At 31.3% G+C, this 288358-nt stretch overlaps 2 protein-coding genes across 5 annotated transcripts in view; both read right to left on the bottom strand.

Moving 5' to 3' along the window:
• Positions 1–16046: 16046 nt before the first annotated feature.
• On the bottom strand, positions 16047–153887 carry LOC142324060 (sorting nexin-29). Of its 4 annotated transcripts, none has more exons than XM_075364669.1 (14): positions 153754–153887; positions 100683–100929; positions 81766–82061; positions 72322–72462; positions 71657–71820; positions 69950–70068; positions 67329–67440; positions 62835–62928; positions 56965–57106; positions 48602–48716; positions 43117–43341; positions 37017–37157; positions 24122–24261; positions 16047–22355 (listed from the first exon to the last, which is right to left on the bottom strand). In XM_075364669.1, the coding sequence occupies exons 2-14, from the start codon at positions 100913–100915 to the stop codon at positions 22253–22255; spliced, it is 2025 nt and encodes a 674-aa protein (XP_075220784.1). In that variant the 5' UTR covers positions 100916–100929; positions 153754–153887; the 3' UTR covers positions 16047–22252. The 4 variants fall into 4 exon arrangements, with proteins under 4 accessions (XP_075220784.1, XP_075220786.1, XP_075220783.1 ...); XM_075364671.1 differs by having other exon boundaries at positions 100683–100943; positions 153754–153859; XM_075364668.1 differs by lacking the exon at positions 153754–153887 and adding an exon at positions 122270–122467.
• Positions 153888–161660: 7773 nt separating this feature from the next.
• The window catches only part of gudu (Armadillo repeat-containing protein gudu), a 604246-nt gene continuing 477548 nt past the window's right edge, over positions 161661–288358 (bottom strand). Inside the window, exons 5-17 of the mRNA XM_075364673.1 lie at positions 244259–244488; positions 232421–232567; positions 229916–230125; positions 219097–219345; positions 216546–216656; positions 214860–215084; positions 211830–212126; positions 210927–211115; positions 186168–186227; positions 178751–178972; positions 175455–175639; positions 163647–163699; positions 161661–161864 (exon numbers count right to left, since the gene is read on the bottom strand). Of these exons, the coding sequence (XP_075220788.1) occupies positions 175532–175639; positions 178751–178972; positions 186168–186227; positions 210927–211115; positions 211830–212126; positions 214860–215084; positions 216546–216656; positions 219097–219345; positions 229916–230125; positions 232421–232567; positions 244259–244471 (2031 nt within the window). The 5' untranslated portion in view covers positions 244472–244488 and the 3' untranslated portion in view covers positions 161661–161864; positions 163647–163699; positions 175455–175531. The remainder of the gene's footprint in view (positions 161865–163646; positions 163700–175454; positions 175640–178750; positions 178973–186167; positions 186228–210926; positions 211116–211829; positions 212127–214859; positions 215085–216545; positions 216657–219096; positions 219346–229915; positions 230126–232420; positions 232568–244258; positions 244489–288358) is intronic.

A 288358-nucleotide genomic window follows, 5' to 3' on the forward strand; every position in this document is an offset into this window, starting at 1 on the left:
TCTACTGAGAAAATAGTCTTGGATGGGGACTGGCTAAGCTGTTTGGTCAAAATCACAAAACATTAAATAATCAAGCAAAATTTCTAGGTGTTACCAGTAAAAGTTTTGATCATAACTAAATATGTCATTGAGGTCTCAAATATGGTTATCGAGATAAAAAAGCATTTAATGTATAAGCTTTAGGGGAAATGCTGCATTTAATCATCACAAATTAAGTTCAGTATTTTATCATGGTGTCGATTTATCACATAGTAGACATGAAATTGTTTTGTAGGGTGTTTTTTACCATGATTAAATTTTCAAAAAGTTAAAAAATTCAATAAATTTACGTCAAACACAGTACAAATTGTCATGTAAGTTTTTGTAAAAGCATGCTTATTAAAATTCATTGAATAATTATGAAACATTTTTGTTCTTAAAAAAGAATGCATATGTTGATTATCACAACAGTATGAATGATGAATAAAAACAATATTAACAACAAACGATTTTTAGTGTTTTTTTCAAAATAATCTTTTCTTTCTTTCTTTTTCCTGTTTATCCTCCGGTAACTACCGTTTAGATAATACTTCAGAGGATGATATGTATGAGTGTAAATGAAGTGTAGTCTTGTACATTCTCAGTTCGACCATTCCTGAGATGTGTGGTTAATTGAAACCCAACCACCAAAGAACACCGGTATCCACGATCTAGTATTCAAATCCGTGTAAAAATAACTGGCTTTACTAGGACTTGAACGCTGGAACTCTCGACTTCCAAATCAGCTAATTTGGGAAGACGCGTTCACCATTAGACCAACCCGATGGGTTTTTTCAAAATACTCTAGTACAGCGTTTCTCAACCTGGGGGGGGGGGTCGCGGTCCATTCCGCCCACGGTATAAAACGATATTTATATTTTTTCAGAAATCCCTTTCCTGTTTACCGCCTTTGCACAATCAAAGTTATCGCAATACATTTTGTTCAATCTACGCTTTTTTTTTGTGTTGTTTGTTCTGTTGCCCCCCCCCCCCCACCGGCCTGGGCCTGACGGCACAACAATCAAGTATTACTCAGTCCAATACCAATCAATGTTATATTTCTGTGGCTTCATAAAAAACATCAGACATCGTCCTATTGCACAACCAGTTACTGATTTGCAAAACAACATATTTTCTTTGATCTGTCCCTGTCACATTCATAGCTTCCAAATTATAAGAACTGAGAAATGTTTTATATCTGCTGATTCATCAAACTGAATACTAAAAAATCCACTTTAACTAATTTGCTGAATTATCTGGTCATGAACATTGGCAATCACGTCGTCGATTCACCTTGATACTGTGTCATTAGAAAGTGGAATTTTTTTGCTTCTTCTACGCATACTATAGCACTGACCAATTGCAGCAGGCAATATGAGTTTTTCTCTGATTGTCTGATGCTTTGTCATTTTAACTATCCTTAAATGTAAATTTATTTATCCATCTTTATTCAAATCTAATTTGAAAAAAAAAAACAAAACAGTTACACTGTTTGACTGTACACTAAAAAACCAAAACCTCAATTATTATTATTATTTTTATTAACTACATTTTTAAAAACTTAAATAAAGGCACCGGACACATACTTGGCATTTGAAACTAAACTGACATTCTGCAGTCCCTTATGCCTCTTTTATACTGCTGAGAGCAGGACTTGTCATATGCATGTTCGAACATGACGCTCTCACAGCAAATATTATGCGAGCAGACCAAATTACAAAGAGGATGTACACATTCATACATATCATCCTCTGAAGTAATACCTTACAGCGGTTCCAGAGGCTAAAAAAAAAGAGAAAGGTATTGGACGACTCAAAATCCTCACTGGCTGTTTGAGCATCCACTTCATGATGAGAAAATTAATGTCATGTTATTTCTGGTAAATGTTTAAAGAGGCCAATCTCTTTTGATCGGACTAACAGTACAGAAGTCTACCATACAAATTTCAAATAATTCTACACTCAGTTAACAGATGTTTTTGAAAACGAGTATGGCTTCTTGTGACAAGATGGAATAGTGTGTTACACATCAAACAATTCAGTAGCAGACATCAGCTGCTACTATCAGCTGAGTGTAATGTTCACCAGATTTGTTTACTTGTGAATTTTTCTCTATAGCTTGTATAAATAATACGAACTGAATCCCCACACTATTGATAAAATAAAGGTGAATATTCAACAAGAAATCGATGGCATTGACAATATTTTGAATCAGATGACTCTCAATATGATCATTTTACATTTTCATTTCACTCATAAAATTTTACATGTCACAACTGAGTTTAGCCTGTGTTGATTTTAAGTTGCTCACCTTGTATAATAAAGCATAAGAAATGTATACAAATATACATTTATTTTCTAAAGGTCTCTTTGTAAGGTCCCTAAAGTCTGCAAGCTTGTAAATTTAAATGGTTTAAACTAGTTTAAATTTAGATTTTTTTACACATAAAATTACAATAACTTGGTTTTTCTATTTTATAAATGCATAAGCATGTATTTATTTTTGTCTACTGTTACAGAAATAAATTTATGATTATAACATAAATAAAGTTTAAATTTCAGGTGGTATAGAATAGATTTTTTACTGCTTATTATTTAAACAAAGTTTGAATAGTGCTTCTGTTTTAAAAAAACAGTTCATACTATTCTTATCCTTACCAGCAGTTAAATCTTCTATGCCATTACAAACCTCTTGGTTACATAATTCAATAAATATGAATTTAAATAAACTGAAGAAAATAATTTTACAGAGATGTATAGTGCAGTTTGTTGAAGAAAATGCCAACTGTTCAGGTGTAGTGGCATATTGTGTAAGGGATATTTTTGTCAGAAGTAAAACCAAAGGATTCTTTCCTTGGCAACAAGTGTCTTAGATGAACCCAAAAATGGAATAAATTTAAGTTAAAAAATAATTTGTGAAGTATATTAAAAAGTCACAAAAATCAATTATGCTGTAGCTTAAAAGATGCTTATGTGAAAAGTCTTAGAAACTATAAAATCTTTAAATATTACTTTATCAATCATTAAAGAAAGTAGGCGGGGAATACAAGATTTAAAAACCAAATAATTTCCTATGAAGATTACATTTCTTCATAAAAAACTGATGTACATCTGAACTTCATTCAACATTCAAATTCTACATGATAAATGTTATTATTTATAAGACATTGGGCATATGAGACAAATATTTATTTTTGTTTTTTTTTCAAATTGTCAAAAAATATAATGATAGACAGTACATGATTTTAAACTACAATAAATATACCTGGAGATGAAACACAGCAGTTCAGAGTCATACTCACTGTAATGGTTAGTAGTAGAAAGCTTTCACTACATTTAATCTTTACAAGAAAATTCATACTAAGAAGATAAAATTTCCAATAGGTGTATATATCATTAACGTTTCATTATACATTCAAGAAAATGGATAAGTTAACGATTACCTTGTTTAAAATGTAATAGAAGTGATATCCTAGGAGAAGGATTGTCGCATCATTTCTTCTTGCAACATTTTAATTTATTATATTTATATGACAATGTAATAACTGTTCTCAAAAAATATGTTTAATAAAAATAAATAAATAAAATAAAATTTTTCCAGAAAAAATTTCATTCTTATCCAGGGCAAAATGTTAAAGATTCTTTAATGTCAGCAAAGAATGGTATGATCTTAATTGTGAGATAATTAGTTTAATTTAAGTCTTTATTAAATCAGTATACCAATAGAAAACATCAATAAAAAAATATTTATTCTGATTGGATGTGTGAAAGAGGGCATCCTTCCACAAAAAATAATGGCCATAAACTGAATTAATGGGCCAATAAGATAAGCAGAGAGTGAATGCTTTAATAACGCTGCTTTTTGATCAATTTATATTACATTAGTAATAATACCTTTTATACACTAAAAACACATAAGAAAATTATGAAATTAATCTCAAAATTTCCTTTCACTTACAGAATACACTTGCCCTGGTATAGATTGGAATAAAGTTGTAATTAAAAGGAATCATAATTCTTAATATGAAATCAAAATTTTTAATTAAAAATATTTAATTTATTTTGGTTTGCCTCAAAAAGATTGTGCAGTTTTTAATTTTTGTTGAGAATTCATGTATTACTTCACATAACATGCATTTTATTGTTAATTTGGAAAATGTATGTTGAATGAGGAATGAATTTTTTTTTTGTCTTCAGTCATTTGACTGGTTTGATGCAGCTCTCCAAGATTCCCTATCTAGTACTAGTCGTTTCATTTCGGTAAACCCCCTACATCCTACATCCCTAACAATTTGTTTTACATATTCCAAACATTGCCTGCCTACACAATTTTTTCCTTCTGCCTGTCCCTCCAATATTAAAGCGACTAATCCAGGATGCCTTAATATGTGGCCTATAAGTCTGTCTCTTCTTTTAGCTATATTTTTCCAAATGCTTCTTTCTTCATCTATTTGCTGCAACACCTCTTCATTTGTCACTTTATCCACCCATTTGATTTTTAACATTCTCTTATAGCACCACATTTTAAAAACTTCTAATCTTTTCTTCTCAGATACTCTGATTGTCCAAGCTTCACTTCCATATAAAGCGACACTCCAAACATATACTTTCAAAAATCTTTTCCTGATATTTAAATTAATTTTTGATGTAAACAAATTATATTTCTGACTGAAGGCTTGTTTCGCCTGTGCTATTGTACATTTTATGTCGCTCCTGCTTCGTCCATCTTTAGTAATTCTACTTCCCAAATAACAAAATTCTTCTACCTCCATAATCTTTTCTTCTCCTATTTTCACATTCAGTGGTCCATCTTGGTTATTTCTACTACATTTCATTACTTTTGTCTTGTTCTTGTTTATTTTCATTCAGTAGTTCTTGCGTAGGACTTCATCTACGCCCTTCATTGTTTCTTCTAAATCCTTTTTACTCTCAGCTAGAATTACTATATCATCAGCAAATTGTAGCATCTTTATCTTTTCACCTTGTACTGTTACTCTGGATCTGAATTGTTCTTTAACATCATTAACTGCTAGTTCTACGTAAAGATTAAAAAGTAACGGGATAGGGAACATCCTTGTCAGACTCCCTTTCTTATTACGGCTTCTTTCTTATGTTCTTCAATTATTACTGTTGCTGTTTGGTTCCTGTAAATGTTAGCAATTGTTCTTATATCTCTGTATTTGAACCCAAATTTTTTAAAAATGCTCAACATTTTATTCCAGTCTACGTTATCGAATGCCTTTTCTAGGTCTATAAATGCCAAGTATGTTGGTTTGTTTTTCTTTAATCTTCCTTCTACTATTAATCTGAGGCGTAAAATTGCTTCCCTTGTCCCTATACTTTTCCTGAAACCAAACTGATCTTCTCCTAACACTTCTTCCACTCTCCTCTAATTCTTCTGTACAGAATTCTAGTTAAGCTAATTGTTCTGTATTCTTCACATTTATCTGCTCCTGCTTTCTTTTGTATCATGACTATAACACTTTTTTTGAAGTCTGATGGAACTTCCCCTTTTCCATAAATATTACACACCAGTGTGTATAATCTATCAATCACTTCCTCACCTGCACTGCGCAGTATTCCGTCTATTCCAGGAGCCTTTCTGCCATTCAAATCTTTTAATGCTATCTTAAATTCAGATGTCAGTATTGTTTCTCCCATTTCATCCTCTTCAACTTCCTCTTTTTCCTCTGTAACACCATTTTCTAATTCATTTCCTCCATATAACTCTTCTATATATTCCACCCACTTATTGACTTTACCTTTTGTATTATAAATTGGTGTACCATCTTTGTTTAACACATTATTGGATTTTAATTTATGTACCCAATATTTTCCTTAATTTTCCTGTAAGCTCCATCTATTTTACCAATGTTCATTTCTCTTTCCACTTTTGAATACTTTTCTTTAATCCACTATTCTTTTGCTAGTTTGCACTTCCTGTTTATAGTATTTCTTAATTGTCGATAGTTCCTTTTACTTTGTTCATCACTAGCATTCTTATATTTTCTACACTCATCCATCAGCTGCAATATATCATCAGAAACCCAAGGTTCTCTACCAGTTCTCTTTGTTTCGCCTAAGTTCGCTTCTGCTGATTTAAAAATTTCCTTTTTAACATTCTCCCATTCTTCTTCTACACTTTCTACCTTATCTTTTTTACTCAGACCTCATGCGATATCCTTCTCAAAAATCTTCTTTACCTCCTCTTCCTAAAGCTTCTCTAAATTCCGATTCATCTGACAATTTTTCTCCAGGCTTTTAAACCCCATCTACATTTCATTATCACTAAATTATGGTCGCTATCAATGTCTGCTCCAGGGTACGTTTTGCAGTCAACGAGTTGATTTCTAAATCTTTGCTTAACCATGATATAATCTATCAGATACCTTGCAGTATCGCCTGACTTTTTCCATGTATATATTCTATTATTATGATTTTTAAACTGGGTGTTGGCAATTACTAAATTATACTTCGTGCAAAACTCTATAAGTCGGTCCCCTCTTTCATTCCTTTTGCCCAGCCCGTATTCACCCACTATATTGCCATCCTTGCCTTTTCCAATGCTTGCATTCCAATCTCCAACTATTATTAAATTTTCATCTCCTTTTACGTGTTTAATTGCTTCATCAATCTCTTCGTATACACACTCTACCTCATCATCATCATGGGCGCTTGTAGGCATATAGACGTTAACAATCGTTGTCGGTTTAGGTTTTGATTTTATCCTTATTACAATGATTCTATCGCTATGCGTTTTGAAATACTCTACTCTCTTCCCTATCTTCTTGTTCATTATGAAACCTACTCCTGCCTGCCCATTACTTGAAGCTGAGTTAATTATTCTAAAATCACCTGACCAAAAGTCGCCTTCTTCTTCCCACCGAACCTCACTAATTCCTACTACATCCACATTTATCCTATCCATTTCCCTTTTTAAATTTTCTAGCATGCCAACCTTTTTTAAACTTCTAACGTTCCATGCTCCGACTTGTAGAATGTTATTTTTTAATTTTCTGGTGACCCCTTCCTTTGTAGTCCTCACCCGAAGATTTGAACGGTGGACTAGTTTACCATCAAAATATTTTACCAAGGAAGGCGCTTCAATCATTGCTACAAAGCTGAATAAAGCAAAACTGGTTCTACTCATGTGTAAGTTGGTAATGACTTTGTTTTGGGATCAAATGGGAGTCCTATTGGTTGATTTCATGCCAAGAGGACAAAAAAATAGACAATTAAGAGGCATACTGTCAGACAGTCCACCACCTCCAATGCGTCATACAGAAAAAATGGCGCAGTATCTTGTCCAGTGGTGTTGTCTTTGTCCATGATAATGCTTGCCCACACTTAACTGCAATAACTCAGACTTAACTTTAATGTTCCGGTTAGGATGTTTTTCAGCATCCATATAGCCCTGACTTGACCTTTGTTAGTATCATTTATTCCTCAAGTTGAAAGAATTTTTAGGAGGCAGGAACTTTCAAGACAATGATAAGCTGAAATAAGTTGTCAATGTATGGTTGAAGAACTTGACGGCAGAATTATATAAAGAAGGTATAAAAACAAAATGGTTCAATATTGTGGCAGGTGTTTCAATTTGTGTGGTGACTATGCTGAAACATAGTTTAAGGGTTCCTGTAAATATAAAACGGAAATAGTTTAATAATTTCTTATCTTGATTTTTCTGTACCAAAACAATCTTTACTTTATGGACTATCGTAAATAAAGCAGTTTACTTTTTATACTTGTGACTACATATAGCAATCGATAAGAGTAAGAAACAGTACTTACTTTAACTAAGTTAAAAAGAGAAAAACAGCTTGTTAATTAATTAGTTGGGTAATCACTGACAGAAGTTAAAAAGTTAATAAAATTTTACTAATGTTTACCAATTGTTGAGAGCGCAAATTTAAAAATTATTAAATGAAACAGTTATAGTAAAACAATCATTCAAAGAAAATAAATTTTTGGGTTAAAAATATAAACATATACCAAAACACTAAATGGAAAGAAACTCTTTATATCCATTCTTTATTTTTCTTGAAGTTAATGCTGCCTGCAGCTGCTGATTATGGAATATTTATTCTTATAAATAACAAAATTAAATTAAAATAATAATAATATAATGATACAAGTAATACCTATATTTAAAATAATTAAATATACCTTTTTTAAAAGACCAAACTAATCAGGTTATGAAATATATTATATGTTATATAACATATTATATATATAAACATATGTAATATGCACATGGTAGACTTTCTTTCCACCGAGTCATTTTAATGACTGCTTTTATCAACATATTCAAACAATGTACTGAAAAGTAGGCTTTTGATATCACTGAACACAGGTGATGCAATAAAATACTTCCTCTAAATATACTTAAGCTAAAACCTAATAAAAAAGGGTGATTTAATTTCATACTATGTAAGTTTCACCTATTCTATCATATACAGACCGGATAAAAGCTTGAAGGACAAAAACTTTTGGTGGCTATTCATCGTGGCAGCTACTGATGTAAACATTAAAATGGTAACTAACTCAACCGTTTTATTTTATAAATACATTTATACATGCCCAGCTGTTTTCTGAATGGATTTTTTTGAAAACACCAAAAATTTTCCTGGAAAATCCAAGAAATCTTATTTATTAATTTGAAATATTCTCATTATTTATAGAAAATAGTTTTTTTTAAGACTAATAAATTCAGACAAATGGTTGTCTATTAAGGAAAAACCAAATAATTTTTTAACTAACTTAATACAACATGAAGTTAACTTTCTGTACATTAAAACAATCATGCAAGAACGATGAATGAGGTTAAGATAGGTATCATTATTTAAATGTGTTACTTAAGATACTAGAACCACATCATCTCATTTATTATTTTATACATTATAAAATCAACTGGTTTTATCAATATTATTTTCTACGTAACATGATATGGGTATTTTTTTCAGGGGATAATTTTGATTTATTAAAACAGAACTGCTGTTAAAACAGCCTATACTATATAGAGTAAGAGTGACTGAGTACTGTTGGAGCAATTGTCTCCAGTGGCTGTCTACTCCTTTGGATAACAAGTAGAAAAATATATTTACTTTTTTCATTAAATTAACATGTATTATGACTGAATAGTTTATATAAACCAAAATGAGATCCAATTAATTTCATGAAAAGAAAGTCTACAGAGTATAATTTATGTTATAAAATCAATAATTATTACATTATCAATCCAATATTCAGATTAATTATTTTAATAAAAATATTGCAATATAATTCCACTTTACATAATTATATATATATATTTTTTTGTCTCTAAATTATAACTGCATTCAAAAAACAATTATCTTCTATAATAATGTAATTAATCATTCATTTTGTATACAGTTTTATAATTACCATTATTATTATTATTATTATTATCATCATAAATATATAAATAATCATAGTATTATAATAAATAGAAAAATATATACAACAAGCTATAAAATATAATTTTTATGTAATATAAATACAGTTTAATAATAATAACAACTTATATGTGATGTAGCAGTGTATATATTATGCAGAATGCACAAGTATAAAATTAAAAATATGATCTGGTATCAACAACAGGATAAATATATTAGCATTATCAAATTACATAAATTATTACATATTATATATAAGCAACATGATTTAGTAAGAATATTATATTTTATTTAAAATCGACTTATTTAAATAAATAAGTGATGTCAGATTAATGTTTTCTTTTTTTATATTAAGCAAACATATTTACATCTACATACTACAATTGATAACTACATGACAGGTTTTCTACAGGTTGAAATATGTCAATACTTAAATATTAATAAACAAGATAATTTATACACTAATATATAGGATTTTTCCCCCGGTGAAATATAGAATGAATTTATGTTAAAATTTTATAATACAGTACCCTTATAACAAATATATTTAAAAAAAATATATACTTTTAGTAATAAGTGGTTAGGCAGGTAAACTTCTAATAATAGAAATTAAAAAAATCAACCTGTACAAAATGTTCAGAATATTATCTTTTATCAAATAACATATCTCTTTGTATAAATGAATATACATAATAGATTGTTTCTTAACTAATGAAATATTAATTTGTTGTTTGACATTATGTAACAACTTATTTGGCTTATTAAAAGCAATGTGAAATTACTTAAATCCTCACTTTCCACACCAAGCATGATGTGGTTTGCTATTTTAGAAAATGGGGCTTTGTCATTTTTGGGAATGACAGGACTGATAATTTATGACAAGTCACCTACACATGTTAGATTATGGCACTTAATATATATATATAAATACATAAATATATATCTCAATCAAAAAAGCATAAAAAATTGTTAAACAGGTGAGTAATCAGAAAAATTACTAGTTCTGCATTAACAATAGTTTAATATACAATACAAAACTGTTAATCCAGACTGACACTTTGAAGTGATGTAAGATAGTGATATATAATTTTTGTTAATTTTGAGGAAAACAATGTTGACCTAAAAAAAGACTTAATGAGTAATATAAACCCAATTTAATTTTTTAAACCCTGTAACAAATTCATTTTCACATATTATAAAGATTATCAGAGTGAATAATGGAGTAAAATTTCCACAGCTGCACTCACTAATAGATTAATTCTAGAATCTGAATAAACTTTTTATTCAAACTTTTTATTTATAGGTGAGGGATCGTCTATATAACAAAAGTAGGGCTCTCACAAATACTGACGGCATGCTTTACAAGGTGTGTGAGAAAAGTAATGAAATTGGTAACACTGCGAGCGATCTGGTAATGCTGTGTCTACCGGTCTGTGGTAGACCGGTTTGTTCATCCCTTCCACATGCTCAGTACGAGTTTCAACTCCGTTCAGCCAATACATTATTTTTGACAGCGCCATCAGTGAAGTTGTTTTTTTGTTGTGTTACAAAAATGGAACATTGGAATTTAGAGCAACGTTGTGCAATCAAGTTTTATGTTAAACTTGGGGAATCCGTGAGTGTGACTTTTAAAAAGTTGAAACAGACAGATGGGGAACATTGCTTATCAAAAGCACAAGTTTTTCACTGGCACAAATCATTTTCGGAAGGCCGAGAACACATTGAAGATCAACATCGCTCAGGGAGACCTTCAACTTCAAAATCTGATGAAAACGTTGAGGGTGTGAGGGTTCTTGTGAGATCAGACCATCGTTTAACAATAAGGATGATGAGTGAACAGTTAAATTTAAACACTTTCACCGTATATCAAATTTTGACAGTCAATTTGGACATGCGAAAGGTTTGTGCGAAATTGGTGCCAAAAAACCTCACAACGTAACAGAAGGACAATGACCAAGAATTCTTCAACTGTATGATCACAGGTGATGAATCCTGGATATTTGATTCTGAAACAAAGTGAAGAATGGCAAACTCCATCATCTTCTCGACCGAAAAAATGTCGAATGAGCAAATCAAAGATCAAAACCATGCTGATTTGCTTTCTTGACAGTAAGGGTATCGTTCATAAAGAATTTGTTCCTCCAGGACAAACTGTCAACAAAGTGTTTTACAAAGGTGTCCTTGAAAGGCTCAGGAAAAGAGTGATTCACATGAGACCAGACATTGCAGACAAGTGGATGCTTCATCATGACAATGCCCTGTCTCACACGGCCATTTCCATCAGGGAATTTTTGACCTCAAAACGCATTCCTACAGTTCCTCAACCCCCTTATTCACCTGATTTGAGTCCTTGTGACTTTTTCTTTTTCCCCAAAATTGAAACATGTCTTAAAAGGATGTCATTTTGGAACTCTGGAGAGCATTCAAAAGACTGTGACACCGACCAGTTAAAAGCCCTACCAGTTGAAGCCTTCCAGCACTGCTACCAGGAGTGGGAACAACTCCACCGATGTATAGTTGCCCAAGGGAACTACTTTGAAGGGGATAATATTGTTGTTTGAAAAAAATAAAAACTTTGGTAAGTAAAAAGTCAGTCTCATTACTTTTGTCACACACATCATAATTTGGATGGAATGGGGGAAGAAAGAAAAGAACTGAAAATGATGAATTAGGAGATGGATGGGTAGAGACCAAGAGAAAGAAAATAACTTGGCATTTTCTTTGAGAAGACTGCATATTATCAGGGATACTATAAGGAGGGGTATAGAAGTAGAAAGAGTACTACTGCAGGAGAAGTGATACAGAATGAGCTAAAACTCTGTAATCTGATGTATGACTAAGAATATTATAAAACAGTAAACGTAAATTAAAAAAAGAGAAAACATTTTAATCTGAGCACAGTAAGTGGAAATAAAAGCTAAAAAAATTAAAAGTAACTTTCAGTTACTCTAGTAATTCACTGATTAAGACAAAATGTGCTCTTGATAAGTCTGGATCATCAGCTTTCTATTTATACAATTTGTACTTAAGAAAAAAGAGAATAAACTTTTTTTTTTTAAATTGAGACCATTAACAGCCAATATTTCATTTATGTAAAATTTCTGAATTAGATGCATATATATATTCTTATTATATAATAATTATTTTAAATGATACTGGTAGAATATTATATCAATTGAACACAGATTATGTGTAAAAATGAAATGAATGATTATATGATTTTACAAAGGTAAAATCTTCTCATATTAAAAAAAAATAGTCATTCAGCAAATTACGTGAAAATATTCATATAAAAAATACAAAAGGTCACTAAAGAAAAATTCTTAATGTCGCATAATTCCAAAAAAAAATCTGGTATCAAGTTTCTGGTGCTAAGTAATTAAGGAAAAAATATTCAAACATCTTTTTTTTTGAAAATTACTTCAACCCAGACTTCTAAATTAGTAGCTTGTACCAGTTACACCTACAGGCTACCTTGGAACAACTGTACATCTGTTAATTTTATGAATTACATATTAGTATATAAATAAATCTACTAATTTAATACAAATAATGATAATAAGAATAATAGAAACAAACCATAACTGAATATCAGTAACATAAAAAAAAAAAATTATCATTTTGAATGAACATGGACTGCAGCTAACATGAATTAATGATTTTAGAGTAGTTTGAGCAATAAAGAGAGCACTTATACACAAGTTAAAGTTATGGTATACAAAACTGTTAGTATATATAAAAAGAGCATACATTTTTTATACATAAAATTATCATGAGTAGTTAACATATAATCATTAATATGATTTAAGGACGTTAATGTATAATAGAATTAGATTATAATAATGAACATTAAAGCATACAAGCCTAATTATATTACGATTAATCAGCAACTAGTAAATGTGCAATGCACAGGAAATCACAATTATTGTTTCTATTTGGGATATATTTATCAACTCGCAAAACATTTTGGTCAGACTTAAGAGGTTATTTCTAAATACCTTATTCTTTAAAAACTACTGGAGTTTCTAAAAATTGATGAAAAGAATAATAAATTTTAAGCACACACAAGTTACTATTTTAAATATTATAAATTTTAATACCCATAATTTACAATACTAGGAATATGTTAAAATATATGTATATATAACTTCTACAATGAAATGCAAATTACTCATATAAATGAATGTGTTGTACAGTGCTTCTTAATATACTTCATTATTATATAAAAAAAGAATACAATGGTTAAATATTAATAAAACTATTTAAAATAATTACAATGGGAAAAAAAAAAAACATTAAAATAATGAAATTAGGATGGCTTTGGAAAAACGGTTTGATAAAAAACTGTAAAATGAATGATACAAAATATTATTCAATTTTTGATTAGTCCTTGTATTTTACAGTTCATTGTATAAGAATACCAAATCACACAAGTAATGAATAAATGAAAAAAAAAAAAAAAATATATATATATATATATATATATATATATATTATCGAACATTAATCACTGTATCAAATATTTATTATATAATATAATTATACCACCAGCTGCAGTTCTTAAAAAGTAAGAACACTGACCTATTTGTCTGAAGTACTTTCAAAGCATCAGCTCTAACATCAGTAGATTTTATAAAATACATATAATTAAAATATGAAAATTAAAAAAAAATTACTTTTAAAATTATTACAGTGAAAAAATATTAAAAATGTCAGCATGTATATAATGTTGTTATATTTAAAAACATCCTATAGTCACCCTTGTATGAAACAGAATAGTCGTCTTCTCTGTACAAATTATTACATATATAGAGTAGGATTGTAAAATTGAATATACTAAGTACTGTCTTTTACTGATTTGATATTTTCATTCACATGTATGTTTAATGTTTTTAAATATGACAATAGTACATACATGCTGACATTTTTAATATTTTTTGATTAAGTATAATTTTAAAAGTAATATTTTTAATTTTCATATTTTATATGTGTATTTCATAAAATAAGTCTGCTGATGATGGAGTTCATGCTTTGAAAGTACTTCAAATAGGTAAGTGTTCTAACATTTTATGAACTGAATCTGGTGGTATAATCATTAGTATATATATTTAATAAAATTTAAATAAACTTCAATAGTACACATGAACAATATGAATCTTAAAAAGTTTAATTTCAGTAAAATAACATATACCAGGATCAGTCAATATACAAGCAGACTGCATATTACTACTTGGCTTCAAAACATCAACTCCGCATATTAAATCGAAGTATAACTTATTATAATATAGTGTATGCAGTAATAACTATCATACTTACAATTACTAATTATAAACAATATGTAATTAATATTTTATAACCTTTATTTGTACTAAATTATTAATTTTTAATAATAAACAAAAGCTTATTTGAATTTTCTTCATGCATCTTATTCAAACTTCTAGCAACTTCACCATCCTCGCTAATGAATCACTATCAGAGTCTAGACGTATAATAATAGAATGTTCTGTCACTTCATCTATCAGTGGTTCCAGTTTTACATACTCTTTTTCAATAGGGTTTCCAGTCATCTTCATTCATGGAATTAATTTTCTCTGTAGTACATTTTTCAACATTTATGAAAGAAAATGTTATGACTCACCACATGTCTTTTTACTGTTGACCATACCATCTCGATCAGATTCAAATCAGGACGGTACGGTGGGAGTCTAAGAACACGATGCCCATGTTTTTTTCAAAAGTTCAATCAAGTGATTGTTTTTATACTTTAGTTTTATGTAACTTTACTAATTAATATAACTGTGGTTTCAGCAATTTTGAACTATACAGAATATAGGTTTTCTCCAGCCAATTGATCATATTTTTCTTCTGAAGTTAGAATTTGGCGCTTTATCAATACCTGTATTGTGATAAGGGGCATTATCAACAACTACTACTGACATTGGTGCAAGATTTGGAATCAATTTTTCATGCACCCATTTCATGAAATTGTCTGTATTCATGTTGCATGGTAGTCGCAACTTTTTGAACCGACTTTCCAACTTAGTAATGCGTTCAGAATAAAATCGATTTCTCCTCCTCCATTAATTACTATAAAATGGTCATCCTTATTATCGGCACATGAAGTCCCTCAACAATACCATCAGACCACGACTTTGTTGGACAATGCGAACTTAAAACGTACATTTCATCCAAATAAACAATTGTAGCATTGCATTGTCTGTACTTAGCGATTGCCTGCAAATATTCAATTCTCTTCCACCTGATATTGGATCTCTCAATTAAACGTTTTCTGTTATTTTCAGTTTTATGCCATTTTAAACCTAACTCTTTCAAAATAACAGCTAAAGTTGATTCACTGCCTTTAAAATCAATAGATGACTGAAGTTCTTGCCTTATTTTTTTAAAATGGGTAATTCATTCTTCTTTGAAGGAAATTCATTAACTGTTCTTTTAACTACATCTAAATCAAAACTGTCCAGTTATGAACGTCGTTTATACTGCACGCTGAAAGAACACGATTGGGATGTTGATTGAAGAATCATGTTTTTTTTTCTATTCTGACTTTTTGAACCTGTGTTCTTGATATCTCACAAGCAGCAGCAGTTCTTTCTTCACATTTTTGTATGCCAATTATATGTTTGTCGTCAGTTAATTTACCTACTTTTAGAGCTTCTTTTTTTCATAAAATCATAAACATTATTGATAATTTTATGTGCTTGACTCCTAAGTTATTTTCTTAACTACGGGTTTAAATTCTGCCATAACAAACCGCATTAATAACAGACAAACAAAAATAAAACAAAAAATAATATATTACAAAAAATTTGTGAAAAACAATTAATTATAAAATAATATGACTGCACAAAAATGCTATTCGAATACCTTCACTGAACATGATATAAACTGGACTAAAGTTTATTTCTTTATACACACATTGTGTACTATGAATGACAGATCTAAATATAATCTAGACAAAAGACATCATTTCTAACTGCAAATATAAATTTTTATAGGCCTGTAAATAATACCAATCAGAGCATTAGCCATTGGTTAAGGAATTGTTATTGTTTACAAGATTGAGTCATTAAGAATTTTTAAACATGTAATCAACTCAAGTGGAAAGAATTGAACACATAACAACATAAATGTATTGTTTGGGCACCCGTATTGTTAGTAAGTTGAAAAATTAAATAAAAATAATTACGCGCAAAAATAATGTTTTGGAAAACAATAATATAATAAGATGTCAGCACGTGATGCCACAAGCTCGTAGATTCGCTGGGGAACTACATATGCCTGCAACTATGTTTTATTAGCAGTAATGGATTCATTCTTCCTCCAAAAGAAAAAAAAATCTTTTTGTATATCGCATCCTTGTTTTATATGGCACACATATTACTAATTTTTTACAAGAAATCATTACCTTTCCTTCAATACCACACATTCATTTCTAAACACCTAAAAACAATAATTTGTAAGTCAAAGAAGACAAAATCTAAACTACATTTTCCAATTGTTTTATAGCATGTCAACAAGAATATACAGTAACATTTGTTCCAATTGATAGTGACATCATGGATTTTGAAATGAAAGTTAAAAACTGTTTAGATTTGATAGTGTCAACTCATTACTGAAAATAATAATTGTGAAAAAAATTTACTGGTTCATATCACTTGCAACATATGATTTTCTTGTTGAGAATGGTTGTTAATATCCAGCTAAAAAGTAAAATGTTTAACCACGTCAATAAATTATAAAATTCTTGAAAATACAATGCAAAGTTATGAACAAAAGAAAAATTAAGAAAATATATAGAAAACCTAAATATTTTAAGAATAATAAAGATAATACTAAGATTTTAAGAAATATGAAGATAAAAATAAAAGAATCAAGTGAAAAGGAAATATATCATTATACTATAAGAACCTACTTTTTTAAAGTGTAATGCGTCTAAAGTTATGTGGGGTTTTATCTCCTGAAATCCTGATACTGCACTGAAGAATAACAACAGTTTTGAAATATGAAGTAAACTTCTGAAGTGCAGCTAACTAGCAATAGTGTTACAATGTATAATTCTACTATGTGAATTGGTGATTGCTGTTTAATGTGAGTAGTGTTTTATTTTTAAAGAACTGTAGGATGAAAATATTTGCTGGTGGAACTATCAGCTTAATGTAACTGGCAACTTATCGAACAAAAAACTATTGCAGTAGAGTCAGTCGAACAGTGAGTCAGTTTAAGCTATGTAATGAGTACAAATAAGTTAATGTGTACCTGAACTCAAGAACAATTTAAAACCACTACTGTTCCCAAAATTCTAAAAAAGATATCTACTTTATGAGTTAAAAACTTCAATTGTTACACATCTACTCAGGTATAATCTCAAAAAATATGATTTTGGTATGGACATGCTTTAATGAGATAAACAAAGATAATCAACTTTTAAATTAGGCAGTGTTAAGTGATAAGCCTACATTCTCATTTTTGCTCACATGAAATAGACTCTCAGTATTTACTGTACAGTATGATTGATCTGTTTTATTTTACACTTTCTCACTTTGAGTAATCAGTGTCAAACTCCCTTGGTTTCTTTATAAAATTCAGTTAATGTGTAAAAAATAATTGGTCCTTGGTGTTTAGTGTAAAATGTCTGAAACTGTATATTTATCAAATGAATTCTCTGAACTTGGTTTACAATAAAAGAGGAAGAAAAATACATCATGGTTTGTAGGATGTGTGTTGTTGGTGAGCTAGTGTCTAAGGTTGGATTGTAGGATTGACTATACTAAATACTGTCTTTAACAGATTTAATGTTTTTTGCTGATAATGTGAATGGATACAGAATGTAATAGCACTGAATAATACATTCATATGAAATATATAGTTGAAAACTGAGTAAAATATTAAAATATTTTATTTATGGATTGGATGGAGCTTCAATTTAAATTTACCTTAATATAATTTATCTTTTTAAATAGAACATGTTAAATTTTTATTGTATTAATAATAAAATAAAAATCATTTAAAAATAAAGAAATATTAAGATGCAAGTGTTTCTTTTATAAATATATTAACAAAAATTATATAACTTTTATCATACCTGATAAAGGGGAATTAGGGGTCCAACATCTGAAAAAATCCTTTCATTTCATTTCATAGTAAGTAGTTATAAAGAATCAAAATATAATGGAATTCTTTAGCAAAATTAGCCTCATGTAATAGGCAACTGAAAAGTCAGAACTATTTTTTTCTATAGATTATGTTAATCACCATATTCTTGTTTGTACAAAACTATATAAAAATCCAAACTATATATATATATGTAGTCAATTCTTAATATTACCACAAAAAATTATCTGTAATAATCTCACTTGTAAAAAATATATAATTATGGTATTCATGAAAGACCACAACAAAAATCTAAAAGGATAATTTTAGATATATAAAGCAATTTTATACTGGGAAGATAGTACATAGTTATTTATAAAATGAACACTAAACAGTATGTTTATTATCTAAATTGATTTTAATAGAATAAGCAAGAAAATCACCTAAAATACATCATAACATCATAACTTTTTGGATCAGTTAGAGGGAGTCTACCGTGAAAGTTCAGTCTTATACTTTGAAAGTTCAGTCTGAGCATAACTTAAGGGAAATAAACTATGCATACAACAGAATCTGAGGATTAAGATTACTTTTATTACAAAGCTAAATATTTTTTATAATTTTTTTCTTGAAATTTTTAGTTAATTTCATCGAACTTTGTTAAATTCTAATACTTTTTGTTTATTTTCTGGTTTTATGTTTACTTAAATTATCAATTTAGTTAATTCAATATTATTAATATGCTAAAATATTAAAAGTGTTCATATAAATACTTTATTCTACATTTAATACCATTTTCTATTCTTTATTAAATTTCTGGTAATTAAAATACAGGATATATTTTTTTTATAAATAGCTTAAAATAAACATATTTAACTTTATTTTATGCTTTTTCATGTCATACACGGTAGACTCCCTCTAACTGATCCAAAAAGTTATGATGTATTTTAGGTGATTTTCTTGCTTATTCTATTAAAATCAATTTAGATAATAAACATACTGTTTAGTGTTCATTTTATAAATAACTATGTACTATCTTCCCAGTATAAAATTGCTTTATATTGTTATATTTAGGCCTAACAATATAGTTTCCTACAAAATTATATCCATACCATTATAAAATTTTGTGATCAATTTTGGAATCTGTAAAAAATGGTTGAGACTGGAGAAGAAAAGATATAAACCTAATAGTCTACACTACTCAAGTATCCTCTAAGGTTCATTAATTAGCATTAAATTTTTAAAAAATCTGACTGTTATAACAACATTAATATCCAGCAGTATAAATTTAATCGATATTAATGTAATAGGTGATCTACTGTTGTAGTTTCTTAGATGGCACCATTGAAATGCTATATTGAAATAAGAAAATAAATAAATAAAATTTAACCAAACTTAACTTATACTTGCTTTGCTTACTAGTCAAGGTTAGCGAGCAAAGGTTAAGTTTGGTTGATTATGTTTATAACTTTACTTATTTCAATGTAGCATTTCAGTGGTGCCATCTAAGAACTAACTAACTACAGAGATAGATTGCCTACTATATTAATACCATTTAATCATTAAATAAAAAATAAAACAAATTATGCAAATTAATCTACTCTTCACTTAGTTCCAATTAATTCTCCAATTTTTTTTTTTTTAAATAGGAAATATTTAACAAATCCGATGGATTTCAATTTGGATGTATTCTAAAGATTATTATGAATAAATTAATTTCTTTCATTTATTATAATTTTTTTTTTTAGTAACTACAGACTAACATCCAATTACAGCTACTGAATGAATTTTTTTGAAAAATACCTTGACTGACCAGGATTCGAAGCCAGGAAATTTCAAATGAAGGCAGAAATGTTACCACTTCATCACAGATGTTAGCAACTTTTATTTATTTCTATTTTTCCATTTACTTCTAATTTCCATGTAATTATGTGTAATGTTGGTTCTATAAAGAATTTTTAAGTCTATACAACTTAGGGGCTTATAGTCCCTTTATAAACTGATTGACACTTCTTCACTTTCTTATCACTACTCTCTCATCAGATACCATCGTAATTGCCTCTAAGAATGGAAATAATAGCATGCATAAGCCAGCAGCAGTTTACTGCTTAACAGAGTAAAGTGATAAGGTCAAGTCTATTAGAGGCCTTATTCATGGTTTCAATTTTCTATTTAATAATTTTTATTTTATAATTTAAATCATAATTTTAATTAATATGGATATCAAGTAACCAGTTTCTATACAAACAATAAATAATTTATAAAAAAAAAAATAATAATACCGGTATCAATCCTAAAATTATTTTTAGAAATGTTTTATGTATATCTATATCTTTTACAAATATATTAAAAAAGTTAATACAATAAAGTATAGCACAACAGTAAAGTTTGGCCAGAATGATACCAAACAAAAGAGTAATTGTAAAATCAAGTAACAACAAACTGCAAATATAAAATAAAAATACATTAAGAATACATACCACCAGTAAAAAGTGCATTAATGAATATTTAATATTCGTTTTATGTAAAAAAGTTACATGTGATTTAATGTAATAATAATGATAATAACTGATGATGCAAATAATACTAGGGAAAAAACTGTTTTTAGTACAAGTAAGACAGGCTTTTAGATAGCATTTAGTGGTCTGATTTAATTTCTTTAATTTCTATTTAAATAACATGCATCGCTAATTAATAATATCCTAAATAATAGACATTCTATTATTGACAGAACCCAAGAACTATTGAACAGTTGTTACAAAAAACCCCATTTTCAGCTTAATCTAAGCTTTTTAGCTGAAAATGTTAGTATCAAAACATTTACAATGATGTACTTTACAATTGGTATATCAAATCTGTATTTTTTAACAATTATAATAAAGCAGCAGTGACTGGATCATATCAGAAATTTTTGGGTAGAAATAAATAACAATAGATAACACTAGAATGCTACAATAAATTAAAAACATATAGATTTACACAAACACTGTACAGATTTAATAAATAAACATATTAGTTACATTATCTACAAAAATATTTAGGAAAACCTGCTATTTAAAACTTTTTTTTCATAATACACTTTTTGTTTTTACAGTTTTAGATATATCTTTTTAAGCATTTAAAATTTTTACTATAAATTTTTAACTACTTTCACTTTAAAAATTATTACATTACGTGAATTCTAATCATTTTGAAATATTTTAATAAAGAATTTTTTGAAAAGTAAACATAAATGTTTTTTGTAAAGAGATACATTTTATAATAAACATAAGATCCTACAATGTCAGATTAGTTCATCAAAAAATCTCCTTCGTTAAACAAACTGAAAATATTCATGCCTTTCTTTGTTATGTACTAAAATGCTTATGGGGATCTTATGTTGAATTATAACGGCAAATATATCTTCATTTTTCTTTTTTTAAGAAACAATTATATTATTTAACTTATTTTATTTTATTAAATGACAAACACATTAAATAACATCTATGGATAATTATAATACTTAAAACACATTTTAATAATTAATACTAACTGGGATTTTTACAATCGATATATTACAATTTATCATACTGGTAAAATGAAATGTTTACTCTTACGTAATTCTAATACTATTGGACAAAAAGAGTTAAAATGTTCACAAATCATTTTTATTACAAAACAATCATTACATATTATAGTACAGACAAATGTCAGAATAATAATTATAATACATCAGAGGCCAGTGTATTGTGGACTATCAGGTACACTGCGACGTGAAAATAGATTTTTTGAATTGGATCGGTGACGTTCTTCAGGTACTGCTGGTGAATTCTCCCTGTTTTAAAAAAAGTGTAGAATTTTAAAATAATCAACAACGTGTAAGTAATGTAACAGTTTTATAAGGGTTATTCAAAATGATTCATCTAATTTTAAATAAACTTACCTCTTGTATTCGTCAATTAAATGATAGTATACCACAAAAAATAAGCACAAATCTCAATCTTGAGTTCTGAAAAGTCACCTCTAGATGCTTCCACCGACTTTGATTCTCTCTTTTCACTCAGTTTATAAGAAAACAATCAGATAACACACGAATTTATTGCACAGTATAGTTTTCTCAAACTGAGTTTACAGTGACCATACAATTTTTTTGACTATAGTACTGATCCACTGGATGTTTAAATCACCTATTTACTGTATAGGCAGTTGAAACAGTAACATTCATCAGGGAAACAGAATGTTCCCCAGACACATTACTCTCTGGGGTGTTCTACGGTGATGATTGAATATGAAGTCATGCAAGTTGCAAGTTATTAGACCAATGGACAAATGACTGAAATTTTGGTCTTATATGAGGCTATAGAGGATGACAGTTTTGTTCAGCACTTGATATTGAGTGAAAAAACAATGTTCTATCTAATTGTAATCACAATGTTTCACAATGTTTCCATACGGGTTATAGAAAATATGCTACAACTGAATATGAATTTGACTCATCTTAAAATCTTCTACCATTTCTTGGGTTCTTAATAAAATGGTTATAGAAACTATGGTGTGATATTTGAAAGTGTATAGACATAGAACATTCAAAATACCAACAGATAATTACAAGAAAAGAGAATATGGTTGTGGTGCAAGCACTATGAGGACTGGAGTTTCTGGACTAAATGTTTACAAAAGATGAAATGTGAGTTTCATCATAAACATTCATGTGTAAAAACAAAAATTGAAAACACAAAAATCAATTATGAATATCATGGTGACTTCTGAGAAAGAAAGACGCATATGTTTCTACCATAGGAGGCATTAAAATGCTATTGAGTAGTTCAAGTCAGGAAAATTAAGTTACGGAAATAAGTAGCAAGGAGTGTTACCTATTGCATGATAACACTCATCTACAACGGCTTGAATTATAAAGTTGTTGCAGACTTCATATGAGAAATTTTGGTCCATCTTTAGCATAGCCCAGATTTCATAACAGGCTGTTGTTACAAAGCTGAAAGAACATCTGGCTGAAAAATGTTTCATGATGATAATGGGGTTTATGGTGCATTGACAATGAGGTTAAGAGAATAGTTAGAATTTTATGAAAATGGAATCAAAAAACTGTTTCCTGGTTCATCAAATACAGTCAGTTTCATTGTGACTATGTTGAAAAATAAATAAAAGTACATTTTACAGATATCATAATCTACAAAAAAATACAATGTTTTAAAAATATTTTCTGGCCTTTACTTTTTGAAATATTCCTCGAGGTTCCTTACTGCTTCTCACATTTGAAATTTAATTCTATTCCATATTATCAAATATGGAAATATATGATTTGCTGTGTATATAACTTAAGTATTTTTTTCAGCTTCCCTTCTGAAATTAATAACAATTGAGAATTAAGTTTTATTGATCTAGCAACATATCTGATTAATTGCAGCAGAATATAAATCATATCTTTCCTTATAATACAGGAAGTTACATTATTTCATTCAAATCAATTAGTCCATATCTTTGAGCTATCATGAACAGAGAAAATACATGTGTGTGTTTATCACACATACAAAAATTAACAATTTTTGAAATATATAAATAATATCAAAAGTTACTTACCCAAAGAAAGGCAGAAGAGAAATTAAAAGTGGTTTACTGGGTGCTGTTGCTAACTGTGAGTTATTCAATATCATGTAGTTCATCACACGTCTAAGATATTGCTGTAATCTATGCCTTCTTTCTTCTACAAACCTTGCATCCTGCAATTAAATAATTAAAAAATAAGATTGAAGAATATATTAATACACTACGCCTTACAAACATTATTCAATGTGTCTTTGAGATCTTTTTAGAAAATTTTATAAATCAGTCATTAAGTATATCTGTAAAAAAACATCTGATTGATATATGTGAAGGAATATTTGAAAATAATCTAGATTTTTCCTACAGATTAAGCTAATGGCAATAATCTGTTCAAACATCAATGCCAACTATTTCAACAATGTAGAAAATAAAATGAGAGTTGAAAGATGTACAACTGTCTATGCAGAAAGGTACAAACTTTAAGTTAGTAATACTACTTTAACTAAAATGTTTTAATTTTAGAAGATATTCTAAAACTATTTAAAGATTTCATCATCTTATAAAAAATAATATGAATGCCATTATTAAAAAGTTATTTGAAAGTTATTAAATAATGGTTATAAAAACCACAATGTCTTTACCCCTGTGAATGCCTAAAAACTTAAATTTAAAAATGGAAGCGTTAAAAAATAGAAAGAAGAATAATTCGAAAAATTCTAAGCCTAGTTTACGAAAATGACAATTATAAACTGAAACATAATGAAGAAATTTACCAACAAACAAAAAATTTAATAACAACGAAAAAATAAAGATTCTTTTTCTTTGGACACCTTTTTAGAATGGCCAATATTCTTACAAAACAGATATTTAATTATTTTTATAAAAGGAAAACTGAAATTAATTGGATAAAAGAAGTTAAAAATCAATCTAAAAACTAAAACATCTCAGAAATTTAAATTTCAGACAGAAAAGTTTATAAAGAGAAATACAGGGTTTTCAAGAAAAAGAAAGGAAAAAAGATAATGGTTGAAAGAGAGAAGAGAACAGCAAGCTCAAAGAATGAGACAATATTGGGCAAAGAGAAAACTGGTGAAGTTGAACATTGGAATGTCATCTTTCAGAGGCCAAAATAAAAAATAAAAAAAAGAAAGTTATGAACAGTTATGAAGTTATGAAAATTTATGAAAATTCCAATTTTGTAGAAAACGTAAAGATTTTTCATTTTAATTATATATGCTTTGCAATGAACAACTCGTTACAAACAGGTAAAATTCCGATTATATTCCTGATATTGTGTAAAGGATACAAAATTAATAAATGTAGATTTCTGCTTATGCATTTGAAGTAATAGCATTTTTCTTAATATACGGGTTCCACATGAAAAAGTCACATGTTGGGACAGTTTTTGGCAATATGCAAATAATATAAATTTTTCCTATTCATTTTTCATTTCTAATGAAGTAAAAGCACTTACCCACTTAAAACTCAATGAAATTGACACTATTTTTGTTTAATTCATAGTGTGCATAATTTTTAGAATCCTTCTCAATGTGATATCTTACAATCTTTTTTTCATCTTTTATGACTACATAGGATCACTTTAGTCAGTCCGTTATCCAAGTCTCTTTGAACGGACTGTTAAGGCCTTGCGGTCCCCCCAGTACTCAGTAGAACCACAAGGTCTTACTGGGCCTTGCAGCCCGATCATATGTTCATTTGTTCCAATCTCCGTGTCCTTTATGGTGTTGAAAATGTTCATGTTGTGAGTTTCTTTCTTGCGAGTGTTTTTGTTCTTGTCTGCAGGTCTTCTGGTGTAAGGCCAATTTCCTTCAGATCCTCTTTTATTTCTCTGATCCATCTGCATTCTGCCTTGGGGTATTTATCAAGTCAAGATTGTACTGTATAGCTGTTTCAGAAGTCTGAAATCTTGCATCCTCATGATGTATCCAAAGAATCCTAGTCTTCTAATACATGGTATCAGTGATGGGTTCAAAATTTTTGTACACACCTTTGATGGGCACTATCCACTACTGTGCATCTTGGTACTTTTTGTTAACGCAGATTCTTCCAATTCTTCTTTCGATTTTCTGGAGTCTGTCGGTCTTTGATTGTTCGTTCAGGTGGAAGAGTATTTCTGCTGCATTGTCGTATCCAGTTTTATAACTGTATTGTACTGTCTTATTTTTGTGTCTATGGATAGACATTTTTTATTGTAAGTGTACCAGGTTAATCTTTGTGCTTTAGCTAGTTGGTTTGTTCTTATTGGAATTGGGGTTTTTTAGTTTAGGTTATTTGTTATTATTTCTCCAAGGTATTTAAACTGAGTTACTATTTCACTTTATTATTTTACGTTTAGTTCTTTTAACTGTGTTGGTTTTGGTTTTTGGGGCATAATTTCTGTCTTTTTGAATAATATTTTGAGGCCAATTTTATTTACAATAGTTTTAAGTTCTAATATCTGTGTTTTAGCTTTGTTGATGTTGTCACTAGCAGTGCCAAGTTGTTGGCGAAACCAAGGCAATTTGTTTTGATTTTTTAGTTTATTTTTATTTTGGAGACATTTTTTAAGCCATTCCCTCATGACAATTTCCAGAGTGCAGTTGAACAGTAGCAGTGGGAGTCCATCACCTTGGTGCAGTTTTTTTTTTTGTGGGCGAAAAACACCTTGGCTTTATCATCGCCCAGATATAAAATTTTATAGAGAAAAACAAAAAAATAAGTTGCTAAAAAACTACAACTTTGAAACTAAAAAATTAAAACAAAAACATTACAACTAATATCACAGCTAAATTGCATTTTTTTAAAAGACTTAAAACTAGTATCACAGTCTTAAATCTAAAAAGAATTTAACAAAGTCCAAGAGGGGTGTAAAGGGCCCCAACTTGGATAACAGGAAAACTAAAAAACTAAACCTAGGTTAGAAACGTAAAACAAAAAACTTAAAACTAATATCACTACAATAAATATAACTACTATCACAGATAAAAAGGTTAAAAATAAATAATAACTATATTAATTAAAAATCAAACACATAACAATAAAAAAAAGAACACCACTATTAAAACGTATGTAAAATATTAATATATCTAAGATAAAAAAATAACCGGTCCAAAACTTCCTTATTACTTCCCAGGATTTGACGAATGTTCCTCGGCAATTTAAATGACGCAAAGGCTGCATAACATACACAATCCACAAGGATGTGATGCAATTGACAGAGGACCACCTCCTCATGACGAGCTTTTCTGCATGAGGATTCCCATGGCAACACAGAATCCTTAATCTGCCGGAGTTAATATATTATTTGATGCAAATAAGAATACTTACTAATACTTACTAAAAAATTACTAATTAAGAATAACAGGGTATCTAATCCTGGTTTAAACTCAAACTTACATAGAAAAAAAAAAATTTATTATATAAATTTCACCTAAATACAAAATATTAAAACTAAATAAGACTAAATTCTAAAAAAATTAACTTGAACCTGAGGAATAACCTGAGTAACCTGAATAACCTGAGGAATAACAAAATTTTTTTGTTATAATAAGATATTTATATTATATCATTCAATTGATTAATTATTATATTACAAAAAAGAAAAAAGATAGTTATATTATAATATATATATTATATATAGTAATATATTTATTTAAATATATCTATTTCTCCCTTTAATATTTAATCTTATAAAATATAATATTTTAATATATAAGAGTTATATAAATTAAAAAATTTATTATATAATAAATAACCTCTTATATTTAATTAAGAATTTTAATATAATATAGATTTTTATTTGAATGTAAAATAGTTTTTGTAAAGATAATCATCTAAAATAAATTATTTAATTAAATGCATCAAATAACTCCTTCAACATATATATATCAATTTATCATAACGATAACGAGGAAAAGAACCACGAACCCATACAAAAAAATAAATAAGAAACACAACCCTAATAAAAAAAAAAAAAATTATACAATCACCCCCTAAAAAAACTAAACAAGTAAAAAATCTCATAAATATTATATTTCTATATTCAGACAAAAAAAATAAAGAAAATCTAAATGATCTATATTCAACATTAAATCCAGAAACCAATTCTGACTCACCCTCAGAAAAATCAAACGGAGAACGATTAGTTTCAGCTAAAATACAAGAAAGAAAAATTATAAATAAAGGAAAAGAAAAAAAAATAAATCAAACATCAAACTGAAAATAACAAAAATAATTTAAATTAAAAGACTCACAATATAAAATAAAACAAAAAATAACTAAAAAAAAAACAACTTCATAAGAAATTCTTTGAGAAATTCTACGTATACAACCCAATAAAGAATAAACAGAATTAGATGATCAACCGGCAATTATAATAAAATAAACCCCTAAACCAGAACAACAAAAAAAAAAAAAAAAAAGACAATAAGAAAATCCTACAAAATTAAAACTAAAAGGAAATATTAATCAAAAAATTAAAGAAACGGAAAGACCCAAAATAGGTACAAAAAAATAAATTAAATAATTTCCAAAAACAAGAAAATAAAACTCCCTTCTAAATAACCTTAAAGCATCTCTAAAAGGCTGTAATAAACCAAACAAACCAACCCTATTAGGACCCCTACGAAATTGAATATAACCCAAAATCCTACGTTCAAATAAAGTAAAAAAAGCAACACCCAAAAGAATAAAAATAAATAAAAAAAAAGAACTAAGAATAAACATTTACTAACTGTAAAAATACATTATTAAATTCTAAATTTAAAGCACTTAAATCTGCCAAATTAGTAAATAAATTATTATATTACCAAAAATCCTTTCGTACCAATCAGAATAAATTTAAAGAAGATAGAAACCAACCTGGCTCACGCCGGCTTGAACTCAGATCATGTAAAATTTTAAAGGTCGAACAGACCTAAAACTGTAAAACCTACCCCACAGAAACTTTTAATCCAACATCGAGGTCGCAAACAAATCTATCAATAAGAACTCTCCAGATTTATAACACTGTTATCCCTAAGGTATCTTAATCTTTTAATCAAAATAAAGGATCAAATAGACATAAAAAAATGTAAAAAAAAAATAAAGATTAAAATTTTATTTGTCACCCCAACAAAATTTAATTCATAAAAATTTTAAAAATAAACTAAAAAAAAAAAATCAAAAATAAAATAAAGATCTATAGGGTCTTATCGTCCCTCTTTAAAATTCAAGCTTTTTAACTTAAAAATAAAATTCAAATTAAATCACAAAAATAAAGTATAATTTTCGTCAAACCATTCATTCCAGACCTCAATTAAAAGACTAATTATTATGCTACCTTAGCACAGTCAAAATACTGCGGCTATTTAAATCATTGAGCAGGTCAAACCTTAAATAAATTACAAAAGGACATGTTTTTGATAAACAGGCGAAATTATTTCTTGCCTAATTCATAAATGAAATTTTTAAATCTACTAATTTAATCATAATTAAAAATAAAAAAATTAATTTAAATCCAGTAAAAAAATAAATATAAAAAAAAATAATTTAATCTACAACGAACTTTAAATGATGAAAGATTCTAATCCAACAAGAAAAAGAAAAAAAATAAATTATATATATAAAAAAGAGCTTATCCACCTTAATATAAAATTTCAAAATGAAAAAAAAAAAATAAAATTAACAAAAAGAAATTCTCGATTGAATCAATTTACCAGATAACCAGATATAAAAAGAAATGAATTTCATATCAAAACAATCCCAAACTTATAAATAATTATTCCACAATAAAATACAGATTAAGATAGATCTTCACTATTCGGGAAAAAAAAATAAATTTAAAAAATTAATTAACCCTGATACAAAAGGTACTAAAAAAAATTATTATTCTAAAATAAAATTTAATTATCCAACACTGTACAATTAACTAAATTAAAAAAAATCAAATAAAAAAAAAGAAAGACACAAAAAAAATTTTTTAAAAAAAAAAAAAAAAAAAAAAAAAAAAACCTATCAGACTCAACTGAATTGAAACAGTAATAAATCTTATTGTAAATAAGAATAAACCAAAGTCCGATTCTAGATACACTTTCCAGTACATCTACTTTGTTACGACTTATCTCAATTTATGAGAGTGACGGGCGATATGTACATAATTAAGAGCAAAATTCAAAAATTTTATTAAAAAAAATTACTATTAAATCCAAATTCAGATTTAATCAAATTAAAAAATCAAAAAACAAAAATTAATGTAACCCATAATAACCTTCTTATAACTGCATCTTGACCTAACATAAATCTTAAAAAAGAAAAAGAAAATAAACTTTCGTTACACTCAACGACAGAGATATACAAGAAAAAAAAGGTACAAAAAATCGTGGAATATCATTTAAATTACAGGTTCCTCTAAAAAGATTTAAAAACCGCCAGATCTATTAAATTTCAATTATAAAAAATATACTACCTTAGAAAAAAATTACTAATTAAGAATAACAGGGTATCTAATCCTGGTTTAAACTCAAACTTACATAGAAAAAAAAAAATTTATTATATAAATTTCACCTAAATACAAAATATTAAAACTAAATAAGACTAAATTCTAAAAAAATTAACTTGAACCTGAGGAATAACCTGAGTAACCTGAATTACTACTTTAACTAAAATTATTTCTTGTGTAAATTATTTCTTGTGTACTGAGGTCAAAAATAAAATTTATAAGGTTAATTCTCCACGGTGGAAACAAACAGGGATACGTTGGAAAAATAGCAGGTATGTCTACGTTTAAAACCTGTAGTAACCGCCAGATACGTACACCCATAGGTGCAGTGGATTGTGGATAGTCCTCAAATGTTTGTAAATTAGGATTTGCCAGAACTGCGATAAAAGCCGGGTGATTCTGTTGCCCTTTAAGACGGGCAAAGTAAGATGCTGAAAGTTGGTCACGTCTATCCCAAAGTAATAGTTCACTGCACTCAACAAGTATGCTAGTGACAGGGCTTGATCTGAAAGCCCCTGTAGCAAGATGGAGAGAAGCATGATGTACAGCATCTAACATTTAAAGCGCGGTATTACGTGCTGCAGAGTAGGCGATACAACTGTAATCAAAGCGAGTAATAAAATCGCAACATACCTATCGGCTCCCCATTTGGTGTCGCTAAGAACTTGCAGCATATCAAAAATTTTGGAACATTTTATTTTTAGTTCTTTGATGTGATTGATCCACGTAAGATGGTTGTCAAAAATCAAACCTAAAAATTTGATATCAGGAGTGATAGAAATTTACTCTCCGTTGAGAAAAACTTACGGAGAAGATGGGTCCCGCAAGCGAGAAAAGACTACACATTTTGTTTTCTCAGGTGAAAATATGAATCCTTAGACCAAGCTTCAAGGAGAGATATTGTGTTCGTTAGTAGTCTTTCTGCTGTAGCTGTTGAACAGAACGTAATATATACTGCAAAATCATCAGTAAATAACGAATATGAAACAGGAGGGTGCACACAATCAGTAATACTGTTGATGGCCATAGTGAACAAGGTGGTACTAATACACTTCCTTGAGGGACTTCATTCTCCAAAGTGACACTACCCAATGAATCTCCAACACGAACTTGGAAAGTTTGGTCATTTAAGAAACCTCTGATAAAAGCCATCATGTTGCCCTTTACTCCCCATTCTTTACGGGTATTTAGGATACCATGTTGCCAGGCCATGTCGAACGCCCTTGTGATATCAAAGAAGACAGCGATGAGGCGCTGGTGTAGCAGAAAAGTATTCTGAATAGCAGTTTCCAATGACACTAAATGGTCAATGGATGATCGTCCTTGTCGGAAACCATACTGCTCTGGAGATAAAAGGCCATTTCTCTCTAAATACCATGTAAGCTTGTAGTAGACCATTCTCTCCATTATTTTGCATAAGATGCTTGTCAAGGAGATAGGGTGGTAGCTTGAGGGGCTTTCTTTGTCTTTCCCATGCTTAAGCACTAGTATGACTATGGTTTCTGACCTGGCCGAAGGGAAAACTTGTGAAGAGAATATACCATTATAAATAAATAAAAAGTGTTGTAGCACTGAATTTGGAAGGTGTGAGATCATACTGAGACGAATGTTGTCAGGTCCAGGGGAGGTGTCACGTGAGTTTTTAAGTGCGTGTGATAACTCGTTGAATGAAAATGGAGCATTTAATTCACTGATTGAATCACTAATGTTGAACAGTAGTTCTTCCATCTGTATTTTGTACCTCTGAAAATTGATACTGTAAGATGAGGTGAGAGACACCGAACGGAAAGAATCTGTAAGTTACTTACCAATGCAGAAAGTGATGTAAGGGGTACTCCTTTATGAATAAGTCCAAGAATGGATTGTTTTGGTGATCCGCAAATTGTACGGATCTTCTTTCACACAGCAGACGTGGTAGTAGTGCATGAAATGGTGTCCACGTATTTCCTCCATGACTTCCTCCTAGCGTCCAAGAATACTCGACTACATACCGCTACGATATAAATCTAAGTGTTCATTTGTAGGTCTGCGGTTAAATTTGTGCAGTGCCTGTCGTCGATTGCTAATAGCGTTTCGGCAATAATCATTCCACCAAGGAACAGAAAGATGTTTTGGGTTTCCCGATGTTTGTGGGATATATCTATTAGCATTGTCAAGTATCAGAGATGTAAGAGATTAAAAAGTTAGTGAAGGGCGTCGATTTTAATCTGCACCATCGTCATACTGTGATGAGAAGGTTTTATGGTAACCGTTCCAATCTGCCTTTTCAACAATCCATCTCCGTGGCATTTTATTCGTTTTGTAATGGACACCAGTGTTTATAATAATTGGCCTGTGGTCACTGCCGTGAAGGTCATCACAAGCAAATCAATTAAGACGAGGGAGTAAATTCAGTGAACATAAGGAGAGGTTGATGTTTGACCGTGTACCAGATGATGAAAACATAAATGTGTATGACCCATCATTCAGATGGCGAAGGTCTACGTCTTGTCTGACTCTGTTTATATTTCCTTGAGCGGAGCAGAAAGATGAGCCCCAAGAAATATGGTGAAATTGAAGTCTCCTACTATTAACAACGGTAATGGAATTTGCATGAGGAGATCTGATATTTCTATAGCATTGAATTCAGAGTTCAGGGAGAGATACAAATTGCAAATATTTAATTTAAACGGGACTGAGATTTTTACAGCAACAGCAGGAAAGCGGGTAGCTAGAGGTAGTCTTGTAGCCAACATCTTATTCCACATAAAAATAGCAACACCACCACTCTCTCTCTACTATCTACAAGACAATCATATTTCTCACTTGTATAGCCTCTGAGAGTTACAGCATCTTGCTGGAATAGATGTGTTTCATGGAAGCACATTATTAATGGTTCATGTGAACGCATAGATAAAAGAATTCAGGAAAGTATATAAAAATCAGTTGTGAGTGATTCAGTTTTTCTTTTTTGATATAAAAGAACTCCGATGCCCTGGTGTCCGGTGGTTCTTCAACCATATCCTCCAGTATACAGGGTGATGGAGGAGAAGATATAGCAGAATGGGATGCCGCAGATGACATCCCAGAGGGGGTGGTTACGTTCAGGGGGTTCCCTTAACAGGGTGCTTAGTTGATGGCTTACCGACGGCTGTAATTATTCCTGCCCGTACCGGTAAAACTTTGGGAACAGGAACTTTCATAGGGATCCCACTGTTGGATTCACTAACTGCAATGAAAGACTTTTTGTTCATATTTGTCAGTTCTGAAGTAGTTGCTGTTAGTGATGCAACTTGATCAGCTAACATCTGAACAAGTTTTTTTAGCTCATTGCAGGATCCGCACAGCTGATTATTTAAATTTGCAGGAACATGTTTTGATGTAGCAGTAGGAAAAGATAAATCTGGTTTAACCAGGTTCCTGAGTTAATAGTTTTTTTTTATATTCTCTGCGAGCCGCCAGAAAAGATAGTTTCTGCTTGGTACAGATTCTGAGAATTACCTTTTCTTCCTTAAAAGTTGGGTAATCTTGAGAGCGAGCAGTAGGTGAACCACTGCAATTAGCACATTTTTCATTTTTTTGGCAGTTAGCATCATTGTGACCTTCCTTAGCACATCTACCACAGACCTCTGTTTTCGAGCAAGATGTTGTAGTGTGACCATACCCTTGGCATTTAAAACATCGTTGAAGGTTGGGAATGAAAAGTCATAATCGAACTGAAAGATAACCAATTTTTATTTATTCTGGTGGGACTGGAAGGCTGAAAGTCACTATAAGTGAAGTTGCTAGTTTTTCCATTCCGCTCTGCCTTTTCATTATACGCTTCACTTTTACAACATCTTGGGCACAGAGCTCATCAGCTATTTCAGTGACATCTATATCCATAAGATCTTGGCAAAAGATTACCTTGCAACTCATATTTAGGGTTTTGTGGCATTCTGCACTTATATTTATATTGCCCATATTACAGAGACATAAGATAGATTGACTCTGCTCATCATTAAATGTTTCAATCAGAATCGATCCGGCACGTAATTTTCTGATGTTCTTTGGGGAACCACTTGCACCTGTTATAACTTTGTTACCAAGAAAGCCAACACCTTTTGGAGAGAGCCACCTTCTTGACTATTTCGGAGAGCAACGAATTGGATATTTTTATAATTCAAATCTAATTGATTTGCAGTTCTCTTTGGTTTTATCCTCGTCAGACAAAGCTGAACGAGGCCTCTTCACAAGGCTATGTTTGATGGTTCTTTCAGATGGACCACCAACCATCATAGCATTTGAATTTGGAACTGAAATTTTGGTCCCTGGAGTACCAGCAATAAAACGGACCACTCCAGCAGGGCGCACGTGTACTGGAGCTAGAGCTAAATACAACTGGGTTCGCCCTAGTGCCCAGAGGACATCGTTCGAGACTCACTACGTAGAGCCATTCACCCATCGTCACGATAGTTCCCACCTTGGGTTAAGGTTGCGTTTTGTAAAATATCACAACACCACCGAGTGTAAATGTAAGAAAAATCAGTGTAGGATGTTGTGTAGTTGTGTAAGGGTATATGTTGTAATTTGTGTAGTGTTCTTGGTGTAGTATATGCGTATAGTGTAACATGTTCTGCAGCTCAGTGTGTAGTGGGAAGAAAAGCTGCAGAAACTAGGCCCATGGGGATGCCAACCCCCAAAGTCTTAAGGAATAAGACTTCCCATTGGGGGAGAGAGGACAGTCCTGTTTTGATCTAAATTGGTTCCAAGAGTTCATCTCTGAATTTCACATTTGACTTAGTGTTTATATTATCTTTAGTGATATTTTATATTACAAAACAAGAAATAAAAATACATTCAAATAGCAGCTTAATGGAGGTGAGTATGAGTACAGCCTTTACACCAGCAGTTACCAACATTATAATAAAAGGTAATCGTCTTTTGAGATTGACCTGAAGGCATTATGTTATTACATTTTATTAATAAAGAAAATTGAAAATCATTAAAAAAAATAAAGAGAACAGATATGAAAAACAGACTGACTGAATTAACTAAAATACAAACAAACATATAAAAAGATCACTTATTACATGAAGAATAGCTAAAATTGGTCAGAAGAATACTACAGTGTCCCAAATATAACTACGCACCAAACAAAAGCATCTGGATCTCAACAATAAAACACAATTTAATTTTTTTTATTGTCGGCAGTAAAATAAACAGCTGACTTGGTTCACAGTAGATTTTCATGTTTCATTGTTGACATTTTTTATTTCCATAACCATTGAAGCTTTTGCTTCCTGTATGTGACAATGGTTAAAACACTTGAAACTTCATTTTTTTTTTGGTTGAAAATGTCTTTTGTTATGGTGGTGAGTTCAGAGAATATATGAAGGAAATATTTCATCAAAGAATTCCAGACATTGATTTTCTACATAAAATGTTGTGTGAAACTCGATCAATACCTGAGCCAGATCTTCAATGATGTGCCCAAGTCCAAAATACCATCTATCCTGATAGAGAAATCCTTGGGTGTTATTTTAATCACATAGCTCAAAGTACAGAAAATCTATCAGAAAATTGGCACAAGTAGAAATCTCAAGGAATAGTACACATACACAGCACTGAGTAAACATTTAAATCTATACCTGCACAAAATAACTGGAGTGGATCAGACAATACTGATTTTCTTAAACATGTTGAAAATTTCCAATGTTTTTATATTTTATGAACTGGAGAAGATATTCTTGATGTAACATTTCATTTATCAAGACAGAAAGATTTATTCACTTATGTCAACAGCCAGAATAGTAGGGTGTAGTCTGTGAAAAACCCTCATGAGATCTTGGAAAGACCATTACATAAAAAAAAAAAAAAAATTGAGTTTGAGGTGCTCTATCACATAAGTGAATAAAGATTTTCCAAAATATATTAAACTCAGAATGGGCAATGAAGTCATTTATCCTTTCATGAACCTATTAAATGAGAAAAAAATTGTTGAAGCGTAATTCCAAGATGGAGCAACAATGTGTGCCACTAAATTGTTTTGCTAAATTTGCAGTGATGTTTTCAGAGAGGGGATAGGCTTGTTTCAAAGCGCATCTGGTCACTAAGATCCTCAGAGCTTAGAACAAATTTTTATTTATGGGGAACAATCTAAAGATCTATTTATAAGACAATCCTCATACCCTGAATGAACAAAAAAATAATATAACTGAATTTGTAAATGAAATCACTCCTTTCATGTTTCAGTGTGTATTTTCAAGCGTGTTGAAAAGTGTTCAGACATATCTGATGGTTAATGGTGGTCATATTGAGCAATTCCTGCAAATAAAAATTCAATGCAGTAAATACTGTACTAATATTATTCCTGGTTCTATCATTGTTATTTTAATAAATTAAATTTTTGTAAACATTGGTGCACAGTTTCATTTAGAACACCCAATATAAATAATGATTTAAAAAAGACAAAGTAATATTATAAACACATACCTTATTTCCAATGGTCTTCTTTGGTGGAAACTGGAATGTTGTTATCACAGAATATTGCTTTTTTAACTGTTTATGCAAGTTATAAAACTGGGTATAACGCCTGTATATATTCCATTCATCATCACAAATGCGAATATGTACCTATACAATCATAAAGAAAAAACAGAATGTAACTAATGTAGATTTCTACAATTCCTTTCATTCATTGAATAGAGATATACCTGTTTGTTAGGCAGGTATCACTTTTAATTTTTTTTTTTTTTAATTAAAGTAATAATGTAATTTAAACAAACCTTCTTATTTATAAATCCTTGGATTGGTTTATTTTTAATCAGATATTAGATGAAAAATTCTTTTGTTCTAACTGCTGCTGTGATTAAAGTCTTTATAAAACAGCAATCTATCTACCCAAATAAAACTTGTCCTGCTATACACTTTCCCTAATTACAAATATTTTCTATATGAGGGGGTAATTAAGATATTAATTCAGTTTACTTTAATTTTAGAATTGACTTACATGAAAGCTTATCTTTCTTGTCACACTGCATCTAAATTATGTTTCTTTATACGAATATAAACATGTTCATTACTTTTAAGCAGAAAAATTTCAGAGGCTTCTGCTTATCGTATAAATCTGACATTCTATCTGACTGTCCAACCTTTCCCATACACAGTTAATGCTAGGTCGTAATATGAGCATACCACCTTTATCATATCCTTTGATAATTCTTCATTTTATTGACAATCTTGATTTCCTGCTGATAAAATACTTCTTTAAAATTAACTTTAAAACAAAATATTTCACCAAAGAAAACATTTAGTTTTTAGGACTATGACTTACTTTCATTTCATTAATTTCCAACTTGAAGGCAGCTTTTCAACTCTTCCTTCTTTCATTTTAGACACATCCCCAAACCAAAAAAATCAATCTGTTTTGTTTTGTTTTCTACTTTAGTCTCCATTTTCCAAGTCTCTCTCATTTCATTTATTGCTTTATGCCTTCTTTTTCTCAATATTCTTCAGAGGAATTTTATTTCATAATCAGAATTTCCTTTTTTCTTTCCCAATTTTTCTGGTCCACATACTAGGATAGGTTGAAAGTTAAGTCATGAATACAATTTTCTTAGATCTACTTTAAGGTTTATATTTACTTAGCTCATTAAAGTGTAAATCTTAAAATTCAATAAAGAGTAAGCATCAAGATTTAATTAATTTTAACATTTATATATCATTACATTCCAATACATGCTGATGATGATAAAGAAAATAACTTTAGAAAATTTAACCGGAGTTCTGATTTCTTTAACAACAGACTAGAAAAATTAAAATTATTATATTATCAATATTACTTTTTCAAGCAGCTGACACCAAATAGGTTTTAATGAATCAAAATCTTAATTGTTTACTATACACTTAATTTGCAGAAAATGGACTATTAATTTGAACACTTGTGCTTTTTGCTGAGTTCATACAAACAAAACATCTTATTTGAAAAGAAAATATGTTACAAATTTAAAACTAGAAAACTAATCTTTTTCATTCAATTCCCAGGTCTATGATGAGTAAGCCTCCTCTATGAATCATGAGACCTTGCCGTTGGTGAGGGGGCTTGAGTGCTCAGGGAGATACAGAGTAGCTGGACCGAAGATGCAACCATATTGGAGAGGTATCTGTTGAGAGCCAGACTAAGGAATGATTCCTGAAAGAGGGCAGCAGCTCTTTCAGTAGTTGTTAGGGGTGTGAGTCAGAATGACTTAAAAGGCCATATCAACATCACTCAGTCCTCTGAGTACTGCGCAGCTGAAAGCAATGGAAAACTACAGCTGCTTTTTTTCCAAGAAAATGTGGCTCTCTGCATTTTAGCAATGATGATCATTTAGCAATGATAGAGGCGCCTTCCTTGGTAAAATATTCCAAAGGTAAACTAGTCCCCTGTTCGGATCTCCGGGTGGGGACTACTAAGGAAGGGGTCACCAGAAAATTAAAAAATAACATTCTACGAGTCTGAGCGTGGAATGTTAGAAGTTTAAAAAAGGTTGGTATGCTAGAAAATTTAAAAAGGGAAATGGATAGGATAAATGTGGATGTAGTAGGAATTAGTGAGGTTCGGTGGGAAGAAGAAGGCGACTTTTGGTCAGGTGATTTTAGAATAATTAACTCAGCTTCAAATAATGGGCACGCAGGAGTAGGTTTCATAATGAACAAGAAGATAGGGAAGAGAGTAGAGTATTTCAAAACGCATAGCGATAGAATCATTGTAATAAGGATAAAATCAAAACCTAAACCGACAACGATTGTTAACGTCTATATGCCTACAAGCGCCCATGATGATGATGAGGTAGAGTGTGTATACGAAGAGATTGATGAAGCAATTAAACACGTAAAAGGAGATGAAAATTTAATAATAGTTGGAGATTGGAATGCAAGCATTGGAAAAGGCAAGGAAGAAAATATAGTAGGTGAATACGGGCTGGGCAAAAGGAATGAAAGAGGGAACCGACTAATAGAGTTTTGCACGAAGTATAATTTAGTAATTGCCAACACCCAATTTAAAAATCATAATAGAAGAATATACACTTGAAAAAGCCAGGCGATACTGCAAGGTATCAGATAGATTATATCATGGTTAAGCAAAGATTTAGAAATCAACTAGTTGACTGCAAATTTTACCCTGGAGCAGACATTCATAGCGACCATAATTTAATGATAATGAAATGTAGATTGGGGTTTAAAAACCTGAAGAAAAGGTGTCAGATGAATCGGTGGAATTTACAGAAGTATGAGGAAGAGGAGGTAAAGACGATTTTTGAGGAGGACATCGCAAGAGGTCTGAGTAAAAAAGATAAGGTAGAAACTGTAGAAGAAGAATGGGAGAATGTTAAAAAGGAAATTTTTAAATCAGCAGAAGCGAACTTAGGCGAAACAAAGAGAACTGGTAGAAAACCTTGGGTTTCAGACGATATATTGCAGCTGATGGATGAACACAGAAAATATAAGAATGCTAGTGATGAAGAAAGTAAAAGGAACTATCGGCAATTAAGAAATGCTATAAACAGGAAGTGCAAACTGGCGAAAGAATAGTGGATTAAAGAAAAGTGTTCAGAAGTGGAAAGAGAAATGAACATTGGTAAAATAGATTGAGCATACAGGAAAGTTAAGGAAAATTTTGGGGTACATAAATTAAAATCTAATAATGTGTTAAACAAAGATGGTACACCAATATATAATACGAAAGGTAAAGTCGATAGATGGGTGGAATATATTGAAGAATTATATGGAGGAAATGAATTAGATAATGGTGTTATAGAGGAAGAAGAGGAAGTTGAGGAGGATGAATGCTCCTCCTCTGAGGAGCATTCATCCTCAATGAAGAACTAATTGATAGAAGAACAATTGCTAACATGTACAGGAACCAAACAGCAACAGTAATAATTGAAGAACATAAGAAAGGGAGTGCGACAAGGATGTTCCCTATCTCCGTTAGTTTTTAATCTTTACATGGAACTAGTAGTTAATGATGTTAAAGAACAATTTAGATTCGGAGTAACAGTACAAGGTGAAAAGATAAAGATGCTACGATTTGCTGATGATATAGTAATTCTAGCTGAGAGTAAAAAGGATTTAGAAGAAACAATGAACGGCATAGATGAAGTCGTACGCAAGAACTATCGCATGAAAATAAACAAGAACAAAACAAAAGTAATGAAATGTAGTAGAAATAACAAAAGATGGACCACTGAATGTGAAAATAGGAGAAGAAAAGATTATGGAGGTAGAAGAATTTTGTTATTTGGGAAGTAGAATTACTAAAGATGGACGAAACAGGAGCGATATAAAATGCTGAATAGCACAAGCGAAACGAGCCTTCAGTAAGAAATATAATTTGTTTACATCAAAAATTAATTTAAATGTCAGGAAAAGATTTTTGAAAGTATATGTTTGGAGTGTCGCTTTATATGGAAGTGAAACTTGGACAATCGGAGTATCTGAGAAGAAAAGATTAGAAGCTTTTGAAATGTGGTGCTATAGGAGAATGTTAAAAATCAGATGGGTGGATAAAGTGACAAATGAAGAGATGTTGCAGCAAATAGATGAAGAAAGAAGCATTTGGAAAAATATAGTTAAAAGAAGAGACAGACTTATAGGTTACATACTAAGGCATCCTGGAATAGTCGCTTTAATATTGGAAGGACAGGTAGAAGGAAAAAATTGTGTAGGCAGGCCACGTTTGGAATATGTAAAACAAATTGTTAGGGATGTGGGATGTAGAGGGTATACTGAAATGAAACGACTAGCACTAGATAGGGAATCTTGGAGAGCTGCATCAAACCAGTCAAATGACTGAAGACAAAAAAAAAAAATGTTGAGTAAGACAGAAAAGAAAATTTAAGTAAGATACTGACAAGACAAGGTTACCACCAATTTTAAATGTACATAAACTAATTATCATATGTGGCAACATAATAAATGATTTCTCTAACTATAATAAATAAAAGCTTTTTAAACATGGAAAAAAATGAAAAGAAAAATGTAATAAGCTGATTTGTAATGGGTATACAGAATGGTAACGATGAGAAGTACATGGATAAAAATTGTAAATTACAAATTGCAACTTGTACTAATGAAATAATCATACATTTTTTTTTAAAGAATTAGTTAAAATAATTGTATCATATCTTGAATGTTTCTACTAAGATTATCCTACTAGTAGAAATTTATGAATATGTAAAACAAGCTAGTAATAATCCATCTTTCTCTTCCCAATAAATGCAGAATGATCTACAGGAAAATAAAGTTGTCTTGGCTATATATTAACAAGAAATATGAACATAAAGAAATGCCAATAGATCACGCAAGAGTACTTTGCTCAGCTAATAATATTTATTAATGATTATAAAAATCAAGATTAGTTAACATAGTGAAGTTAGCTAGCTGGAAATAGTTAAATCAGCCCCTTAAATTTGTCATCAACAGCTTGTCAAAGCAAGACGTTCCATCATTGGTTGTGCAATATATTATTGTAAATTTTCTCACAAATGAGGATGTTAAACACCCAGAAAGTTTTATTAGACTGGGCGTGAGTTTGAGGATATGATGTTATTACATATCCAAGTCTAAGACTGGGCCAAAAAATTTAATGGAGGATGTGAAGGTGTAGAAAATGAGAGCCACAACATTTAAGGAAAAGTGTGATGATTAATAATATTCCATTGGTCCATGACTTAACTGAAGACACTTGGCACCTTACGATTGATAAAACTGCTTTGGAAGTGAGTATCTGTCATCAAACTGCCCATTCTATAATTTCAAAGTATTTTAGATTCTGCAAGTCTGTGTGAGGTGGGTTTCACAACTTAAATCAGAAACAGGCTCAACCGAAAATTTGGCTCCTGAATTAATTTTGACGAGAAGGAAATAATTCTTTGCATTGAACAATCACATGTGATAAAAGACATGGATCCATTATTACACTCCTGAGTTGATATTAGCGAGTATGGAGTATTTTAGGAATGAAGAGTATGGAGTAGTTTAGGAATGAAAACCACTGCCCTGTAAAGGTGAAGATGGGTCTGTCTGAAAATGAAAGAGTACTTGTAAGACTTTTGAGACTGGAAAGGTATATTGCTCATCAATTTCTCCACAAAGTTGTACTATGAATAATGCATACTACTGCTAGCTCTTGAACAAAGTAAAAGCCATCAACAGAAATAAAAAACACCGTCAGCCAATCAGAGATGCGATTCTCCTTAATACTAGGCCTCATACAGCTGTTAGGATTCAGGATAAACTGAAAAAAATGTTCTGCAAAATCTTAGAATTTATACTTCTTAGATTTATCTTTTTTGGGCCACTGAACGAGACATTGAGAGGACATCGATTCCAGAATGACAATGAATTAGAGGAGTTCATGCACAATTGGCTTTTGACACTCCTTTAAACTTTTTATGAAGGACCCACAAGCTTCCCATATATTGGGAAAAATATACAGAACTTAACAGACACTACATAGAAAAGTAATAAGTATGTTTTGTTTTTATTCTGTCCTCCAGTTTTAAAACTAAAAGTTTAGTTTATACTTGACTGACTCTTGCCAAAATACCTGATAGACATGATGTGTATGAGGTGATTGCCCGCTTAAAAATACTGAAGGTATCCAAAGGCTAACTAATGTTGGACCCAAATCATCATCATCAGAATCAATAGGAAGCGGTCCTCTTAATGCTTCTAATTCTTCACGAAGACGCCGAATCATACCTTCTTTATTAAACAATGATCTTTGTAATCTATCATTTAGTTCCATTAGTTCTCCATGCATTTCTGCCACCTATTTTGAAAAAAAAAAAACAACAAATGTACTTTAAGAAAGCAGTAGTTAAGTCATTAATAAGAATCTATGTGATTATTACTAGATTTTTAAATATATAAATTTAAAAAAAATAAAAAATTATATAAATATAAAATATATAAATAAATGTATGAAAAATGAGATGAAATAAATTGATTGTATTGATTAATTAATAATACAAAAAATAAAATATTACAATAAACCACAAATAAACTGCAATATGTAAATTTTGTGATTAAACAAGTTAAATTATCCCTGAAATATAAAGCATGTAGACAAGCTGATATACAATATGTACAAAATTATGTAACCAAGACTGTAGTAGTATTGGATTCAGGGGATCTCAGTTATATTGGAACTCAATACACAAAATTTCTAAAATATAAAAATATATAATATATAAAATTTCTAATATATAAATTTTGGGAAGTAGAATTACTAAAGATGGACGAAGCAGGAGATAGATAGCACTAGATAGGGAATCTTGGAGAGCTGCATCAAACCAGTCAAATGACTGAAGACAAAAAAAAATATATATATATAAATTAATGTAGTGCAGGCAGTCATAGGGACCTGTTTGATTCATACTGTTTAAGTACTGTAATAAGAGAAATTTCTAGAGGTAGAAAGTGTAAGAATGAGAAAAGAGAGAAAATGATAGAATGTAAACAGACAAATAAATGTAAAATAGAGAGACATTGAGAAACAACGAAGAGAACTGTGGAAAACATTTTTAGAATACAGTAGAAAGTTAAAAAACAAGAAAATTCTAAAAAATAAAATAATAGTTGGGAAAATAGAATTTTGAAATCATTATGATTGAATGATCAAGTGGATGACTGGCTGTTGTTATGTAATTTAGTGGAAGTTACATCAAGCTAAGAAGTATTTAAAAATATTATGAAGTAAATTATGTCCAGAATTAGTATTATTTTCTGAAATGGTGATGACACTATGTTGATAAAAGTAAATAAAGCCAATAAAAAAATACACTTTATATAACTTTTTACAATAAATCCTGGCTTATAATTCAAACTTTGATTTAAAGAGGTATCTTGAATTAAAGAGAAATCTTTCATATAAGTAGTTTTAGATAATTAGATTATACTATTAAATAAAATAGATTTTATGAATTCATTTAATATAATTTTTTTTTTAAATTTTAAATATTTTAAATTTAGTAAATAGTTAAATATTTTTGAAAAGTAGTAAAACATATGAAAAATACCATTCTCCACTTATTAACCAATTTATTTTTTAATTTAAAAATAAATTATAAAATAATTTACAAAATAAGAAAAAAAAACTGCTACATATAAAATACCAGTAGTTTTCTATAATGTTATGTAGAGTATATAAATATTCTCCAGTATAAATATTGGGATTAGAAAAAAGGATTTTCTCTGTATTATACCTGGTATGTGACTAGGATCATAACTCTGGTAATATTAATCAAATTTATTAATATTTGTGTGCTTTTGAAAGATGGTATATTACAGAGTATTTTTAGAAAGATTATTATGATTATATTAGTTTATTTTTAAGTGAAAATGAATGAAACTAAATAAGAAACTTGATACATTTTAAATTTTGATTATAAAAAATAGGAAGAATGCAATTCAGGTTTTTTTTTTTAAAAAAAAGGGGTATGATGCAATACCAGTACTAGTGACACAAAGCTGGTTCAAGCATTTTCAATCTCAAAATTTTGATATCAATGATCTGGTCGGCCAATGGCTGAAAGAGTTGATGAAATCATACAAGAAATTGGACAACAACATTACAATAGCAGCCTTGATATCAGTAATGAAATAAACATTGATTACAAAATGGTTTCAAGCCATCTGAAGAAGGCTGGATACAAAAACAAAAACTCAATGTTTGGGTGGCACATGATTTTATCAATGAAAACTATGATGTCTCAAATTTCCAACTGTGTACTGCTGCTAAAACAGAATGAAATTGAACCATTTCTGAAATGGCTCATTACAGGAGATGAAAAATGGATCACATACAAAAACAATGAAATTGAACCATCTCTGAAATGGCTCATTACAGGAGATGAAAAATGGATCACATACAAAAACAATGAAATTGAACCATCTCTGAAATGGCTCATTACAGGAGATGAAAAATGGATCACATACAAAAACAATGTACAGAAAGGTTAGTGTGTGAAATAAGATGAAGCTCTGTAAATGGTAGCAAAACCAGGACTGATGCCAAGAAATGTTGCTGTGTGTGTGTGTGTGTGTGTGTGTGTAGGAACATCTGAGGAAATGAATAGTTCACTATGGCTATTGCCACTTGGTCAAATGAATGATTCCAATCTTTACTGTCAATAAATGGAAAAAATAGCCAACTGAGATAAAATGACCAGAATAGAAGATGTCTTCTTCCATCACAACACTATACTTTACACATCTTCGGTGACCTATCAAAAATGAAGATAACTTGGCCAGGAAGTTTTGGTATATCCAGTATGTAGTCCTGGACTTTTCATCATAGAATAACATTAGTTTTGGTCTATACAGAACTCTCTTAATGGCATAAAGTTGGCTACAAAAGAGGCTTGTGATAATCACTCATTCCAGTAATCAAAGTGTAACTGGGTAAATTAAAATCTCCAAGAAGAATCAATTTAACTGAACCAGAACTATTTAAATGTTGCAAAACAAATCGAGTAACACAGTCAATAAAACCATTGTAATAATCAGAAGTACCTACTTGTGATAAGCATGTACTTACCCACCAGGTAAGTACATACCTGGTGGGATGTAGACTACATATAGAATTACATTATTTTACTATACAAAATTATACATTTATCCAATACTATATGAATGATATATTGATCCAACACACATTCAAAAAATGATTGACAAGTAGAATAAGCTTGTAACTGAAATGATTTTTAAAGCAACTAAAACACCACCTCCATTTTTCTTTTCACTTGTAAATAATGAGCAATCACATCTAATCACATTAAATTTTGTAAAAGCAAGTTCAGAATCACTAACTGCATCGTTTAGTTATGTCTATAATACAATAATATCAAAGTCACAAAAGATCCCCTACCTTGACCGAAATTCTGAAATGCATCCTCGCACACTGCTGTTTTGATAGAAGACATTTATGGAACCATTTATTTCTGATTGATATTTAGGCTTCTTAGAAACTACATATAAATTATGATTGAAGTAGGCAATAGACAGATAATTTTCACCTTTATGAAGTATATACTTACGTTCAGCCTTTAGTGAACTGTAGTGAAATTGCTGCTTTTTAGTTAAATCACCTTTAACATACAGATTATCATCTCCTGAATTCCTCATGTTTTGAAAAACCCAGTTTGTAGCTTCCAAAGATTTAAATAAAACTTTTAAAGTTCTATCCTTGCCTTTAACAAAATTCTTGCCAAAACGAAAAACTTTGATATTACTGACATCATCAAATGGAATATCTTTCAGGGCATTCAATAAATAGTTTTTGTACATGATACGATTGAAATCAATATAATCTTTGTCTTTTTCTGTCTTGTCATTGCCTGTTTTTTTATTTCTTATTTTCATATTGGAAGAATTAGGATTGTTTTTTTAGTTAAGAATGTTTTTTATTTCACATTTAATATGATCTCTCATTTTACTATAAATATTATCATTATTAATTTGATAACTTTCTTCTAATATCCCAATTCTCTCCTCAACTGTGACCGATCAACTAGTCAAATTTGAAAAATTATTGGTTAGGTTCAACAGAATTGAAATGCTTATTTATTAAAAATCCATTGCTGTTGTAAATTTGAATCAAAATTTTCAACAGTTTCCTTCTCAAATTCTAAAGAATTATCAGTTGAAGTGGATTTCTTTGTTTGATTAGCTTTATTATTCTTTAGCAGTACAACATTTCAGTTCTGCAGCATGGATTAAAATCTTGACTAGTATTTAATGAAACATTATTTGAACATAATTAATGAAAATAAATACCACAATCTCACACTATACACTATATTTCAACATTTATGTCCAATCCTTCGTTTTACATAAAAAAACAATTATGATTAGACATACTGAAATGCAGTAAATTTTTATAACAAGCACATTGTTAACAGAGGTTATAAATAAAAAAATAATGCTCAAATTTGTTACATTAACAATGAAAATTCAATTAATAAATAATAATAAAAAAAGTTGATTTAGTTCTGTATTAATAAGCACTAACTTACTTTATAAGCTACAAACTATTAATTTTCTAAAAACAAATATGTACAACAGTCATAAGTATGGTGTTATGAAACTTGCTTGTGATGAGTGGACGTACAAGGCATTATTAAAAAAACCTTATTCAAAATGTGTTATTCAATCAGGGAGAGCAATTGGTGGCCTGAGTTAGCGAACCTAGGTAAAATGGTCATTAATAATATACCTGCTTAGGGGCAAAAATGATCAGCTGCATTGTTAAAATGCAGCATTTCAGTGCATACATGACTGGACAAGAAACAATCTTATATACTCTAAACATAAAAATGCTATTCAATAACTTCATTTTTTTGAAACAATAATTATTTTATTTATTTATTTACATAATAACAACAGGCTTATGCCCTCTTACAGTTACTAGATGATAAATGAATTTTGTAGAACGTGAAAGATTATGTACATGACTGGGATTCGAATCCGGGACCTCCGGATAAAAGGCCGAGATGCTACCACCACTCTGTCAGAGATATCATTGTTGAATTATTGTTTTCTTTTAATAAACTATTAATTTATGAATGACATCAAAGATTATGAATGACACCAACTAACAAAACATATTTACAACAAAAAGGACATTTCAATAAAGGCCAAAATCCGATATTACAATATAGTAATCAAACCAGAAGGTCTGTATGCATCAGAATGTACCTTTACTTTGCAATCCTGTGAAATAAATGTAATAAAAAAAAAGGAAACTTCAGAAAATTCTTACAAAAACAAAAATAGGTGAAAATTAAAACAAACTCAGAAGTAAAAGATCTTTACAAAAACAATAAACTAAGAAAATGTCAGATTCCATCAGGAAAAGAAGAGCCAAATTCAGCTTCTAGATTCAGCAAATTCTTCCAGTGCTAGATTTCTAATGCAGAAAAAATATAATCATGAATGAGACTGTTAATTATAAATTATGTTACGGCAAAATAGAAACTCTACTTATTTAGAAACTGATAAAGTAATTATAAGGAACATTATTATCTTACTTGAACTAATTTCTGTTCATATAACCTAGCTTCTTCATCACCTTGACTATCCTGTTTCAACATTTGCACAGCCATCACATACTTACGTAACTGATGTTTTAACAGTTCATTTTCCCTGCAAAAATAAAATGAAAAACTTAAATAGATATAAAAAACATAATTCTTCTTCTATTATAAATTTCATAGGTGATTTTTACATGTTTTTACAAAAAAACAAACAGTATTGAAAGAAAGTAAATGACCATTATTCAGCTTTCTTTACTAATCTAACTTCAATAGTACTATAAAAATTTTGTGCAACAGCTGATAGCAGTATAGATAACTGTAATGACCTATTTATAATATTCAAATTCTAACACCACATAAATAAATGCAATTATATTCATAACCTGTTTTTTATCCAGCAATATGCCTCTCATGGCATATGTAACATCTGATCTCAGTTTAATCTTTGACCCTTCAAGTTAAGTGGCAACTTTACCATTTTCCACTATGGAGTGATTTATTTAGAATTTGCATGAACTGATGATGATCATGCATATTTTTACTTACATTTTATCAAAATGCTTACTAGCAGCAGGATTTTAAGCACCATTATTAAACATTCACTGCTGGGATATTATCAATATACGGGGGACTGTATATTGATAATATCCCATATTATACGGGACAATATATAGGACTGACAGTTAATTTCTACATATTTATACCGATCTGATATGTAAATTTCTAGCAATTTCAAGCAATTCCTATGTATGCCTACTCTTATTAGTCAAAATATGAGTATGTCTTTCAATACACACTCAAGCACTGTACTGAGGTCTAAAAACATGCTATTGCTTTTTATTTATTCACAACAGAATCAATTTATCGAGAAATTTTGCCACAGCCAGTCTGAAGATTTTTTTTGTTTAAAACCTAACTGCACTGTCTTGAAGACATTTTCCAAATACAAAATAGGTTGATAATGGACTACTTTTTCAAAAATTGTAGAAAAAACAAGGAAGAAATTGAAATACCTAAATATAGGTATGTAATTATTCTTCATTTTATCATCCCATTCTTAAAATGTAAAATTACGTGGGATAATTTTAGAGGTAATGGTAATAATGAGAAATTTGTAAATATCCTGAAATGGAAAGCAGTCAGGTCAATGTACTCCTTTATTAAAGTAAAGATATCTAGTTATAACCATAAGAATTTTCATTAGTGAAACTGGATTTCTGACAACATCAGAGATTTTCTTACTAAGATGAGTTATTAAAAGTTCTCGTTTTTAACAGACAATATTATTAAAAGAGTTATTAAAATACATTAAAAGAATTACACCTTTTTTGTCCTGTATCATTAATACTAAGTACACTAGATCAAGACTGGACACCAAGGGATCTCTAAGGGTTTGAACTGTAACTTGTTATTCTTTTTTTGAGATGAGGGAGAATTTTTGCTATTAAGATTATCCAGTGATTCAATGGTTCCTTCATGATCAAAGAAAATGTTGAAACATAAACTGGGCAGTTACTAATGTTTGAAATCACATTATAAATACAACTTTTAGTTGTTAAGCTGATCCTAGTAAGCATGTTTATTTTCACTTATAAATTAAAACTGTTACTTACACCCAGAAATTGTGGTGTCTCAGGACTCCCTTTAAGAAGTTAGTCTCCTACCAGTAACATGTCGCTGAACTTACACTTGACCTTAGGTAATAAATTATTAAATACTTTTTAAAACAAAACAATATCAACTTTAGGAGGATGATAAATTTAATGAGAACCGTAACATTGCTTGAGTGTAAAATTACCTAGTCAACTCATACCCACCCAATCAACTACCTGATATCCATCTATATCATCAACACTCAATAGCCAGTCAATTGTCTTCATATTTTGTGTAATAATATCTTTTGAATAAATGGCTACCCAACTGCATTTAAAATTAGCTTTATAAAAGATAAAATTTTAAGTATTAATTTTTCTACTTCATAACTCTTTAAATTACACTCAATTAACACAATTACACAGAGTGAAATTTCTTTGCACACTATTTCAAGATTAGCCTCTTAATTTTAAAGTGAGTATACATTTTGATAAAATAACTTATTGGAATCAATAAAATCATCACTCAGTAAGGATTATAACATTTTCTTCTAGGACAATTAGAATTCTGGAGACTAGGTTTTATAATGCTGCATATAAACTACAACTTTTTTTTGATCTTTAAAAATAATGTTTAGTTATTCATTTTATAATGCTCCTCATTTATTTTTATATACTTTTATAAACCACTAGTCTGAACAGGAACTGAATAATTTAAGGATGACAACTTAGTTAACTTCACGGTTTAAGATATCTTGATTAACATGACTGAAGTAACGATGACAACAGAAAAAAAATAGTGATGGGAGCAATAATGGAATACAGGTCACTGAGAGAAGTTGATTCTCTTTATGTAGCTTGATTTGTACAAACTGTCTCCATTTACTAAGTGCCAGAATTAAAAGAAGTAATTTATTTATTCAATTAATGATCATCTGATGGAGAGTCCTCCTATCCTCATTATTCATAGGTAATCTGTCATTTTTAAAATAATGTCTGGAAGATCGTATCAATTACCCCAACATGATCAATTTTGTATACCAGTTTCTGTATGCAGCCACTAAAATGATATATCATTTTAAATGATCATATTCAGTAGAATTTCTATTTAAGTCATATTTATTGCACAAAGTACATAAACAGCCATTAGTATTCTTTAAACATAACAAAAATGATTCTACATTCTTAAACATTGCAGTTCCTATATCATTTGCTGCATGATTGGTACAAATTATCAAGACTACATTATCTAATTTACTCAACTGTTTCTGAGGTATACAAGCTGGTATCAAAACTTTTTGAGACTAATTCTATAACACACCAACAGATGGCAGCACACGTCTGTAGGCACAGTCACAGGGAGCACTGACCTTCATAAGTCCGGTGCCAAGAGACATTTTAATATATACATTGGCAGCTGTACAGATTTGTTGTTGTGCTCATGTGCATTACCACTTTTGTGATTCTAACACGAACAGCAAGCTTGAACAAAGAGCGAATGTGAAATTTTGTGTAAAACTTGGCATATCTATCACCGAGACGATGCATATGATGCAGCAAGTTTATGGTGATGCTGCTATGAATTGTGCGAGGTGTTTTGAGTGGCATGCCTGCTTCAAGATTGGAAGAACATCACTGGAAGACGACAAAAGATCAGGAAGAGCTTCAATGAGCTCAACAGCATACTTTTTTAATATACTAATAATCTGAAAATGAACTCTGGGGGTTTTAAGAACAAATACAGTTTTTACTTTGGAGTTCTCAATTGTTTCAACAAGTGCCAAAAAAAAAAAAAAAAACAGAAAGATCTTAACTATTTTTCCAATGAAGTCCAAACTATTCAGTTTATAGTGTTAGTTGAGAACTAAACATTCCTAAAAGCACTATCAATGATCACAAGAGACTGAAACTTCTGCTTATAAACTGCAGCTATTCCATGAAATTGAACCTAATGTTATGCCATAAAGAGTTTAATATGTACCAACCACATTAGACTTCATTTCTACTAATGAAAACTGCCTGTAGTGCATTTTATTTTCTGATGAAGCTGTATTTCATGCTCATGGAGTTGTGAATTGCCATAACTGTCAAGTATGGGACTTAGAAAATCCACACGAATTGGTGGAAATCATCCATAATTGTCTGAAAATGAATATCTGGTATGGTGTCTTGCACAATCAAACTTTTAGGCCATTTTTTCCATGAGCAGATTTTTAAGGGCATAGTGTACTTAGAATGTTAGAAAACTGTGTTTCTGCCAGTTGAAAATATAAAGGGCCTAATTTTTCAACAGGATGGAGCCCCTCCACATCATGCAGAAGTTTGTGGACTGTTGTCAACAACATATTCCCAGAAGGCTGGGTACACAGAGAAGCTTCCATCATTTGACCACTGTGAAGTCTGGATTTGATGCAGATGGATTCCTTTTTTGCGATTACGTAAAAGACATCTTACATCAAGAGAAAATCTAGTCACTTGACCACCTGCCCCGAAGAAAAGCAGCAGTCGTGGAAGTTTCTGCATTCTTGCTCACCAGAGGGTGGAATGAGGTGGATTATCGGTTTGATGTCTGCAGTGCTATTAAACAGTGCTCATATGAGTTAAATTGAGAGGTTAAAAAAAACTTTAGACTTTGTACTTTCATGTAATAAAATGTATTTTAATTGTAATGTAATAAAGTAAATTTAATTTAAACTACAGAATTTTTTTTGGGAAATCCATTACTTCATTATCCAACTGCAATAAAAATTCAGCAATATAAGGTACAAGATGCAAAAAAATGATGGTTTAGAATCATCTACAATTTTTAAAATTTTCAGTATACATTTTCATTATAAAATTTACAATAATATTTGATGCAACAATGTATTTTAATTTATTCATTTTCATATTGCTATACCTAAATACTGAAAGTAACTGTGATTATCTATATAGACAAATAAAAACAGAAAAGAATTTACACTATAATCTCAGTCAATGTTTTTATATTTAGATTGTAATATTATCAATGTCAACATATTCAAATACTAAAAGGATGCAATTCAAGGAAAACAGGGAAATGCCAAGAGAGCCCTATCAAAATAAAATTGGAAGCTCTCAAATACACAGGATATGGTAAAAGGAGCCAACAAAGGTTGGACAATTTTAGAATTATTATTTTCTATAAATGATGAAATATATTTAAATATGATTAATTAAATTAACTTATACAATGTTTTCTTTTATTTTCTTTTGTAATAAACATGTATTATTTTATTTTATTCTAACATTATATTTTCTTTTTTATATTTGTATTAATTTTGTTTTTCAACAAAAACTGAGTAATATTAAACAGTTGAATGTATATTTGTCTAATATTAACGATTATTTTTCACTAACAGGGAGTATGAAAAGAAATCTGTCAAATAGTTTGCCAAGATAATTATTAATCTGCAAAACCAAAAAAAGTGACCAACTTGAAATGTTGGAGATGGGCGTTGTGTCTATGATAGAGATCAAAGAGCTGTTTGATAGAAAGTTAGCTGTATTAGCAACCAAAGAAGATATTATTTTAATTACTAAGAAGTTAATATTTTACATAAGGAAAATTGTGCACTAAAAGACAAAGTGAGTGATCTTAAAAAACAGAATTGGGAATATACTATGAACTATATGATTAGGGAAATAGAAGTAGAAGAAATAACATTATCATTAAGGGACTTAAATGTGAAGAAAACTTGAATACCGTAGAATTTGTTTAAAAATAATAAGGCACTGAATACTGTAGTACAAAAAAATTATTCAATTGATTCATTTTTAAAACTAAAATTATGAGTGAAACAAGATTGTTAGATGTAAATATTACTATATTGCTATTTTAATAAATGCTTGATTACTTATAGCAGTAATTACTAGCAGACCCAGCAATGCTTTGCTATTGCTAGATTTGAGTATATAAATAGATTAAATGAACACAATTGAAAGTTTGATAAAACATTAACAAAATGAACTTTATGGAACTTCACAAAATTTAACTTTTCCCCTTTTCTGATTTTCATTTTTACCATATTCTCTTTCCCCCATTTCCCCCTTTTCACTTTCCATTTCCTATTTTCCCATTTTTTTCTTTCTTCCCTTTTACCTTTTTCAATTTTTCCCTATTTTCCTATTCTGATTTTTTCCTTTTTCCCTGCACACAAATCAGTCCAGTTTTTAGTCTATAGTGGACACACATATCGGAAACATTGAAATGGAATTGTAAAATATTTAGTACAGCATGTGTTGCTTTTACATTCAACAGATAGTGCTGTTTTTAAAAAAAAGCATGTTTTTACCTGTCACAGGTATGACATCTTAGATATATAAGTAGTATATATATAAAAACACATGTGTATTTGAATGCAACATTTTGTCAAGATTTCAAAGCAATCGGTGAAGAACTTTCAGATATTTAAGATTTTGAATAAACCACATTTACATTTTTATTTATGTAAATTGAATTATGCAGCTTCTGATATTTTATTTCTAAATAATTTAATTGTTTGTAATTATTTTATTAATGATAAGGTTTGTTTAGGCCAAATTATACTATTGTAATGATAAGGTACTAAGTGTAAAACTGCAATTTATACAGAATGCTTCCTGTACTGATAAAGGACCAGCACTTTTAATATCTGTACATAATGGGAAAATGTTCTTGTTTTTAAAAATTATTACAAAATTTATTTCAGTTTACATTTTTCAATTTATATTTTCTTTTTTTTGGGACTATATATATATTTTTTTCTAAAATCAATCCTTTTAAGACCTATATCACCTCTGTACTAATAAATATAAAATGTAAATCAACTTGATCCACCCAAATACAGAATTAAGAAATATCTTACCTTATTTTGTTGTTTTTCTACAAGAGTACTTTTATGGGATCCTACATCTTCAGTTGTAACTAAAAATTTAATTTTAATCTTTTAATATTTTTTATGTTTAATATGTAATTATACAAAACGTTTTTTACATACAATTGATGATGCGGGATCCTGTGAAAGTACTCTTGTAGATAAATAAGGCAATATATTCCTTAATTCTGTACTTGGGTGGATCAAGTTGATTTACCTATGTATATATGATTATATATGTCATATAATATAGCGTCATATATATATATATGACAAATACTTTTTGAATGTTTGGGATCAGGAAACCAGAAAAAAATTTATTTTTATGAATCTGGCAGATGGCTTTGGTCATGCCACTATGTGATGAGCGTAGCCGATTTATGTATGTATTTCTTGGTCTGATTTTTCATTGTTATTATTGTATTATTTTCTGTTAGCATAGTGTTACCTAAAATTTCGTTTTTTATGTGTGTCTATTTAATTCTGTATATTATTGTCTAATAAAGTGACACTTTATTATTATTATTAAATATCAGATATTACAAAAATTTAAGACATGAACAATTTTGAAATAAGAAATTTAATATTTTAAACTTAGATAAAGTTGATAAACATGCACTCACAATATTGTGAGGCCATATTTTCCAATAGTTGAATGATAGGTGATTTTTGTACAACATAGTTTAGAAGGTTTATATCCTTTATCCATTTCTTCATCTCTACAAGACATAATTATCTGACTACAATACAGTCCATTGATAGTATTACAAATAATAAACCTGAAAATTCTAATTATACTAAACATATTTTGGATAACAATCACAAATACAATCCAAATACATTTATGAACATTTCATTTAGATATTTCTTACAATTATTTTAACCCATGTAATTTAGAAAAATTCTATATTTATAGTAATCATGAAAATCTTAATAATGGACAAAAATTTTTTAAAGAAGATAAATTATTTAAACATGTCTTAAATATAAGCATAAAGAGATAATGGATATAGATAATTAAAATATCATTAATCCTTATAATGTGGTTTCCGTTAACTTCATTTTACTCCACCAGAGTAGATTTTACATTTTATTTTCAGTATGTTGATAATATCCGTACAGTCATGACTGTTACTTTATTTTAATCTTGACTTATTTTGTAACATTTTAATTCTACTGATGATGGTTTAAGAACCAAAAGATCTTGAGATTTTATATTTTATTTTAATTACTGGTAAGGTGGACTTATTAATTTTATTTATTTTATTAGATTATATTAGTGGAAACCATGTTTAAGAAATGTATTATTTCTTATCTTAACTCTGAGACTAATATCTTAATTAATGAAAATAATACCAACAAACACTGTTTCAGGGAATTAGTTTTCCACTTTATTTACAAAATAATAAGTAGCTTCTTCTTCTATCTCACACTCTCTTGAATGCATGTCTGTTTCCTCTGGATTACAAATTTATGAAATGAGAGTACTGTGGATTTACTGTACTTTCTAAACATTTTCTTTTTAGTTGTTCTACGCATGTTAGGGGCAATTTTTTAATACTGGACTGTACATTTTTAAAAGCTTACTTAAATTATAAAACAACTTTGTATGTAGGTTTTAGTATATGATTTACTAATTCAGTTATCATATCTGAAAATTGAATTTTCATGCTAACAAAGAAAAATACAGCTATTTCAAACTTTCTGAAAACCCAATATAGTAGGTAAACTGAGTGACTGTAAAACTCTAATACAAATTTAATATGCATAATAAATCTTCTAGTTCAGTAATCTGAACTTCAATTAAATTTTTGAATAAACAGAGTTCTTTGAAATCTGAAAATACATAATGCAATATACATAAAAAATCAATATTGTTAAAATATAATACCTGTTCAGTGCTTGTATCCTAGTTTCAGTACTGTGTATTTTATCTTCATGTTGTTTACATGATTCTGTTAATTGAGCACGTAATGCCACTGTTGTTTCACGTTCACTAATGAGTGCATGACGTAATTTTATTACCTCTTCTTCTAAAGAAATAACAATGACAAAATAAAATATTAGAAAAATATTAAAATTTATTTAAAAATATTAGTAACCCCAGTAAATGAAAAATAAATTCAATAATTAAAGGGAGATTAAATAAAACTGATATCTGTAATCTGCAGAATTTTGAAGTTGAACAAGTTCTGGTGCAGTTTACATTTATAATTAGGTAATTGTGGCAACCCACTGGGTTGGTCTAGTGGTGAATGCGTCTTCCCAAATCAGCTGATTTGGAAGTTGAGAGTTCCAGCAGTTCCACCAGTTCCAGCTGGTGGTTGGATTTCAATTAATCACACATCTCAGGAATGGTCGATCTGAGACTGTACAAAACTACACTTCATTTACACATACATATCATCTTCATTCATCCTCTGAAGTAATACCGGAACAGTAATTCCCAGAGGCTAAACAGGGGGGAAAAAGGTAATTGTGGCAAGTTGATTGCTATTTATTTGCTAATTTATTGCTTAGTGATTATGTCATAAAAATTCAGAATACAAGGTCTTAACAAAGTGAATAAGCTGCAACCCTATAACCTAAAAGCTATTTGCCTCATTACAGGTGAGATATTACACTGAGTAATATCTTAAATACAAAGGATGTAAAGTAAGGATTAATATTAATGAAAAAGGTAATCTTCATAATCTGATTAATTCTGTTACTTAAATTAAGCAATGCGTACAATTTTATTGGCAATGGTTAGAGCATATGGTAAACATAAAACAGCTAATGACAAAATCAATACTTTCATAAAAAAATATGAATTTACTCAAGTAAAACAAGTCCATATTTATCTTTTATTTTATTATTTGATGTTTTGAGGCAATAATGAAAGAATACAAAAGAGAATATGGATGAAGAATCCTATGACGGAATAGGAAACCGAATTTGATATCCAATTATAAAAGTAAAATTAATTCGTAAAATTAAATAAAAAGAATCATTTATAAAATTGATGATTTTAAAATGTATTTTTTGGATGTAAGGTGTACAGACAAAAAAAAAATTCTTCCTTCCTCCTGGTCAAAATTGTTCAATCAGAACTGAAGAAAATATTCAAACAATTATGGCAGCCACCTTACAGAGCCTATGATGTTCACTGAGAAAATAAGCAGCTTCTCATAGCTCTTAATTGTCTATTCACAGGATTTAACACCAGATCTGAATTTTAATCCACACAAGATGGTAGTTATGCAATAGGAGGGTGCTCCCAATATTGAGAGAATTTTTGTGAACTATTCTTTAAAAGATTAAGCAAGAAAATTCAATGGAAATACAAGATGGATGAAGTACTTTTCTGAATTGTTAGGTACAAACATTTTTACTAGTGAACTGTTATTCAGACCCTAAATTAATTCAAGAAAAATTGCTACATAGCAAGTCACAGTTCAGTATGGTATTAAAGGATTGTAGTTATTCAAAGATTGTGATGGGTTGAAGTTACGGATATAGCAAAGATTATATTGAAATGTGTGTTATTTAAGGATCAGAGCAACATTGTTATAAAATTGATTTCTGTAGGCTATGACTTCAGCAGCATAGAACCAATGCTTATAAAACATAGAAAACAATGGCTGTGTTGAGTAAAATGTTCCTAGGCTCCATTATATCCTAATTTGGAGAAGTTCTGTGGCCTGTTGGTTATATTAATTTATATGATTATCTCTGGGTGTAAATGAAGATTACATATTTTGCCACACAGCCCTGAAACAAACGGCTGTGTAAAACAAAACAGAGGATTAGAAACAAGATAATAGTTCTCTCTCAGAGTGCTGGAGCAAGTTATGAAGAATCTTCAGACTATGACGCAGCACTGATTGCGAACATGACTCAAAAGAATCTTAAAAATCAACTACTAAGTACGTACTTCTCCTGAAAATAAATATTTGTACACAATAAAAGAAATAAAAATTATTTTATTTAAAAATTTGTCACATATCTGTGGGGCATGTAACATAAGATTTACCATTTATAAATATTTTTTTTTTTTTTGTCTTCAGTCATTTGACTGGTTTGATGCAGCTCTCCAGTATTCCCTATCTAGTGCTAGTCGTTTCATTTCAGTATACCCTCTACATCCTACATCCCTAACAATTTGTTTTACATATTCCAAACGTGGCTCGCCTAAACAATTTTTTCCTTCTACCTGTCCTTCCAATATTAAAGCGACTATTCCAGGATGCCTTAGTATGTGGCCTATAAGTCTGTATCTTCTTTTAACTATATATTTCCAAATGCTTCTTTCTTCATCTATTTGCTGCAATACCTCTTCATTTGTCACTTTATCCACCCGTCTGATTTTTAACATTCTCCTATAGCACCACATTTCAAAAGCTTCTAATCTTTTCTTCTCAGATACTCCGATTGTCCAAGTCTCACTTCCATATAAAGCGACACTCCAAACATATACTTTCAAAAATCTTTTCCTGATATTTAAATTAATTTTTGATGTAAACAAATTATATTTCTTACTGAAGGCTCGTTTTGCTTGTGCTATTCGGCATTTTATATCGCTCCTGCTTCGTCCATCTTTAGTAATTCTACTTCCCAAATAACAAAATTCTTCTACCTCCATAATCTTTTCTCCTCCTATTTTCACATTCAGCATCTTTGTTATTTCTACTACATTTCATTACTTTTGTTTTGTTATTGTTTATTTTCATGCAATAGTTCTTGCGTAGGACTTCAACTATGCCGTTCATTGTTTCTTCTAAATCCTTTTTACTCTCAGCTAGAATTACTATATCATCAGCAAATCATAGCATCTTTATCTTTTCACCTTGTACTGTTACTCCGAATCTAAATTGTTCTTTAACATCATTAACTGCTAGTTCTACGTAAAGATTAAAAAGTAACGGGGATAGGGAACATCCTTGTCAGACTCCCTTTCTTATTACGGCTTCTTTCTTATGTTCTTCAATTATTACTGTTGCTGTTTGGTTCCTGTAGATGTTAGCAATTGTTCTTCTATCTCTGTATTTGAACCCTAATTTTTTAAAATGCTGAACATTTTATTCCAGTCTGTGTTATCGAATGCCTTTTCTAGGTGTATAAACGCCAAGTATGTTGGTTTGTTTTTCTTTACTCTTCCTTCTACTATTAATCTGAGGTCTAAAATTGCTTCCCTTGTCCCTATACTTTTCCTGAAACCAAATTGGTCTTCTCCTAACACTTCTTCCACTCTCCTCTCAATTCTTCTGTATAGAATTCTAGTTAAGATTTTTGATGCATGACTAGTTAAACTAATTGTTCTGTATTCTTCACATTTATCTGCCCCTGCTTTCTTTGGTATCATGACTATAACACTTGTTTTGAAGTCTGATGGAAATTCCTCTTTTTCATAAATATTACACACCAGTTTATATAATCTATCAATCGCTTCCTCACCTGCACTGCGGAGTAATTCTACAGGTATTCCGTCTATTCCAGGAGCCTTTCTGCCATTTAAATCTTTTAAGGCTCTCTTAAATTCAGATCTCAGTATTGTTTCTCCCATTTCATCCTCCTCAACTTCCTCTTCTTCCCCTATAACACCATTTTGTAATTCATTTCCTCCGTATAACTCTTCAATATATTCCACTCATCTATCCACTTTACCTTTCGTATTATATATTGGTGTACCATCTTTGTTTAACACATTATTAGATTTTAATCTATGTACCCCAAAATTTTCCTTAACTTTCCTGTATGCTCCGTCTATTTTACCAATGTTCATTTCTCTTTCCACTTCTGAACACTTTTCTTTAATCCACTCTTCTTTCGCCAGTTTGCACTTCCTGTTTATAGCATTTCTTAATTGCCGATAGTTCCTTTTACTTTCTTCATCACTAGCATTCTTATATTTTCTACGTTCATCCATCAGCTGCAATATATCGTCTGAAACCCAAGGTTTTCTACCAGTTCTCTTTATTCCGCCTAAGTTTGCTTATGCTGATTTAAGAATTTCCTTTTTAACATTCTCCCATTCTTCTTCTACATTTTCTACCTTATCTTTTTTTACTCAGACCTCTTGCGATGTCCTCCTCAAAAATCTTCTTTACCTCCTCTTCCTCAAGCTTCTCTGAATTCCACCGATTCATCTGACATCTTTTCTTCAGGTTTTTAAACCCCAATCTACATTTCATTATCACCAAATTATGGTTGCTATGAATGTCTGCTCTAGGGTAAGCTTTGCAGTTGACGAGTAGATTTCTAAATCTTTGCTTAACCATGTTATAATCTGTCTAATACCTTGCAGTATCGCCTGGCTTTTTGCAAGTGTATATTCTTCTATTATGATTTTTAAACTGGGTTTTGGCAATTACTAAATTATACTTCGTAAAAAATTATAAGTCGGTCCCCTCTTTCATTCCTTTTGCCCAGCCCATATTCACCCACTATATTTCCTTCCTTGCCTTTTCCAATGCTTGCATTCCAATCTCCAACTATTATTAAATTTTCATCTCCTTTTACGTGTTTAATTGCTTCATCAATCTCTTCATATACACACTCTACCTCATCATCATCATGGGCGCTTGTAGGCATATAGACGTTAACAATCGTTGTCGGTTTAGGTTTTGATTTTATCCTTATTACAATGATTCTATCGCTATGCGTTTTGAAATACTCTACTCTCTTCCCTATCTTCTTGTTCATTATGAAACCTACTCCTGCCTCCCATTATTTGAAGCTGAGTTAATTATTCTAAAATCACCTGACCAAAAGTCGCCTTCCTCTTCCCATCGAACCTCACTAATTCCTACTACATCCACATTTATCCTATCCATTTCCCTTTTTAAATTTTCTAGCCTACCAACCTTTTTTAAACTTCTAACATTCCACGCTCCGACTCGTAGAATGTTATTTTTTAATTTTCTGGTGACCCCTTCCTTAGTAGTCCCCACCCGGAGATCCGAACGGGAGACTAGTTTACCTCCAGAATATTTTACCTAGGAAAGCACCTCCATCATTGCTATATGAAAATGCAGAGAGCTTCATTTTCTTGGAAAAAAAGCAGCTGTAGTTTTCCATTGCTTTCAGCTGCGCAGTACTCAGAGGACTGAGTGATCTTGATATGGCCGTTTAAGTCATTCTGACTCACGCCCCTAACAACTACTGAAAGAGCTGCTGCCCTCTTTCAGGAATCATTCCTTAGTCTGGCTCTCAACAGATACCTCTCCAATATGGTTGCACCTTCGGTCCAGCTACTCTGTACCCCTGAGCACTCAAGCCTCCTCACCAACGGCAAGGTCTCATGATTCATAGAGGAGGTTATAAAAATAAAACATTATATCTACATTTTTTAAGTTCTTCAAATGCCTGCGAAGTTATTTGAAATTTATAATTTTAGGCTGCTTAATGAATTACATTTATTATGAGGGATACAATTACATCAGTTGGTATAGCAGTTACAGCAGGATGGAGTCTAGATCACACAAACTGAATTCAGTTTTGGCAAGGATTCGCATTTTTTGAATTATCATTTATTCTAACAAATTTTCCTCATTAACATAAGTTATAAAAGCATGTCTGAGGTGACAATAAAAAAATATATATATATATATTATATTGAATCTAACACATCTATTACGTCAAGCCTGTTTTAAATCAAAGTTTATAATTTTACATGAATGTTTCTATCAAAACTAGAAACTGATCTTAATACAGTAAGCAGTTAGCAATGTTAATAAAACAATGATAATATATAAAATTATTAGTAAAATATTCATTTACCTGTAGACTTAAAACAGTTATCATTGACGTTTCCATTATCTTCTCGAACTTCCACAGCAGTCCCAACTTCAACAATACCAGAACAATCGACATCCTAAAATAAAAAATTAAGTCAAATTATGCTTATACTAAAATTAAAATCTTTTGATTTTTACAGGGGTAGTTTATTAAAATTTAAAATACAAATAATAATAACCTAGGTATCTTGATTTAAATTTAAAAAAAAATTAAAATAATGGCTCTTAATAGAAAAGTAATTAAAAGCTAAATTATTATTTTTTTGAAACAGTAACTTAATATTTAAATCCATTAAAATACAAATAGGATAAGAAAATTATTGATGAATATTAGAGAAACTATTTATTACTTCTAAAATAGCCAATTCACACTATCTGTTTTCTTTGTTTCAGTAATTGCTGGCATTTGTGCAGAGAGAGTGGTCACTTCTTTAAAGAAGATGTCAAAGAAACTGCATATGTTTAATTCTACAAAGTTTGTCATCAATAAGTTTCCCTTATTCATTTCAAATTTTTGTTTTTAATATGTAATATTTGTAAGTCTCATTTTGATTTTTACAACATGTAGTATAATAAAAAGATTACTATACATAAATCAATGCAGTTAATAAATTCTTTAACCTGAGCAGTAAGTTTAAATTGTTCTCCTTCACAGTCTTCTTTCATATCTATAGTATAGTACTTAAATTACTGCACTTTTTATGTTACTGTATTTCATATATTTCTTTTTTGTATTTTAATATATCAGTAGTCTATGAGTACATAAATATGAATAATATGATGTCATGTACTTGAGTTTAGTACATGTACATGAGTAGGCTAATAACTGCATAGAACTAAACAATTATCATAATAAACACAGTTTCAATAAAAAAAAAAAAAAAAAAAAGCAAAAAACATGTATGATATACTATATCTTCATCTCATAAATTAGGTTTATGGAACAATACTTACTACTGTACAGAATTGCAAATGTTAGAAAGACAAAATTTCGGTTATTAAAAAAAAGAAAAAAGGTAAGTATAGCTGCAAATCTGAATTACTAAGGTAACTCACTGCTGAAAGGGAATAATATAATATTTTGAAAACAATAGAACTGCTTTTAAAAAGAAAATAAAATAATTATTACAGGAAAATATTACAAACATGTAATGTATTTCCTGGTTACATTAATAACAAAATCTCATCTTAACATTATTTAACACAATCCAACCTTCTAGATGGCAAAATATGAAATAAAGTGGCTCGAACTACATTCACTGAGCCATGTAATATCTTCTGCTCAGTATGAACTTGTCCATAAGGTTGTTATCACCTCAAACATAACTTACTTCTGCTGGAAATTATAATGTCCATCAAAAAGAAAAAAGGAAGTGACTTCTAATTAGCTGTCAGAATGACTTAACTATAACTCAACACTCCTTTCTTTAATAAAAAATTATGTAATTAAATTCTTATGAAACTAATATAATATGCTGATAGTTGTCGTCCCTTGTTAATCAAGCAGCAGATAGAATTAAATTAAGTCTGGTACAAATGAATTTCCAACCCAAACTAAACCTGATTTTCTATCCTATACAATTGAGAAAAGCATTATTATCCTATGAATATGATGCCTTTTCCACTTAAAAGTTTTAGTTACGAACTCTAATACAGTTACGGAGCTCTAATAAAAATTTGTATTACAGCTTTTTTGAATTTATAAAATTCCATGTTAATCTGAATGTTGTCCTATTTGTTCAAGATTAGGAATATTATAATTTCTAGCAGATAAAATAAGTAATTATTAACTTTTATACAACAAAAAAAATTTAATTTGTCAAAAATATTAAAACTATAGATTTTAACAAACAGGAAATGAATTTGAGCTTCAGACATTATTATTTTTAGTTTTATAATCACAACTATGTTCCAATTTGAAGAGACTGTTCAATTATACAACATTAAATGAAATTTTTTAGTACCTAAACTCATTATAATCATAAATATAAGCTAAGTGACAAAGTTTGGGTGTTATCAACAAAAATGGTTTTGTACATATTTTCCTTGTCACAAAAAGATCACCGACAATGCACATGCATGTATGACTATAATACAAATAGTAAGCATTATACTACAAATTATCAGTTTGCTAAAGGATATTGAGAGATTAAATGAATTAGAGTTCTTACAAATGTACAATTTATTTACACTTATTATTTTTTATAAACCACAAACAATAATTCTGATTTTACTTTGAGGTTTACGATAACTAATGGAAATTAATATAAAATTACAAGGAGATTATGTTAATGAAATTACAGTTACAAAAAAAAAAATTAATTTTATACAAGGATTATTTATTTATAAAATTTACAATAGGAGACCAGCTTATACTTTTAATAATGAATAAGTAATATTTATAGTATGAAAATAAACAAGAACAAAACAAAAGTAATGAAATGTGGTAGAAATAGCAAGGATGGACCACTGAATGTGAAAATAGGAGGACAAAAGATTATGGAGGTAGAAGAATTTTGTTATTTGGGAAGTAGAATTACTGAAGATGGACGAAGCAGGAGCGATATAAAATGCCAAATAGCACAAGCGAAACGAGCCTTCAGTCAGAAATATAATTTGTTTACATCAAAAATTAATTTAAATATCAGGAAAAGATTTTTGAAAGTATATGTTTGGAGTGTCGCTTTATATGGAAGTGAAGCTTGGACAATCAGAGTATCTGAGAAGAAAAGATTAGAAGCTTTTGAAATGTGGTGCTATAGGAGAATGTTAAAAATCAGATGGGTGGATAAAGTGACAAATGAAGAGGTATTGCGGCAAATAGATGAAGAAAGAGGCATTTGGAAAAATATAGTTAGAAGAAGAGACAGACTTATAGGCCACATACTAAGGCATCCTGGAATGGTCTCTTTAATATTGGAGGGACAGGTAGAAGGAAAGAATTGTGTAGGCGGGCTACGTTTGGAATATGTAAAACAAATTGTTAGGGATGTAGGATGTAGAAGGTATACTGAAATGAAACGACTAGCACTAGATAGGGAATACTGGAGAGCTGCATCAAACCAGTCAAATGACAGAAGACAAAAAAAAAAAAAAATTTATAGTAAGTTCATAATGAACTCACTGAACAGCTTCTTACAGTTAACTGCAGAACAGAACACTGTTTATCACAAAATGAATATACTCATAATGTACTTTTCCCTCTGACAGTTATTGCACATTCACTGATGAAGAACCCTCAAGTCTAGGGTTGTATTCATGTAACAGCAACCATTCCCCAACTCATTGTTGTGTAATAGTTTCAAAACAATTTCTATTATTGCAACTGTTATTTTATTTTCCAGGATTCTCTGGTTTCTACTGTAAAAAGTGTATCCATTGTTCCTATTTATTGTTGTTTATCAGTTAATTTATTAAACTCACCTTAAATATGAAATCTTTCAAAACTTAATTCAAAATGCAATTTCTGAAATTAACATTACGGAAACATATAGTTGGTAAGTATTGAACACTATTTTTTAGTTACCATATATACTTACACAGACACAAGACAAAATATTTTATCCCACTAAATGAAGCTAAACTGTGAACGAGTATTTTTTCAAATAATACCTTATTCAAAAAGGAAATCAAATTCAGTATAACTACTACTGTAAGTCCCACTTAGAAATTAAAAAATCTGATGTGGACACCACATGACTTCCTGGTACGCCTATTAAATGACATAGACATATTTTTTTAAAATGAAAAGTACATAAAATCTTATTTCGTTAATAACATTTGATATTTTTTCATTTTTAAAAAATTATTATTCATTGTAATTTTTTTTTACAATTAGAGGTTTATAATTATTAATAAATCTACATATTTAAATTAAAAAAGTTAATAAAAAGGAGATGAAGTAAAATTCGAACTGACATGCCTTCCCCATTTAAGATCCAAATATTTCATTAATTAAAATTTTAATTGGCCATAACTCTAGAACCAATGAAAATAAGTACCACTTATGATATATAGTTGAAACGGTCTCAATGAGGGCTTATTACTGCAGTTAAGAAAAAGTCCAAATCCAATTTTTTGGATTTTGGGCTTTTTTGGACACTTTTGGTTCAGCTGATTGCAATCAATGAGATACACACATACATGTGTGTGACACATACATATGTATGTACAGTGTCATGCTGAAACAACTCAAAATGGATTCAGGGATGGTCAAAATAAAGTTTTCAGATTTTAGGTTCAGATTTTCTGGTCAGTTTTCAGATTTCAACAGAAATCTGAAATTTTTCGCGATCACAATACTTCCTTTTTTTTTCCTTTACTGAAGTAAAGGTAAAAGGAAGTAAAAGCAAATATAAAATAATTCAGAGTGCAATCACTACACTAATAGGCCAGCTATTGAAAATATTAAATTTAATGTTATGTTTCATAGATTAAAATTTAAAAAAAGATAATTTTAACTCTTTAATTAAACTACCTCAGAGAAACTTGGTACAGATAGAGAGTCTTCAGATGAATGTGTTTCTTCAGTTAAAGGTACAGGAATCAATTCACCAACACTGCCGTTAGTCATTGGCCTCAGAGATACACTGAAAAGAGAATATTTTAATAACATTGTCGGTACTGTGTAATATATGACAATATTATTTTTATAATAATTATGTAAATTATTTATTTATTCAATTCAGCAACTACAAATTGATGCTTAATTATAGCTGCCCTCCTTACATTTTTTAAACAATGAGAAATGAATCTTTTAGTGCATGAAAAATGCCAAGCCTGACTGGATTTGAATCCAGAATTTACTTGATAGCTGTTACAAACACTAATATACATTTTTTAAATAATAACTTTATTTATTAGCAATAGTAATCATAGTAAATGAATCAGACTGAATACAATATTAAATGAAATATATTATCCAACTGAAACACACCTTTTGATCCTTAGATTATCTTCAGTTATCATCAACGATAATTTACATATTTGTTATTACTGAGTAATATTTTACTGAATATTGATAAATGAAAACTTTTATGTCATTCATGATCTGATTTCATTTTTGAATGGACAATCTTAATGAAATGAGATTGATGTTCAGTATAGCCAACATAACTATTATGATTAAGGTACTAAATTTCAATAACATTACATTTTTTTAATGAAACGTCAATTCCAGCTCAACATTTAAATTCAAGAAACAAATGAAACAAAGAACTTATTTCTTATAATATTCAATGATATATTATTACTGCAATACATTAGTTATATAAATTATAGTAAAATCTTAAAAGTGAAGTTCATCTAAGCACTGATAGTTACTTTTCGATTAAGATCTGTTCAAATATAATTCATTTGGTAGTTTATTTATTATAAATTTATCTAAAACAAACAAGATAAATCAAAATTGTAACACTACTTACATTAGTAGCACTTTTGTGAATATTTCCATATTATCATACTTTTTGGTGTCTAACTCATTTAATTTATAAATTTTTGTTACTTGGTGCAGAAACAAAAAAGTTAAAATTAATTTGAAAAACCTAATTGGAAAATTTTATAAATTAAGCAATGGATATAAATAGTGTTCTGATTTAGATTCATAATGCAGTTAAAAATTATCCTGACACGCCATTAAATCAGACATTGGTATTCAATCCTATGAGATGGATCATGAAATTAGTCACAATAAATAAAACAGTGATACATAATCACTGTTTACCAAGACTTTCATCAATAATGAAAGTCTTGGTACAGTGACACTGAATTACAGATGTGCATCTACTTGCGACTAAAATTTAGAATTAAGTCATCATCTGCAGGTACTATTTAATAACTGTAAAAGATAATTTTTATCTAAGCATTTAAGTGATCTGTCTAAGGTGACACATCACATTTTGATTAGGATGCCTAATTTATAAGTAACATTCACTTTTCTCTGCTTTCTATAAAATCTTAAATTCCCACCTTGTTTTTATTTTAAAGTTTATTTCATCCCAGTGCAGTTTCACTTCACTGGGATAAATTGCAGTTTATTTCAGTGCAGTTTCACTATTTTTCACATAATTTTATCATGTTTATCTTTGATTTAATGTTCAAATAATCTAGTCATGATCATAATCTTGTTTTGATATACAGAATGTATCACAAAGTTCTCTCGGGACTTTCATAATCTATTTTACTTGTGAAAATAATGGAAAACGTTCATACAAACAAAAACATATGTCCTAAAAGTCTTTGTCTGCAAGTTACAGTTAGTAAAAGATTTCGCTCGGATTTCAGCTACCCCAGTGAAATGAAGTTGTACTGAAATTTGTAGGATATTAATTAAGGAACAGAATTAGTGATTTCTTATGGTTTTTGACGTGAAAAATTAAATAAAATAGGTCCCAGAACTGTATTTGCAGTAGTTTTTGATAAATCTGGGGTGAAAACCAATAACTTGGGTAAAATAACCCTTTTTTTGTGTTTGACAATAACTTGGTTGTACTTAAAAAAAACAAGGGTTTTTACCCCAATTTATTAGTTTTCACTAGACGTTTCTCAAAAACTGCTGCAGATATTGTTCTGGAACCTATTTTATTTGAATTTTCAGGCAGATACAATAAGAAATCACTAAATCTGCCACTTAATTAACGTCCTAAAAATTTAAATAATACCTCATTATACTGGGGTAGCTGAAATCTGAGCAAAATCCTTCACTAGCCATAACTCGCAAACGAAGCATTTTAGGACATATGTTTATATGAACTTTTTCCATTATTTTCACCAGTAAAATAGGTTATGAAAATCCTGGGAGAATTTTGTGAAACAACCTACATAAACATCTTTCACAATTCTACACCGTTACTTCAAAATTTATTATTTAATCTTTAATCTAAACATTTTTCTTAACTCTCTATTTTTATAGGCTTATTTTATTTTAAAAAAAAAAAAAACATCTAGTTAAGATAAACATAACATCGTCAAACGAAGAGAGATAATTTTTGTTCATAAAAGGAACACAGTAACTCATATTCCACAGAGATCTATATACAGTAAAAACACCCTCACCATTCATAAAAGAGATTTGCAAAGAATATGTGTTATATATAATACCTAGAAGGTAATGAAGATGGAAGTTCATGTTCAGAGTCACTAATTATAGCTTCTAAATCTGTATTACTTAATTCCGGTTCTAGACATTCGACACCAACAGTAACCGCAATGCCTGCACCCTGCAATTAAAAAACAAATTGTAATTTAATATGACAAAAAATCTTATTTTGTACTATTTTCACAAAAGACGAGTATCACCACACACAATGATCGTCTGTGATGGTCACAATTTTTAAAAAAACCAAATGACTCAAAAACCAAATGTAACATGAGGAGCAATCTGATTTTTGATGCGAAAAACAAATGTGCTATACAAAATTGTGTGAGTGCCAAATATGTTAACTGATGCAAGGAAAAAGGTCTTGCTCCAGTGCATGATTTTTTGCAGTTATGAAAATGAAGGTGATGAACTGTTTGATCTCACTGTCACTGGAGATGAAACCTGGATTTCTTATTCCAATGTCAAGACAAAGCAGCAGTTGATGAGATGGTGGCATTTATCATCTCCCAGATGGAAGAAGTTCAAACAAGAATGTGTAGTAAAGAAGCTAAAGGCTACTTTTTTTTTTAACAAAAAGTACGTCTTGCTTATCAAAGTTAGTGATTGAAGAACAACTGTGAATGCCAATACGTGTTGTGAAATGTTAAAAAATCTTAGAAGAGCTATAAAAAAACAAATGAAGTGGAATACTATCCCGCAGGATTTTGATTTTTGAATGACAATACCTGGCCACAAATCAGACAGTGAGGTGTCTGGAAAATTTTGTTGGAAAATCTTCAATCATCCTCCCTATAGCCCTGACTTAGGTCCCATTGATTATCTTCTTTTTCTTCACTTTAATCTGTGGCTTGCATCACAAAAAGTTTGACAATGATGACAAATTGAAAAATAGTGTTACTGTGCAGTTTAAGTCACTGGCGCAAAATTTCTTAGAGGGAAAGAAAAACATTAGTTAGGTAGGGCTGGTGAAACATTATGAACAATGTGTTGAAGATGAAGGCAGCTATGTAGAAAAGTAGTAAATAAATACAAATTTTATGTGTAATAAAGTTTGTTCATAGTTTTCAGTTCTGTTTTAATTCAAAATGGACTTTAATTTAAATAAAAAGTAAAGCCTCATATATCCTCACATCCTCAGCACAGGGCCAGAAGTGTTCAACCAGTACTCATAGAACTTAAAACAAGAAAGAAGAATCAAAGATGAGGATAAGGGTTGGGTAATGAGAAAGAATAGTGAACACATGGAGACACTACTGTATAAAACAATCTACCCTGCTCAGATTAAAGCCTATTCTATTCACAAACAGTTAGAGAATTTCTTTTCAGATTGGAGCAGCATGTTACTGTATTTTGCATTACTGTATTTTGCATTAACCGATCTAAATTTATATTGTGACAAAAAATGGTTTTAAAAAGACCTCAAGGCCTCTTTGAAGGCTGAAAAACCTTGTTCGTGTCTGGAATTGCAGACATCTGCATTTACTTACCAGAACTCCAACAGCAAGAACTGTACGAGCATCTACAAATATCTACCAAAATTGACTGTAGCTCTCAATCTAAAAATAAACCTTGAATTGTGTGGAATGTAAGTAATTAGGTAAGAAATGAATAGTATTTAAATATCCAACTGATCAATAAACCATTAGCCAGATCGCCACTGAAGTTTAATATATGTTATAAAGTAATGTAATAAAAGTAAAACTTACATCGATCGCATTTGACTGATTAATAGTTGGCAATGGATTTGGTGATGGAGGAGTATTCATACTAATATCACTATGGCTATGTGTAGTATCACTTTCATCATCATCAAATGATATAATATTAGGTGGTATCTTTTTTCTCCGTCTTCCATCAGTTCGTTTTGAACCTAATCCACATTGAACAAAAATACAAAGATTAATTTACAATATAAAATTAATATTATCATAAAAATATAACCTATTAATTAATTTCAATTTCATTCGAACAGATACTGAAAGAAAATGAACTTTTTTGCATTTAAACTTAATGAAATATTAATCAGTGACTGGTTATTTTCAGCATGAATTTAACAAAATAAAATTTATTTTACTTGGTCTATTTGTAACTAAAGTAATACAATACAGTTATCATAGATGTAGTTATTATGTCTTGTAAATATTTCTATTAAGTACCTCTTATAATAAAATAATGAAAAAAAGAATATAAGAGTTTTTTGATTTAAAAGCAAATTTATTTATGAATTAATTTTCTCACTTGCAATAATATTAACCACATATAATAATAACCATCCCATTCTTCTAATTTCTCTCTGTTACTTTTTGCACTCATCATTATAGTTAATAAATACTTTTTTACTATACTAAAGACATAAATAAAAACAAATTACATGGGACAGCAACAGGAGGCGGTGGTATAACTGGTTCTGAAGGGGATGATAAGTGTATCACAGGTACACTGTTGACAACTCCACCACCATGATTCAGTTCTGGTTTATCAATACTTATTGCAAATAATATTGAGCCCAAACCTGAAAAAAGAACAGCAATATCAAGAACATAGTTTTAAAAATTATGAAAAAAAAATAAGTGTAATAAAAAACTAACAGATTTGAAAAATAAAAACTTTAGTAATTTATTAACTCAGACTCAAGTTTCATTATAAAAATTCTATATCACTATCTAGAGTTACCAGGGATTTTATTTCTTGATTATATTTCTAATGAAATTGCCTGTAGAGGCGAATCACATATCTTGTAATTTGTAACATAATTACACAACTTGAATGAAGTGTGTGTGTGTGTGTGTGCAAACGCGCAACACACACACACAGAGCTCAGCAAACTGCTTCTCAGCAGCTAATGCTATTAATTATGTTACAGCAGCTAATGATTTTGTTAAATGAAAGTGAATAACTGATTCTTAAAGTATTTTTCATGCCGATTTTAAATATGATATCAGAATTCTTCTATCAGGCTTATTTTCAGGTAGTATCGTGCACAAACTCCATAAGCATAGCATTTGTTTTTTAATAGCCTTAATTGCTGTCACACTGATTTGTTAGACATTAGTCATGTTTATTATTTACACAATTAAAATGAACAAGAATGTGACTCATTCTTCCTATTTTCATGTTACTATAAACATAACATTCACTCATTAGTTATTTCTGTCATAATTATATTTATTTATAAACTATTGTGCAGACTAGAGAAATATATTTAATTCAAGTGCAAGTTCTCGTGTAACATTCAATTACATGAGTTCTTGTGCAACATTCAGTTTTGTAGCTGGCTTTTGTATTTGCAGTATATATTGTAAAAAGGTCATATGAACTGTATTTTGAATGTAAATTACGTGATCAGGGCAAATTTTGAGCTCCTCATATTTGCTGGCTTCTTGTGTAACACTGTTGACTGGTTGGCTAAATGGATGTCATTGCATGCCATTTGCAATTCCAATGATTTGGAAAGAACTGAAGGATCACACCACAGACTGTTATTTTTGTGTAATAAAGATATCTGCTATAACAGCTAAAACTAGACATACTGTTAAATACCCTGATATTTCCTCTGCCATGTGGCCAGTGCCACGTAGCCAAGAGCTTCCAATTCCAGTACCACCAGAAACATGGAACTTAGATGAAGATGAAAATGTCAAATCTTGTGCTGACTTATCACGTGATGAAGAAAGAGATCCAAACTTTTTAGAAAATAGATATACTGAACCCCATTTAATTAATCAGTCAGAATTAAATGATCTGCCTTGTGATCTAAATTTATCAGAGAATCAAGTAGAATACTGGAAATCAAGACTGAAAGGATGACATCTTTTCAAGCAAACACTAAAATATGTGCTTTCCATGATAGACAGTCAGAATTTGAACATTTCTTTTCTCAGTACAAAAACTTAGTATACTGCAATGATGTGGACTACTGCAAGCTTTGGATCATATGCACCATCCTGAAAAATGGAGACTTTTTATTGACTCATCAAAGCTTTGTTTGAAAGCTGTTCTACTTCACATTGGAAATAAATACCCATCAATACCATTAGCATACACTGTTCACACGAAGGAGTCTTATAAAAATAGGAAACTTATATTGAGCAGGATTTACTATGAGAAATATTTATGGCATATCTGTGGAGATCTGAAAGTAATAGCACTTTTACTTGGACTAAAACTTGGATACACTAAATTCTGTTGCTTTTTGTGCAACTGGGACAGCAGGGATATGAAAAACCATTACATAAAAGAGCAATTGCCAAAGAGAGAGGTACTGACTGTAGGAGAGAAGAATGTCGTCAGTCAGGCATTAGTAAAACCAGAAAAAGTTTATTTTCCGCCGCTACACATTAAGCTAGGTTATTCAAAAATTTTGTTAAAGCAATGGATTGTAATGGTTCAGGCTTTCAGTTTCTAAAAAACAAATTCCCTAATATAAGCGATGCTAAAATAAAGGAAGATATATTTGTTGGACCACAAATAAGAAAACTAATGAGGGATTCGGCGTTTGAAGAATGTTTGAATGACTTTGAGATTGCTGCATGGAAATCATTTCAAAATGTGGTAAACAACTTCCTCAGAAACCATAAGGCCAGTATCTAGAGAGAACTTGTGAGTAAACTCCTTTAAAACTATAAAGAACTTGGGTGTAACATGTCACTCAAAATCCATTTCTTACATTCACATTCGGATTTTTTCCCTAACAATCTCAGCACTATCAGTGATGAACATGGAGAACGCTTTCATCAGGAGATATCTAAAATGAAACACGATACCAGGGAAAATGGAACCCAAAAATGTTAGCAGACTACTGTTGGAATCTAAAGAGGAATCTACCTACAGCAAAAAATCCAAAAGAAATAGATTTTAGGCGAGTAAAAAATGCATGTAATGCATTGCCATATTATATTCACCATACATTTTTTGTTTCAAAAGAAATTTCAATTACAAAAAAAGGCCCGATAGAAAAAATCTATTAACATATATGAAAGCAGCATAAAAAAATACTATAAGAATCAGTCATTCATTCTCATTTAACAAACAAAAAAATATTTTTTTTGACAATGAAAATACTACTGGTGATGAAAATAATGAACATTGTCTCATGTTTGGACATAATAAATATATATTTCTTCACCCAATCTTCCACCTACTGTTGGGTCTGGGTGTGTGTGTATGTGTGTGTGAATTGACAAATGCAATTACTGCTACTGGCTTGCCAGTTCTGACGTAGCTACAAGTATAAATGTACCAGTAAACGCATAGTCTGGAACAGACTCAGGTTGACCATTTCTGAGACATGTGGTTAACTGAAACCCAACCACCAAAGAATACCGATATTTGCTGTCTAGTAGTCAAATCAGAAATTTTGTTTCACAAACTTAGAGGATCATAATGCAACTTATAACCTATGTTCAATAATATATATGCAGTTTTATTTACATTTATATGCTGAAAGTGTTGAGCAAGTATACTTTATTTTACATGAGCATCACCTTCCAAATCCAGAAATGTATTTCCATTAGAAGAAGTACTTATATTACCTATCATCTGCATATGATTTTAAATTCTAATTTCCTATATAAACTACAAACAGGATTGCAGCCAGTACAGAGCTCTGTAACAGATTATTCTTGAGGACATTTGCACTTGTCTAAAAGTTATAATGTGGTTTATAACTACTTTTTTGATTTTAACAACTACAGTTTTTTTCAAATTATTTAATGAGTCATTTTTTCTAATTCTATATAGTAAAATTCATTTAAAAGATTATCTTGATTATTTGTGTTGATTACTTTGCATAAATCTAAATAAACTGCTCCTTCTTTTTTTTCTGTTATCAGTGATATGCTACATAACATTAATAATGGTTATTTCTATTGATATGTTCAGATGTTATCAGAAGGAACCAAATAAATAGTTTACCTTAAAAAATTTAATCATTCTATGCGGAAGTAATTTTAGAAAAATTAAATAAAGAAATGGTGGGGAAGAATAATTTCAGCCCAAGTTTGTGGTTCTTTTTAAATAAGGGTCTAATAATATTCCATTACAAGCATTCTGGAAAGACACTGACATTTGCTAATCATTTATTTGGTGCACTAATAGTAATAAAAAAAATTAAAGGTACTTCTAATACATACATATACACAGAGTGTTCAATCTAAGTGTGTCACCATTCGGAATTCATAAAATAGAAAAAGATGGTTAACTTATGAACCTTTCCTTAATTTTAGGTGCATTGAAAATACTCTAATGGCATGAAGTTGGTGGTCAACTTCATTTTTTTTCCAGTGAAAATCTTCAATTTTTATAACATTTTTAGACATAACACATAATATTAACACATTCATGGCTGACTTTTTATCGGTGTATTAACCCGCTGTGCTGAATATTTTTTTTTTGTTTTTAACTCACTCATGCTAGTTGTCAATATTTATATATGTCTTGGAACATAAAACATTTGAAAAACATGACCACATGCTAGGGCATGGTGTGCATGGGAGACGAAAAATCACTGGATTTATATTGTCCAGTCTGAACACTTACTCGCTCTTGGTGAGCATACTCATAAACTTCTTACTTCTCATGCAATCAATTCATGTTAACTCATTTTCTACTCTTTTAATTAGACAAAAATAATTTATTTCTTCGTTTTATGAAAAAAAGGACCTAAGTTTGTTGTATTTTACTTATAAAAGGTCTGTGTTAAGTTTACAAGCAATAAATCCTTAATTTATTCTATAAATCAATAACTGATTTAAATTTTTTGTTTTAATTTTGTATCAGTTAGATTAATTTACAGTTTACTTTCATCTGATCTGATCTATCATCTGACTTGTTTACGACCTGAAAATTAGTTTTTACGTAAATTCCTCAGAACGTTTTAGAATAGATCTGATAAAGTAAAGTAACTATACTATTTATATTTTAAAAACGTAATGAAATAATAAAATGTATATTTTTAACATTTTTTATTTAAAAGAATAATAAAACTAAAAATATTTATGTAATGTACATTTTACTATTAAGGCAATAAATAATCACTAAACAGTATTAATTTAAAATGAAAAAAGTAGTGCTAATATATAATTATATAAGTAAAACCTAATTGTCTAATCAGTACTAACAGAAATACAAATAATTTATAAAATAAATCTATCCTCTTTCAAAAATGATGAAAATTCAAGCAAATTTAAAATTTTACCAAAAAAGATTGGTTCAATGTAACTACAAACCAACTGCACAGTAACAAAATATAAATCTTTCTGATGTGCTAACATACAATATCAAGTCAACAGTAACATGCTGACCCTCATCAGAAGAGATAGAAAAGCTTCTGTACTACCCCATGTATGTGTGTGGTCAGCAGGTTGCAAGTATACATATACCATATGCCTGCAAGTGCTCAGACATTACCTGCATATGTAATAAGACATTTTCCCCATAAATAAAAGTGTTGAGGAGCTTATTCCCGTTTGTACATATCGACAATATTTACCATGCTGAACACTGTTTACCTTATTTATCTAATGTATCCTTAGTCCACATTTTGTAATTTTACTCTTTTGTTACAGTTTCAATGGGTTTGTATTTTCATTATTTTGGGTTCACTTTTAAAAACTGTACACATTTTTTTTGTTTTAACAGTTTTACAACACTAGATCAATGTCCCAAATTCTTCCTCATTAACCTAGTAAGTAATGCAAAAAAAAACCCACAAGAATGACAGAATAGTTATGTTTTATTTCAATTTACAAATTTAATGAAAATGACAAATTAATTTTTATTCAAATTTACAAAAATAAATATTAGTTGAACAATAAAAGGAAAAAATTGACAAATAATCTTTTATTTCAATTTAGAAAAAATAAATGTTATTTTAAAAATAAAAATAAAAAAATAATTAATTTAATACTGACAAACAATTTAAAGATAACACAATTCAAATTTATGAAAATAAATTGGATAATTTCACATCCTTCTCTGAAAATGTTGCACATGGTTGTGTTAATGTTAAACATAGTTGACAGGTATAACTGGTGATAAGTGTAGCTTACAAGACCTGAATAACTGTATTTAGGGGAATATATTAGAGAATAAAAATGTCTTAGCATTATATGTTATATTCGTCAAAAATATTATAAAAATTGGGGTGTATATTTCAAACAATGAAGTTAGCTGATACATTGAAAAAGGTTAGAGATTTCAAACATGCCATTAAAGTACTTTTAATGGACTCAAAAATCAAGGAAAAGTTCCACAATTAAAAAAATTCTTTAGTTTTTTTTTGTTTATAAGAGCTCAATGGTTGCATATTTAAAATTAACATGGTATATTGCTTATATTTTAACTATATTACATAATTTACTAGTAACTTATAAGTACACAGAGTTTTCATGAAGCCTTTATTGAAAACCAACAAAGACTTTTTATTAATCTGTGCAGAGTGTTTTGGGGAAACCTCAAAAATATTTATTAAATAATCACAAATTTTTGTAGTATCATGAGCAATTTGTAATTTCCAACATGATTAATTTCAATGCATTAAATTTCTCATTAAGGTTAAAAGAAAAATATATGTAATAAAACTTCTGATACAACAGGATTTTGTCAATTAACTATAATTCAAATACTAAAATCACCATCAATTTTAGTTAAGTTGATGGTCTGCAAACATTCTCATTCTAAAATAACATTACAATATTCTACCAAATATCAAATCAGAAAATAGTCAATCGATTGTAGTAGAGGAAATATCTTGTCCTCTGCTATTATCGCCTGATTGCCATTTATAAAAACTAAGTAAATGCTCACTATCTAAATTATTTCCACTGTCTTACACTTCTTTCTCTACTCATTCAGAGCACTATTCCTACAACTGTTGAACAATGATAGATGCAGTATTCCTGTCTCAGCACTTTATCTATAACAGATTTCTCTGATTTTGTTTCACTATATTCCTTGTATTTTTATTTAAATGTTGTTTAATAGCATTTATACATGAGGGGCTAATACTAGCTTCCTTCATTACTTTTCACAACTCATTCACAGGCTCACTGTCATATGCCTTTTTCAGGCCGATAAATACAATGTACAATTCCTTTCTAATAACAATAAACTTTTCTACTTGCTACTTCAGACAAAAAATGTTATCAATGCAGAATCTATCCAGTCTTTGTTATCACAACTTATTCTATTCTCAATTTAATTAATCATCCTAACAGTTGACTGTAAAGGTGGTTACTCTAATATCCCCAAAATTCTCACATCTTGATCTACAACCATTCTTGTATATGGAGCTTATACATAAGCTCCATTCACTTACAGCATCTTCATCTAAAGAATCATTAATAGTTAAACAACAGTTTCTAAAAATACATTTGGAACATTCATTATGAACTCTCATACGCACACCACCATTACTTGTGGCTTCATTATTTCAATGTATTGAAGTGTTTTTTTTAATTGCTTCAGTTATTATATTTTTATTTGATCCATCATTAACCTAGTTCTTTGTATAATCTATATGTTTAAAAATAATTTTTTCTTCAATGAGCAATTTTTGTTAATACTTTCTATAGATTAAACTAATTGATTTAATTTGGATTCCCATATGTTTAGCATTCTTTTTAATGTATTCAATAGATGCCAAACTTGTTTTGTCTCTGAACTTTTTTAATAAATTTACCTACCTCATCACACCTTCTCTCTTAACACTTACTTATGCCCATGGTTTTTCCTTTTCAACTGATAATTACAGGTTATGTAAACACTCTTAGCCTCTAAATTGTGCTTCAACAACCATCAATGTTAAGCTTTTTTTCTTTTCATTTACAGGATTTCTTAAACCTTATTCTACTAAAGCTCTTTCTAAGGCTTACATTTGCCATGCACTTTATATATATATTTAAAAACAATTGAACATTTTTTATACTAAGGAGAGGTGTATCCATTCTTAGTCTAATTGATTTAAAACTGATGTACTGATTATTCTGCTGCCTTTAATATTGTAATCTGTAGATAATGAAATCATCAACTAATATGATTCATTATTATCCACTTTAATAAGGATTATTTATACATATACAAAAAATTAAAATAATTTATATTAAATGTATGATTTTTTTAAGCCAATCATCATTGTTGTATTTTAATAGTTTATTTAATATGTTTTCATTATATATATATATACTGTAACAAGACCGGTATAGCAGGCCTGAGCAATGGACTCCTACCAATTATTATGAAAGTAATAGAAAGTATAATAATTGGAGCAATCCAGAAAGGGACAAAATGGAGAACCCTTTTTGTAAAGAATAGGTCCATTTAACAATCGTCTTTGTTATACTGCCCGCTGACAAACCTGTTGTACTGTGAGAAAAGCTACTAGACCTGGTTATGGAATACCTGGGAATAAAAGCCATCATTCTCACGTTTCAAGTCTGGTAAAGTCCGACAGGTAAGGTAAAGAGGCTAGCAGTATAAATAGCCCAGTAAGACCAACTAAAATCATTTCTATTAGAACCAGTCTGCAAGATGTTATGAAGTCAGTTCTGCAAAGAGAGGCTGTGAGTTGTGTGGGTTCGACAGAGTTCTGCTAGAACCAGTCTAGCGACACATTACATGGTCCAGCGAGGAGCGTCTTGAATCCAGTTCGATATGAAAAAGTAATTGCACGAGTAATTCCAGTAAACAAGAAATACTATCGGTGAGTTACAGTAAAACTACAAGTGTATAACTGAAAGAAATAATGCAATAAAATTCATTCATAAACTGTTTGGATAGCAAAGGTGATAACAAGTTTGGATAACAAGTGAACTTTATACAATTGTTTGCTAATATAAGACTAGTGGTTTCTTTTGTGTTTGAATTCTGGTCTTCTTTCTATTTATCTAGCTAGAATAAATTTTGAACGATTATTTATTTTAAACTCTATCTTGTATGTGTCATCTGTATTTATTATTTATTACTGAAATTTATCACTATTTGATGTGTAATATTATGATTGTTATTCTTTGTTGATTACATTATTATTATGCTCTGTATTTACATCATGTTTACTGTTTTGATTATGTTATATGGCATGTATGATGTGTTCATTTAGTATGTTATGTATTAATTGTTTGATTTGTTATTATTGATATGTAATATTATTGTTTACTACTATTATTAGTACATTATCCTGATTACTATTGTGGTTGTAATTACTATATTACTATTTGTGTTCATTAATTGTCACTTCATTACTATATTTACTACATTACTACTATCATTACTGCATTTATCATCAATGTTATTATTATTAATTTGTCTGGTTGTAATTATGAACATTTTAAACCAATAAACTGTAATTATATAAACATTCTAAATTGTCAGCCTCTCGAGCCATGATCCATGCAACAATATATATTAAGTTATTAGGCCCTTAGTGTAATCTCTGGAAATGTTATGAAGCTTCCAGAAACTTTATAAATTTACGAAAACATGTTATGAAACATAACATTTCCACAGGTAGAGCTGCACCCCACCAAACTTTACTGTTAACAAAGTAAGTTCCCTATTAACTTTTGTCAGCCTGGAAGAGGATTAAAATGTAGTTTCACTTTATCTCTATGAAATTTAATAACAGAAGAAGTAATCAACGATAAAGAAAGAGGGAGAATAGAGCGAGGGACAACCAACCCCACAAACTATAGTAGTTCTTACAATTTACAGTAGTTCTGGTAATTTACTGTCTTTCCCACAATCCTATACATCCATAATAGTATGAATTTAAAAAAAAAATTGGAATCTATTTACTTGAAAAAAAAAAACAAAAACATACCAGCAGCTGCTGTAGGTAAAATACTGCTTCTTTCTTGATCTCTTAAAAATGCCCAATCTTCATAAAATTCTTTCAACAAATCGGATGAGCTATCTAAAAGACATAATAAATAACGTTCCAGTGATCGTTCATTTAATGCAGACCGTAACCAAGCACGCCCTCTACCAATATCAGTCCAAACTTGACGCAATACCTCATATCTCTCTTTTTCATGTTTAGTAAGATGTTCTCGCACAAAATGCCAAAATACTACATGTTCAACTCCATTAACACCTAACACTTTATCTGTCACCTGTCTAAAAATATAAAAAAACAATAAATTAAATAACAATTTTCATAAAATAAATACAGTAGAGTGAATGTTATAAAGTATACATTATTCTAATACCAAGTGAGCAACATTAAGTTTGTAACATAAAAACAAGTTCAATTTTTAACATTTTTATGTGTGTGTGTGTGTGTGGAGCTCTTATCATATAAAATGTCACACTGTCTTAAGATACCACAGATATTTTCCATTACATTTTAATTTGCTTAAACAACTGATAAAAGTAACCCAGTACATGTAAACATACATACACACACGTGCACGCAAGTTGTGATCCAAATCTACGTGCTATGTCTTTTTGAGAGTTTGTAATTTTCCCACGAAATGGTAGCACTCTCTATAATACGAGTACAAATCATTATTTTCAGCAATATTAGAGGTGTGTTCAAATTTGGTAGCAGAAATAATTAGAATGCATTTTACTATGAGTTGTGATTTATTTTGTTTGAAAATAAAGGAACAAAAGATATGCATTAAAAATATGAGTAAAATAAAATGCAGTGAAGTGGTGAAAATTTTAGAGAAGGCTTTTGGCAAGACTGATATGTTGATATCAAGGGCTTACGAGTGGTACAAACAGTTTCAAGAAGGGTGTGTAGATGTTGAGATGATAAAAGTGTTGGATGTCCTAACACATCAACAATCGATTAAAATATTGACAAAATAAAGAACACTGTGATTAATAATTGTTGAATCACAATTATAGAAGTTACTGAAGAGATGAAAAAACAAGTAACAGCAAAATTAGTTCCAACATTTTTGAATTTTCAACAGATAAATTGTTAGCTGACATCATTGATGACTCAGAATTACTCAAATATGACATAATAGGTGAAGAAACATAAGTGCGTGGTTAATCAAAGGTTTAATCATCGTGATGGAAGAATCTTCAAGAACCAAGCATGCCAAGCCTGATCAAATTTTAAGGCTGGCTAAAAGTAACACCATAGTGATGTTGCAGTCTCCAGATATGGTACCTTGCTACCTTTTCTTGTTTACACTCATTAAGGAAACATTAAAATGATAAAAATTTGCAACAATAGATAAAATAAAGTAAAAGTCGCTAAATGAACTTAATACTACACCAAAAAATGCTTTCCACAGATATTTTGAGGACTAGAAGAAACAATGGCATGTAAGCTGCATCTCTGAGGGACTATTTAAAGAGGACAATATCAATAAAGAAGAATATGTAAATTCTTTTTGAGAAAAGTTAAAATTTTCCTTATTTTTAATCACATCTCATGTATATTACTTATTCCATAATTTTTAACTTGAAATAGAAATTATTTTTTTTATTTTATAAAAAAATTTTAATTAATTTCTGACAGGGCAAAACATCTTCCTTTTATTTCCATCAGAAAATTCAGTATATATATTAATTTGTATCACTTATTTTTATATATACATTTCCTCTGCTAAAAACTAGACATCCTAAAGCAAAATGAAGAAGACTGAGTGAGGAGGAGGTGTAGCACCATTCCATTCCTATGTATCACATTGTAACTAGCATTTTGGCAGGGGGTTGAAGTAATAATTACCGGAGGTAAACTAGTCCCCCGTTCGGATCTCCGGGTGGGGACTACTAAGGAAGGGGTCACCAGAAAATTAAAAAATAACATTTTACGAGTCGGACCGTGGAATGTTAGAAGCTTAAAAAAGGTTGGTAGGCTAGAAAATTTAAAAAGAGAAATCGATAGGATCAATTGTGGATATAGTAGGAATTAGTGAGGTTCGGTGGGAAGAGGAAGGCGACTTTTGGTCAGGTGATTTTAGAGTAATTAACTCAGCGTCAAATAATGGACAAGCAGGAGTAGGTTTCATGATGAACAAGAAGATAGGGAGGAGAGTGGAGTATTTCATGACGCATAGTGATAGAATCATTGTAATAACGATAAAATCAAAACCTAAACCGACAACGATTGTTAACGTCTATATGCCTACAAGCGCCCATGATGATGATGAGGTAGAGTGTGTATACGAAGAAATTGATGAAGCAATTAAACACGTAAAAGGAGATGAAAATTTAATAATAGTTGGAGATTGGAATGCAAGCATTGGAAAAGGCAAGGAAGGAAATATAGTGGGTGAATACGGGCTGGGCAAAAGGAATGAAAGAGGGGACCGACTTATAGAGTTTTGCATGAAGTATAATTTAGTAATTGCCAACACCCAATTTAAAAATCATAATAGAAGAATATACACTTGGAAAAAGCCAGGCGATACTGCAAGGTATCAGATAGATTATATCATGGTTAAACAAAGATTTAGAAATCAACTCGTTGACTGCAAAACTTACCCTGGAGCAGACATTCATAGCGACCATAATTTGGTGATAATGAAATGTAGATTGGGGTTTAAAAACCTGAAGAAAAGGTGTCAGATGAATCGGTGGAATTTAGGGAAGCTTAAGGATGAGGAGGTAAAGAAGATTTTTGAGGAGGACATCGCAAGAGGTCTGAGTAAAAAAGATAAGGTAGAAAATGTAGAAGAAGAATGGGAGAATGTTAAAAAGGAAATTCTTAAATCAGCAGAAACAAACTTAGGCAGAATAAAGAGAACTGGTAGAAAACCTTGGGTTTCAGACGATATATTGCAGCTGATGGATGAACGTACAAAATATAAGAATGCTAGTGATGAAGAAAGTAAAAGGAACTATCGGCAATTAAGAAATGCTATAAACAGGAAGTGCAAACTGGCGAAAGAAGAGTGGATTAAAGAAAACTGTTCAGAAGTGGAAAGAGAAATGAACATTGGTAAAATAGACGGAGCATACAGGAAAGTTAAGGAAAATTTTGGGGTACATAAATTAAAATCCAATAATGTGTTAAACAAAGATGGTACACCGATTTATAATACGAAAGGTAAAGCCGATAGGTGGGTGGAATATATTGAAGAGTTATACGGAGGAAATGATTTAGAAAATGATGTTACAGAGGAAGAAGAGGAAGTTGAAGAGGATGAAATGGGAGAAACAATACTGAGATCTGAATTTAAGAGAGCCTTAAAAGATTTGAATGGCAGAAAGGCTCCTGGTATAGACGGAATACCTGTAGAATTACTGCACAGTGCAGGTCAGGAAGCGATTGATAGATTAAACAAACTGGTGTATTATATTTATGAAAAAGGGGAATTTCCGTCAGACTTCAAAAAAAGTGTTATAGTCATGATACCAAAGAAAGCAGGAACAGATAAATGTGAATAATATAGAACAATTAGTTTAACTAGTCATGCATCAAAAATCTTAAGTAAAAATCTATAAAGAAGAATTTAGAGGAGAGTGGAAGAACTGTTAGGAGAAGACCAATTTGGTTTCAGGAAAAGTATAGGGATAAGGGAAGCAATTTTAGGTCTTAGATTAATAGTAAAAGGAAGGTTAAACAAAAACAAACCAACATACTTGACATTTATAGACCTAGAAAAGGTATTCAATAATGTAGACTGGAATAAAATGTTCAACATTTAAAAAAAATTAGGGTTCAAATACAGAGATAGAAGAACAATTGCTAATATTTACAGGAACCAAACAGCAACAGTACTAATTGAAGAACATAAGAAAGAAGCCGTAATAAGAAAGGGAGTCCAACAAGGATGTTCCCTATCCCCGTTAATTAAGTTAAAGAACAATTTAGATTCGGAGTAACAGTACAAGGTGAAAAGTTAAAAATGCTACGATTTGCTGATGATATAGTAATCTAGCTGAGAGTAAAAAGGATTTAGAAGAAACAATGAATGGCATAGATGATGTCCTATGCAAGATCTACTGCATGAAAATAAACAAGAACAAAATGAAAGTAATGAAATGTAGTAGAAATAACCAAGATGGACCACTGAATGTGAAAATAGGAGAAGAAAAGATAATGGAGGTAGAAGAATTTTGTTATTTGAGAAGAATTACTAAAGATGGATGAAGCAGGAGCGATATAAAATGCCGAATAGCACAGGCAAAATGAGCCTTCAGTCAGAAATATAACTTGTATACATGAAAAATTAATTTAAATATTAGGAAAAGAATTTTGAAAGTATGTGTTTGGAGCGTCTCTTTATATGGATTTGAAACTTGGATGATTGGAGTACCTGAGAAGAAAAGATTAGAAGCTTTTGAAATGTGGTGCTATAGGAGAATGTTAAAAATCAGATGGGTGGATAAAGTGACAAATGAAGAGATGTTGCAGCAAATAGATGAAGAATGAAGCATTTGGAAAAATATAGCTAAAAGAAGAGACAGACTTATACGCCACATAGGCATCCTGGAATAGTCGCTTTAATATTGGAGGGGCAGGTAAAGGAAAAAACTGTGTAGGCAGGCCACGTCTGGAAAATGTAAAACAAATTGTTAGGGATGTAGGATGTAGGGGGTATACCGAAATGAAACGACTAGCACTAGCAAGGGAATCTTGGAGAGCTGCATCAAACCAGTCAAATGACTGAAGACAAAAATAAAATCCTAAGTCTGTGGTTCAAAACAGAATAAGTGTTACTGATTACAGCTCTACATGCACTTTCGATAATGTACCAGGAAGGTGTAAATCTCTCACTGAAATTTGAATCAACTGTAGTTGAAAGTTATCAGATAGATCATATACCTGTTCATCCGTTCCCTTTTTTCGGGGTTACCTTGCATATGTCCAACATTGCTTTCTGCAATAAAATGTATTTGATAATTTTTTGAACAGTGTTTATATGAATGATAGATTTAACTGGTAATTTTAAATATTTAACAATTTATTGACATAGCTAAAAAAAATTTTTCAAATTCTAAAAAAATTTATATATTCTGAAAGTAATAATTAACATTACAAAAAACAAATTAAGTCTTGGATGATAGATAGCCTAGATATTATAATTAAAAAGAGGAAAAATAAGTCATCCAACAATGAGGTTAAACACCAGCTTTTTAATTAAAAAAAAGAGGATAACTGGATAAATGCAGCAGATAAAAAAAATAATAGAAGAAAGCTAATAGTTATAAATAAGATTTCAAAGTGGAGAATTTACAGAACAGAAAGATGACGTAGTAATGAACATTTTATAATGATCAAAATATAATGAAGATAAAGTAGATCATTTATGACCTGAAGAAGTAGAGGAATAAAAAATTTCTTTGGTTCAAGTTCTAAAAGATTTGCTACTTGTTTCACCTGTTAAATATATACATTATCATTAATAATCTTTTGCCAAAATTCCCTGGTGGTTAAGATGACATTTCTAATATAAAATAGAAAAGTGTTTTTGGATCAATACCCCGTTTCATATTTTCAATAAAAATTTCTAATCTGTATTGCTAGGCAAATTAATATTTTTTTAGTTTCAATGCCTACTTGTGAGTGAGATCAATTAGGGTACTATGGACCTGTCCCATAGCATTCCACCTATAAAAAATATTTGAAAAACTGTAATACAAAATCAATAACCTTCTATCTACTAAGATGAGTGTTCTGCAACACCTTTTGCTGATGGCATAGCCTTGAGATACAGTAGTTCTTCAGGGACAGAATTGTAAAGTAATGTGATTTTATTAAACTAGAATTATGGTTAGAGTTAAATACTGATAAAATTTCATACCTACATTGTTCCATTATTATCATTTTGGTTTTGATCCTATTTATCATAATTTAATATACATTGATATCAAAATATCATTCTGATATTATAGCTCACACAAATAGCATCCCAACCCTGTAGGGGAAGACATCCGCTCGGTAACGTTCCGTTCGCCACACTGCCCTCCCTCTGTTCCTTGCCTTGTTGGGCTTTAACAGGAGTCGTCTATCACCCTCTGACTTTTTACATCTCATAGTAATAAGCCTGGCATCGTTGGGATGCCACCAATGCAAATGCCTCGGTAGACATTTGCATCGGTGATTTAATAACTCAGCTTATTGCCTTAGCTGTAGGCCTCGTCCAGACATCTTGAATGTACTACATCGTCTCCCTCTGAACTAGCAAACCGAGCTCGCGGAAGCGCGAACCCGGTGCCTAGTTCTACTTGTTATGAGCCAATTTCGTGAATGTCTTGAAATTCGAGGCAAATAAAACACAACATACCACCAAACATGTTGATCGCAACAATTAAATTAGTCCTAGTTCCCTTAGCGAAAACTCAGCTTACGCTTGATAAACTTTGACTAAGGTTAATTATGGACTCTGGTCTGGTCTACCAGGGAGAGGCGGATTGATCACCTACTCCCACTCAGCTCCATCGCAGAGTCTTATGTGACATTCACCACAATAAACTGTCGTCGAGATGCTGCTACACCTGACGGCTGCATGGCATCCCATGCCCATCAGCAGGGCAGTCGCCGTTCTGCCAACAGCTTAACAATTTAACAATAGACACCTCTTATCTGACTAACCGTGGCTCGCTGTCAAAGCACCTACCTTCGGCCAATCAACTGTCCAGGCGGACCCTAGCCACCCAGGTTCCTACTCGACTAGTAGGGTGAGGAAGCGAAGGAAGCCAGCAACGATTACCCAGTCTGCGAGTCCTCCAGTAGACCCACAGATCAAAGAAGGAGTTAAATCACTCAAGTTCCCTAACTCTGGTACGCTCAGCTTCATACTGGGGCAAAAATACAGGGCATGGTCCACCATATCATGGACCCTACAGTCCAGAGTCAACCAACCTAAACCTAGCCAAACTTCCCTAAAAGCACCATGTCCCAAAAGAAATTGAGTAATGTGCAGATTGCGGGAAACCCAGCTAATCGCTCGCAACTCTCTAACATTGAAAAAATACTGTGCGTATATCGACCAGTAGAAGAATCGTTCCACCTAGCTTGCCAAAAATCAAAACCTTGGTCTTCAATTTCCCACATATGCCCTGATGTAAGAAGGCCCCCTTCTTAGAAATATACTGCTGGCTACGTTCCGTAGCAGAAATATCCAGGGGTTTTATGCCAGCTGTCACAGTTACTGCCTCTCGTGAGACAGTCCTGTAATCGCCAACAACAGCTAACAATAGAAGATGCTGGGCTCGTAAAAGAATGTCCTTATAACATAGGAATTGTAAACAATGAGCCCAAACGGGCGCAGCGTACAGCATTATGGCCTCACAGACACCTTTATAAAGAATGCACATGGTACAACAGTTCAACCCTCAATCGGGATAAATGACTCTAAGGACATCAAAGAAAGCATCGATGGCTTTCTTCGCTACAAACTGGAAAAGAAGTTTCTCATCAAGGATAACACCCAGATATTTCTGAACGGTAACATACCTAATCGGAAGGCCGTCCATCACAACCCGCAGATGACGGGTTGCAGCCAGACGACCTTTCAAGAACATCATAGTGGTTTTCTCCGCACTGAAAACCATCTTATGCTGAAGATTTCAAAATGTTAGCACCTTACATGCTTGCGTCGCTCTGAGCTCGATCTCGGCATGCGAATTGCCCTCGACCAATAGCAGCCCACATCGGCATAAGCCACGATGCGACAGCCACTGAGCATCCGCAATTGCATGAGAGAATCGAACTCAACAATCCAGAGGAGTGGACCTAAAACACTGCTTTGTGGGCAACCTTTAGACAGGGTCTTTCCTACCTCCGAACTGCCGTCACAGAGGACAACAGTACTGTTGCTGAAATAACTCGAGAGAGTTCTGATCTCATTTAGCGTGCAACCATGCTGCTGCAATTAAAACAAGGCAGAGGGCCACCACAAGTTATTGAAAGCCCCGGATATATCCAAAAATACACAGAGTGCATACTTGCACTTGCTGGCTGAAGCCAAATTCATAACCCTAAGAAGCGCGTCCTCTGTGCTCCTGCCAGGGCGGAAAACATACTGGTCATCCATCAGTATGTGATTAGAAGTTAGCCTGCTGTTAATGCGGAGGTATAAAACCTTCTTGAAAACCTTACCTACTACAGGCAAGAGCATCAGAGGACGGTAAGAGGAACTGACAGTGGGATCCTTGACACCACCCTTGAAGAACAGTTTCAAAACACCATGTTTCCAACATGTTGGGAAGTGCCCAGTGAACAGCAACCTATTGAAAACCCTAGTCAATGGACCAAGAATCATAGGCAGAGTGCGAACAAGGAGTTCCACTGTGGCACCATCATATCCGGGGGCTTTATTCCTAGCCACACACAAATAGCATCTCGATTATCCTCCAAGGGGAGAAGATCCCGCCTCGTAGCATGTCCGGTCGCTTCACCAACCCCTCCGTTCCTAGCCAGTAGTGGCTTTAACAGAGGACATCTTCTCGCCCTCAAACTGATCACATACCACAGCGTTCAGTTCAGGCCCCGCTGAGATGCCACCGATGCAGATGCCCCGAGGGACATCTGCATCGGTAAATTCATCCTGAGATAGTTTTTAGGTTTATGCCTTCAGAAGAAGACAACGGACACCTGCAGCTACCACGTCACCCTCAGGAACTAAGCTAGAAACCTAACCGCGGATTGAAGACCCCGCGCAACGAAATTTAGACCTAGTTCCCTTAAAGAACCCTGCTAACATTAAACTCATCATGAGTGCAAAGTTAACGGACTCCGGTCCGGTCTACCGGGGAGAGGAGAATTAACGCCTACTCCCACTCAGCTCCATCGCAGAGTCCCGCGTGACATTCACAATCTTCCATTAACCGCCGTCGAAACGCCACTGCATGCCACCTAAGCGGCACGCAACCACGTCCCGCTCACAGTGTCGTATGCTCATAAAAATGCCTCCGTCGAAGCGCAACCGCACCCCCCGGGACAAGAAATTCCATGCCCGTTGGAAGCGGCCGCAACTCCGCCGACGGCTTATCAAATCAAATTAACACCTTTTAAACTAACCGTGGCTCGTTGCCGAAGCGCCTACCTTCGATCAATCAACTGCCCAGACGGAACCTAGCCACCCGGGTTCCTACTCTACTAAATCCCTTCAGTCGCCCTGCACTGGGCGAGGAATTTTAGGAAGCCAGCCACTATCGTCCACTCACTGCGAGTTTTCCAGTTGACTCGCAGATCCAAAAAGGAGTGTACTCTCTCAAGTTCATAAGCCGGAATCAACCAACCTAAACCTTACTAGACTGTCCCTAAAGGTACCCCGTTCCGACAGAAATTGAGTAGTATACCGATTGGGGGAAACCCAACTAATACCACGCAATTCCTTAACATTTGGAAAAATACCATGCGTATATCGACCAGTAGAAGATTCAGCCCACATAGCTTGCCAAGAGTCAAAACCTTGGTCTTCAATTTCCCGCATACGCCCTGAAGTAAGAAGGCCTTCCTTCTTAGAAATAAACCGCAGGCTACGCTCTGTAGCCAAAATATCCACTGGCTGCATGCCAGCGATCACAGTAACTGCCTCTCGCGAAACAGTCCTGTAACCACCGACAACAGCTAATACCAGAAGACGCTTGGCTCGAAACAGAATGTCCCTATAACTCTGAAATTGCAAACGATGAGCCCAGACGGGCGCAGCGTACAGCATAATGGCGTCACAGACATCTTTGTAAAGAATACGCATGGTACGGTAATTCAACCCCCAATCGGGATGGATCACACTACGGACGCCGAAGAAGGCATCTATGGGAACCCAACTGCACCAGCGAAGGTCGGCAACTCGCCGGCTACATTAAAAACATCGAAATGATGCTGCGAAATGAAACCTTCTATCAGTTCACCGCTGTTATCCAAGATTCCACTGTGCCAAAGAAGCGATTTGGCATTCGCATCAACTCCTATAAGAATAGGACGACACGCTACCAGCCTAATAATTCCATCCCATCTTTCCAAATGAAGTTCAGTGGGATCCCTGTACTAACAACAACCAAGTCAAGACCATCCACGGCAAGCTTAACAACGACGTGATGCGTGTCAGAGGCATGCCGTATGAAGACACTATCTAATGACTTCCTGCACAGAACGGCGGATTTGCTATCATCAACATGGAACTTGTTCCAGCCTGAAAAACCTGGCAGATCACCCTTGACCACGAATGTGTGTTGGAGAAGAACAACATCGAGGCTCCGTTTTTCGACAACTTCACCTAACTCTACTTGGACCGCATAGGCACCCTGGGCATTGAGCTGACCGAACCTAACCATCGAGAGTTGAAATAGGTCTCAACCACCCTCAAGTAGCAACCACACTCTTTACTATTGACTGAGTGCCTATGACTTCTGCGCAACCTTTTACAGTTGACGCAAGACGGAGCCTCTTTCTTAAGTGGACAATCGTTACGCTTGTGGCCCTCCTCGCCACAATGCGCGCAGACCGACGCATATCTACAGAACTTGGCCCTGTGGCCATAGCGATAACACTTGAAGCATCGCTGCACGTCAAGGTATCCCTTAACGCGACAGGATGCAAAGTCCAGGAAGATTCGTCCCTTCGACACGAACTTCTGGTGGAGACCAGCACCTAGCTCAAAAACCCCGTTATACCGTGGGGCATCACGCTTCCCAGTCTTGAAAACTAGCCTGCACTCTTTCTTGAACGAAGCCTCGTCCAAGTCTGCTCTCGTTCTGCTCTCGCATGAGAGACAGAACCTCCTCATTGGACAGGCTACGCTCAATGTCATACACAATGACACGGGGCTTTCTCAATCGCTTGGGTTCAACCTTGACCTCAAGCTTCTTTACCGCTGGAGACTCCGTGATGACTCGGACAGTCTCCTTATTATCAGCAACCACTACCAGCCCTTTGCTGGTCTCCTTGATATCCCCCTAATTCGAAGCTCCTTCCGGTTACAACGAAGAGCAATCTGGAAGTCGCGTTTAAGGTCTTTGCTCGTGGTCTGCGAGCCCTCAGCCTTGTTGATTAAAACTACCTCAGGCTTTTTAGCCACCTTGCAGGCTTCCAGCTTGTTCTTTAACACATCGGGGTAGCGCCGGGGCCTGCACAACTTTGGGGACGATAGCCCTGACTTCCTTGGGGTTGGAAGCCAGGGACTCAAATCCATCGGAGAGAGCCGCTACCGCAGATTTCACCCGGAGTATCCGACACAAATAGCAGTAGAACTTTTAGTGAATTAAAATTTGTCCTGTACTCATAGTTGATAAATTTAGACTGTTTAAATTTGCAAAAAGTTTCTATAAAGCCAAACTGATTTGGAGTAAATTTTTAACAATTTAACAATTTTTATGTGTTCACACCCTTTAATCATTTTCCCAAATTGAAAGGAGCAACAGGGCCACTTAAGATAAAAGCAGAGCATATGAAACTTGATGTCTGATTTCTAACAAGGTATATTTCCCTAACATAAACAATAAATATTTCTACAATAAACAAACAATTATATTCTTATTTTGCATATTCATTTTGTTTTTGTTAAAGAAAAAAAATACAGGTTATTGAATCAGTTTGGTTGAGAAGATTTAAAAAAAATATGTTTAGGCTTTTCCAATGATGTTATCAATGATTACAAGTCACATTTGTTTATTTATATTAGCACAGTTTGTTACTTTTTATTTCTAGTTTCTTCTTCTATTTTATTTTTACACACAGTAATAGATAGGTAATAGATAGGCTCCTGTTTTAAGTCTTTGGTTTTGGCTTAATAACTGAATCTGAGACAAGAACTATTATTTTGCATTAAAATCCAGAAGTTTTTATTGATTATTTTTTATTCAAACATAAATAACTTTTTATTAGAGTTTATCCTCATTCTACTGGTTTATGTAATTATGTACAGGACAAAAAAAACGTTTGTTTTCTTTTGTACTTGTAATAAATTATTTATAAATATAAATATATAAAACATCTTTTTTATTGCGAATCTGATCCACTCATCTCAGTGAACAGAAATTCAATACAGGTGTGTTGGTCAAGAAGTATATTCTATTGTAAGAGATACTTTTTCTTTTCCTTTTTACTGTTATGCACAATGATTTTATTAAGTGTGCATTACTGATGTATAAGCATAATGTATTTTATACTGAATGCATATTGAGTGCAGAATAATAAATCTAAATCTATAATATTATATAAAGGACACAAAAGTTTGTTTATCAGATAATTTTAATAAGTACTAAACCAATATGAAAAATTCCTACGATATTTTTAAATATACTCTTCCCTGATCATTACAGCTAAATAAAAAAAAAAAAAAAATTGTAATCACTTAATACTCCACAACTTCACCCTTTCATGGTAATATGATACAAAGATAAAAAAGGAGTCTGACTGTAAGAAAACTATTTATCATACACCCACTAGGCTCTGGAATCTGATTCTACAAGATAATAAACATACCATTATTAAGGAGGAAAAGATTTCAAACTCCCACAAACCCTTTGGACCTCACCCAACTTACACTTACACCAGTTTTAAATGTTGTGATATTGAATTATTTTTCCAAAATCAACTTTAAGTTCAGAAAAAATAAAAATATCAGGAGATGGAGAGGTTTAGGCCTTTCTGGCTCCCAAGAGAATCCACCCAACCAGCTCTCTAAATTAACAAATAGTACTGTGATATTCAAAATTTTCTTAGTTAAATTCGGTTCTATGTTTAAAAATATCACAAATAAATAAATAAAAATCATATAGAAAAAGTTTCATGTCTTCTTGTCTCTCAAAAGTGCTCATTCCCCAAAACCCTTTCAAGTAACAAATTTTTGAAGTACAGTGAGATGATTTTCAAATGGTTTTATCTTTTCAAAACTTATTCTATTATTAAAAAAAACCAATATACATAATGGTCACTAAAATTTTCAGGCTCAGTTGCACTCCCTCCCCCAGAACCCTAATAAAACAAAATTAAGGTATTCTTATATTCCTTTTTTTTAATTTTTTTTTTCAAAATGTGTTTAACCTATAGAAAAAAATAAAAACAAAAAAGAATGATATCCATATGGTTTTAACCATATTCTAACTACAGTTCTTGTTATTTCACTGACATTTTAAAATTGTATTTATCATAAGAAAAAAGTAACATAAATAATAACTGCCCAGGGGTTCAACTTTTCTTGTACATACAGGTCCTCTACCCACCAGCCCATAAAAATTAAAATAAAATTGAACTGAAATCTTAAGTCTTACACTGATATCTGAGCCATACATTTTTAAAATGACTTCTACCTTCTGAAAAAATTAGTCTAAAAGATTTGTCTTCCTTCCCTCAAACTTCCTTAATTCAAAGTTGAAAGATCGGAAAACTTGATCCTTTTTTTCTCAAAGTCTCATTCGATAGCAAAAACTTTTCAATATTGAATGTTTGAGCTTCATTGCCAAACAGGTATTTTTATGTTTTTTAAGACCTTCAATAGAAAAAAATAAAGAAAAGGATTGTGATATATTCAAATATTATTATAATTCTGCATTATGTTTCAAGGAAATATAAAAACTTAATGATGCTGAAGAGATCACGAACACTTTGCAAGTGCACATGTTCAATTGATTAAAATTGAAGCTATTATTTTCCACTTTCAGATTAAGAAATTAAAAATATTTTGATGTTCGTTACTTACGTATTAACGCCACTGCAGCTACAGCTTTATGTAAAAACAAAGTAGTCAATCGGATTTCGGTGGAAAATGAACAGTCTCTTTATTAATTTTAATATATGGTTATTTATTTTATAAATATAATTTAACCAAACTTAACCTACGCTCGCTAACCTTGACTAATTAACACCGTAATTTTTTGAGTATTTATTTAATAAATTCAGTAATTATTGCAAGGTTAGCGAGCGAAGCGAGCGTAAGTTAAGTTTGGTTAAATTATATTTATAAAATAAATAAATATTAACCATTTATTAAAATTAATAAAGAGATTGTTTTGAATCTATGTTAAACTCTATATCGGCCCATTTCCCACCGGATTCTGATTGACTACTTTGTTTTTAAATAAAGCTGTAGCTGCGGTGGCGTTAATACGTAAGTACCTGATGTTCTACTATTCGTTTTTCAAAACTTCCATTTTTGAAGCAAGCAACTTAACTCAATCGCATTGATCAAGTAAGGACTCTTTTTGGACTCTTCGGGTACCTATGCTTATCTCAGTACCATTTAATCATGAAAAATTGAAAGATCTTACAATTAGTATATAATTAATATTTGAATTAAACTATAAAATTAAAAATAGAAATAGTTGAAATGCACTTATATAAATTAAATCCTTACATATATATTTCCATCAATATGGTTTTTTCCTGTTTTAGGGTTTAAAGAAGAATCTCATGCAAACAGGATCATTTGTATCTCATTTTGTACTATTTCAATCAATTAATTTTGTTTTTAATACACTACATCAGTACCAGTTTTAATAAAGTTTGCAAGTTTAGAAGATAATTGTAAACCATAATTTTGATAAAGTGTATCTTTTTAGATTAAATATTTATGGGACGTATTCCCATTTAAACATTTTCAAATCATGCCTCCAACACAAAAAACTGATGTTATAATTCTTTTCTGAGAACAATATTTTCTGCTTTTATGAGTAATGACAGTATATGGTCACTATCTTATTTAAACCAGGTACTCCTGCTTTTCTAGTAAATGAACAAAATTTATAACAAAAAAATGTGTGTGTGTAAATATTAATTAACAAATTGAACGTTGGGCTAATAGAATTTAATATGGCATGCAATTTAAAATCACCAAAACACAATAAATAGATAAGTTAACATATATTAATTCCAAGAATAGATTTTCAAAGGATCCTTCATGCTCAGTTCTTATTTAATTCTATAATTACAATAAAATAGATTGTTTTTATAATTTGTGAATTTTGAATGTAATTTTTTAGATATTTAAAATGAAATAAACAAAAAAATTATAATAGAACCATCACTTTATAGAAAACCACAACAAATAATATTTAAATACGTTTAAATTCTAATCATCCATGGTCACAAAAAATTAAAACGTATAAAAACTATTTAGAGCTATTCATTTTGCAAAAAACAGTACAAATAAACTCAAAAAAGAAATACATGAAATAAAACAAACAGTAATATTTGTTTTGATGATAAAATTATAGAAAAAATCTACAAAAAAAAAAACAGAATAAAAAATACCATGATAATTATATAAAAATTTAACAGCAAGAAAATAACACAAAGATTAATAATAGTTTTTATCTAAAACGCAATTACACAAAAAAAATAAAAAATATTACTAACATATATGATAAAAAAAAATGTAAAAAAGCTTATAACCAAATAACCACATAAAATATTTAAAAAATGACAATAAAAATAATAAAAGAGGATTTAAGAGGAATATACTAAATTAAATGCAATGAATGTAATAATATTTATATTAGTAAAACAAATAGATGTTTAAAAAAAAGATTTAAACAACATGAAAAAAATGAATATACTCTAAAAATATTAATATAAAGAAAAATATAAAACGATGAACCACCAAATCACATTTGAAGATGATGGTTTAATTAAAAGCACAATAAAATAAAATCTTAATGGTTGGCAGTAATGACATCAGAACAAAGGAAAATACATTTTAAATAATACATCTTTCCTGTACTGGAAGAAGAATTCTCTTATTAGTCAATAAAAAAATTATAAAACTGTAACAATTTCAAAATAGTCAAAATTCACAAAAACAATTTATTTTAATGTAAGTATAAAATTAAATACCAACTGAAGATATAGTTCCTGTGAAAATCTATTCTTGGAATTAATATGGTAATTTTAACTTTTCTGTTTACTGTGTTTTGGTGGTTTAAATATTATGTAGTATTAAATGCATATATATATAAAATCATTGGATTTTTGTAGATCATTAAAGCAGAACATTACTTTAACACGAATAGTTTTTTGTTTACAATGGTTCTGTGTGCAAATGATAGGTATTACTGCAATAGAAGTGGGGGAATCGAATCCTACTTGCACATGTAGCACGTAGAATTATCTCCTTAATATTGTGTCAATGTTAAGGAGAATTGATCAAAATTATACTGTCAACTGTAATTATATATTAATAAAAGTTATTAGTAAAGAATATGTATTTATTGAGGAAAATTATGTCAAAATAAACTGTTATGTACATTTTCAACTAATATTCTCTGTATATTTTGTAAAGAAAGTATCATGACAAAAAAGTAATTGTGGGGGTAATTAAAAGGTTATAAGAAAAAGATTTTATCTTAAAAAAAAAAAATTCTACAGATGTAATTTTAATGGCGAAATAGTGTGAGATATTCAAACAGCAATTATAAGATCACCAGGTAAATCTTGGAAAACATTTGGCCAACAAAATATCTTTTAAATTCATTCCATAATATTGAAAGAATGATGATGTAGGTTTTTCATGAATTAATTCCTACTAATAATTCTAAAAGGATTGACTATTAAAGCTTAAAATTTGATTCAAAGACAATATTGATATCTTAAATGTAGAATTTTTTAAAATAAAATACAATTTTATTAAATCTGAGTTGGGCATGACAATCGACATGAGTCCCGTTTTATTTAATCTAGTCAGAAATGCTAAAATTCAAATTTTTTTTAAGAAGAGACACATATAGCCACTGCATGTTTTTTAATGTACTGTATTAAATCCGAGAGGTAGATACGGAAAGAAAAGAAAAGTTTTATGTAAAACATATTTCAACAAGTTTTATCAACACATTTCTCTCTCTCCAAAATTCGAAGTGAATAAAGAATTTATAAAATTTGTCAGCATTTGGATTAATTTGTTAGTATTCAGTTTAATGATTAATGCACATTTAGGTCAAACATCTTGTGGTAAAAATTCACAATAAAATTCTGCAACAACAGAAAATACTACATGAAATCTAGCAATATGGATATTGATAATAAAGTAATATTGAACTGTTACTGTAATCAGTTCTGGTAAAATAAGTATGACCAATATTAGTTTAAAGTTCATTATCTTTTTAAACGTATCATTCCTGGTGAACCTATATCAGTCAGAAATTACACCTATAATAACTGCACCACCAATTATCGGGAAGCAAAAGAAATTTTTTCATACAATAAACACAACTTCTATAAAAAGTTTAATTTGTTGTTTTTTGTTTCCTTTCTTTTAATATTGTAAATTTTAATGAAAGATGAAAATTAGCTAAAATTTTGACTTCATATTTTATCTAATCAATTTTCAAGTAAACAAAAGAATGTCAATTCTTTTTGACTTGTTCAATAATTGACAAGACAAATTGATGTAGAGAAAAAATGGTATAAACTGCAGTAATATGTATAAGTGGGTGGAATAATTGTGCTAGTTTGTGTAATATTAGTTGGAACCACACATTAAATCATTCATGATGTGCTCTCTCTTTTTCTGTTTAGCCTCTGGAACCACCATAAGGTACTACTTCAAATGATGAATGAGGATGATATATATGAATGCAAATGAAGTGTAGTCTTGTACAGTCTAAGGTCCACCATTCCTGAGATGTGTGGTTAATTGAAACCCAACCACCAAAGAACACTGACTGGTATCCACGATCTAATATTAAAGTCCTTATAAAAGTAACTGCCTTTACTAGAATTTGAACCTTAGAACTCTAGACTTCAAAATCAGCTGATTTGTGGTGATGAGTTCACCACCAGACCAACCCAGTGAGTTATTCACAATGTGCAGAATTACTGCAAAATGTGTTCAAGATGGGTTCCAAGACAGTTGACTCAAGCCCATAAAGACATCCAGATTTGCACTTGTCCTGAGGTCAAAGAACCATTTGAAGCAGAAGGTAATAAATTTCTAGATGTATAATAACCTGTGATGAAACGTGGATATGCCATTTTGAGCCCGAATCCAAACGGCAAAGTCTTGAGTGGAAACAAAAGGATTTAAAAATTCAAAACTCACACGTCAGCCGTAAAGTGATGTTGACGGTCTTCTGGGACTCGCAAGCCCTAAAAGAACAATGTACTGTGAACAGGGAGTACTATTCTAACATCCTCCAACAGAAAGTGAGACCTGCAATAAGGTGAAAACATCAGGGCGCTCTTTCAAAAGGTGTGATTCTCTTACATGACAACATGTGCCCCCATATTGCTCAGAGAATGGGAGAAACGCTCAAGAAGTTGGCTTGGAGATGTTGCCACATTCTCCTTACAGTCCAGACATTCAAATCCATTCACTCAAGACAATACTTATTTCATTTGTTCGGTTCGATCAGACGTTTTGTGCAGCAAGAAGTTCGATTATAACAAAGCGGTCAGAAAGGCGGTACACGAGCAGTTCAAACAGCAAGGTAAAGAATTCTACGCTGTGGGAATCGGAAAGCTCATAGAACGGAAGGACAAGTGTCTAAATGTTGCTGGAGGCTATGTTGAAAAGTAGTGTAAGTTTCATTGCCATTGAATAAATCGTTTTTCTCTACATCAATTTGTCTTGTTAATTATTGAATGTCCCTTGTATATCAATATTCAGACACTAATCAGTTTATGTCAAACAATCTAATACTCTAAAACATGAAAAATAATTGTTCCCAATAGCTTTGACAAACAGAACCAATTTCTTACACTGCATTAAGTAATAAAGTTAATTACTGGAAATGCAAAACTAATAGCAGAAAAAATGATTGGTTTGTGAATAATATAGAATTGAATTCAACATCCTTGCTTACTACGATCATTCTCATAATTTTGCTAACTGAAACAGATTAAATTAGGAAAAAATAATCACATGAATATAAAAGATTAATATTAACCTGATAGCTGAATTCTTTTTAATTTGTTGTTTAGAACGAAGACCATGACTAAGAACGTATTCAAAACAAGTACACAGTATCTTAATGTGTGGATCTAATTCAGTAGCGAGTTCAGTACGCCCACCAAATCTTGTCTGACAATTTTTTACAGCATTTAATAATTCTGTCTGTAATTGCTGGCGGACATCACTTTGATTTAAATCTGGTGGTGGGGGTGTTTTCCCGAGCATCATTGTCCTCACTGAACCTGTAAAAAAAAAACTAAAATAAATGTATTAAAATATGTAAGATTTAATACTTTCAATATCTTACAACAAGATTCAATGCTAAATTGTATTATTTGATATTTTACTGAACATATTTGGGCTGATCAATAGAAAATCATTAATCAGTGATGTGCTGCTCTCATCCTAGGAAAGACACAATGATCTCCTGAGTAATTAAATGTACCCTCTCCTTGAAGGAGCTGTAAAGCACTATTTTGGGTAAATCTGCTTGTTTTGGGATCTGCAAGTAGATAGATACACACACACGCGCGCGCGCACACACACAGTTTTCTTGTCCCACATCCTACTGTAAGCAGGAAAAAAATTTTATAAATTAAATTTTTTCTAACTGGTTTTAAAATCAACTAAAAAAAATTGAATAATCCTGATCAAGATGGAAAACTGGTGTTATAAGGCCTGTGATGAGAAAATAATAAAATAATGACTGTTCAGGAATCACACTGCTCAGAATAACTTAACAATTATTACCATCATCATATTTTTTTTATAACTACGTGGTTATGATCATAACTTATCAAATGGTTTATTAAAAACTTTCACTAAACTGAGTTAATGTCCTGCAATAAAATTACATATAAAAAAATAAAAAGATTAAAGCATTTAGAGTAACGTTGATTATAATTTACAATTACACACTGAACAGCAGACAAATACATGACTAAAATAGTTCACATATTTCTAATAATTCAATTTAAACTGTAACTTAGTATGTATATTAAAAGAGAAGCATTTTTGAGTATTGTGAAACAAGTCAATTTGTATTATCCATAAATACTGTATATGTCTATTATAATGATAAAATAAAAACAATTTAGAATACAAGAACCAACATTTATACAAACTTAACATCTTTTTCAGGAAAGAAAGTTATTTTGGTACTTTAAAAACTACTACCAAAATATATAAAATCAGAGATTAAAACAAAACACACTGACAAGTGCAATGATTCAGATGTAGACAAATGTAATTGTATGATTGTAATATATACTACCTTGGAGAGACTGGATCCAAATTCACCCAGAGATATAAGATTCTATGTATGAGAATGAAATTTCACAAAACAGGGCACATGCAAAGACATTAATCACAACTTGGTTTAATCCATAATATAAACCAGGATCTTTACACACTCAGAGAATATGAAATTTTATAAAAATAATGTATTAAATGAAAACACAACATTATTATTATTCATTTACATACAAAATGAATTTTCAGAATGTTTATTTACACTATTAACAATAAAGCAAACGCCAAACTACTGAAAAAAATGTTTGTAATTAATTAGCTCTAAAATATTCTTTGGAAAAACAATTTCTACATAATCTGATTTTTTTAATTATTTTAAAGCATTATCAAATTTAATCATGTTGTTCAGTAAATATAAATAATGTATTACTTGGTAACAAAATTATTAGAGGTAGATAGTACTTCTAAACACAAAGTACACAAATTAATCTTGTTCAAGATTTTGGTAGGAAACAACAAAACAAAATGAAAAAAAAGAAAGTAGTTTTACCCCTGACAGAGGGATGTAACTGTGCACAAAGGTTCATAAAAATATACTGAGATTAAAGCTAGTGAAAAATAAATGTAATTCAATTTTTGTTTCTACATAATTTTGATAAAATACTAAGTGAGAATTCTAAAACAAAACCATTTTGTACTACGCAAGAACGCATGCTATACAATCAAGAAGAATGGAAGAAATCAAAAAATCTTTTTGAAAAATCTGTTCAAAAGTATACACTTTATTTTTTATGGTAGAATAAAAGAAAAGAAACATATGAAAATAATACAAAACCTAAAAACCGTTTTATCTATAGGGTGAGGTGTCACTCTTGGACATAATTTGATATACTATACAGCCTGTATAAGTTCATTATTATTATTATTATTATTATTATTCCTTCACATAATTTTTGGCAGATGGTTACTCAAATTGAATATTTTATTCTTATGTTGTAGATTAACAAACAGAAGGTAACATTTCTAACAACATTTAGGACTGAAAAAAAAAATTAATGTAAGTCGACATTAAAGATAATAAAGCTGGTAATAAATTAGCCTTTACCAAGAACGTTTTCGAAGGTATCTTTTAGTCAGATACTTAAATCTAGATTTAAATATCAAAGATTTTTAATTTTTTAAAAATTAAAATAAAGCTATAACACTATTCTCAATTAATTCATTCTCTTTCAGAAACGGGCCGAGCCACAGTTCTAAAAGGTGAGGTGTGGGTACATGTGCTTAGATTTCAAATTCTTATAATACGTCTACTCTACTTCTCAACGCGTACTTTCTACAACACATCGTTCAAGGGATTAAATAAATATATTAAAAAAAAAAAATACAACTAATTGGACGAATATAAAAAAATGGAAATAACAACAATTATATTATACTTGCCTTATTGTTAACACTGTCTAACAGTAAGTAAAATTATTAAAAATATAACGTTATAAAACAAGATACGAAGACAAAACCGACATATACCTACCTAGGATCTTATAATGCGAACATCGTCGGTGGGCACATGTTCTGAGCGGCTGCTTATACTTTGCGATCCGTTCATCCAATTCGAGGAGATCGGTGTTGACGTCATAGACCAACGTTGCCGCCGTAATTCAAAATTTCTGTACGTTCATCTACCTCTATTCATCGGGAGATCCAATAATAGGAATAGAGTAGTGTACTCCTTCCCGATTAACCCTACCTATTCCAACCCACCAGGTTGGTATAGTGGTTAACGCGTCTTCCCAAATCAGCTGATTTGGAAGTCGAGAGTTACAGCGTTCAAGTCCTAGTAAAGCCAGTTATTTTTACACGGATTTGAATACTAGATCGTGGATACCGGTATTCTTTGGTGGTTGGGTTTCAATTAACCACACATCTCAGGAATGGTCGAACTGAGAATGTACAAGACTACACTTCATTTACACTCATACATATCATCCTCATTCATCCTCTGAAGAATTATCTAAACGGTAGTTACCGGAGGCTAAACAGGGAAAAGGAAGAAAGATAGAAAAACCCTACCGATTCCAGTTACATTCTAGAAAATCGGGAAATTTTTAGGAAGGTATAAAAGAGGCAGTTTTAGTTCACATCAATACGTAAAAATGATAATTTTATGAAATAATAAATAGTGTTGCAGCTTTCTGAATATTATTAGTAAATGAAACTAGAACAATGTAATAATTTTAAAGGCGCCAATCGCTAAATATTTCAGTACTATTTATGTACATGTTAAACCAAGTACGCAAAACATTCAGCTTATCTAATTAATAAGTATCATACAAAAACGTATCGGCATGAAATCTTTCAATTTAAAGTAAATCGATTGGAACATCTACTAGATCGGTGGGTAATTACTGAAATATATACTATCAAGTATCTATACTATTATATAAGGACGAAAAGGGTTTTGTTTCTTCGAGATAAACAAAAAAAACTACCCGATCAATTGCTACCAAATTTTTATCCGTGTTTCTTGGCATAACTGAGAAGGCTTTTAGATATATTTCATCTCAAAACATCTCGAACAAGCAACCGATCGATTGCTTTCAAATTTTTAGGATTCGTATTATACATACCGTGGAAGGTTTTAAGCCATAGACCGGGGCCCATGCTCGCGAAGGTTAAAATAATAAAAAATTAATTATTTCTTCACTTCCAAGGAGGGTGAAGTTGTAAATTAAAGATATCAATTACGAAAAAACAAGATTAATCCTTTTAGTTCATTATTATATTTCTGCCACTATGGCAAAGAAAAAAGTAATGAGATTTTCGTCGTCACAGGTGTGGCAAGACGGTTTCTCTCCAGGCTGGTTTTTAACGAGCCTGGCGGATCTAAAGCCAGCGTTGCTTATCGGCCACTGAGTATCACAAATATCTTTTGTACGCTTTTCGAGCGATTTCTTGTAAGTAGGCTACAGCAAGAGGTTGAAACAAGAGGAAGCCTAAGTGACACTCAATTTAGCTTCAGGAAGGGACGCTCCACGGTCGACGCAGCTAAACCCATCATGGGTCTAGCGGAACGTGCCGCTACTGGAACATGGAGGACCAGGAGTATTCCCGCTGTGATACTCCTGGACGTACAAAATGCTTTTAGCGCAGTAAGCTGGTGTCCATCTTTGAGGCCATGGAGAGTAAAGGTATCTCTCCGTACCTCAGGAGAATACTTCAAAGATACTTACAGGGCAGGAAGTTTGTTTACGAGCTTGGCGACCAGCGTCTGTATTCTGATGTACAGTGCGGGGTTCCACAGAGCCCGGTAGTGGGTACTGCTCTGTGGAACCTTGTTTATGATGGAGTACTTAGGCTGCCGTACCCGGAAGGGGTTACAGCCGTCGCCTCTGCGGTCGACTTAGCTCTCGTTGTCGTTGCCAGGTCTGAGTTGGATGTCATGTGAAGGGCAAATCAGTCGATCGCCATGGTCAACGTATAGTTGTCGCAGCACAATCTACATCTGGCATCACAGAAAACAAAAGCGGTGGTTGTTCTAGCTGAAAGGAGGTGACTGAACCCTATCCGATTTGAAGTTAATGGGTATATAATTGTCCCCAATAATGAAGCCAAATATCTTGGCTTCTGGTTGGACCAAAGGCGTTCCTTTACAGCACATGTCAACCAGGTTGCAAAAAAGGCTAATAGCAACCGTCAGGGTATTGGACAGGCTGTTTGGAAACGTTGGAGGACCCAAGTCCTCCAAGCGCACGATTTATTCCAATGTGGTCTCTTTCATCATACTGTATGGTGTCTCGGTGTGGCACAAGGCTTTACGCGTTGCAAGGAATGTTCGCACACTGGAGCGTGTGCGAAGGCGTATGGCCCTGTGTGTATGCTCGGGGTACCGGAGCATTTCAACCGAAGCTGCTTTTTTATTAGCAGGCTCTCCCCCCGTTGAGTTGCTTGCTATGATACGGTGCGAGTCCTATGCGGGTGCTGACAGGAGGGAATTGTATGACCTCCTTTTGGAAAGATGGCAAGCCCGCTGGACCACTGCATCCACAGGAGAATGGACACATCGTCTTATTCCCGAGGTTAGGCCGTGGATCCTTAGGGATGTGGTGAGGTCGGTTACGAGCTCACCAGTTCCTGACGGCCACGGCTGATTCCGGAGATATCTTTTTCTACGCCGTAGAGCTGGCGATGATGCGTGCCCATATTGTGGGCAACTTGATGACGTGGAACATGTGATGTTTCGCTGTTACAGGTGGGATGCTTTAAGGCAAAACTACAGACACCTGGGAATACTGACGCCGGTGAACGTCGTGCAAGAGATGCTGCGTCACGAAGACAACTGGAATTCCATCGCCTGCTGGTTACCAGTATCATTCGCAGCAAGGAAACCGAAGCGAGGACACCAGAGTAACCTGGATGAAGATCATCATCGGCGAGCGAGGGGATTGAACAGCCCCTGCTGAAACGTTGTTCATCCGCGCTTGCGTGTATGGGCAACGGTGATGACCTACTGGGACTCCTGAACCCCTGAGCTCAAAGGCACCTCCCGGGGCTGAATTCGCTTAATTGTGGTCCGGCCCCGGGAGGGGAGGAGCGGTGAGGTAGGTTTAGTCGGTAGGGTGCAGGCACACATACGCACTCTTGTAACATCTTGCGGAACCTGTTAGTGAGCCCAACACTTCACCCGTAAATAAGGTTTTCCGACTCATCGTTAAAAAAAAAAGAGAAAAAAGTTACTATTATTTTTACCTTTTGTAATTTAGTTTCTTTTTCAGGGTTCTATAAAGCCTGAATACTATAATTATTATTCTCACAACCATGAGGGTAACGAGCAATGCGGGGATCTGGGGGGTGGAGCCCTCTGGTTAGACGGGAATGGCATGCGAAGCTAGCTCTGCGGCCCCAAGAAGCCCCTGAGTTGTCTCCGGGGTTCGCCTGGGCCCTGAGGGTCCAGGCTCTGGCTAGTATATATATATATATTTATTAACAAGATTTTGATTCTCGTTGGGAGCCCCCACATGTAACATGTATGCAATTTTTTTAAAAATAATACATTATTATTATTAATTAAATTTCATACACTATTACACTGATAAATATGATGGAGTTCGAGGTAAAATTTTTAATTAAAAAATAAATTATGCTAATTATATGAAATATTAAATATAGATATATTAATATATAAAAAAAAAAAAATGAAGTTAATTTTTGAGAAGAAAATGGAATAAAAATGTGATTTTTAATACTGGAAGAAAAAAGAAAAACAAAAACAAAGAAAAAAAAACAATTTAAAACATGCTTTTCTTAAAAAAAAAAAAATCGTTCTAAAAAGTAAAAAATAGTTTGTTTTCAAGAAAATTACTTTTTAAAAAAAATTCTACTTAAGCATAAAGAAAAAGAAAAGCGTGGAGCGCGCACTTATATACGCCTTTATAATTAGAGGGCGCCCCACGCTTTTCTTTTCATTATACATAAATAGAAAATTCTTTTACAAATAATTTTCTTGAAAACAAAACTATTTATTTTACTTTTCAGTACGAATTGGTTTTTTATCATTTTTTTAAAAGAAAAACATATTTAAAAAAGTTTATTATTTTTATTTTCTACTTTATAGTTATAATTAAATAAAATTGTCAGCAAATTTTACTAGGAAAAAGGCCTGCCGCGAAACTGTTACAGGTTTATGTTTCATTATAAATGATTTTGTTAATTGTAACTAAATAACACTCATGAATTTAGCGTACTAACAACAAAAGATTTACAACGAAAAGCTTCAAAATCCTAAACATTTTTAGCCGTTTCTTGAGTTGCGATTTTTTAACACACCTTTAATCCTAATCTTTTTTTTTTTTATCCCCAAAACACAAATACAATTTTAGATAAATCGATCGTATCAAGAAGTATAAACGTTAGAATGAATGAGTAGTTCTAGAAGTATAAGTCCTTCGAGGAGTATAAATCGTTCGTGCACTGCGCGCAGCCGCCCAGCGCACCACCATTGGTCCGCTCTGCAGCAACAGCAGCTACAATAAAAATGTGAGCACATATAACAAATAAACAAACCCACGCAACATCCTTTTTTACTTCCTTGTAGAAGGAAGTATTCTGATCGCTAAAAATTTCGGTTTTTAGATTGCAACGGAAATATCAATTTTGACCATCCCTGGATCCATTTTGACTAGTTTCGGCGTGACGTCTGTACGTACGTACGTATCTTGCATAACTCAAAAACGATTAGCCGTAGGATATTGAAATTTTGGATTTAGTATTGTTGTAACATTTAGTTGTGCACCTCTCCTTTTGATTGCAATCAACTGAACCAAAAGTGTCCAAAAAAAACCCAAAATCCCAAGAAATCTGGATTTTGGACTTTATCTGAACTACAGTAATAAGCACTCATTGAGAGCTTTTCAACGACATTTCATAAGTGGCACTTATTTTCATTGGTTACAGAGTTACAGCCAAATAAAAGTTTAATTAATGAAATATTTGTATCTTACAAGGGAAGACACATTGGTTCAAATCAGATTCAATAGCTTTTTTTTAAAAATTGTTAACCGTGATTGTAAAAAAATTACAATAAATAATAATAAAGTTATTAGCAAAATAAAATTTTGACATTATCACACACACACATTATTGTGTGTGTTGTATGTATGTATATATATATATATTCGAACCGATGTTCGAATCAGATTTCATCTGCTTTCTTTTTTTTTAATTTAAATATATTGATTTATTAATAATTATTAACCCGTGATTGTAAAAAAAAATTATAATACATAATAATTTAATAAGTACAAAAAAAAAAAATATGAAAAAAGGAACTTTTACTCTATCCTAATATTTCATGCAAGATTGCTGAATTAATAATTGTATAAATATCTCATATTAATAAAAACTATTTCAGCAATTGTGTAACTGTCCACTTTATTAAAGAATTGGAGGATCGTCTCTCACTTTTAAATGAAATAAGCTTAAATGAAGTGCAGCAAAAAATGTATATCTTAAATTTAATAGGCGTACAAGGAAGTCATGTAGTGCCCACATCAAATTTTTATGGGAAAATATATATATAAAATACAAAACTTATGTATATCTTATATACACATGCATGTATATACGAGTACATACATGTAATTTAAATAATTTTACATGTAATTACATACATATATTACACATGCATATACATATTTTTTATTATTTAAAAAAAAAATTATTAGATATATTTATTAGACAGATTGAGATTTTTAAAAACATAGGTATTTTTGTAAAACACTGAACAAATGTTTATTATATACTTAAATAAATTTTCTATTTACATTTTATTTCTCGTACAGTCCATCTCTGCTATGGCATCACCTGATGGCATTACAGACACCTATCTTACTCATACTGAATCGACAGTCAAAATCAATCCGATCGATAGCTAAATCTTATCGAATCAGCTCACACCTCAAGATATTACCCTCGTATCTCTAACAACTTACTTAATGAATATCTTATTGTCATCCGATTTACGTCACTAAGTAAAATTTCACGATTGAATGACATCGGGAAATGAGTTTAATTAAGGTTGCAAGATTTGAGGACACGGTTGAATGATAGTAAATTAAAGAAAAGTATGTAATAATTAGAAAAATCCTGAAGTTTGAAATTTAAAAAAAAAATAAGAAAAGAAACATTAATAAAAGAATGACATGGCTAGCCTCTGCTGGTTGAGCGGATATCATGCTCCCAGGGTTATGGTAATATTAATAAAAAATTATATTTGTGAAGTGAATGGTATATGAAATTTAATTGATAACAATAATTATTTAAATAAAAATTTTCATACATGTTACGTGTTGCGCCCAACAACGGGTTATGTCAAAGTATGAAATTTGTTATTTATTTATAAATATTATTATCATTCTTAAATTTCATTATATATATGGTTTGCTTGGCATTTCTCCCGCCACCACTCCATTCAGTCGCCCTAAAGCATATGACCGAATGTCTGTGCCACAAACGGCAACTGAGCCTCGAAACAGTTTAGTGGCCAGCGTCCTAAATAACTCCTAGAGCTTACCTAACAGCGTGAGCGGACTAAGCGCGGTGCCATACACACCGGCATACATGTCCCAACCGTTCACTTGTCATATATTTACTAAAATGGGTAGGCGCACCCCGTCAACTACTAGAAATATATATGACATCCATAAATTAAAATTTACTTAGTCAAGATAGCAATTCGCAGTCACGCCTAGGTCGCTGAATGCCAGCAAGTACCTGTCCACCATATTAAAGCGTTTGGAACCCTAATTGGCTGGTGGTCAGCCATATATCTCAAGGTTAACTTCCCACACCAGTGCGTTAGGAGTCTTTCCCTTAAGTAAACTACTGATGACGGTTGAACATAGCAACCGCATCAAGGAACTCCCACACGGTCCGACAATGCGGCTCTCGTCACACTGACTCACCGCTTGTGAGTGGCCAATTGTTCCCTTGACCTCTAAGTTCCAGGATGGCCCAGTCTCTGCCCCCCCCCCCCCAAGAGCAGGGCAGTCAAACATCAGGTGTTTATTTGACTGGACCTCCCCGCAGACGCACAGCTCATCAGCTGCCAGGCGGAACCGAAACAGATATTGGTTCAAATTAACATGGTTGGTGAGCACCTGGGCACCCGTTGCCCTCAAAAACGAACTCGAGGCATACCATCCCCCCTCCACATCCCGTATAAACTTGTACAGGGATCTTCCCTTAGTCGTGGTGTCCCATTCCAGCTGCCATGTTTCCATCGCCAAACTCTGCAGCCTCTTCCGCAGGCGGGAGATGGTCAACTGAACGAAATTTAGATCCGGTGCATTGTGATCACCGTTCCGTTCCGGTACTAGCCCGGCCCGATACCGCATCCCAAATACATCGGCCTCCCGGCCTCTTCGCAATCTCCACATGGCTGCCCGAACTTTCACCATTAAATCGATTGGAGAGCCTTTTCCAATACGGTGGCAGCCTCGTACGAGGTTGTTTTAAAAACACCAGTGCATACAATTAAGGCTCTGCGCTGGGTACTCCTTAAATTTTGAATAAGTGCTCTATTCATATCAAACCTATGCGCCCAAACGGACGCCGCGTAAGAGATCATGCTTCCGAAGACATCTCGGTACACCATGTACATTTGACGGCCAGACAACACATAGTCCTTCCGAGCAATCCTCCTACGTTTGTACATCACGGAGACGGCGTCCGCCGCTACTTGCCTAATGTGGTTGCTAAACAGCAACTTCTCATCAAATAAAACACCTAGGTACTTATGAACTCTCACTCGGCTGATCACACAGCCTTTATACATAATGTGGGGGTTTCAACTGTATTTGGCTACATCCTTGAGAAGCATAAACTTCATCTTGGGCACAGAAATCTTTAAATTTTGAATTTCCATCCAGCTCTCCGCGGTTGACAAAGCCGCTTGCGGTCGATCTTCCAGCTGCGGTCGTGAATTACCACGAACTAAAAGGAAACTGTAAATCGGCAAAAGCCAGGGCCGTGACCCCTTCTGGGAATTCATTCCCAGAAACTCATCAAATACCAGGTTCCACAGCAGGGGACCGAGAATGGAACCCTGCGGGCTTTCCCTGGTGATGATTTTTCCACAGCTAGGTGCGCATCTTTAAACATCCGTACGATTAGACAAATAGTCACGTACTACGGCCTGCAGGACTATGGGAACATTGCGGCGTTCCAGCTCATAGAGGACAGAACTCTAACTCAAAGAAGGAAATGCTTCCTCTGTGTTTATAAAAATTGCCAAAATATATTTACAGTCGGCGCACTTCCATCTCGGCAAGAGCATTTAAGATGTAATCCTCAATGCTAACCCCTTTCGTGAAGCCATACAGGCCTCGATTTAGAAAACAGTTCACCTCAATGCTTTCCCAGAGCAGTTCCACAACTAGCCTTTCAAACAACTTGCCGATTACCGGCAAGAGGCTGATGGTCCGATAACTGCCGACCTCAATAGGATCCTTTTCTGGTTTTAAGAGCACCCTCACCAAAACCACTTTCCAACAAGTTGGGAAGCAGCCCCAGCTACGGCACCCCGTGAACAGCCTGCCAAGCGGCTTTCTTATGACAGGCAGCAAATGGAAGAATATATCCGAGTCAAGTTTGGTCAATCCCCGGTGCCTTTTTCAGTGCCATTCGAGAAATCACTCGGTCTATATCTACGGGATCCACAGCCTGTACGCCACGGAAGGACGTAGCCCCCGCCCTAACGCCGACCTCTGCTTCACCCTCGGGAGCATCTGGAAATATAGTATCCAGGAACGCCTGGTAAATCGCCACAGATGTTAAAGTGTCGTCACGACCACCAAATCCGCATCGAATACTGGAAAGCACGTGCAATGGCTTTGGCCGGTAACATGATTTTGCGAGCTGCCAGGGGCTGCGCTGCAACTCGCGAATGCAGTCTTGCCATAACTTGAGTCTGGCTTCCTTGATGGCATGAACGTACTCATTACGGGCACGCCGGTAGATCCGCAGACGCTCAGCGCGCACGTCATCAACGACAATCAAAGGGGGAGACGCTTCATTATGTATATAAATATTGTATATATATTCGGGTCATAAAATAAAAAACTTCTTAAGAGCAATCGCCTTTTCTAACTTTATTTTCACCTCTGTCCGCCATCTTGTATTTTTTCAATTAAAGAATGTACCAAAAGAAAGGATTGAGATATTTTAATGAAATCTGGTGTACTTCATCAACAAAATGATACCTCATTCATTCAAATCGGTTTATATACAGCCGAGATATGGTTGAAACTGTTAAAAAGGAAGTAAAAATATTGCGCGAAAACAGGCACAAAAACTGTCAGTTGCATAATAATTGCGATTCACTTTAATAATTTCAGCCATATCGCAGTTGTTTAACAAACCATTTGGATAACTCAAGGATCAATTGATTCACAACAAAAGGCTTAACATTTTATCAAATAACACTTGATTCGCTAAAAGTATATACTGAGGTATTATTATTATTGATTAAATTATTTAATAGCCGCCATTTTGGAATTTTCAAACCTTTCTTTATTTTTCTGTTTAGCCTCCGGAACCACCATGAGGTATTCCTTCAGAGAATGAATGAGGATGATGTGTATGAATATAAATGAAGTGTATAGTCTTGCACTATCTCAGGTCGATCGTTCCTGAGATCCACAAAAGAACCACGATCTATAAATTTCAACGATCCACGATCGTATCCACGATCTATAAATTTCAAACCTATTTATTATTAAATAACATCAAGTTAAATGTACAATCCCGAAAACGTTTTCAGTATGATAACGTTACATCCCACCAAAATTTATTATGGCAATTATGAGGAGCTATAATCTTTGACTAAAGTATACGATAAATCTCAAACCACAAAAAAAGAAGTACTAGTTACACCGTTAAGAACTGGTCACATTGAACGAATTTAATCTAGTGAAACAACTCATCGTTCTGTTTACTCATGTCTGAGTTGATATCGCTACTACATTTTTTCAGCCTGTAGTTAGGCGTATAACAATAGTCATATACGAAATCAGACACGAATAAACAAGCTTATTAAAACAATACAAACGAGTTAGTATGTTTTTTATACAACAAAATTATAATTTTGCAATAAAAATTCAGGCGATGATAACTTTAAAACGTGACTTGATAAGAGTATTTTATAATACAATATATAGACTGATTTAGCATGAATACAATATAAAACACCAACTTCCTTTCCATTTTCAAAGCTTGCATTTATCATCGAAATTAGTAATTAGGCGAGTCGTCGTTCATGAGATAACTTAGAATGTTTTTTCCTTTATAATGCATACACTAAATTTTCACTACCTGATTAATAATGGTAAAATATTTAGGAGGGAATTACGAAAAACTACAAATTCCCAAAGTTTTAATTTTTTCTTTAATTAACCCATGAAAAAAGCAACAATTTGCAACGATGATGTAATATACTAATTATTACGCGATTTCCGTAGTATTATTAAAGTAAAAGCAATCTTTACTTAACAATTAAACCTAATTTTGAATTTTTTGTCAAAAAAGCTATTTTAAGAGATTTATGATTCAGATTTAAGATTAATGATGCACTGAAAACTACGGCAAAAGTAAAAATGTAACTGCAAAGTCATATTACCGACACAGAGTTTTGTGTAATTCAAACTGAAAAGGGACCTCTAGAGGGAAGAAGTATTAATTACTTAGGAACCTTAAAAAACGTTCCGCCGCCTTCTCTTAAACATACTGGAAATATATAAAAAAATTATTACAGCAGATTCGGTGACGAAGGACCAGATACATTTTTTTATTTATCTATTTAATCGTTTAAGACTGTAAACGACAAGAACTACACATCATTGGGTCCTGATTAAGAAGGTTAACTATCAATCTTGATCTGACATATTCTAGACAGTAACATGACATTCGGTAGAGGCGCGGGGATCAGTCTCCCACGAAACGGTAAAGTAGTTGGCAGGGCTACAAATTAGAGTAGGTGAGTGAAAATGTTTGGAAAAAGCCTGTAGCGAAGGCGATAGCAAAGTTGGGTTAAAACAAACATCGATAGAAATGTCTACAGAGGCATTTGCATCGGTGGCAGCCTGACGCAAGCCAAACAGATGACAGTGATATTTAATCAGAGTTAGAGGGTGAATAAAACAACCTCCGATAAAGGCCATCACGGCTAGGAACGGAAGGGGTAATGTGGCGACCGGAATCGTCACAAGACGATGACGGGGGGGGGCCTCCCCCCCCCGTCATTACTTTTTTTAACACAAAAAAGTAATTTACATAAACAGTTTAAAATCTAACTTAAATTAAACAAGACAAAATAAAATTACATTGGTTAATAATTTGGTTTGAATAAGAATATTTCAAAAGTTTTGGATCAACATTATACGATTAAATAAAAAGTAACACTAAATGTGTAACATTTTTGAAACAAAGAATCAATTAACTGTCTTTTAAAAATTTTATATTTTTTAAGATGAAAACTTTGTAAAACACTTGACTGTCATGTAATTCAGATCTTTTATATGTTCGACTCTACGGCGAACAAAATTTTAATAAATCAGCACGTCTGCTGTTATATTTCTTTTTAAATAAAATCTAAGAGTTGCCTAACTTTCTCGGCTTTGCCCTGGATAAATTTTTATTTGAAATACAAAATAGGCTTTAAAAATATTAATGACTTAATTATGCAATATTTAGAGTTCCATTTTGAAAAAGATCAAAACGTTTAGTAAATAAATTTGGGTCCAATTTGACCTTCTTCATCCTGATCAAAAAAAAAACTTCGGGTTTAACCTTAAAAATTATGCAGAATTTACAGTATACTTTTAAATACGAAAACAAATTAAATTATTAGTAGGAAACTTTGGGTCCCAGTTGACCTTTTGACCAAATAACGTTTCAACGTCAAAATTATGTTGTATCTGGAACATAATTGCACAGAAAAAACAATAGGACTTTCCCGGAACGCGGCTTTAGCCACGTGACAACTGTGGGGTGTCTCTAATGCACGGCTTACACACAAGAAAATTTACCATATATACAAATACGGCTTGCATGCACATACCGTATTTAATTTACGCGGGTGTGGCGGTACGAGCGGCGACGGTCGGCACTAACTAAACTAATGTAATTTCAACTTACATAAAAAAATTCGCCTGTACGGTCGGAACTGGTGTAGTCGCGAGACTTAACGAACCAGGTACCGAGTCAACCGGACAATCGAATTTGAGACCCTGTCAGACCTAGTTACTTTTTTACACTTTAAATATTATTCGCTAATTCAATTCTACGGCTCAACTGTGTTTTTTGGGGTGGGGTGCGTTTTAGAAAAAATTATTTTTCCAAATATAGTTATTTTTTAATTAACAAATGTGCCTATGAAAAATATGACCTTAATCAGGCGAAATCTCGAGGGTGACCTTGTTCTACAGCCTCAACCCCTTGACCTTTTAAGTTGAAAATTTAACGGCATCAATATGGGGCATTGATAATGAGGTAATCCGACCAAGTTTGGTCAAAATCGTTCCAGTAGTTCTGGATATACGAGGTGATTCAGAGGCGAATACCGAACACACGTACATATGAACATTAACATCCGGAAAAGTTCCATCCGGTTTTTTGGGTTCCTTAGATGTCAAACTCCCTCTATGAATCATGAGATCCTGCCGACGGTGAGGGGGTTTGAGTGTTCAGTGATACAGAGTAGCTGGACCGAAGATGCAACCATATCGGAGAGGTATCTGTTGAGAGCCAGACTAAGGAATGATTCCTGAAAGAGGGCAGCAGCTCTTTCAGTAGCGGTTAAGGGCGTAGGTCAGGAGAACTTAAACGGCCATATCAACATCACTCAATTTTCTGAGTACTGCGTAGCTGAAAGTAATGGAAAACTACAGCTGCTTTTTTCCAAGAAAATGTAACTCTCTGCATTTTCAGTAACAAAGATGGAGACCCTTCCTTGGTAAAATATTCTGGAGGTAAACTAGTCTCCCGTTCGGATCTCCGGGTCGGGACAACTAAGGAAGGGATTGCCAGAAAATAACATTCTACGAATCGGAGAGTGGAATGTTAGAAGTCTAAAAAAGGTTGGTAGGTTAGAAAATTTAAAGAGGAAACTGCATAAATTATATGCAGATGTAGCAGGAATTAGCGAAGTTCGGTGGTGAGAAAAACTTAAGAGAAAAACGACTTTTGGTCAGGTGATTTTAGAATAATTAACACAGCTTCAAATAAAGGTCAGGCAGGAGTAGGTTTCATAATAAACAAGAAGACAGGAAAGAGAGTATTTCAAAATGCATAGCGACAGAATCATTGTAATGAATATAAAATCAAAACCTAAGGTGAAAACAACTGTTAACGTCTATATGTCTACAAGTGCCCATAATGATGTACTCGTATGTATACGAAGCAATTGACGAAGAAAATAAACACGTAAAAGGGGATTTAATAATAGTTGGAGATTGGAATGCAAGTATCGGAAAAGGCAAGGAAGGAAATATTATGAGTGAATATGGGCGGGCAAAAGGAATGAAAGAGGGGACCGACTAATAGAGTTTTGCACGAAGTATAATTTAGTAATTGCCAACACCCAGTTTAAAAATCATAATAGAAGAATATACACATAGAAAAAGCCAGGTGATACTGCAAGGTATCAGATAGATTATATCATGGTTAAGCAAAATTTAGAAATCAACTCGTCGACTGCAAAGCTTACCTTGGAGCAGACATTGATAGCGACCATAATTTAGTGATAATAAAATGTAGATTGGGGTTTGTAAACCTGAACAAAAGGTGTCAGATGAATCGGTGGAATTTACAGAAGCCTGAGGAAGAGGAGGTAAAGAAAATTTTTGAGGAGGACATCCCAAGAGGTCTAAGTAAAAATGATAAGACAGAAAATGTAGAAGAAGAATGGAAGAATGTTAAAAAGGACATGATTAAATCAGCAGAAGCAAACTTTGGCGGAACAAAGAGAACTGGTAGTAAATCTTGGATATCAGAGGATATATTGCAGCTGATGGATGAACATAGAAAATATAAGAATGCTAGTGATGAAGAAGTAAAAGGAAGTATCGACAATTAAAAAATACTATAAACAGGAAGTGCAAACTAGCGAAAGAAGAATGGATTAAAGAAAAGTGTTCAGAAATGGAAAGAGTAATGATCATTGGTAAAACAGACGTTGCATATAGGATAGTTACAAAAATTTTGTGGTATATAACTTAATATCTAATAATGTGTTAAACAATTTTGGTACACCGATTTATAATACGAAAGGTAAAGTCGATAGATGGGCGGAATATATTGAAGAGTTATACGGAGGAAATGAATTAGAAAATTGTGTTATAAAGGGAAAATAGGAAGTCGAAGAGGATTAAAGGGAAGAAACAATACTGAGATCTGAATTTAAGAGAGCATTAAAAGATTGAAATGGCAGAAAGGCTCCTGGAATAGACAGATACGTGCAGAATTAATGCGCAGTGTGTAATATTTACGAAAAAGGAGAAGTTCCGTCAGACTTCAAAAAGGGTGTTACTGTCATGATAACAAAGAAAGCAGGAGCAGATAATTGTGAAGAATACAGAACAATTAGCTTAACTAGTCATGCATCAAACATCTTAACTAGAATTCTTTACAGAGGAATTGAGAAGAGAGTGGAAGAAGTGTTAGAAGACCAATTTGGTTTCAGGAAAAGTATAAGGACAAGGGAAGCAATTTTAGCGCTCAGATTAATAGTAGAAGGAAGATTTTTTTTTAACCTCCGGTACCACCGTTAGGTATTTACTTCAGAGGATGAGATGAATGACAATTTTTGTAGCGTGTGAAAATGCTATACCTGAACGGGATTCGAACCCGGGAGCTCCGGATGAAAGGCCGAGACGCTACCACTCGCGCCACTGAGCCGGCTAGTAGAAGAAAGATTAAAGAAAAACAAACCAACATACTTGGCATTTACAGACCTTTTCTTTTTCCTGTTTAGCCTCCGGTAACTACCGTTTAGATAATTCTTCAGAGGATGAATGAGGATGATATGTATGAGTGTAAATGAAGTGTAGTCTTGTACATTCTCAGTTCGACCATTCCTGAGATGTGTGGTTTATTAAAACCCAACCACCAAAGAACACCGGTATCCACGATCTAGTATTCAAATCCATGTAAAAATATCTGGCTTTACTAGGACTTGAACGCTGTAACTCTCGACTTCCAAATCAGCTGATTTGGGAAGACGCGTTAACCACTAGACCAACCCGGTGGGTCGGCATTTATAGACCTAGAAAAGGAATTCGATAGCGTAGACTGGAATAAAATGTTTAGTATTTAAAAAAAATTAGTGTTCAAGTACAGAGATAGAAGAACAATTGCTAACATTTAGAGGAACCAAACAGCAACAGTAATAATTGAAGAACATAAGAAAGAAACCGTAATAAAAAAGGAAGTCCGACAAGGATGTTCCCTATCCCCGTTACTTTTTAATCTTTGCATAACTAGCAGTTAATGAAGTTAAAGAACAATTCAGATCCGGAGTAACAGTACAAGGTGAAAAGATAAAGATGGTACGATTTGCTGGTGATACAGTAATTCTAGCTGAGAGTAAAACAGATTTAGAAGAAACAGTTAACGGCATGGATGAAGTCCTACGCGAGAACTACCCCATGAAAATAAACAAGAACAAAACAAAAGTAATGAAATGTAGAAATAACGAAGATGGACCACTGAATGTAAAAATAGGAAGAGATAAGATTACGGAGGTAAAATTACTAAAGATGGACACGAAGCAGGAGCGATATAAAATGCCGAATAGCCCAGGCGAAACGAGCCTTCAGCCAGAAATATAATTTGTTTACAAAAATTAATTTAAACTTTAAGAAAAGATTTTTAAAACTATATGTTTGGAGCGTAGCTTTATATGGAAGTGAAACTTGGACGTTCGGAATACCCGAGAAGAAAAGATAAGAAACTTTTGAAATGTGGTTCTGTAAGAGAATGTTAAAAATCAGATGGGTGAATAAAGTGACAAATGAAGAGGTATTGCGACAAATTGATGAGGAAAGAAGCATTTGGAAAATATAGTTAAAAGAAGAGACAGACTTATAGGCCACATATTAAGCCATCCTGGAATAGTCGCTTTAATATTGAAGGGACAGGTAGAAGTGAAAAATTGTGCAGGCAGGCAACGTCTGGAATATGTAAAACAATCAGCGATGTACGATGTAGGGGGTATACCGAAATGAAACGAATAGCAATAGATAGAGAATCTTGGAGAGCTGCATCAAACCAGTCAAATGACTGAAAAGAAAAAATGTCACAACATCATGATCCGGTGAAAATTGTATTTGCCCAAATTGGACCGATTACAACACTTTTCCTTCTAGAGCTACAGTTCTGCTATAGTGCTAGAGAAGAGGGTAAAATAATTTTTTTTAATAAAAAATTTGGGTCCCGGTTGACTCCCCGCAATATATAACATACATCTTTAACTACAGATATGATTTGAAAACCAAATAAAAGAAATTGTAAAAAAAAATTAAAGAATTATTAAGTCAGTTTCCAAGGGACTACCAGCCTTTTTTAAAAAAGTTTCCATTTAATTTACATTAATACTGGATACAGCTAGATTTTCAATCCTGAAAATTAAAAGTGTAAAAAAAATTAATACTACTTAACGTACGGGTCCCATTCAGCCCCCTTGTTTTTTGAAGCCTAAAAATGTATTTATTGGAGCAATTTACTTCAAAAGTTTACAATTTGGTCTAATTTTATTCAAAAATGCTTTACCATTAGTATCGCATTTTACAAATTTTTCCTCATTTACAGGGTAAAGAACTAACATTACTAAAAATTCAACATTTTTTCCTGTTATGTAAAAAACATCAGAATAAATAGAACTACATAAAATTACGAAAATATTCGACACTTTTTATTAATAAAGGTAATTACAATTGAAGTTAAATAAGGAAATACGAATAGAAAACCCCACAAATAATAAATGCAATGTTAATGAACCTGAATTTTAAAGAACATTGCAGTTAAAATAATTAATTTATTCAACGAGTGCTTTGTAAAACGATCCGAATAAATCGATCGGAATTAGCAGTTCATTTGTACTCTGATAATTGTTGCTATTATGATTTGGAAATGAACAAAACTTTATCTTTTCTTCTGTAAGAAATAGGAACCGATAAAGTCACTGATAGTTTGCCATCTATAACATCTAGCATGATATCAGTAAGAAAATAATTAAAACTGTGCATACGAGTACGGATGAAATAATTAATTTGTATTTTAGACTGGATAATTTTTAATGATAGCAATCCAAACTGTCAAAATAGTTCCACCGAGTAATTTTAAGCGATCACGATAATTTGTGTGTTATCCAAAAGATTTAAAAGATAATATGCAACCGATTAAATAATCTTTTAATAAAAAGCGTTTTGAAATAAAAGATGTGGTGAGAGTCGATCTTAAAGTCGATAATCGTGCGGCATCACGACCTAGCTTTTTGATTAAATGTCTTGTAGTAGATGTTAAGGCACAGAACAACCATCGCTGGTAATTCTATCATAACCTCTAGTGAAATGACCGTGTAAATTACGACTGCAAAGAAATACTTTTGCTCTAAAAATAATATCTCGGTTTTCAGTAAATTAATGAGCCCAATGATTTAAAAATATCTCTTATAGTAATTTATACGGGTTATCATCTAAACAAAATTAATTCAATAGGATAGATATTCGAGACAGGATAGTAATATGGAAAAATTAAACTTGGAGGAAATTTTTAAAAAGATCTACAAATAATGGCTTCTTATTTATCTACAATGAAATTACAAAAAAAAAAATTGTACGGAACAAATTTAAAAAAAATATATAACATAATTACAAAACCAGAAAGAAACAAATAGGCTAGTAGAAATCCACAAACAATTTGATCTGCATGTAAACTACATATTGTACGACCAAAAATCAATAAACATTAGACTATATAACACATTAGGCCTATTATTGTTACAAGTACAAATTAATAAATATATAAATAATATTTTAAAGCGCTATCCTTAAAGCCTTCATAATATTTGAACCTGTGATAATACAAATATTTTTCAATAAAGATTGAAGCCGTTTTTAACTGAATGTTTGACGCGATAGAAAAATTCCTGAACTTGTAAAGTTGATGAAGGACGATACAAAAACAAGTCAAAACATACAGTACCCAAAAGGTACGGCACCCAACATTTCTTAATTCTGGAAATCAATAGGAAGTACCTGCCAAACGCGACCGATAATGCTATAAAAATTTCACAAACTTTTATTCAGAAAAATATAAGTTCTTGAAATGTTTTAGTTCTTTTAGAAATAACAGATAGTTAGGGATTCAGTTTTATCGTGTTCGCAAGGCTTTTGTCGGTAATTTATAACATACATCGGTGACAATGCCGAGAAAATACTGATAACATCTATTCAGAAGTTTCCAAGTACAATAAACTACTGAAATTTCTTTGAAGGCACGAGTCATTGGAAAATTTAGAGAAATATTATTCCTGTAACGTACAATTTTATCAAGCGAATGCATTAATTATTACTTTGTAATGTATAATTTTACAGCCGACTAGGATTTACGCAGCAACTAATGATAATGCATGCACGGGTTGAAACCAACCTTCAAGCCGATAATCACTTTTATATATTACAAAGTACGTCACATTTTATATAGGTTACAGAGTTCTTTTGGCTAAAATAAAAACAACGTAAAATAAATTTTAAAACGTATAAAAATCACAAAACAAACCTTGATCGTCGTTAAACCGGTGAATTCCATTTAATTTGTTATGGTTATTACTGTTTTTATCACTATCACAAAAACTATTCCGATGTCGATGCACAAAAAACATTTTTTTTATAAGTATATGACCCTGCAATATCAAAACTCACACAAAATATGCGTTCTCTTACAAACACGATATTACAACTGTTACTAAGAATACAAACTTCAAAAGAAGATAGCCATTCATCCCTACCACTCATCCGACATCCCCACCGTAGATTCACAATCATGCTCCGTACCATACAATAATATTACTAATAACTGGCTATTATTATAATGAACGATTCCAATAAACTTAGAATTATGATCACAGTTTTCCTCATACATCTTCTCTGAAATTCACTTATCAACAGATCTATATACAAAAAAATATCAAACAGTTTGCATTCGTGATTCATCTTTGTGTCATATATCAGACCAAGATAAAGAAAAATCATCCGTTTTCTTGACCTGTGTCCGCTTGTCAACACATTAAAACAATAAAAATCTGAACCGGTTTTAATGAAATATAAACTGAAAAAAAAATCAAACAAAATAGGTTTTGTACCAAAACAAATCCTTGAACAAAGGGCAGGCTAAAATTAAAAATTATGAATTTAAGAACTAGTGTTCTTAAAGTGTTTTCTTTATTTATTTACACTAAGCCCGATTAAAATGTTATCTATTTCTTAGATTAAAATATTCATAGAAAGTGTACCCCCACTTGAAAAATATTTTTTTTTTATATCCTATTTACTCACACTTCATTTAACAAAAAGATTATGAGACAAAAACTTAATAAATAAGACTTTTAACAACCTTTTTTGTGAAATCTCAAATAGAAGCTTTATATCCCACCTTGGCAAAATGTTATTTTTAATCTACTTTCCAAATGAAGAAATAAAAAAGTAGGAAGTTTTCTTTTATGATTGACGATTCTTTTTTTATTGTCCAGAACTTCCTTCAGTGATCCTTATAAGTCTTTCCAAATTACTAAAATGGAAAGTTTTTTAAAAGTAATGAATGATTACAATAAATGACATGAACGATTTGAAGATTTTTTTTTAATTGCTTAATATTAAATTATTATGACATATAGCCAGATGTCATTTGCTATTTAAAGGGGTGATTGTAAACTTTGTACTTGCTTAATTCCTTTTTTCTCCTGCTGGGTGCAGCAGTAGAGAACAACGCAAAGAGAGCACACCACAGTGCCTATCACTTGTTATTAACCGGTTATTACTTGAAAAATATTTGTATTTTATCTAAACAATATTATTTTTATAACAGAAATCCCTGATGGCTGGAAATCCTACCCTTTCCTTTCCATCGGTAATTATAATTTCAATAATATTTTTCGTCAATTGGTTTGTGACTGAATTAGTGTCATGGAGCCGGTTTTTAAAAAAGTGAATGATGCAATGAACTACTTATTTTGGACAGTGGGAAATTTACATTTAGAAAAAAACAATGAATTATTAACCGGCACCTGATTAATACATGTAGAACTAGTAAGAGGACAGTGGGACCGGAAAATATTGCATCAAGGAGTGAATTACGTTAAGTTAGCTTTTTAATTTGTAAAAAATTTTTTCAATTTTATTTAATGTGTAAATTTTGGTTTAATATTGTGCTAAGCCTTAGAAACGGATTTTACTGCTTTGGAATATAAACAGTCACTGCCCAGAAATCTTCCTATTGTCCGTTCTGAAATTTAAAGGTTCGGTTTTATTTCGTTATTGTTCCTCAATGTGTACTTCATGTTTTGGTGTTTCAGGATCTTTGCATTTCAGAAGATGTTCATCGCATCCGGAACATTCTGTTTGTATAGCGCTGATTTTATTGGTCTGGGTCGATATTCTATAATTAATTAGTAATTAATGTGCCTCAACTTTTTTCATCTTGCTAGATAAACTTGCAAAACCTACCAAGATATACTTTAACTATTAATAAACAAATGTTTAAATTAAAATTTTTAATTAATTCCTAAATATGTAGTAACTGATTTTGAAAAGAATAGTCAGCATATTAATATCATCAGTTTGGCCTTAGGTGTAATTAACCGGTTGTGGTTTTCATTTGGCCAAAGCCAATTTAGATAAATTCAGGAGCTTGGTTTAGTACGTAGTATAAAACTGTTGAAAGTGAAGCGGGGAGATGGCCAAGCTATGTATTTAGTTTAACATTTTTGGAACCTTCTGAAGTATCCGATTGTCTTATTTTCAATTTAGTAAGTCTCCCCAAAGACGAAAGATTAAAACAACATTCAGATTATTTGACTGAAACACACATATTCAAAAATGCAGGATTTCCACCAGTGATACAGACCAGTCTAACAACTAATTAAGAAAGAACAATGAACTTTTGGGAATCATTTTGCAAAGCCCATCATTTTGCAATCATTTACAAAGCCCACTGAAGTTTAAAAAGTTTTGTAAATATTTTTTTAGAATTTAAAACAGATTCTTATGACAAATTGAAAAGCATAAACAAATCTGTTTGAATTAAGGACAGAATCTCTTTATTTTGTTTTCTGTTTAAGCCTTTGTTGCAAATGGATTCTTTTTTTCAGTATGAGCACCATTTGTTGTAAATATTTTAAATAAAAATAAAACCAAATTAAAAAAAAAAGAACACATTAAAAAATAAGTATTAACAACACTTTTTCAAATCAGCATCAAATTAAGGATTAGTAAGCCTTGAGCGTTATTAAACTGTTATTAAAATACAAAAATTTCAAGAATTAAAAAAACAGTAACTTTTTATTATTTTTGTGTTTTTCAAATTGTTATTTTTTGAAAATAGTTTTCTTTTTATAATTTACTTGTTTAAAATGTTAAGGTAGAAATTAAATAAATATTAATCTGAAACAACTTTCCTTAGAAATAGTTCTGAATTATTCAGCTACTCCTTTCTGTTGTAACTATTTTTAATTATTAGTAACGGAGAATGATTAAAAAAAAAAAAAACATACTTTCATTAATATATTATATATTATTACATTACTACTTTTTTTTAAATTTTATATATTAAAATAAATTTTGAAATAACATCATATAGAAAAAATTTTCTGTTAATTTGAGCAAGGATTCCTTGCCAAAAATTAACGTAAACTAATAATGACGGAAATTGCTAAGAAGCAATTTACTTGGTGTTTTAAATAGGAACAAATTTTCATTTACATTTACAAGAGATCAAACTGCATACTATGACAGAAAGTACTTTACAAACAAAAATAAAAATGTAAGAATTCAATCTTATTATTATGTAAAGAAATAAATAAAGATAATAATTTTATGATTTATTGCTAATTATTGTTTTTATTATAAGATAAATTAAAAAGTCATACGTTTTAAAATAAAAATTACTACTTAATTACACTATTATGTGAAGAAACTTTTGCCCACATTAGTTCAAATTTCAGGTCACTGCAAAATAAACTCCATAAAAACACAAAAATACATTTTTCTTTTAATAATTAAATAAAAATGACGTTAAAGCAAACTTGTAAAACCTGACATCACATTATTAATTTTTTAAAGATTGGATATATTTAAATTTAATCCTTCTTAAAATTAATTAATTATAAACTTTTATTGCCTTTATGATTGTATTTACTTTCTTATCAAAAGAAAAAATGAACAACAACTAAAAGTCTAAAGTTCAAACTCCTACCAAGGGTACTCTGTGCTGGAGTAAAATAAAGTTAGTTATAAATATCTTCAATGGCACTATTTAATATTATTTTAAATCGATGTTACTCTATTCAAAATTTATTCCCTACTGTAAGGATAAGAATTAAAAACTATTCTATTTAAAAAAAATAATAATAGTAAATAAGTCAATATATTGAAAAAGCAAAATGTTTTAGAAAGGTTACTCTCCACTGTTGTGAATCAGGTTTAAATCTGTTTCCACTCTAATTACACTTTGTTTAATTAAAAAATAATAAATACAAACATTTCAAGTTTATATGTTTGAAAAATCAAAAGAACAAAATATTTATAAAACTTTACATTTTAGTAGCGGGATACTATTTCAAAAATATTTTAATAGTATTTTCTCCTTCAAGTTATAACCCCCCTTGATATCAACCAAACTTTACATACAAAAATTTACCAAAATAAATCTTGTAATAATAACTTAAATTATATTATATACAACTTTTTTAAAAACCAAATAATTCATCAACATTACCAGTGCTCTACTATTTTTTTGGTTTTTTCTATTCTTATGTTTGGTGGTTAAGTTGTTATTTTTTGATTTTATATGAAGAGTACAGGGAAAAACGAGCAATGTTAATTTTTTTGAAATAAAGTTTTGATTCCATTTACTTAATATTTTTATGTACTATCAGAAACAATATCTTTTAAGGTTGACAGCAGGGTTTGTCTTAGAAAAAACAGCTGTGAAGATATGTTGGTCAGGCTAAAAACCAGGTATGTCAGTTTTACTGGGTAAGAACAAGTAATATCACATCAGCTGTTTGCTTCCTGCCTTTTTTATTGCCATAATCTTTATGTGTCATAACTATGCGCATTTGTTTCTAGTTGTTTAATCATGAAGTTAATAGGGTTTTGTGTTCTTTATATTATTTTTAAATGATTCAAGATAATAGTGATGAAGAAAAACATCCAAATACTCCTACCAAGCATAAGGTTAACCTAAGTAGAATCACAGATGTAGGTAAAAAATTAAGAGTTCAGTCACAAGAGTTGGGTGATGACTAGTTGTGTAGTTGTGTAAAAGGTTAGTGTTTTTAAAATATTACAAACCTTGAGAAGGATCTTATTATTTCTAAATTTAATGAAATGAGTGACAGACATGAGCAAAATAGTTACTTAGCTTTCTCAATAAGTGTTTGCGAAGTGCAGCAACGTAGATTTAGAAATCCTAGTTAGTACAAAATCACATAACTCTGTACATTTAAGTATATTGTAAGAGTTGTTAAAAATAATTTGGGTACTCGCGGTCTAATACAAGTGACAAGTGTCTTGCAGATACCAAGACACTGGACCAGCAACAACCATCAGAGGCTGTTAATAATGATAAAAATAAGCTGACAACAATGGACAATTTTCATAAATTTAAAGCTGTTTTATAAGCATAAAAAAATGGCAAGGATAAGATAAGGTCAAAAACAGACTAAAAATTTGTTGCAATATTGATGGATTACCAAAAAAATAAACCATTACCAAATGACATTTATTACAAAAGACAAGTGTTCATAGTTTTAATATAAATGCATTCTAATCAGGAAATCTCTATTTTATACATATCCTGAAACGGTCTCTAAGAATTGGTGTAATGAGGTAATTTCATTTTTACATCATTTTGTGTATGATGTATTAAATTATCATACAATATCATTGTATGGCTTATGATACAATATCCTGTCATACAATCAGCTGTAAATATTTCTTTAATAGAAATAAGTTAACGAAAAGTTTTACTACAACCAAGAGATAAGTCTGCAATGTTAATTTTTCAATTTTCTCAAAATATATAAAAAGTAACATTTCTTTTTTCCCTGTACCCTTCATAAAAATATTCAGCAAAATTAGTGCCATCATATATGCATACATAGATACAATATGAATACACACATATGGATAGAACTTTGTAACAAAAGATTAGTTATAGTTTCAGAGAATCTCCAATCATCAAGAAATGTAAAAATTTGATGTGAAGATGGTTATGTTTCAGCTAACAGCAATGTTTCCCTTAATTTACTTTAACAACCAGAAAGAGAATTTTTTGCATCGATTACTAACAGTTGTCTCCTAGTAAATTTCATTAAATTTTGATAAAAACTTAACAAAAAACACGAACATTAACATCAATAACAAAATAATAAATGAAATTATTAGGGTACCACGTGATTCTTATCTCACTTTTGACTTCTAACCTGTTCATAATTTTTTGTTATGTTTTCTCATTTCCACTATTTAATAATTCCATATCATTTTTTTGTATACATTATAGTGAATTATTTTCTACAATAACCAAAATACTGACACTGTTTTTTTAAAAAGACTTCTTAGCAAATTTCTTTTTACACAAAGTTTCTAAAACTGTCTCACTGCCTAATGAAACAAATATTATTCAACTTTTGGGTGAAAAATTATATAAATAAGTACATAAAAAAAAAATAATAAAGTGCATATTAATGTATAAATATTTAAAATATAATAATTATACTAAAATATATTCATAAATTATTATATGTTTGTATGAATGTGTGTATGATAAATAAAGGTGATCACAGGCAAATATCTTACTAGGTAGATTAGTCAATGATTTATATAGTTAAGACAGACACTGTGTATATAACGATTTAAATTAAATGATTTAATCGTAGAGGAAACTGAATAAAAAATTAAATAATAAAATGTTAAAGGTGACCTACGAATTATACAAAAATATTAAAAAAATATAAGTTTTGGGTACCCACGGTCTATTACAAGTGGAACAAGTGACAAGTATTTTGTAGATACCAAGACACTGGACCAGCAACAACCAACATAGGCTGTTAAAAATGATAAAAATAAGCTGACAACAATGAACAATTTTCATCAATTTAAAGCTGTTTTATAAGCATAAAAAAAATGGCAAGGATTAGGTCTAAAACAGACTAAAAATTAAAATTAAATTTTTTTTATTCATCAAAGAAAAGATATGGAATCATTCTGATGTGATTAATCATGTTGTAAATAACTACGGATGCCGACCTCCGTGGCATGAGTGGTAGTGTCTCGGCCTTTCATCAGAAGGTTCTGGGTTCAAATCTCTGTCAGGCATGATATTTTCCATTTTCACACACACTAAAAATCATTCATCTCATCCTTTTAAGCAAAACCTAACGATGGACCCAGAGGTAAAAAAAAAGGTGACATTAGATCTAAAATAACTAATGTTACAATTTTGCCTCAGGAAATGCAGTACCCCTCCAATTAATAATCGGAGGGGTACCAGTCACAAAAGATGCACTGGCTTTTCAGATACTGGCATACCGAGCACAGAGAATTCAGAACAGTTAGACCTGCACCCATAGAATCAATAATATGAAAGAAGGTATCAATACTAAGAAAAAGGGTACATCTACCCTAGGTAGATCAGGCTAGTTTACAGTCTCCCCCACAGCCATTTTATGTTTATTAACACTTCCAAGGTACTACATTTTTAAATCAATATGTAACTAAAATCTGAATTTGAATGAAATAAAAATTATAGTGAACTGTTATTTTAAATGATTCTGTTCTACGTAGTTCTGTGTAGTTAATTAGATACTGAATCTAACTAACTTGAGCATATAAATGTCAAAATTATATAATGAATTTTAAAAAAGAAACTATATTTAAAAGATCATTAAATTATTTCTAATCTTACCAAATTGTATTCAATTACTATTACTTTTATAAACAAAACAGAGTAATAATAAAATCTGCATAAAACAGGTAAAATGTAAAGACAGATTAGGTTTTATTTTTAAATAATTCACTTTAAAAAAAAACACACGAAAAAGAAAGGTTATTGAAAGATACAATTTAAAAAAAAAAAACAAAGTACACTTCATGACATGGAGCTTCATGATCCTGAGAGGAATCTATTGTCACAAAAGCCAGGGTTATAAAGCTCCCAATTCAACACAATAATAGGTGCCATAAGGGAATTACTTTTAAGAAATTTGATAAAAAGTGACTGTCAATCCCCAAATATGGAAACATTATTACCCCTCAAAAAAAGCAAGCCCCCATGCCAGGCTTACTACTGAAAGTATTTAGATTCCTTAGAAAGTAAGGATAATGAATTATTTCTCCTTGATTTTTTCAATGAGGTGAACATATTGCTGGATGTTAACAAGCCAAGTCCAATAAAATGCAGGTAATATATCTGGTTTAGATCACTGTATTTTTACAGCTTATTATTAATGATCTTGAGCAGTGGCTGATAAGTTATGTGGTTGACGAATCTACTAGAGTCTAAAAAATTACTCATATAAATAATAATTTAACATTGGTAGCTTACATAGATGGATTTATAAACTGAAAAAAATAAAAGAATTGTAATTCTTATACTAATATAAACTGTTAAAACGAAAAAACAATTATATTCATGTAAAAGTAATATATTGCGTTACATTAGCAAACAATTATCACTTTACAGTAGTAAGATAAGAAAAATATTAACTGTTATTTATTCAGAGGACTTTGGATAAAACTACAAAAAGTAATAACTTTATCATTAGAAAGTTAAATAAATTCTATTATGACACATTAAAATAATAGTGTTTAATAGCATTCGTATTGTTACAGTTTTTAATATGAATACAACAAAATTTAATTACTAGCAAAACAAAGAGCCATTTTTTAATTTTTGTGTAATTAGATTAAATTACCAGCTGAACATCTATGGTCTGCAACGGTATTGCAACACATTTATTTATTTTCTTTAGAAATTACAGGCCAACATCCAAATAAATTAATTCTTTATGAGAGATGAATACTGACAATCCTGATTAAAATTTGAACTTAGAATCTTGTAATGAAAAGGCAGAGATGCTAAAGTTCAATACAGATATCTGTAGAGAAAGTTTTAAACATCTTATTGATTGAAATTTTTCTTTTTGATCATTTGACTGTTTTGGTGGACTACATTGTATCTTTATTATCGCTATTCTGTGCCAATCTCTTAGCTTCAACAAACATCTTAACTTGGATGCAAAATTGTGTTGATATCATATAAAAATCAAACTATTTATGATCCTTGATACATTTCTGTTGCATGTTGAAATGGAAAGGATATCTTTTGTTATTTTGTCATACAGAATTAGGGTATCAGCATGATTGGATGACAGTCAATATTTCCTCATTATATCAATAAGGAATAAAAAGGGGTGGGAGTGAATACCATATTTATACTATGTATTTTATGATATGGTACAAAAATATCTGTGTATTTGTTAATATTTAATTCACAGTAATTTATTTAGCATAATGCCAATCAGTTCCCAGATGTCACCTGGTACCTGCTGACATATTGGGCTATATGAAATATTTCCAGTTACAGGAATACTCTTAACAAAATATTTTATCACTGGAGAACCTTACTGTTATTAAACACAACAGTTCATAATTACAGTCAATAATAATTGTTTCAAGTTAATTATAAAATGAATTATTGTAAATATTACATAATGAGGTTACAGATACCCTTTACTCATCTGCAAAACAGTATGTATGAATAGGTGAACTAGTGATACTGAATCATAAATCATTAAAATTATTATGAATAGAAAACCAAGCTGAAAAATGAAATCTGAGGTAATCCATGTAAAACTTGAAAACTAACTAATAAAGAAATTAATCATGGGTCTAAAATCTCAGTTGATGAAAATTAATTATTGTTTATTTACATAAACAGTGGTATTTTATGTATTCTGATTTTATGTTAAATATAATTGCAATTATCTTTAAAATTTATATTATTATAAAATTTAATGACTTTTAAGTGAATTATTTCTAAGAATTTTATACTAATCAACATAAATGCATGGTAATCTACAGCATTTTATCTACTAAACTACTTGTCATTATTCAATGAGTGACAATAAATCATTTTTTTTATTATATATATATAATCATTATGATGATTTGCCTGAAATATTTAAACATCGTGATTTGTCAGTAATCACAGCATTTTTAATTATTGTGACCGTCTTTTACTTTTTAATGCAATATCTACTTTTATTTAACATTAGAAAGTAAGTTTTGAATATTTACTTTCAGTACTTTATTCTAAAGTACTGATATTTTCTGATTTCTTTTATAAACATCATCATCATTTTGAATTCTGGCAAAAAAGGATCCTGCACACTGTGTCCTTTTACATTGTCTGCTAATACTAATCATCTCTTTACTTTACAGTATTTCATCCTTCTCTTTTATTAATTCCTTCCTAATATTTTTAAGTAAACATATTCTGATTTAAATGATTAATCTCTTTCCAGTTTATTTTTCACTGGAGAGGATAAAGAACTAAAATGTAAATAAAAATTGTTTGTCACAATGTTTTTTTTTTTACCTATTTTGCTTAAAAACTCTTCTTCCTTAGCTCAATCTTGCTTCTTGCTACCGTATTTGCTGAACTCACTTTTTAAATTCTCTTCTACACCCATGTTTTCGTATTTTCAAACCGTTTTCCTTCATCATCCAGAAAAAGTAACTCTGATCAGTACTTTTAGTACTTTAGCTTTTTCACATTCTTATAGCAATTAGAAAAACTGGAATAAATTGTGTAAAGTAAAAGATTTATTTACTGCTTTCTGGTGTGAATTAATCTGTTAAATACACTGAGGTAATTTAAGAAGAGAAATTCTTATATTATACACTCCAAATATAAAGTGTAATAATTATTTGTATTTTTCAAAAACACAGAGGTATATTCTTCCCGAATTCTTCATTTGCCAGGCCAGTTCTGCTATTTATCTCATTAAGTACTAAGTTGTTTTTGTTCTGTTTTTCTACTTGCTCAAGATTCACTTAATTTTTGTATTTTTATCAATCCTTACATTGTTCTTTTATTTTCATTTGGTTTTGGTCTGTATTCCTTGCCATACTTGTTATTTATACTTCTTATTTATAAAAATGTATATTCTTGTTATTTGTACTTCTGTTATTTATAAAATTTGTAATTATACTGTACTAGTTTTTAAAAGGATATGGATTTCTTTCGGAATTTCTCCACAAGAAACATACATGATACAGTCATTGATTACCCTTTATGTTTGCATAAAAGAACATCTATTCTTTTAGAACAAATTTTTGATGTAGTATATTAATTTATATATATATATGTCTGTCCATAATCCTTGTCCAGGGTGTACGTTAATAAGATGTAAGACAACATTAAAATGCAGCTAATATATTCAAACAATAACCTTTATTATACTTGATATTATAGATGCTGAAATATTTAATACAACTTTCTCAATTAAGGACCAGTATAGAGCTGCATCCCTTGTTTGTGTGCAAATATACATGTATAGTTTTACATTCTTAGATCACCATGCCAGGACATTTTGCAGAATAATCATGGCTAACCATACAACAAAAGAATAGTATCAGGAACAACATTAGACAGTCATTAGCATAAAAATACACATGATTTGGGCAGGTCTCAAACTACAAACCTCCTACTTAGAAAGGCTAGTGTTAATCACTTGTGCCATTACAACACACTAATGGTAATTCAGCTGTCAACAGTATGTTGGTGAACTGCAGGAATCTTCTATTAAATATGAATTTAGCCATCAGCATTTTCATCCTTACTTCACACTATTTAACATTCAAAGTAATCCCTAAAATGTTCCAGATTCCAGGTTTATGGATCGGGTTATAAGGTTTACTGTCTTTCTCAGTTTCCCACCTTACAAGGGCCATTATATCACCAAATTAAAAAAAAAAAAAAAAACATTTTTAATTATTACTTATTTTGTATATAATTCAATTTTTAAACTTTCCTAGGCTCTCAATGTATTGGCAGGACAGAATTAATGGAGTTGTCAACTGACTTAGTTCATATATAAATAAATTTATTTAAATAACCTTAAACAGAGTTTAATCATGTGGTAGATTGTGCAATATGTGAAATTAAATACATGAATCGGTTATCTTAAGGTCATTGTTGTTTAACAGCACATGTTGGTTCAAGTGAACAGTATAATATATGGCAATCTTTTATACAAATCATCTTTTCATACATACATAACATACTTTCTTTACTGTTATTTAAACACATACTGAGCTTTGGTGTAATAAAGAAATAACTATTCTGCAAAATGTAAAATGTATGCAGTTAATTTGAGCTTTTCTTTTATCTTCCTGTCTTTGCTTCTCATCACACTCTCTTCTCCTACTCCCCACTCTATGCTTTTCCCCTCTCACTACATTTCCCTGAATATATTATTAATAGACACGTACTGATTAACAATAAATTTTCTCTTATTACAATTCATCTAGTCAATCACATTCACTTTCAATACAGACCTTTCAGTATTATTTTTATTTCCAAGAAACATTAATTGATATCATTATTAGCCTCTAATAATGAAGGAATTTGTCTTTCAAGAGCACAAATTATTATCTTTAAAAACATTTACATTATACATGAGAATGCATAAAAATTTAATATTTTGCATAAAGAGCCTATATGTTTTTTAATTCTACAATTATTCATTTTGTGAAACTACATGATAAAATCTATACGTTGTAGATTAACTTATGATGAACAACTTCTGTTACTGGTTTATTAAAATTTTTTTGACTGATGAAATTTTATCCTTATTCATACTAATTTCATTTACAGAATACTGCTTCCTGAAACCTGATATTCTGGATATTAATAACCAAATGTTTATATCATATTTTGCTCAGGTCATGATATAACCATTGATTACATTGAAGGATATCTATTCTTTATGACATTAAGTAAGTTGTATTACGATATTAATTGTGGACCTGTATGGGAATGGGATTGACAACTTTATTTTTGTTGAAAAAATTTATTCAATTTATGGGTGGAAATATACAATATTTATTATTTTTTATTTACTCTAACGCAAGACTTTTGTAATTACGTTTTATGTTCTATTTACTGTTTTATGGATATGTTTATGTATTAATGGTTTTTAGCTCTGTGGATTTTACTTGATTTAATATTTTTAATGTTGCTGTTGGAGTTAGCATTTTTTCTTATTAGATAATTTAAACTACAGTAATTGTGTTTTCCTTACATTATTCTATATTATTATACTGTTAACAATATGCACTTTTTATATCACTGTCTATATCATGTACTACCTTCTTCCATTGTCCTCTGATGGGGAGTCTATTCTTTAAGACTGGATGCTGGCATCCCCATGGGCCTAAATTCTGCAGCTTTTCTTCCCACTACCCAATGAGCTGAACACTACACTATACGCATACACTACATCAAGAACACTACACAAACTACAACAAATACCCTTACACAACATTCTACACTATTTCTTCTTACACCTACACTCGGTGGTGTTGCAACACCTTATGAAACGCAACCGTAACCCAAGGTGGAAACTATTGTGTCGATGAGGGGATGGCTCTATGTAGTGAGTCTCAAACGATATCCTCTGGGCATCTGGGCGAACCCAGTTGTATTTAGCTCTAGCTTCAGTACATATGTATTCTACTGGAGTGGTCTGTTAGATTGCCAGTACCAGCTGCAACCATATGGAAGTCCCTAATAAACCCCTATGATCGTTGGTGGTCCATCTGAAAACACCACCACCTGAAGACATGTGAAAAGACTTCACTTAGCGTTGCTTGATAAGGATAAAAATAGTATTGATGAGAACACTTTAACTGGTAACACATCCCGACAGTATAAGAATGTAAGATCTGTCGTCTTAAAAAGAATCAGGATGGAGACTCCCTTCGAAAGATCTCACCTTTCCTGATAGAGTGATAACAGGTTCATGTGGTTCACCTAAAAATTTCAAGAAACTGAGGGACAGAACTATACTGGTTGAGACATTTAGTGATGAACAGAGTTGATCACTCACAAAAGCGGTATGCCAGAAATCACTGAATACCAGCCAAGATGTAATCTTTTCTGGGACCTTTTGGTGATTGATATTAGTGAGATTACCAATGAACTTCATCCCAAGGTGTTGTACAGGTGAGACGAATTGTGAAAGGTCAGGTTGGAATGGAGGAACCTACTCCCTCTCTTAACCTTATAATCTTCCCATACTACCGGAGAAAATAAAAGTAGGTTACATGTCTATTAGACTGCGACCATTTATTCCCCAACCATAGGCAATGTTTCCGGTGTCAAAGCTATGGCCACACTATAACTTTTTGCACCAACACTGCAATATGTGCTTGATGTGGAAAAGAAGGCCACAATAATTCTGAATGTCAGGAGGAAGAAAAATGTGTTAACTGTGGGAGAACACATTCAGCTCGCTCACAAGATTGCCCAACTTTAAAAGAAGAGAGAGCAATTACAAAAATTTGTACTGAGCAAAAGCTTTCTTTTCTGGCCGCTCGAAATGAGAATCAGAAGACATAAAACTCCTTGAACCTGGTAAAAACAGATCTCTTTTGCAGCTGCTACATCAAAGCAAATCCATACAAATGCTATTAATACACAGTGCGAATCATGCAGTGTATTAAAATAGCTTGTTCAGGCGTGTTCTCTGATCACGTGCCTCGCTCAAAACCATTATTTTAGAGCTAACTAAGAATTCAAACAAGAAAGATAGCTCTGGTCGAAAGACTAGTAGTTCTGTACTGAAAACCACTTCAGTCAGTACACCACTAAATAAAACTCCTGCTAAAACAACTGTGCAGCAACCTACTAAGACCCCCAATGAAGAGATTTACAAAAAAAAAAATCATCGCCTGGTATGGTATCTGCAGTCTCTCAGGTATCAAAATCCCCACCACCATCTTGAGGTCTCTTCGAGGATCTAGAGGCCGATGAAGTAAAGCATTTTTAAAAAATAATTAATACAGAAAAAAAAACAGGATAGTATTTGACAACTAATTCACACGCAGTTTTAATATATGAAAAATATTTCCTATGGCTACGAATATTATTCAGTGGAATGTTTGCAGTCTCTGTTCTCGCCGTAAGGATATTGAAATACTAATAAAGGAAAAAATCTTTTAGTACTCTGTCTGCAGGAGACTCACCTCCGTCCCAAGAGTGATATGTCTTTTTGCAGAAACGTTTGTGAAAAGAGAAAATACGAGAAGGTGTGGCTGTTTTCCTGAGGGAAATTGTTATATCTGCCCATGTCCTGCTAGAGACAAACATCCCTGCCAGTCTCAGAGAAAATATTGGTGCCATTCCAAATGAACATTTGCAACTTATATCTTCCTAAAATTCTGATATCAGTGAGGATGATCTATCCAGTCTGTTTTTCCAAATTACTACACCCTGCCTAATAATTGGTGATTTCAACGCCCATCACCATTCTTGGGGCTCATCATCATGTATTCACAAAGGTTGTATTGTTGATCGACTGAGGCAGAACTTAGATCTCTGCTTGCAAAATGGTGGACAGGACTTTATGAAATTTTAATTGAAAACTAATGACTGAATTACTCTGCACCTTCCGACACATGAACTGTTTGCCATCAAGTGTTTAGGCGGCTAAGGTTCCCTGACGGTTGTCGCTTATGCCAATGACAGGCTGCTGCTGGATGAAGGATACTTGCGAAATGAGATTGAACTTACGGCCTCTCAGGCCTGCAGGATACAGGAGCTGTGGGGTCATCAACATAAGATTCAACCTGGATCACAGTGACCACAATGATGTTGCTGAAAGGCCGTTTGGCTATGATGCGACAAGTGTGTATATCTATGTCAGGCCACCAAAACAGTTATGTTCAGATTCTGCAGGATTGAAAAAAATTTTTGGTTCAAGAAGCATTTACAAAACGTCGCAAAAATGCCAATAGTGCCTTCTTTGGTATTCGACGTGTGGGGAATCAGGATTGGGGTTTAAATTTTAAGACCATTTGTATCTGTTATAAAGGTGTGTGCGAGGCAATTATGTTTTATGCCGCACCTATATGGGTGGATAGGCTGAAATATAAAATTTATAGGGATATTTTACTGAGGGCCCAGTGCCTCTTGTTAACAGTATAGGGGGTTATTGCACTATCTCTTATGAGGCTGTTCTAGTGGTTGCTGGAGTGAAGCCCATTGATGTTCTCGCAGTTGAATGTCAACATTATTTTGCAAAAAGGTCGGGCAAGTTGACTTTTGAAAAAAATTGAAGTGATTGTGAATAGTGGATCCAATTGTGGCAAGAGTGATAGAATGAGACAACTAATGGGCGCCTTTTGGGTGTCTCCTAATAAATATGCCACACAGTTTCTTTCAGGCCATAGTGCTTTTAGGGATAAATTGGCTTGTTTCGGCTGATTCAGGTCTGTGTCTGAATTGTGGTATAAAGGACGATGCTTTTTATGTTTTGGATGTCTGTCTTCGTTATGAGGACAGGCAATTAGAGGTTGTGAGGCACCTCGGAGATACTGGATCTTACTTCAACTGTAAATTGGAAAAGCTGGGCTGAATGGGTAATATTAGAGTTTTATGAAATATTTGGTTATTCAGCGAGTTGGGGAAGGCGTATAGGAATGTATGTTTGTGTAACACGGGTGGCTAGGATCGCTTAGACATTTTAGTTGCCATGATAGGCATTTTGAAGTTTTCTTGGATGTTTTTGTTTTGTTATTTTGCGGTATTGTTCGTTTAATTTTCTTTTGTTGTAGGGCATTTAGCTCAAAATTTATAATTTATTCTACTCAGTCTATTTCATATGAGTAGTTTTGGTTATTTATTTTTCATTATGTTAGTTTATAGGGTTTACACGATGAAAATGTCATTCATGGCATTTTGAAAGAGACCAAGATGATGACTGAGAGACGTCAATCAGTCTGAGGGTCTAGAAGATGACCTCCAGTAAAGCCTACCATGGTTAGATACGGAGGGGATGGCGTGGTGACCAAAATCGTCACATGGCAGGATCTTCCCCTTCGGGATCAGAATGTGCCAAATGAAATTCTTTGTTAAATTACATCGAATCTATTTCTTGAACAACACCATCATCAGTTGCAGGGAGAAAGGTTCAAACCATGTGTGGATCGGTACAGTCGATTGGACTGCAAAATGGTGATAATCTTGTTTCAGTGCCAGTTGATATAGTGACCAGATTTGGAAGGTTGTTTAGGGGAAGTTCACTTACATCATCGTACTACCCTGAATTTGTGAGATAAGTTGCAGGTAGAAAATATCCCATTGGTGATTGGAAATTTGCAAAATGAATTAAATGTATCCTTTTCTTATAATGAAATATATCCTGAATAATTCTCATGACACTTCCCCTGGAAAGGATATCAGGCTCAGTATGTTATCACACCACCCAGATAACGCACTATGACTTCTTTTGTGTATCTATAACAAAATTTTCTCTGACCAGGTGTTCCATATTCTTTGTCAGAGGCACTGGTTATCTCCAAACTGAACCTTAGTAAGGATAAATCATGACCAACAAGTTTATCATTCTATCTCCTTGACCAGTACCCTGTGCAAGGTGAAGGAACGAATGTGGTGAACCATCATCTACTCTGGTACCTTGAGAGAAACATCCTGATTACCCCAAAACAATGCAGTATCCACTAGGGCAGATCGTCTATTGGCCACATAGTTACTCTGGAAGCTATAATTCAAAACGCCTTCTTACTCCGCCAACACCTGGTTTTGCTGTATTTTTCGATTTATAAAAAGTATATGACACGGCATGGAAAAGAGGAATCCTAAATACATTTCATGGATGGGGTAGGTGTACAAGGTAATCTCCTCACATTTATCAGACTTTTTCTCAGTAGTCAGTCCTTCCGAGTTTGAGTTGGAACGACGGTATACGAACGTTTCACACTGGAAAATTAAGTATCTCAGGGAAGTGTCCTAAGCGTTACTTTGTTTGCCGTAGCCATAAATGTAAGCAGAAACCGGTTATGTGTTCTTTATTTGTAGATAATTTTTCTATTTACATAGCGTGTAAAATGTTAACTACTGGTGAGAGGCTGGTTCAGAATACAATAACCCGCTTACAATTGTTGTTTAAATCTATTAGATTCACGTTTTCTCCAGAAAAAACCAAGTGGATCTGCTTTTCCCAGTTGAGAGGACATGTTGAACTGCATTTACACAATGAACCAGTTGAGGCATGCACGAGGGTTAGATTTCTAGGATCGTATATATGTGCTGCGCTTCTACCGAGCTCTAGTCCGTTCCCGATTAGACTACGGCTGCATGGCTTATTCATCAGCGCGGGTCACTCCACTAAAGATGCTCGATGCAATCAATTATTCATTCATCCATTTTGCCATGGGTGCTTTTCACTCAAGCCCTGTGGTAAGTCTGTTGGCGGACAGTATTGAGCCATCTGTTTCTAACAGATGGAAGCAAATGATATGCTCCTATGAGGCATAAAAGTGCAGCTAACTAACCCAAAATTTTATGTGGTATTCTCGAATCGGCATGTTAATCAATATCAGGAACAGCTGAGCTCTATTGTTCCGCTAGGCGTCAGAGCTCAACGCTTTTTCTCAGCTCCATGTATACAACTGCCTCCAGTCCTTGCTGTTGCTCCATGTTATTACCCACCTTGGCAGCCATCTCACGTTAACAACTGCTTTGATCATTGTCAGTATAATAAACAAAACACAAATCTGGTAATCTTACAAAATGATTTTTATAATATTAAAAAATAACATAAAATTTATTTTGTTACTCAAAGGGGTTGACGAGTAATGAAGCCAACAAAACCACTAAAAACACTGTTCCTTCTAACCATGAACAATGTATCCAAAAAAATTCACAGCACAGTATGTATTTTTTCAGATAATAATGTAAGCCTACTATACAAATTATTTTGATGTCTATAATGAGATAGCTTATATTCTATATTGTTTGTTACTTAAAGTATGACTCATACACATAAACTCATGTTTAAACACCAAAGTGAATACACATGCATGGACATTAATGTTTGCGTAATCCTGAATGTAAACACTGTAGAAGGCTCAGTTTCTGTTTTGAGTTCGATATGATATGTTGTATTGTTGCCTGTGTTAATATTGTATTTGGGTAATGTACACTTGTTTATAAAGTAATTTTATTAGCAGTGAACTTCTCTTTTATGCGATATCTTTTATTTTTTATTTTATTAATAAACAGAAATTCAAGAATTCAGTTACCAGTAAATTAAATGATTCCTTCAATTTAAATATTGCTACAAAAGAAACCAGTTAAGTACCACAAAATTATGCTGATTTGGGTAGTAAATATGAAGAATTAATCATTAAAATAAATGATAAAATGAAAACATGAACCCTGGAAAAAAATAAAATTTTAAGTTTATTACCAACCAGCTGGAACATTCAAAAAATTCAAAATGAGTTTAGTGTTAGTCAGTATTTAGCACGTCAATCAAAACAATTAGTTAAAATAAGTGGAATTTTAATTTTTCATCAGTCCCATAACTGATGAAAATTTTATTAAATGTGTCCAAGATTTTTACCAGAATGATGAGCACAGCCGAATGATGCCACGCAAGGATTGTGTCTCTGTAAGACAAGCTGATGGGAAATTAATAATCAAAAAAGGCTTATCTTATGTAATTTAAAAGAATTGTACACAGCCTTAAAGAAAAACATGATTTAAAACCTAAATTTTGTGTTCTGGTTGGTGGGTTAGGTACTCCATCTGTTTGTATGTGTCACCCACCAAAATGTAAAACTCATGTTATCTGCTCAAAAATGAAATTTGATTATAAAATTATTGTTTCAACCATGGTATGTGATACAGAAAATGAAACATGCATGGTGTCAGTGTGAAAAACGTCCAGGCACTAATGAAGTACTCAGATTAGTGCAAGAGTGCTGAAATGATTTTGATTCTGATGTCAACTAGCTACTAAAATTCTTCCATTTCAAAAGAATTTAGGTAAACTTACTGAAACTTTAAATATCAAAAAAAGGCATCATTTTATTGCAAAGTAATAAGCTAATTTCCTCAACATTAAAAAGGAAAACTTATTGGAGGGTAAATGTATTGTAATGGGAGACTTCTTTCAAAATTTTCCTTTTGTGATACAGGATGAAGCCCAGTCTTATCACTGGTCAAAATCCTATGCCACAGTACATCCATTTCTCATATATTTTAAAAAAGAAGGAACATTACAAAGCCAAAGCTACTGTGCGATTAGCAAGTACTTGAAGCACAATACTACATCATTATTCTATTTCCAAATACGTTATAAATAAAGTAAAGAAACTGTTACGGCAAGTTAAACATTTTTTTTATTTTTCTGATGGCTACTCAGCCCAGTATAAAAACTAAAAAAATTTCATAAATTTGTGCTACCATCAAGAATATTTTGAAATCACAATTGAATGGCAATTTTTTGCCTCATACCATGGAAAAGGACCATGTGATGCTATTGGTGGAACTGTAAAAAAGGCTGTGACTAATGTAAACCTTTAAAGGACAGTCAACAATCAAATTGTTACACCTTCTGAAATGTACAATAACTGCCAAGACAATATTAAAAATATAACATTTATTTTCTGCTCTAGTAAAGACGTTTAAGAGACTGAAGAATACCTCAGTTCTCATTATCAGGTAATCACAACAGTCCCAAACAAGAAATTTTTCACAGTTATGTTTCAACAAGTCAGAACTGTATTCTGAAAGTCAAGGTGATCTCTGAATCAGAAACATTTATGTTAATATCAGTAAACAAGGACATTAGTGTTTCTGATTGCTTTATAGTTTTACCAAAGCCAAAATGTAAAAATTATGTCTGCTGCGTACATGATGGCAAGTGGTGGTTAGGCGAACTCATTAAGTCAAAATAAATAAAAATGAAGAGGAATATCGAACACACTTTTTCCATCTGCAGGGTTCTGGTACTTCATTCAAGAAATCATTGAGGGACAATCAAACATGGGTTCAACTGGAAAATATTTTAAAGATTCTCACATTTTCGAGCTTTTTCTATCAACTATTGGAAGAGGATACAACATTACCTCAAAGATGAATGAGGCCTTATCAGTTCTACTCAATAAAAAAAATGGCTGGAGCACTAAGTTATGTTAGTTGCATTTGCTATCAAAAAGTGTAAGATTTATTCATAACTTTCATTAGCAGGAGTAAAATAAGGTAAACGTGAATTAAACAACTTGTTAATGTTAAATTTTGTAATTATTATTTATCATTCTGTAACTGACTATTTATTTATTATCAATTTAATCATTCTAATGAGTTTAGTTGTAATTTTTATAATATGAAAAAAGTACATAACATTAGTATTTTTAAATCATTGTTTACGGTTAGAAGGAACAGTGTTTTTAGTGGTTTTGTAGGCTTCATTACTCGTCAACCTTTTTGAGTAACAAAATTTTATGTGATTTTAAAGTACATAAAAAGTACTTACTGCTGTAAAAATTTCAGATTTTTGCCACTTGTCCCCCAAGTGGTTTTTGGGGCCCAGAAATGAGACCTTTTCAAAATCTTGGAATCTGGCAGCAATTTTTTTAATGAAGGACACTCGGTAACAGTTAAATTTTTATTTAATTGCTAGTACCTAAGACGTACTACTAGTACCTAAGAATTAAAACGTAAAAAACAGGTCTGTTACCCTAAGCGCTTCATTATTTATTTTGGGCACAAAATTTGAAGAAACAACAATTTGTAAAATAATTTCAGTAAACATTACAAGATTTCGTTATATAACAAAACGAATTTTGAGTGCACTAAGTTGAAGTTCCATCTTTACTCTTTTTAAAAAGCCCTTTTTGACTGTCTGTTCGATGTAAAATAAGATCATGGAAAAAGTGATGAAAACTGCTGTTTTTACCTGTTGACGAGTTAGAAAATAATCCAATTCCTCAAGCAAAAATTTGTTTAAAAATATAAAAAAAAATATTTTTTGGCCACTAAAATTGGGAACTTATATACCGAATATCATGAAAATCAAAAATAGTGATGCACAGATCATTTGTTTAAATTAAAATGGAATACTCCATACATGATCATTTCTGGTGACAATGATAGAATACTGGTCATTACTGATATCAATTAAATGATAATTAGTCAGATTATAATAAAATTTAATATGGAGTGGAATGTGAAAAAGTATATTTACTACACTGGAAGAGTTATATTATAGGATCATACATTTTAAACACAAACAAAATGTTAATTTGTAAAACTTGAAAATATAAGTAGCAAAGAAAAGTAAAAAGCACTTTCATGTAATATTAATGAGGGAGTTGTACAAAATTACAAATAACCTTAATGGCTTAAAAAATAAAATCATAAAAAATGAATTTACTTAGACAAAAAAAAAATATACCAAAGCCACTGTTATTATACATAATGATGAGTGTTCCATTCTTTTAATCTTGTTCACACAATATGAATAATAAACTTGCTGGCTTTTAGCCTCTCCTGTAATCAACATCAATGACAGGCGATTAAGGTTCATCTTTATATAGAGAATAAAAAGGTAGATGGGTGGACCAACAATCATGCATTTATATGTATATCTATGAGGTAATTGGTAAATGTTATTTTGGAATGCTTTTATATGTTTGTATTTGTTTAATATGCATCCTACTAGTCCAATAACTGTGCAGCTTGAATAGTTTAATTTATACATTCCAAGGATATTTTATACTTTTTTTTATAGTTCAGAAGATCATATAGTATCTTGTCTTCTAAATTTGAGCTTTCTAACTTTTTCTGGTTTTGAATAGGCTTATTTATGAGATTTATTTATTTGCTTTTGCAATCTACACTTTTTATTTCATACATTGTTTTTTATTTTGGGTATGAGTAACTCTGTTAAGGGAGACATTATATCAACTGAGTATGCTATATATGTATATACCAACTACATGAATAGACTTATGAAGATGAATTTTTATATCTAATCTTCAGATATCACAGGAAGTGTTGAGTAATTTGAGATCATCCTTACTAATAACTATCAGTTTAGGTGAGCCTGGTTGATTTAAAATTTTCTGAACAGGTGTGTCCATTACTTTTTACACCAATAATGTTGGTTCATTGTGATAACAGAAAATGTTGTTAATAATCCTGGAATCAGCTACATTAATAATAACTTGATGTTCTACTCATACACAAAAAAGATCTGATCTTTATATACTTTAAATATTATGATTTCTGTAAACACACAATAGAACAATTACTTTTTTATTGTAACTAAAGGGCTACGGCTAGTTAATTACCATATATATGTTTTTTGGATGATCTGAAATTAAATTTTTAGAAAGTAAAAAATGCCAAGTCTGATTGGGATTTAAACCTTACACATCTACAGCACAGCCACTACTACTGCATCATATTAAAAGGATCAATACAATTCAAATACAATACATTTTGTACCACATCCTGAATACATGACTTCCTAAACAAATAAAGAAAAATCTGCAACTAAATCTATAACATCTACTGATTTTCAAATGGAAAACCTCCACACTAATCACTTATGATGATAGCAAAAATGTCTACAAGCATTTAGTTATGGTTTAAAAAAAAATAAAATAATTTGTACCAAAGTAAATTGTGTTTGGTTATTGTAAAAATTTACGAGTTTAATAAGTTTCCCACCATTATGATAAAAAATATTGCATACTACCACGTGATTACTCTGATTAATAAAGAATACAATATAAATTAAATATATAAAGCATAATTAATACTAATCAACAAACAAACCAAAATACAAATCATAATATATGATTAATACGTATTTATATTTGCTAAAAAAATATTGATAATGAAAAGTAATAATTAATTTAAATATATTTTAATACTTATTATGTTACTACCAAATGCATTATTATTACTAGATAAAGATAATAATGAAAACAATAATATATACAAATATCAGTTTTAATTAATAATTTTAATATCAAATGAATTCAACATCAAATGTTAATTTACTTTTTAGAAATCATAACTCAAAAAATAAAATAAGTGGAATTAAAATAACAATTACAGTTTATCTGTATTTAAATAAAGTATTAAATATGAAACGCAATAGAAATTAATAAATTTTAAAAACAGATAAATTTAAACATCATTTTAAAGCTTTAACTATAGAATTGTATTAAACCTACTGAAGAAAGTAAACCTGACAGAATAAAAAAAAAATGGGTGGTTATTTATAAATAAATAAATCATTTAGAGTATATAATATTACACTATATAGATTATCATAAATGGCTAGATAAGGTAATCTATAAATAATAGAAGTTGTTACCCCAGCATTTGCCCAGATGGATCAAGAGAAACTATGGTAAAACCTTGATCACAGCAACATCAGAGAATACACAATTACAAATAAACGAAAAATAAGATTAATGTCACTTTTAATTATTTCATATAATAGAAAAAAAAATGAAATAATGATAAGGCAAATATATGAAGATACTGAATGTAAAAAAGTAATTACAAACTAATTCACACTTCAGAAGGTACATTGAAAATTACTTGAGACATAATTATGCACACATTGGGCAATTGAAAAAATTTCAGGGGTTTTAAAAGTTTCTCTAGTTAACATTATTTAAAAACTTAACACAACAATTCAGCTTCTGTAAAACAAAATATTTTAACTGTATTTTAAATAAATTGGTGGAAAATGTTTTTGGATAGTTCTTGTAAAAAACAGCAACAATAACTATAATAAGGCCTTTTGTCAGAGCTCTATGTCAATATGAAAATGGTTCTGTTGTCTGGTTTCATAGAGGATAATATTGTTAGATTTTACAAATAATCTATTTTTTTTTTTTTTTTTTTTAGCAATGATCACTCATTCATAAATATTAACAGAAGGATAAGTTAATACGCATAATAATATTTAATGATATGACAAGCTTAAGAGTTTTATTAAGGTGCTTCAAAGCCAAAATAGTGTGGTTAAATTAATTTGTAAAAATTTTGTTGTAAATTAATTTGAGCATCCAAAGAGAATTTGTCATCTTATAAAATGCCCATTAATTTTACTTTATAGGCAAAAAAGTACTATCAATATTATTAATGGGAATTCTATATAAATGATTGCAATATTATGTCTACCTGAGAAGCACAATACAATGATTCTATCCTAATGGTTAAAATTTTATTCCAAAATACAAAATAATTATGATTTAAAGATTAGTTTGTTGACCAGAATGATAAAATGTAACAATACTTTAAAATAATAAAAATCATTCAAATTATAACAAAAATAGTGCATTCAGAAGGGATTTTCTAATCTAATTATATAGTTCCTTCTAGTATTATTGTTAATGAACCCTTCCTGAGGTGGTTTAACAGCTTTGAGAAGAGTAACCAATTAAATTTAAATGCTAGCACATACACAACTTAATAACTAGCAGTTTATAATTTTTAATATTTTAATAATTAGAATTTAATAAATTTAATAAAACCTATGCACAACCAATTAATTTTTATAAATATTCATTTCTAAAAAAATTCATTAAAAAAACAAAATTAAGATAAAATAGTGCAAAAATAATACAATTAAAGTAACTTTTTTTTAATGTTTGAGTAAATAATATTGAATCAATTTTTATCAGACTGAAAAACAGTCATGAAAACATAAAATTTTAGTAATATTTTATAAATAAAAATTGATAAGTAATCTTCCTGGCATTTATTTAAAAAGTAAAATAAAGGTCATTTTAATTGTACGTCAATACATTATAGGTGTTTATTATAAACAATATATACTTCAGATTGATTTTTACTTCACTCTTTCCTGCTGCCTAGTTAATTAATAAATATTTTATTCAACAGATCAGTATAATTATACATTATGAACACCATCTTCTGAACAAGTATGCATAATATTTCATTGACAATGTAAAGCACAGCCCAACATTTTGCATCCAAGGTTCAATAATGGGGAAAACTTTGATCAGAGCAGTATCACAAAATACAAAATTTATAAACAAATAAATAAGAAAAAAGTTACTGCACTCATTAATGTAAAATAATAATAATAAAGCAAATTGTATGTTTTAATAGTAAAGTAAATATATGAAAAAAATCAGTAAAAAGATAAGAAATAAGGCAATTTTGAAGGTGTTAAGTGAAAAAACCTATTTAAGTAGATATTTACAATAATCATTTTTAGGCTTATAGTGTTATAATTTGAATATACTGGTTGACAAACAGTCAACCAAAAATTCATTTGACTAAACACGTCTCAAGGTTATATTTAAACACGATTCCATTGAGCTTCTTTGATGTTTTATAATAATTATTAAACATGTATTCACTATTACATGCCAGAGAACAAATGGCGGTCCAAATAGTGAATCACAGCAGGTGAAACTTCACCTAAGAAAGCTCCATCTGCAAGAAAAGTCATGGCTGTTTATTTTTTTGGGATTTTGTGGTGTGGTGTTAATAAAGTACCTGGAAAAAAGAGGACTATCATTAGAGAGTTTTAGGCTTCACTACTGGACTGATTGAAGGTGATATTAGGCTAAATGTCTACATCTGGATTCTTGACTAAAAAGAAAATGCGCCTGCACACACAGTGCTATCAAATGCACTGTATTTAGCTTCTAGCAATTACTTCTTCTTCCCAAATCTGAAGAAATGGCTTGTTGGATGAAGATTCACTTAAAATGAGGTCAAAGCTGAGACAACTGCTTTTTTTGACAAATCACATTACACTGAAGGTATTAAAAAACTAGAAAGTCATGCATCTAAATGTATCAAATTGCAAGGTTATTATGTTTAAAAAAAGTCTGAAAAAATCTTAAATTTTCTTTGTCAGTTTGAGAACTTTCTGAACAGCCCTTGTAGACTGTTTAGTTTTTCCACTTTAACAACTGTTATTTGAATTTATCACAATTTTCATAACCAACTTTTTATACAATCTTTCTAATGCTTTCAACATATTCTCTATGTAATGAAATCACAAAATTTACATTCTCAATCATAACTATAACAAAAGATTTCTTCATAAGAAAGATATGGAATAACTGCTGAAGTATAGTTTTATAATAGCACAAAAATATTATAATAAAACTGATATAACACAGAACTAAACAAGTCTAAGATATCAAACTGATGATATACATATTTTCTTTTCAAAAATGACAATTCAACTGAAAGAAAGTGAAAAAATACAGCCATAAAAAAATCTAGTCATAACATAAAGCAATGTATATCTTCATTGTCAGTTAATCAGAGAAAATATAGAGAAATTTAATTGTTTACAAAAAAAAAAAAAGCTTTTATAGGTATGTAAAGCATGTGAAATATTTCATTACAAATTACTCAAACAGGAATATCATCATCATCTTTGGTTAGTAAATTAATAAAGTACACATTAAAAAGGATAAAAATGTTGGTGTCTTTATTAATATAATATAAAAACTTATAAATTAAGTAATATTATTTTTGTAACTATTAATATAATTTTAAATAAATGTTACAATAATATTAAATGAATATACTATTTCAGAAAGTATTAAAACAAAACTATTACTGGGATAATTAATAATGATAAGCTTGGGCAAATTATTAATGATTACATGACAATGAGTTATATGATAAAGCAGTGTCTGGTATAAGTAACGGTATGAAAAAAAACTAAATATAGCATAATATTTCAACATTATGGAATGCCTCATCATGTTTAAACTTGCAAAGAATTTTGTTTCATATGTATGCAAATTATACTAAACATAAAACAAGTCTTGGAGGCAGAATGTTCTACAACAGGTTTATTCAAATAACAGCAAATCTAGCCACCAATATAGAAAAAATAGATTGACTGCATCTGCATTAAAGCACATAAGAGAAACAATAGATATTAATGAAATATTTAGCAAGAGGAAATTGAATCAGAGTAAATGGCGGGTAACATAACTAGAAGTTATAAGAACATCTGCATGAAGCTAGGAGGGCGGTCCAAAAACTCAATAACGGCTGTCCAAATAAAACTTAAGAAAGACTTTTTCCTTTAAAAATATGCTATTGTATTGTCTATACAAACAAATAGAAATATACACCAGGCAAACTTTGATCACACTTATTACTTATTTATATGAATGGGCATTACTCATCAAAGTTTAAAAACTATTAACACAAGACTATCCACAAGTATGTGAAGTAGAGTTGACACTGGTACAGTGGAGGGGATGATAGTGTACCAAGATACGATGTGGTAAGTAACAATGCGATCACTGGTGCAGCAATTCATTCCTATCTTAAATTAAAAAAGAGCTTTCTAAACTTTGATGAGTAGGGTATTCCATTTTAATTCAACAAATGATCAGTGCATCACTATCCTATCACTACTTTTTGATTTTTATGTTATTTGGTATATGATAACTACCCACCTTGTAGTGGCCAAAAAATATTTTTTATATTTTAAACAATTTTTTCCGGAGTAATAGACTATCTTCTAACTAACCAGCAGGTAAAAACAGCAGTTTTTGTCACTTTTTCCATGACCTGTTGCATTCTTATTTTACATTGTACAGAGGTCAAAATGGGCTTTTTTGGAAAGAGTAAAGATGGAGCTTCATCTTAGTGTACTCAAAATTCATTTTGTTACATAATCAAATCTTGTAATGTTTACTGAAGTTACGTTAAAAAATTGTTGTTTTTTCAAATTTTGGGCCCAAAATAAATAATGAGGGGCTTAAGGTAACAGGCCTGTTTTTTTTACCTTTTAACTCGTAGGTACTAGTAGTACCTATAAAAAAAAATTGGACTGTTAGACTGTCCTACATTAAAAAAAATTGTCCCAAAATCGTAAGATTCTGAAAGTGTCTAATTTTTGGGGCCCAAAAACCACATTTGGGACAGGTGGCAAAAATTTGAAAATTTTACAGCAGTAAGCACTTTTTATATACTTTAAACATTACAAGATTTGATTATGTAACAAAATGAATTTTGAGTACACTACGATGAGGTTCTATCTTTACTCTTTCCAAAAAGCCCTTTTGACCTCTGTATGATGTAAAATAAGAATGCCAAAGCTCATGAAAAAAGTAATGAAAATGGCTGGTTTTTACCTGTTGGCAAGTTAGAAAATAGTCTATATATATATAAGTATATATATATTTTTTATGTTTTAAAAAAAATATTTTTTGGCTACTAAAAGGTGCATAGATATCGTATACCAAATATCATCAAAATCAAAAATAGTGATGCAATAAAATTTTTGAAAATTTGTTGAATTAAAATGGAATAGCCGGAGTGAAAATTAATAAAATTTTATCTATCAATCCTAATTACATCAAACATACAAATTACACACAATTACAAGTATTAGAGCCACGATATGAGTAAAAAACATCTCATTACATTAAAAGTATATGAAAATGTGAAAAAGAGCATAACTATCTACAGGATTCTCAGGAAGATGGTAGTAGATTAATATAACAGTGTAATGTAGGGATTTATAAGAATCAGATTACTTCTGCAGATACTTTGTACATAATTATATGGAATCCTGCACAGGTTCCTTTTTATATATAGATATTCATCATAATCTGTCATTGAATTTCTTTCCAGAGAACTTAAGTAAATGTAGCTTAATACATAATATCTGCTTAACAACGCTTAACAACATTTAACTATTATTTTTTTTATTTTACTCTTCTTGGAAATTTATTTATTGATAAATTTATAGGATTTGTCAAAAAAAAATTTTAATTGACTATATATGCTTACAATTACTAGCATTTTTCTATAAAACAAATATTTTGTTTTTGAAATAGAGTAAAAGCACTATAATTTTTTCAAAAGTTTTTTTTTTAAATGTCTAAAATTAACACAATGATACTTATACACAACTACATTACATTGTTATACTTATGTAACATCTACTAATCTGAAAATCCTGTAGATAGTGATGCTTCTGCCCATATTTTCATATAATTTTAATGTAATGAAATGTTTTTTATTCATCTACGGGCTCTAATACCTAATTTTTGAAATCATCAGTTCTGAAATGACGTGTATACGACATCATGTTTTAAAATCAAGTTCTATTTTTCTTTAAATATATAATTATATAAGATGTAATATAAACAGAGTATAAACAAAATACTTGTAAACAAAGTAAGCACAGATCCTACTTTAGTATGTGGTCTACTGTACTGTTGTGTATATAATTTATATATTTAATGTTAATTAGGTAAGGTTAGCAAGTAAAGTGAGAGTTAGGTTATGTTGATATTGTACAAAGTTCAGTAAATGGAAATGACAGTACCTAAGAAAACTTAACCTAATGCTCGGTTGGGTCACTAACTTCGTCTAGTTAGCATTAAATATACAAATTATGTACAATTTGTAATCTGATATAAACTTAATTTTAAAGTTATTCTTGTATTGCTACATGCACATATTTTAACAGAAATTTTTCTTTTTGTAATGTACATCTATTGTGTCTTTATTATATAATTAGCATACAGTAAATTATATAAATTTAGAATATATTCTAAATAATTCATTCTCAGAAATCGATCATGATATTGAATTTTATGTTGAATGCTTTGCTGTAATCCACAAATAAAAATTACTTAATGTAAATATAGTTTTTTTTTTAAATTAATACTAATATATTTAAGTATGTAAAAGTGCATGTTTGTGTGCATATGATTATGAATAACAATCCAGTTTGAAAAAATGATCCATTCAGAAAAAATGAAAACAATGATGCTATTAAAAAAATTGTAACTCATTTTTTAAAATGTTATAAATTAAATAAAATAGTAAGATTTACTACACGATTTGATATCATTTGATTAAAAATAGGTCAAATAGTTCTCTAGATATTCCCTTTTAAATAATACTAAAACTGTTCAGGACTGAATGCTACAAAAGCTGTCAGTTGTTGCGGGTTTTAATATGTTATAGATAAAATAAAGTTCCAAAAACAATCAAAACACAAACTGTATAATATGCTTAAGTATAATATTTATATATCAAATGAGATATTACCTATATTATTTAATTATAAATATTAGTAATAAAATGCATATGATGTGAATTCATATTTTAAAATATTGTTTATATCTCTCTAATACTAATAAATTTCGTAATGATAATGCATCTCTAACACATTATTAGAAACTGTCAGATTAATGTTTAACATAAAACAAAAATGATATGAAATTTTCTTTGCTTTAAAATTACAATACTTAAATCTAACTAGTTAATGGGAAAATTTTTAAGTAAACAAACGATTTTGTAATCATATGAATATTTTCAAAAACTTTCATTCAACGGTGTCTAATTTGTTCCTTAAACAAATAGAAACAATATTTCTGAGGAAAACTTAAAGGTGGAAAAATAGTAATAATTCGGTATTGTAAAAAAACAACCCATTTACACAACCTTATTATGTTGAATTTATAATCTTAGCATTCAATAAAAATGGAAAAACTTGTTAGCATCAGTGATAATATATATTCAATAAGCTAACTTTTTTAAACATTTTTGGCGTTAGTATTTAATTAAAATTTATAAAGGATAAATTAAAATTAATTGATGTTGATGTTGTAATTAATGACAACATAAATTCCTAACTGTTCCATGTCATCGTAAAAGAATAGCACTTTTTCAGAATGTAAATACTTCAAAATGCTTTGAAAACGTAAATCCAAAACTCTAAATACGGAAGAAAATAAATCTTTGAAAGTAAAATAAAGTAATTAATCGATTGAAATTATGCCTTAAGTTTCAAGGCCGATTGATTACCTACGTAAATTATTAACAGGCAGACAAATATATTGAAAGACAACAAAACAAACAATAAATGCAATCACATAGATTACCTGATATTTAAAAATTTTATCTTAGCCACATACTCCAGAGAACGGCACAAAATAACACTATAACCTACAAAACATGACGCCCCCAATTTCCAGGAATCACTTTCAACAGCTGATACAGTCTGTTTACATTTGTGCCACAACTTTCTTTTAAAATTTCAATACTAGGTACTTCTGTATTAATTTTTAATTAAACAACCTGAATATGATAATCAAATTACCGTATTAACATACTTAAATATAATATTGATAGAAATTTTTAAATATTTTGTTTTATACAAAAACAAACAAAATTAAGATAAACAGTTCCTTCATATCTAACTATAATGTGCACGAAGCCTATAGAACATAACTTGTTTATTAATAATGTTTGATTATTACGTTAAAAAGAGTCTTAAACCATTATTGGTTTGAAATGTAAAATTATTTACATAAGTTAAGTTCTAGATTCTGTTGCCTTCGGAAATTAGTTCAAAATATTCACAACAGGCAGCTGAAGTATCGTGCTTTCAAAAGATCTGTGGTGAATTTTTAACTTTATAATCTTGTAGAGATTTGTCAGACATAGACTTTGTGTATGGATGACTGTACCAGTTTAAAAGGTTTTTTACAATTTTTATTTTAGTTTTCAAAACTATTTTCTTGTACATTATGTAAATTTTCTGATAAAAAAAAAACAGCAGGTTTAAAAGTATTTAGTGACTAAAAGTGGGAGCTCTAGGAATTTCCCCCAAAATTTGTTTACAGAATTTCAGAATTGCTTCAAGAATTAAAAGTATATTTAGAAAACTGCCAGTTACTGTCAAACGTTTTGTAAAAAAAAATATTACGTAATATTCAGACAAATGTAATAAGGAAATCTTGGAAGCTGTGAGAGATGACCTGATTATTGAAAAAGGTGGTACGTTCAAATTTGAGAGTGGTTACTAAGCTGATTTACACCCCTTTAAGAGTGTTAACTTGTTTAACAAATTGTTAAAAAATGTAGCAAATGAATTTAGTACAGATACTACCGTCTCATATGGCTTGTGGAAAATGAGAGCAGTGTAAAGTCATTGCACAACATTGAATTGCTAATAATACTATAAATCAGTCGTGCATTAACATGGGTTTTCTTTATACCATTACAATCGGTAATGGTATACTACATGTCTGGCCTACAATTGTACAAATAAAATAATGTAATTATAGTTTAACATTAAAATTTATTGTAATTTACAATTTATTTATTATTTCATTAATAAATAAAAAACTAACTGTCAATAATAATGTGAATTATACTTTTTACTAACATATTAATAATAAAACCTAAAGTGATATTTTTTTTGGTAATTGTGAGCCTGAACATGCTCAACCTTAATTTTTTCAAATTGAAGTATGTTGAAAAATATGTTATATAATTAATAAAAATAAAAGTTTAAAAATTCGGAAGAGTGAAATTATCTTAGTATTCTTCCTCAGAATCTGTAATGGCAGTACTGTTGTTATCAGCTGTTTTGGGCAACTCCATAATATAGTCATGAGTCCATCATATAGTCCATAATATGGCCTAACGTTAATTAGATGAAGTTAGCAAGCGATGCTAGCATAGGTTGCGTTTGGTTAGGTTATATTGATGTAGTGTGCGATACGTCATTACACGGAATCAACATAATCTAATCAAACATAATCTTCGCTCACTAACCTTGTCTGATTAAAGTTAAAAATAAAAATTATATACAATAAGTTATACGTATAGGTGATTTTACCTTGTAGAGTCTGCTACACCAGCTTTCTCACACGCCACCTTATTGCCTATCATAGAAAATATATTCTTCCCGGTGCAATAATTGTTAGCAATTGCTGGAAGACATATAATTGTTTGCAACACAAGGGCAACCAACATTTAGCGATGAACCACAAATATAATTTCATACAAGCAGACACAGGAGCTCATACATTTGCTCAAAACAGCTAATAACAACGCTACTGTCATTACAGATTCTGAGGAAGAATAATGAAGTAATTTCATTCTTCTGACTTCTGAAACTTGTATTTTAATTAATTATATAACACATTTTTCAACATAATTCAATTTGAAAAAGATTAAGGTTGAGGATGTTCAGGCTTACAATTTCCTTTTTTTATAAACTAATGCTGTTTAAATATTCAAGCAATACAAAATAATTGCTTGTTTTCCTTTTTGATTCAATATTGAACTTAAAATATGTAACCTTTTGCTGTAATTATCTGAAAGATTATATTTCCTCCATGCCGCTAACGGTTTCTTCACTGTTGCCATCTTATTTCTTTTTCTGTTTAGCCTCCAGAACTACCATAAGGAATTACTTCAGAGGATGATATATATGAATGTAAATGATGTGTAGTCTTGTATAGTCTCAGGTCAACCATTCCTGAGACGTGTGGTTAATTGAAACCCAACTAGCAAAGAATACCAGTATTCACAATCTAGTATTCAAATCCGTATAAAAGTAACTGCCTTTGCTACAATTTGAACCGTAGAACTTTTGACTTTGAAATCAGCTGATTTGTGATGATGAGTTCTCCACTAGATCAACCTGGTGGGTTACTGTTCCCACCTTTGTATTCATCAGTGCTTTCAATTTCTGTAAGTCTTGTTGTCACTGCTGGTATCATAGCATAAGTTTATTATGAATGATTCGAGAGCCTCCTCCAGTGAACCTTGCATATCCTGATATTTTTTTCCATTTTGAAGCAGTGTTTGATTTTTTCTCCCAGTGTTCTACGCACTAATGCAAATTTGTTTTTTTTACCATCTAACATCTTTGTGGGTAAATTTCATATTTTGAGCAGCAACCCAATTTTTGACTTCTTCCCAAATCAATTCTACTGGGTTCAGCTTGGGATAGTACAGAGGAAGTTGTATCATGACCAACATTTTTAGTTATCTTGTTTACCGAAAAAACTTCAAATGATGCCTTATGTTCCTTTAAGTATTTCATAAAGTTCTACTTCAAGATCAGTTTCATGGAAAGGAATGCAGTGTGACTTCAGCCAGTCTTGCATATCAACTTTTTTTAAAATTTTAATTAGGGACTTTGTTCTCTTTAACGTTGTGATAAAGAGCGTTATCTAGCACAATTATTGAATTAGGTGCCAAATTTGGAAGCATTTTCTCTTTAAGCAACTTTGAAAAATTCATTTTATGATAATACTCTCCCATGGCTGTTGTAGATTTCCTCATAGTAAGGCAGTGAGGTATGAATCCCATATCTCCACCAGCATCCAAAATAATCATTCTTGATCCTTTGCCAACCAGTTTTTCAAAGATTCTTTAGTTGGATTCTTTTCAGTCTATCCTTTTTTTTGTAAATGAGTAAGTAATGTGTATGAACATTTCATTGAGAAACACAACTGAATGATTTTGATCTTTAAACTCACTACAATTTTTCAGAACTTATGGTGTTTGTATTAGATGTCATCCCTTTCCACTAATATCAATATATTTGTTGAGATTTTAGCCTATTTTAAGCCAGTCTTTTTCAAAATACATCTTAATGATGTAGTGGAACCTTCAAACATATTAGCATTTTTTAATAACTTTTGTATAGCCAGAAAACATTTTTCTTGAGTGTAAAAATTATTAACTACATGGTGAACAGCGCACAAGTTACTGTTCCCGATTAGACTATAGCTGTGTGGCTTATTCGGTGACGTGGGCCACAGCACTAAAGATGCTCAATACATTATATTACTGCAGTTAAGAAAAAATCGTTTGAGTTATGCGATATACGTACATAGGTACGTACAAACTTCACGTCGAAACTAGTCAAAATGGATATTTCCATTGAAATCCGAAAACCGGAATTTTTCGAGATCACAATACGTCCTTCACTTAGTACAAGGAAGTAAATATGAATTAATATATTTTCACCGATTCAAGTTTAATTAATTACTCCCCAGTTGCCAAAGCTGTTTATACATTTTCCTTGTAACCTACAAATTAAAACAAAAAAATGAACTTGAAATGTCCACAGTTTTTTTTTTGTTTTTTAATTACAGCTACATTTCTTAAATGACTACTTTTCTTTATTAATCTTATTTAAAAATTAAAAAAAAAATACCTTTAAAATACATGCCATCAGCCAAATATAATATATATGTTAATATGTGTTAAATTTATTGAACACTCCGTAACACATATTAAGAATACTTTTTTCAAACGTCAGTAACAATTAAATCAGTTTCTTCTTACTTTAACAATTTCTTCTTATTTATATTTTACAAAAATTATATTAATATTTATTTATTAAAAATTAAAGCATTTTATTTCATCGATTGAAAATCTATAAACATAATAAAATATAATACATATTATATTTGAAATTAGTTCCAATGAAATCAAAAAACAACTTCGGTTATAAATTTTATGACCCGTCTTATTAAATATCATATGTAAGAGATTTTCATCAATTTTATTACATTGTATAATTAATATCTCAAAATAAATATTAAAAACAATGCATACTATTAACAAAAAAACCAAAATTTGTTTTTATCATTAGGTACTCTTTAAAAGCTTTTTTTTTAGGAATAAACCTTATAAAGTTTTGTACATTTTTTAAGTTTGTTTGACCTTGTAACATCATTAAAACAAAATATTTATATTTTTGAATCTGTTACTAGGAAACCGAATTGTTTCCTAGCAACCTAGCTTGTTTGTTTTTAGTAAAGTAATTACATAATTTTGACAGTATTGTCTTAAACATAACATGATCAATATCACCAATATTCATAAATTATAAATTTCATAAATTATCAGCGTCAAAATTAACAGTATTCATAAATTATAAATTTCATAAATTATCAAGTTCTAAATTAACAATATTCATAAATTCTTTTATTAAGAAGAAATAGAAGAACCCATGGATAATGATCAGCATAATTTGGAACGTCCAATTACTGGGCGCAACAGAGCACAACCATTTAAAGGCTCTGAGTTAGTATTAGCCGTCATTAGTCATTTAAAAGATACCAGAGGTTCTACCAGGGATGAAATTATGGATTACATATTTCAAGAGTACAATTCAAGTATTCATCAGCTGAAGAAATCTGTTAATGTTGCGTTGTGCAGAGGGGTACGGAACGGAGTGTTAAGACTGGAAAACGGTCATTTTTTTATAGAACCACCAGTTGACAATAATAATCTAAGTATAGTTGCAAGAGCAAGAGGTTGTGGAAGAAGACGACGACGAAGAGGTTGCTGTCCAAGAAAATCTAGATCTAGGTCACAGCATAGGTCTAGGTCACGGCATAGAAGGTCAGGATATAGATCTAGACGCCGAAGACGATCAACAAGACGAGGTGACAGATCTAGGTGTAGTCGTAGGCAAGGGTGTAGATCTAAAAGAAGTAGGAGAGGTTGTTGACAATGAATAAATTTGTATTGGTCTCAATTTTATGTTTGTGGGTGTTATTATACTTAAAAAAATTTTTGTGATAATGTATATGTATTTTTAAATTATTTTTCATACCTTAATAAACATTTTTCTGAATTCATATTTTGTTTTTAATATAATTAGGTATGTTTTGGAAAATTTTATTATTATATAACTTTTTTGTTGGAAGCTTCTAAAAAGAAGCAATGAACTGAGTGTTAATCAGAATTGTTTTCATAGAAAGGTTTTGTAGTTATTTTCAGCATGTAAGACTATTCAGACAGACATAGAAAGGAAGAGAGGTAAGCAAAAAATCCTACCTTCCTGTTTACTTACCTGTTTCATAAATAAAATAGCTTCTGTTTTTAATTTTGAATACACTACCTCACTATTTATTTCTGTTTCTTTTACTATGTCTGATTTGTACACAGTGAATAATGAATTGAAGAAATGTGTTCACATATTAGTACTTTTATATTAATAATGAAATTACATGTCATTTAATTTAAGATTAAATGACATTTTTTTATGAATATTTTCTCTACACAAAGTATGTACTTATCTATGCATGTGCATATGGAATAGTAAGGTTTTGTTGCTGATAATTTTTGTTTGCGATTGGTTACTTACATGTAACTAATTGTATGCTTATGGAGGGACAGGTAGCAGTACTGTCATTCCACTGGAGTTGCAGTGGTAGGTTGGTTAATGAGACATATGAAATAGCATTATTTATAAAAATAATTTTTTAGAAGAAGCTGAAAAGTTAGAGGGACAATTTTCATTTAAAAAAAAGTTACATTCATGTAGATTGGATGGAATAATAATTACTGATAGGCTACTAATAAATATAATTAACACTAAAAACAGGAGTCTTTCTATCTGAACTTAAATGTCTTTAAAAATGGAGATAAATCTACTGGAGCAAATTATTCTATTACTTGTTTTTTCTTAGATTTTTGAGAAATGGCACAATTTGGAGATGCAGATGCGTGTTCATTTTAATTTTGGTTATGCTAAAGACCCTGGGTAGGTCATAGTGCAATCTTGGGATTTTTATACGTGTAAAAGAATTTTGATGAGATATAACATTTCTCTGTAAAAGGAAGTGTACAGTACAAATCATTATACGTACGTACAAGCACCATTATAATGGTCTAAGTCTTATATACGATTTTCTACACTTTTAAGTATCTGATTTATTTGCACCTTAATTGCTAAAAAAAAAAAGATAATTTACTGCATTTCCAAATCTAAATGTCAAGCAAATTAAATGTCAAGTGATATTAGGTGGAAAAAACTCACCTTTTTGAAAAATGACAGATTTTGAAGCTTTATATCTACACAGAATTTAGTAGTATATACTTTTATGCTTGCTGTTCAGCAATAGTTTTTAAATGTAAGTGTAATGCAGTGTAGGTAGAAAGTGTAGTTTATAAAATATGATTCTATGTTAATTTAATATATTTTCACACAACTGCTCAAGAATGAGTGTTAATATTTTTAGGGTGTATGTATGTTGGTTCCACCATAGCGGTTCAATGGCCAAACCGATTTCAATGTATGACCTTGCATTGGAACTCTTACGTTACAGGGATTGTCATGAATAATTATGTAATTATGTACATGTGTATGTTTAATTGTAAAAAATCATAAGATTCTAAGTGGATAATCAACAGTATTTTCAGTGTAGATTTATTTGTGCCAAAAATAGTTGTGTTTTAAGATCTGCTACAATATTGAATGAATGAATGAATTATCAGATTCACTGAATTGACAGATTATAAAAACAATCCCTTCTAGGTGATTAACATTGAAGTTGAGAATTTTAAACAACCATCACATTGTTTATTAATATATGAAAATGTAGTGGCTTACCATTAACCAGCAAAGTAATTAAACAACCTTCATTGAATTATTTACTCAGTTACAGTCTTAAAGTGATGAGGGGGGGGGGGCTTCTGTAATGTATTTAAGTTACTCTGTTCAAACGTAAAGTGGTAGGGAGCCATTACTTTTGAAACTGAGTAAATTATTTAATATTATATAATTGTTTAATTTTAGAGTAAATGAGTACTTTTGAATGTAATTTTTAGAAATGCATATGAATGTTTTTTGGTAGGTGAAAGATCAAGTGTAACGATGTGTTGTCTTCTCATTTTTTCAATTTATATGTACCATATCTTACTGTATTTCTGTATTAATATTCAAATGCAGATCTAATTAAACAAATAATGTATCTTTCATATTTAATAATTGAAATAATTGATATTATTAAATAATAAGATCAAGTGTAAAGTTGATGTCTCATTTTTTCAATTTATATGTACAATTTTATCTTACTGTATTTCTTTAACATAATTTTTATTGGATTAAAATATTCCTGAAATGTATTTTTGTAATGTATTTTTCACTTCCCATATGTATTGAAACTTTTATAGTATTTATGAAAAATAAATAATAAAACTTAAGGTGAGAGATTTTATAAGAAATATCATGCAAAAAACAACGCATTTTTAAAAAATTTAATAAAAAAACAAAAACAAAAAACAAAAACAAAAAACAAACAGGTTACGCCGACGCGTAACCTGTAACGGTGGTGGTGGTGACCACGGCTGTGGCGGCGGTGACGGCCGCTGCCGTGGCGTTTACGTAGCTACATACGTAGTGTGTGACGACGCTTGTGTCGCCGCGTCAATGTGGTGGCGGTAGTTTCTGTAACAAAGAAAAGAATAATCTTTTAAATAATCTTAGATTTAAAAGCTGAGATATTGTAAAAAGTTATTAAATTTGATGTAGAAATATTATGCAGTGCTGAAATGGAAGTTTTCAACACTTTTATACCTAAATATATATGACAAATGTTATGAAATGTGTAATTTAATAAACAGTTAATTTTTTAAATTATGAAAGATGTATAATTGATAAAATTATTTTTATTTGAGTAGTGAAAAAAAATTAAAAATTTTACAATTTGTTTTAATTGTAAAATTAAATCTTTTACGATTTTACAATCAAATACATTGCATTATTTCTATTAATGAAATCTTTTAATATTTGCTGAATTATTTATTAAATTGTTATGATTATTTATAATAAATGATAACTTGATGCTGTTGAATTCAATTTTTTCTTTCTGAAAGCCTATTGTGGAGAATTACAACCGGCGTAACCGTATCTACAAAATGTCACTACTTAAACTTTTAAATTAAACGTCTGATGGTACGTTATTTATACTCTCAGATTCAATTGAACATAAGAAAATTTTAGATTACCAGAAGTAAATTTATTGACATTAAGAAAAAATCCCAAAAATGGGTTAAATATAAATAATTTTTTTTTATAAAATCATTTATATGATTTTACAAATATCAAATTTTACCCATTTCACAAATACAAATGTTATGACTAAAGGCATTATTTGCAGAATCAGTGTATATTATTTATAAATCAAATTAGAACACCAATTAAAAATTTATAAACAATCGAAGTAACCAAAGCAGTATTATGAAAATCTCAAGTTCAAGATCAGGCCGACCAGTCCTGAGCCAAGGTGACTGATTTTGTTTGAACCTGCGTAACTTATGCGACACATTATTAGTTCTTTAAAACGAATAATGCAGTATATGAGATCTTTTCACGATAGCACTGTAACTTTTCAGTTAAAATTCTCACCACGCAAGCTTCTTTCTACTAAAAAACGCATACCAAAACGCGACTCTTGTTTTCTTCATACCCGAGGTTTAGAGCACAAAAAAAGATAGAGGGCTATCTCGGAAACGGTGCGTCCTAGGCCATTTTTAACGGCTTAACCGAAAGTACTTTCAGATTTTTTGAATCGATTACCGGTACTTTTAATTCATATAAACTCGTTTTCAAAAGGGTAGAAAAAGGTTGTGGTATTATTGGAAAAAAATATTGGTACAGTTGAAAAAAATTTTATTCTCAATATTTTGTATTTGATGAAATAAAATTAAAACAGTTTCAATTACTTTATATTTATTTTAAAATCTGGCATCATTACTTGAAGCGAAAGCGGATGATGGGTGATGGAAGTTGTAGATAATTTTTTTTATTGTTGAGATGGTAATAGTATAATATGACACCATGATTGTAAATGTTATGATGTTTGTTCATCATCACTACTTCAGCGAAATCAAGAGTTTAAACAATTGTATTATATACTGACAGATTCGCCATATACGTTCAGATTATATGTTCAGAAAACAAATATCCTTTGTATTTTATTGTTCACTACAGGATGAATCGATAGAAATGGGCGTTATTAATTTGAAAATTAATATTGAAGTCGAAGAGAATTTTAAACCGAATACAATCGCGTATTGTTTATCAATATATGAAAATGTAGTGGCTTACTCGCCGTTAACCGGCGTAATTTTTAAAGTAGAAATTTTTTTTTGTTTTCGCTGAAAGTAATGATGACCGTTTTTTTTTTTTAATTTATGGACAAATTTACAAATAAATTTTTTATATTACCTCATTTTTTTAATATATTTTTTAACCATTTCTTCTTCCGCCTTATTTCTTTTCTATAAAAATTAAATTAATTTTAATTAAAATTTTAATTTTAATTTTTTATTTTAAAAAATTAATAAAATAAATAAAAATCTTTCGGCACGAAAGATTTCACCAATGCTAAATAGGAGCTAAAAAAGATTTCCACCTTAGTTAAAAACATCAGATTTACTCAATACAACAATTGTTACATGTGAAAAAAGTTTCACATGTTTAACATACGAAAAGCCCAATCTTACAGTTCCAGGAATATTTTGGTCTTCCTTGCCATAAGGGTTGGTCATATCAAAAGTTGTTTCAGACAAAGGTTTTAGGTAATGTTACCACTTTAAATCGATTTTATACTGTACCTATTGGGGAAGTATGATTTTTTTTTGTTTTCAAAGCCCCATTTTTTCCACCCTCTGGGTCAATGGTTGGTGTATCAAAAATCTTTACTTTAATAATTAATTTTTAGGCCCTCAGCCAAAGAATAGTAGTAGAAAATTACAGCATTGTTGAAACATTCACAGCATTAGACAAGGCATTTTAACTAATAAAAAACACATTACAGGTCGATTTCATAAAATTTTGACAAATAAAATTTTGGAAAATTTTGACATCTTCACATTTCACGCCCACTAGATACCAAAACCACAATCAGCTCAAAAGTTGATATACATTTATATACGTCAATCTATATGCGTATATAATAGCTGAAAGTAATGGAAAAGTAAAGCTGCTTTCTTTCCAAGAAAATGTAGCTCTCTGCATTTTCATATAACAATGATGGAGTTGTCTTACTTGGTAAAAAAATATTCTGGATCTCTGAGTGGGGAGGAATAAGAAAGGGGTCACTGGAAAATTAAAAAATAAAATTCTATGAGTCAGAGCATGGAATATTACAAGTACAAAAAAGGTTGGTAGGTTAGAAAATTTGAAGAGGGAAATGGATAGGATAAATGAATATGTAGCAGGAATAGGAAAACTACTTTTGGGCAGGTGATTTTAGAATAATTCTCAAACAGTAGGTTTTGTAATGAACAAGAAGATGGAAGAGAGTAGGCTATTTCAAAATGCATAGCGAGAATCATTGTAGTAAGGATAAAATCAAAACCTAAACAGACAACCATTTAATGTTTATATGCCTACAAGCACCCATGATGATTATAAGGTAGTGTGTGTGTATATGAAGAAATTTATGAAGCAAACGCATAAAAGGGAAAGAAAATTTAATTTCCATCCCGCTTTTAATAGTTGGAGATTGGAATGCAAGCAGAGGAAAAGGCAAGGAAGGAAATATAGTGGGTAAATATGGGCTGGGCAAAAGGAATGAAAGAGGAAACTGACAATTGAGTTTTACATGAAGTACAATTTAGTAACTACAAACACTCAGTTTAAAAATCATAATAGAATATACACATGGAAAAGACCAGGTGATTTGGAAAAGCAAAGATTTAGAAATCTACTAGTCAACTGCAATGTCTGGTCTACTAGACCAGACATTCATAGCAACCATAATTTAGTGATAATTAAATGTAAATTGGGGTTTAAAAATTTAATGAAAAGGTGTCAGAAAAATCTGTGGAATTTAGAGGAAGCTTAAGGAAGAGGAGGTGGTAAAGAAGATTTTTGAAGAGAATATCACAAGAGGTCTGAGTAAAAAACGATAAGATAGAAAATGAAGAATGGGAGAATGTTAAAAAGGAAATTGTTAAATCAGCAGAAGCAAACTTAGGCGGAACAAAGAGAACTGGCAGAAAACCTTAGATTTCATATGATATATTGCAGCTGATGGATGAATGTAGAAAATATAAGAATGCTAGTGATGAACAAAGTAAAAGGAACAATCGAAAATTAAGAAATTCTATAAACAGGAAGTGCAAACTAGCGAAAGAAGAGTGGATTAAAGAAAAGTGTTTACAAGTGGAAATAGAAATGAACAAGTGGAAAGTTATGGAAAATTTTGGGGTACATAAAATAAAATTTAATGTGTTAAACAAAGATGGTTCACCAATTTATAATATGAAAGGCAAAGTCGGTAGGTTAGTGGAATATATTGAAGAGTTTTATGGAGGAAATGAATTAGAATATGGTGTTATAGAGGAAGAAGTGGAAGAGGATGAAGGAGGAGAAACAATACTGAGATCCGAGTTAAAAGAGGATTAAAAGATTTGAATGGCAAAGAGACTCCTGGAATAGATGGAATACCTGTGCAGTGTAAAACTACTATTTTATTACTGCACAGTAATAAATTACTGTGCAGTAATAAATTACTGTGCAGTAATAAATTACTGTGCAGTGCAGGTGCGGAAATAATTAGACGTTATACAAACCGGGGTGTAATATTTACGAAAAGGGGAAGTTCCACCAGACTTCAAAAAGTGTGTTATGATAAAAAAGAAAGCAGGAGCAGATAAATATGTGAAGAACACAAAACAATTAGCTTAACTAGCCATGCATAAAAAATCTTAAGTGTTAGGAGAAGACACTTCTTCAGTATAGGGACAAGAGAAGCAATTTTAGGGCTCAGATTAATAGTAGAAGGAAGATTAAAGAAAAATAAACCAATATACTTGGAATTTATAGACCTAGAGAAAAGGCATTTGATAACAGACTGGAATAAAATGTTCAGCATTTTTAAAAACACAGGGTTCAAATACAGAAATAGAAGAATGATTTCTAACATTTACAGGAATCAAACTGTAACAATAATAGAAGAACATAAAGAAGCTGTAATAAAAAAGGGAGTCCAACAAGGATGTCCACTATCCCCATTACTTTATAATCTATGTTAAAGAACAATTTAGATCCAGAGTAACAGTACAAGGTGAAAAGGTAAAGATGCTATGATTTGCTGATTATATAGTAATTCTATATTCAGAGTAAAAAATATTTAAAAGGAACAATGAACAGCATGAAATCCTACGCAAGAACTACCTCATGAAAATATACAAGAACAATGAAGTAATGAAATTTGGTAGAAATAATTAAGATGTAAAAATAGGAAGGCAAAAGATTATGGAGGTAGAAGAATTTTGTTATTTGGGAAGTAGAGTTACAAAGATAGATGAAGCAGGAGTGGCGATATAAAATGCCTAATAGCACAGGCGAAATGAGCCTTCAGTCAGAAATATAATTTGTTTACACCAAAAATTAATTTAAACATCAGGAAAACATTTTTGAAAGTATATGTTTGGAGTGTAGCTTTATATGGAAGTGAAACTTGGATGCTTTTGAAATGTGGTGCTACAGGAGAATGTTAGTAATCAGATTGGTGGATAAAGTGACAAAAGAGGAGAAGACATTAAGGCATCCTGGAATAGTCGCTTTAATATTGGTGGGACAAGTAGAAGGGAAAAATTGTGCAGACAGGCAATGTTTGGTATATGTAAAACAGATTGTTAGGGATGTAGGATGTAGTGGGTATACTGAAATGAAATAACTAGCATTAGATAGGGAATCTATATATATACATACATATATATATATATATATATACATATATATATATATATATATATATATATATATATATATATATATATATATATATATACATATATATATATATATATATATATATATATATATATATATATATATATATATACATATATATATACATATATATATATATATATATATATATATATATATATATATATATGTTATATATGTTATTTTAAGTTACTTAGTCAAAATTGAATTGATGTAACTACATTAAATGACAAGATTTTAGTAATATGATTTTAGTAATATAATTTGATGCATATAGGTTTAAGAAAGGATGCTCCAAAGGAAACAATGTGCAAGTGTTGAGAAAATTTTGCCAGTGCACAGCAAAAATTGCTTTAAAAAGGCATTAACTATATTCAAACATAACTTTCACGGATGTACAATGTTTTTTATGATGTTTTTTACAGACAATAGGTTCTTCTGTCCTTTGTAGAATGATGTATATCAGGCTTTTTCAAAATCAATACTAGGTTTTAATAAGCATTTGCGTCAATTATAATCTAAATCTTTAGCTTCAGTAACTTAGTAATATCTTCTGTAATAATGAAATTGATGAACCATATTTACATTGCTACTTTGAATCTGAGGTGGATTATAGAGTCCTACCTAAAATAAAAGTAGATTGTAATCTTTAATTCAGGTGAATTTACAATTATGTTACTAGAGGAAATCATAGATAACATCAATATATTGAAATATATTAAACATAACAAGTGAGGGACCAAAGTGGATCCCTGTACTTAAAAACATTTGTGAATTATACCAAAGTTTATAAACAATAAATATGTTTTATTTGAAGAAGGAGATGGCCACTTTGAAACAAAGCCAAACACAAGAATGTTAGCGGCAAAGCTGTTTATCCTGTTATTGCTTAGTAAAAGATTTTCTGAGTTCATTTTGAATGAGTATCCAGTTCCACGGTTTAGAATTCAGTACAAAATGTAAGTTAACTTTGTTTGCCATTTTATAATGCAGTTGAAACTGGTTGCATTTTTTGTGATATAGACGGTCTAAGCAGAAATTCAGTTTATGAGATGTCCTTTTTTATTCTAAGTTTATTTTCATCTATTTTGAACCATTGTTTTTTTTTTTTTGTATTAAATTGGGAAAAAACTGAATGAGAGTAAGATATTGGAATTTCCCCCCAAAAAATCTCAAAATTTACATTATATTTCAGAGTAGCTATGAAAAGAAATTAATTTTCAATTCCATGAAATTTAATTAACAGAATTATTTACAATTTCATGAAATAAAGTTAATTCTTGTTTGCCTTGTGTACTCTAGTAGCACTATTATTAATGACACCCCATTTTAAAAAGGTTAGGAAATATTAGCTACAATCTTTCTGTGTAGTTTCTCCACAATTACTTGCAACGGTTGATTCTGTTGTACATTGCCATACATGATCTTTTTGTTTTTGAAAAATGGGCTTTCAGTTTGCCCAGTATAATATTTAGTGCAATCATTGCAGTTTAATACATATTAAACTTAACTTGAAAATGGAGTAATTTTTTCCTTAAGAATGTTGACATTTTTAAATGAATATTGGATTGATGATATGGCAGAGTTATGTATTTTCTGCAATTAGGATTTTTGTATTTGATTTTATTTGACAATTTATGTAAGAAAATGTTTATTTGTGCACGAGTAGCAGCCATTTTGTCACGTTTTTAAGAGTTCTTCAGTCTAATATTTAGTAAATATAGGTAAATATACTGATTTATAATATAGATTGTAGAGTTACAAATTTAAAAAAGCTATGAAGGCCAAAAAATAACTAAATCTGTACTTCAGAAATTGTTTGATCTTATCACTGATGTAAAATTCTGATGAACTTATAGAAGCTTTTCATTGTACGTAACCCACTGCACAAAAAGCCTAGGTAAGAACAGCAACAAAAGATTTATCACTATAAAAGCACTAAATACATAAAAACACCAGTGAAAAACACTTCTCTTAAACATATTAATCTCATCAATTCATTTGATTTTTAAAGCCATAAATTTCACTTAATACTTTTACAAATTACATCAATGGACAATGGTGAGTCCATTAAAGCTCTGAGTCTGTAGACAGCTTCCTGTATAAACAAATAATTATTTTGATATTTTATGCTTTGAATTCATTTTAATAAACAAAAGTCAAAATATAAATAAAAAAGGTTGTAAGATTAAAATTTGGTAGAATAAAATAATTCATATTTACCTCTGAGGTAAAAATGAAAACCTATTGAAATGGCATGGTATGTTTTATGTGTGGTATACCACACAAACAAATTTGAGTTTCTTGACTTTTTGGACTTTTAAACTTCGTGCGAAAATAAGTAACACTTATGATATATCGCTGAAAAGCACCCAATGAGGGCTTATTACTGCAATTAAGAAAAAATCGTTTGAGTTATGCGATATACGTACATAGGTACGTACAAACTTCACGTCGAAACTAGTCAAAATGGATATTTCCATTGAAATCCGAAAACCGGAATTTTTCGAGATCACAATACGTCCTTCACTTAGTACAAGGAAGTAAATATGAATTAATATATTTTCACCGATTCAAGTTTAATTAATTACTCCCCAGTTGCCAAAGCTGTTTATACATTTTCCTTGTAACCTACAAATTAAAACAAAAAAATGAACTTGAAATGTCCACAGTTTTTTTTTTGTTTTTTAATTACAGCTACATTTCTTAAATGACTACTTTTCTTTATTAATCTTATTTAAATATTAAAAAAAAAATACCTTTAAAATACATGCCATCAGCCAAATATAATATATATGTTCATATGTGTTAAATTTATTGAACACTCCGTAACACATATTAAGAATACTTTTTTCAAACGTCAGTAACAATTAAATCAGTTTCTTCTTACTTTAACAATTTCTTCTTATTTATATTTTACAAAAATTATATTAATATTTATTTATTAAAAATTAAAGCATTTTATTTCATCGATTGAAAATCTATAAACATAATAAAATATAATACATATTATATTTGAAATTAGTTCCAATGAAATCAAAAAACAACTTCGGTTATAAATTTTATGACCCGTCTTATTAAATATCATATGTAAGAGATTTTCATCAATTTTATTACATTGTATAATTAATATCTCAAAATAAATATTAAAAACAATGCATACTATTAACAAAAAAAAGTAAACAATACTACAGTATTTATTTGACATATGGTATGTATTTATATAAAAAAGGTTAATTTGGTATAAAACGGATTTTTTTTACAGTAGCACATTGTAGATGAAAGACAGTGATGCCAGTACTCCACAATATTAGGTTCATTTGGAGGTACCGAGTTCGAATCCCGGTCAGGCATGGCATTTTCACATACGCTACAAATCATTCATCTCATCCTCTGAAGCAATACTTAACGGTTTTCTGAAGCAACTTTATGTTGTCGTCGGTTTTGTTGTTAATAAGAGTCGACACGTTTAATTTTTTTTTCTTTTTTGTTGACACTATTTACATCAATCTTCTTATAATTAAATTATCTACAATTTATGTTTAAAAAATGTATGATTTATTGCCAATTTAGCAACGTTATTGTACGTTGTACAATAACGTACATTGTACGTTGTACGTATTGTAAAACGTAAAAAAATGTGTTTTTTGACTCTATTTTTGGAATTTTACATGAGATATCTTAGAAACTAAGAGACATACAGTTCTGGGACCTATTTTTTTTGATTTCCCAACTCAAAAACCACAAGAAACAATTGAATTTTCCCCTTAATTGACCTTCCCAGAATTTTAGAAAGTCTTAATTTACCCGGAGGAACTGAAAATCGGGCAAACTCTTTCACTCTGTATAACTCGCTAACGAAGCGTTTTCGGACATATGTTTATATGAACTTTTTTTTTATTTTTAGGCTCTAGATTGAGTTTTCAAAGTATTGCCCTATCCTACTGAATCACTCTGTATTTTATTTGTGTTGTTAAACGTATAGTAATTTGGATAACAAATATTTTGATGAAAATGATTAATATTTTGTGTACAGTATGTTTTTTGAATTGAGCACACTAAAGGCTATTAGGGGAGGAGAACAAAGAACAAGTTGTAAATGCTAGAATTAGGAATTTGATCATGTTTATGTAACCAGTGTTTTTCTTTGTTTGCTAATATTCTGCCATTCAAGTGTGTCAAATTGTATCTGATGAAAATGCCAATGCGTTTGTATTGTATAAGGTGTGCAGCAATGTAAATTGTCACTGTTAGTTTTAATGATTAATTACCTGATGTAAATGTATGATCTGTATTTGTAGTGTAAGAAAGTTATAAATGTTAGTATTAAGGATTCAATCAATCACTTATATATATATATATATATATATGAATCTTGTGATTCTCAATGAGTGCTGAATAGCATTGTCATTTATATTTGCTAAACTGTATTATGTGTAATATGTCGTGTTCAACTATATTCAATTGTAAATTAATATGATTTTGTAAACCTGGTATATGGTGTAATCCCGAGATAGGGGAGGTAGATTAAATTTTTTCCATTTCAAAAGGGGAGGAAAAAAGAGAAAGAGACAAGGGAAGAGGAAAAAGAGAAGGAAGAAGAATGCGATCAATGGCTAGAGGAACTAGCTGCTGTAACTAACAGTAAGGACACACAAGAAGAGATTATGGGGGAAAAAAACCGTTCAAGATGTGGCAATGTGTAGGGACAGGGAGGCAGCCTTTATGCCTAGGGTGCCCTGGCTAATCCACATGCAAATGTGAAAGAGTCGGGACTCCCTGATGATGGTATAAGGGACCCTTGAGGTGTGAGAGGGTCGCGGGCAGTATGTGAAATGCATAGGGTATGTGAAATGCATGCCTGGAACTGGTAGGTTAGGGCTGGGAAGGGCAGCCACCTAGTGAAAGGAAATGCTCACCATCCAGTTTGGGAGGTGGACATAGCCTGATGACATTAGGAGGACCCTGATGGGAGAACATCAGAAGAGGCAAGCTAGGGAGGGCAGACTGCTGCCACGACACTCCGAGGCGACTGAGTTTTGCTTTACGGCGAGGACCAATTACCTTGGGGGTGTTTAAGAATGGTCAAAAAAAAAGGTACACCGTCAGGCAGTTGGTGGACTAGGAGGATACCAGTTGTTATCCTCCTAGACATTGAAAATGCCTTTAATAGCCTGCCCTGGCGTGTTATTATGGATGAGCTTGAGGTGTGTGGCGTGAGTGCATCTCTCAGGCAGATTTCGGTCAGTTCCTGAGCAAGAGGTATGTGGTCGCCAGCATGGAGGGGTTGTCAGTTACACATCAGGTGGTGTGTGGTGTCCAACACGGTCGGTACTCGGTCCTTTGCTCTGGAATACTGCTTATGATGGTTGCTGAGGATCGAGTACCCAGAAGGGGGCACCGCAGTCGGTTTTGCTGATGACCTGGCACTGGTTTTTGTTGGCAGAACAGAGCTGGAAGTCGCGGAGAAGGACACTACGGCGATCCGTATGGTGAACGACTGGCTTGCTACGAGCGATCTGAAGCTCGCGGAGCGGAAAACGTTGGCGGTGGTCATGGCTGGGAAACGTAGGCTTGATCCCATTGCCTTCCGTGCCTTTACGACCGACGTACTGACCGGACGTAAAGTAAAATACCTTGAAGTGTGGCTGGACCATCGGAGGTCGTTCCAGGAACATGTCCGAGAAGCAGTAAGCAAGCCTAGAAGAATGGCTGATGGCCTAGTGAAGCTGATGCGGAAACGGGGTGGCACATCCACCGGAAGAAGGGGGACTTCTTGCTTTGGTGGCCTGGTCGATCTGCCTGTATGGGGTACCGGTTTGTGCTAGAGTTCTTAGTACTAGGTGGGCCAGGAATCTCCTGGACGGCTTGCAGTGGGTGCTGGCTTTGCGGATCGCACGTGCCTACAGGAAGGTTTCCAGCGAGGCCGTATTTGTCATCGCCAGGGTGCCGCTCCTGAGTCTCATGGCGGAAGAGAGGGTGATGAGATAACGGGGTGCTTTTCCAAGTGCCGCGCGCGATTGGCTTATCGGGCAGTGGCAAGAGAGGTGGCAGGCGTCGCAAACAGGTGGATGGAGAAGATCCCTCATCCCAGAAATCAAGGCCTGATAGGGAGGAAGTCCGGAAACGTGTCGTACAAGCTTACTCAGTTTCTGAGTGGCCATGATTGCTTTGGCGCTTACCTGCATAGGATTGGGAAAAGAACTTCTCTCTATGTAGAGGTTCTGTGATCCCTGTTCGTTCCCCTGCATATGTTTGGTTGTGGACCTTAGGGGCTCTTCTATATAAATTGATGGAATTGTCTTAATCGTGTTGTCATTTGATTATGTATGTTTAAAAAATGGGTTGTATTCTTTGGGTGCCGCTGTAATTTGTGTTTCAGTGGGCTAACCTGTCACGTAGCTACTTATACTAGTATGCTAGTTTTTTGTGTTTCCTTTTCTTCGTGTGTCGTGTTTAAGTGCAAATGGTGTAATTGTGCCAGATTTCAATGTCTTTTTTTTCATTTTTTGGTTGTATTATATAATCTAATGCTTCTGTGTGTTCGATTTATCGTGCTACGTTAAAAAATAAAATAATGTGATGATAGCTTAAGTAAGATATAATTAGTGAGGTTGATTACAACCTCACACCTATACATTTGTTGTCTGTACAAGAAAGATAACACATGCTGACTGGGAAACTAGAATCATGTTTAGGCATCTGTTAGTTGAATGCGCTAGATTTGAAGAATGGCAATGAAAAGTAGGATTACTGAAAAATTTGTGAGTTCTAGGAAATGAGAAAGAGAATTACACTGTTTTCATAAGTTTACTTTATATTGTAGTTATTAAAGCCAAAGACTCTTTACACCTTGGCATTTTTTAAAGACTGTGCTGTCAAATTAGGCAGCTGTGATGATAAGTTACCAGTGAAATTTATGTATTATGTCTTAAGCTGCTCAAAAACGTTTACAACTTGTGCAGTGACGTTTTATTTAGTTCATAGGTTTTAACTTGTAATATATATATATATTACATGTATATATATTATTATGTATTATGGTATTATGTGATTGTCTTAAGCTGCTCAAAAACGTTTACAACTTGTGCAGTGACATTTTATTTAGTTCATAGGTTTTAACTTGTAATATATATATATATATATAGCACAGTTTCACTGTGTGCTAGTTTCAAACTCTTGTCTGTAATTGAGAGATATATAATCAAACCTTACATCCATAATGCAATGTATGTTTGGCTAATGGCCAGTCTAGCTGATGCCATCAATCAAAGAAAAAATAATGTTTTGTGAATTTTCACAAACCTATTTATTCCATTTCTTGTACCATTCATAATTATAATTTTTTCTTTTTTTTTTTAATTTGTTGGTCAAATGTAATGTGGATATATCTATAAAAGCACCTCTTTATAATGCATTTATGTTAGCACTGGCTTGTATTAACATTGTATTACTTGACTATCTTTAATTGATGATGGTAGCTAATATCAAGATATAGTAAGAAACAAGCTAAAATATCAATGCTATCAAACTAAATATCAGAAGGCCTGTTTATTCTGAAAATGTACTGAATTCTATTAGTATCAAAACATGATCTGAAAGTGATTTCTTTAAAAGTATTCAGTCAGTAATCTGAACATCTCAATATCATACATTTTTATATTACTTTCACTATAAAGTAGAAGCGGCAAATAAAATCATTGTTTATCAACAAAAAGGGTTGATTAATTTTTTTACTTTTCATTATCTATCCTTTAGATACTTTTTCTGACTGTGAAGTAAAAAAAAGAACCATAGGTCCAAGAAACATTAATTAGAGTTACTCTTGCACAGAGAAATTATTTTTCTTTATAACCAATTTCTGTGCTAAGAGAATAAAAATGTAGGGCTAAATAGTAATGGCATTTTGGTGGTTTACTATGTTTGATGTGCATCAGTATACAATATTTGATTCAGTCAAGAATCGAATAGAAAAGAGTTTCAGTCATCATAATTTCTCAAGAATACTTATCATATAATACTTGCTATTTTTGATAATAGCTATGACAGTTGTGGTAGGAGCTTATATGTCCTATCAGGTTGTCTCAATCTTACAGATTTTTCAGAAAAAAAAGTTTTTTTTAATGTATTATTTTATTAAATGATAACTAATTTTAAATGTGATTATTACATATTTATTCATTTAAATTTGTGCTGGTTTCCCTTTTCAGATGATTACTGAAGCAAGAAATACTATATAATATTTTTGTAACAACTTTGTAACTATCCTATTTTACTTTACTCATTTACATTTTTGATATCTAAGTTTCCCAGGAACCACCTGAAGTTGTGTAGTAGAGATAATAATTATTTATGAAATATAATTTTTAATTCTCTCTTCCAGCCTCAAGTGCCAATTTTCGGATATTACTTAGACATCCAGCTGATGCTTCTTGAAGTATTTCATCCGGTGACCCAATTGTTTCCAGTAAATACTGAAAAAATGAAATATTAATCCATAAAATAATGAGCTAAAGTGAATTTCTAATTAACACCATCATTAAAATTACTTTAATATTAATTAAAAAAAAAAATTGTCACCAACTGTCCTATAGAAAACTTTACTACTAACAAAAAACCTGACAAATTCCTAGTATTAAAAAAATGTAATTAAAATGTTTACATTGTCAGTACTGAAGATTAAAGGGAGTTACACAATGAAAAACTACATGGATTATTTCCCTTTCACTTAGTATAATCAAACACATGGTGTGTCTTGCTGAAGACAAAAAAAAATTAGTTTTTGCTTGATTTGGTTCTGGCAAGTCGAGCGGGGTGGCATGCCAAACTGATAGCCAAGTCAGAGTGGGGTGGTTACAGACATTGGCAATGAGGCAATACATAGGAATGTTTCATGCCTGCAGCATATCAGGCTGCAGCTTTTGCCCGAAAAGACGTAAGTTGTCACGGTCTTTGGCAGCAGATGTTCTTCCCAATTTTGTTTAAGGTTGAAGACATAGTGGTTCACTCTTCTCCTGCAATGAAGTACCTAGAGATATGAATAAATAAAAATACTGTGTTCTTGAGGCACTTGATCAAGGTGACTCAGAAAGCTAAAAACACTGCTGATACCATCAGTTGAATTTAATGACCGACAAAATCAAAGATCTCCATATATATATGTGGAGGTTGATGCTGCAGGTGGTGTTCTCGAAAGCATTGTATGAAGCACCAGCCTGGTCTGTTGTAGTTGAAAAGTGGAAAGCCAAATCCATTCCGACTAGGGTACACAAGGCAGTCTTCCTAAAGGTGGCTACAGGACCATCTTGGGTGATGCCACTGGGGTTGTGGCTGGCCTTGTACCCCGTTCAGAAGAGGGAGGTTATGTGCCAAGGGGTAAACAAGATGGAGACAGAGGCATCTCTTTTTCTGTCTGAACAGGCAGAATAAGTAATTAAGTATTTTAGTCATTTCTAAATAATGAAATTTCAGAATGTTAGTCTTCAAATTTGATAATATTTTTTTTGTATTATTATTATTATTATTTTCCACTCTGTGATCTCCTTGATGGAATAGTAGTGTCTCTGATTCTGGGTTCGAATCTTGGTCAGGCTAGGTATTTTTTCATAATTTATAATACTTTTTTTCACATTAAGTAACTGTATTTCATTCAAAATACAGTTCAAATCCAAATACTGTGACATAAGAATTATTATTATTATTATTATTATTATTGAAATGCCTGTAACTTTGAAATGCTTTCTCCAATTCCCATTATTCAAAACGAGAATTAAATTTGGGTGCAATTTTTGTGAAAATATTAATTAATTCAAATATTCAGTCAAAAGCCATAAATAATGGTATGAGTATTTCAGCCTGAATTTGCATTGATTCAGATGAAATAAGATACAGGTCTGCAATTGGTTGGTTATTGAATCCTGAAGTTCCATTACTTTAAATATAAAATAATATTGATACATAAAAGTATTTTCTATTGTAATTAGTACTATTGACCACATTCGATTTTATGCATATTTTTTGGTCGATGAAATTACACAGAATCTTTGAAGCTTGCACATAAAATAAAGAGATAGAATTTTGTAGCATATGAAAAATTTCATGCCTGACCATGATTTGAATTCAGTACCTCCAGAAGAAAGGCCAAGATGCTATCACTCCACCCTAGATATTGGCGTTTCCATGTTTAACTTCACATACAGACCTCTCAAGAAATGACTACACATTTTTTAAATTATAGACCCTGGAACTAAAATGCAGAAAAAAATTTGTTTGAAAATTACCTTTTTATTTTGATTTTTAGTGAATTACAATTAGAGAAAACTTTACTGAAGCCAGTTTATTAAACATAACCTATTTATGGATATTTTTATAAAACCTTTTCTTAATATTTTTGATAGGGATCACTTTTTTATAAATAAATGTTTCCAAAATTTTCCCCATAGAGTAACGAAGCCCCTAAAATCAAACATTTCTTTATTCAAAATTTGTGAATTTTGATACTTAAATCTTATTTTGATTATCATCATAAACACCAAGAAAGCCTGCTTGATTCCTGGGCTTTCAAATTTTAAAAAGGTTTTTGGTAATTTTTTTTTTTTTAGTTTTTTGACCTTAACATTTATAAGACTAATTTTGGTGAATACTACTAGTTATTTTTAATACGGCAAAATTGTAAGAGAATATGTAATGACTTTTTAAGATTATTTTACTTTACATTTTTAGAATTTTTTTACAATTTTATTTTACTAATTTTTTTTTTTAAATGTGTAGAATTTTTTCTTTACAAATTTTTTAAAATTTTGCAAAAATACTTTTTTACAAGTTTGTAAAATAAAATATGAAAACTGATTGGCATAGCCAGGAAAGTCATGTAGTACTTTGGCTGCTTTTTTTATTGCCTCTGAATTTGAAAATCTATTAGGTTGGTGAATTTTTAATCGAGGAAGATTTGGGTTTAAAATATCTTTTCTGGCATGAATCATTAAATTTTTTATTTAAATTGGATCAACTGTATCAGAAAGATAAATTGCTGATTCAAATTTTAAACTATACTTCCAGTTGTTTCTGGTGTGAAACAAATACACTTTCACTACAATCAGTGATAGATTTTTTAAAACAATTCAAATATACTCGTATAATTAATGTCATCAGAATCAAAGCTTTTAATTTACTGATTTGTGTATTTGGTAACCCAAACATAATTCATTAAAAATTAGAAATAATTCATTCAGTATCCATTATGAAAATTGCAATATCGCCTGTTATTTCGCCCCCACCATCCTGATGCAATATTTTTAAAATTATTGATAAATCACTTAAACTAGTCAAGTATTTTTTAGAATTTGTAAATCAGCTTATCAAATTACTTTTTAATATAGTAATAAAGATTAAGAGATGACAGCTTCTTATTAAATGAAGCTTGCTAATCTATAAGAAATCTTCAATGGAAATATAAAGCATATTTTCAATTATTTAAAAAGCATACTGAGTTTCAATACTTTGTTGTTTTAATTTTCAAACCGCATTTTATTAAGCTGATCATTGAAGACACCCTTACATAAAGATTTTATAATAAAAATACTAACAGGAACAACACCACTCTGATGGAGTGTAATACAGTTGGCAGGATCCTGTGATAATTGACACAAAGCCAGAGCAGTTGTGCGATGTACTCTTTTCTCTTTTGATGACATATAACCAACTAATGGTGTAACAGCACCAAGCCGTCCAAATTCATGACAATTATTGCTCCAACAACAACAATTTGCAATCGCTGAAGCTAAATGCTCTCGTAAAATATCATCTTCCTGAAAAATTAGAACAAAAATATATGTACTTTTCTTTTTAAAGTGATTTATAACTTCTAAAATTAAACAATTTAAGTTATAAAACAACTGTCTTTCTTACTTTGTCTGGATTAATGACAAACTTGAACATGGTGTAAGCTGTGTACTTGTGAAATAGTTGCATGGAGACACTGCATGACCAGGAACAGCTTCTCTTTTTCCATTGTTTGTTCTGCACTAAATTATGACACATAAGCAGTGCTTCACAAACAGCAGCAGTTATAAGTTTGAGCAAAAAATGAAGTATAGGGCCTCTTTTATTAGCAATTTTTTGTGATTTAATATTATTTTTATATAACAATTCAGTTATATAAAATAAATTTTGAAACTTTATTTTTAGACCTGAAACCAACTTATATAAATCTAATCCTATCATGAATAAATTTATTTTAAACTTACATTTTAGTTGTAGGCTACTTGTATACCTGCTCAATTTAGGAATACATTGAGTTTTATTGATGGTGAGCAGACTTATGTTCTACATAATAACGATACTTATGTTTTTCATAATAATAGTTTAAAATTTGTTATTATAGTCGGTTCTCGATAATCCGACATTCTTTAGTCCGATACCGTCAGTAATCCGACACTTTTCGTCTAACTGCTGAGGCAATTCGTGTAATGCCATTATTATTTATTTTTTTTTGTTTTACTTCAGACTTTTATATACGTCGTCACAACTGAAAAAACAGAGAGAAGCCACGGCCGAGTGGTGAATATGAGTTTTAAGTGAGTAGGCCGTGGTAACGTGGAATATTCTAATAAATTACAGTATAGCAGTTCTGATCGTTGCCGACAATAACGTCATCAGTTGTATCTGCAGTTGAGATCGTGGCGCCGCGGGCTGGCGACTTGTACGTACTGGGGTCTACAGAAACGGCATTAAACTTCTTACAATATCTTACTACAAGTCTCGGTATCGCATGATCATGTGCCGTGTTTAGTTGTTATATTCGTTTTAATATATCTAGTTTTCCTTAATTTTAAGTGTCTGGTTTTCCGTAACTTAAATAGTATCCGAACTTCGTTATTTTTAGTTTTGAAGATGTCGAAACCGTAAAAACGTAAGCACATCATGCTAAGTTTATTTCAAAAAGCAGAAATTCTTAAAAGAATTAACAAAGTCGTGATGACGTAGCTTCACTGCACGGAAATGGACGCGCAACGACTTACGACTTGCAAAAAAATCGGGTTAAAATAGAAAAATTTATAAAAGATGATGTCAGCGGTAAAACTGATCTGAAAACATTAAAATCTGGCACGTTCCCGTTAATGGAAGATGCACTTTGTGCTTGGTTTGTCTAGGAACGTTCCAAACATACTCCTCTTTCTGGCGAAATCATCAAAGAAAAAGCTAAGCTTTTCTATAAAAAAATTATGAACAATTAAGAATTCCGCGCAATTGACGGGTGGTCCGACAAATTCAAGAATCGCTATGGAATCCGTTTATTAACCGCTACAGGTGAGAAACTTCCTTGTGATTTTACTGTCATTGAGCCACATAAAGACAGTCCAAGAGTTAGATCTTGGTCCTAACCAGGTTTATAATGTCGATAAGAGTGGGTTATTTTGGAGGCTGCTACCGAAAAAAAAAACATTCGTCCATGGAGCGCTCCAGATCGCAAAATATCGAAAAACAGAATTATGTTTATGCCTTGTTCAAACGTGAGTGGTACCCGTAAACTTGAATTGCTTGTTATAGGCAAGTCCAAAAATCCTGGGGCTTTTAAAAACGTAAGACTTCCTGTAAAAGACAAAAATCAAAGGCGAGCGTGGATGACAAGGAAAGTATTTTTTGAACGGTTTAATGAACAGTTCGTGTCATTAGTAAAAAAATTTCTTAAACAAAGAAAATTACCAGACAAAGCATTGTTACTTTATACAACTGTATAAGGCATCCAGATGAAGAAGACTTGAAAAGTAAAGATTTATACGCGTCTTATTTCTTTTGCCAAATGTTACGGCTATCATTCAGCCGATGAATTAAAATGTAATCCAGACGGTTAAAACCAATTACAAAAAGAGTTTATTGTATAGTGTAATGAGTAAATCGGAAACTACGAATATTTTTAAATGTTTGAAAGAAATAAATCTTAAAGATGTCGTTTTTATCTTGCACAAGTATGGGAAAAGATCTCTGCCAAAACAGTATTGTGCTCTTGTAAAAATTTGTGGCTAACTCATCCTCTACTACATTTATATGAAAAACTCAAAAAAAAAAAACAATGGAAAATGAACAAATACCAACGACATCCGAAAGTAATGATTTCAGTCCTTATACTGAAATAATGGGCATTAGCTAGTCGCTAGCCCAACTATGCAGTCAGGACCACTCACAAAGACTGACACAAGAGGACGTAAATAAGTGGCTGACCAGTGTTGAAGACGAAAATTATCAATTGATAACTGACCGGGAGATAATTGATGTGCTGGTTCAGGACGAAGACTATGATGACAGTGAAAATGTGACACCTTTGCCATCGATTAGTACTGAAGGTCACAAAAGTGCTTTGAATGCGTTTAACATGTGTATCAAGTAGGCTGAAATAAATGAAGTGGCAGCTGCCGATATTTTAACGTTTATGAGAAAATAATTTTAAACTGCCCATTAAAGAAAAAAAAACAAAAGACTATTGACCATAATTTTCTGTTAAGTAAGTAGTTAGTTGTACGTATTACTGTTATTTTCTTAATCAAATTACATCAGTTATTCAAATTAATAAATCCATATGAAAGTACATAACATTTTCTCTTATTCCAGTGAAAGTGGGTAATTTCAGTAATCCGACATCAGGGCTGTGTGATATGTGTCGGATTATCAAGAACCTACTGTAATTAGGGGAGATTCTTTTGAATAATATTCAATTAATTTTTAAAAAAGGTTTTGTAATAATATAAGTGTTGGTAACAACTGTTTTGTAGATGCAACATTTGGTGTGTCTACACAACAACTGTTAAGTCTAATTTTAAAATTAAGTAAGAAAAACAGTCAACTGATTGTATAATAAATATATGAAGTCATCAGTTCATAGTGAGAATGGAAAATTCCTTTTCTTTAAAGTAAAACTTGTTATTAGCAATAATACATTAATATAGTAATGAGCACTATAAAATGTTGTGAATAATTCTGATACATATTATAGGTGAGTAGTTATACACAAGAGCTATTTCAAAGTTGGCTTTCAACTGACTAATAAAAAAACAAAACAATGACAAAATAATCTATTGTAGATTAAAGTTGTTATTTTTGGGCTAAATATGATCTGCCTAATTAGTATTTTTTTTTTTGCTTGTTAGGTAAATGATTATGGTTGTGTGATATGATCTGTTCTTTGGTCTCTAAATAATGAACTTGTTTAATGTCTTGTTCCCAGTTACAGTCAGTCAAAATATTTATCCTTTGTTTTATTATAGCTTTCAAGGAATGTCAAAACCATGACCATTTTTTGAGATTTAGGCATACCAATCAATTAATTTGTAGCCAATTTACAAAGAGCTTATTGAAACCCAGCTTTCTGTCATAATCCAATAAAATCTTGGTTTAAAAAGTTTCAGGTTCAAATTCCTCGGTCAGGCTTAGTATTTTTCATATGCTGTAAAAATGTTCAATCCATTTTTTATTTGAAGATGTGGAACATGAATCACCTAAAAAAAGTTCAGAAATTGAGAAACAACATTTAGCATACACAATTCCTTTAGCTTTTAGAACAAGTTAACATTAATGACTAACTATTTCTCTTCCATGTGTACAACCTTCTGGCCCCAATCTTTAAAATACTGAAACATTATTCCCATACAGATGGTATGATAATTGGTGGGTGTTGGAGCTGTGCTTCTTTCTGTTTACAAAAAGTGAATCATGCCTTCACTTTACCAGCACAGTAAGTAGATAGCAGGTGGGTATGTAATAAGGTTATAGATTACAACTGGCTACTGCACATGCACTATGCTCTAAATGAACTGATTTATTTTCAGTGGCTGGATAGCCAATTAATTAGATGTTAATTTTGGAGTACCATTAAAATATAAAAATAATGCATAAAACAACATTGATATTGTATGGATATTGTGATAGACAATTATTAACCTAAATCATCTATGAATGTATCAAAATAGCAATTTTAATATAAATTTACTAATAAAAAATTTATATTACATTTATTTAAAGATTTATATTAAGCTTTTTGAATCTAAACTTCATCATCAGTTGTTAAGTACTACATATATAAAATGCATTATCATTGTAAAATCAACTCACTTTATTTATTCCACAATTTCTTTTCCCCTACATGTTTACAAAGATAAAAATTAAATTATAATTAATGAAGTTTCACTCCTTTTTCTAAGTTTAACTAAAAATTCCTTTTTCTTGTTTAGCCTCCGGGAATTACCGTCAGGTATTACTTCAGAGGATGAATGAGGGTGATATGTATGAGTGTAAATGAAGTTTAGTTTTGTACAGTCTCAGGTTGATCATTTCTGAAATGTGTAGTTAATTGAAACCCTACCAACAAAGAACACCGGTATCCATGATCTAGTATTCAAATCCATATAAAAGTACTGCCTTTTATTTAGGACTTGAATGCTGCTGGAACTCTCGACTTCCAGATCAGCTGATTTGTGAAGACGCGTTCACTACCAGACCAACCCAGTGGGTAAGTTTAACTATAACTAATTAAATCAAATATACATTATTCCACTACAAAAACTAATATAAGACATAAAAAATTAATAATACTGTTTGTTACCTTTGTATACAAAACATAATTAAATTAATAAGTTATATGACATAAAAGAGAAAAATACACATTTGAAAAAGAGACATGAGTACACAATAATAAAATGTGTGAAATTTGGTAGCTCTAAAATAACATTCTATTTTCAAATTACTTTCACAGTAATGTTACAAGCAAACGTAATGTCTTACATTAGTGAAGATGACACTGGCTTTTTCTTTCATTTTTGTTTCATTACTATTCTTTAATAGTACATTTTATGATTGTTATTCAAAAGCCATACTGAAATAAGAAGTTATTATATGTTAATTTTTTTAGTCTTTAATAAAAATTTAATATTATGCTGGTAATAAAGTAATCATAATTAATAAAAAATATATTTTTTATTGTAAATTAATAATAATATATTAAGTGGATTATTAATAATCAGTATAATTAATTTATTCATCAGACTACTTCAAGAATAGTTAGTTGTACGTATTGGAATGAAAAATAATTAAGAGTACAATGATTAAACAAATATGACTAAATTATTCAGCATACATCCATTTCACAAACAATGAATAAAATATAATGAACTACAAATAAATATTAGTTATTAACTGCTTAAGAAGTAACCTCTACAATCATGCTTTCAAATTTTTATTTTTAAGAAAGTTGATCTATATGTAACAATAATAATGAAGTATAATTTATGATGATTTCTTGGATTCAAAAAGATTTTTAATACAAATTGGTAAGTTTGCATTAACCCTTTCTATTTTGGTGTGTAAAATTTTTTAACATTATTAACTGCTATATTCAAGACAACAAAATATATATATATTAAATTATATATATATATATTATGTATATATATTATATATATATATATAATGATGAAGCCTTACATAATAAAAATCCATCATAACAAAAATAAAATGAAAACAAAGTATGTTTTTTGATTTTCACAAAATTTATTTTAAAAAATGTTCTGGTATGCACTATTTTCCTCAGATCCTTAGATTTTTTGTATGTAATATCTGAGGAAGGTACTGTGTACCAAAACAGTTGTCATTTATTAAACAGATTTTATGAAAATCAAAAAAACATATTTTGTCTTCATTTTCTTTTTGATATATTTCTACTATGTAAACAATTTACATTATTACATATTTAAAGGCACAGTATATTCTAGATAGCATTCTAGGTTTTGTAAGACAAAAATAAAAATTGACATGTCAAGTTGAAGATTTAAACTTAGGCATGAATGACTAAATTATTCTTAATATTATTAGAGATTATTTTGTAAATCATATACTTATTTTATTATATAATCTTGTAATTTATTCAATTACTCAGTAATCATATTGCTTTCAATAAGTTTTGCTTTATTAATCTTTAGACTCATGTGTACCTTCTACATAACAGTAGCTACAGTCGATCCTAGATTTTCATGATAGGAGTGTGCAGAACAGGCCAGAGGGATCTGGTCCATGTTTCTTGCATGAATATCTCATGAAACTATCTTTAGAAATTTATGATCATACACACTTGATAGAGTACAAAATTATATTTATTATTGTAATTTGATGCCAAGATCCCATAAACGTAGTGCTTAATGTAATAAATTTATATTTCTTAATGTTAAAATCAATTTATATTTATTTAGTCAACATAAAAACTAACGTAAGAGTGTGTATGGGTTCAGACCTAAAAAAAGAAACACATTAAATTTAACAATTAAGAGGTGCTGAAATTTAATATTTTACTATTGAAAACTCAAATGTTCAGCTATTCTAATTTTGGGATGGTGAGGAGTATTTTCATAACCCTTTTATAGATGAACTCATAAGCTCATACATAGTCATTTATTATTATTAATCCTCTTAATTATGAGAGTGGTCCTAATGCAATAACATTCAAAATATTTGTACATATTTATAAATGAAGACATTATTTAAAAAAAAAAAATAATAATAAATGAGAAAAAGTCATTACTTGTAACAACTACTCTAGCAAAATAACCTGAAAAAATAAGTATGAAACCATATTTATTAATCATATGAAAGTGATAAAAAACAAACAAGTCTTATGGTATGATTTTACAGCAAAAAGGTTTTAACATACTAATACGTTCACTTTAAAGCCTGAAACATTATTGCTAGTAATATATATCTATTACTAGCTAAATTATATTATTAACCTGCTATACACAGATGAAGTAATAATTTATTAATTAAACAATAATGAAATGACATGCATTTTATAACATTAAAACGTACATGCTATTGAAAAAGAAAACTTCTAGAAACAAACAGGATATTAATAATAGTAGTGGTAAAAGTAGTTGCAGGAGAAGAAGAAGATAAATAAAAAAAAAAACATAAGGAATATGATTTAATCAATAATTTAATTAACTAAGGTTTGTATGCGATCACCTCAATAGTAGCTTCATCTAGTTTCCCGTTCTTTTCAGCAGCAGCTCTTCTACTGGAAAACTAACAAAGAAAGCAGACTACAAATAACATGCACATTCACATACATAAGAATAATGTGTCGGCAACTTTACTTATCTAAAAATAAATTATTTTATATATTTCTTTACACAAAATTGAAAAAGTAATTTTATTAATTTTTCGTAGAAAAATAGAGAAAAACATTATTTAATTACACTAAAGATAAATTAAAGTAATGTGTTTGGCTTACAGTATTGTTTATTATTTTATATCATAAAAAAGAAGAAAATATAGTAAGATTAGGCTAGAGTAGGATGAATGCTGTGTAAATATATTAGAAATATAAATGAAATATATGTATATAAGAGTATAAATAAAAGGCTAAAAATAAAACCGAAATATGTATATTTTTGGAAAAAAGTAAAATAACAACAATATTTTTTTTATTTTTAGTGATTGATGATGGCTATAGTTCATTTTCAGTCATTAGCTTTTATTAATTGAAGCTACTCACTCCATCAGTAGTCCTGCAATTACTTCTCCTTTCACCTTCTATGCTCTCACATTCATCACAGCTTCATTACTAATTCATTATGTCTGATCCGGGCGATGATAACGCTGAAGCGTTTTTCACCCAGAAAAAACCAAAAAAAAAAAAAAATTATGTCTGAGGTTGTCAAATAATTAAATAAACAACGGCAATATCATAAAGAAACTGTTAAAAAAAGAACTAGCACTCATAAGAAAGATATGTCGTCGTTCTTGGAAAAGTTTTTAAGATAGGATACAAATAGTTAATGACAGAATGTTGAAGAAACTGAATGCTATGGAAATTAAGCATAATTTCTGGGGTGAGGCTAATAGGCTAGTTAAGTAAAGAATGGTCGATGATTTGTACGATACTCCAGATATCTTGTAATGCTGTGATCATTCAGGGCTTATAAACAGTCATATTCTTTGTTTATGCATGGAGCTTGTTGCTACATTTCTGAATCACCAGACTGTGATGAACTCATCACAACTAACTAGTTGTGAATCAGAATTTGACAATAGAGTGTTGGCCAGGAGATGGTACTGAGTAGCTGTTAGTGTTAAATTGAAGGATCAGTTGATCCAGCTTGGCCTTAACAATCTATCTACTTCCTGCATCAGAAAACAACCACTAATACTCTGTTGTATTCTGACAAAAAGGTTGAAGAAGATAGGTAATAGTCTTAAAATCTTTATAAGTATAGTCTACTTATAACAATCTTTAATAAGGAAATGAAATAGGCTTAGAATTTAACAGTAAAAAGGTTTATTTACTTGAGGTAAGGATGAATTTTAATGAAAATAGTTGGATGATCGGTACTTGGAATATGGCAAATTACTTTCAATAAAACTTAAATTATAAATACCATGCTTAAAAAAATTATTAATTACTACTGGAAAATTTTCTCTTGTTTTGTGTTTTATATTTGGCCATTTTTAGTTTTTTCTATTTCTACAATCCTACATTTTTTGAATTTGTAAATATCCTGTATGATTTTTTTTTAGTTCTACAATTAACATTTCTTTTATGTAACTTTTTTAAATTTGGAAAAACTGGGAAAAATTTGTACTTAACTCTGTTATTAAGCATGAAAATTTAGAACATACTGAACAATGTATTTTTTTTTATATACTGTGAATAAAGATAGATTTCAGATAAATACTTATCTTAATATATAACATGACCACTCTTTGTGGTGGGATAACTGGAATATGTACCTTCAGAAGTATTAGATGTTTTACAAATTAATGATAATAGCGTTGAAGTAAATTAAAAGTTATTAAAAAAAAAAATTGTAACATTTATTTTTTCAAATAAACTTGTTATCAACAAACAGTATGATAAAACACAACAAAACCTTTATGAGAAAGGCCTTGTCAGAAACACCTTGGCTTACAAAAAACCCTTCATTATGCTTCTGTTGCCATTTTAATAAATTTCTGAACCATTTGAAAAATCCTCCAACCAATTTATTTAAAATAAAATTAAGAGCTTTTATTTTACGGAAACAATATTACTCTGTGATCAATTTTTAAATAATACTAATTAAAAAAAAAAAAATTATCTGTATCCTGTTCAGTATGTGCGTATTGTGCATTCAAAATAATTTTCAATAGTGGCTTCAGAATTGTATTTACCATAACATTATTTCATTTGTTCGTATTTAAATAATTAATATCAACTTTAAACAAATTTATTTTTTATTTTATAATTTGTTTTTATATTTATAATTTATCTTATACTGATGTGGTCTATATAATGTATTTTTATGTTCTGATCAGAATAAAGATTTATTTATTCTTTATTTACATTTGCATAATATTCTCATTCAACCTATAAGTGGATTCACCTGTTTTAACTTTTTAGCTAGAATATTTTAAAAACATTCACCCATTACACAATGGGAAACATGCAGGCAAAATTATACAGGCATTGCTATGTTGATGAAATCTTATTCCTGCACAAAGAAACGTATCATACATGGAGGCAATATTATACACTCCTTACATCCATCAACAAATTAAATCTCAAGTTACTACATTTTACTGTAGAATATGAACACAACAAATCACTTTATTGCTTTGATCTCATCATATCCAAGTTATATAACACACTTTTTTTAAAATACATACAAATACTGCTACAACTGTGAATTTTCTTTACGACATATCCAACCACTCCTCACGGTACAAACATGCAACTTTCTTACCTGAATTACATTGCTTAATATAAACAATTTGTTAGCTGATACTACATTGAAGAATTCATTACAGTAAGATATATGGGATAAATTAATTTTAATGGCTACCTGTTCACACTTACAGAAAACAAGCAAGATAAAATACAGAACATATCAAGATTACACCTAGTGAAAGAAAATAATAACAATAAATTAACAAACATCAGCGGACTTCATTAATAAATAATTTACTGAATTGCATCATAGCAGCAGTATATATATACATATATTATAATCATTCTTATTTAGATTACACTTACTGCCTATTTTAGAATTTTCTTTACATTTGTTAAGTGGCTTTGAAGAACTTATTATTTTATCAAATGATTATATTAATAGATTAAACATTTTTTAACTACAGAAGAGATTAATTCCTTCTCTTGTCATCCTTTTTTCATTTTGTAAAGAAAAGAATCATTCTTCTTCTGTGTTTAAAAAAAAACACATTTAAATCAGTTAATGTATTCACCTGATCATACTGAAAAGTCCTCATGATAAGAAAAAAACTTTTAAAAGCAGAAAGTGTAACCTGACTAATAAAAACATGCTTTTCTTAAAAAAAAAAAAAAAAAATCTAAAAATTAAAAAAAAATTGCTTTAAAAAATAATGCTGTATTTATTTACGACTAAGAAGAAAAGCATGGGACGCATAATTTTAAAAAGTTTAATTTGATGAATATTATTTATTAAAGATAAAAAAAATTTTGGTGTTAAAAATTATAACACTTCCAGAAAGAATTTACAGTGTTGTTTTAAAAACTATAAACAAAATACATAAGACTATACACCAAACAAACAAAACACACTGATAAACATATTAATCCAGTAGAATATAAATTAAACTGCAACAATAACAAAATATTACATCAGACAGATTGCATGCATGTTCACTGACATTTACAAGGGTCACATATAGACACTACTAACAGCAGAATTAATTTTTACATATCACCTCAGAGAAACAAGACACAGATACAAGAATTAACCACAATATACACATTTTTTAATTAGCATAAAACCCAAGATCTCAACATACTAATACTATGAAATATGTACAAACACTAAATTTTACAAAAGAAAAAACTGTATTAAACAAGCCGGCCTAAATTGCTTTTTTTATTATAATTAAAAAAAAGTAGGGAAAAGAAAATATTATATTATTTAATTAGTTTTCCTAACAATTAACAATAATGCTAATAATAAATTCATTTAAGGTACTACTAATTAGTTAAAATAAATCCTTTAGAAAAAAAATGAATTTGAAGAAGCGTTTATTAAATTATCAGTTATTTAAATAATTCTGATGTGCATTATATTATTCAAAAGTCTCAGTGAACCTCTGGCTACTATTTTTATGATAATTTATCAAATTTATAAGTATTTATTCAGGCAATAGTTATAAAATTAAATTCCTTTTTAAATTTATATTTGTTTAATTTACTTAGAAACCTTTTAGGTTATATTGCCCCAAAATAGTCTGTAGCACTACTAAAGTTAGTAGTTTGTCTTATTCAGTTCTTAATTAACCACTCCTGAAATTCTTCTGATGTTAAACTTCAGTAATCAAAGTGCAGCAGCAAGAGATGTATCCAACCCAATTGAAAAATTACTTCAATATTATTTTTAGCAGAATTATTTTAAAATTCTAACGACATTGGTAAATGCATCAGTTAGATAACCCTATATAAGAAACTTGATCAAGCAAATAAATTTTACCGTTGATGAAACTGAAATCTATCAATATTCATTAGTAATTCATTAGATTCATTAGTAATTATTCAGTAAGTATTTAATATAATAAAACATTTCTTTTTTTTAGTAAAAAAACAATTAATCTAAACTATTCTTAATAAAAAAAAAAAATGAAAGTACAAACCAAATAATAAATCAACTAAAAAACATTCCAACTAGGCGCTGAGTGTCTATGAAGATATTACTACTCAATCTTATTATTACTGTAATTAGGAAAAAAAATTATGTAAATCACTTGAGTAATCAACTGAACATTTTATGTGATATGTTATAAACAAATGCAAAAATCTTAATATTTAATTTTTGCAGCCAAAACTGAATTTTGAATAGAACTATAAAAATCATATTCAGTCAAAAAATTACTGGTGTATTATTTTTAAATACCACAATAATAATAATAATAATAATAATAATAATAATAATAATAATAATAATAAACTATAGTGAAATACAAATTGCTACGAGCGATAAACGTCCTCAATGAAGTTGCGAGGAATAATGGTTTCAAATTTTCACCAGATAAAACATGTGTACACTTCTGTAGGAAGAGAATTCCTCACCGAAGTTCTGTTTTGAACATTGATGACCATCCAATATAATACAAGGTTAATGTGCGATTTTTAAGTCTGTTACTGAACAAATTCATTACATGGGTATTACATATGCATGACTTGAGCGATAGATGCAAAAAAGGCCTAAACATTATTAAATGTTTATCCATCAATTGGAGCTCAGATAAAGAAATACTACTGAGGCTGTTTAAAGCATTGGTTCAATCGAAGCTTGACTACGGATGTATTTTATATTCATCCGTTAGAAAGTCTCACTTACAGAAGTTAGACGTAATACACAACAGCGGAATAAGATATGCTACAGGCGCCAGTCCGACGACTAGTTTAATGTCGGAAGCAGGAATAATGCAACTACATTACAGAAGAGAGACGCTATTTCTAAGATATGCGGTAAATATTTCTGACCAGCCGGAATTAGGTTTCACGAACTGACAAGGAAATATGAAATTGCCTTACCAGAGACGTTAGCAATTTTTACAAGAGAAATATCACCGTTGCTTTTACCAGCGGTAAACACAAGTCTGGATCTCTCTCGTGGAAAAATAAAAGAGAAGCCAGCTGTAATCATCCAACAGGAATTTTTATCAATCGTCAGTAGTTAAGAAGAATACATTAATATTTATACTGACTGTTCTGAAACCGAACACGATGTTGGGGTCTCCATATACGTAAATCCAGAAGTCCATTTTTGGAAGCTGCCAGATGTGGCAAGTGTTTATACGGAAGAACTTACTGCCACACAGCAAGCTCTTTGTTACTCAGAACACTTTGGAAAATTTTATTATTATATAACTTTAATTAAGGTAAGCAAAAAATCGATCGAATTAGTATTAAAAAAAAATCAAATTGAGAACAATTACTTGGGTCATTTTTTCTTGAAGCAAGAGATTATTCTAACATTCTTGAATATTTCATGACTTTCTCTGTTCAGGTTGAAAGTATTTTGTTGGAAGCTTCTAAAAAGAAATAATGAATTAAGTGTTAATTAGAATTGTTTTCATAGAATATAAGGTCTTGTAGTTAATTGTATTTTTAAGATTTGGCTGCTGCATACATTTAACATCAGCATGTAATAAATAGACTGGGTCATAGGAAGGTAAGCAAAAAATCCTACCTTCCTGTTTATCTACCTGTTTTATAATTAAAATAGCTTCTTTTTTTTAAATTTTGAATATACTACCTCACCATTTATTTATGTAACTTTGTTGAACAAAGCTGTGGTTCTTTGATTTTGTTGCATTTCTAATGTGATAATCAAATTAGTCATTCAAACAGAACATTCTTTTAAAAAAAGTTCCCATATGACAGTGGATCTTAAAGGCAATTTTGCATCATCAAATCAAGGGAAATCAAATATTTCCTGAACTGCTATCCTCTGTTTTGAAATAATAACTGTAATACCATCCTGTTGGAAGCAAATAAAAGTACTTGTCTCCACTTACGAGGTGCTACCCAAAAGTTCGGGGAATTTGAATTTCGCGTGCGAATCATTGCTGGTACGACCTGCTGCCGCTAGATGTGGCTAACAGTACTCTTTGTGAATCAGTGTTCCAACAGCTGTGACGGTGAGAGACTGCATTGTTGACTTTCGTGCGGTTGTGTAACGTTGTGTTTTACTGCTTCACCGGAGTTCTAAATGGCAGATTTTAAAGAGCAAAGAACCTGCATCAAATTTTGTTTCATGCTTAAAAATACTGGTGCAGAAACCCATCGCATGCTTGTGGAAGCATTTGGTGACAATGCTATGAGTAAAAGTAAAACTTTTTTGTGGTACAAACGATTCAAAGGTGGACGAACGACTGTCTATGACAATGAGTGTTCAGGAAGACCATCAACAAGCGCAACACCGGAATACATCGCGAAAGTGCGAGAGGCTATTGTTGCAGATCGTAGACTAACAATCCATGATGTTTGTGCAATCGTACAAATGTCATATGGGTCCGTGCAACGCATCTTGTCGGACAATTTGAATATGAGACGCATTTCTGCAAAATTCGTACCGAGCCTGTTGAACAGCGACCAGAAACAAAATCGCGTAGCTGTCTGTAGTGAATTGAAAAATTCAGCAAGAGATGACCCTAACTTCTTCTCCAACATCATAACCGGTGATGAGACATGGGTATACGGGTATGACCCTGAAACTAAGCAGCAGTCGTCGCAGTGGAAGTCGCCAAGTTCACCGCGGCCAAAAAATCATGCCAAGTTCGCAGCAACGTGAAGTCCATCATGATTGTTTTTTCGACATCAAAGGCATTATCCATAAGGAATTTGTTCTTCTTGGTCAACTGTCAATGGGATGTTCTATTGTGAAGTTTTGAAGCGTTTACGTGAAAGCATAAGGCGCAAACGTTTTGATCTGTGGGGTAACAACAGCTGGGTTCTGCACCATGACAACGCGCCCGCGCCCATGTCGCTAGCCGTTCGGAATTTCTTTGCTTCCAAAAAGACGGTAGTGATTCTCCACCCACCCGATTCGCCTGACCTTGCCTTGCGCGACTTTTTTCTCTTTCCAAAAATAAAATTTCAATTGAAAGGCCATTGTTTTAACACAATTGAGGAGATTCAGGAAGAAATGCAGAATGTGCTTCGAACACTTACACCTGCAGACTTCCAGGGTTTCATGGAATCATGGGAAAAATGCTGGGATCACTGTATCAATGCCCAAGGGGATTACTTTGAAGGAGGCAGTGGAAATTATAAGATGGTAAGCTATTTTATTTTTATGGTAAAATTCCCCGAACTTTTGGGTAGCACCTCGTATAAGATGTTCTCGCATAGTAACGTCAACAGAATTAATGAGCGAGATAACATGCTTAACTCTTCTTTTTTTTTTTCCTGTTTAGCCTCTGGTAATTACTGTTCAGACAATACTTCAGAGGATGATATGTATGAGTGTAGTCTTGTACAGTCTCAGTTTGATCATTCCTGAGATGTATGGTTAATTGAAACCCAACTACCGAAGAACACCGGTGTCCACGATAAAATTTGTGTAAAAATAACTAACTTTACTAGAACTAGAACACTGGAACTCTCGACTTCCAAATCAGCTGATTTGGGAAAACACGTTCACTACTAGACTGTTCTGAAACCGAACACGGTGTTGGGGGCTCCATATATGTAAATCCAGAAGCCCATTTTTGGAAGCTGCCAGATATGGCTTTATACGGCAGAACTTACCGCCACACAGCAAGCTCTTCGCTACTCGGAACACTACTGCGAGGAGAGAGTGCATTAGCACTCTCTCCTCGCCAGAAAGGCGGCAGTTTGTGATAATCAATATATAATTCCTGTACGAGTGGCAAATGTTAAAAATTGTCTAACCAATGCAATATGAAACCGTTGGAGTAATGATTGGAGAAGATTTAATACCAAACTAAACGCAGTTAAAACTTCTTCATATAAATGGAAGAGCGATGTGAAGCTGACTAGCCGAGAACAAGTGGTGGTGACCAGACTTAGAATCGGTCACACGCGAATAACAAATTCATATTTGTTAACGGGCGAAGAAAGACCAATGTGGGGTGTTTGTAATAAAACACTTACAGTCAAGCATCTAATGGACCATACATGAGGACCTCAGAAAGAGGCTCGGATTAAGAAATAGTATTGCTGCTGATTTGGAAAATGGAAATGAAGAAAAAATAGTTGCTTTTCTACACGCCAGGGGACTACTAAATTGTGTAAGTAAATTCAATCTGTGTTAAAGAATCTCTAAAAGAGTAGTCTAATTATAAATATATACAAGGGGAGTCTTGAATCGTGGCACGAATACGGACAGTAGCCCTTTTGCCTAGGGCGCCCGGGCTCGACTGCATGCAAGAGTGGAGGAGTGGGAAGTCGGGGCGTATCCAATGATGGCATGGGAGACTCTCGAGGGTGGACTGACGGCGCGGGGCAAAGGGTATAGCAAGACATGTCTGGAGCCAGATAGGTCATGACCGGGAAGGCAGCCTCCCCGTCGAGGAGTTCTTTGGCCGTCCTGAAAAGGTAGTCAAATTGCTCCTATGATGCAGGGGGGGACCTCGATGGGCTAAGTCCTTCGAGACAATTTAAAGGGGGGAGCAACTGCCACGGCATCCTGTGGCGACTGGTGTAATGCTGGTTCCGGTTGCCCCGGGGGTGGGTACTTAAAAAGAAGAGAAAGTAAGAATATTGGTATTGGGAAGACGTTCTTTTTAATTTTTGTGTTTTATTTTAATATCATGACCCTTTACACTCTGTAAATGTTTTAATCTATATGAGTGATTAAATGTTTTGTGTAGTCAATTTTATTGTTTTTTTTTTAGATAAAATGTAAGAGCCCTTTACACCCTTACACATGACGAACCTGATGGTGATTTAAACCTTTTTTAAAGAATTTGCCGAGGGCAGTGTTTAAAAGTTGATGCCCATATAACAAAAAAAAAGTGCCCCGGATAAATCCACCCCACGTCCATGTAACAACATTTACGCGCACATCCGGAGTGGCAACGACATGGTACTTCGGTACCTGTACTTATATTGGCCAACGGGGAAATGGCCTTGCTCAGGATCTCCCTATTGAGTACCGGATTGGAGGGCCCGAGCTGGTTGCGGTTGTGCTTCTCGGTTTTGCTGCTTGCAGCGGGGTTGGAAAGCATGACCGTGATCTGTTTGCCGACGCTGGGCGGAGTGCGGACGGCGAGTATCCATCTCTCTTTTCGGTTGTGGTGCCGGGTTGAAGGTGGGCTACTGTGAGCTTGCTCTGTCGAAGTCTTGCGCCGTCTAGTGTGTCAGTCACTTCGGCCCTTGGTAGGATTGTCCCATGGGTAAGGGTACCGGAGCCCTTACTGCTACGCGCGAGCCCTGGGATGTCGGTATCGTGGGTCAGGCAGTACCTGATTCCTCGGCCCGGGTTAAATTTGTGGGAGGTGGCTGACTGGGGAACCAAGGCAGGATCAATGATCCGGGGCATGCCTAAATGTCTCTCCACTTGCACCTTGTGACATCATGACTGGCATATTATAGGATTATGGACAATTTTTCATCCCCATCTTCCATGGCAGAGGGTCCACATAAAAACCCTCGTCCTGGAGAGCCTTTGTCTTCGCTGGAGCAGAACGTAGAATTTAGCAATAAAGAAGAGGTTATAGATCTGGAAAGCAAGAAGGAAATTCATAAGTTTAAACTGAAGAATACTGTTTCAGTACCAAAATATTTGGTTATAAAAAAGAAAGACGGTGACTTTTCAAAAACATGCCCTTTCGTGATAGCTCGTGGCATCACAAGCTGCTGGTGAACCGGTTAGAGACACGGAAAACTGCAGTCGGACTTTTTGTGGAAACTGTCAACGATGCTCAATCTTTGCGACTATTGAAAGCAAAGAAGATCAGAGTCATGGACATTGAGGTATCTCCCCATAATACATTGAACACTCTGAGAAGGCGAGACACTCGGCCGCCCCAAATGTTCTTACAATGAGTACATCCAGTCTCAACTTCCGACTGTGTTAATGGATCCAGTGCCAACTGATACCAACTGCAGGAGATCCTCCACGAGTTCCACTAGAGGAACTGAAGGATCAATCTTGGATGTATCAGACACCGCAGAATTTGATATCGAGGCCTTCAGAAAAATGGAGAAGAGGAACAAAAAAGGAGGGCCTAAAAGGAAACCAAGCGATAGAATTGAAGAAGAAAAGACCATATACCTCAATCAAGAATTTTATAATTAAATGTTTTTTTTATTGACATGAAAATTTTATATGTATTTTTTGAGGTTTTAATATAACTATTTTTTGTGATTTTAAATGGCAAGGGTCCTTTACACCCTGTCATACTTTGTTTAATATACTTTTTAATGTGTGTTTTAATTTTGATCGCAGACGAGTTTCTGTTTTGAGATTGATCAAATTTCGTAAGAAATGGCTAGAAAGATTTAAAAATAACAAGGGCCTTTACACCATTGTTATGTTGTGTTTTCAGGGTTTTAGTAACCATTGACAAGTCTTTTTTTAAATGCTCTTTTTTGATAAGACTAGTACATCACCTGTGTTCTGTTTTTTTAGGGAGGAAAAGATTTTTTTTTTCTCTTTTTGATGTGGAGGGGCTAATGGCCATAGCAGTCAATGCCCCTAAAAAAAAAAAAATTGGATGGCTCCTCTCACTCATTATAATCATACAAAATCTTTTTGAAGATACCTCATATAAAAAACGGGGAAAAGCAATATCCTAACTAAAGAAAGAGAAAAAAGTGCAGCATAACAATAAATAAGTTTGTGTGCTACATTAACTTATTGGGTATGAAAGAAGGGGAATTAACAAGTTAATAAAAAAATAAATAGAAATGTAGTTATAAAAAGCAGTATGTAGAAAATTATTTAACAAAAAAATAGAAACTATACAATCACTATGTGGTGAATTAGTTCATCAAACAAAAAACCTAATTCTAATGTAACTTGCCATAAGAGAATTAAAATCATGTGTTTATCTATAATTAAAACATCTTAAATGATATAAAAATCGGTATTAAGTATATGATGATGTTAATCAACCATTACACTCAATTATAGAATCCTCATAAAAAAAATCTCCAGCCTTCTTTTTAATAACAAATATTATATTATATTATATTATTTATACAAATAATATTTTTATGAAACACCAAGTCCACTGTTACTGATCAAATCAAGGCTTTTGATACATCTAGCTAATGGACTCTTTGTCAATATTTAATTAATTTATGCCTGCTACTGTTCACCAACGGACTCCTGATATTTGTCCTAGTGGTTTCAAACCCAAGCATTGCTTGGGATTGCTTGGGAAATAAAGAAAATTTTATTTGGTATTTTTCTACTTGATTCCAAAAAGAAGCAATACTCAAAATATTACAATCCATGGCATATGAATGTTGTTGTATGATTCACCCCGTCACAGATTTTAAAAAACTTCCTCTGAACAGCTTCAATCTTCATATATATTTGTAATCTCCCTATTGTAGTTCCAAATTACCAAACAATATTCCATTATTGTTTTGGCGATATTTTGATAGAGGTGCTGGATAAAATCAATTCACTGAAAGTACTTACTTGCTGTTAAAAGAAGTACAAGGACCCTTTTTGCTTTAAGAAGTTAAGCTGTCTCCACTTTGAGTAAATAAAAATTTAGGATCAAAGTTTACACCTAAATAAAAATTGCTTCTACATGATGCATTTCTTGGGTAAGTATTATGCAATTATATTTAATCATTGGAGTCTTTCTAAAATAGATAAAATCATAATAGTTTTATCAGTATTTAGAGCCATTTCATTACTTGTTGAATAATTATGAATCTTCTTAACATTATGTTGAAGAATCATGAAATTTCTAAAAGAGTTCATGTTGCCTAATAATCTGACATCAAGTCAATATCCACAAATTTGATGATCTTTGAATCAATGTCATTTCCAGTTTCATTTATTAAGGAGGTAAATAAAAGTAAATTCAGATCTGATTCCTGTGGAACACCAGAAGTAATAGCATACTCACTGGATAATTAACTTGAAAGATCTGGTTAGACAGGAATCCAAGCTCTTGGTCAATATATATATATATATATATATATATATATATAGAGAGAGAGAGAGAGAGACAAAGAGTTATGAAGTTGGCAATGAAAAACTTTCTCAAAATCTTTTGACCACATTTAAAACTAAGATTGATCTACAGTTAAAGAGATTTAATGTAAATTTCCTTTCTTAAGGGTAGATGAAATCAGTGCCCTCTTCCAGCAATCAAAGAAAATGCGCCAGAACATAAGTTAGAATGAAAAAACCATTACCAAGTCAGTGAAATCATTTTTGCAATTTTTGCAAAAATAAAAATAAATAAAAATTTCTTTTAAAATGCCATCAACACTAACAGCTTCCCATTGTGCTCTAAGCTTTGCAGTACAATTCAATCTTTATGATATCAGAGAAACCAGTGGTGATATTTTTAATGACTTAACTATCTATGTATAAATATATACTTAACTATATGACTTAATATGTAGCTATTAGCATACATGCTAGTACATTGATTGGAAATACTTCTCAAATTCTTCACCAATCTTTTTTGCATCTGTAATAACTCTGCCCTCAATGTTAATAAAATGCATTTCATTAGAATCCTTTGAAAATGATTAAATAGATTTGCAGGATTTATTTTAAGTTCAACCTCAATTTTTTTTAGCTTTTGGGCTATTATTTCTCCATAGCAGTTCTTTGTTTATTCTCCTTAACGTAGCAAACTCATCATAGTAACCAGCCAAAGTGATTCTCTTAAAGTTTCTATGCACAGTATTATCTTATGCTTAAGTAGTAATGAGTTTCCTGGAGAACTTGCTAGAAAGAGAACCTGATCTTGTTTTTTCTGAGGTACATAAACTCTTGTTCTCTCTTATTATGATACATAAACTCTCATTAAAAGTATTGCCAGCATTACTGATATTAGACCACACTTCAGACCATATCCTACAGAATAATGTAGACCGAGGTAATCACCTATAGGATAATCATAAGCTTGCCTGAACAACTCTACATTGATATGTACTATAAGGGAATTAGACAAGGTAGTCAATTTCAATGCTCATGCTCACATACACATTAGGTAAAATCCAAGATTGAAGCTTAATCCTTGCCTGCAGAAAATTACTTTTTTGTTATCCATAATATTCATAAACTCAAGAAGGACTGTAACATATTATTATCTTCACATATTAAATATTAGATCTGAGAAGAAATTTAAATATTATTTAATTATTAGAGAGTGATTTTTCCAATTAATTCCTGATGTGTTGAAGTCCTAATTTTGTAATTCTACATTTCTTCAAAAATTGGCCATGTCTCAGGACAGTTGTCGGTGCTAAAGTAATAATTTCCTATTAACAAGTTGTTACAATCTTTCATTCATATTTCAATCTAAACAGATTCTATAAATAGCTTCAAATCTTTCTTCTAAAGCTCTGTATTCTCAATATTTTTTATATAATAAGAAACTATCCTCCATGAGTTTTATTACAGTTCCTGTCTCACTTATATATAATCTAATTATCGGGAAAGTAATCTGCTGTCATTAAAAAAACATTTCAGTGATTACTACTACATTATTTTGAACTCCAGCTATTAATAAAAAAATTTATTAGATTTAGTATGCAGATTTCTAACATTTTGATAGAGAATATCAAACATAGAATAAGTCATTATTAATTCTGATCAACACCCTTCGCCAAGATCTTCTGATTAAAAGGTACTCTGATTGTTTGTTCTTCTTTCAATGAACCATAGAAAAGTAGGAGCAAAATTTCTTTAGGCCCAAGTGCCCTGTGTTTAGGCTTGCAAGGTGCCCTATGTTGGGCTTTGCAGTACAATCCAATCTTTATGATATCAGGGATGCCAGTGGTGATAGATATATTGTGACAGTTAACTGTATGACTTAATATGTATCTGTTAGCATACATGCTAATAAATTGATTCAAAATACTTCCCAAATTCTTCACGAATATTTTTTCCATCTGTAATATTTTTGCCCTCGATCTTAATAAAATGCATTCCATTTGAATCTTGTCCTGTGTATTCCAACGGCCCTGTGTTTGTAGTGTCTTCAAAGTGCATTGCAAATAATGGTCTCTTTCAAATGAATATAAGTTTGCACTACCACTGCCTACTATAGTAGGCAGTGGTAGTGCAAACTTTTCCTTTTATCGCTAGTATGTTTGGTCAGTTGAGACTTCTACATACCTTCCCAGGATTTTACCTCACTCCAATCATTGACAAATTTTTCCCTCTGGGATGAAACTATACTACAACTGTCATTAACAGACATGGGAACCAACTTTCTTACTAATACAGGAACCACAATACTGGCCTGCTTCTTCTTCGTACCAGCATCTTTAACTCTGCCATCAGCTTTTATAGCATAACTATACAACTTCAATATACTGATCTGAAATGGAGTTGTATCGACTTTTCTCACATAAAGAATCCAACTGTTTTTTTAACTATCCACTTTCAACTTTTTTTTTATCAATAGTGGCTAATTTGCTCCACCATTTGGCTCATCTCTTGCTCTAAGTTAGAAAGAGACCAAATAACTCTGGAACCAAATTGTCACACATATTAGTCTCATATTGTCACACATGTAGTTTTAATAGAACATCAGATTGTTTAATTTTTATAGAACTTGAACCTTTAACAAACTTGTTCTTATTTATTTTGATACTAATGTAAATTTGCCTATGGTGAGTAAAAAGGAACACTTTTCTGACCTACACATCTGACTGTAGAAAGGTTTGTTGATTCATGGCCTACCTGATAATGTAAATAAAAATGGCAAAAACAAAAGGAAAGATGGAAATTTCTATCTGAAATGAATGAGCATGACAAACTTGAGAATTACTGGTCCTTTTTTTAATACTGTGGAAAAATCCAGTAAGCTAGCCAAATTGCAAATCCACAGTATGCTGCCAGATCCGAGACTGACCATGTCACTAGGCAAGTTTACTACTAGACTCATTTATGAGTAGGATACACTGTTAGATGATAAATGGTTTAAATGATGAAGAAATACAAAAATGTTGAAAAGAAGGTGATAGAAAATGGAAGTAACTAGGATAAAAACACTATCTAGTTAATTTAAAAATAACAAAAATTATTACTATTATTGTCTGGGTATTATTTTTATTATCAAAGATGCTCGATCAAAAAAAAAAAAAAAAAAAAAATCAAGAAAAAATCTGTATTGTTTATCAAATAATTATTAACTAATTAATTATAATTGACAAAATACATTTTGTATCTATTTTAAAATATTCAAAATAATCTTCTTAGACACTCTTTATAATGTGTGTTCTACTGTAAGTTTCATTACATTACAACTGTATATGTTGAATAAATGTGTGGTTTATCAGAATGTGTGTGTGTTTGTGCTCTAAAATACAATCAATACAAAGTGATGCTATGATAATTATGAATATACTCCTTAAACTTTGGTATTTGTAGAAAACAGTATTAATTAATTTAATTTCATACAGATTATTAGATTAACTAAAATCAGATGACATGACTAAAACCACACCCAGTACATGTATTCAGGAATCAGAAGAGACAAAAGTCTACATGAATTGTTGTGAGTCCTGGGTAAGATGGTAAAATGTGTCCTTAAAAAATTTAAACACACCAGCAGAGCAGCCTGTAAAATTGTAGACAGTAGCTTAATGAAATGTAAAAGGGCTTGAATGTAAGGTATCCTTACAGTTGTAACATTTTTGCAATATGCAACTCTGAAACTATACCTTTTTCTGTTTTTCAAACAGATCAAATTAAGATGACTGTCACAGCATTCAGAAAACTTCCACTATTAATTTCTGTTGTTTGTGATTACATCACCTTTCTACAAGACTGCAACACTATTTCTATTACAAAGTTCAACAATGCTATTTCTTCATCTTTATGAATAGATAGTACCAGTAATTGTGGAATTCAAATAGTAGGGAATATGTTCCAATACTTTCTACTTAAATTGTTGTAACAAAATGTGAATATACTTGGTAGTACATAAGTGGGAAATCAAAATATGGTGTAAAATGTATCTTTTGAATTGACTTTTCTAACTTAATACTTGTTCAATATATCTTGTGTCTGATCATGGTTCAATATTCTAAAAAAAAATTTCTCATATTTGCTAGAATATTTCTGTTGGAAAAGTCTGCTGACACTTTTTTTGATTAATTTATGAGCATATTTGGCCTCATCCAATGACTGATTTTTTTATCTCTATATTTATTATGAAACCTATCTCTTTTATTATTGGCTTTAATGATTTGGCCAAAAGGCATCATCTTCAGTTCATTAATTAACAAGGAAGATTAATCCTACTCCATTTGTTGTAACTTTTTTTGGAATGAAACAATTTTCCTATCCTCCAGGCAAAAAGTTCTTACTAATTTATCATTTCAGTGATTATTTTTAAGAAGAACTTTGAGAGATCTGAGGAAGTAAATAAATAAGGCTTGAAATGATAAATTCTGAGTTTATCATTAACATTAAAATTCTCTTGATTTTTAATTTTAATTTTCTAACTTATTTATCATTCATGACATATGATCACTTCTCTCTTCATTGTGGATTATGTTGCCTCATTTTTATGCCATAGAAATAATCTCACGCAGCATCATTATCTCAGCATGTACGAGGTTCGGCTGATAAATTTTGCACATATGTGTAGTATGGGAATGAAAAGAGTTACTGGAATGAAATAAAAAAATTAATAAAAAGTACCTTTGCTACAAAATGCAGTATTTATTTTTCAATATAATCCCCGTTTACACTGATACACTTTCCTCAACTTGTGACAAGATTTTACATTTCATCACTGAAAAATTCTGGTGGTCTTTCTCAGATCCAAGTGGCCACAGCTTCCTTCACCTCATCATCAGTGGTGTAATGATTAGCTTTAAAATCCCTCTCGAGATGAAGGAAGATGTGGAAGTTCCACAGAGCCAAATCTGACAACTATGGCAGATGTGGAAAAGGCTCAAACTTCAGCATACAGAGAGCCTCTGTAGTGGTGTGAGATGTGTGAGGCCATGCATTATTATGCAGCAAGATTATGGGCATGGTGGTCTTTCAAACGCGACATACTTGTTATCTGAGGTATCTTAATGTCTCAATGTGTGTTGCTGGGTGATTTGCCGGTCACTTTGAAGCAAATTGTCCACTTTCTTTTGATGTTTCTTTTGTTTGTTTGTTTTGTGTCTTTTGACTGACAAACCGTGCTTGTCAGTCACAGAAACCGATTGTCCGGCTGCCAGGTGTGTCCTCATTTGTTGCTTTACCAACTTCACTTTTGTGAAATTTTAATGCCCACCTATTCACAGTACTCCTGTCAACACTTTCACTACAGTAAACCGCTTTTAAACGATGAAAAATATTCTTAGGATTCACATTTTCTGCTATTAAAAATTCTATCACTGCGTGCTGTTTTAACTGTATTGACGTAGTGATCGTACCCAACTCCAATTTAACTGATATTGAAAACAGACCGGTAAACAAATTTCAAAGCATTATCACAGGTTTATAGAGGGGGATTTTAAATATCATGTGCTGCCACACCCAACTCGATAGTACATTTTGTGTCCGTGTAGCATGCTAGTGTGCAAAATCTTTCAGCCAAGCCTCATATGATTCCTATAACTGAATGTACTTAGCTACTGGAAGGATTCTAAAGTTATTACACAGTCTTTAAAAGTCATGTCATAATACTTCCAGTTGCTCTTGTGGTCATCTTGAGTGACTGATGTTACTGTTCTCACTTTGGTGTCAGTTGTTTTTGCTGGAAGCATTTTTTTTAATTAGACTGACATGCAATAGAATGTGGATGAAAAGGAGATATTGAATTTGAATTGGGACTATTCATTTAGTATGTCATTGTTGTGTTTTTAATTATATTTCATTATGTCTAAACTGATATGGAGAACATTTAATAGTTCATTATAAATTTGAAGTTACATCCTGTTTGACCACTGTGGAATATTGTGCAGTTAAAGAAATTCAATGGCTCTGTTTATGTTCCAAACGACTACAGCTTTATGTGCTTGGCGACTATGTTTATAACGATTTGTTTTCTTTTAAAAACCAGTATATTCAGATTTTTTAATTTGTGTATTTGATTTGATTTTCTCTAATTCTTTATTTTATGTATTATTTTGATGTAGTTTTTGTTCTGTTTATCTATTTTTATTAATTTTGTGGAGTAGTATGTATTAATTAAAGTTCTGTTATACAGAGTGTCCCATATAAAACACAACCCAACCTTATATTGGTAGGTATTGAAATAATTAAAAGGCATGTGTAAATGTAAATATAATTTTTATTATTACCATCTATTACCTTACATTTAGAGTAAATGTTGGAAGTGGCCGCCATTTTCTTGAATACAATCTTCAATTCTTTTTACAGCGTTTCTTGCAACATTTTTCAAAGTTTGCGGCTGGCTATTTAATACAGCTTGTTCAATATTGACTTTCAAGTGTTCATGGTTTGTTGCTGTAGGCTTTTTCTTTGAGGTAACCCCATAGAAAAAAATCCGCCGCAGTCAAATCTGGCACTGCAACCACTGATTTCGTACTGAAGTACGACTCAACAATGAAAACACCATCTTGTCTCTAGCAATACACTGAACGTTATGATTGCATTGTTGTTACTATCGGTAGTGTTCTACTGCGTCGCCGCGATGTTCAGATGTTGGACGAGTCCATTTCAGTAACGAGCAGGGGAGTAGGCTTGACTTTTGAAATTTCATGGATGAGTGATTGATGGGTTGCGTTTTATATGGGACACTCTGTATATGCTTATGTGTGCTATGTATCTCATAGCGTTTAATATTTTTTATGAGATCTTCAAGTAAGACTGGTGAATTGTTAGTCTGAAGATTATCCTTGTAGATTATAGAGTAAATGGGATACAGCTATAGAATATACTCAAAAGCAAAAGAAAATTCAAATTCGATTACTTTTGTCTATATTTTATACACGTGTTTACCTAACTAAAAAAATTTAGCCAGCAATAACATCATTTGACACCAGGATGAGAATAGCAATATTAATCACTGAAGACTTACAAGAACAATTGAAAGCATTATTATGTGAATTTTAAAAATTGTGTGTTTAATTTGTCATTTGTTTGTTTTCTCCAATCGGTTTTCCAGCTACTGCCAGGTCTGGATGTGTTTGTATGGGCAAATGCAATGCAATTTGACACTAAAAAAGTTAAATTTCAAAAAAAAAAAATAGAAAGGAGGGATGCTAAACCAAAATTAGTTTTTGTCCTTTTTTATTTTGACCATTGATTAGCTATAATCTCTCTTTCCTCATTCTATGTTAACATTTTGTTAAAACTTCTATATTTCCAGAATTTTATAAGACAGTATTTTTGTGTAAATTGCACTGCATACCTGATACAGTCTTTTAAATAATCTAAGGAAGAAAATCTACTATGGTAATTGGTTATTCTGATCTTCATATTTTGTGGATTAATTAAAATCAAATTACAGATTTCATCAAAAATAACTACAGAAGTTGATATTTTTTTAAGAATTATTTATTATATATTTTTATGTAAGAATAATTTATTACCTAGTAATTTTTAATAAAACAAATTGATAACATAACAAAATTTGTGGATAGAACTAAGAAAAATAAACTAAGGACATACTAAAATCTGTGAAATCCATTTTAGATTAGATAGTAATCATTTACCTAATTAGATCCCCAATTTTTAATATTATTTACATTTTTCCAGGAATGAGCAATAGAATACTAATAGTATTGTATTAATATTTAAGGTAAGTGATGCCTTTGTAGAAATAAGAAATAGAATATATTTCTAACATAAAATAATAACTTTTCAAAACAAAAGTTAATTTTGCTAATCTCAATATATTTGAACAGAATTTTGTTAATGTAGGATGAAGCTAATGAAACATATTTATTTTGTAATATTTATGTAACATATTGCAAGGCAAAAATACTACTTTAAGTTCAATGAAGTTTATTCTTACTTGATAATGTTTACAAAAATTGTGTAAAATTAAACTGCAATGAAATCGAATAAAAAGTAAAAATTTCAGAGCTATTAAAATTTAATTGTATAAATTTAAATTAAGAAAATAGCAGTAAATAGGTTTAAAATTTTAATAATTTGTGTAGTTTCAAGTAATTTAAAATAAATGATTAACACTTAAAAATGCAAACTGTGAAAATGATTTATTTTAAAATGATCATTCTTGTATTAAATACTTGACAATATTAAACAAAATGTTGATTCTAAAACAAAGATTAAGGAGTATTTAAAGAAAAATTGTGTGTCAGTCCAGTGTTTATGTGTATTTGTCTATAATAGTGTACATTTCATATTGTTTATGTGTTTTTTTCTAACAGTATTGTATATTACTGAAAAATTGCTGCAATAAAAAATATAAACAAAGTGATATGAGTTTTGAGTTTTATCATATTACAGGACAGTTAAAGAAGAATGAAAATAAGAAAAATTATTATTTTTTTTAGTTTATAAGTAAATAAATAATTACGCCAGTAAGAAGGAAGTGTTACTATTATTAAATCATACAAACTGGTTGACAACTATATTACTGTTTCACAGATCTTATTGGATCCAGATTTAACTTGAGTCACCAATGGTTCCTGATTGTATTTGATAAGAGCTGACTTAATTCAGTTTGCAGTTAGTATATAAGAAAAAAACATGTCTTCAGGTCTAGCATCTCTTTCCAAAAAGCCCTTTTTGACCCTCTGTATGATGTAAAATAAGAATGCTACAGCTCATGGAAAAAGTGATGAAAATGGATGTTTTTACCTGTTGGCAAGTTAGAAAATAGTCTTTTACTCAAGAAAGAATTTTTTTTTAAATATAAAAAAAATTTTTTTGGCTACAAGCTAGCAGTTATCTTATACAAAATATCATAAAAATCAAAAATAGTGATGCACTGATCATTTGTTGAATTAAAATGGAATACCCCAGTAGGTAACAGTTTTCACACTCCTATAATCAATTAATAGCAAATGAAAGAAAGTATTTATCTCTATACATAAAACAACATGAAATATGATAAGAAAAACTATTCCTTGCAATAATTAACAGATGTAAAAATTAAAAATGATTTTTGAACGAATGAGCAACAAGAAATTGCAGAGAACAGCTCGGTCATGATGTCTTTATGACTTAACAATTATGGATTTAGCTTATGAAGGTAACCAGTTGGAAAAGAAGAAAAATTGTTCATGGCATTATTTGCTAATGCTATAAGATAATAATAATTACTAACACTGCAGAAAAAACTGCATCAATGTTATTAAACTTAAGAAACTAATCGATTAATCTAATATGTACTGTTGGCATTTTATCCTTACTTCTGCCGTTCAATTTTCAGAATTTTCCTCTGTTAGATGTTTTGGAACCTTAGATTTAAGATATAATTTATGAGGGCCATTTGAAGATTTCTTGGCGTGACAAAGAAAATATGAGTTTTCAGAAATTAAATTAAAAAAAATTACTTAGTCACCTTGCAATTTGCCACATCTACACCAACGGCTTTCCAACTTTTTAATTCCCTCAGTATAATGAAATTTGTCCCACTCTGGAATATAAGAGGTTTTTTAAGCTTTGATCTTATCATTTGAAGTGACTCTTTACCCAACCAACCATTTCTTCAGGTTTGGCCTAGAAGCAGGGCCATAAACTCTAACAGCAGTAGTTACCCTACATGTTCCAGACAATTCCTGTATAGTCCTACAAATGGATTCAGAGATGCAAACCCAGGGAAAAAGGAATCAAGGATAAGGAAAACGAAAAAAGAGTGAATACAGAGAAAAGATATAAACCCAGTAAGGGATTACCACAAGAGATCAGAGTAGTTTACTGACTTATCCAAGGATTTTCTTTGTTATTGGAGTATTTGAAGCCAGAAATAAAGCTTCAAAATAAAGTAATTGCTAGGAAACAAATCTGGTGAATATGGAGTATGTGGAAGTACTTTAAAGTGTAGGTTGTGTAGTTTTGCAGTAAAAATCCGAGACTTGTGTGAAGATGCATTATTGTGATGAAAGAGCACTTTCTTTTTGGCTAGACGTGGGTGATTAGTCTAATAGCAGCACTCTTCAATCAGTCCAGTAGTGAAGTCTAATACTACCTGATGGTCCTGGCATTTTCCAGGTGAGCAAAACAAGAGAATCCCCAAAAAACCGTACCCATGACTTTTCCTGCAGGTGGAACCATTTTCACTTTCTTTGGCTCACTTTCACCTGCTCCCATCTGCTGTTTGAACTGGAATTTCCTCTCTGGCGAGTGGTGGTGAATAGAGTTTTATCTACTGTTATAAAATGTCGATTAAACTCAGTGGAATTATTTAAATACATCTGTACATTTTTGAGAAGTGTTCTGTCGAATGCGTTTTATGATGACTATCAATAAATGCGGTACCCATAGAACAGAAAGTGTTTTCATACCCAAAACATTGTGCAAGATACATTTAACACATTCTAATGAGATTGTTTGCAAAGTCAGCAAGCTACCTTCAGTCGGCAGTAATTGTGGATTTTATGACAATTGTATTGGTTTTAGCAGTTTTTGGGTGTCCTGAATGTTCATCATCTTGATTGATTAAGCATCATTCTATGATTCTTCATCTATGTATATTAATTCAGGAGCCCACCTTTTTACGTATATTATAGTCATTTCATCAGTTTATCATAATCATTTGGTCATACTACCGCCATCTCTGTGTCAGGCTGATAACATTCTGAATGACCTTGGTATGTAGTTTATGGACTTACTCCAAATTCATTCATTTTATTTTTTTAAATACAGTATACGTCTAATGGTTCAAGTATTTTACTGAAAAATTTGTACTACTGTGTAAACACAAATTACAAGATATAATGTATAAGAAAAGATTATAATATAATATTTTCTTTATTCTCTAAAACCATATTCTGGTTTTATATATGTAATGGAGAAACAGTCAAATAACAATTCAACACAAGCTGGGGCTTTTCTGATTGATATGCATTTTTGAGTTCGGTTAAGTACAATCAAGAAGCATTGGTGTATGGTCTACTGCATACTATTACAAACTCCAGTTAAATCTTTATCCATCTGCATTATGTCTTTCAAGAGTTAGATTAAATAATTTCAAGTTGTGGTTAGGTTAGAGATATTGCAAATTTAATTGTAATTTTATGTTTTTGGCATAGATAATTTGTAAATTAAAGAAAGAAAACTTCTACATATTTTTTGAAATGATATGTCGAAGGTTAGATATCTTTAATGCTTTATGTTATTAAATTTAAATACAGTATAACGTCACTCATCTGGACTAAATGGGATCAATATTGTCTGTATGAATGAAAAGTCTGGGTAATTTACAAATATTATTCAGCCTATTGAGATAACATTAACTGTGAAGTATAAAATACAAAAACTTATTTGAAATAGTTTTTAATTTATTATTAATAAATTTCAAATGTATTTAAAACAACATAGTTTGAAGAAATTAAGGAATAGGTTTACAGTACAGTTACTATATTACTGATATTTCTTTGAATTGGAAAAGGTGAGTTCAATGTGCTACAATGGCCAAAATAGCTTATGCTTGTGCATAAACACAAATACCTGATCGGTCAACAGTCTGTAGTTTACTGATGAGCAAATATGAAAAATCTATATTTTCTGATTAGAAATAAAAATTATAAATTCATTTTACTTTGTGTAATTCTTTACTGATTTAAAATTAGAAAAAAAAAAAAAAATTGAATGAAATGAGTTCTAAGTTATTAAAGAAAACACTTAATGTATTATGATGCTAAATTGATCTGGTTGAATGGGTTGATCCCAGATAAACAAAGTTATACTGTATTAGAAACATCACAACTATGCTAATTTAATTAAATATTACTAAAATATAAATTTATGCGTGTAAATTTATCAGTATATTAATATAAAATTTGATTATATAAACAATGCTGTATTAAATAGTACTTAATCAGTAAATTCCATTTTACAGATTTCACATGTTTGGTTTCTAAATCGTAATATTGTTAAAAATAATGTGTTATTTTAACACATTATTTTGTAAAACATATTATTTACAACTATTTACCGTCAAGACAAGCCTAGCAAGCATAGGTACAACTCCATGATCAGTGATAACAGCTAAGTTCTCTTTATCTTGAGCTACTTTAGCAAGAGCAGCACAGACACAAGCAAGAACACGTGTATCTTCTGACTGCAGTAGACTGACGATCAGTTCAAGACCACCAACAAGACTTCGTACCATTTCACCAGATTCCTTTCAAGAGAAATGAAAATAAATTCTTACACTAAAATTTATAAATGTAAAACTCTGTGATCAGCATAATGAAATATAACACTTTTTTAAAATTATTGACTTGCTTTCAAATTAAGTAAATATTGTTCTTCGAAAAGATCTTTTCATTGCTAATTAAACAGCACTTGTTTAGTGAAATTATCTTTGCAAATCACCTGATAGAAAACAGGAACACACATCCAAATACATTAACCGCAACTTGTAACTTTTACTGTGACATATGAAATCTTAATATACTTGATCAATAAGAAATTTACACACTAACCTTGCTTCTGTGGCAAAGCAGTAGTACCTTTACCTTTCATCCATAAGGTTCTGGGTTCAAATGCTATCTTGCTAGACTTGGGATTTTTCATACACAAAAAAAATTCATCTATCACTAATAAAAAGTAATGGGCATCATCATATTGTTCCTGAAGAAAATAAATAGATCAAATTTATTATTTAACTATACTGACAGATTTCCTAACTTTATCTAGATAGGCTATTAATGACACTACCATTCGTAATTTTACAGAAGTTGCATAATTAAATTAGAAAAAATCTTCTAAAAGAACACCATCCATGATTAAAAAATTAAGATGTAAGATTAAAAAGTAAGATGTTGATCTGCTTAAAATTTAATTAAATATGAAAAAGGTAAATTACATTAAATGTTTTTTTTTTAAATTTTACCTTAGAATTTTGGATGCATGGTACTAAAGCCCATGCAGCATTTGCTTGAACTTTAGTCGAAGGATTTTTCAACAAAGACCAGATAAGTCTAACAGCATCCAAACGATCGATTTCTTCCATGCATTCATTATTATGTGCACATTCTCCCAGTACTTTAGCAACATTTTCAAGTAAGGGTTGATTTGTAACACTTAATAACTGAACTAGAGATCTGATACCACCAGATGATTTTATTATTTCTCGATTGTGATTTAATCTGGCACAGCCTGCAAGTGCTCCAACAACATTGGTTAAAACCTAAAAATAAATCAATACATATAATACAGTATCAGGAATACAAAATTAGATTACTTAAATAAAACGTCTTTCCTCTACTTTGCATTAGAAGGTATGTTTTCTCCTATTTTTTATTAGTTTTCAGATGTTTTGCTATTTATAATACTGACTATAGAAGAAAGTAATTAAATAAAGTATTAACTTTTATCAAACCAAAAACTAGTTGTGAAATACTTTCTAAATACCAAAAATATGCTTCCAGAAGATTTTCAGGATTGTAGTTCAGTACTTTTCTCCAGACACTTCGTCAATAGTACTGTAAATTGCAATACCGCTGTGGAATAATGGTACAAAGGAATACTCTATTGCAAATCTACAGCATCACTGAGGAAGGGACCAGATCATAATGCTAAGAAAATCTAAACACATTTCAGGTGGTTAGACAGTAGGTAATTATTAATAAACTAATACAGTAAAAATTAATTCAAGCAACAATTTTTTTGTTTTTTGAGTGGTATGATCATGTTGGTTTAACTAAATTTAACACACTATGTAATTTGAGCAAAATAAAAGCACATTAGAATTTTTTCCATCAAAAAAGATGGAAAAAATTCTAATGTGCTTTTAGAATTAAATGTACCTTCCTCTTTTATTAAATTTGCGATTTTTATATTTTAATTTTTTTTGGATTTATTTTATGTCAGCAGAGAACAAACAATGATGTTAAGCCTTGTCTTTGTTTTCATCGACATACATTATATCTTCTTTTGTGCCTAATTTTTTACATGGGCATTCTAAAACTAATATAGTTCTTCCTTTAAACGTAATAACAAATTTGATATCAATCATATTTGCATTTAGTTAATATGAAAATAAATAAGGAGGATTTTAGGTGCAGTTTTTGCTTTAATTGATTGATTAGGAATCAGTCAATTAAAGAGGAAGTTTGGCTTTAGCTCATAGGCATTTCAGCCACAGTTTGATTTTTATGCAACCTCCAGATTAGAAACAAACCTACTGGACAGGTCTGCAGGTACACATGATCATTGATTTACTAAGCTCCAGTAAAGAAGTTCCTGTCCCTCTGAATACCAGAAACTGTTACCATGTCGCTACACATGGAACCAAGGTGGCTGACCGAACTCTTATGGCAAGAAAGAAGGACTAAATGATAAGGGAAGAAGATGGAGATGATTATCTCACAGATGGGATTGTCTGTAATTGAGGTAGTTTACTGTCTTTCCAATACCATAATTTTTATTTTGCTCAAACAATTACAATTTAGTTAAAAATGTGATATAAACTAATGTTAATGTTTTTTTTAATTTTTATCTGAATGTAATATTTAATTATGCAATGGAAGAATGTAGAATCAACAGATAGACTAAAAAAATTTCAGTTCTGTTGCTATTAGTATGCCTCAAAGCAAAATATTAACAGAGAGAAGACCTTTTGCTTTATCCCCTGTTATTTTAATACATTATTGTAAAATAAAAAAAAAACATTACTTTTAATGTAATAACAATAAAATGTAGTTTAACTTATGGTAAACATTTCTTAAGGTTTAATTTTTTTATATATTAATATTTAAAAAATGTTTTTTGTAAGTTTTGTGTGTGTAGCATGACAAGAGATCCTGAAGATGAATACTTGCATTTTTTTTTTTACATAAGTGGAACTATTACTCTTTCAAACATTTTTATATATCAAACACTTTTTATAATTCATAATTCTCTCTATTGGCAAGAATAGACCCTGGCCCTATTGAATGAAACAGTCCCTAAAAATGTTATCAACTGGACATTTAGATGCTTTCTGAAATTGTGTCAACAAAGTTTTTTCATCTGCTAGCTTTTGAATGTTGATACTTTTCCTCCTATTACTGTGTATAAAAAAGTGTTTGAGACATTTTTCACTACTCAATAATCCAATATTTATGTATTTTGGCCCAAATAGTGTTTTTTCCACATAGCTTCTATTAGAAGTTGCTTCTTTTTTGTTTACAAGCTATTCTCCCAGATAACAGTTTTTGACTAACTGCTATGACAGTTACATTAGTTCCACTTGCATTCAGGTTATTCTTCAGGATGACAGTCAAGGATTAATTTTCATAGTTGATAAGTATATTAGTTTTCTGCTTCCATTAATATTTTCTTTTCCTCTCTTGGAAAAGAAATCTAGTTTCCCTAAACCTAAGCTCTTTTACTGGTTTTTTATATGAATGCAAATTAGCTTGACAGACAGGACTCTGCCCATTTCACACCCGGTAGTATCGAACCCCCTAAGTTTCCCTAAACCTGTTTAACATTTTCTTACCAGTACCTTAACTAGTGCTATACTGGTTATTAATTTGTATTTGGATCTGTGTAGAGAAAGAGTAACAATTTTTATATGGTGTTATGGATTATTAGATGAAATCAAGCAACAAATTTACATTAGAAATTCATAAAATTCACAAAGCTTAATTGTAAAATTTATGAAAGCACAGGTGCAAATAACATAACCTCAAACAAATAACTGAAAACTGGGAATTTGGTTCAATAAAAAATTTATGGAAATTTCCTCTATTTGGATTAATTTGTTTGCTAATGTACATATATAGGATATATACTCATGTATCATCATATATACATGTGGCATGGATAAGGTGGTTTTTAATAAATATTACATGTTATACACAGACAAATTCAAACCAATGTAATTTAACAATATGAAGAAATATATATATTAAAAAAAAGAAAATAAATAAAATACCTCTTCATCTTCATCAGATAATAGATCAACAAGAATATTTACAGTATTTAAATCATCTAGACGTCGAACATTTTCCATAGATATAGAACATTTCCAAATAGCACCAGTTGCAGCAGCAAGAAGAGGTTTATTTTGACGACATTCATCATCTTTAAGTATTGCAACAAGTGGATCTAAACCACCATGCTGTCTGACAAGTTCTCTTGTACCTGAATCTTCTGCACACTGAAATTTAATAATAAATTATTGAAAAAAAAAATTAATACAATACTTAAAGTGCTTAAGTATTGAAATGCTTAAGAGTAGAAATACATCCTTCCTATGCTCTGTAACCAAGTTATTATGCTGGGTAATGAATAAAAGGGGTTGACATGAAAAGGATATCTACTACATGGAAAAATAGCAGCAAAAAACATACAACTCCACTCAGATACTCTCTGTTGCATCTCATCCTCCCTGATTCCAGTCAGATGCATTATCCAACTCGATACCACTTTCATCACTTTCTGAGTATTCTTTTATTTCCTTTAATAACATTCTTTGTGATGTTATTTCATTCACATTCTTGACAAAGCCAAAACCAGAATGATTTACTCTTCTTAACCTTCTCTACCAAGCTTTCAATTCAGCCATTTAACTTTTGTAACTTACCTTCTCATTTCTGGCATGGTTTGCTCTTCTTTTTCAAACTGTGTCTGAAAGTGTATAGGAAGAGTAGCAAACTTGGCAGTAGTCCATAATATTCTGCTTTTTCTTTGTTGTAGAGAGTAAGTAACTGATATCAAAGGGACTGTAGCTAATTGTTGTTCTGTAATGTAAAAACATCTTATTCTCACTTTTATAAATTCAAAACTTTTTTTGATTAATTCTTGGGGCACATAGAGAACAATATTTCTAAAAAAAAATACTCCATGCCATAGGAAACTGGCTGGAGGAGGGTTTTTATTCAGGTGGATACTTCCACATGTCACTGAATTCAGAGGATGAATGGAAGGTATTGTTTAGAAAGCCTGAGCATGCTCTTGGATGGCTCTTTAATTTCAGAAGGAAAACCAATTTTTGTTGCAAGATACATTTAAGCTGATCAATGCAAGATTGTTGGTCAGTATGTACTGTTTCTGTTTTGAATAAATAGGCTTTAATCTTCTATGAATTTATGGGTAGAAGAAGGTGTCTGCTAGTTGGATGGGAGCTTAAATTTATCATCTGGCTGGGTTATTTGTCTCTTTGCTACAATTCCTTTATTAAATCATCAACCTCTTTTTCCTTGTCTTTGATCCCTGCTTCTATGTTTTGGTGTAAATCAAACCCTCCAGTAGATCTATAATGATAAGCCTAGGTTCAGTAAAGCCAGGGCATTATCACTGTTAAGCAGAAAAGGGATAGGTTTCTGTAGACTTATATGGGATTCTGCTTCCTGTCTTCTGGCTTTACAATTAAGCCTAATGACTTTAGTACACATTTAGTAAAGCTGACCTCATAATTCTTCCTAAGATACAATTAAAATACAATACAGAACATTTGCCCTGATAAATTAAGTAAAACAAAGTAGTCATTAGAATATCTTTATGATTGACAAGTCCATTATTTTACACATAAGTGTAATATTTACATAATTCCATGAAATGTAACATAAATTATTAAAAAAAATTGAGTTACAAATAGATTAAAAAAGAGTCAACCTACCTTAAATATAGCAGATGCACAATGCCTTTTTAGATCTGGATTAACATTTGATAAATAACGTACCATATCGCCTACCATACCTTCTGTCTGTATGGCAATTTGATAACTGCTCTGCAGAAAAAAAAGTAAATCAAATATTTATTACTATATATTTTATTTAAAAATACACACACACACACACACACACACACACACACACACACACACACACACACACACACACACACACACACATTAACCTTTTTAAGATTCACACCTTTGTTCTGTTAAATTATATTTTAAATTCTATTAAAATAAACCAACTAATAGTTTAAAAGATAGCAGCACTCATATAGTAAATTAATTATATTAATATAATGAAAATGAATTATAATACTAATTTTCATTATTTTAGTATTTTTAATTTTTTATATGCAGCTTAATTTTTTCTTTTTTCTTTTTGTTTAACCTCTAGGACCACCATTAGGTATTGCCAAAGAGGATGAGATGAATGATTTGTAGAGTCTGTGAAAATGCCATGCCTGACCAGGATTCGAACCTGGGACCTCCAGATGAAAGGCCGAAATGCTACCATTTGTGCCACAGAGGCCGGCTATATGCAGTTAATTAAACATTCCAATCATGACTGAGGATGTGGGATCCTGCAAAAGTTCTTTCATGGTAAAATTAAATTTTAAATATGTCTTATCTCAATATTCTGCACTATGTGGTTTATTTTAATAGAATTTAATATATATATATATATATATATATATATATGTTTTAATAATTATAATATTTATTAATATTAATAATATTTATACTCTTTTAGTAATATTTATACTTGATATATATATATATATATATGTGCAACCACTTTTATATACATTTTTTATTTAAGTCATTATTATGTGACATAACTGAAATCGGTCAGAGTGATCTGACATATCTCTTCTGAAATTTCCTCTAAAATGATCTTTTTTGCTGTTTCCATCATTGTCTCCCAATTTGAATACTCTGATTTACAGACATGAAGCACTTAGATCTACTCAAAGTTGCTTTGTCTGGCAGTAATGATGTTCATTACATAGCCAGTATCTGTATTAATGAAATAAAGGTGTCATTTTTATTATTGAATGTAATCAACATTTTGGTGGGTTTAACAGACTATTTAACACTACATTTATTTTAGTTAATAAAATAACAAAATATCACTTTACTTCTTGAACTAAGTTCCTACTGTACCTAGTATCAGATGCTTGTTTTTTACTAATTACCAAATTTCAATTTTTTTGGTCAACAGGTTTTTGAGGTTGGATGCAAAAACTGTTTAGAAATAATGTTGAATATCTCCTCTTCCTAAATCCTATTGACTTAAAACTTTGGAATTTAATAAATACTTTTATTGTGTAAAGCTCAGTTTTCTAAGACCACTATACAAAACGTCAAAGATTAAAAATGGTGAAAACTACTCCTCTCACTTTTTTAATTTTGTCCAAAATTTAATATCAATGCTTCAGAGATCGAAAACTTTTGAGCCATTCTCAAAAACTTTATACTGCATCAGTCTAAAAATATTATTCAAAATACAGGCCAATTTATATATGTACGTACATATGTATATCTTTGGAAAATGTTTATAACTTATCTGTGTTTTTTGGCGTCTCGATAGTTGAAACTTGCAAAAACCCTAATACCCTAAATTTTTCCAGTTGGTATACTTTCCCTTTATATGCTGCTACAGCAGCAATGTAGCTGTAGCTGGAAGTAATAATAGTTATTTCTACAACACATAATGTTATAATGTTTGTGACATATTTAATATTTATGACGGTAAACTCAAAATTGGTAGAGCCTTAAATATTGCTTAATTTTAATTTCCTTTACTAATTAGTAAATAACAGCTGTTAATATTAATTAATAAAGAGTAAAAATATATCATGTTGATAAATCATATAATATTATCTAAGTTAGTAATATTTAATGTTTTATATATCAGTTATTATTATTTTTATTACTGTATTTTTTTTAATATCAATTCTAAATTATATTAAACCAGATATAAAAAAGAGCAAAAATAAAGTTTGTATTTATAAACTAAGAACAACAATTAAACTTGCTATTAGTTTTATTAAAAACATTTCCATGTTATTTGTTTGGGGTAATTAAAAGATCTTGTTTGAAAGACCATATCAGTAAGACATGGTCTTCCTGAAATACCAGGTCACCAGAAAGTCACCCTTTCTTTCTTTCATCAAGAAAGGATGAAGTGAATGGAAGCAGATTATGGAAAAGGTAAAATGAAAAGACAGACAAATAAGTAGGAGGGGTATTAAATATTCATCAGGTAGTAAACATAATGAAAGAATGTGAAGAAAGTAGAACTGTTTTGTAGAATAATTATTTTAAAATAAGCTCTGATAAATAATTATTAGTTTCTTCAAAAGTAATGGTGGTACAGTAAATTTGTTTCATAAAAATGAAAAATATAGCTTTAACATAAAGGAAAATGTAATCTTTAAATAAATAAAGTTTAAAAATCTAAAATAAAAGTTATGAAGATTAAATGCACTTGTGAAGCACACTGTTGAATTGTTCCCATTGTGTAAACAATGATGTCTTCATGCACAGAGTGAAGAAGATGTGCTAATAATTTAACACAACCGGTTCTTCTTAGTGCTTCTTTATTTCTAGATGATCTTGACAATGACCAAATAGCTTTAGCACATCCTCTAACAACTTCTACTCTTTTTTGTTCATCTGGTTCTAATTGATTAATTGGTGTTTTAAGAAGGCTTGCTTTTATATCAAGCAAGTCAACCTGAAAAATAGGAGATTTGATGTTATTTACAGTTAAAGAATGATATTCTATGAATTAATTATTGTAGCTTATCATTCTTGTACTTTCTACGTAGAGGCAGGTGTAGTAGATAAATATGTAATAGTCTTAAGAAGTGAACGTAATTAACACCTTTTGTTTTAAATAATCAGAGTGGCAGGTAAATTATTATTTCAGAATTCAATAGTGTTCATGACTTTTCATTGCATTCTTGTTAACTCTCCAACATAAAGAACAATGTTGTATTCATGCAATTTGGGTGTAATATCTTCTCAGTGTAAACACAGAAAAGAAAATTGCCATCAAAGACATTAACATTATTTGGAAAAGCATCTGGTAAAAATCAGTGAAAAAAATTTACAAACGGCACAAGCATTACCTTTAGGAGTGGGCTAGTGTTGATGATATTTATAGAGGACCTGTCAACTACAATAATGAAAAAAATTGCTGTTTGAAATTATAGAAGGGAATCTGCAAAGGAAGTATTTTTTTTCTTTTTTGATGGCGAAAAACACTTTTGTGTTATCATCGTCTAGAACAAACATATTCCAACAAAAAAAGCTAAAACTAGACCAAAACTAAATATTAAAAAACAAAATTTTACCGTCAATATCACAACTAACCTATCACTAAAAACTCACTTAAAATTAACAACACAAAAGCAAAGGAAGTAGAATCAGAAGTTGGAATATGAGTGAGAAGTTGTTACAGTATTTTTCAAATGGTCTGAAAATGTACTGTATTTTGTTGTCATCCATACGGTTAAGAAATACACAGGGTGGCACAATGCTACTACTCTAGAACACATATCATACCCTCCCAAACAGACATCAGCTGACTTTTATTTGTTTCTTTGTTTGAAATTGTCTCTGAAAAGAAAGCAATACAAAATTGCTAAAGACTTTATTGCCAACTGGATGAAGCAGTTGAAGGAGATATTTAAAAACAGGTCACAGGACTCTTGCCATGAATTTTATAAACATCGGCTTTATTAACAGAAAGGAGCTATTTTGAAGAAAACAATGTAAAACTTTTTACAGTAGAAACAATTTTTATAAAGTAAATATATTTCAACAGTGCCACAAATTTAACCCCAATTACTGCACCTACTACTAATATAAACATTTAAAAAAATTGAAATTACCATCATTTTGACTTATTTGAATCTGGAACCTGCAGAACAACTGGGACAGCTGTCGTAACAATGATCAGCAATTATCAACAATAGCATAAATATTGGTATAATGCTAACAAAGTTTGGATTTTAAACTGAAATTACACTTGTTTAATTTCATATCAGTTCTTATTTAATACCAAAAAAATGTTAGAAATAAAATACACAGACCAAAGGACTGTTAATTTTTTGATTCACATTGCCTGAGTTACATACACTTATCGTGCTCATAATTTTTTATTTATATTAAGGAATACTCATCTGACTTTAGAATCGCTCCACGATAGCTCTTTTTTACAGAAATAAATATAGAACCATTATGTCTCAGAAATGAATAAATTGTTTAACCAGTTCTTAGAAAGTTAATTGGAATGAAATGTTTATTGCATGACATAATACTTATATGTTGTATGTTTAGATTAATAAAGAAGAAACTTGGAGTAAGCTGTTATAATTTTCCACTAATAATTAGAAAAGAACATAATATAATACAGAATTAAACCTTATTTCTTTTAAATTATTTTATTAAGAACATGTCTTTTGCGAATAGATGTGGGAAAACACAATTTTTCTGTCCCCTTTTTTTTGTATATGCCATTTTTTAATTTTCTATAACTTCAATAAAATATTTCTGTAAGGTATATAGAAATGTGTTACAATCTTGTCTTCATCCTCATAAAATTTCAGGTCATTTTGGTAATTTTTTTTATGCTCTTGCCACATAAACATGAACCTTGTCTGTGGGATATGAAAATGGAATTTTGGAGTGTATGAAAAATGGTATGCCTGACTGGAATTTGAACTCATATTTACTTGCAATTAATTGTGTTTTAGTGACAGAGGGGATTTAAAAAAATGCAAACTCAATCTTTACTGATTGTAATAAATAATTTTTTTGACATTAGTATTACAATTACTGATTTCCATTGCGGATTAGTAGCGTCTCGGCCTTTCATACAGAGGTTGCAAAAGAAATTAAAAACTGGTTGTCTGTAAAATTACAGTCATGTTTATCAAGAGACTTGAAAATATATATTTTTTAAACTTTCATTAAACTCTGACAATTGTTGGCATGGTAAAGTGAATCAGATGTTCTCCAAGACCACAACAAGTAAGTTTACAAACAACAGTGTAAGGCAGTAATCTTATCATTGGAACAATAAATAATCATTATTTGTTTTTTCTTATGATTAATTCACTAGGTAACTTGAAAGCTTATGGGTGTCTGTGTGTGTGTGTGGGAGTATTGAATTTTGTGGTGTATGAAAATTGCTATGTCTAACTGCAATTTGAACCTGGGATCTTCAAGATGAAATGATACCTCTCGTACAACAGAGTGGTAGCTTTTAGAAGTTTAATAGCTTAATATTTCATTCAGTAGCATATAAAAATATGAAGAATACAAAAATACATACTTTTTAATGCTGAGAAAAAAAAAACTAAATTAAATGTATTTGTAATATTAAAAAAATTAATTTATACAAGTAACTGCTAATAAATATAGGCCTAACCAATCTACTTGCAAATACTAATAAATTTTTATATCAGCTGAAATGAAATTTTAGCTTCCATAATGAATTACATATAATTTCATTTTTAATAAATTACTCTTTTAAAACATCTTTACACCAATTTATTTAAAGTACAATTAAAATATCTTTTTTTATAGAAAAAATATTACTCCGTCAATTAATGTTTAAATAATATTAATTAAAAAAACCCTGAATTTTCTGTATTCTGTTCAGTGTGACAAAAAATTGTGCTCAAACAATATTCATGCCTTCCAAATTATTGTGAATTATCTTTTGTATTTAGTACTTTTTTTTTTTTTTTTATTTTATCTTATTAAACACCCCAAGGCAACCAGCCTCCGCCCGTTAGGACATAGCATGGTCGCCTTGCAGTGTCGTGGCAGCAGTCTCTGCCCCCCCTATCTGCCTCCTGCCGGAGGATCTCCCGTCGGGGTCCCCAAAGCCTCTTCGGGGTGAGCCAACCACCTCATTTGGGCAGCTAACTACCCCCTCCTCAATGGGGCTACCCTCCCCGTCCCTATCCTACCTGTAGCCGGCACGCCTTCCGCGTACCGCTACCCCCACGCGTTCCTCTCATACCTGAGGGTCCTTAGTGCCATCATCGGGGAGCTCCGACTCCATTATATGGGGCCAGAACACCCTAGGCAATAAGGCTACCTCCCTGGTCCCTAATCGTCGCCACGATTCATCCCCAGCCTCCAGAATTTTTTGAGGCTACTTTTTTTTTTTTTTTTTTTTTTTTTTTTTTTTTTTTTTTTTATTATACCTAGTGCTCCCCTAGCACTATATTACGTACAGTTTACCAACAAACCAGCAAAAACAAAATATACAAAATTACAAAATTAAAAAATTATACACAATATGTCGCCACACATGGCCCACGTGCTCCCCAAGCACTGTCCTGTTCACAATATATACAAAATTTCACAACAAAACACAATATTAACACACCATACCGCAATATAACATACATCCGTAGCATACTCCTCACGCCGCCCTGTGGTCCACAAGGGCGCGCGTGGGGAGTAAAACCCATATACCCCAATCACACCAAAGAAACAAGCAGAAAAAATAACAATCAAACAAATAAACTAATTAGAAATTGACGCCGACCAATATCAGAGACGCGCTCGCAGCCGAGGGGGTTCCTCGTTGGCCTTCGAGTCCAAGATGGCGTGAGCCAGGCCTACCATCTCCTGCCAATGTTCCCTGGACCTGACCATCCGCCCGATGACATCGTCGGGTGAGAACGCCGTCACACGCCTCCTCTCGACGTCCCACCGGACACAGCCGAACCAAGTGTGTTCGACCGTGTCCACTTCGTCACAGTACCTGCACATCGCCGATCTTCTGCGTTTGAACCTGTGCAGGTAACTGCCGAAATCGCCGTGGCCCGTGAGCAGCTGGGTGAGGAAGTAGTTCACTTCACCATGTCGCCGCCCCACCCATGCTCTCACGTCCGGTATCAGGCGTCTGGTCCATTGGCCCACCTGGCTCGCCGACCATCTCTCCTGCCATCGATCCAGGATCTGCGCCCTCGCCTCTTCTTTGGAGACCCCACCGAATCGCAGACATCTCTCCTCCACCAATAAGTCAATCGGTGGGGACCCCGCGACGACACAGATCGCGTCGTAGGAGACTGTTCGATACGCACAAGATGTGCGCAGGAGCAGCCTCCTATGGATCGACTCCAGCTTCCGACGATATTTCTCCACGCCGACTGCCCTGCTCCATGCAGGGGCCGCGTAGAGCAATACGGAGGTCACCGTCGTCGCGATGACCTTCCTCCTCTTCTCTGTTGGCCCTGCTGTGTTAGCCATGAGGCGAGAGATCGCCGCTAAGAGGCGTTCACCCTTCAGCACTGCCTCCTCGACGTGGGGCCCGAATGAACGGTTCTTGTCCACCCAGACCCCAAGGTACTTCGCTGTCCGCACCCGTCGTATCTCCTCGCCGTCGATAGCCAGATGTATCTCCCTCAGAGGCCGCCGTCCTGAGAACACGACCGCCTCTGATTTCTCTGGGGCTATCGACAGCCCGTGCTCGGTCATCCAGTTATGAACGCCTCTCAGCGCCTCATTTCCTTTCTGCTCGACCTCCCGCTCCGTGGCTCCTTGAATCAGCAGGGCCAGGTCATCCGCGAATCCTATGACCTCCACCCCCTCGGGATACTGTTGCCGCAGCACTCCGTCGTACGTTATGTTCCACAGCAGCGGCCCCAGAACTGATCCTTGTGGGACTCCCGCCTGCATGTGGAACACCCGCTGTCCGGCATCCGTATCAGCGTGAACTCTCCGGTCGCTCAGGTACTCCTTTATTATGTGCTGGAGCTGACCGGAGATCCCTCGCTCCGCTAAAGCCTGCCCTATGATCTCCCAGGGCAGGCTATTGAACGCATTGCGCACATCGAGTAGTACCAGGGCCGGAATTCTCCTGGTTCTCCAGGTCCCGCCGGCGGCATCATCCACGAAGCGCATCACCTCCCGTACTGCGTGGACCGTAGATCTTCCTTTCCGAAATCCGTATTGGCGAGGGGATAGACCCCCCCCCGCCTCTACTTCCGCCGTCAACCTACCCTCGACGATCCTTTCGTAAATCTTTCCCAGTGTGCTAAGCAGGCACACCGGTCTGAATGCTCCAGGATCGCCCAGGGCTCGGCCCGGCTTTGGCAACAGAACCAGACGCGCGACCCTCCAGCACGCCGGGAAAACGCCCCGCACGAAGGCACTGTTCAAACAGTCCAGCACCAACCACGGGAACGCCTCCACAACCATCCGAGCCACTGCCCCCGGCACCCCGTCTGGGCCCGGGCTCTTCTTGATGTTTACCCTCGCAGCGGCTCCCTGGAGTTCTGGAAGGGAGATCCTTCTTACGTCGTCCATCGGCGCCACTCTCCACTCCACCTCCGGTAAACTGGGGAAGAGCGAGTCGACTATACCGTCGATCATGTCCCCGGCGATGATCGGCAGTCGTCTCCCCAACCGCTTGGTGACAAGTTTGTAGGCTTGCCCCCAAGGGTCCTCCTGCAGCTGGTCTACGAGCCTCTTCCACGACTCGCTCTTCTCCTTCCGGATCTCCCTTTTCAGCCGGTTCCTTTCTGCCTTCAGGTCGCGCGCCAGCTCCTCGACGTCGTCCCTCTCCCTCGCTCTGCTCCTGTTAAGGCGACGCCGAAGACGCTGTACGTTCGCCCGTATCTCCCCTATCGTCGCGGTCCACCAGTACACCCTTCTCCGCGGGCTCCTTCTGGCTGCCAGTTCGTCAGTGCAGGCCTGCCGGACCGCTTCCGCAAGCCCTTCTGGCTCCGTCGGATAGTCTTCTAGGAAGCGATCCGCAAGTCGCCTCCGGAGCCCCGGTATGTGACGCTCGTCGAAAAACCATGCCGCCGGCCTCTCCGTCGGTCGCGGGCCACCAAGCTGGATTCGTATCCCCCTGTGGTCACTGCCAAGTTCGTCTGCCAGAACCTCACACCTCTCGACCCTTCTGGCCACAGCGTCCGTAGCGTACACGTGATCAAGGACCGATCCTCTGACACCCCTCCAGAAGGTGGGGGTGTCATCGTTAAGGCTGACTAGCCCGAGCGAGGCGGTTAGCTCCGCTAACTCCTCTCCTCGCCCGTCGGTGACTCCTCCTCCTACTTCAGCGATCTTCGCATTGAAGTCCCCCACGACGAGGGCGGGAACCCCAGCCCTCCTCAGATCGTCTCCTAGGTTGCTAAGGAACTCCACGTAGCTCGCCCACGTGGAGTTGGGGGAGATATAACAGCAGTACACGTAGATCTCCCCCACCCTAGCCCTAACAAACCCGTCTCCCCGATGTTGATGGGAGACCGCATACTTCCCCGTGAGGTCCTTCAATGCCGCATCTTCCCGACGGTCGATCAGCCAGCCTTTGTCCCTGATCACGCGGCCGTTCGGCTCCGCCACAAGGGCGAAGTCCGCTCCGTCCTTGGAGGCAGCTTCCCACAGGAGGTCGTGGACGAGACCGCTCCTATTAGCGTTGATGTAGAGGAGCTTCATCGCGTGGTGTTTGCCCCTCTACACCTCCGATCACCAAAACCGTGTCCCGACTGCCCGCACTTGACGCAGTTCGGCTTCTCCCTGCAGTCCCGTCTCAGATGGCCCGCTCCTCCGCAATTAAAACAGGTCTTCGACCTGTCCGGCCCCTTGCATTCAGCCGCCCTGTGTCCGTGCTCCCAGCAGCGATAGCATCTGGGATCAGTCTCCCACCGGAACACACGGCACGACTGCCACCCGATGCGCACCTTCTCCTTGGCCACTAGAGCCTCAGCCGCCCGCCTGGCGAGGACCACCACCGCATTCTGAGACTGCCCGTACGCTGGTCTCAACGAGTTCACCTTAGTTGCCCAGTGGTCTTCTCCGGGCAACGCGTCCTTGACTGCCTGCAACAACTCCTCCTTTGTCACCTCGCAGTCAAGGCCCTTGACCGTCACTGGTACGGGCCACTCTCCTCTGCCTCCCGGGGTAACCGTCACACCCTGGAGGCGACCTTGGATAGCCTCGGAGAGGGCCTTGGCTTCTCCGGCCGCGTCGGAAATCTTTATTTCCAGGCCCTCCCCACGTCCTTTTCTTGCGGAGACCACTGCCCCCGCAAGCTCGTCGCCAGTCCCCGCCTTTACCTCGCGGAGCAGCTGGGCGAAAGTCAGGCCCTCCTTCCTTACCACGACCGTCTTGGTCGGCGTCGTCGGCTTGGCCTCCTGCCGCCTTCGATGACCCTCCTCCCTGGTCGCAAAGATGGCCCTCCGGGAACCGTCTCTCCTGGCCAGGTACTCCTGCAGGCGCCGTGCGATGTTCATGGTGCTCCCCGCCAATGCCCATACGGGGATCACCGCGCCTGCGACACCTTCGATCTTCTGAAGGCCCTCCACGATCTGCCGGGCCAGCTCTTCTTTCGGGGACTCCGAGTCCACCGCCAGAACGAACGTCTCACTCAGGGCTTCAGCCTCCCCAAGCAACACATCCGCCCCGACGGAGTCACGGAGCACACTCCCTGATGCCACCTTCCCTTCGTTAAGCATCCTACAAATCCTGGGCGCCCTATCGCACACCTTGCGCGCGAAGTCGCCCCTCTTGTTCCCTTTCAGGTCCAAGATGACCGCCATCCTGCGACCAGTATCCTCGTCTGGCTCGCCGTCCTTCACCTCCGTGAACTCGAAGCAGTTCGCCGGCCATTTCCGGGAGATAAGGCCCGGCAACTGCTCCTGCGTAACTCCGTCCTCGATCTTCTTACGCACCTCCTCGGAGTTGGCCTCAGCTACCTCCATCGCCGCTGGTTCCACCTCCGTCTGGACACCGAACTCCCGCGTGTCCGGGGCAAGCAGGCCGTCGACCCTGTCCATGACCGCATCCACCTGCTTGTCCAGGATCCACGCCACCTCCTTGATCTCCCTTTTTGTATTAGGGTTGTCCCTAACCAGGGCCAGCAACTTGTTGACCTCATTCCTGAGGTCCAACATGTCCGGGTGGGGCGCCCGCGCTCCTTCCTCCGCGGAGTCGTCGCTGCTCCCACTCCGTACCCTCTTCCTCGGCATTCCGACCCCAAGTAGTCAAAAAGAAAGCAGAAAAAAATAAAATCAGGAAAGAAATGACTCTAGTAGCCAAACGGGGGGAGATACAAAAAAAGTGTGGGGAGGTAAAAAGTTCTTCAGGGGAAGAGGAAACTATTTAAGGGAGAGGGGTCAAAAAAAAATTTTTGGTCCGGGGGGGGTGACAAAAATGCTCCCCGCGAAACTTGAGGGGGGGAGGGGGGGGTCGTGAGGGGGGGGGGGTTCGGGGGGGGGTCGGTGGGGGGGTCGGTGGGGGGGTCCGGCCTAGACCCAAAAGGGTTTGGGGCTAGGTGTCCCCTAGCCTGAGATATAGGGAAAACAAGGTTTCCCTATATAAACTTGATGTGAGGACTTAGAAAAAATTTTGAAGAAATCGAAAAAATATTCTAAGTCCGTAAATCCAATTTGAATTTTGCCCGCCCGAAGCTGGACGAGCAAAGACAATAAAACCGTACAAGATAAAAAATAATCGATTAATCGATTGACGATAAAAATTATCGTAAAAAGAGTATACGATAATTTAACTCTACGATAAAAAACACGTTGGCAGACCTGCTACCAACGCTTCCGCCTTCTCGCCACGTGCTTAACCTAACTTAAAAAATCACTTAAAAACTCTAATTACTAATTCTACGCTTAACAAACACTGTTTTTTCCTTTGCAACTAAAAACTACTACTAAAAACGAAAAAGTATATATATTTTTCCCGCGTCTGGCCCTAAAATTAACTTAAATAGAGCGTACTTACAAAATGTCGCCACGTGGTCCACCACTTATAACACAAATTAATTAATAATTAAATAACTAACGAACCGTTTTTGACCGGGTTTGGTTTTTTTCACTTCAAATAACAAAACCTACAATCTACAAGAACTTAACACCGATATATAGTATTTAAAAATTAAATCTAAGTAACTCACTGTTTGCCGCCACGCGGCCACCGTATTTAACACTAAAAACGTTATATCTTGGCCAATTATTAACCTAATTTAATAAATCATACACCAAAACACTTGTCCTACTCTATATTTTACTAAAACTAAACAAAAAAGGCTAAAACCACAGGGTTACCGCACCAAAAAGCTAAACTAACAGAGCCGACTAATGGCGATGCTTCCTTGCTCGAGTCCAGTGCTCGACTTTGTATTTAGTACTTGCATATTTTTAGCTTAACATTGTTTCATGTGTTCATATTTTAAATAATTAATATGGAATTTAATCCCATCTGTTTTTTGTTTTTTTTATATTATAACTAATTGTGTATTTTGTGATACTATTCTGATCAAGGTATTTCCATGATTTCTCTTAATCCATCCAAGTAACGGTTCAGGCAGTTTCTTTTTATGTCCATGAGTAATAATACAGCTATCCATATTTTGATATTGTATATAATGTATTGTTATGAATCAGTAAAATGAAAAGATGCATTTATTCAATAGAATCTATTAATTATTTTTAGATTAAGAGAATAATAAAGTAAACAGAAATAAGTTACAAAGGAAATAAAATTATTTTGCTTAGTAAAATAAAGTAATATAAAAAAGGGAGAGTAGACATATAAAAGGAGTAATACTTTTATTGTTGGGAAATGACCATATTTTCTTTACAAGTGAGCTATGGTGCACAATGTAAAGTAAAATCCTTTAAATGAAGTTCTGATTTCATGCTTTTCAACAACCCATCTAAGTTAATAAATTGAGATACTTCTGAATTTCAGTTATAAAACTATTTTCTATAATAAAAAATTATTTTGTTACGATTACTGGAATTACATTTTTTAAATGCTCTCTGTTACCGGAATAACTACTAAAATGATTTGAAATTTCCTTAGGATAAAAACAGAAATTTATTTTTTTACATATAAAACTACAAGTTTCACAGAATTGTTTTAGTGAAGTTACAGAACTCAGAAATTGCATATACCAAAAAATGGCATAAACTGTGTTTTCCCAGAACTTTCTGCAAATATTAATCACACATTTCTCAGTTCATAAGATTTTTAAAAAGTTCTTCATAAAATAATGAAAAACAGATCAGACTTTAATTTGGTATATATTATGTTTGTCTTCCAACCATCTTATAAAAATTATTACAACTCAAGCTCAGGTACCATCTTTTATTAGCCAGTCAACTAATGATGTATTACAAAAAAAAAAGAATTTTATTAAAGTCAGACAAGATAAACAATTTGAAAAGGAACAACAACTCTTTTAATAATAATTTCATTAAAAAAAAAATTATGAACACATTACAGATAAAAAATTACCATTCTGTATTGATAATTACCAGTTTAGGCAATCCATTACATTTTCGTACAATTTTTCTAGCCTTTTTTATTTTAGCAACATTTGCAATAGTTGAGGCTGATAGTGCTTGAAGAGCTTGTGAAGGATCACTTAAAAGTTTTACCAGAAGTGGTACACAACCTAAGTCAGTCATATAACGACGAATTTCAAAATTTTCTGAAATTTCACTTAAAACAGACAGAGCTCCCATCTGAAAAATATTATCACATTTATTATTAATATTTTAATAGAATTTGTTTTGTAACTAATTAAGATATATTAATGAAGAAAATACTTATATTGTAATATTAAAAAAAACTTAAATTTATACATTAAATAAAAACAAAATAGTTCTTTTCTTCATCTCAGTCACTGCATTGAGTTAGCATTGTCCCTTGAAAGTGCTACTGTGTTAACGGAGGTAAATAATAATAACTTATTTTATCAGTCTTTGTCTGTTTTGGGAGTTAGTGTTATTAATATTTTAATTACAATGGTTCAATAATGTTTAAAAATTTATAAATCAAAGTTTATTAATTGATAAATGAAAAATTAATTTTTGATGTTTTATTTATAAATAATAATTTATTTAAATAAATAAAACCATAATTAAGTTTACACACCATTAAATGGTGACTTTTTATTTTATAATAATGTACATAAAATTGGTAACATTGTTCACTACTACTACATTGCAATTTTTTTTTGTACAATTTATATTTGTTTTGACAAAAATGGATAATGAGAGCAAATAAATGAATTAAAAATCAATATCTTGCTTCACTTCACTTACTTGCTAATGATGGTGAGAAAGCTGAAAATGCTAGATTTTTTTATTTGTTTGTAAAAGCGTGACTATTGTTAGTAAGTCACAGTTAAAATAGTTATATTTTTATATTAATTCAACCACTTGATTTTGGCTATGTTTAATATAATATGGATATTCTAGCTATAAAGAAGGCCATCTCTATTTCTCAAAATTTTTCAGGAGAGGCCAAAAACTGTTATACATATGTTTTTCCTTCCTACAGAGTTGAGTTTTTAAAATAATATTCTTGGCATGTTCAGTAGAAATATGGAGTTCACCATTTTTTTAACTAAGATGTGAAATTGGCTGTTTTTATAACTAAAATGCTCCATCAACCATTATATGAATGAATAAAATAATAATTTAGATTGTTATTAATATTATTTTTTTACTGGTATTATGCAATAAAAACACTGATCGTTTCCAAATAAATGATACTTTAATAAACTAATACAAAAGAATACTTGAAAAGTACTTCAAACCAACCTGATGGCTCTTTTTCTGCCTTTAGGTATCTCGTCAACATTTATCTACATCTTTTATTAATCACTATTTCACTATTAAAGCTATTTTTTTTTTTTTGACAATTAAAGGTATATTTTTTTGATAATAATTTACAATTAATACATTAATACAGTACTATAGCCAAGCACAACCTTAACAACATGAAATAAAAAGAATTAGCAGTTTCAATGGGCAATTGGAGGAGTCACGTGACTGAATCAAGTAGTATGATTGGTTCTCTTTGAATAGTTTTGTAATAACAATTTTCAAATGCTAATGTAACATTGTTCTGGGCATTTTTGTTACAAACTAACCTTATATTCAAAATCTGTGAGAAATTTACTATAAGTTGAATTTTGAAAATATGGAGCAGCCATCTTTGTAATTGGGCTTCTCATTTTTAAAAATGTCATTTTTTTAAGGCTTGTTTTTTATTGTAACATTTAATATGAGAGTAAATGATTACATTGTTTTAGAATTTATGAATCTTACAAGATTCATTATGAAGGTCAGTTTGCAAAACTTAAGGGCAGGCTTAATCATAAAACCTATGCTGTTTTCTGATTCTGCAAGTACCAAAAACATTAATCTGGCTATTCACATTCTTATACTCATTTGTATTTAGCAAAAAAGCAACAATTACTCCTCATCACTTAGAAAACTATTGATAGAAACAAGTTATATCTCTCTCAGTTAATGAACAAATTATTATATTTCAGTAATAAATAACAATTAATTACATGAAAATATTATTTTTATTTCATCTTATTTTTAATGAGATTTCATTACAATATTATTATTTTAAAACACAAAACTTGAAAAATTAGAACATTTTAATATAGGCCTTGGCGTTTAAGTAGACTTTTAATTTTTAAAATAATCTTTTAGTATCAGAAAAGTGGGATTTATACTTTATTCTTTAAGATATTTCTTAACCTATCAGTATAAAATAAAACTTAGTAAAGTTGAGAAGGATAATGATAAAAATTGAAGGATAATAATAAAAATAAATACAGTAAAAATAATATTAATAAAAAATATTTATCTGTAATAAAATTATTTATTTAAAAATTAGTAAAATATAAATCAATTTGGAATACATAAATGTGATAAAAGGATTAAAATATCTATTAAGATTTAATAGAAAATGTTATAACATGTTATAACTTATGTGTGTCTGAGGTATTATCTTACTTTACATTTGAAGTCATTTGTTTCAAGAAGATTTATAAGTACTTCCAGACCACCGATATCCCTAATAGCACTCTGGTTTGCTTCAGTAGTTAATTCATGATCTTTTAAACAAGCTAAAGCCACTGTTGTTGCAGTCTGATTGCCTGCCTATAAGTAAAATAAAACCAATTATCAGTTTTTTCAAAAATAAATTTTTCATTTTTATTGAAAAATATTTAACAGATATTATGGTATACTCCAAAATATTTCTTTATGATATGGGAATCTCTAGAACATCTGGTGTAACTGTATTTAAGAATCTCTCATTTGTAAAGTAAATAGCATACTACTAACTACAAGGTTCACAGCGGGAAAATGTGTTTGTGATTAAAACCTGATATAAATGGTAATCATTAGAGAAAATAAAAAAAAATCATGTAGTATTAAGTTAAATTAGTTCAGATATCCTTAGAATTATAATTATCAAAGTATACATTATGGAAATAATGCATTAAGTATTATAATGGAAATGTATACATTTAATCACTACAATCACCTTACATCAAAATCCTGTTCTGACAGCACCATACAGATACTCATTTAATTATTGGATCTCTCCCATTTGTAATCAGATAGTAGCCAAAACTATTTCTTTTTTTTATGTATATGTTAAAATAATTCTCTTATCAAGTACATGTATCATATTTAATTGATTATTTCCTATGTAAAGGGATGCATTAATTTAATCACCTGATATACAAGAGACACTTTTAAGAGTTTATTTCTGTAACAGTAATGATATTTACTATGTAGTCTGTCCCTCAGTGAACAGAAAGAAGACATGTCATCCTGTTTTCAATCAACAATTTATATATCCTGTCAACATTCTTCTATTATATAATTTGATCATTTTTACAATTAACCTTGTGAAAATAATGGTATCATCAGCATCTGCAAATAATGAGAGTCTTGAAGAAAATACAACTGAATTATTATTAATACAAAGAATGAAAGGCTGGAATGAGGAATACTTATCTGTAAAAAATAATAAAAATAAAATTAAAAATAGATCAAAGGAATCAGGAAAATAAGAATAGGTATTTTAGGTTGGTAAATTTTAAGAGAAATACAGTGTGTCTATGTCTTCCATGTATTTGTGAGTAAATGTTCATAAAATTCTGCCTACTGTTATTCTTAGTGAAATCACCTTGGTTGTTGAGGTTATCAGTGTGCAGAGATTGTTTTATTCTGTACGATCTTACATATTTTTTTTTGTTGCTTTAAAAGTGATAAAACTTGTTACTGTACATAAATAAATAAATGATGATGTCCGACATATATAAGTAAAATAGAAAAGGAGGTAAGATGTATTCTTGACATAGTTTTGGAGTATATATCATCTGTCATCAGGATAATTATATAGTGGTATAAATAAAATATTTGAAAAAAAGTTTTACATACAGTTTTTAACTGTATATAAAACTGTATGCAGTTTGTAAATTTAAACAATTATTAGTTTAAACTTAACTAATTTAATTAGTTTAATAAACTTAATAGTTTTATACAGATATATATATATATATATATATATATATTTATAAAAATAATATCTTCATTTATTGCTTTTTATTATTATTCATATTATACACTGTTACAGATAATATTAGTGAACAATCTAAATACTGAAAAGACACTAAAAGTCAGTTCCCCCCAATTACTAATAAGAAAAAAGTTAATAAAATTTTTACATTAATACGTGTTTAATATACATCAGTGGAAGTATTGAAAGTGTTGTCTGATGGCCCTTAAGCATTCATAGGAGTATTTAGTCACTGAATTTCACATTTTCTCTAATAATTTTAGTCCAATTTATAAAATCAACTGAGTTTTCAATCAACAGCTTGTGGTGGTTCAGGCCATTTGGATTTGAAGAAAATAATGTCTTTGTTGATTTCTCAGAATGAAAAATCACAAGACATCTGTATTATTCTTTTAGAGAAAGTTTGGTTGAGGAACTCTCTAACTTGAAGAACAATATGACGAGGCACCCCAGTTTGGTGACAAACACACGTATGGCCATATCAAAGACAAAGATGTTTAATAACTTGAGAATTACAACAAATCATATATCTCAAGATATGAATCACCTGTTAAAAGTTCAGTTAAAGAAATAAAGTGCAATACCAAACATGTAATCCAGGTATATTAAGTTCCTTTTCCATAATTACATGAGGATTTTCATCAGATCAATAAGCACAATTATGTTGGTCTACTTGACCATTCATTATGATGCATGATTCATCAGACCATATCAGTGAGCTAGAGAAATAAGGATCGGCTTCGCACTAAATAATATATTCCTTACAATAATCCGCCCTTCTGTCAAAATAATCTTGATGAAAGGCATGAAGCAATCTTGGGTAATAACACTTAAACTTCAGTTGCTTTAGATTCTTTTGTGTACCAATTCAGGGCTATTTCAAGCCTAATGGAAGCCTTTCTGGTTGACATTTGAGGAAGACTTGTTGCTAATGTCTCTACAAGAGATTTGTTTTCTAAAGTGCAGTTAGTTCTAGGCCTCTGATTGTGGAACATTTCCAACACCTAGTATTTTCAAATTTTATTTTTAGCATAAGCAAATTTTGACAAATCTGAAGTGGAGAATTAGGAAACTATGCATGGAATTCTTCAAGGGCAGCAGTATCCTTATTATTTCTCCACAAACACTGAGTATTCTCTATTTTTACTTATCATAATAAAGCTTAATGAATATCTACATCCATATTATTCTCTACCTGATCGTGATATATAGCTGATATTAAACGTGAAAAATTATTTAACAATTTTTACATATTTAAGCTTTAATTGGTGATGTTGGTGAATTCAGACTGATTAATTTGTATTAGTTTTACTTACATATTCAAATTATTATTACCTTAATTCTTATCCTATTTTTAATTATACAATTTTATATAAAATCTATTTTATGTTCGATACTTATTTCATTATAAAATTAATGAAAATAAAAGTAAAGTATAAAAAATAAACCCTATAAATTTTGTGTTTTTTTTGTTGTTTTTCTTTTAAATAGAGGGCTAACAGAATAATTATTTGGTTACACTGAAGCATAAAAATGCAATATTTGGTAAACTGCTTGGAAGGGCAGTGCACAGATAGACAATTCATGGAAAAATATTTTTCATCGTTATTACAGAGTTGAATGGATTGAAAAAAGAGAATACGGTCGAGAAGGAAGGAAGAGAGAGAGAGAGAGTGAGTGAGTGAGAGAGAGGGATAGAGAGAGAAGTTAAATTGTGTCAGTTCTTGAACATATTTCATCATAAAAATGAAATCTACATTTGCTCGTTTAGTTTTACAATTTAAAATCCCAGATATCTGACAGTATGTTGAGGGTATTATACTAACTTTATTACTTATATTTTAGAGTTCTATAGAATGGACAAATATTTAAGTACAGCCCAATAACCTATTACATTCCAATCAAGAATAAAATCAAATGTAATTTTTCATTCTGACTAGGGTAAAATATCTTTAGTAATAAAACTACAAATTAAAATTTATGTTCTTACTATACTATCCACTATGAAAATGATTTGTAACTGCACCAGCATTAATTTGTTTATTTATGTAGTTTTATTTAACTAATACATATAGTATAAATAAAACATTAAACTCCATGTATATACAGAATATATCAATAAGTTCTTCCGGTACTTTCATAACGTATTCTAGTAGTGTAAATAATGGAAAAAATTCATATAAATATATGTCCTAAAATGCTTCGTTTGCGAGTTACTGCTAGTGAAAGATTTCGCTCAGATTTCAGTTATTCTGGTGAAATCCGATTGTACTGAAATCTTTATGACGTTAAGGGGCAGAATTAGTGACTTCTTATGATTTTGACCTGAAAAATCGAATAAAATAGGTCCCAGAACCGTATCTGCATTAGTTTTTGAGAAATCTGGGGTAAATCCAATAAACTGGTTAAAAAAATCCTGTTTCTTATGTATGATGTACAATTACTTCGTTAAATGGGTAATAAACATAAAACTTTTAAACAAAACTTGTAGAGAATTTAATTCTTAACAAAATGTTGAGATAATTTGAATAAAACAAAGAAAAGTTAAAAAAATTACAATTTTATTTAGAAACAGTAAATTAATACATTTGTCTGAAAAGTACTTATTTAATGTAAACAAAAACCAGAATTTTTTTGGAGAAGTGAAAAATTTGTAAAGAAACTGCCGATTACACAAAAATTGTAAAATAAAAATAAATAGATAAAAATGACTTGCATATCATTTTTTTATTAATGACAGAAATGCAATAAATTATTTGAAAGATTATTATTTCAAAGTTTACAATAAAATAACAACAGCTAATAAACAATGCGCAATACTGTATTAGTGTTCAAATTATTCTGTAAGGTAAATTAAGTATATCGGATACTGCGAACTGTGCTGACGTTAGCGAAGGTTTTCTGTGAATTTTAGTTTGAACGTGATTCGTTTTCCGTTGAAGTAATGCCGTACTTATTTAAAACATAGGAATACGCTGATATGATATTCATTTTGGGTGTGTAATGGTAATGTTGTAACTATTGCAGTAGAATATGAAATATGTTTTCGAATCGCAGGATTCCAGATCCCAAAACAATTACCTAACTCGACTTTTCGCAATCTTCGGGAAATAGGTTCACTACCTAGTATTCGTACCAGCTACGAACGATGTGTCCAACACGACGTTGTTGTTATCGATGCAGTTCAGGCGTCAGTACACTTTCTTTCGCATACGAGATTTCTAATCGGATCGGAGTTTCGCATACCATTGTTTGGAGGACACTTAAATAAAACAAGTTTCATCCTTATCGTAAACAGCCAGTTCAACATCTACACCCAGGAGACGGTCCGCTTCGCTTAGAGTTCTGCAACTGGTAGAGTACAAATAGACAACTCTATAAGTATGCTTTGTTTACCGACGAGCCAAATTTCACTTGAAATGGTGTCAACAACTTAGGTAATGAGCATAAATGAGCAGAAGTATATCCTCATGAAACGGTGGAAGGCGATTTTCGACTCGGTGAATGATGAGGCTTTCTTCACAATCAGCTGCTTGGACCATTGATATTACTTGGCTGCTTAAATACTGAGGTCCACTTGTAAGCTTTCTTCAAGAAGAATTGCCGCAGCTGCTTGAAGATGTTCTTCTAGTGCTGAGACGCAAAGTAAACTTCCAGCATCGATGGCACGATGACAATGGATCGGTTGTGGAGGTCCTCATTTCTGGTTTCCAAGATTGCTAACACCTTTAAATTTTGGCGTCTGAGTATAGATAAAAAATGTATACAAAACAAAAATAAACTGTCGTGAGGAATTAATTGTCCACATTATAGATGTGGCTGAGCAACTTAAGGGTAGCCATTAAGAACAAAAAGAGCAACAAAAGCAGTATAGAAGTATGCTAAGAAATGAGTTGAAAATGACGACCACATTTTTCAACATTTTTTTATAAACTAGTATTTATAATGCACTTTGGTGTAGTGTACTGTTTCTAAATAAAATTTGAATTTTTCTAACTTTTTTTTTATTTTATTCAAATTATCTCACAGTTTTGTTCAAAATTAAATTCTTTACAAGTTTTATTTATAAATTTTATCTGTTTATTACCCATTTAACAGAGTAATTGTAAGTCAAACATAAAAAATAGGGTTTTTTTACCTCAATTTTTTGGTTAGCACACAAGGTTTCTCAAAACTACTGCAGATACGGTTGTGGGACCTATTTTATTTGATTTTTCAGATCAAAACCCAAAAGAAATTACTAATTCTGCCCCTAATTAATGTCCTAAAAATTGTTCAATACGACCTCATTTCACCAGGGTAGCTGAAATCCGAACTTAATCTTTCACTAGCCGTAATTCAGAAACGAAGCATTTTAGGAGTACTCGTTTGATTTTATTTACTTTTCCCATTATTTTCACGACTAAAATAGGTTATGAAAGTCCCAGGAGACCTTCGTGATACACTCTGTACATATATAAATATTATATATCTATGTGTATATATATATATATATATATATATTTATTTTGTAAAATGGTATTTTATTATTTTAGATACAATATATACAGTACTTATACCAAACGTGACCAACAGTTTTTGCCTCCAGACCGAATTGGAAAGAAAACAATTTTACACCGGCCGAACAAAATATTAAAATGAAAAAATGTCAAATACAAAAACAATTCATTTAAGTAAACAAAATTTTATTATGGAATTTATTATACTTTTATTTAGATTCATTAAAGAAAATGTTTGTTCACAATTATAAGTTGAGCTGAAGATTACTAAATATTTCTTGGCAAGTTATATTAAATTTCTGTATTTTCCATTATTCAATTGCTTATAAAAAAAGCTAATATTGAAATATTTTTCGCGGGCCGGATCCGACCCGCGGGCCATATTACTTGCACTATAATAATATATTATGTGTTTGTATATATACGAACAAATAAATTAGTATGCATAGAGGTGAATAATTATAATAATCATCAGTAGGATCCAACTTAGTTATAAAATACAATATATAAGTGGAGCATGCTAGATTACAATTAAAATTTTATTATATAATTTGAATACTTTAACTTTCAAAGAGCTTTTCCATGACGTCAATAAGTCATTTACTTATAACTGAAGTCAGAATTATCTATTATGATAAAATCTATTATAATTTAGTTTGTCTATTTTATAAGAGAACATATAAAATGGAAAATGGAAAACTTATAGAAACGCATACTTGTTTTGGTGAGCAATGTGATTAAATAATGTTTGGATTTTTTTTTAATCAAAATAATACAGATAATAAATACTTTCAATATAACGGGATATTTTCTTCCAGAGAACTGCTGGGTGCTAATTAACAACTTCTTCAGTGAATTTATTGGTAGCACAGGTTATAGCGTCATATAGCGTCACTTTAAATATGCGATCAAATAATATATACGATCTGTATTGTGTTTGTTCATTTAATATTTTGTTGTCAAATTTTTTATGTATGTAAATTAATAACATATTTTATTTAAACATGTTAGTTTTTCTGGCACTACATGTAAAATTTTCATGTCTTTGCATATGTCCTTTACTATGAGGTGATGAGGAAAATTTTATTGTATTGTATATACAGTGCTTGTATGTGTTTTTGGGGAATACACTTGAATGAATTATAATTTATTAACATATAAACTGATAAAAATAATAAATTTAATATTTAATAAGGTACTTTTCAAGAAGATGCCCGCAGCCGATCTATAGTTAGTCGGTTGTAGTAAGTTAGATGGTGCAACTGAAAGGAGAAAATAAATTAAAATTATAATCTAACTTTATATAATAAATAAATATATTTATAAGCATAATCTAACCAAACTTAATCTACGCTCGCTAACCTTGACTAGCTAGCGAAGGTTAGCGAGCGTAGGTTGTTCTGGTTAGATTATATTTATACTTTTTTATATATATATATATATATATATATATATATATACATTTTTTAAAATTTATTTATATAAATTTATTATACAGTGCACCTTCAATTTACGCGGGTGTTCAATTTCCGCGAATAATGAAATGGCGTAAATTGAGACTCACATTTAGAGCAGTAATACAGGTTAGGTTCTTGTTAAGTTATACAGTAAATGATATACGTAAATTACTGTACTCAAAAAATACTGTACTTTATTTTACTATTTTATTTTTACAGTATAATGTATGTACTTAAAAAGAAAAAAAATATACTATATATTTATCTTTTCCTTTCAGTGGCGCTATCTAACAACTAACTAACTAACTAACTACAACGACAAATAACTGCGGCTGCAGGCATCTTCTTGAAAAGTACCATTTAGTAATTTTAAAATATCACGCTTTAGTCAAGCTGTTCTATGAGGAGGTTATTGTTTTAAATCTTTATTATTATTTTGCTTGTTATTTTCAATTCTTTAAATTTTGGCATTTGAAGTCAGTACCAAATTACTATTTATTATTATTATTATTCCCTCTCTGGTAAGAACATGCGTACACCCTATTCTATTTTTTTAATGATAAATTAATTTTTTAGTGTGTAAAAATTGCTAAGTCTAACTGGTATTTGAACCCAGAACCCTCTGCATGAAAGACAGAGATGCTACCATTCTGCTATGTAAGAAAATTAAAAATAACAATCACAAAACTTACAAACCTCTATAGATTAATTTGGTGCTGAACTCAAAATTTAAAATCTAAAGGTTGAAAAAGTATTATTTCTTTCTAATGTGAATTTTTATTAAATTTCTTTTTATAAAAAGTTTATTTTATACATTTTTTTTTTAATTTTATGTAAATTTAAAATATGAAAAAGGGCCCATAAAACAGTGATGCTTGACAAAAGTTTTAACAAGAGATACAAAGATGAGGAATGGTATGTTCTAACTAAAATAACAAAAGAAGTGGATTTTAAAACATCATAAAAAGAGTGCTATTGAGCATATCCAAAGGTTTCTAGAATGCAGGAGTACATACTTTATTTTATTTACAGTAAGTTTTTCAATTGAATTTTGTGAATTTTTGAAGAAAACTACTTCAAACATCTGAAATGACATCGAGGTATAATTAAACAACAGTAAACAATGATGATATAAAAACTTTAAATTGTATTCATTGACAAATATTATAGTTAAAAAATCTTCTAGTTTATGATGGGATCACCAGAGGAACCTATGAAATAAGGAAAGAAATTATCAACTTTGGTCCATTTGGTAAAGGCAGAGAAGAATAATTATAATGAGCTGAATTGAGGACCTCTTCTTTTTTTAAAGTCGGTTAAGAAGTTGCTTGCCTAATATTATTTATATATATATTTTTTTTTTATGTCGGTTAAGAAGTTGTTTGTTTAATATCATATTTACTTAGCTGTTGGACCGGCCCAGGGGAGGGGAATAATAAAAAAAAAGAAGTTGTGTTAAACAAGTAAAAAATTATAAAGATTTTCTCAAACTTAATCCTTGGGTAAGTTAGTTTTGTGAAACTGAAATATAAATAAAATAGAAATAAATGAATTTTCATTTGAAAATAATTTGATTATCAGAACAATATCAGAAAATCCTGTTCTAAACAATGTTAATGACAATTCTAACAAATTAGAATATCTTCAAATTGTACTATGTACACTATTATTTGTTTAAAAATTAATTCCGCTTTAATTACATGGCTAATTTCTGTGGCAGAGTGGTAATGTCTTGGCCTTTCATTCGGAGGTCCTGAGTTTGAATCCCGGTCAGGCATGGCATTTTTCATACGCTACAAAATTCCATTTCCATATCCCACACACAAGCTTTGAGCTAATGTGGTGATTTCATCAAGTCAAAAAAAAAATTATGCGAAAAAAAAAATGATTTACAAATAAAGTACTTGCATAAAAACACAGTAAGCTTTATTGACTAATGACTATTTACAAAAAAAAGCTATCAAAATATAATAAAATAAAATTAAAAAGTTACTGTACATCAAAAATATAAAAGAAAATCAAGGTATGTGAAAAATGTAAACTAAATTGAGATAAGCTATGTAGTAATAATTACTATGAACTAATAAATAAGTTTTTTTTGTTCCACAACTATTATATTTACAATCGGCTCCTTAAGTGAAACTATAAGTAAATTATTTGATAACAAACAAAGATATCTTTGTTTAATTGTTTGATGATAAGGGGTTCTTAAGGAACTCCCATAATAAGTCAGCTATAATAAGTTATCAGTAAGCAATAATCTTATAGTTCATTAGTAAAGAATATATCTGCCAACACTGCATAGTCCATAAAAACAAACAATTAATAAATAAATAGTAAATAAAAAAAACAAATAAATAATCAAGCAATAGCTAGAATAAATAAGACTGAAAGAAAACTGTTTTTTTTTTTTAATTTATGCTTCACAAAAAACAACTTTGATAACAGATCACTGAACATACAAAGCACTCTTGGAATATTAAATCTTGGATATCCAATAGTGGATATTATTCACGTCTTAAATATCCACTATTGGATATCCACTCTTGGAATTCACTGAGCATACTTTCTTCCAGATTTGGTGGAACGTTGTAACATGCAACGTTCATTTTAACCTATAACTCATTCAGATTTTTATGAATAAATAATAAAAACTTAAATTTAAACATTAAAAACTGATATATAGTTCATAAAAATTATAAAATTATTTATTTCATTAAAAGTTAATATAACAGGACGTTAAGTGTATCAATTTTTAAATTAGAATGTGAACACATCTACATAGAAAAACACGCAAAATTAGATGTCATGCAGTCTCTATGTCCTACAAATTAACAATATGTGAGATTCCAAATGGGATCTTATAACCTGATGTTGACATTATGTAAAACCTCAATCTCATGATCTGAAATGGGATCTCATGACCAGGTAAAAAGGGCTCAAAAATTCGACTGGCAGACAAGTTGTTATGTTGATTTACTAATATTTATGTTTATTTTTTTTCAAATGTACAGTAAGTACACTAAACTGATTTCTTTTTGGCCAGTCTTTAACTGAGTAGTGTTCATCTGTAGCCTTACCATCCCATAAACACAAGAAACACATATATTTTGTAAAGCCACTCTGGAGACTGAGAAGAAGCCCTATCACTTTCAGTTCAGCAATAATTCATCATGAGTGTTCATTGTACATAATAGCTTTTAAAATCCTTTGACGTACTTTCATATGTTTCTTTCATTCCTACAATATGTACTACTGGTGTAGAAGAAAATGTATTTGAGTTATGTAACAACCTGCCTTTAAGCTTCTTTTTGATGAGTATAAATAAATGCCAATCATGAATAACATATTCACTGTTCTGTTCAAGCATTAGCCCCCTAACAACATGACAGGAAATTACACCATCTCTTCTTTGAAGTATTTCAGTAAATTTTTATTTCTATTTTTGTTTTTCTATATACTGAAATTTTACTATCCTTGTTTAATAAATTCTATTCTTTAAGACGCGAACCTAGGAGTTCTACATGTTGTTTCGACAAATACAAGTCACAAATTAGGTCCCTCAGTTCTGCTTGTGTGATAAGGTGAGGTTCAGTATTTGATTCTTCTGTAATATCTATTGAAGTTGAGGATTCATTGTTTGAGCCTTCTGGGGAATCAGAAATCTCTTTCCAAGAAGTTGGAGTGATTGAAATTGGTAAATCAACACCATGAAGTATTGGTCTCATAGCTGAACCAACATTTGGGTATGCAGTACTGCTTTTATTATTTGAACTGAAACCAGTAACATTTGTTAAGCAAAAATAGCAACCATAATGGGTAGTAGGCTCTTGCCAAATCATAGGTATGCTAACAGGCAAATGCTTATTTTTCCTTTTAACCACTGGGTTAGTTTAACGTAGCACTTGATGCGTACTACATATGGAGCCCAGGATTTATCTTGGTCTCCCAAGGGACAGTCAAAATAATGTTTGTAAGCAGCTTTCAGCAGATTCGATATTGGTTTTCATTGACTTTGGTAAATTTTCCGCAAATTTAACAAAAAAATCATTGGAGAATTTTTACAAGCTCCATTTTTATTCATTGTAAAATAAAAAAATTTTTAATGAATGAAAGTAAACTAAAATATTACAGAAATATTTGTTTAAAAAAAAAATAAAGTTTTTATAAATACTTAATTACTTAAAACACTTCATAAACTTGTTTCACCATGTAGTGTAATAAAACACAGCATGAAACACACACACACACACATTACGTAAACTAAATAATAATAACCAAAAAATATATCCATATTTCATACCTTCATATATTTAACAAGTTTTTGAATATGCCAATATTCTGTTGGCATATCAGAACTTTTTACTGTTAAACTCGGAAGTTCAATTTCTTCTTCAGAGCTTCCTTCTTCCACTGAAGATTCACTGTCACCATCCGGTTCTCTAACAATAACTACTCTTGGTCCACCAATATCTCTTTCAGGTCTAGCACTAACTTCTGGATCTCTTGCGCTCATCTTTAATTCTTTAAGACCTAGAAGTTAAAAAAAAATAAAATAGTAGTAATTGAATGAATAAATAAGTCTATCGAACCATAACTGTAAAATTATATAACTGTTACAGTGAATGTAACTGTGGTGGATATAGTTTATAACTTGGAATTTTGTATACCTTTAGATATATAATGCAAGAAAATAAATTAAAAGTTTTATAAAGTAGAGAAGAAAAATCATTAAATGCAATCTCAGTCAAAACTTTCTTTTAATTTAACAGTAACTGGAAGGGCTTTTTAAGTGTTTTATTCTTTATTCAGAAGAAAAAAGAGAAGATGAGATCTGGATTACCTACAGTGTTATTAGTAATATAATAATGTTATTAAGTAACATAATGTTTTAAGTATTCTGTGGTGAAATGAAGATAATAAATTAAAGATCTGGCGAATATTTAACAATAATGTGTATCTTTATTGAACGCAAGGGCCTAACTGATAGTTACTGATCAAACAATTATATTAGCGACATGTGCATAAAATTCAAGCATAATAACAGATAAATTAACCTTAATATCTGTTTCACAGTGAGAAAGCCAAAAATGTGTTAGCTACATTTAATCTTTGTTATATATACTTTTAGTATAAAAAATATGTGACACAGTATCTTTTATTTCAATTTCAAAAATCAAAATCAATTGACTGAAAATTAAAATTATTACCACTTTTTTTGGTTACTATTAACAAATCTTGTATATTTGTACAAGAGAGCCCCAGAGTGTGTCTAATTTATTGCTATAACTTGCTTTGAAAATATAAAGGTAACATACAAAGTAAACATGTTTGTTTTTTATGGCCTTTAATATAGTTTCTAGATAAATAATGAAAATGTGTTTGTGTGTGTGTGTGTGTGTGTGTGTATACACATAAGTACACATTCACATTCGCTCACTTACACAAAGCTTTGGTAGGTGGGCTTATTACATTAATAATTATCAAGAGAGAGTAATTCATTAAAGCAAAACAAAATAGTCTGTGAAATATAATAATAAATTTCAAACGAAGAATAAAAAAGGCAAAAAAAAAATCTAACCAGATTTCAGTATGTAAAAAGGGAATATTTAAAGTTTAGATTTTTAATTAAATATAAAACTAATGATTCTTTCTTTTTTTATTTTAGTTGATGGAGTAGCTGTTGGTACTATTTTTTTTCACACAACCACCCAACCATACGCAAACACATAAACCTTTACTCTTTTTCAAGAGTCAACGCAGAACTTATTTATACTTAGAAAATTTTAAAAATGATTCATTCGGTTCTATTGTTTCCATTTTAAAAGTAAATTCCGGTATCATGTTTTTGATTACTCTAATATTTTTTATTATTATTTCAAATTCAATTACAGTGAAATACTGATTACCCGAACACCAATTTTCCGGATGTCCAACTGTTTACATCTGCACTAGGCAATTAAAAAAAATTGATACACTAAAAAAATTAAATAATAGTCAAAGAAAGTGTTGCAGGATATGTATTTTTATCGATTTTTGTTTTACTGGACTTTTTAACTGACTTCTTTGCAATTCCTATAACACAAAAATACGTAAATTTAGGCTTGTGTTAAGCTAATTATAAACTAACTTCTTAAAAGATTGATGAAAGCACATTAATTGGTGAAGCATGAACCATTATGTAACAATGTAATCACTTGAATCCAGAACAACCACCCAAAAAAGCTCATGAATTTTTGTCTGCGACTACGGACCGCCTGGAACGACAAAAAAGAATACGAATCTATTCAGATCCTGTATTTAAAATGCTACGTGATCTTGTAGCTCATAAACAAAGATTAACAAAAGTGGGTATAGATTACAAATTTTTTTTAAAGAAGAAATAGCGTTAGATTTTTAAAAGTATGTTTGGATTTTTGACTGTCACTAAGTTTTAGTCTAATGTACTGTAATTTTTCCGATTTGTTGTAATTTTTAAGAAGTTATATTTGTTATAATTTACAGCAACTTAATTAAGTTTCACTTCAATTGATTTTTTTATAAGTTTTTATTTTAATAAGCTTTTTAAAATACATATTTATTAAACAGAAAGGTAGTAAATTTTAATTTCGTTCGGATAATTTTTGTAGATTCTGGTTCTTTTATTAACATATTTCTACTCAATGATTCTTTTTGTAACGTTTTAGTGTACCTGTTTTTTTATTATGTTGTAGTTATATTCTGAATATCTTTTTAATTCTATTAAATTTCATTTAGTTTTAAACATTTTCGTCTTTTTATAAAGTGTATTACTCATTCAAGATTAGAATGCATGTCCATTACATATGATAAACCTTTTTTAATTTTCCAATTATCCGGATTCGGTCTTGCAAACGCCAGTCCGATAATCGGCGTTCCACTGTATTATTATTATATTATTATTTTCAAGAATGATCTAAACATTTAAATATTTCCCCCAAAATATCTTCCATTATGGAAGTCAAGAGTTCTAAGGTTTGAGTCCTTGTAAATGCACTTTTATATGAATTTGAATACTAGACTATGGGTACCGGTATTCTTTGGTGGTCAGGTTTCAATTAACTACACGTCTCAGGAGTGGTCGACCTAAGTCTGTTCCAGACTACATGTTTATCGGTACATTTACACTAACACTGCAGTTACTCACGCCTGGTAAGTCGGTACCAATAATTGCATTTACCTATACAAACACACACACACACACACACACACACACACACACACACACACACACACACACACACACACACACACACACACACACACACAATATATATATATATACACACACATACACTCACACATTTACTCAGATCCGGCAGTAAGTGGAAAACTGGTTGGAAAAAAAGACAACCTTCTACACCGATGAATAGATACAGAATTTTGTAAATAAAACTTATTTCTATTTTATAAAGTTAGTTATCAAAATTAATATATTTTTCTATATATTAGATACTGCAGTTGTAAGCAACTCGACGTAAAGTCGTAAGTCAAATCTGAGAATAGCATAACAATTTTTAGTAAGATAAGTACTCCGTGCAGTCTTAAAAAAAGTGGCAAGTGAAATGGTTTCCTGTTGCCTTATAAATTTTATATATTACCATAAATCAGCATGCAAAGCTCAGTGAAACAAACTTATTAGTCCTGCAAATGATACTTTTACTCTGTTTATTGCAGGTATTAATGATATAGTGAACATAATTACTCTCAATGAAATCAAGCAGTACCTCTTTTTGCTCAGACGCTTACAACTATAAATGGACTGCTGGTTTAATGAAAGAAATTAATTTATCACTTAACCGTTAAAAATTAATGTGCTATTTATACAGTGGGAAAATTATAATATAGAAAACATAATTATAAATAACATTTTAAAGATTTAAAGAAATCCACTGATTGTTGTATAAATTTAACTATTTAGAGATTGAAATTTATGAGGAAATCGGCTCAATTAACAGTTTGAAATAAACTTACCTTCATAAAATATATTACAAAAACACAAACGAATTTGCAATGAATATTTTTAAAGCGAATTAAATAAAATAATTGGTTTTATTAAAAAATAACAAAATCAGTAATAATTTTTATTTAACTATTTAAAAAATTAATAAAGAAGAAAGAATAACATTAAAAAAAGCTGATAAAACGTTTAACCTCACTAAAATGTTAATACATTTTAGATGTATTAACATCTAAAACTCACAAAATGTTTCGCTGTATCGATCAAACAAAGGCAATTGTGGATACGGATGTACAGGCTGTTTATAGTATCCGTTATGCGCAAGTTAATGTAACATATAACTTTAACATAGATTACTTTAGAAGCGTAATCAAATTTAAAAAAATAATAATAAATAATCCATGAAATAAAAAATTAAATAGAGGACAATACAATAGAGTCTTGTTTCTTAAATTTTTAGTACGAGAATTTTTAAACTATATGAAATTCAAAAGTCGAAAAATAGACTAATCCGAGGAAGGGACGATCAGAAAGAATTTATTATTTTAAATTTATTATTTAAATTTGACTGATCAGAGAGAAGTAACATTTATTTTTTTAATAACTACAGGATAGTAGCCCATTAAAACACAGTTACAATTATATATGCGAGATGAATTTTGTAGCGCACAAAAAGGTTCCAAGCCAGGCCGGAATTCGAAATCAGAACTTTCCGATGAAAGACAGAAAAGCTACATCCCATTCGAAGGTCAGCATATAATTAGAAATACCAGTATAAATTATAACTTTAAGAAAAGACCTCACCCTTAGAAATTTGATTTAAACAATTATTTTAAAGACTGATGATATTCCTGGTAGTATTTAAAAAATCCCTTTCGGCACGCCGGAAGGTGGAGGTAGATTTCACCGGTGCTATCTAGGGCATAAACAAATTTCCACCTTAAAGATAAGAAAAACTTTAAATTTACTTAATACAACAATGGTTGCACGTGAAAAAAAGTTTCACATGTTTAGCATACGACAAGCCCCATCTTCTTACAATTCCAGCAATATTTTGGTCATCCCTTAAGGGTTGGTCATATCAAAAATTGTTTCAACAAAGGTTTTTGGTAATGTTTAGAGGACTAACGATCGTTTAAACCGATTCGATACTGTATCTATTAAGGGAGGTATGATTTTTTTGTCTTCGAAACCCCATTTTTCCCGCCTCCTGAGCCAGTGGTTGGTGATATCAAAAAACTTTACTGAAATAAGTTTTAGGCCCTTATCCAAAGAATAATAGGAACTTTAAATGAATTCGATATTTTACTTAAAAAGAAAGTTATAGCGATATTTTGTTTTTTTCGAAAAAGCCCCCCATTTCCACCTCCATGGTCTAACTTTTAATATTAACAAACTCGACCGAGAGTTTGGGTCGTTATATTTTATGTATCAATATGAAACTGATTGGCGCAAAATTACGGCAGTTATCATAAACCTTTGAACTGACGGTGGTTTTGTGGTCTGAGCGATGTGAAACACGAAGATATGTGGAAATTTTCCGGAAGTCGAATCATGGTACCCATTACAATAGATAGCTTTCTTTTGAAATCTATCTTATCTTTTAAAGTCTTAGCTGCTGTTGTAATTCCCTGATAAATCTAATTAATGAATCTTTCAGCGACGGAGTATTTCCCAGCCACCTTAAGACGTTTGTTGTTATTCCTCTCCTAAAGAAAGGTTCGACATTTAATTAAAAAAAATTATAGACCGCTTTTGGTATTGTCCGTATTTTCTAAAGTATTTGAAAAAAATTACGAAAAAATCGCCTTTTAACTTTTCTTGAAAAGCATACGGTATTAACAAACTTTCAACACGATGTAAAATAAAATACAAACGGATCATTATTTTAACGTTTACCTAAATTACTAACTAGAACTAAATAAGTATTTTAATCGTAAACAATTATTATCACTAATTTTAAAGAAATTAGTAAAAATTAATTTACATTTATATAAAATAAAAATTGAAAATTATAGATAATAAAATTCCATTGTGATAAGTGGAATTTATTTATCAACCAATCCAGTAAGAAAAGGTCTTTTCTTACTGGAGTATTTCCTTAATATAAGATACTTCAATTATTGGAATAATAGATCTAAAATAACAGAGAAAATAACAATTTAAAATCGGGTAAAAATTGAAGATTAATATACTTATGCATTAGAATATTCTATAAAAATTATTTACCGCTTGAAAATTGAAATACCTGATCAAGATTCGAATCTAGAATCTTGCAGATAAAAGACACATAAGTAACTACTGTGTCTTGTTTTATAATTAATTCTAAATTATTTATATTTATGTACTTTTGGTTGCATTTTAATATTTATTTCTTCTATATTAAGTAAATTTTATAATTTAACGATTTACTATTGTTATCTGTTATACTCGTACAACTCCTTTCTGAGATAAAACTTCTCGTGTATTTGGTGAATGTAAATTTTGTGAAAACTGACAGGAATTACATCCTACTAAAAGAGATAATATTTGAAAGGAGATAATATGAATGAAAGATAGATAGAGAGAGAGAGAGTCAGAGAGAGAAAAGATGGAAAGAGAAAGTTGGTGGGAGAGAGATTGAAAGTCAGAATAAACAGAGTAAGAGAGTTTGAAACTGAAAACAGGAAAGAAAGGAAATATTAAAACAAGATGAACAACATACGCGTTTGCGTTTCTAATCTGTAAGAAATGAACAATAGAGTTACTTTACGCAATAGTATAAAAAAAAAAATGTCTACTAATTTAGTAATTAAAAGTGATTTCAGACATCAACTAAATTTTTTGTCAATATTTTACAAGAACAGTTTAATATAAATATATATATATATATATCGCATGCATACAAATTATTTTTAATACGATCAAAGATTCGACAAGAATATGCATGTATTTATAAAATTAATATGAAATCACAAATTTGATTCTAAATAGTTTTCAAATATTAATAACATTATTGAAGTTGGCAAGAAAGTACTTTCGATTTTCACAAATAGAGGATACCTTTATGTTTGTTTTCTAACAACTTCTGTAAATGTTACGATTTTTTCTTTTCGCATTGCATTTTTTGATTACAGTCACTTTTCTTTTAGCATACTTGTCGCGTATTCGCGGTTCGATCAGGATACTGAGAGATTGACAATTGAAAATGTTTATATAATTACAATTTATTAGTTTAACAATATATAATATAAATAAAATAAGACCAATCAGCAATAATAAAAATGACAATAATAAGAAGAATAATAACAATAATGATAACAACTGTCAATAATAATAAACAATGATTACATACAAAATAGAATTTAAAGTAAGATCAGAACTTATTTACTGATAGTAGATCGTGAAAACTAGAATTCAGTTTAGTTGACAAATTCATTATAATGATCGCAAACATCTACACCTTTTACAGCTAGTACTTTATTAACTACAATAATACAATAGATAAGATAAATATGAAGTTTACTCAATTCTATTCTTTGCACATCCTTTACCGTTTACAAATAAAACTACCCCAACAATTTATGAATGAGTTCAATATTTTATCCCTTTCACTAACTGTCTATAGTCACTCACCGAACAAACTCCTGCGGTCTCCCACTGTCCTCACGGAATTCTTCTGACGTCACTTCACACTTGTACAAACACGCCCAATCTCGCTTCTTTACTGACTCGCATAATAAATCCTCTCTTAAAACTGATCTTAACTCGTCTCTCCTGCAGTATTTATACTACTATTCTCTTGACCGGCAGAACCAGACCCAAGTTGAAGCGTGAGAACCAACGTTCGAGTCCTTGCATTTTCCCATGAATTCTTACTTTAGTCCGGTTATTTTTCTCATGGAACAACATCTGTGGTAGGTGCGTCGTTGGGCAGTATTAAAATAAAAGATTGTTAAATGGACCTGTTAACCTTAGAAAAGGGATTCCCTTTAGTCCCCATCTGAATTCCTTCCATTATTATATTTTCTACAACTCTCTTCTTAATTGGCAGGAATCCGTTACTCAAGTCCGTTATACCGGCCTTGATACAATACTTTAAAAGCAAATCGTGTGTAATTTTGTTTGCACCTGTTAGTTTATGGTCAATTTTAACATGCTGTGCAGAAACGAACATTTTCGACGTATTTTACATTTTTATTTCCATAAAGGCAAGAAAGTTGCTGAGGCTCACAATTAAATATGTAAAGTTTAAATGCAGTAACTTACGCAATAGGTGGGACCGAGCGATAATCGTGTAAGTCAAATTCGAGTAAGTCGGGGTACAATTTTGCATATACGAGGGTTATTTTTTTCAAGGTCCGATCGGTCACGAAATTAAAACCAAAGTGAAAATAAAAAAAATTTTATTTGTAACAAGTACTTACATAGTTACGCTATTTTTCTACATAGTCGCCACTCCGATTTAGACATTGTCGTAGCGTGGTATCAACTTTCCAATACCCTCGTCATAAAACGGAGTCGTCTGTGTTTTCAGCCATGTTTCTACGCTGGTCTGCAGCTCGATGTCTGTGCCAAAATTTTGTCCTCCTAGCCAGCGTTTCATGTGAGGAAAGAGGTGATAATCGGATGGAGCCAAGTCCGGGCTGTATGGTGGGTGATCAAACACTTCCCAACGAAAACGCTGCAGGAGCTTCTTTGTTACAGCTGCAGTGTGCGGCCGAGCATTGTCATGGAGAAAGACAATGCCTGATGACAACATTCCTCTCCGCTTATTCTGAATTGCCCTTCGTAGACGTTGAAGAGTCACGCAGTATGAGGCTGCAGTGATTGTCGTGCCACGTTCCATGAATTCCACCAAGAGAACTCCATTCCGGTCCTGGAACACAGTAGCCATACACTTTCTGTTGGAGAAGGTTCGCTTGAACTTCTTTGGTTTACTGGGAGAATGAGAATGCATCCACTATTGTTTTTGTTTTGGATTGTTCTTTTGTTTCTTCAGTTTCGAAATGGACCTATGTCTTGTCCCCTGTGACCATTTTGTTCAAAAAATCTTCCCCTTCATTGTGGTAGCGCTGGAGAAACGTTAGGGAGACGTCCATTCTCATTGTTTTGTGATAGTCGGATAGCATCTTGAGAGCCCATCTCGCACACAGTTTGCGGTACTGAAGTCTCTCACTCACAATGGTGTAGAGAGCTGACCTTGAAATTTCAGGAAACGAATCACTCAATACAGAAATTATGAACCGACGATTTTCTCGAATTGCCTCATCCACTCGCTCAACGAGATCATCGGTTGACACTCGCTTCCTTCCCTGACCGCCTGCATCATGAACATCTGTACGTCCTGCTCTAAAGTTCCTGCACCATTGTCGCACTTTGCTGTCACTCATTGAAGTTTCACCGTACACATTACTTATTCGTCGATGAATTTCAGCTGCATTACACCCCTCAGCCTGAAGAAATCGAATTACCGCACAAACTTCACACTTGGCGGGAGATACTATTGTTGTAGACATATTTACGTGCGTGTTCAGAAGTAAACGAAGTGACACGGCGTAATTGAAGACCATACTAGAGACGCTGCGCAACACATATGCGCAAAGGTTCATCCTATTTTTGCGCGGGTTTTTATTTCGCGACCGATCGGACCTTGAACAAAAAAATAACCCTCGTAAATACATACAAATTATATTTAATTGGGATCAGAGACTAAAGAAAACAATAATTTAGAAGAAAAATGTGTAATAAAATCGTAGATAAAATAATACTTACAACAAATTATATTACATATTATGAATTGCAAAAATGTAAACCGAAGTTATTTTGACGTAGAAGGCTTCATAAAATCAAACAAAGTCGTCTGATAGATCAACAATTTGATCTGACGCAAAATTTCCTCGAAGCATGCTAATATAATTTTTTTATTCCTTGTTTTGTAGCAGAAATGCGCTCTTCATTGGAGTCTATGTTTTCCAAAATTTTGAACTCTTTTTCAATTGAACTGAGACCTTCTGTCAAGTTTCCAATAGTCATTTGATTTTCTAGTTGAACTGGGTCTAAAGAATCAGATTCTTCAATGTCTTGCTCTTGCTCACGTATTTCTATGAGTTCATCAGTTCTCAGCTCATCATTGTGTGAATCCAACAGTTTTTGAATGTCATCACTATCTACTTCAAAGCCCTTCAAAGCAAAAGATAACGATTTAATTTTGTTATAAAAGAATTCAATTTGACCAGTCTAAGAAAATTTGTCATCTATTAGAATACGCAGAAATTTCTCTGTTTGGACAACAGAAATATTGTTGTTATCGTTAATATTACTGTTTTAGCGATATTGTAAGCACGTTTATTGGGGAAATTAACGGGCAAGCACGTACTTCATTACATTCCCGTTGGGTTTTTCTGTACTAAACGATTGTTTTTATTATATATGTAATAATAATTATATGAAAAAAATAGCTTTTACATTTGGATGTGTAGAAAACACCCGCTAAGTGGAGCGACTCGACCAGTGAGGACTAGTAATAGTGATTCTTCCCAACATTGTAGGGGTCGCAGTTTTAAAACTGAAAATTTTATGACAAATTGTTTCATATACGTACGTCTAATATTGAGGAATTTTTAACGCCATATTTAATAAAAATATCAAAACGACCGGTAACTGTATCAAAACGTATTAATAAGGTATGAAATGTCAAACATTCAAATTTTAACAGAGAACTTCGCTTTGTTAGGTTAATAGATGGATCATACAAAAGCCTTAATTTTTCCCACTAATACTTTTGTATTGAAAGAATTTCTGTATAGTCTATTTTCATCTTACACTTAGAACAGAAATCAGGACGAATTTTAACGCTAGTAGTCGAAAATAGGGCGTTTTTGAGTCAATGATTACTAAATGTTTTCCTTATTTTCATCGATAGAACATATCCTGATGTTATTTCCATTTCTTCGCGAGATAAATTCAATGTAAACATATTTTATGCATATAAGTACTAGTTGGTATATAATATCCGTGATCGATCCCTTACATTCATTGGTGCAAATATATTTCCTTGATACTTTTTTGCAATAGCCTAACTTTGTTTAAAAATTAATGCGTAATTGGTATTTTCAGTTACTTACAAGACACTAAACGATCAATTCAGATGTTTTCTGTCAAGAACAAATGAAACTAAGGAACCAAACTTTATTAAAAGTTTAAAGGAACCAATCTTATTTAAAATTAAGTTTTAGCTAACAATTTTTTCCTGATTAACACTACTTTATGAAAATAATTATGATAAAACACATCTACAAAAGAATTTTTAAATTTTTATATAAACATTTATGTTAATTGAAGAGAGGTAGGGTAGGAATCGATAGCAAATATTTTTGTAGATTGGTTGAAAAATAGGTATATCACGGAATAAAATTTTAATATTTTTAATGGGATAATGATAACCTGCATTTAATATTTTATCGTTCAGACAATAAATTATTTTTGAATATATATCCGAACTAATTCAAAAATAATAAGGCGCTTATTTCTAATTAAACCACTTTTAAAATCTGTAGAGAGTAAATCAATGAAATTATTAGCATTCTATATACTAATATATATATATATATATATATATATATATATATATAGTTTTGTTAACAAAGTATGGGAATCCCTAAATAACGTTTCAACTGTTAAATGTGGAGAAATGAAATTTAGTAAATTCTTCTACCTCCAAACGATCTATTTTTTGATATTAGATCAGTACTTGGGGTGTACTGTATGGCCGCTTTGGGAAAATAGCTATGAAAAATTAAATGGTTGCCATTTTGATTAGGGTTATGGTAGCTTGACGATTTTTACGTCAGTAATGCTTTTTCAATACGTTATAAAACAGTATGTTAAAATCCAATCTTTCCTTCTTAAAATTTTTGAGTTGCCCAATGGGGACTTGGTGGTGTAGCGGTCTCTTTCTAAAAATTAGATGGTTTTGAAGTATGAGCATTTGTTAAATTTCATTTATCTCGTCTTTAATTGTCGAAAAGTTATTTAAGGTTGCCATAGTTTGTGAATACCCCTTCTGTGTGTGTGTATGCGCATGATAGAGGGGGGGGGGGGTGAGTGATGAAGATAAGATAAATTTCTTAAAAGAGAAATTAGAAAACAAATTACTATTACAAAATTTTATCACAATTTTTTCTCTTAAAATATAAACTTACCTTAACTGTAACTGTAACTGTATAAATAAAAGATATAATAAAAAAAAAAAATTTTTATCTGAGTTAGATGACAACATATGCTTACATAACTTTATGCCATAATAGGCCATAAAAATAATATATAGATATTGTATAATAAGATATTTTTCTTTGCCGTATCTTAAGCGACTTGTGGTATAATATACTTTTAACACATACGTAGAATAAAAATTTAAAAAACTCGTGATGTGTATAATAGTACAGTAAAATATTTAAAGTGCCAAGCAATAAATTTAGCGATATTACTTTTACGTTTTTTAAAAATTATTTTTATAATTTAATTTACGAGGAAAGATTCACTAACATTTTTTATACTACTCTTAAAGAACTTTAATAAAAACTTTATCTTTTTAACACCGACATACTATTCCATGCACTGGATAAGCTTGTAAGAAACTAAAATATTTTGTTGAATTTTGCTTATAAAAAATCTGACAGATTTAGTAATATAATTTCAAACGGTACAAATACGATGGATAATAAAATAAATATAATGAAGTTTTATATTTACAGTTAAGACGATTTTCAATTTGCGATAATCTTTTTTCTAAAATCCATCGATTAAATTTTTAATTAGAGGAGACGGAACCGCATATGAATTCGGAGTTATCTAAAGACATAAGCGGTTGTAAGCATGCCTGTTTCGTAAGCATTATAGATCCATTTTCACTGAATCACAGAAATACAGAGGATGCAGTAAATCTAAAAGTCCTCATTTCTAAGCGTAAAAAAACAGTGAGTTTAGGCAAAAACCCATAAAAAACCACAAAAGAAGGGATCGAACATCAATATTTTAAGTATTTTTTTAATATTGTTTATTTGCTATTAAATTAAAGGAATTTTCGGTTTTTTCTTTTCTTTTGTCTTATTTTAATTATCATCTTTACTTGTCGGTTGAAAATAGAAATTTTCTTGAAGGAAAAGGGCGTTAAGTATGTATTTGTTTATTTATATCATTTCAATGTAGTTAATGCTATTACATATATACTATTACCATTTACTAAAATATTGTTTTCCGCTAATTCTTTGCTGAAAAATGCGCTAATTACTGATCGCATAAAAATTAAAAAATTGGTGGTGCGGTAAAAACTGTGGAGATCGACAAAAGTTCTTTTTTTCGGAGAAAGTACAATAATGGTCTTTTCTTCTGCATCAGAATTTTTTGGAGATATATGCAGGGAAGATAGAACGTGCTTTAAGTGTGTATGCTGTTTCAAATAGAACTGCTGCAATGTTACGTAAAAAAAATAGGAGAGCTTGTATTTAACCCGTTACTATAATTGTTTCAGATTGTTGAAACCGTATCGGGCTATCTCGTAACTCCCGGATACGCACTACATATACAACACTGTGAACCACAGTGAAAGCTTTATAGGTTTTCAGGCAGGTAATCCATGGAGTCGATGTGGGCATCACTAAAACGGCAGAATAGGAGTGAATGTAACACGCTCAGGAAGCTTGTGGATTTGTAATTGTGGAAACAATGACATAATGATGATGCATTTTTCTAGCAAGTATGTCGAGGTATTAACTGCTTCTGCCCACCGAATATTAGTATCAACATTAAATTTGTAACAGATTAGGTTAAGTTGATTAAGGTTAATTTAGAATTACCTGAAATTTATTTCAGATTACTGAGATTTTACTGGAGGTAAGTAAAATTTCATTACGCTTGAAGATATTGATGACAGGAAATTTTTAAGAAATGTGATCATTTATTAAAATCGTAAAAATATCACTAAATGATCACTCTATGACAATATAACTGTATGATCACTAAATGATCACATTTAGTGAGAATAATACACACCCGCATTTGTAAGTTTGTAGTCCCAACCAAGAAATCTTATAAGATATCTTATAAATGAACTTTCTTTACGTTTTGAGATATGAGGATCACGAAAATACCATTCATGTATAACATTTTGTGAATTGGAAATCTCCAAAACTACTAAATAAATTTCAATGAAATTTAGATATGCTGTAGTAATATATCTGAATTTATCCATGTGAAAATTTATTGAAAATTGTTTTAGTAGTTTCTTCAATTACGGTCTATTTAAGGTAGAGAACACAACCTCAATGTTGACTTTGTATCGGTGTATTTTTCATACGCGCTCATGTAGTGAGTAATAGTGGTGAGTGGATTTAAACTTGATGGTTATTTGTATAGTCTAATCGTTAATCGAACTATGTAGTATCTGAAAAAGCTCGTTTTTGACTGCGAAATAGTGAGGGGTCGGAAACGTAAAGTCGGTCTTCTTGCGCAGAACTGTGCAAGAGTTCTTTGTTATTAAATTACATGGAGAAGACGAAAATAGCCGAGTTCTCACAGAAAAGAACGAGCTCTTGCCGTTCATTGGTTTGACCTATTCCTAACAGTAAAATATTGGACACTATCGTTTTAAAATCGTATTAGAAATAAACTCGTCATATAACAGTCATACTTGAAATTTCTGTTTTAAACCACATTTCTTGTAATCGATATTAGTTAATTAAAAATTAGTCACATATTTTAAGTACATTCCAATTTTTAACAAAACATTGTTTTTTAACAAAACATTAACAAAACTTTATTTTTCTTGAGGTAGATTTTCGTCTGTTACATTGTACAGGACCGCATTTTCAAATATTTTATTACTGAAATAATCATTACTTTTTAAATGAATTATACATATCTGAGGTTCACTTTAAGTATTCTGAAGACGGTGTATACTATGTGTGTGACATGTAACCTAACGTAACCCGATCTTATCTTGAAGGTCGGTTTACTCTGGGACCAAAATATGTTTGTATCTCGCCATATTTGATGAAATATATCTTCCTCCCCCACGGATATTTTTGCCTTCACAAATATTCGCAAAAGCGGAAATCTAAGAAATCTCGTTTACCGTATTCTTTTTTATTTCGGCGTTTAACTTAATTCAACAGACATTCAATGGCTTGGGTATAAGCAGCCGTATCTGGATCAAAAAAATGTGCAGAATGATTCACGGTTTCATATACGTACGTATGTCATATTTAGCGTCTATGGAATACCGTTATTTGCTTTCCAAAAGTCAGAAAATATTTTTTTACAAGTAAAATACAGGCTCTAATTGTTTCACGTAAAGCAGCGGGAGTTCTATGTAGTACAACACACATGAAAGTTTTCTTTGCATATTTCTCTTAACACAAATTCCTGAGGTAGTATCCTACTGAGACTGTATTTCAGCGCAAAAAAAACAGTTTTCTTCGCTTCGACAGTTCTCCTGGGCCACCTGACTGAGTTTTCTAATAAATGATTGCAAACTTCTAGGAAATAATTCTTTCCCTCAGAAGTATTTGGAAACATTCCGAATCGGTTCCTACAAAACTGTTGCGTAGTGTATTCATACATCCAAGCGAGAGTAAATGAGTAATTATTTCCGATTATAATTTCCAGCCTTTCATCCAAGTTTATCTCACAATTACTCATTCTTACGATATCCTTATCTATGACATCACCACCTGTCCTTCTTATCGGAAAGCTGCAAATTCATAAGTGATCTCGAGAACAATACCTACTTTAGTACAAAAGTTTTTTGGATTGTATGAACTCAACGATATTAGATTTATCGACATTAGCACCAGAGCATTAACTTTAAAATTCTATAAGCAATATTACAGAAGTATAACGTTTAAAAAATAACTTAACATGACCGTCATATAAACTTACTTATTTAATTATGAAATTCAAAACATATGCAATCAAATAAACGCAGGTTAGATCGTGTTGCAGATAATGAACAAGGAAAAGTATAATAATTAATAAAAGAAGACAATGTAATGACAAAAATCCATAGAGAATAAAAAAAAACACGATTGCGGCCAGTTACTTAATAAACAGCTAATTTCTTCATCAACTGTTGTAAATTATTATGAATTAGCGTAAATACTATTAAAAAAATAATTATAAAGCTGCGTATTTTATAACTCAATTTACATATATATTTACATTATATTTTATAATGTTTTTATATCTGAATTAATATGTTGATTCCAACATAGTAAATTTGCTGAAATGCGGTCCTGTACTTTATAATTTCCAAATTTTCTGCGTAAAGTTCAATAGCGTACATGTTGTAAATAAATAGGTACATGTTGTAAGCAGTTAAATTTATAGAAATATCCAAACTCCGTTTTGGTTTTATTCCATTAAAAGTAAACAATTCGATTAAAATTTATTGTTGATTGAAACGGCTACGCAGTCCTTTGAATTTAGTTAAGAGCCCCTTTTTTAAAATTCTCTGCTTGGTCCTGTGGAAGACGTTTGAAAATTTGTTAGCTTTCTAGGGTTTGTAAGGCTATGAGATTACCTGGTAGCAAGTGTGAAATTGCTAGGCTGCCTGGAAGTCCTGCAAGAACGTTTTTAAAAAGATTACGCGTCGGTTTTTCGTGAGGTAATTTAATAGGATACCTTCCGCGATAACATATTCTACATAAAAAAAACCCAAACAAACCAGATAACCATGCTCTCTGGACAGCTTGTAATATATTAAGTTAAATTAAGGCAATACAATGACTTTTCTTTTTGTAACTTATCTATGCATTTTTATAGTTGTTTTGTTTTTATAGTTTTAAAAAAGATTAATCCAGAATTAGCTTACTTGATTACAAATTTTTGTTTCACTAAATTAAATAAATGAATCGAAATTTAGATTTTGCAGTCGGAAAGTTTGGTCGATATTTTACTCTTATACAGTACTTGGAACTGATGTAAAGAAATCGTTCGAGTTAAAGGTCACATAGGTAAAACCATTTCTACTGCGGTCAAGAAATATCTGCGTGTATTGTCTAACTTTATATTATCGGGTTCAAAAGCGAAAAGAAGTATGAAGATAACTAAATTAAAAAAAAACAAAATGCTCTGTAGTTCCGCTGCTTATGTGGAGCGACTGAAATTATTATGTATATATATATATATATATATATATATATATATATATATATACTTTTTTATACATAATTTAATTTATATATGATTTTATATATAAATAATTTAATAATACTGGCATGCGCCACCCTAATTATTTTGGGTGAGTTAAAGAATACAGTCGGAGTCGGGCTTTTATTTAGAACGTTTCCATATATAATATTTATTTATTCATAGTAACAACAGGCTGACGTCCATTTACAGTTAATTTTATTATGTTATGAGAAATGAATTTTTGTAGCACGTGAAAAATGGTAAGCCAAACCAGGATTTGAATACAGAACCTTTTACATGAAAGTCAAATGAAGCTACTAATCCGTCAAAGAGACCGGCGGATTCGATTAAGTGGAGCCGATTTTAGTCTATTTTTTCTTACAATTTACGAAATTTTATCAACTTACGTTCTCCACTGTATCACGGCCGCTTCGAGATTTTTTGGCCCAATCAAACGCTTAAACTTTTGACAGAGTAGCATCTCCGAAATGTGCGTGGAGTCGAGTCAAAATTTCAGCGGATTTGACACCTTCGTTGGCGAGAAATCGAATAATTTGTTGCACAACGAACGATGGTTCCTCCTGCTAAGGTATTCTGTTACTGACGCGGAAAGTGACCTACGGGTGCGACTGGCCGGTTGTTTCCCTGCACACATACCCAACTAACTACCCGCAGCGCCCCATCATGTTCACTTTTTTCCTCAGTCCACGATGCAAAATTCCGGTTTATATTTGAATGAACCTCGTAGCAGATTTTAATTGTAACAAAAATTAATTGTACTAAGCAAAATATTTGCTTACAGCAAACTTTTATTGAGTCCCGTTCGGACTGCTCTCATCGGGTTCGCATGATTTTATAATTTTAAGTTTTTTACTTCCTTGTACGAAATAAAGGAAGTATTGTAATCGCGAAAAGTTTCGGTTTTCAGATCTCAACGGAAATATCCATTTTGACTATTTTCGGTGACGTCTGTACGTATCTCGCATAACTCAAAAACGATTAGCCGTAGAATGTTGAAATTTTGGATTCAGGTCTGTTGTAACATCTAGTTGTGCATCTCCCCTTTTGAAAAAGCCCTTTTTGGGCTTTTTCGGACTTTTTCTTAGCTGCAGTAATAAGTCATTTAAAGCTTTTCAACGATATATCATAAGTGGTACTTATTTTCATTTGTTCCAGAGTTATAGACAAATAAAATTTTAATTAATGAAATATTTGGATCTTACATTGGAGGCACATCGATGCGAATCCGATTTCATTTTCTTTTTTTTCTACCTGTTTTTTTTAAATTTAAATATATTGATTTATTAATAATTATTAACCTCGGATTGTAAAACATCTTTTGCAATAAATAATAATTCAATAATAACTATAAAAATAAAAAAAATCAGAGTTATTAGTGAAATAAAACTTTATGTACTTTCCATTTTAAAAAAAATATATGTATATGTAATTTAATAGGCGTACAAGGAAGTCATGGGGTGTCTACATCAAATTTTTTTATTTTATAAATTAATGTAATTGTTTTGTAAATTCATTATTGTTTTATTATTTTCTTATTACCTTTATTTGGTTGTACCATTTTATTTTTATGTAGTGAAGATGATTATTTAACAATCGAAATATCCATTTAGGTGAAGTTTTGTCACAATTATCTTAATGGTTATCGAGAATTTCCTTAATTATTTTACAGTAATTAAAAAAAAGTTTTTTTAGATTAACTCAGGAAACAATACGTTTCTAAAAAAAAATTAAGAAAAGTAAAATATTATGAAAATACAGTATCGTTGTAACATATTAGCTTACGAAGATTTATAAAAAAAATTATATGTACTTATAATATGTTGTTTCCCTTGTCGGTAAAAAAAAATGAAGTTGGTTGCTTCTGTCAGTTTTCGTTTTGTTACTTTTCTAGAGGCCGATTCACGATTTCTGTCGTATCTTGTTATCGAAAGTTCAGTTGTGATTCAGGTTAATAACCGCTATATGACATTTGGGAAAGTTTGTATTAACAATAAATTGAATAAAACAGACAATTAAGATTGATTAGGTTTAAACTGAATTACAATTAGGTTTGACATACACACATACACATCTACACAAATTATTTATATAGGCTACGTATATAATTTTAACTTTGTATATTTTTTATTACCGATTTAACTAAAATGAATGTATTCGTATATCAAATTTTAACTAAGCGTATCATTTTATTACATCTGTGTAAAAATGAAAAATATTATTTTTTCGTTGATTATATTGTTAATCGGTCTACAGCTGAGATTAGGAATGAGTTACAAGAAATAAAAAATATTAGGAATCATAAGAGATTAATTAATGTGAAAGTAGCTATGTACAAATCGAATAAACAAAATAAACTTAAAAATAAATTAACAAAAAACTGTATTAAAAAGTAAAACGTAATACTTTTTTCAATCAATTTTCTTTCTTGAATTTTGATTACTTTTAAAAATCGTTGCCAAATTAAAAAAAAAAAAAACAAAAATTAATAACTTAAAATAGCCAATACCTTATTTGGCATCGACTTCAAAGTTGAAATTTAAAAACCTAAAAAGTTTTATCAATTAATTTTTTTTATTCAGTTTGGATTATTTAATTTAAATATGGGTAGACCTTACTCGTAAAATAAAAAACTTTTACCAGTAAAAAAAAAGAATATTTAACCACGAAATGCAGAGATGAGAAACTTGCATCTTTAGTATGGAAATGAATACTGAGAAACAGCGTTGGCGATACCGAGTGTAAACTCAAGGCTCTTTGGAATGCAAGAATATTTTTATTTATTATCCTAAGTTTTCCGCAAAGTTCTTTGAGTATCAGAATAAAATCAACCTGTATATAAATTTTTTAACCTTCCTTTGGTGGTTCAGTAATGAATCACCAGTATTTCAAAACTTGGACAATCTGAAAAATTAAAAGTTCATTACTTATAGATAGAATTTTTTTTTAAAGAGAAACAAAATTTTTCAATTAAAAACTGTTTCAACTTTAAAAAAAATAATTTTCTACCATCAAAAGTTGCTGGTAGTCATATTAAGGTAATTTTCTATCAATGTTTTCCTGCCTAGTACGGCTTACATTCAAATATTTTGTTGTTTCTTGTTCCATAAATACGTGTCCAAATTTTTTTATATTTTTCTCTACATTGGGTAATTGCCTCGTAAATAAAAAAAATCTTTAAAAACTGTTGATTGTTGGTTTTTAAACGATAATTGCCTATAGGTTTAAATATTCCTCATACCTATATACAGATCTATAAATCAACATAGACTAAAAGCTATTTATTATACATTTTGTTTAGGTAATAAATAAATAAACCTTTTTCTTTGATCTGTAAAAATTATAAATTATACAGTTACATAAAGAACGGGCAGATATATTGCTTAACAGATTAATAAAAATTTTCCATATTTGGATGGATCAACGGAAACTGCGGTAAAACCTTAGTAAGAGTAAAATCACAAAATTAACACGATTAATTAAAAATTAAAAAGTACATGCGATTAAAGTCCATATTAATTATTGATTTGAAATATAAACAACACATGAAGTAATATTACAGTAAATACGTGAATATAGTAAATATTAATAAATAAACTTACAGATTAACTACAGATTAAACCCGGGACCTCCGCACGAAATGCCGAGACACTACTTACACAACCACGATGGCTCTTTTAATATTATTTTAAACAAATTAGTTAAACAATTTTTTAAATGGCTCGGTTATTTATTTAAAATGGCAATGGAAGGATAAAGGTCCTTTCCTGAAGACCGAGATATTTTGTTGAGTTATTCGAAAAATTCTGTGGTCTGATTTAGTAGACTGATTTTTTTTGCTTTCTGGCAGCATAACCCTAGAGCTATGCTATAAGCAGGAAAGTATAGTAATCAGCCAAAAAATACGGTATGGGTTTTTTGCCTCTTTTCGACATTTTATGACCTAGGGACCCCAAAAAACAAAAAAACGTGGGGGCGTGTGTTGGCGCGTTTTGAAGCTTAATAAGGTTTGATTGAATAAACCGATTTTGATGAAATTTGGCACTCGAGTATATGAGAATCGTATATGAGAGTACTTAGAGACCTCATGTATATGGGGCAGCTTTTTAGTAAAAGTTTGGGATTAATATCTATCTAGGGGGTGGATAGATAGTTTCTTTGGGGTCAATTTTTTCAAACTTTTGCAAACATAACCCAACTTTATAATAAGTTCAGTATATCCGCGCTTGCTTATCTTAAAATTTTCAAAAACGTTTTGCTCACAAATTTACTTTCATTCCCAAAAATCGAAAAAAGTTATTTTTTTATTTATTGCATATTTTTTGTCTTCCTAAGCCTAGAAGTAATAGTGCAAGTGCCCAAAATTAATACTTTGGGGGCAATACTTTCGGTGGAGAAGCCGATCATAGTTTAAAATATTTTTTCACTTTTTAAAACTTTATCATGTATCATCATTATTTTTCTACCATATAAGAATACATTTCCAACGCCAGGAAAGTATAACAAACTTTATTGTCAGTTTAAAAAAAAAAAAAATACTATTCTTTATCAGAGATTGCAGATTCATAAATACAAATATATGCTGATTTTAAAAAATGGTACTGAATATTTTATGACAACGATTTCCGATTGATAACACTTTGCTCATATAAGTTTATCGGAATTTTGGAGGGAGGTCCCGAGTTCGAATCGGTCAAGGATAGCAACTTTTCATTCGCTATAAAAAAAGTTAATAAATTGTGAACTATGACTGTTAAATTGCATTATTATAATCTATTCGACAGGAACATAATTATGATATAATAATCTAATCCTAAGAAACTATGACAAAATCTTCCAATTATCAACGTGACAAAGTGATTTTTCGCGAAGAAAAATATTCTATTCCAGTCATCTGAATGAAAAAATCATCAGAATTAACTTTACAAAATAAAATAGAACTATGGGAATCGTTCCATTTGATAAAGGCTAATAGTAGAATATACTGAAAACATACATTTGGGTTGAAACGGGATATTGCTCTATTTTTGGAAGTCGTTAAAAAAGTTACAAAAAATATATTGTTTTATGTGTTAATAGAGAAAAGTAGATTTTCGAATTTTTATAGCCTTTAAAAAAGATTATCTTTTATTATGATCGTAAAATACTCTGTTCAACCGTAGAATTCATTATGATTATTGTATTAGTCTCATTATATATTCCAAACAAGTAAAATGCATGTAGCAAAGGAGGAAATTAACCCAAATTTTATTTGATCGATAAATGGATTTTATTCATTCTTTGACTCAAATTGCATTTTAAATTCCTGTGAATTTATATGAAAATAAATAAAAACGTTCTGAAGTATTCGTTTTACCATTTTATCTATATTTTTATAATAATTCGATTTTAATCCATAATACAAAAATTACGGAAAGAAAGAGAAAATAATTATTAAAAAAATTATCCAATTGAAGAAAACATTTTTTATTTTTAAAAAATTGTAAGAAAATGATAATAAATAGTAACTGATTTTCTACTCTTATCAAAGTTTACTATATTTCTTTATGTAGTAGTACAGGTTCCGTCGTTCTCACTCATATTATTCTGAGAAAGAAGAAACAGAATATAGAACTCTATTCTAATGTAGAATGCTAATTCCGCTATCATTTGCGTTACGTATTCTAAGTCTAAAGAAGCTCTAACTAACACACTGTTATCTAAACACAGCACTTCTGTACCACAAATATCTTTATAAAAGCAGAAAAAAAAGCACAAGCACACTGAAACTAATATATTTATACGTTCTTGTAATTTTAAATATAGTAGAATTGTTTAATAAATTTAAAATTGTACTTCACAAAATCTGATAGATGTTACTAAATTTGATATAAAACTAAAAATTTAACCTATTTTGTACATTTCTTCATTTCTCAATAAAAACGCTAGCAAAGCATTATAAAACATTTTCAGTGCTGTCTCTCACTTTCAACAAAATTTAAAAGTAGAAATAATTCAATAAAATTAAGTTGTTAAGTAAAATTTATTTAATTTTAAAATAAAAATTGCTAATTTTTTTAGTATTCGGCTTTAATAAATGCAAAAATCAGACAATCTTTAGTGCCACGAAGTTAATTTTGCTTGTTTGTTCATTATTTTTATAGTCCCATCACCAATTAGAGTCATTAGCGACTCATCAAGATTACATTTATAAATGTAGTATTCAGGTAAATGTGCAGTATTGAATAGACTCAGGTCTGAGACGTGTGGTTAATTGAACCCACCCACCAAAGAACACCGGTATCCACGATCTAGTATCCAAATTGGTACAAAAGCAACTGTCTTTTGAATTCCTCCCCTCCTCGTACACCTTTCGCATATCGAAAAATACAACAACGAGGAATTGGCGAAGTAAAAGGCGTTTTGAATAACAGATTCCTGGGTAACTACATGATCAATAAAAAATAAAAAGATCTTGATCTTGATCTTGATGATCTTTCAAGGTACCACATTAGACAACGGTTTACCATTCGTTCCATTAACTTGTTCAGGGTACTGGTCATAGAGATATGACGATGTCTTAAAGAACACGATTTATCTTTATCAGGTTTCAGCACGGGAATCACCGATGCTTCTATCCAAGAAACTGGAAAAACCTGTTCAGAAAATATTTTATTATGGTTAGACAAAAGATATAATACAGTATTCGGTAGGTGAGACAACATATTGAGCCTGATATTTCCTATTAACAACTGGCCAGTGATCGCTTTCAAAGAAGATATTGGACATACGCCAAGTAGGCCGTGAAAGTAGGGATGCTGAAGCACAAGAACAGATCGATGCACGAAAATGTACTTGATGGAGATGACAAAACATGTACAATCCATTGTTCAACAAGCAAAGAGCCAAGTTCTCTCTGAGTCAATCAACTATATTACTTCGAGAAGAATATGATGAGCAGCCCAACGAATAGTGACGGCGTTAAAATCGCCAATTATTAGGCACGGAAAATTAATCTGTGGTAACAGATTGCATAGATACTCCTCATACTATCGGAATTTGTGGGAAGGTACAAGTTGCAGATATTCATCTTAAATGGTGCAAATACCTTCACTGCTACTGTAGGAATGTTTGTAGCTAGCGGAATCCGCGTTGCAAATACGTCTTCCTTCAGGAAAACAACCCCACCTTCACGTCCTCTAACTTCAGTTTGATGGTGGTATCTCTCGCAGACGTAGCCGCTAAAAGTATTTTCATTCTGGGGATTGAGGTGAGTTTCCTACAGATACAATATCAATGGACTTTCCTTCCTTAACAGGATCTCGACATTCTCATGGCAAGAACGAGACCACTAACATTCCACTGAAAAATATTTGCACCCAAAAAAAACTAATTTATTGAATTATATAAAACTCTGTGTGCAGATTATTTATTAAATACTATTAGGTTTTTCTTTTTTCTTTTTAAAACATTTAGGAAGTGCTTTGCTTTTACGGGCACTTCATCCCCCACCATATCCTTGTAGAGTTTTTGAGATGTTGGTGGGAACTTTTGAAGGACGGAGATACGTAGCAGGCGATGATGTTTTAATAGATCTCTTCACAGGGATCTTGGTAATTTGCAGCGTAATCGGTGCAGCGGGAACTATACGTATATGGTGGTGTACTGACTGAAGTGGATTTAGGTAACCCACTATCAGTCTTTCTAGCAGAAATTACCTTCTTGCCAACACTTAATGCTGTAATAGCAGATGTGGAAAACTTTATTTACTTGATCTGATAAAGCTTTTAAAAATTTGGTAAGTTCTTTGCACGAAACACATTCCTTCTCTTTTTGTATTTGAGAGAGCCTGGACAAAACTAACACCAGGTTGTACAGGATTCCTCATGTCAAGGGATTTTCTGTATTCCCAATGTGCCACGAGGAAGGACATTTTCTGTTCAGTATATTCTTTTCTTCCTTATAAAGGTGGCATTCCCGAGACCAAGCCCAATGCAGAAATTTACAATTAGCAGATTTTTCTACTCAGCGCGTGCACTATCATCGTGGCCAGTACGGCTGCAACGCGCACAAGCTTGTTCCTTTGTGCAACCAATTTCTTTTGTGACCAAAACCCTGACACTGAAAAAAGCGTCTTGGGTTTGGTGTATAGGATCGTGTTAGGCTGGACGTGAAGATCTCCGTTTGAGGCTTACGTGAAGGCGAAATTTGATTTGTATTTTACTGATGCAAATGTCTGCCGAGGCATTTATATCGGTGGCATGCTGACCGAGGCCTGGCTGATGACTGTCAGATGTGATCAGTTAGAGGGTCTAAAGACGACCTTCGGTAAACCCCCTCAGGGCTTGAAACGGAGGGGGTGGTGTGGCGACCGGTAACGTCACAAGGTGGGTGTCTTCCCCCAACGGGGTTGAGATGTATAGGATCGTATACGGTCAGAAAAGTAGCCTATTCTTATTCACTGATCTATATACTTTTCCATTATTGCTTTTGCAGCATATAGCGCTACTGACGGGAAAGCAAAAATCATAAATTTTAGTAAAAAAATTGGGTTTCTATTTATCCCACTTGCTCTACAGCTACCTCATATAATATATTTAATAACAGGAACAACTAGAAAAACAGATAAAATATCAAAAATTGTAAAAAATCAAAAAAATATTTTTAAATTCTTAAGTCGATTTCCATGGGTTCTCCTTTATTTAAAACGTTGTTATGTCATTTACATTAATAATAATTAGATACAGTTGAATTTTCAATCTTAATTATTTAAATTTTTTAAAAAATTGATAATTTAAGTACGGGTCCCATTCATCCTCGTTGTTGTTTGGGACTTAAATTATATTTTTTTTGGAGTAATTATTTACTTCAATAAGTTGGTCATTTGATAAAATTTTATACATCAAGCGTAAAAAATATGGTTTACTAAAATGAAATTTGGGGACCGTGATGACCTGTTTATCCGATGAGGTTGAAAATCGGGCCGGAGCTTGGATATATTTAGCCAAATAAAATAAGAAGTAATTAACTTTTTAAAAATAATGTTAAATATCAATCATCCTTAAATCTAATCGACTTAAGATTTTGCATTTTAAATAACTTACATTCATTGTATTACAGCTCAATTTTCTACAACCTACAAGTCAAAAATTAAAAATGGCGAAACCATTTAGCTCCTCCTTTTTTAATTTTGTCCAAAATGCCATCACTGCTCCATATATACATATTTTGTGCTATTTTTGAAGACTTTATGTTGAGTCAGACAGAGATATTAATCAAAATACAGGCCAAAACACGTTCGTAAGTACATAAACACATTTTACCGAAATTTTTGTAATTTTTTTTTTTTTTACTAAAGGAGTCTTGAAAAGTAGACATAGCATAAATCCTGATTCCCGATAATTTTGGGCTATCGCTATCTATTCTGTCCGTTGTGATATAATTGCCAACACTAATTTAGACATCCCCCAGATAGAAATACTGCAAATCTACGTCTTATGATTTATTATTTTTTATTTATATATATTTGATTAGAGTAGAAGACTAACAAAAGCGACCTCCAATACAGAAATTCATTTCTACGTTGTTTTTTCAATTTGTATAATTGTAAAAGAGGTTTTATAGAAAAAAAAAATATTTCAAAGAAACTTTTTAAAACGGAGTAATAATCCAAAAAGAAAATATTAAAATGTATAAGATTTTCTATTGATATTGCTGTTTCAGCTGAAATAAGGATTCTTAAGAAATAGTGGACCACATTCATTTATTGATAAGTGGGGAATTTAATTTTAAAATAACTAACAATAAAGGGAAGGTAATGCGACAAATGAAGAAATCTATCTATTAAATATGGTTGAACTTCTTAAGCTTCCGGAGGTCGCCTTATAAGTTTTTACAAATAACCACTAGATGGCACTATTGAGATGTGTCATGAGTGTTGTAAAATTTGGCTTTTTTATTGTTAAAAAAAGTGGCAGCTCAGAAACTGACCGAATAGTTTGTTTAGAGTGATCGTTAAAAAAAAGGTTCGTAACTGGAGATGAAACTTGGATATATTTGTACAAGCCGGAAACTAAGCAAAAATAAACTATTTGGGTGTACCATGATGAACCGAATCCAACAAAAATGGCTCGTTCGCGAAGGACTTCCCCAGAAAATCATCGCTTGTTTCTTCGGTTACACTGGACATGTAGCATGCATTGTTTTACAGGATTGAAGAACAATTAATGCTGAATGTTAAACAATAATTTTTTTACCAGAAGTCATAATAAAATTAGGAAAAACAACCGAAAACTTCACGTTTTTCTTCTTTTTTTTCCCTAATGTCAAACAAAAAAAAAACTTGGATAGCGATTTTTATCATCTCGAGAAGGTGTTGAATCTTTCCAAAACAATGTTTTTGAGGTACCAACTTCAAAGTGGAAAAATAGTTTCGAGATTTGGTTCGAACGCATGCAAAAGTGTATAGATCTTAAAGGCAAATATTTTGAGAAACAATAAAATGATTTGTACCACAAAACCTTTTTTCTTTCATTGTTTTTGTAAAAACTTAAAAGGCGGCCCTCATACATTTTAGTAAAAAAAATTACAAGAGGTAGTAGACTATATAAGGAATATAATTCCTAAAATTAGGTTAGTTATGAAAAGAAAGCCTCTATGCAGAAAGGAAACCGACTAATATCAAATGTAAATTTAGGAATCGAAAAGAGATTTATAAAAATATTTGTACGGTTTTATCATTGACTGACAGCGGAATGTCAGCAAGAGGTAACCACCAGAAAGGCAAAAAATAGTAGTTGTGTTTAAAATGTGATGTTAGGCTATAGAAGAATGTTTGAAATTAAGTAGATAATTTGAAACGAAGGGGGTACTAAAACGAATTAGAAAAAAATGCCTGTGGCAAATGAAAAAAGAACTACTATTCTTCTATTATATAATACGGAAATTACAGCATTTATATTATATAATATATCTCCGTATCCCTTATACTGTATAATAAGGGATGCAGGGACAATTAATTTAGAAACGGAAGGAAGTGTAAAAGTTAAAAACGGTTCTAGGAGGTAAATTATATAATTTATTTAAAAAATAATAGTAATAAATTAAAAATGTAGAAATTAAAAATTTCTAAAGTAAAAATTATTATGGAATGAGGAAGAGGATCCAGAAGAGTAAACCAATCGCGACTGATAATAAAAATACTGAAAGATTTAATAATGTTTAAGTAAAGGAAAAAAATTATGTAATAAAGCAAATCTTTATTTAATTTAAGAGCCTGTAAAACCTAATTTTAGGTATGAAATATATAAAATTATTTACAAGTTTTATATCGGAATACATATTTTGGAAATGTAATACGACATTCATTGACGTAGAGAAAGCCTTTGACTACTACAAAAGGACTCAATTAAGTCAGCTTATAATACGAGTAGGTACAAAAGGGATGTAGAATATTCCAAGTATCTAATGTAAACTACATTCCAACCAAAGTTTGTACGTATGTTTACACAGAACGGTTATTAGAATTATACAGTCTGTGTAGCGACGTCAGCAATTGTTACTAATTATTAGATACATTAAAAACATTTCGGATAATTTTCTCAATGTATTGTACGTTAAAAAGCAAATGGTGCACATAAATTTGTCGGCTTGATCCTTAACAAATTTTTATTTCAAATACGCCATGGGGTTTTTAAATATTAATGACCTAATAATGCAATATTTGGAGTACAATTGCGAAAACATCAAAATGTTCAGTAAAATAATTTGAGTCTGATGTGATCCCTTGATCAAATAACATTTTTACCTTAAAAATGATGCAGTATTAAAAGTATAATTAAGGGAAAAAAAAATCAAAATTTTTAATAAAAATATTTTCCGGGTATACCTTATTTCTGTTGCAGTATAAACGAAAATGATAACAATCGGCCAACATTTTGAGAATCATGGTGTTTGCGAATGTCAATATTTCAAGATCTTAATTCAAAAACACAAAAAAGTTAATAAAATTTCCGGAAGATGTATATATGGAAGTATGTGTGTGTGTGTGTGTGTGTGTGTGTTGGCTTGCATTTTGGTTAATATCTTCGAACTGGCTCAAATAAATATATGAAAATGACTCATCAAATTGCTCTGTATGGGGCATGGATGGCATTACATTTTGGACTAAATTAAATATGTGTAGTTTTAGCCATTTTTACATGCTTTTCTTTAAGGTACAATGGTTCAACCGTGTCCTCAAATCTTGTAATCTGAACTAAACTCAGTTCCTGATGTCATACAATGTGAAATTTTATACAGCGACGAAAGTCGGGTGACAAGACAATATTTCATTGTTAATTTCATATATTTCTATATTTTATAAGTAGAACATTTATATATAATTTGTCGGATATAGAAGGGAAACATCTTTAAGAAGGGAGCTGAATCGATAAGATGGTTATCGATCCTATTGATTTGACTGTCGATTCAGTATGAATAAATCAGGTGGCGTTGAAGCGGAGTTTAATATAACTAGTGTAAGTTTGGTTTCTAAAATTTATGTACGCTAATCATCTTATTTAATTATAAATAGTTGGTATCATTTATAATAATGATAACTAATTCTCCACATTATAATATAGAATAAAACTGCATGTAAATATTTTTCTGTTTGCTTAAGAATTAAAACAACTAAAAGCAAAAACTTACTTGTCGGTTTAAATACTTATACAATTAAAAAGAAAATTAAAAAAAGTGGTAAAATTAATACTATACAAAGAAATTTTATAACTTAAGAGGATTTAATTTGTTCAAATATGATTTCATACAACTCAGTTTCGTAGAGGAAATAAAAAATGGAATAATATTCCTCAGAAATAATTTCAGCAGAAGTATCGAAAGACACCAAATTTCGGCGAGAATGTAGGAAAGGAAGCAAACAAAATTCTACAACGATGAAGAAAGAGACAGCAATTCAGCGAAAGGGACGGTTAGGGAAAACGCGTCAAAAATACCAAGAAAAGAAAGCAAATGAAGATAAAGAAGCTGACAAGAATGGATATTCATAAACAATACAAAGCGCAGTTTAAAGTAACCCGAACAGCGAGTAGTACGATTGGCACTTCGGCAGAGTGAATCACAATATTGTGTAAAAGAGACACCTCAAGACCGCAAAGCTCATTTGGAAAGTCAATGCCAGCGCTATTTAGAATGTAGGGTACCAGAGACGCCACTAGAACATGAAGTTAGTTTAGACCATAGGCGCCAACGACGTCATGAATGGAATGCACATCTTACAACATTCGAAAATGCAATCAGCGTGTTTTGTGATAGCATTTGTGACAAATGATATCCTAATCAGATTTCAACATTTCGATTTGCAGCAACAAAATCATCATATCTGCCAAAGAATTAACACAAAAAAAGGAATTTTAAAACATGCTTTTCTTATACAAATAAAAAAAAACTTGTACAAATTATTCGTAAAAAATAATTTTGTTTTCAAGAATATTACTTTTAAAATAGTTTTCTATTTATGCATAACTGCAAAGAAAAACGTGGCGCGCTCTTTCGTATACAACGTCTTTATCTTATCTCTATATATAAAAGAGGATGTCCCGACTGACTGATTCATAATCAACGTACAGCCAAAAATATTGCAGGTAGCGTCTTGAAATTTTCAAGATACCTTCGTATCTTTAAGTAAGCATGCACTAAGAAAGGATTTTACGAAGTTTTGATTTTAAGGGATTCAAATAAATGATTTTAAGGGGGTTCAAATAAATAATCGATAGTATTTTCAGTATTGATTTATTTGTGTGGAAAATATTTGTGTTTTAAGATCAATCGATATTGAATGAATGGATTACTGTAGTAATGTATATATATATATATATATATATATATACATATAATATTTTAGCCTATTCTTTTCCTAGTTAACCTAAACTGTATTATAATTTGGAAGATTCACCACTATTTCCTTTTTTGTTTATATTATTCACATCTGTATTTTTATACCGAAAAAAGATTCTTTTTCTGTTATCTCATAATCATCGTCGTCATCCTTCTCTTCCTTCAAGATATCTCTAGATACATTTTCGTCTCTGAATGATATCTTTATTTATCATGTTATCATTCTTTTTTCTTTAATTTCTACCGGTGAACTTACACCAAGTTTGGCTTCTTCATTTTAGTTTTCAAATTTATTATTTATTTCGTCTACGACTATTGCTTTATCTTTCATAATTTTTTTTTCTTTGCAATGTTTCTGAATACCACATTTAGCGCGATCAATGACGTTCAACTTATTATAACAAGTTTATTAAAATAAACGTGAAAAAATTATTAATTTTTTATATACAGCCGACTCGATTAAGAATATATTTAATATAATTTATGCGTAAGATTAGGTGTCTACCATTTGAAGTGGAAGATTTTATTCTTTAACGTGTGCTATTCTACGAATTGAAGCTCAAAAGGGTTTTCTTTGATTTTCATAATCCTATTAAGGATTAAAAGTTTTTCATCCTTTGATACAGAAAAGTAAATATTTGAACCGGAATATAAGCGGAACCGAGTTCATTCATACGTTATATCATTTTCATTATTATTACGAATTAAATAGATTTAAATAAATATACAAAAATGACGTATCAGTTTAAACGCTATATACTAAGTAATAATATTATCTCTGTCGATATTATTTATAAGAAGATAAAAATCTCTTCTTATATTACGTCCTGTGATTTCTGATTGTGAATTACAGTTTTTCTTTCATAAAAACTTTTAAATTATATTAGGACCATCCCATTTTTGGAATTCAAACGGAATATTTTTAAGCATAAGTTCTTCGCTATAAAAGTTGATTTTAATGCTGTTACTTCTGAAATGTCATTAATTCATCTTAATTTTATTTTAAGACAAACTGGGATATAATGACAAAGAAAAATATTATTTTTACTTCAGAAAAAATAAATTATTTTAGCTCAGTATTGCGTAAACCATTTACTTTATTTAGGAAAAAAGACATAGTTTATTAAAAAAATATAAGGAAAATTTTCTGAATACAATTTTTTTCAATTTTAATTGGTTGATTTTCTATAGTTAAAAAAAAAACACATAAATATTCCTTTTATATCACTCTGTTATGACTAACATCATAAGTTGATGACCGAGAATTAACTTTTAGCAATATTATGTTATTTTTGTTAACACCAGTTTTCCTTACCATTAGCGAATTAACTCTAATCATACACTCGACAAGCAAGCTTTATAAATTTAAATTTCAAAGAGGTTACAGTATCACTATCTCGTTGAATTGAAAACAAGAAGAGAATTTTGAAGAGCTGGAACATAATCCCAAGAAAGAAGATGAAACAAGACCTTTTTGAAAGGACTCAAAAAGACATGTATACAGGTTTTCGCTTCACTGATGAAACATTGAATATTTTAGTAGAAAACTCTAATCGAGAAAGGAACTCTGAAGTACAAAGGGCGATCAGAGGGAAAGCTTAAGATGCGACTGTTAACTTTATAAAAAAACAAAAAAAAAAACAGACAACTCTTAAAGTTATTCAGAAAATCAACTAAATGAAGTTTATTTTCTATACGCCTTTATCTATTATCTACTTACCGTATTTTATTTTCTAATATAAATTTGTAAGTAATAGATTTAAATTAATGATGAAAAAAATATTAAAAATTATGTGAATTTCGTTAATTTAACGATTTTTAAATGCAACTCTAACTGATTTACATAGGAAAAAGATTACAAATAAAATCTGATCTATCAGTATTACGTACGCGTGTTCTAATGTGAATAACAGTGATCAAAGGTATTTAATTTATTGAAATTGTTGTTCAATAATTGTTAAAGTCGGCGTCAGAACAGATGAAAATCCCACATAAATACAAGTAAATTAGTAAAATACATTTATTTATATATTTTAACGTTATTGTAATAAAAATAAACTGTTAAACTTTAGATACTTTTAATTTAAAGTTAAAATTGCAGAAACAATCAATCACAGAAACAATTTCTGTAAAATTGGTTTGTTTCATATACTCTTTCTGTCTTTCTTAACACAAATTCCTATCTTATTCAATCCTTTAAAATGTAATAAGAAATGTTTTTAATAAAAATATTTATAATTTTATTTTTTCCCCTCACCACTAGGCCGGATCTTTGCAATTAAGTATAGCACAGCCATGGGGAGTGTCCATATACTCAAACAGGCCTCCCTGTCTACCGGCTACATCCGGCATGACAGGTCGGCCCGCCGGTTGGATGTTTCCTCCGTGCCATAGCAAGGGATCGAGAACGCAACCGTGTGGGATTCCCCTGGTCACGGATTTTTCCACAACTACGTGCGCATCTTTAAACAGAGCCGTGCGGTTAGACAAGTAATTACGTACTACGGCCTGTAGGGCTACGGGAACATTACGGCGTTCCAACTCATAGAGGACAGAACTCCAGTACAAGGAAGGAAATGCTGCCTCTATGTCAATAAAGATTGCTAAAACATATTTATAGTCGGCGCTTTCCACCTCGGCAAGAGTACTTATGATGCAATCTTCGGTGCCAACCCCTTTCATGAAGCCATACTAGCCTCGACTTAGAAAACAGTTCATTTCGATGTTTTCCTAGAGCCGTTCCACAAGCAGCCTTTCCAGCAACTTACCGATAACCGGCAAGAGGCTGATGGGTCGATAACTACCGACCTCACTAGAATCCTTTCCTGGTTTTAAGTGCACCCTCACCAAAGCCACCTACCAGCAAGCCGGAAAGCAACCTCAGCTAAGGCACCCCGAGAACAGCATTCCAAGCGGCTCTCTTTTGACAGGCAGCAGATGATAGAAAATATCCGGCTCAAGTTGGTCAATCCCCACTGCCTTTCTCAGTGCCATTCGAGAAACCACTCGGTCTATATCTACGAGATCCACAGCCGGCACGCCAGAGAATTTCACCCACCCTGACGCCGACTTCTGCTTTACCTTCCGGAGCATCTTGAAACAGAGTATCCAGAAACGCCTGATTAGTCGCCAAAGATGCTAAAGTGTGGTCTCGACCACCAAACCCTCATCGAACACTGGACAGCACGTGCAATGGCTTTGGTCGGTAACATAACTTCGCGAGCTGCCAGGGGTTGCGCTGCAACTCGCGCATGGAGTTTGCCAAAACTTGAGTTTAGCTTCCTTAATGGCATGAACATACTCGTTACAGGCGCGCCGGTAGATCCGCAGACGCTCAGCGCGCACATCGTCGACGATAATCCCCGTTAGGGTGCGACGCTGATATCTATTTCTAGCGGACCTAACTCTTGCGCGCAGCACACTAAGGTCAGAAGACCACCACTTTTTCCCGGGTTTCCATCTACGTCTAACAGACGGCTCCCCGGAAGCAGCGGCCATGACGGCTCCAGGCACTTTCTGATCAGTGGACTGGCCACCGCTTAAGGGTCCGTTCATTGGCCGAGGCCGCCGTAGGACCCTATTGCAGCCAGTCTTGATGACCCGGCCGAATCGTTCAGCCATCAATTCCACCTCCTCCTTGTACTCCATGCGCCATTCCAACCCCTGCAAGGCAGCTGCGCACTGGCGCCGCAGTCTGTCCTGATCCAGGCTGCTTAGGTTATAGCGATCCGAATCTGGAGCTCTTAGACCGCCACCGTAAGCGATCTTATAGGTTATAAGCCTATGATCGCTTACACTGGCCTCGGGCCAGACAGTCCAACTAGTTGTACTTCTGAGCAGGTTGCCCGTCACCAATGTGACGTCGATGTAACTTTCCCCCAAATCGCAAGAGAAAGTTGGCGGTTGTTCTGCGTCGTTAATCAAGTAGAGATTCCTGGCTTCAACGAACTGTACGAGACCAGCGCCTCTGGGGTCAGTGAGTGGTGAACCCCAGGCGGGAGACCACTAAAGTTTAATTTCTTTCAGATAAATTTTGTAAATTCTGATTCTTTTATTAAAAAGTATTGATCTCGCTGATGCTTTTTTAGCCGTTTAGTAATTCGTTTTTATTTTACTGTACGTATATTATGAATATCTTTTAAATTTCACTAAAATACATTTATTTCTTTATATTTTCGTCCTTTTGTTAGGTTTATTACCCATTAAACATTAAAGATATTAAAAAAACATAGCAATATGTTTTTTAAAGATCTATCAAGTTAATTATTTTTTTTTTTAACTTTTATTATTTAAAAAAAAAAATAATTAAATTTGTATAAATGTATTAAATCAAAGTTCAAGAATCATATTATAATAAATATTATCTTAAATACCATATCTGCTTTGACAAATATACTGGTTCAAAGAAAAAGAAAGAAAAAAGATTAATTTAAAATTTTCTAAATAAATTATTACAATAAATTCTAATATAATAACCATGAATTTTTTTTTATATTACATGTTATCGTTATACACAAACTAGTTACCAGTAATGTATTCATTTATTATACAAGATAAGAAGATACCTACCCTACACATACTTATAAAGTAGTTTGGACAACATCCTATATGTTTGCGTATATTTTGTTGTGTGTGTGTGTGTGTGTGTGTGTGAGTGAGTGAGAGCGAGAGAGAGTGTGTATGGGGTGGTAGAGAACATGTTTTGTGTATACCTTATACTATAGCTATAAGCTGTGTAAAACCATGAAAACCTCATGGTAATAAAATATGTGAATTGGTACAAACTAGAAGATTAAAAGCATAACGTGTAAAGTGTATTAAAATAGAATATTAATAAGCTTAAAGTAGAATATCCAATGTATTGCTGTTACTTATATGTTTATTTAAAATTCATATATTTCAGTTATAATAAAAATTTCTATTTGGTTTAAAACAAATGTTTTTTTTCATCCAGCTATATTTCATGTTTTATTCATTACATACAGCTCTGTTTATTTATTAATTATTTTTAGCTGGACATTAATTTTTTACTTTTATTAAATATTATTAAAAAAAACGCTAATATAAAGATTACAAGCCTGTTTATTAATTTATTGCTTTTATTTTTCCGTTGCAGGTAAATTATTCTATGATTTTTTATTACAATGTAAAGACAGAGTTATTTGTTTGTCAGCAGAACAAATTTTGACTTTATTGAATTACTGTTACTGTTTAGTACAATATTTATTAAAGCATGGTAATAAATTCTTTTCTGGCTGTTATAATTTTATAATTGAGGGAAAGTATTGTGATCGGAAAAAATTACTCAAGATTTTTGTATATTCGTCGTTTTAGGCCAACTATCGGGTCTAGATATTTTGTTAAGAACAGAATTCCATTAATCGAACTCCATAAAAATGAAAATGTCTTTATGTACAAATAATAACTTTTTACATAAAGAGAAAAAATTTTAAGTTCACTTCTCTCTTTTTTATATTATATCGCTCTCGGATCCGCTTTGAGAATTCCACGTTCCAAAAATGAATCCTCACCTAATTGAAATTCGGATCAGAGCCCGAAAAAATTTCCGCTTTCGACTCACGGACTCCATCCATTTGTAAAAACAGTTCCATCCTCTTGGAAGTTTCTTTTTTTATTTCGTAACTATCACCTATTTCAATAATGTAAAGATTGGTTTGCATGATCACTAAATATTAATGATTTGTTTTATGGGTTTTTAGTACAAATATTAGGTTGTCTTTTTGACCTTCATTAAATTTACAATGTTTACTAGTTTTAATTTTTATAAAATTATTTAAATTTAATTATATTGTTAAGTTAGTAAATTGCACTTTTTCAACAAAAATATTAATTAATTTTATTTTATTGATTTGTTTTATTTATTTATTTATTACTATAGAATGTTTTTAAAACAACTTAAGGATTTCCTAAGAGCACTCGACTAAATAATGCAGAGGAACGGCGATTATCCAGGCGGAATACGGATAATTGGAAAATTAGAAAACGTTTATCGTAAGTACTGGACATGTCATTCTAATGTTTAATGGGTAGTAAGTAATACGCCTAAAAAAAGACAAAAATATAAAAAAATAAATGTATTTTAGTAAAATTAAAAAAATATACATACAGTAAAATATTAAACGATTTACTAAACGGCTAAAAAACTATCAGTGAAATGAAAATTTTTTAATAAAAGAATCAGTATTTACAAAATTTATCTGAAAGAAATTAAAATTTACTATCCTATTGTTTTATAAAACAGGTCATTTAAAATCTAATTAAAAAACTTTAAGAAAAAACCAACAAAAAACCTGTTGAAGAAAAATTAAATTGAATTACTGTGTTATAAAAATGTCATTTCTTAAAAATTAGAAAAAAAAATTACAATAGGTTTATTGGAATAAAATTTAGCGATAGTCAATAATCAAAACATACCTTGAAAACATTAAATAACCCTAAAAACACTACTTCTTTAAAAAAATCTACGAACTGTACTCGCTTTAATGCTGATGTTCGTTTACGAGCTGGAAGAACACGTAATCGTTTTAAAGTATTTGTATAGAATCATTTTTTTTTTTGTCGCTGGAATCGGTTAATAGCGATAGGCAAATATTTAGTTTTTCATATGACGACCCTGCATTCTTTGACCAATTTTTTTAGCTTGGTTCATGGTTGACCATGTATTAATGTTCCTATCAATCTTTTCAGAAGTTAATTTTATAAGTTTAACACAAGCTTAAATTTGCATGTCGTTTTGCCGTAACAAAAACAAATTTCATTATTCTGTGTTAAACGAATTACAAAAAGGTGATTTAAAAACCTGGTAAAAATGATTCTTAAAGTTTTCCAGTTGAAGCAAAGAATTATTTGAAAAATATTTTAGATATCTTTTAAACAGGATAATAATATTTTTAAATAATAATATTTAAAAATTGTGTAATTAAACTACACAAGTTTACACAACTACACAAGTCTAGGGAACGCGGAGCCCACCACCCGCTGCTGACAATTAATTGTTCTGTAAAAGCCGCATATACGCATGCTAGTGATTACTTGCTGTAAAAATAACTACAGTACAGTTTAGTACTTTCTTCAAAAATAATTTGGTCACATAAACTTGTCTTTTTGGAAGAAGCCGTATTTTTTTTTATGATTTGTTAAATGAGCGTAGAATTCATAGAAAATTTTTCGGTATACTTCCTTATTGATAGTCCAGTGAGAAAATATTGACCCTATGGCAAAAACAGGTGAGGATTTTCAGCTATGTGATAACTATTGAGCGAATTAACATGCCCAAATAAATCAAATCGTGCCCGTCAGAAATGAAATACAGCACTGGGTTTATCTGCCCATCGATAATGTTTTTGAAAAGACATGTACAATAATCAAGACGTTTAGGTTTGTCTGTTCTCTTAAGTTGTGTCAGAGTCGTTTAGGTTAAAATTTCAAATTTAAATCACGAAGAACCTTACAGCAAGAGGTGTATTTTACACCGCTTTCTTGTGATAACATTCTTATAGATTTTTTGGAAATGCAGAAATTCTTCTTGAATGCTTGATTTGAACTCCGGATTAATAATGAAAGACACCTACTTCGATTTTCGTTTGAAACCAAAGTCGTTGTACGCCATTTTTTAATCGAATCTTTTATGCACTCTTTGCTGGAATATGGCATTCGAACATTTTTCCGCGAATATTTGGCTTCTCGAAAGGATAAACTCAAACAAGATTCCACTAAAGCAACCTCGATCGAATAAGGCATTTCAGAAAACACAACTGCAAAGAACAAAACTACACAGCACTGAAGCGTGAAATGTTTTTGTAACTGACAACAGATGAAAGTAGTAACATACACAACCAATAGTGGCGCTAGTAGTAGCAGTAACGGTAGGAACATTACAATTGAAACTCAAACAACTGCAGTTGACTCAAAACAAACATAAACAACTGAACAGGCTCAGTTCGATTTTTAGTTGCTTACCCGTATAATAGAATGTTTATTGGTTAAAAATTACAATATTATACAGCGATTGGATTATTCTGTTTTAATTAAATTAAGAAGATTTCATAATACAAAGAAAGGATAGGTATACAAGAAATTAGTATTGGTATCATTTAGACTGAATCATTATGTACGCTCCGTCACCATTTATGCAATAGCCATGTCATTTACACATCACTTATCGAAGTGTAAGTTCAGAATGATAGGGTGTGTTTGTGTGATTAATTTGGAGAAGCATGAAGTGAATAATAATTAGTTATGACTTTTTCAAAGACTGTGTTAGTTTTTTAACTTTATATAAATAGTTGCTGCAGTGTAATTCAAGTAACATAAAATAATCTTGCATTACCATATAGTTAATAGCCGACTACTTTAAATCATATTTACTACTTCATAAACGGTGTGATTCACATTTTAACTTCTCAAACTCTTATACATTTTTATCTTAATCAGATCGATCGATTAGGTATCTTTACTGTCAAACGAAATATCATTTTAAGGGGTGCTAGAAAAAACTTTCGCTGTCGAAAACGTACTGTTAGAATTATCAGTTACTATTGCAGAAGATTTACTTACTATAAACCCTTTCAGAACAACTAGCTTATTTGTATGCCGAACCTAATTCATTACTTAATTAATGCAATATGCAATAATAACCAATTTTAAATAATTAAAAAAACTCCCGAAGCGTTGTGGAACTCAATATTAAGAAGCAAGGGAAATGGATTTAATGAAAAATAAATAGAACAGAGGACTCATACGTATGCTAAAACATCGAACGATGGCTCTGAGTTGGTTGTCTCGGCAGAACGTTTTTTTAATAAATTACCAGCTGATCTAAGGATCTAAGGATTGATTTTTAAAAGGAAAGTGAAGGAGAGACAGGCAATGAACATTCTTCTTGTAGAGTAAATTGATTTTTACAGAAAGTATTAATGAAATACGAATACCTGAAATTTATGTGAGTGTTTGTGTCCATTTTGTGTCGTGTCAAAAACGTGTGGATCGAACCATGTTAACTCCAAACCGTAGTCTACAGGCAACCTCTATTTCAGTGTAGTCAACCGGCACCAGTCGTTTCATCGGGTGAGAAAAATTGATAAAGAGACTTGAACAAATATGGGATCACCCTAAACGGCGAGGAAAAAAACGTCTGATCAACGAGCAGAGGCCACCAACAATAAGTAAGAGATTGAAACGTAAAATTAGTTTCAATCCTAATTTTCATCCTGAATTTGAAGAAACAACCTTCCTACCTTCATTGATTACAACTATCTCAGTTAGACGTAAGACTTATCTGTTGATGTAATGAACATTTCGATGTTACTTCTTCCAGCTACAGGAAATAGTTGTGGCATCAAAATTTTTTTTACACAGATAAACAGCCAGTCGTAAAGCCCGACCACATGTTTTCTGCTTTGTTTGGTAAATGTTTTTTTTTTTTTAGATTTTGCGTATATTTTCTTAAGAGTCCAATCAATAGGGGGTTTTTGCTTAACAATTAGTAGAGTTTAGGGAAGTACATGGAGTTGTAAATTAGGGTAAGTATAACTGTTTATATGTGACTGGACAAAGGTTTTGCTAACTGTTCAAAATGACGGCCGTTCAAAAGTTGTGAATATCGGTTTTTCAATTTTGTAGCCGAGGTAAAATTCCTAGGTGAAACGTTTCCGAATAAAAGGTGTAGGAATTTTCAGTAGCTATAATTTAAGCCCTTAAACGTTGAATTTTATTAATTAATTACTGCAAAAAAAGTCGAAAACCGTTAAAAATGGACGTTTTTTGCAAAGCTCATATTTATTACAAAAATAACTTTTTTACTATTTTTATTATTTTAAAAATTAGTTCTTGGAATTCTGAATTCAACGAGTAGTTAGAGAGGAAAATTGGTTTATTCGTTGCTGAAATATTGTAATTTGTTTATAAAAACACTCTTCAAGCAACTGCAATTATTTTGGCTTTTAAAAACTTTTCAAGTCCATTTTAAGTGCAATCTATTTTTCAAAACTTGTACTTTCAAATGGTGATAAGTTTTAGACCAAAAATTAATGAAAAACCTCTTCAAAACAATGAGCAAAAAATAGAGCGTGCTTGAGCTGTAGTCGTGGAGGGTGAAGAGGTTTGCTTTCAAAATTCGCGGAGGTGGAGCAATGTTTTCGCACTCCGCCGACTTGAAGTTACGAATTTAGCTTCATTCGCGCGCGACTACCGCAAACCGCTTTCCCCTCCATGACTACTGTGCGAGCACGTCTATTTTTCGCTCATTTTTTTGCAGAAGTTTAAAGTTTAGAGATCAGCTTTCCCTAAAATCTACTAATTTTCTTCAAAAATCTACCGTTTTCCCCCCATTGACTGGTCTATTAGGGTTCATTATTTCTGGTAAAAGACGTAACTAGTTTTAACTAAGTTTTGACATCAATTCAGTTTGAATAACAATTACGACTGTTTGATTAATTTGCATTATACAATAAATAATAAAATAAATCTAATAATAAAAATAAATTATACATGTATTTGTTCAATATTAGGCTTATATGAATTAAAGTAAATGTTGTTTTTTAAATTTTAAATATAACGTTAATTTTTGACTAATTAAAATATTTGAATTTTTAATTCGGTTATAAGTTAAAAGAGGAAAGAATAAACCCGGTTATGGTTTTCATCCCATTGTCAGATGCTAGTACTTTTATGTATATTCGTACGTACGAATTTCATTAAAAAATCATAATACAACAAAAAACTTATGATAAAAAACCACATAACGTTTTTTCTAAGTACGTAAATATAATATTTAAAATGATTATATCCTGTAAAATGTAATTCATTTTTTACATAAAATTTTTTTAAATGTAAAAATGTATTTCTAATGTATCATTAAAACTTAAATTTTTGGTGCAGAAGATTGCATTTATACTGAATAAAATGAGAAGAGAACACGGTATTGTTACACAGTGCATAACATAGAATATTGAATCAGTTTTATTTTTATTTTACAGATTGATGATGCTTTTAAGTAAAAGAGGGTTTAACACTCTCTTTCAAATAGACCTACCCTTCTCTTCCCGTGAAACTCTTCTCCGTTATTTCAGTTCTTCATATCAACGCCTTTTCATTCTTCTAATAGTTTTTATATCCATCTTACTGTAATGTTCGCAATGAGAATAGCCGTAAAAATCGCTCCGTTTTTTAAAATTCTTACCTTTTTTTAAAAGAAATTGTTCCTAAAATAAAAAAAAATCTACCTCCATTATTACTATTAAGCTTCGAACTCAACGTCAATGATATAAAACCACTAATGTAAAAAATAATATCTTTTACCTGTTCCAAAATATTTTGTTGTAATTAATTCTATATATATATCTGTTACAAATTAAAGTAAAATAGTTATAAAATGAAAATAAATTACTGTTCGAAATAGATTCGAAATGTTTTACTGTAATTGAATACATTAAACTAAGTCTGAGGATTACATACTATTAAATTAAAGGCCAGCTGAATATTTTGATTATATAATCGGGATTAAATTATGATTTATACGCTTCTTCCATATTACTAATACATAAATAAATCTTTATTTTGATCGGAGCATAAAAATACATTATATAGATCACGCCAATATAAGAAAAATTATAAATATAAAAACAAATTATAAGATTAAAAACAGATATGTTTAAAGTTCATATTATGGACTATTATGTGTTTGTATTATTTAAATACATGAATTAATGTTAAGGTAAATACATTAAATAAAAATTACTACAAAAAAGTTTACAATACAGAAGCCGCTATTGAAAATTATTTTGAGCACATATTTATGTACACGTTGATTGGAATGCAGTTAAATCATGTTTTTTTTGTTTGTTTTTAATTAGTATTATTTAAAAATTCATTAACTTAAATTCATCAAAATAATATTTTTCCTTAAAAGAAAATCTTTCTGTTGGTCCCGGTTTGGTGAAGTTGGATATTGTTATTCTTTAAGAACAAGTGACCATTTTTTTTTAAAAAGTTTACGCACTCATAACTATAAACATAAGTTGAGTTATAAGTAAACATGTTTCATTTTATAAATATAGGTCTACACGGTTATTTTTATTTATGGGCGTTAGATAATGATCTGACAACCCATTTTTGTATCTTAAAAACTCTTTTTGATTGTTTGAGGGAGTCCCAAGATATTACTATACTTTATATTAAAATATACGTTTAATAATGATGACGAGCTTAGTGTTTTATGTCGATCCAGAACAAAAGAGTACAGCTTGTTTTTTTTTTTTACAAAAGTAGTCAATCTGATCATTCTACGAGAACTTGTCATCTAATAAAACATCCACAGATTTCACCGTGTTGGCAACAGAAATACTATCGTTATCATTAATGGGAATTCTATCCACGCCATCGGCAATATTAGTAATTTAACTCATTTTTTCATTTTTAATTTTATGATTTATTATTTAATGATATACGAAACCTTAACGTCTTCCATATCATTTTAATCGGTTAAATTCAACACGATAAAGTGAGTTATTTTTATGATTTCATTAGTAATGTACTTGTTATATTGTATTAATTCTGTAAAGATAGACATCGGCAAATGCCAAATTTGGAATAGTCATCCAAAACGCTTCTCTGATTACAACCTTCAGTTTAATAAATTATTATTAGGTAAAGATTTTAATTTGATAGAATGATAAGGTGCATCGTGTTATAAAAAATACGATTTGGCTTCTGTGTTTTAGAAAAATTTTCTTTTAAAATTTCACCGTTCATTTCCGTACCGTGTTAGTCAGTCAATTAGATTTAAAATACCTGTAAGGTATCCTCTTTAGACCGATTTTACTTCTGATGTAAAAGAATAAGCTTTATTAATTTTCAATCTTAATGAGAGTCCTTTATAAAAAAAAATCTGTTTGGTTTGGGCCAACAAAGATTTGTTGATCCAAATCGATGAATTTATATTACCGAGAGAGAAATGGTGAAATTTTATTTTTATATTATCTTTATTATTTGCATATATAATTATAATATTATTCGTCAAAATTTAGAAAGCTTAAAATACACAGATGTGCAGTATTTCATTGTGCAGGGTGTCTGATGTAGTATTTGGCACTATTAATAGTTTAGTGGAAGAGATAGTACACTGCGACAGGACGTCGTAGATAATGAGAAGCTGATCATCGGTTCAGCAGTCTATCCACACACTGCGCATGAGCTCTTTCTAATCGACTCTGTAACATGAGTTCTTTCTAATCTTTGACGAATAATATTATTTACTTCTGGTTTATTTTTAGATGAAAGCTTAAACTAAATTTTTATTTCCAGCGTTGAATAATGTGTACAATTTTGAAAACTCGTGATAAA

This window comes from Lycorma delicatula, chromosome 4, assembly GCF_047948215.1.
Source record: "Lycorma delicatula isolate Av1 chromosome 4, ASM4794821v1, whole genome shotgun sequence".
NCBI lineage: Eukaryota > Metazoa > Arthropoda > Insecta > Hemiptera > Fulgoridae > Lycorma > Lycorma delicatula.

Bases quoted from the DNA above. Each gene is read 5' to 3' on its own strand.
- LOC142324060 (XM_075364668.1), bottom strand. From the start codon at position 122,372: ATGTTTTTTGTGCATCGACATCGGAATAGTTTTTGTGATAGTGATAAA. The intron at 62,929-67,328 runs GTAGTTTAATTA...TTTTTATTTTAG, and splicing joins CTGTACCAAGTTTCTCTGAG to GATGTCGATTGTTCTGGTAT. The intron at 48,717-56,964 runs GTATTATATTTT...TTATTTTTGCAG, and splicing joins AGGATACAAGCACTGAACAG to GGAAAATGAACTGTTAAAAC.